At 42.2% G+C, this 288,358-nt stretch overlaps 3 protein-coding genes and 1 long non-coding RNA gene across 8 annotated transcripts; 2 read left to right on the top strand and 2 right to left on the bottom strand.

The window, feature by feature from the left end:
- Positions 1-22,465: 22,465 nt before the first annotated feature.
- Positions 22,466-32,980, top strand: CCN6 (cellular communication network factor 6). 4 transcript variants are annotated; one of them, XM_045010489.1, is made up of 6 exons: positions 22,466-22,748; positions 26,009-26,303; positions 26,767-27,009; positions 30,392-30,455; positions 31,117-31,203; positions 31,648-31,844. In XM_045010489.1, exons 1-6 carry the CDS (start codon positions 22,698-22,700, stop codon positions 31,703-31,705), a joined length of 798 nt encoding a protein of 265 aa, XP_044866424.1. In that variant the 5' UTR covers positions 22,466-22,697; the 3' UTR covers positions 31,706-31,844. The 4 variants fall into 4 exon arrangements, 3 of the variants coding, with proteins under 3 accessions (XP_044866424.1, XP_044866421.1, XP_044866423.1); XR_006578180.1 differs by having other exon boundaries at positions 31,117-31,310; positions 31,648-31,788; XM_045010486.1 differs by lacking the exon at positions 30,392-30,455 and having other exon boundaries at positions 31,117-31,310; positions 31,648-32,980.
- Positions 32,981-33,143: 163 nt separating this feature from the next.
- On the bottom strand, positions 33,144-59,392 carry TUBE1 (tubulin epsilon 1). The gene is made up of 12 exons (XM_045010485.1): positions 59,298-59,392; positions 59,135-59,208; positions 55,571-55,623; positions 51,029-51,086; positions 50,265-50,380; positions 49,549-49,670; positions 47,826-48,013; positions 45,609-45,784; positions 42,945-43,085; positions 40,928-41,068; positions 37,377-37,551; positions 33,144-34,161 (listed from the first exon to the last, which is right to left on the bottom strand). Exons 1-12 carry the CDS (start codon positions 59,320-59,322, stop codon positions 34,003-34,005), a joined length of 1,428 nt encoding a protein of 475 aa, XP_044866420.1. The 5' UTR covers positions 59,323-59,392; the 3' UTR covers positions 33,144-34,002.
- A 4,689-nt stretch (positions 59,393-64,081) lies between these two features.
- Positions 64,082-203,083, bottom strand: LAMA4 (laminin subunit alpha 4). Of its 2 annotated transcripts, XM_045010233.1 has the most exons (38): positions 202,559-203,083; positions 172,201-172,302; positions 161,529-161,653; positions 154,336-154,416; positions 148,000-148,214; positions 141,663-141,749; positions 139,927-140,078; positions 139,618-139,728; positions 135,170-135,281; positions 129,671-129,838; positions 127,866-128,059; positions 124,020-124,136; positions 121,154-121,302; positions 118,713-118,854; positions 116,784-116,880; positions 115,812-115,928; positions 114,190-114,375; positions 112,565-112,704; positions 110,543-110,716; positions 109,219-109,361; positions 106,214-106,376; positions 104,022-104,155; positions 98,672-98,843; positions 89,712-89,843; positions 88,593-88,735; positions 85,562-85,700; positions 82,984-83,121; positions 81,421-81,554; positions 79,449-79,613; positions 78,013-78,166; positions 76,595-76,785; positions 73,976-74,165; positions 72,986-73,141; positions 71,107-71,266; positions 69,801-69,931; positions 67,303-67,396; positions 66,822-66,941; positions 64,082-64,689 (listed from the first exon to the last, which is right to left on the bottom strand). In XM_045010233.1, exons 1-38 carry the CDS (start codon positions 202,757-202,759, stop codon positions 64,544-64,546), a joined length of 5,475 nt encoding a protein of 1,824 aa, XP_044866168.1. In that variant the 5' UTR covers positions 202,760-203,083; the 3' UTR covers positions 64,082-64,543. The 2 variants fall into 2 exon arrangements, with proteins under 2 accessions (XP_044866168.1, XP_044866169.1); XM_045010234.1 differs by lacking the exon at positions 172,201-172,302 and having other exon boundaries at positions 202,559-203,082.
- Positions 203,084-235,987: 32,904 nt separating this feature from the next.
- On the top strand, positions 235,988-246,608 carry LOC123365975. The gene is made up of 3 exons (XR_006577864.1): positions 235,988-236,087; positions 237,775-237,871; positions 246,495-246,608. It is a non-coding gene; the product is annotated as an uncharacterized LOC123365975 (long non-coding RNA).
- Positions 246,609-288,358: the final 41,750 nt, after the last annotated feature.

Genomic DNA, 288,358 nt, shown 5'->3' on the forward strand with positions numbered 1-288,358 from the left:
AAACTCCTTTTCTTATCATCTTGTGGATTTGCCGCTTCTTTCTTTTGTATAACTTCAGTTTCAAAGCTGGGTGTTGAACTCAGGCCATCACTTGATGAATTACCCTTTTCTTCTTTTTCTCTGGGTAACTTTATTAAGAATTTATCCATTGTTGATCATTAATGGTCCTACAAATCAAGAATTTGTTGTTGGGATAAAATGAAGCTACAACACGTTGGTGCCACAAGATTACAAGGGTCAATTAAAAGTGGAAAGTCAGAAGCAGCACTTGCCTGCTTCAATATATTATATTTTGTTGTACCTGTTGTGATGAAGTGGGAATGTTCTTAATGTTTTCTCTGAATACTGTGTGAGTGCCTCAGTTTCCCCCGCAAGGTGCCAACTGAAGGTGTTGGGATAAAGAAATCAGGTGGCCTCCTGGTCTGGAAGAGACACAAAGGCCAGAGGAGGGGCTAGAGGGACTGTCAGTTTGGAGCTGGCTGGGGAAAGAGAGAGGCACCCAGAACTTGGGGCTGGGGAACCCAGCCCCAGAAGTGGATCTGACTGAGGGGTCCTGTTTTCTGTACCTATAAGCTCTGTTTTAGACTGTGTTCCTGTCATCTAATAAGCCTCCTGTATTACCAACTGACTGAGAGTCACATCTGACTGTGGAGTTGGGGTGCAGGACCCTCTAGCTTACCTAGGAGCCCCACCTGTGCGGACAGCGCATGCTGAATGCTCCGAGGTCAGACCCAGGAAGGTGTAAGCTTCTTGCCCTGGAGACAGTATGCTCAGAGAGAGGAGGCTCCCCCAGAGTCCTGACTGTCTTTGTATGGAGTAGTTCTAGAGCAGGGGTCACCAACCTTTCAGCAGTGGTGTGCTGAGTTTTCATGCATACGCTTTAATTTAAGGTTTCATGTGCCAGTAATCATAGATTATTAGGGTTCGAAGGGATCTCAGGAGGTTATCTAGTCCAATCCCCTGCTTATGGCAGGACCAATCCCCCAATGGCCCCCTCAAGGATTGAACTCACAACCCTCCGTTTAGCAGGCTAATGATCAAACCACTAAACTACGACCCCAACCCTCCCCCCAATACATTTGACTGTTTTTAGAAGGTATCTCTATAAGTCTATAATATATAACAACTACTGTTGTATGTAAAGTAAACAAGGCTTTCAAAATGTTTCAGAAGCTATATTTAAAATTAAATTAAAATGCAGATCTTATTAGTTTACTGTGATCCTTGCCTTTGCTTTTCCTTGTTGAGTTTTCCAATGTCTGGTGGCACCTATTTAGATACTTTAAGTTGCACACAGGCTTCTGAGTTATAATTTGATAACTGGCTGGCAGGAGGTCAGAGGCTGGAACCCCAGATTGGCAGCTGCGGTGAGTGGAGTTGGTGGCTGGTAGGGCTGAGCAGGGCAGGGGGCCTGCGCTGAAACTCCAACTGGAAGCAAGGTGAGTGGGGTTGCGGGAACTCTGGCTAGTAAGGGCCAGCAGAGGGAACCCCAGAACGAGGTTGGGCTGAGCAGCTCAGCCTGCACCACATGCCATGAAAAATCAGCTTGCGGCCAACCCCTGTTCTAGAGCATCCCAGCATCCTCTTCTACACCATGCGCTTCCCGTAAGTCTGCACAGGGCACTGACTCTCCCTCCTCTCTGGCCTTTGTCTTTTTTCCAGGCATTAGGAGGCCACCTGATCTCTTTGTTCTCCAACACCTTCAGTTGGCACCTTGCAGGAGAGTGGCCCAGGCCATCAGTTGCCTGGAGGCAGGGTTGCAGCCTTTCTCTGTGCAGACACCATCACACTGGCCCTCTAGGGCTTTACAACAATCACACCCCTTTATCCCACCATCTAGAGCCTTAAGAAATACATTGGGGAAACTGAGGCACACAGACAGTATTCAGAGAAAACACCTGTATACGACCAGTTACATACTTTGAAGGGTGTAAAATAATCAAATATTGTGCTAAATACAATGATACTCCAAACTGACCACCAAATTTAAGTTGCATGTTTTTCCCCTCAGGTGAGGGTTCTGGGGTGGGGCTGGGGATGAGGGGTTCACAGTGCAGGAGCGTGCTTGGTGGTGGGGGTGCAGGCTTTGGGGTGAGGCAGGGCTGAGGATGAGGAACTTGGGGTGCAGACAGGCTGCCCCAGGGCTAGGGCCAGAGAGGACTCCCCATCACCACCACTGGCAGCAGCAAGCTCCAGGGGAGGGACCCCTCCTCTCCCCCCTGCCCCCCACAGCACACTCACTCTGCACCACAGTCACTGCATATGTTCCTTCCTAGGGCCCCTCAGGTCCATAAAGCCCACTCACCTCCCCTGTGATGGGTACTAGGGGGTGGGGGTTGCCATCACAGGTAGCCTTCCATGTTGCTGGCCCTCACCATAACTTCACTGTGGATGGGGCTGCCCCTTGCCCAGCATGGGGCAGAAGTGGGGTCTGCATGGTGATGGCTATGGGGCAGGGGAGCAGGGTGTCATAAAATTCACCCAAGCCCCAGCTGCTCAGGTAGGTCTATGAATCCCCCTCCCCCATCTGCCCTGTGGTGGGTGGATGCTGGAGGGGAGGGGCACTGCCTTCACATATGGCTTCCTGCCTCCCTGACCCCTGCTGCAGCCTGCAGCCCCTCACCGTAGCTTCAGTGGTGGGGGGACGGTGGGAGGGGATGGCATGGGGCTGCCCCTTCCCCAGCGTTGGGCAGGAGTGGGGGCTGGGGGGGAATCATAGGGTCAAACACTCACGGAAGCCCAGGACTTGCTCAGTTGGGTGAGGTCAGTCTCCGAGTCCTGGCCGGAAGTGCCCTTTGCATCTCCTCCAGGTAAGGGGAGGGGAGGGCTGCCAAGCATGGCACAGCCCCCTCCCGTCCCCCGGCCAGTGCTCCAGCAAGCAACAGCAGCCGGCAGCAGCAGAGGCAACAGGCAAGGCAAGGGAGAGAGACATGCCTGCGTTTAAGCCTCCAGCCTCCAGGGTGGGGCAGAGGAGAGGGCTGCCACCAGCACGGCGGCCCCCCTCCCCCTCCCCCTCCCTCGGAGATGGTACAGTCAGCAGCAGCTTGCTGTTGCTGAGACACACAGACGCAGCTGCCTGCGTTCAAGCAGTTAAGCTCTCTGGGGCGGGGCGGGGAGGGGAGGGGAGGGGGGAAGCTCTCCAGCCCTGGCGGCGGCAGCGGCGGCGGCGCGCTCCAAGCAGGGGAGAAAACATTGGTGGGGCAGAGCCCCTGCTTGGGATTTATTCATGGGGCTAAAGCCCCAGAGCCCCATGTAAGTCAGCGCCTATGCCCACCACTTCATCTAGCTCTCCATGATCTTAGCAGGTAGCGGGGAACCTCAGTGTTTGTGCAGTCTCTCACTGAAATGCTGTCCTAGACCTGGTCAAAGGCTTAGCACCTAGACCTGGATATCAGTGATTTCAGCTCTAGTAATCAGTGAGTCTAATTAGCTGTCTTTAAACAGTGGAGAAGGGAAGGGTAAAATGGTCTCTAGGACTCCTTAGATATAGCCCACACCACTAAGAAGCATTATCTTTGAAAACTCTTGGTGATTGAGGGAGGTCTCGGATGATTGGAAAAAGGCAAATATAGTGCCCATCTTTAAAAAAGGGAAGAAGGAGAATCCGGGGAACTACAGGCCAGTCAGCCTCACCTCAGTCCCCAGAAAAATGAAGCAGGTCCTCAAGGAATCCATTTTGAAGCACTTGGAGGAGAGGAAGGTAATCAGGAACAGTCAACATGGATTCACCAAGGGCAAGTCATGCCTGACCAACCTGATTGCCTTCTATGATGAGATAACTGGCTCTGTGGATATGGGAAAAGTGGTGGACGTGATATACTTTGACTTTAGCAAAGCTTTTGATACAGTCTCCCACAGTTTTCTTGCCAGCAAGTTAAAGTAGTATGGGCTGGATGAATGGACTATAAGGTGGATAGAAAGCTGGCTAGATCATCAGGCTCAACGGGTAGTGATCAATGGCTTGATATCTAGTTGGCAGCCGGTTTCAAGCGGAGTGCCCCCAAGGGTCAGTCCTGGGGCCTGTTTTGTTCAGTATCTTCATTAATGATCTGGAGGATGGTGTGGACTGGACTCTCAGCAAGTTTGCAGATGACACTAAACTGGGAGGAGTGATAGATACGCTGGAGGGTAAGGATAGGATACAGAGGGACCTAAAGAAATTAGAGGATTGGGCCAAAAGAAATCTGATTAGGTTCAACAAGGACAAGTGCAGAGTCCTGCACTTAGGATGGAAGAATCCCATGCACTGCTACAGGCTGGGAACCAACTGGCTAAGCAGCAGTTCTGCAGAAAATAACCTGGGGATTACAGTGGACGAGAAGCTGGATATGAGTCAACAATGTGCTCTGGGCTTATTTAGTCTGCAGAAGAGAAGAGTGAGGCAGGATTTGAAAGCAGCCTTCAACTACCTGAAGGGGGGGTTCCAAAGAGGATGGAGCTCGGCTGTTCAGTGGTGGCAGATGACAGAACAAGGAGTAACGGTCTCAAGTTGCAGTGGGGGAGGTCTAGATTGGATAGTAGGAAACACTGTTTCATTAGGAGGGTGGTGAAGCACTGTAATGGGTTACCTAGGGAGGTGATGGAATCTCCTTCCTTAGAGGTTTTTAAGGTCAAGCTTGACAAAGCCCTGGCTGGGATGATTTAGTTGGGGTTGGTCCTGCTTTGAGCAGGGGGTTAGACTAGATGACCTCCTGAGGTCCCTTCCAACCTTCATCTTCTATGAAGCAACACCAGTCCCCTGCACTGGGATTTGACATCCCTACTTCCAGCTTAGTGAGTAAGGTTCAGTTGAGGGGTATTGTCATGCTGTCTGGAATGGCTCATGACTGAGAGTGCCTACCTCAGGGCAGACTGTCAGAACAGGGCAGACACCCCAAACTCATGGTGTGTTCTATAATATTTCACCAAGCCAGTGACAAATGTGAACTCCTGGATCACTGTAACAGTCTCACCATGGAGTCACAGATGCTCCAATCTATCTTGTCATCCAAGCAAACTGGACTTTGTGATAAAAGGTGACTGTAACAGGACATGACTCACCACTGCAGCACCTCCTGCTGGCCATCCTGGGAATTAGCTCCGAGCCCTTCCAGTCCACCTTCAGCTGGTGGTATCGTGCCTGTCGTCACTGCTGTGTCTCCACTCTAGGGACCACATTACTCCCCAGACCTCAGCGTCCTCTTCTGGGCACAGCCTTTCAGCTGTGCCCCACTCTGCTTTCTCCCCCTTCCGGGGGGGATGGGGGGCAGCGGCCAACTGCAGTCCAAGGTCCAGCCCCTTGCCTCAGGGGTAAACTGCAATCTGGATACCAGCCACTCTCCTCATTGGCAAGTGGGGTGCCGAGGGCAGGGGACCCAGGCCCACCCAATACTCTGGGTCCTGACCCAGGGACCCTATAGCCTGCAGCCACCTACTGCCCTCCTCCAACCTGCTGCCTATTTCCCTTGGGCCCCCATAGCCCTAGCACCTTCTCAGCCCTTGTAGCAAGGCCCCACCTGGCAGTGGTCAGCCAGTAGCTCACCCTCACACTCTGCTGCCCCTGGCCAGCACTACTCTATCTATGGCACTTCTTCAGGCAGCCAGTCCTCCTCCCTTGCCTTCCAGGGAGAAACTCCCCTCTGTTCTGATGAGCAGCCCTTTATATATGGCCCTCGCCAGCCCTGATTGGCTGCTCCAGCAAGCCTTCCCCCTATTGATGGGCTCAATAAGCCCTTTCCTGATTAGTGGGTTCTGTGCAGTCTCCCTGGTGCTGCTTTCAACCCCTTCTTCTCCCTGTGTGGGGCAGCCACCCCACCACAGTGACAAAAACTACAACACATCAGATTGCTCCCAATCCCAAGAGACCAGTCACTTACCCCAGATCAATTGGTACTCTCGATCTTACACCAGAGACAATGCTGGTAGCCAGTTCTAAAGTGCACTAACTAAAGGTTTATTAGGTAAGAAAAGGAAATGAGTTATTGAGAGGTTAAAGCAGGTAAAATATATGCACAGGTGAGTCACAGTTTGTAATTCCAAATGCTGGCCGTGATGTAATATACTGCTTGTCTCCCAAAAATCTTTTCAGGGTACCCAGATTGCCTCTGGGGATCTTGGCTTTGCATCTGGTACCTTTCCTGTAAGAGTCCAATCAGTACAGAGACAGAGGATCTTTCCTTGAATCCATATTTATAGCTTCTTGTGGCAGAAAACAAGCTGACAGTGTCATTAGCCATGTGGGCTTTTCCTTTGATGACAGAGAGTTAGGAATGCATTTTGAGTCTTGGACCTCTGATCATCACACACAATGCCCATTTTTTTTTAAATTAGCACTTTTCTGTTAAAGTTCTTCATTTGCATTCCACAAGGCTTCTTTCTCGTTTGATGGGTTATTTACTTACAGTGGTATATACAATGAAAATATTTGCTATTACATTTTAATGGGATACAGATAAGTGAAAACAATGCAAGTACTATCTCACTACTTTTCATAAAGTTTACACACCAGATACACTCTTATACATTCAATCACTTTGATCTATATACTAATACACAAGTGAATTGGCCTGGGGCTCTGACATGAGCTGGCACCCTGTCTGTCAGCATCACAGGGCACCCCTTCAGTCAGGGCCCTTTACTCAATCAGGATAATAACATTTCATTACCTCTGCATTCAAGCTAATGTTAGAAAATTATATAATACAAAGGTTAAGAAAAGAGTGTCTGTACATGTGGGTATAGTGCTTAGATTATCCACAAATACAAAGTTGTTTTTAAAAGTCATCTGATACATACAGTCAGGGCTGGCTCCAGCTTTTCTGCCGCCCCAAGTGGCAAAAACAAACAAACAAACAAAAACCAGCGGCGGCACTTCGGAGGCAGCTCAATCGAGCTGCTTCTTTGGCGGCATTTTGGTGGCGGGTCCTCCCTCTCTTCCTCTTCGGCGGCAATTCGGCGGCAGCTCAAAGAAGAAGAGAGGGAATGAGGGACCTGCTGCCGAATTGCCGCCAAAGACCCCGAAGTGCCGCCCTGATACCAGACGGAGTGCCGCCCCTTTGAATTGGCCATCCCGAGCACTTGCTTCCTACACTGGTGCCTAGAGCCGGCCCTGCATATAGTACATAATCAGCAATAACCCAAATTTAGGTGAATAAATTTAAGAATACAGTTTAGATATTAGCATCCAAGTATTCAGGTACATCACTCATAAAAAGTTGTACAGAGATTTGGTTGTGGAAAGCAAAATATATCACTGAGTGAAGATTGTCCCTCAGTAATTGAGAATTAGGTTGGTTGTCCATTTAGAAAATACAATCCACGAGGAAAGTATTTCAGTTACTTTTCTGACTGCGCTTCTCATTGACACTCCAGCTCATCCCTCCTGGTACTGTTGATGTCTGGTGATGTGTTCTATGTAGATATCCCTTGACCACCTGACAGCATCCGACACCATGAATTGCCGCTTCAGCCTAGCGTAGTGCTGACCGCATTCTCTTGGCACTCGTTCGTTACTGGGGTCCCATGTTGTCACGGAGTGTGGGGGAGCCAGGCCCTGCACCCCCGGTCTCCCTGCCGATTCACCAGGATTCTCAGCCAGCCAGTAAAGCAGAAGGTTTATTTAGACGACAGGAACACAGTCCAACACAGGTCTTGCAGGCACAGATAACCGGATTCCCCCGGTTAGCCCCATCTTGGGGGGCCTCACAGCCCCCCCCTCCCCGAGGATCAGAGTTCGGTCTCCCTGCTCCCCTCTCTTCTTCAGCCAACTTCAGTCTGTCCGTCCCCTCCGGCCCCTCCTCTCTCCTCAGCCTCCTTCCTTTGTGTCTGCCCTGGCCAGAGGTGTCACCTCCCCTCCCCCAGGCCCAGTTCAGCTCACAGTTTGAATTCCTGCATCTCACCTAAACCTCTGGCTCTCCCCTCCCCCACACAGACAGTCTGTGCTTCCTACTCCATTACACATGTGCCCAAGGCTTCGATGATCAGTGTGTGTGTCTGAACCTGATAACTCCTAGCTCTCAAGGTTTTGGCCAGAGGGTCATATTTCTCCACCTTTTGAGCTTGGGCATCATGGAAGGCCAGGGTCCTGTTCTCGAAGGACACTGTGACGTCTACCAGGATGATCTTCTTCCGGTCCTCGTTGGTAATGACAATGTCTGGTTGCAGTTGGCTGTTGGTTCCGGGGATGGTGGAGTTCATGGCAACCTTCTTTATGGGTGGCGGGATGGCTCTGGCCAGGCAATCTTGGATGGCGTTGTGTTGCAGCTGCCAGGCTCTGGAATGGGGCTTGCAGCTACACAGGACGTGGGGTAGTGTCTCGTTGGCATAGCCGCATTTCCTACATCGCTTGTCCCTACATTCCTGTGGCTGACAGCTCCATTCAATGGAATGCAGTTGAGCCAGGCCCTGTGGATAAACCTCCACTCGGCAAATCGGGTGAAGCTGTCCCTGGGGAGGAAGTGGTTGCTGGCATCCCACTTGCACGTCACCTCGAACGCCTTGTCCTGGTCTGGCATCCGCTTCAGGTTTTCCACGTACTGGCAGCGGATGTCATCATTTAGGGTCCTCTCCAGCATGGTTCTAGCTTTTGGAGTGAGGATTGTATGGTGATTTGTAACCCAAAATCAGCCAAAATTGATCATTTTGGCAAAGCAGTTCCCTCTGCTAAATTCCTAGGCTGAGCAGGTGTGTGTCATAAACAGACAGTTAAGGGTTAAAGTCTCTTTTACCTGTAAAGGGTTAACAAGCTCAGTAACCTGATGAACACCTGACCAGAGGACCAATCAAGGGACGGGATAATTTCAAATCTCTGTGGAGGGAAGTCTTTGTCTGTGTTTCTTTGTTTGGAGTTAGTCTCTTTTTGGATTTAAGAGAGGCCAGTCATATCCTTCAAGTTCTCCAAGTTTCCTAAAATAGCCTCTTCTATTCAATATAGTGAGTATTAGTTAAAAAGGCGGATTAGTCTTTTGAGTTGCTTTCTGTATTTGCAATTGTGTGTTTGCTGGATAAATTCTTTATTCCTGTTTGCTGTTACTTTGATTATTCTGAGGAGGAGGGAGGGGGAAGTCTCTCCAGGTTTATAAGTCAGACCCTGTGATATTTTCCATCCTGGTATTACAGAGATAGTGTACTTTCTTTCTTTCTTTAATAAAATCTTTTCTATTTTAGAACTTGATTGATTTCTTCCCTTGTTTGGATTTTCAGGGGAAGGGAAGGGGGAAAAGTGAATCCCTCTTTGTTTGATTCAAGGAATTTGAATCCAGGTATCTCTCCTAAGTACTAGGAGAGGGGAGGAGGGAAATGGATTATTTCCCTTTGTGCTGAGATTCAAGGTGTTTGGATCTGTGTTCCCCAGGAAAAGTTTTTTGGGGGAACAGGGAGTGTGTCAGACACTTAAAACTTGACTGGTGGCAGCGAGAACCAGATCTAAACTAGGAGTTTAGTTTAGAGGAGTCCATGCAGGTCCCCATCTTGTGAACGCTAAAGTTCAAAGTGGGGAATAAACCTATGACAGTGTGTTTATGCAAATAGACCTGTTCCTGAAGTTCCAACCCATCTAGCTCATCACTAGATGTTCGGGGGTTATGGGGGGGGAGGAAGGGGAGCTCTTTCAGACCTTGCTGACATCCTCCCCCAGCTAAGAATTTGTCATCCTGGCAAATCACACTCCATATTATACCAAGTGCACTAGATCTCCCAAAGTGTCTGAAGAAGCCAACTATGCATGCTACCAGCCTGTGAGCTAAATGTATTGGTTCTTCACTAACTATAGTGGTTTTCATAGGGTACAAACAAGAAAACAGACAAAATTTGGTAGTTTTGGCTAAGTTTCACTTGGAAGTGTTCAGAGAGACACACACAAGCGCAGAGATTCTCATGAAGTGAAATGATGGCCACACAATTTTCCATCAGATACATCAAGAAGTTTTCCTTTTAATAGCTCTTCAATTTTTAGAATCATAAGGGCTCATCCTTTGAAACTGACAGCAGAGAGCAGTTTTCTCCGATAGGGCAGCGGTAGAGAGGGCGGCCTCAAGCTGTAGGAAAATGGGTTGGGATTGGCTCAACCCAGCAGTCCTTTCCCAGCTCCTCTGCCCAGCACAGTACACTTGCCCTTCTCCCTATGATAACATTCCCTTGCCACCAGAGGTGAAAGTAAGCTGGTCCGGTCCAGTATGGCGTACTGGTAAGAGCTGGTACACAGCCAACCATACTGGCAGGCCCACTGATGAGGGGGGTCAAAAGGAGCAGCTTCCCCGGGGCCTGGCTATTTAAAAGGGCCCGGGGCTCCTGGCAGCGGCCAGAGCCCCAGGCCCTTTAAATTACCACCAGAGCCCCAAGACTCCCAGCTGCTGCCGCCACTACTGCTACCATGGGGCTCCAGCAGTGATTTAAAGGGCTCAGGGCTCCTGGATGTCACTACCACTACCACGCCAGTGGCTGGAGCCCCAGGCCCTTTAAATTGCCAAGGGAGCCCCTGGGCTCCCAGCCACTGCTGCAACCCCGGGGCTCCAGCAGTGATTTAGAGGGCCCAGGGCTCCGGTCACTGCTGTGATAGTGGTGGTGGTGGCTGGGAGCCCCAGGCCCTTTAAATTGCTGCCAGAATCCCCAGGTAGCGGTAGTGGTGTCTGGAAGCCCGGAGGCAGTGCTAGTGGCGGCGGTGAACGGGAGCCCCGGGCCCTTTAAATCACCGTCGGAGCCCTGGGTGGCACGGGCCGGGCAGTGCTGAAGGGCTGGCTGGGGGAGTCTGGCCCCCCAGCCCCACACCTTCCGCCAGAGGCCCTGACCCTTCCGGGGGCCCAGAGCCGCCTCCCCACCTTGCTCAGAACCCCAGTCACCCTGTGAACCAGTAAGTCCCTTAAGTAACTTTCACCCCTGCTTGCCACAAGCCCAAGGAAACAGCCTAGCCTGCGTATCAAGAGTTAATGAGCCTCTTCATTTAAAAAAAAAAATTGAAAATTTCCTCTATATGTTGAAGAGTTGAGGTTTCCTTTCAAAGTTACATGGTGCCAAAATAATCTGAAGATAGAATATTTAGGTGGGTACTTTTTAAAAAGGTTAATAAAATACATGCTAGGCATGAAAAGATACCAGAACTGATGGTTTATTTCTGAGTTGGAAAAAAATACATCCCTTTTTCTATTTCCTCCCTGCCTAAGGAAGGTTTGGTTCAAGAATTGGCTGTAGTCTTGTTTTAATTTCCAGCAGGAATGTTTTTAGCTGGCGCACAAACTAAACGTGTAAATAGCATGGGGGTTTTGGAAGCTGCATTGCTATTTCCTTTTATAATTAATAATGGAAACCTTTTGAGATTTATATGAGCCTCTGTAGCAGCTTCACATGTCTCCTAAAGTGCATGATTAGCTGCCATACTAAAACTGAGAGCAGTTTACTGTACACCCCTCAAGCCTCACTAACTCATGGCTGCATGAGAAAGCTGGTTGAGTCAGTGACTGGCTAGTTCATACAAAAAAGTCTTTTCAGGGCTGAGTAATGAGAAAAGCTGCTCTGCAGCTTTAGTTACTCCAGATTTACTCTGCACACAGTGCTATTAAAAAAGAATAAGCAGAAACATGGTGATGTGTGCAGAATAAACCAGAACAAGTACACTCTGGCTCATCTTACTGATGTAACCCTTTTCTTCCAAGCCTATTGGTCCCCTAGGCTTTTTTCTTCTTCTTCTTCTTAGTTTGCTTCCTCTCTTTCTGGGGTGCATTTTCTGTGCTGTGCTTCTTGGAAGGTACAGTACAAAATTTGCCCCAGACAACTAGGATGGGGCACAGTGTAATTACAGCAGGCGTATATCAAATGATTAGTGATCAGCCAATGCTAAAATCAAAAGCTAAGCTTGTTTCATATAATAGGGCACAAAATGAACCTACATGGCAAAGCTAAAGTGCATCACAGCTGCATTTCTTAGGCCTATCTTTTGCATTCTGTTCTGTAAGAGACTGCATAATGTTCTGCAGGGAGGCAAAGAAAAGACCCTTAAATTGAATCAGAGCAAATGTCAGCTTGGGTTGAATTAGATATGATACAGACTCAATAACAAAGGAGTTTGACCAAATTCAAGAATGACAGAGGCAATTATTCAAAGAGGAAGACCCTGGGGACAGTTTTGTTGTTGTTTGTTCAGCACCTGGCACAATGGGGTCCTGGTCCATGAGTAGGCCTCCTGGGTGCTACGCCAATACAAGCAATAAAAATAATACCAATAAGAGGCATTAGAGAGATCCAAAGGGCTGTTAACACATTTATGCAAATTCATCCCTATTGCATTACAATTAAGTTCTCCATCCATCATTGTCAGCTAGCCCTTGATATGAGGATGTCTGCCAGGGGAAAAGTCAATGATGAGACTTAAGATGGCTAAGGAGTCCAATCCATGTTATACAGGTTTTTCCACATATGTGACAGGTGGTTGCTTGGAGAGATCACAGCTGCTGGCCGGGAGGCTGTACCCTTTCCTTCCTCCTCTGCCATTTCTCAGCCTCTTGAGCAAGGCGATTCTCTTCAAACCGGGCTGAGGCTTGATGTATGATGTGATGCCATTGCAGTCTATTGCCAGGCAGCTGTTCCCAATTCATGGAGTCAGTGCCTCCCTTCTTAGGATATACTTTCAGATGTCCTTGTAGCATTTCTTCTGTCCCCTACAGGTCCTCTTACCATGGCTAAGTTGAGAAAAGAGGACTTGCTTCGGAAGATGAGTATCAGCCATCCACACACAATGGCCAGCCCAGCAAAGTTGATGTTTCATAATCTTCACCTCCACACTGGTGATGTTAGCTGAAGAGAGAACGCTGGCATTGGTGCGATGGTCTTCCTACCTGATACAGAGAATCTTCCTAAGGCAGCACTGTTGGTACCACTCCAGATGGTTAAGATGGCTGTGGTATGTCACCCATGTCTCATGCTCATAAAGGAGAGTGGCGATGACTACTGCATTGTAGACCAGGATCTTAGTTTCCATCCGCAGGTCTCTGTCAAAAAAGACACAATGGAGCAACATTCTGAAGGATGCGCTGGCACAATGGATCCTATGTGTAAGCAGGGTCTGAATGAATGCTTCCATGACAGCTAGCTTGGAGGGGAAGAGACTATGGGTGTGTTTATGTAAATACAGTTTGCTCCTGCTCTGTCTGCATTTTCATCATTTACAGCTGTTTCAAGGGATCAACTTTGGCTGGTGTTGGGTACAAAATGACCTTAGTACTGAATGCAGGGGTAGTGAAATATGGTTACCAATGTTGTAATTATTGTAGGACTATAGGAAAGCAGGACTGTGCTTAACCTGTCCCAAATGATAGGGGGCATCCTCAGTTGAAAGAACCTCATTAAGCTGGGGCTTGAATGTCAGAGCCCTGTGAAAGTAAGAGGGGTGGGGATAGGATTCCTAGTTAGGAGGCTACCCGCTCCCCTGCCTGAGTCCTTGCTAGACTGGCTTAACCTATTCTCTTTCCCTCCTCCCCAAAGAATAGAGCTACATAGGCTTCATTAGGAACCTCTTTTGTTATTTTAATTGCTCAATCAGAGCTGAAACCAGTTCTGGTAGGACTGTGTTTATGGCCTGCTAAGAGCTGAAATCACTTGAGATGGGGCAGTGTTTCTGCCCAGCCTTCAAAAGAGCTGAAAATCACTGAGGCCTTGGCTACACTTGCAAATTTGCAGCGCTGCAGCAGGGTGTGAAAACACACCCTCTCCAGTGCTGCAAATTGCGGCGCTGCAAAGCGCCAGTGTGGTCAAAGCCCCAGCGCTGGGACGGGAGTGCGGCTCCCAGCGCTGTACGTTATTCCCCACAGGGAGGTGGAGTACGGACAGCGCTGGGAGAGCTCTCTCCCAGCGCTGGCGCTTTGACTACACTTAGCGCTTCAAAGCAAGTGCAAGTGTAGCCAAAGCCTGAGAGACTGATGTGCAGAGGTGACAGCAGAGAGGCAGAAGCTGACTGACAGTCAGCTGGCAAATGAGTGGCCAGCAGGGTGGCAGCGAAGAGGTGTGATGAGCAGCCAGCAGGGTGGTGGCAGAGAGGTGTGACGAGCAGGCACCAGGGCAGCGCTGGAGAGGCGCAACGAGCAGCCAGCTGAGTGGCTGGTGGAGGGGCATGGCTAGAGTGGTTCTTGCAGAGAGGTGTGACGAGCAGCCAGCAGGGCAGCGCTGGAGAGGCGCAATGAGAGCAGTGAACAGGTGGCCAGTAAGTGTCCAGCAGAGTGAGTAAAATGCCTCTTTACCCCCACCCAAGGTGGGAGGTGAACTCTACAGATGCACCTCTGAACTCTGGGTCTGCACTGACCAAGGACAGCAACTGTGACTGGGGTGCAGAGAAGGGTTGGGCATGTGAAAGGGACTTTTGGGTTGCTGGACTTAAGAACCTGAGGGGGAAAGGGCACTACTCAACCTACTTGGTGGTGGGTCTTTTACTCATGGTTTATGTTTATGTTTATGAACTGTTTGCAGTGTTTTCCCAAATTAACTCTGAGTTACTTCCCTCCTTTTATTAAAAGTTTCTTTTCTACACTTGGACTCTGTGTTTGTGAGTGGGGCAATATTGCCTCTCAAAGGTGCCCAGGGTGGTGTGTAATTTTCCCATGTTACTGGGTGGGAGCTGGATCCGGTTCTGTGTTGTATTGATGAACCTGGCCCTTGTTGCTGCTGACTCCACCTGGCAGAAAAGTTACATATGTTTGCTCTCCACATCAAGATTGTGCTGTCTGGGAGAGGTGGTACCAAGGTAAGGGAAATGCTCAACATTTTCCAGGAGTTCACCACTGATGACAGTTTGTGGGAGAATAGGGGCAACTTGTGGTGGGCAGGCTGGTAGAGCACCTTAGTCTTCCCAATGCTGAGCTAAGATAGATGCCTGAGAAAAGATCCAGAGCAGACTGCAAGTCAGCCTTGGTGTGCACGAGGATAGCACAGTTGCCAGCATACTGAACGTCGGTAATAACAGTGCTGGTGACCTTAATTTTAGAATGAAGATGCCGCAGGTTGTAGAGCTGGCTGTCCATGCGATACTAAATCCCAATTTCAGAAGAAAGACAGTCACGAATAAGAATCAAGATCACAGCAAGAAGGGTTGGGGAAATAACACAGTCTTGCTTAACATGGATAGTGAAGGTGTCTGTCTCCAGTCCATTACAGAGGACAGTGGCAGTCATCCCATCATGAAGTAGCCTGAGAATGCGAATGAACTTCAATGGACAACCAAACTGAGACATCACCTTCTATAATGCTTCACGACTGATGGAATCAATAAGTGCCATAAACAATGGCTGGAGTTGTTCTCTGCACTTCTCTTGGAGTGTGCTGCTTGATGAGAAGTACAAAATGATTGGTAAAAAAACAGCTTTTGGAAATAGGGTGACCAGATAGCTTGTATGAAAAATCAGGACAGAGCGTGGGGGCTAATAGGCGCCTGTATAAGAAAAAAACCCAAATATCAGGGCTGTCCCTATAAAATCGGGACATCTGGTCACCCTATTTGGAAATGTAAACCAAGTTATGACAGAAGCACCAGTGCTGAACTATTTTGAGGTTAAGAGCCTAAGCTTTCAGTCAATATGTGCTCACATAGCCTGGAATCCATCTTTTCGCATGATCAACTAGAAGCATATGCTTCTAATATTTTGGTTAAAACACAAAAGAATCTGCTTAGATTGAAAGAGAAATGTTAGCAACTAGTTTTGGTTGGGAGTAGTTTCGTAAATTAGTTTATAGGCAGAAATTAGTTGCAGTACAAACAGACCATAAGCAGCTGGAAACACTATTATGGAAGCAATTGTGCAAAGCACCACCTAGATGTCAGAAAATGATTTTGTCATTGCAAAAGAGTTGATTCAAGGTGATAAAGGTCAGGGGTGAAATTCCAACCACAAAGAAATCAATGGCAATATTCCTATTGACTTCAGTAGAGCCAGGATTTAACTCCTGGGAAGGAGCTTCTTGTATAGACATGCTTTCAAAAGTGCCTATTAAAAATGAAAGCAAGGAGTTACAAGAAAAGAAATTGGAAGGAATGAGGATTCAGGTACTACCCATTTCTGAAACAAAATTTTAAATGCTCAAAAGAGAAACAAAATGACCCAACCTTACAAGAACTTGAGAGAATATTTCTTGATGGATGGCCATTAGGAAAATCTGAGGCACCTTTAAACATAAGAACTTCAAGATGAAATTGTGGCATATGATGGGATTCTTCAAAAAGGATATCATGCCATGATACCACATACGTTGAGGTTGGAAATGTTAAGCAGAATCTGCAGTGCTCATCTGAGTAGTGACAACAGAATTCAAGATGTTCTATTCTGGCCAGGAATTAATCTGCTCTTGGTGCTAATTTATCTAAGGGTGAAATTTGCAAATATAGTAAAGTTGTCATTAATGCTGGCTGTGTTTCTTTAGAAAATATCTAAACGCCTTTGGAGCATGACTGTCATGAGCAGGGTGGTTTCTTTGCAAAGCCAGAGTTAGTAAACAGTGTGCAGGAAAATTCCAGAGGAGAGCCAAGTGCAATAAGCTAAAATTGCTTAATGTGCATTTATTTATTCACCTATTTATTTTTGTGAGTGAAAAGATATACACAGTTGATTTAACTCAGAGAAAAAGGTAGCTTATTTTTTCGTTCACACCAGCATACAAAGAAAGAAGAAACTGTGGTCAAAACTTTCATACATGGGTGCCAAAAATTGTGCCCCCAAACCCAAATTCAGGCACTTAAATAAGTGGTCTGATTTTCAGAGAAGATAAGTACCTATTGCTCTCACTGAAGTATCAGCACTTCTTAATATAAGATCACTTATTTTGGCTGATCTGATATTAAATAGGCACCTAAATCTATAACCTTCAGATATCCAAGGCTGAAACCATTGGCCTATATTTCTGAAATACACCAGCTATAAGCAATTGTAATTAACAAATTTCAGTAAAAAATATCTTGGCATTTGGCTAAGATCAGGTTCTATATGGAACACATCACGGGACACTGTTAGTACCAGGTCGAGTAACCGAGACCGCCGCCCAGGGAAATAACCCACTTCCTTCCCTGACGAACCAAGGGACGTACCCCACCCATGTACTTATTCGCTACACGGATACTGACTTGGACTCTTAATACATTCCATGGGTGGCATACCCGAGCCCACTTATCCACTGACGTTTTAAAAACTCCTGCACCCCAATCTGGGTCTATGCTGGTTATGTGATATGTATGTATCTTGTGATCCTTGTAAGCGATAGCTGTAATCCTTCATAACTGAAGCCTGACCCCAGATGTACAGTACCTTCCCTCTTAACTTCTGTATATTTAATTTTAAACATGAACGTTAATAAAATTTGTTTACTATCACTAGATACCTGTATCTAGGAGGACTTTTCCACCTCTATTTATTATGACTTAACAGATTTACATTGTACATCTTACAGAAAGGAACATGCTTTTCAGAATAACAAGCTATATGTAGCAATCACTTCATACACCACCAAAATACACACCCGCTGAAATAGAATTATAATAGCACCAGCCTACACAACAGAACAATTTTAGTTCAGGAAATGAAGAATGCCGTATCTAATTGAATCTCCACAGGAGCATTAGGCAACGAGAATGCAAGCACGCAAACTACAGTGCCGTCAGGACACAGGCATTAACAACCTTAACACTTGTGTAAAATGCCACAGGACCAATAATGATCATGAGAGAACATGGTCTTATGGAAAGACCAAATACCTAGATTAATAGATTCCAAGGTCAGAAGGGATCATTGTGATCATCTAGTCTGATTTACTGGACAACACAGTCTCTAGAACTTCCTAGTGCATCTCTTTTAGGAAAAAAAAACAACTAGTCTTGATGTAAAAATTGTCAGTAATATAGAAGCATAGTCTCTAATGTCATGCCAGGGCATTGACTGAGTCCAGTCTTCATCAGCCAGAAGAATGTTAGTTGCGATGCAGGGCCTCCAAGGTAGGCAGATTAAAGAAGGGGGAGCAAATCCAGCATCCTTACAGCTTCAGTGAGAATATGGTAATGTCCTGAGGGAAAAACCATGTTTAGCACTAGATGCAACATTTTGGTTATAGTGCCCTTAATGGTTTCTGGAAAATACAGAAAAAGTATTCACATCTCCCACTTTTTGCACAGTCCAAGGAAGGCCCTGAAACATCATGTGCTAAAAACTGTTGACATTGTTGAAAATGTCACTTTTATGGGGACAAATCTCTCCCTGCCCCAAGCCCAAAACAAATCCAAAGCTGTACATTTAGTTTTTATCTGCTACTGTTTATTTTTCCTTATTGGCAAAGGATGTATCCTATGTTCCAGGTCTGTCTTCCTGTACTGTAGAGGATCTCATGTTCTACAGGTGAATTTGGGGCTAGGTTTTTGTTAGGGCTGTCAAGTGATTAAAAAATGTAATAGTGATTAAAAAAATTACTTGCGATTCATCACACTGTTAAACAATAGAATACCATTTATTTTAAATATTTTTGGATGTTTACTACATTTTCAAATATATTAATTGCAGTTACAACACAGAATACAAACTATACAGTTCTCACTTTATATTTTTTTCATTACAAATATTTGCACTGTAAAAAAAAAATTGTATTTTTCAATTCACCACATACAAGAACAGTAGTGCAATCTCTTTACCATGAAAATTCAACTTACAAATATAGAATTATGTACAAAAAACCCTGCATTCAAAAATAAAACAACGCAAAACTTTAGAGCCTACAAGTCCACTCAGTTCTACTTCTTGATCAGCCAATCCCTCAGACAAACAAAAGGTTGGTTACAATTTGCAGGAGGTAATCCTGCCTGCTTCTTGTTTACAATGTCACCTGAAAGTGAGAATAGACATTCACATGGCACCGTTGTAGCTGGTATTGCAAGCTATTTACGTGCCAGATGTGCTAAAGATTCATATGTCCCTTCATGCTTCAACCACCATTCCAGAGGACATGCTTCCGTGCTGATGGTGGGTTCTGCTTGATAACAATTCAAAGCAGTGTGGATTGACGCATGTTCATTTTCATCATCTGAGTCAGATGCCACCAGCAGAAGGTTGATTTTCTTTTTTGGTGATTTGGGTTCTGTAGTTTCCACATCAGAGTGTTTCTCTTTTAAGACATCTAAAAGCATGTGCCACACTTCGTCCCTCTCAGATTTTGGATGGCACTTCAGATTCTTAAACCTTGGGTCAAGTGCTATAGCTATCTTTAGAAATCTCACATTGGTACCTTCTTTGCGTTTTGTCAAATCTGCTGTGAAAGTGTTCCTAAAACAAACATATGCTGGGTCATTATCCGAGACTGCTATAACATGAAATATGCAGAATGTGGGTAAAACAGAGCAGGAGATATACAATTCTCCCCCCAGGAGTATAGTCACAAATTTAATTGATGCATTACTTTTTTAACCAGCATCATCATCATGGAAGCATGTCCTCTGGAATGGTGGCTGAAGCACGAGGGGCATATGAATGTTTAGCACACCTTGCAACACCAGCTACAACAGTGCCATGCGAATGCCTGTTCTCACTTTCAGGTGACATTGTAAATAAGAAGCAGGCAGCAGTATCTCCCATCAATGTAAACAAACGTATTTGTCTTAGTGATTGGCAGAATAAGAAGTAGGACTAAGAGGACTTGTAGGCTCTAAAGTTTTATATTGTTTTGTTTTTGAGTGCAGTTATGTAACCAAAAAAAATAAATAAATCTGCATTTGTAAGTTACACTTTCATGATAAAGAGATTGCACCATTTCCATTGTTTATCATTTTTACAGTGCATATATTTGTAATAAAAAATCATAATATAAATTGAGCACTGTACACTTCGTATTCTGTGTTGTATTTGAAATCAATATTGAAAATGTAGAAAAACATCCAAAAATATTTAATAAATTTCAATTGGTATTCTATTGTTATAAGTGCGATTAATCACAATTATTTTTTTTAATTGTGATTAATTTTTTTGAGTTAATCACGTGAGTTAACTACAATTAATTGACAGCCCTAGTTTTTCTATTACAGTGGTTTCCCTCCTGGGGGTCTGCAGACTATGTCTAAAGGATCCGCAAAAGGTTATTGTTTTCAACCTGTGGTCCATGGACTCTTGTGGGTCTGCAAACTATGTCTAAGATTTCCAAAGGAGTCCACACCTCAATTCAAAATTTGTTAGGGGTTTGCACATGAAAAAAGGTTGAAAAAAACCCAACACTGTTCAATTAGAAACAGAACTGCAAACCTGTTTCTAAGTACTGCCATCCACGGTCAAATGATAGTTACGCGTGATGCTGCTTGACAAGCCATGGCAACCTAATCAAATGAATATGATTTGGCTTTCTACACTGCAGTTTTCTTGTGCCATGGATCTTGCCTCCGAAATTGAAATGTGTCTATTGGTAGAACTCAAGCTCCTCAAAGCCAGTGCCAGCCCTAGAGGCACTCAAAACAAAAAGCCACATGGGGCTCCAAGTTCCAAGTGTGCTCTGCCTTTTGGCCTTCACAGGAAAAAAAAAAAAATCTCACTCCTCATTTCTATGCCCTTTCAGCTTAAAAAGCCCTCACTTGCTGATGTTTAGCTGCCTATGTAATTACCCATATGAGACAGTTCTAGGCTCGTGTTTATGCTTGTGTCTTAATAGTAACTTCTCTTCTCTCTAATGTAAATAAGGACAAGATACAATTGTGTCTCTACACTGCCTTTGAAGTGAAAGCCTCAAGTTTTCATTTTTCTAAACAAAATCCTCTTTTAGAAAACTCTCCCGTCTCTGATCTCAACTACGCTATTAAAATCTAGTTTTGTTTAGCCTACCACAAAACTAAGATTGGTCCTGAGCACAGCTGAGCTAATTGCCAGTAAGACAGTTACTTATGCACCTGTCTGGTGATAACACATATTATAATAATGTAGTTAGCTTAGCATGGTGGTAGCTGGCCAGAAGGAACAGGCAGAGGAAGGATGAGTCGACCAAGAACCAACCATTGAGGATTTCAGTCAGATTATGAAACAGAATTTCTTTTTTCAGAGTAGCAGCCGTGTTAGTCTGTATCCGCAAAAAGAACAGGAGTACTTGTGGCACCTTAGAGACTAACAAATTTATTTGAGCATGGGCTACAGCTCACTTCATCGGATGCATGCAGTGGAAAATACAGACAGAACATGAAACAATGAGTGTTACCATACACATTATAAGGAGAGTGATCAGTTAAGGTGAGCTATTATCAGCAGGAGAGAAAAAGAACTGTTTGTAGGGGTAATGAAAATGGCCCATTTCCAGCAATTGACAAGAAGATGTGAGGAACTGTGGGGGCGGAGAGGGCGGGAATAATCATGGAGAAATAGTTTTACTTTGTGTAATGGTCCATCCTTGTCTACACTTGAAAGGATTTCCGGTATAGCTATACCAGCAGGCCCCCTAGTGGAAACCCAGCTTATAGCCGCAAAACAATTATTTTGTTGATATAGCTTTTACCAGTTCTCCAAACAAAATAAACTGTACCAGCAAAAGGATGTGTTGCCAGTATAACTGCATCTACACTACAGTACTTTTTTCCAATATAAAAATTTCGTAACTCAAACTCCTAATCAACAGTATTATCCAGCAGAACTTTTTGAGTATTGACCAGGTCCTACAGAATTTTAGGCAGTCAGGGTGAGCTCCACAAAGGGTACTTAGTGTCACAACCAGGATGTGGGCACTCTGAACTAGTGGTCAGAGCAGGAGTCAGGCCAGGGCAGATACCAAGAGGTCAGAGTCCAAAACAGGACTCAGGTATCAGGAGGCAGGCAGGGTCAGGCTACCAGGGGTTCAACAGTAGCTGCAAGTATTGCAGGAGAAGCAGTTCTAAGCATGGGAAACCCAGCTGCATGGATAACTTCCTGTCCCTGTGCTTGGTTTAAATAGAAGCTGGGAAGCAATCAGGACCCCACAGTGTTTGGCCCATCGGATCCCAGATTGGAGTCCTCTGTCAGCATTCTGCTTCTAATCTGACAACTGTTAAACAGGTCACCGAGTGGCAGGTTAGAATTTACTAGTTCCTGGGAGCCCTGTGCATCAGCATTCAAGAGCCATAGTCCCTGACATTTTTAGGCACCACTGCGATCCACAAAACACCTGCTTGGCTTCCGCCTAACCCTGTAGGTGCCTAAAGTCACTCAGTGCCTAAGTTTTTGCAGTGAAAGTTCCCTATGCATCTATGTTTTTGCCTCTGAGCACAGGCACTGCTGCCTCTCTCTATGCACCCAGACACCTAACTCCCAGCCCCAGATCGATACACAAACCGGGGAAAGAGGTTGTAAAATATATTACTGGGGCTCAGTCCTTTTAAAATGATCATAACGTCCATGCAATAAGGATTTAAATACAAGCTAAAAAAATCCTCCACACTCCCAGCACTTAACTTCACCAATCAGAAGTTTGCCCAACCTGACCTCAGTTAAGACAGTGGAATCTGCAGGAACAGCTTTCTGTCGCGGAACAGGGTGTTAAAACATATCCTGGAAAGTGGCTCAAGAAAATGAAAGATCAGTTGAAAGTCTGAGCACGAAACTGGTTATGTACGAAGTGAAGGATTTCAAGTATGAATGTGTGGGTGTTCTTGCATGTGCTGAGGAAAGAAGGATTTGCAGAGGAGACAAGGGAGAGCTTTGTGTACAGTACTCACTCTGACACTGCTCAGCCTGTTCTCTGTCTCTCTGCTTCACTTCTGAATCGACAGGAACATGCAGTGGCTCCTCATTCTCACTCTCTTCACCATCATTTATATGCAACAGGTAAGTTTTCTCAAAATATCTTTCTCTCGTGAGCGGTTACAACTTTTATTTGCTTCATGACAAAATAAAATTCACTCAAGCAAATGCTGTGTGCAGAATAGGAAGCCATTTTTTACCACCATGTACAATTTTATTTGCAGGTTATTCATTGCACAGACACAATTTTGAGATTTTCCTCTCACTTCTGTTCATTTCTAAAAAAAATTAAATTCTCAGTGACTTCAACTCTCTCTGTCTGAGTGCAAATTCTTGTCTGACACAATGTAAGTAAACATCTTTCCCTTATTCAAATTCCAGGTACATGCACTGATCTGGCTCTAGGCCTCCATGACCTAGTTTTGCAAATTAGCAAGGAGCTCTGATGTTATTAAACTGTTTTAACAACAGAGAAATTCTGCTCTATCTACTCCAGTTTCAAAGGCCAATTCCATTAAAAAAAACAACTTGCAAATGTGTTCTTTTCTTTTTCTAATAATGAAGTTAAATCTCCACATAGACCGTTCTCATAACAATTATACGTTGGTATTAATTTATTTACCTCATACATAATTTGCTTAATCTTAAAAACCAACCAAGCAACCATGCATCAAGAGATTTCCACACAATGGTCTCCTTTTTGAATCTTCCCATAGGACTGGCAAAACATGTGCCGCGGGTTTGTGTGATGTGGACACAATTGTTACAGTAGGCTAGGGAAGGAAGAATCATAAAATATTTGGTTTGTCAACTTTACAAGCAGACTTTAAATTTTTATCCTCACTTGATAGAATGTTGAAGATTTTTTCAAGTAAACAGTGTTATTCAGTGTCAGCAGAGTTAACCCTACCCCAGGATGTTTTCTCATGATTTGTTTTTCTTGCTGTGAAGAGTCACACCTCTGAGTTGCCCTCTCTTTCTTTATTTTGTTTTGTTTTTGTTTAGGTAGAGCTCTGCAGGTTCAAAGCACATTTTGACTTATAATACAAAAGCTTTAATAACTGCATTAATGTAAGTAATTGCTGAACCACAGCATATGAAGGAATTCTGTTAAGAGAACACAGATCCATTTTGAAATAAGAGATACCTGATTTTAGTCACACAGACAATACCACGGTGTGTAGTTCAGACCCTAGCCAAATTTTAACAAGATAGATAATATTTTTGGGAAAAAGATTTCAGCAAATGTTGAGCTGTGCTGATGGGAGTTTCCTAAAGTAACCATCCAGTCACTTATATTGATAAATGTTTAAGAGCACCTGTTTACCTCACAACCTTCTTCCAGAGACAGAAACTTTAAAAAGCTTTAATAACTGGCACCAGAAGTACAGACTAAGCTAATTTTATGGCTGGTTAAGGTTAACATAGAGCTGTTCCTTAAAAAAATCAGTTATAAGAGCTAGTGATTTATCATAGTACTACTGTACTATGTTTGTGTGGAGAACGAATGAAAATAAATAATGGAATGATTAAAAACACCATTTATTAAACTGTGCCTGGTACATTGTAGAGCCTGTTTGAGATATGGCATAATATTTCAGCTCCCATAGTGGTTGATTTTGTGAACAGGTGTGTATCTTAAAAAACAGTTCTAGTCAAGTGACCATGGAAGCTAGATGTTGGAACCCAGTAAAACTTTATAGGTTTGGTGGAATGTTTGAAAAATGATGATTATAGCTACAAAAATTACTATAAATATGAAAATCAGAGGGGAAAAACCCCATTAGGAAGATCCCCTACTCCCTGTGGTGAACTGGAATTCAGTTATGCGGCTGGTTGTTGTGGCATGCAAAGCAGAGTTCTGCAGCAACTTCCAGTTTAAATATGGGAATTTGTATTGAATTAAATAGGAAAATGAATAATATAACTAGTACAATAGTCTTCCCTAGACTGCCAACAGTTGTTTTTACTGACTGGACAGTACTGCACTGCACAATTTGTTTGGAGAAAGAGAGAGAAGCTGATAGCTAAATGCTATGTCCTTAGGTACCCAGAAAAATGAGGAAGATGGATCAGGTTTTTGGCACCTATGTGGTAGCTGAGGTTTTGTCAGTGGGGAATGCCTGTATCTTCTCTTTCCCTGGATCTTAATGGGCAAGGTTGGAGGTTTCTTTAAGCTACACTGGTGGAGCTGCTAGTACTCCTTGTTCTCAAACCCATTAGACCATGGGAACTACTAGCTGCTCTGTGGGTTCTTCCCCCGTATCAATCTATTCGCCACTGCTAAATAGGTTTTTATTTAAGACCAATGAAATAGTTACAGTTGACAATTTAAATTGTCATCATGTTTTAGCATTAATATGCCACTGAAATAAACAGAAGCAATATACCGCTCTCAGAAATACTGTTTCAGGCTCACTGTAGACTTCAGAAAACAACACTCACGGTTCATTTCTGGAAGGTTCTCTATTCAGTCATGGGCTAGAATCAGTCTTCCTTTAAAGTGAAGACTTAAATTCTGAAGCAGGAGCTGGACTGTGTGGAGAATTCTGTAGATGCAGAATCATGACACACGGGACTTTTGCTTTAGGTCACTCAGACTACCACCTTGCCATCTCAGTGCTGCCGCCAGTCTGTTAAGATCTCTTTCCTGCTTAAGCCCTGGATCCCGCAAACACTCATGTGAGTAAATTTATGCACGTGAACAAATTCGTGGAACTGCTCACATGTGTATCGATTTGCAGGATCAGCACCCTACAACACATTTTTCCTGCCACTAGCACAACAAAGCCAACACAACAATGGCAAAGTGACCTGCCTTCTGTTCCTTCACACACCAACAACCCAATTGTCAAGTAAGCTGTAAGTGCCAAATTTTCAAATATGTGCACCAATGTAAGTGGCAGAAAGAACATCACTTGACTTCCAGATATCAGAGTCAATTTATAGGGCTGACAGATACAGTCTATAGATTAGGGCTGAGTACATTTGGTATAACTTTATCAACAGTGTGAAACCCTACAACACCAAATTTAAAACTTTCTCCTGACTAACTACACTAAAAGTTTTATTTTGTTGAAAGAAGAGACAGATTAATTTTCTTTGAAATAAACGGTAGGTCAGATTCATTGTTGGTGTAACACTCCAAATGTGCTAAGTTAGGGGTGAATTTGGTCCTTTGTTTCTCATGTACTGCCCCAGCGTATCTCACTTTTTCATCTTGTGAATTTTTACAAAAGCTTTAATGGCTTTATGAAACTCACTTCTTTCATCCTTACTAAAGTTTATGGTATACTAACCATGCTTAAAGTAACCCAGCCCTCAAAAGTCCAACCATATGTAAGTTTTTCTGCAGGGCACAAGGCAACGGACAACTAGAAGTGAAGCCTGGGGAAAAATCTGCAGAAGCCAGTGAGGTACATCAGCGTAAAGAGTTTTGTCACTGGCCATGCAAATGCCCCCATGTGCCAACCTGCACCCCGGGAGTGAGCCTGGTAAAGGATGGTTGCGGATGTTGTAAAATCTGTGCCAAGCAGGCTGGAGAGACCTGTAATGAAGCAGAGACCTGTGACCCTCACAAAGGACTTTACTGTGATTACTCTGCAGACAGGCCTAGGTATGAAACAGGAGTATGTGCATGTAAGTTATTACTCTTTCACATCCTATTCTTGAAACTTCCAGGGGTGATAAGCATGGCTTTTTATAGACTGACTCAAACAAAAAAAATCTTTTAGTTTGGGCTGCACAGTTCCTTGCCTGTAAATTACACTAGCGTACACTCATTCATTTACTGCTGTGTAAATAAGTATTTTTAAGGGTGGACCGTTGCGCCATTTTACACATCAGTCAAAGTGGTCCATTAGGTGTAGCCACTCTTACTTATGGAAGCATTTGTGACTGGGTTAAAACAAAGCAGCCAGTAAGCATAATTTCTCACAGATAAAAGTTGTGTTTGGGTGGGAAAGGGCAGAACTCTCCTCTTACATCTGCAGAACTTCAACAGTGCAGGTAATTGGATGATCTCGCCTTACCATTTGGTATCCATTAACTGCATTTTACAGCTTGTAGCTGTGTTAGTAATTTTGCTCTTTGCCATTTTCAGATATGATAGCAGTAGGATGTGAGCTCAATGGAGTGTATTATGTCAATGGCCAGGCCTTCCAGCCCACCCCACTTTATAAGTGTCTCTGTGTTAGTGGTGCAATTGGATGTACACCTGTATTCACCTCAAAGGCAGCAGCAAGTCAGTGTGTCATGGTCAAGGGCAGAAAAACGTCTGGACATTCCAACTGTGGCCCTGGACAACAGAAACAGCTACAATCAACAGGCTACAGATTAATGCCAGGTGTGCATGACTAGCATGGTCAACTATTTTTGTACATGGTAAATTTTTAAACTACACATTTATTTAAAAAAAAACGAATGGTTTGATATTCTATTTACCGACATCTCGTAGATCCTTCTTATCAATAGAAAATGGAGGATTCTAGATTTTGGCTCAGACAGCCAGGTTGGTTATTGACAAAATCTCAGTCATTGCAAGGGGGAAAAAAAAAAACCAACTTCCTTCTCTATCTTGGATTCAGTCTATAAGAATATGGAGCAATTTATAATTTTCTGCTTTCTAAACTACTCGCAATATTATCAGGTTCAAATTATAATGGCCGTTTCCAAGTTAAATCATTTGTCCTCTGCTTCTAGGATGAGAAGGAGAATAAAATAAAACTAAGGGTAGCCTGAGGCTCAAGAACAAGCCAGATTCAAGTATTGCAGATATATAGGAAGGAGCATGCAAACAAGCGAGCCAGCCCAGGCTATAGCAAATTTATACACACATGCTGGTGGTTAACATCCCAAAATCTGGAATTCAGGTTGGACAAGCTCCCAAGAAGTTCAAGTACTTATGCAAGCTAGCCTAAAAAATGGAACCTTATCCTACATCTAAATGGTCAATTTGACGAGACATGAAGGATAGCAATTCCTTTTTACAGAATTTATCCAAAACTGGGACTAAAACCATACACAGTAGGAAAGGAACTCAGAAAAGCAACTGAGTTCAAATGAATGAATTGCATGCTTTTAGAGAATGATGTTAATCTAACCAAGGAGAAATGGAACCATCTGGAATATCTGATACCAAATCATTTAAACCAATTAAAATGTATTAATAAACTGGAATTATAATTTTATATACCTGCAAGATAAGATGTTGCTTCTTCCCAGCATGTTAATAAGACAGAAATTTTAAGGTGCATTTTCAATCATTTTTACTGAGAGTGAAGAGCAACTCCAGTCCTTGCTCTGAATTCAGGAATTTAGATAAACTGTGGAACACAATGAGAACAACTGCAAAGCAACTGTTTCCCAGTTGGCTTTTAGTTCACAGGGCTGAACATTCCAGCCCCATGTTTGCAGGGGAAGGGAAGGATCACTGGTTGCTATACATGCCGAGGGTCTATGCAGTTATTCAGCTCATATAACACTGCTGATCGACTGTCTTTTCCCAAGACACAGGTGATGGGGAAAGGCAGCCAATTAGAGCAGCATTTCCCCCCATAGACAAGTTTTTTTCATCCAGTCCTGTAGAAAGGTCTGAAAACCCATAGAGAGTTGGCAGGTCTAAATGGACCCAGAAATTGCTTTTAACCATTTGCTGGCACATCCATGGAAGAATTTTCCCCATTTGTCAGAGCCTTCCTGGATAGAGACCACACTGTTCTACAGGGCTCAGTGCACTAGGGATTCCATTTCAGGACCCAGGCCTTAAATGGAACTTTTCTGCCTTTGATTCCAGTTGAATGCAAAGTCAGGTTTGTTTACATGTCCAGTTTTACTTTCTGGTTTTCATTTGTTACCATGATGTTACAATTTTTGGGTGACAAACTCCTGGCAGATATTTAAATCTAAATAAAAATTTCCTTTGATTTAAAAAATGAACTTTGTGGGTCACATGCCTATCCATCTTAGATTTCAAACCATGATTTTATAGACCCTAAGCCCATAATGAAACACTGCAGAGTGATGGACTCAAAAATTAACTTCTGGAATTAAATTTATAGTTAACCCTCAGCACTACCATATGAGGACCTGGTCTATAATCTACTCCTGGGGGAATTCTATGCACACAATATATTAAAATTTTGCAAATTTTGTCAAAGTAATACTATATAAACACCCCCATTTCAATTAGTTTGGTAATTTATTTCAGAATACCTTTCAGCAATTAAGTCTGTAACAATACAGACACACACACAAATTCTCCCAGGAATAGAGAGTTAAAGAAACCCCTGTCACAACCCAGTTGTTTCTCTGCCCCCTTCCCACCTAGAGCCCAGCCAGGGGGGCCAGACAGTCACACCCCTCCCCCACAAAGGCCAGCTGCGGGCCCCCCAGCCCAGATACTCACATCCCCTACCCTCCTAGAGCCTAGGGATCCAGAGGGAGGAACAGCCTGATGCTAGGCTTGCATAGGCCTGGGCTTGCATAGGCCTGGTCTACACGGGGGGAGGGGGGGGATCGATCTAAGGTACGCAACTTCAGCTATGTGAATAGCGTAGCTGAAGTCGAAGTACCTTAGCTCGAATTACTTACCCGTCCTCACGGCGCGGGATCGACATCCGTGGCTCCCCCATCGACTCCGCTACCGCCACTCGCTCCGGTGGAGTTCCGGAGTCGACGGGAGCGCGTTCGGGGTTCGATATATCGTGTCTAGATGAGACGCGATACATCAAACTCCGAGAAATCGATTGCTACCCGCCGATCCGGCGGGTAGTGAAGACGTACCCATAGAGTTTCCTGCATGCCAACTCCTTCCTTCAGGACATGCTGGGAACTGCAGCTGCTGGGAATCCTCCAGTTCAAAATCCTCCCGGGCTCTGCCAGGTCCAATGGCCCCTAATGGAGGCCAACATCTCTGCAGCCCATTTCTGTGGGGAAAAAAGGAAATTCTGCACACACAACATTAATTTCTGCAAAATTCTGCATTTTGCAGTGGCACAGACTCCCCCCAGGAGTAGCTATAATCCTACATCTTGTTTCTTTACGTCCTGGGCTGACAGGGAGGGAAAGTGATACAAAATAGTGCCCCAGCACTAGGTTGAATATCTTCAGTTACTTTAAACTGAACAGAAACACCTTCCACCACACTTGAACCTGGAAGTAAGAGCTCTTGGAAGAGAAGTACCAATTAGCCTGAATAAATGGAAGGTCTGTACTATGTGGAGGCCTTATTTATTACATCTGAAGCACCAGAGATGTACATGGCATTTTACAATACCAATTAAGATTGAGGCATGACCCAAAGAACAGGGAGACAACATGGAAAGTGAGGAAGATGGAAGGGACAAAACCAAAACAGAGTAGGAATCCTTGGTAGGAGAAATGCTTTTTCCCTTTCACAGAGAAAACCTGAACATTTGTTTAAAAAATGATGTTCTCTCCTTAACACAATGTAATAATCTGTGGTTTAAATTCAATTTGTGCATAGTTTGCATGAAATCATGCAGTGGCTTGTTAGCTCTAAGACTGTTTTAATTCTTTTCTCCTTTCTGTTAATGCTGGTAGCAAATGCTAAGCTTAATTTTATTGCTTTTACTGTTCTTTCAGTTTTCCTGCTTTCCTTAAGCATTTTCTGTTTAGCTAATTCCTAAACAAAGACAGTATCTATATCATACGTAGAAAATGTACTACATATGAGCAATTATGTAACCTCCCTTTATTTATTGCAGATCTGTGCCAGGCTTTTAATCTGCTTCCTGCACTGAGATCTTTAACCTGCTGTCTACCTTCCAGGTACCCTCATAATTCTGCCCTACCCTCTTAACTACATGTGCAGATTTCAAACCCCGTGAGCCCTTCTTGAGTATTTCATCAAGATTTGCCACAGTGATTTTAAATCTTATTTTATACCTTTACCTATTTGCACTCCTATTAGGTAGGGGATTAGATTTATTGCATTAGATATTTAGAAATGACTGAAAAAAAAATCGCTCCTGACATAAAAAAAGAAAAGAAAATTTACATATCAAAAGATTTATTTACATATGTTCATATAACTTTTCACAGCTGCCCTTGGTCTGCAGTCTAAGAAATTTTTAAAATGTGTTCTTCACTACTCTGGATGTTTTATAACAGTTCTTCAGAAGGGATTTTGGGTTCCCATAACATTAATCTGGAGGGCCACAGAACAAACAAACAGTCATGCTGAGATTTTCAAAGCCATCTCAGAGATTTGGATGTCAAATTCCGATTTTAATGGAAATTGGTATCCAAATTTCTTAGGCAGCTTTGCACATCTCAGCCTCAGCCTTTTAGGTCTAACGAGAGAAACCACATGAACAGAAATCAAATGCTAAATCACTTTTTCAATTAAAGCTACTTTAGGCTATTTTTAAAAGTTCTGTCTCTATCTTGCTGTGTTGCAACATGTATAATACATTGCTCTGTCTCTCAGGTTACAGAAGTCTACCACTTGTTTTGAAGGAGAAGTGCTTAGTACAGGCAACTTCTTGGACACCTTGTTCCAGAACCTGTGGCATAGGTATATCCAACAGAGTGACCAATGAAAACAGTAAATGTGAAATGAGAAAAGAAGAGAGGTTGTGTTTCATACAACCTTGTCAGACCAATATATTGAAGACTATAAAGGTAAAATGTAGTGCAAAATGGCTTTCCATTATCTCTGATATGTGAGCCTTCCTGAAATACAAGATTGATCTTGTCTTTATCATGTAGCAGTGAACTACAGAAGTATAATTTTAAAGAAAGCCACAAATCTGAGGATCATTACTGGTAGCCTGCTGTTTTATTACTTTAAAAAATAAATCTCAGTTTCTGACTGGTACAAAGAAAAGTAAAACAGCTTAAAAAAAAGTAGGTAGTGTTTCAAATGCTACTGCTATTTAAATGCATAACAACCTTTGTTGTTTGTTCTGTTGCCTTTTTTCATGTGAAGTTTCAAGCTTTGCTTTGTTTTACATTTAAGATTCCAAAAGGAAAAACATGTCAGCCAACATTCCAGCTTCCCAAAGCAGAGAAGCTAGCCTTTTCGGGATGCTCAAGCACACAAAGCTACAAACCTACTTTCTGTGGTGTGTGTCTGGACAAGAGATGTTGCATACCTAACAAATCCAAAATGATCATTGTACAGTTTGACTGCCCCAAAGAAGGCTCCTTTAAGTGGAAGATGATGTGGATCACATCTTGTGTTTGTCAGAGGATTTGTAGTGATCCAGGAGATATATTTTCAGGACTCAAGTTATTATAACTTACACCATGGACAGCAGTGTATCATCAAGATGGCAGCATGCTCAGTTTGAAGAGAGTTAGCTAAAGAGAAGACCCTTCCACTGAAACCAAACTTGTTGACATTCTTCTGTTAAATACCCTGAGAACATGGTTTAAGAACAACATCTATGTACGTAAAACAAGATACTCAAAAAACATAAGAATTAAATTGTTTGAAACGCGAGTATACATTTGAGGAATGTCTAGCTAACATAGGGACAGCCATGGAGGGAAAACTTTTGTAATTTAAAAAAATCCACAGGAATACAGGGGTGAATTTGCTCCATATTTCACAAAAAACTCCTAGAAATAGGTGTCTTCCCTCATCCTCAACAAACATGTAGGTTTAAATTAAACATCCAAGTAACTTGAGATTCCTTTTTCTACTAACTTTTTTTGCTGTAATGATCTATCATTCTTGATCCACAAGATAGAGTTAGAAAAAAAAATTACATATTGTAGCATTCAACCACAAATGAATTTTAAGCGCAGATTCAGTTGTGCACTAATTCATTTGCGCGTAGGTACAAACAAAAACGTATTTGTCAAGACATAGGTTAGTTCACTTCATTCCCAATGAACTATTTTTCTAGATTTTAATTTTAAATGTATACAATTTGCCTTTTCATTATTTTTCCCCCCCTCATGACATGCTGACAAAAACAAACTTATAAAAGGAACAAACACTACTTATACAATGAAAAGTAACCTCATGATCTTATGCTGGCCTGCCTTCATTTCTCTTCCCTCTTCATGATATTTTGTTTCTTATTTAACCTAGACTGCAAGCTCCTTGGAGTAGGGACCATGGGTGAAGTCCTGGCAAAACTCCCAGTGACTTCAATGGGGATAGGATTTTATCCTATGTCTTTTGTCATAAAGTGCCAAGTACATTTGTAGTGTTCTATAGGTAAGTTGTTTCACCGGAGTGACTTTCAAAATGCTTTCTTCCTAATAAGAATTGCCTCAACAAATATGTGTCTTGTGTATTTCTGGCCTCATACATTGAAAATTAGAACTAATACTATTGTGTCTCGTCATACTGCCACCGGAGCTCTCTTGAAAGAAACTTGTAATTTGAAAAAAATGTAATTTTATGGGTCCATTTGTAGTTGCTCAACGCAGTTTTTAAGACCAAAGAGTCAGGCTTGGCAGACAAATTCTGAATATCCACATATTTTATTCTGCAAAAATACAGGAGTTGTTATTAAGACAACTGTTTATAAATATAGTCTGATCATAATACAAAAATCTCTTTACTCTAATTATATATTTAAAATATGCTTCTATTTTAATTAGGTTCTTTTAAGAATATAATCTTCATTCTCCAAACAATCCATATCATAAGTACATATGATCACAGTTATTAGATAAAGAGGCGGCATACTATGCTAGCCTCTTATCCTCATCAGTATATAAACCAACATTAGTGCAACCTAGAGTTCACGAAAGGTGAATCATTATTATACAATATATTAGTATTATACTTGATGCATCTGTTGTCAAATTATTCTTCATATTGCGAGTTCTGATATCAAGTTGGAAAATTTTAGTTCAATTACATCTAAATACAATGACGAAGCAACACTCTAAGGTGTGAATAGTTACACACATCACTTAGACCATCATTTTGGAAATAAATTTTCTAGGATATTAGGAACTTCAGAAACGACTCACTAGATGCCTTCTTTCATCTCAAAAAAGGAAATGTAGGATTTCCCTTCCCTCGTGTATCTTATACCAAGGGGACTCTTTGCTCCAAAGCAGGGATCAATTAATGCAAGTTGGTCCAAGGAGTTCACCAACTCCATTTTGGGCTGTTACAATTCCTCCCTTCTCTCCTCCTGGCAGACGTGATCACTACTTACTCTGCTAGTGTGCGATATATGTTGGTCCCTTTTCCAGTCTGAGCACTTGATACAACACTCCCAGTCAGCCGGGAGAGGGACAGTAGCAGGATCCCTGTGGAATGATTAGTCCTAGCTGCTTTCACAACCCATCCAGTTATCTTAGGCAGTTTGCTGTTCTGCAAATAATAGCAATTCTTCCTCTGTTACATAGCTATCTTCAGTCTTGAGGGATATGTTCTAGGCGCACTTTTAGTGGCATCTAGCTGGTTATATTCCTCTATTAGATCTGACAAGGATGATATGGCTTCGGAGAAACAGCTTTGCTCCATCCCATCAACGTGCAAGTAATGGTGAAGGTGAGCCTATAAGAATATACACAGATTAACATATCCTTTTCTGTGCACAAGGAGTTAGATTAGATTCATCTAGCTCAATATACATTATTGTTTAGCCTACCTTGAAAGGGGACAACAAGCACTATCATAAATAGATTGAAAGACGGTCTAGATTCACTATATCCTTTGCTGAAATGCTACTTAGCAACTTCCTGCTGCAATACTCTGGGGCATGCCCACACTACAGCTGCTACAGCGACACAACTACAGTGCCAGAGCTGCGTTGCTGTAGACTTTTCCCACATTAATGGAAGGGGTTTTTCCACTGATGTTAATCCACCTGTCTGAGAGGTAGTAGCTAGATTGATGGAAGAATTCTTCCGTTGACCTAGCTGCATCTGCACTGGGGGTTAGGTCAACCTTGTGACGGCACTCGGGGCATGAATTTTTTCACAGCCCTGAGTGACGTTGCTAGGTTGATCTAATTAATCTTTGGGTGAGCTGGGAGGGGATCTTGAACAATACTGCTGGCCAGATCAGTCACATACCTCATCCTCCATCCTGTCTTACTCTAAATAAAGATCATTAAGGAGGCTTGTTCCTTTGTGTAGAAGCTTGTTGAAAGGATTCACCAATACATAGGTCAGAATCTTAGGCTACGACTACACTGCAGTGCAGACTATTGGGGTGTGAATTGCAGAACATACCAAAGAGTTGCACACTAACTGCCCTGTGTGGATGCTGCTGGCATGAACTTAAAAAGTACCTAGTTCATGTGAACATAGTCCTAACAGTTAGAGAACACAAACTAGTTTGGCCAGCAGCATCCATATGGGGCGGTTAGTGCGCAACACTTTGATACACTTTGCAATTCACCCCCCGATAGTCCGCACTATGGCACAGTGTAGGCAAGCCCTTAGTGTCACTTCTGACCAAGCCCTTTATATTGAAAGCCAGGTGCCAGTGGTGGTTCAAAAGTGTTTTTTCCAGTGCCGCAAGATACCAAGATAATAATGGAGTAAAGGCAATAAATGCTTTATTATTGTAATTCCTGATTAGTGGAGTTTACAGCAGAACTTCTCTACTATTTGCCATTTGTTCAGAATGCAGCAGCATTTTTACTCATTGGTTTGACTGACTGCTGGCTGCTTCTGAAGTGGCAGGTGGTCCATAATGCTATTATTTTCAAAAGTCTTTAAGGGCCTAAGTCCTGGTTACTTCAGCGACCCCATCTTGAATGTGGGCAAGGCCCTCATCCATGCTCCAGCCCATTTGTGACAGGCAAAACGGCCGCTGCACATAAAGAAGCCCCAACAACCCTGATTCTGCCTGGGAAAGGCGGCCTCCCGAGACTCCCCTTGAAAGTTCTGGTGTAGAATGGGAGTGGGTGGAGCAGTGCTGTACGTTGCAGAAATTCTGGGCAGCACTGCAGTCCATAGGATAATGTGGGGAAGCTGCTGTAATTTAGAAAAGCCCTCAGGGATGCCTACATTATGCTGAGGGCCTCTCTGGCCCTTGGAGAAGCCCAGGATTGGGAGGGCACAATGACTCCCCTGCCAGGCCAGAAGTTCAGTGCTTATGTTTATCTGCCACCCACCTTTAGAGGGCCCATCAAAGCAGGCTGGCAGACAATTGTGGCTTTGTTGTAGTGGGCTGTAGTGTCTGGAATTCACTGACATTAGTGTTTAGCCAGGACTAAACTTAAAATGTAGCTAACTACAACCTAGCTACCTGGCTCAAGTATGTGAAAAATTCAAACCCCGAGGGCCACTGTTCAGCTGATTTAACCCCCCAGTGTAAATGCCTGGGGATTGGAAGGTGGATCATTTATATTAACAGAAAACCTCCTTCAGTCCACATAGGAAGCATCAACAGCTCTAAGGTTAATCTTCCCACTTTTTAGGATTCCTTTAAAAACTTTGAACTTCCAAAGGTGTTTTAGAACAGTGGTTCTCTACTGGGGTACATGTACCCCTGGAGTGTGCAGGTCTTCCAAAGGGTGCATCAACTCATCTAGATATTTGCTAGTTTTACAACAGGCTACATAAAAAGCACTAGTGAAGTCAGCAAAAACTAAAATTTCATACAGACAATGACTTGTTTATACTGCTCTCTATATAAAATAAATCCGTTGGAAATCATGTGGTAAATATGAGAAAGTAAGCATTTTTTCAGTAACAGAGCACTGTGACACTTGTATTTTTAGGTCTGATTTTATAAGCAAGTAGTTTTAAAGTGAGGTGTAACTTGGGGGTATGCAAGACAAATCAGATTCCAGACCCATTAGATTTTCTTCTCCCTTGCTGAAATTCCTAAGTTCGTCAGCATTTATCATCAGTATAGTGCCCTTAGTTTCAGTTACCATGCCATCAGAAGGACAGGAATACCCAGCTATTTTGGCATCTTTGACAGAAGTAACATCTCCTTCAGTTTCTTTTTTTAAAAACCATACCATGCAGGACTGCAGAGGCAGAGATACCAGAAAGGGGCACAGTTGTCTGGAGAGGTTGAGAACCACTACTTTAGGATATCCTGTTAACTCAATATACGGTTCTTTTCCTTTCAGTCTTTTCTTGGGTTATCTGCCCAACTTAGTTTTAGTTGTTAACTTAAACACCATCCTCATTTTAGCTAAGGCTGTATGTTTGCCACAGCCACGACTTCCATGACAAAACTGAAGTCTCAGTCCGTGTTACAAGACAGCTTCTCTGGATTTTACAAGTTTGATACGGTGAGTTAGAGTACTGGTGTTAAAAACTTAAAGGTTTTTTTTAACAATTTTGATGATCAATAGCACAGGACTTATGACAAACATTAAAAAAAACCTATGAGCAATAACTTAGTTAACATTTCTATCTTTTGCTTTGACAAAGCTGCAGCTTTTCCAGTTCCTTTGCCCTTGCAAACAAACAGGCTTAATTGAGGTACACTTTTGTAGCATGCTCCCAGCTATCCTGGTGAGGTGCAATTCAGACATAGGATGGGTTATCAAGACACTCATTCTGGTGGTACAGGAATACTACTAAAAAAAAATAATGCATTGTTATCAGAAAAGATAGGTCCACAACACTGCTTTGCATTCGGAGTGCAAAGTCTATTGTATGTATATTAAAGCAATATCTTCTTTGTTGCAGCTTGCACTGAAATTTGCTTTTCTCCTCCACATCTCAAACAATAAAATGATAGAAGAGACTACTGCTACTTTAAAGTACATTGGGATGTTACGCTGCTTTTCACTGTACCTTTTTCTTGTAGAGCTTCATGAATCTGTCTTTGAGCTCTGTAAAGGTTGGTTTCACACAAGTGTTGTTAGCTAATGCCAACAGTGAGTGAGAATGGCCCACAGGAGGTACTGAACATAGGCCAGTTTTCCAGCCTTCTTGATTCCATGAGACAAAATGAAGGGAAGGCTTCAACCTGCAATACATAAATTCATAGCTTAAAATAAGCAAGCAAAAGGTACAGTACATAGCACCGTGTTAACAGTTCTGTTTACTTTGCTAAAACAAGCAATCTCAAGGGCACCTGCATATAAAATTTCAGGAAGAAAAAAGCCATTATAATTGGCATTTGGCATAACTCTTTTAGACTTTGTAAATTAGCAGCTTAATTAAAGCTTAAAAACCACAGGAGAATGCTAATTTTAATAATAATTTGTTAGTTTATTTTATATTTCAGTATTAAAAATAAAGCTACCTTCAAGGGACCGGTATCATAAGATACTTCACTCAGTTTGTTTCCCATAAAAAAGGGGAAGCCTAGCTGCAGCCAAAACTAGTCAGACATAGTGTAATACAATAGATGCCATAGACAGCATATTCTTAAGTTTGTTGACAGATCATATAGGTGCTGGTGCTGGGAGAAAGGACTTATCTCCCAGTAACTGTGGTTCTTCAAGATGTGTTGTCCATATGGATTCCACTCTTGGTGCACATTACGGACTGGATTCCTTTGTCCATTGTCTTGCGGCTGCCTACCGGTGCCTTAGATGTCTTCACACCTCAGCACCCGAGATCATAAAGGGCAGAGCAGGCCCAAGCATATTTCAGTTCTTTTGTCAATAACAAATCCCAAGGAGGACTCTGTAGTAGAAGGGAAGGAGGACGAGTCCTGGAGACCATGTGGATAACACATCTCGAAGAACCACAGTTGCTGTAAGGTTAGTAACCATTCTTCCTTCAGTGACTGTACACACAGATTTCACCCTTGGTGACTGTCTGCTTCCTTGGAGATGGGTACTGAAGTCCAATTTTAAAAATGACTACAGGACAACCCTACTAAAATGGGCATCTGATCTGGAAGCCTCTACAATGAATAGTGACTTGTGAATGAGTTGACTGAGCTCCTGGAGGCTGCCTTACATATTTTCAGTAAGGGACATTCCTCAATCCGGTAGCAGAGGCTGACTGAACTCTAGCAGAATGAGTTCTAATGTAGCTAGCTGGTTCCAACTTGGATAGCTTGTACCATGTTTTTATATAGCTGAAGATCCATTTTGATAACCTGTGAGGATACTGCCTGACCTTTAACCTTCTCAGGCAGGGTTGGCAGAATTCAATGTTATTAAAAATAATTTTGACAGATATTGATATTTATTTTCAAGCATTTTTTATTTTTAGTGATTTAAATTATCACAGTTGTACAAATTTATGGGTTTGAATCATTTTTTAATTTTTAATCACACAGTTGTAAATTATGGTGGGGTTCAGATTTAATGACAGTAGCCGACAAAATTCAAAAAAAATTAAAGCTTTATAACTGTTAAAACCCAAATTGTCAATATCACATGTCAAAATATACAATATAAATATCCTTAATTAAAACTCTAAGAAGTTTTCAAGCATCATTTTTTACTTTGCCTACCTGTAAATTTATTATTATTACTAGGGCTGTCAATTAATCACAGTTAACTCACACGATTAACTCAAAAAAATTGATCACGATTAAAAAAATTAATGGTGATTCATCAGTGTTTAATCACACTTAAACAATAGACCATCAATTGAAATGTATTATAAATATTTGTGGACTTTTTCCTACATATTCAAATATATTTGAAAATACCCCTTCATGCTTCGGCCACCATTCCAGAGGACATGCTTCCATGCTGATGATGCTTGTTAAAAAAAGAATGCGTTAATTAAATTTGTGACTGAACTCCTCGGGGGACAGTTGTATGTCTCCTGCTGTTTTACACCTGAATTCTGCCATATATTTCATGTTATATCAGTCTCAGATGATGACCCAGCACATTTGTTTTAAGAATACTTTCACTGCAGATTTGACAAAACACAAAGAAGGTACCAATGTGAGATTTCTACAGCACTCAACCCAAGTTTTAAGAATTTGGGGTGCCTTCCAAAATCTGAGAGGGACAAGATGTAGAACATGCTGTCAGAAGTCTTAAAAGAGCGACCCTATGATGTGGAAACTACAGAACCCGAACCACCAAAAAAGAAAAATTAACCTCTGTTGGTGGCATCTGACTCAGATGATGAAAATGAACATGTGTTGGTCTGCTCTACTTTGGATCATTACTGAGCAGAACCCGTCATCAGCATGGAAGCATGTCCTCTGGAATGGTGGCTGAAGCATGAAGGGGCATACGAATGTTTAGCATATCTGGCACATAAATACTGTGCAATGCCGGCTACCAAAGTGCCATGCGAACGCCTGTTCTCACTTTCAGGTGACACTGTAACTAAGAAGTGGGCAGCATTATCTTCTGTAAATGTAAACAAATTTGTTTGTCTTAGCGATTGGCTGAACAAGAAGTAGGAATGAGTGGACTTGTAGGCTCTAAAGTTTTACACTGTTTTATTTTTGAGTGAAGTTACGTAACTAAACTAAACTAAAATAAAATCTACATTTGTAAGTTGCATTTTCATGATAAAGAGATTGAACTACAGTACTTGTATGAGGGAATTGAAAAATACTTTTTAAAAATCTTTTTACAGTGCAAATATTTGTAATGAAAAATAATACATTTTGTATTCTGTGTTGTAATTGAAATGAATATATTTGAAAATGTAGAAAAACATTCAAAATATTTATAATAAATTCTATTAGTAGTCTATTATTAACAGGGCAATTAAAACAGTGATTAATCACGATTAATATTTTTATCTCAATTAATCGCAATTACTTTTTTAATCGTTTGACAGCCCTAATAATTGCTAGTGGAAATATTTTTCATGTATGGTGAAATCAATGCTTACCTACGTTTATCAATAAAAAATGAATCCTTCCAAGCCTATCATCAAAGATCACTAGGTGTGCTTCTGAATGATTGTGTCATGTTAAGGTAATATAACAATGCCCTTATTACATCAAGCGTATGAAATTTAGCTTCCCCTGGGGTTGAGTGAGGCTTGGGGGCAAAAACTGGGAGATGAACTGAACCATTCTCTCAGCAAACATCTTTCTGACAGGTATATGATAAGAATGGTGGGGTTTTTTGATGGTATGCAGAAAATTATTTGGTAATCACTTGATCATAACCACAAACGGATTTGGCTTGGAAAAGGTCCCATGATGCTTAGAAAGGTTCACTACTTACAAAGCTTATTAACTAATTATGTCATTAGGAAGCACAGAATAGTATTTTCAAGCTCTTTCACTCATTTTCTGTTGGTCAGTAACATTTCCTCTCTCAAGTGCCTATAACTAAATTTTTTTTTTGCTGAATTTATTATTTAAGCTTTTTGTATGAATAGGGAGCATCTGTGAGCATCTGACAACAGCTTCTGTAATAAGTAATTGTGCACAAACAAGCCATACGAATAGATCAAACCTTTCAATGTTTCTGCGAAGGTCTGAAACCTGTACATTTCCTCGAACCAGAAGTGCACAGGCAAGGTACAAGCTATGCTTTGGGTCTGCTTGAATCAACTGGTGGTCTTTACTGAAAGCATCTGAAAACATTTGATCCAACCTAAATTAAGAAAAAAAGGCAGTTATCTACTTTTATTAAGCATGTTGAAGTTCTTCACTAATCCTATAGCTTGTAATTTAAGAGCAACTGAAATTCATCCACTTCCTTGTTATTTTAAAGGATAAATTAGACAGTCAAAAAATATTCAAACAATAGTACAAGCTGGGTGGCCTATTTCAACGTACATCCTCTTATGACCACACATCATTTGCTTTTCTTGGCACTCTTTTCTTTGAGCACCTTACCATATAAATTATACCAAGTTCAGAAATAGTGGATAAGGGGGAGTAAGTTACATGCCAGTAACTTGTGTTGAGTTTACCCATAGTGTCCCAGACTTGTGATGAATGTACCAGAGTTGATGTAACCTGAAGCTCAGTGTGGTAAAAGATGGTTCAAGTTACAACAGACTAGACTTCCTTAGATTTAGAGAATAGGGATTTTTTTCTCTCCTCTTTGCTCTTTCCAGTTTGCTTTATACATTTGAAAGCATTCTGTGTACTGTCAGATTCCCTTTTCTGTGGCTCTTTCACCCAGTAAAAGGGAAGAGGGAAAAAATTAAGAGAAAAGGAAATTGTGAATGTAAAGCCATAGGTATTGGCAGACGAAACTGAAAGTATTTCAAATTGATTTTTTTTAGAATTAACTAGATTTCAAATTAAGTGTCCCTTTACATGGACCATCCTTGTTCCCAGACTTGTGTGTGTTAAAGGTTCATTACCTTATTTTACAAAAATTCTATGCCTTTAAAAAATATATAGTATGTGTGTGTGTGGGGGGGGAACCCACTGAACCACACTTTTAACTTTATTTCTTAAAAAGAGTTGTTTGGCACTTAAAAAAAAATTTTTTTTTATTCAAAAAAAGGAAATTTTCCCAAAAGTTCAAATTGGACTGGTTTATGTAATCTGTGGAAGGAGAGCCATGGTTGAATGATCTTATGGGGCCCAAAGATGTAAAGCTCCTCTACTGTAGGATCTGGAAAGTTCATAAAGGAGTGGAGTCTTGGGAAGAGAGGTACAATTATACTTGCGCATAATATCGAGTAGTAGAGGATGGAAAGAAAGTTTAAAGCTTTATGCCTGGAAAGTTGAGCATGTGAAGTTTTTAATGTAGATAAAAGACTCCACCTTCACAAGTCCCCTTCATGCCTTCTTTCAGTCCCTGTATACTCCTTTAAGCCGCTCTTCCATGTGCCCCAGGTCCACTGTAAATAATCTGTCCCCACTCTGTGTCCTCTTCCACTTACCTTACCCAGAATCTCTCTATTAAAGAGCTGAGAACATAATGCTACCCTCCATGTGTCCCCCATTCCCTACCAACAGTAGGCACATCTCCCAGTCCCCTGCATCCTGCTCCATACCCCGCCCTGGAATATTCTCACTGCATCTTCCACCCTCTCATTTACCTGTACAGGGACCCTCCACCAGCACTGCACCACCTTCTATCACTGCTCTAATGGTGGGATTTAATTCCTTGGTGGGAGGTAGAAATACCCTACCACCAAGCTCTTAATAATATATGTCTTTGCAGTTCCTTCACTGATTTCCAAAGAACCCACTAAAAAAGCACTTCTCCGAAAGGCTAACAAAACATATTCTGAGTTTGTAAACCAAGCCATTGTGGAGATTGAGCTTAAATAAAACATCATTAAGAACATTTTCAAAGTGAATATCAGGGAAATTTTGGAAATACCACAGTGCTTTTAAATTTCTTTTATTTTTTCCACAGGCTTCCAAAGAAACTTTTATCCTGGGGTTAGACAGAGAATATACAGTTTTCTTTTGTGGAAGTTACAGGAGAAAAAAATAAGGCTTAAACCAGACCTCAGCTATAGCGTAGCCTCCATTACTCCATAACAGTCTGTTTCACCTACCGTCTAGAAGGTACATTAACATCAGCCAATGTATACAGAGGAGTCAAGCTGGAAACCAGATAATGAAGTCGAGGAAAGGGAACCAAATTCATGCTGATTTCATTAAGATCCATATTAAGGGAACCTTCAAACCTGGCAGAGCTAAAAGTTTAATAGTACTATTATAAAAACAAAATCATTTACTTACAAAAAATTATGTAGCAGCTTGATTTGTTACTGTTATATCCATATTTTTTTTCCAGTTGTTCCCTATAACAGAGAACATCATGGAGATGAAATATAATGCTTGCAGTGTTGTTGAAGCCATGATGGCCCCACAATATAAAAGACACAAGGTGGGTGAGGTGATTTTTTATTGGACCAACTTCTGTTGGTGAAAGAGACCAGCTTTCGAGCACCACAAGGCAATCTGTTTCATCTTGTACTTAGCTGCGACTCTCTGATTACCTTTCCAAGACTTGAAGACGACCTTTGTGGAGCTTGAAAGCTTGTCTTTTTCACCAACAGAAGTTGGTCTAATAAAAGATATTACCTCACCCAACTTGTGTCTCTCATGAAGTATAATGTCATTTTACCAACTTCAGAATTGGTGAATCAATCACTATCATGAGAGTTACTGGTTTTTCATACATTTGTACCAATAGTCTTAATTTCTCTTAAAAAAAAAGCACTGAACATTAAAACTAAGCACCCACTGTTTACTGGTTAAGGTACTGCTCTACAGAGATGTGGTTTTTGGCTGAAGATAAGCCTGAGGTGTGATAACTCCCTTCGTAACTAGCCAGGGGTAGGCAACCTCTGGCATGCATGCCAAAGGCGGCACGCGAGCTGATTTTCAGAGGCACTCACACTGCCCGGGTCCTGGCCACCGGTCCAGGGGGCTCTGCATTTTAATTTAATTTTAAATGAAACTTCTTAAACATTTTAAAAACCTTATTTACTTTACATACAACAATAGTTTAGTTATATATTATAGACTTATAGAAAGAGACCTTCTAAAAACGTTAAAATGTATTACTGGCACACAAAACCTTAAATTGGAGTGAATAAATGAAGACTCGGCACACCACTTCTGAAAGGTTGCCGACCCCTGACTAGACATTTCAGGGTTACTACTGCAGATCATTTCAAATAATTGGAAATAGGGATTAGGGAGTAAGGGCTGCTATACTACTAAACACAATAGGGGATTACCACGTTAGCTATGGTCATTAACTGGAATAAAGAGAATTGGTTAGCAGGAACAAGTCTTTTAACATCTCAGTTTAACAATGTGTGACTGTATAAAGCTACAGGCAATCAATATCTATATATGTGCAAGAATCTTCCCACCAATTCATTTCAACCAAAAGAACTGCATTATGCAAATAAACTGAGGACAACAAGAATGGAGAGAAGAGTAGAGGAGTTATGCCTCCGTCCCACTGCGTGTACTGCACTGATAACAGCAGCCAAAAAAGGAGAAAAAATGGTAATTCTGATGTCGCAATCCTAAACAAATGTTCACAGGGTAGCAGCAGGTGGTGGGAGATGGAGGACCAGAGACATGGAATGCTCATAGGATGAAAGAGTTAAGAAACCTGGAAACACTAGACAAAAAGTTTTGATGGGTTTAAAAAAAAAAGTGAGAAGTAATCAATTAGACATCAGTTTTAGTAACCAAATGTATTTTAATAATGATTTTGCATAAATTCACACATCTTTTGAACCAACCTGTTACAATAAGTGGAGCAGTACTCTTAAACCATTAGTCTCAATTAACTTCAATGGGAGTTCTTATAGTGACTAGTTTTGTATATTAAACAACTAGTGTTTGGGGGGTAGCAGGTATATTCAAGAGGTGGTGTATCACTACGTGAGTAATATTTGTTTATACCCTGTCTTGTAATATTAGGTTCCTATTTTTAATAAAGGTGAAATCGCATTTCTGCTGCATAAATATTTTCTTATATTTGAATGTACTTCAGTTTGTCTTTTGAAAAATCACTCATGAATAACTTCTCACTTTTAAATTTATTTAACACCTATTTGACACACAGCATAAGGGTCCAAGACCTGAATAGCTTAAAAAAATTCTACTTGCCTGTGGTGAGTAATCACTTCCTCCAATGGGTGAGTAAATCATTTAAAAAAAAAAAAAACAAAAAAACAAAAAAAACCCCACCCAAAACTAGATCTTTAGGGCAAACCATGGATTAAAAAAAAAAAAAAAAAGTTTGTTTTGCCAAGGGCAAGTTTTCATGATAGGTTTACAAAGCTAGGCTAGCAAGTTAGAAGAGTATAAATCCTAAGAATTCGGATGACCTCTTACTTCATCTGTACCACAGATTCAGTAGGAGAAATCCTGAAGTCAGTGGGGTGTCATTGAAGTCTATGAGCGTTTTGCCATTGACTTCAATGGGACAGGATTTCATTCAATATCCCTTTTAGGGTTTCTACAGTAGTTTCCTCATGCTAAAATGTAAGCCACTTTGCCAAATTACCCCCTGAAGTCGGTTCTTTAGATTGCTGTTACAAGACTTGAACAGTGCTTATTAACTCAATTACAACAGCTGACTAATACCATACTGAGAATGGATCAATATTTTCTGAAGTGCAGTACATCCATTCTGCATACTATCTCTCGCAGCATTACTTGCATAGTGGAATACTCAGTAAGATTACCTTGTCAGGTTCAGCAGCAAGTTGGCCACAATATTGTTCATAGCATCAAATGGCTTCTCCTGTTCAGTTTTGATACTGCCTGCACTTGAGGTTAACAAGCTGTTTTGTTTCACAGTTGATCCTAGCTTTCCAGAACTGGTCATCTGATGAATTTTACTAACTATAGAAAATAAAGACTTGGAGAGAAAACAAATGAAATAATTATTATAAACAAAAGCTTCCAGGTACTCCTGTGCACAGAGCGTTCACATTCAGTGTCCCTGTTTGTTTCAGTAAAAACTTAAAATCTAAGAACAAAAATTTAAGCACAGTAGCTCAAATTAACAGTTTGTGCCTTTGACGTCTGCTTCACTTTTTGGTCATTCACAACTGACTAACGTATTTTTGAACTGCTTTTCTTCAAATGTGTCAAGAAAATATGAAGCTTAATTCAAACACAAGTTTAATTTTTATTCAAATACAGAAAAACCTGTATTTTCTAAATAAGATATTTGTTCTCATATTCAATATAATTCAAAAGACAGCACAAAAGATTTTTTTCCAAATTAAAAAAATCACTTTTGCATGGGGAACAATTTTGTTTATAAACCAATAGCCATATATTGAGAATAAGGATCTTAAAAACAAGGGTTTTTGCAATCACTTACTGTTTACTTTAAAGCAGACATAGGAATAGAATTCCCTGTAAGGAAAGGGAAAAAGTACTGGGCAATTTTTAAATAAGGATAAAATTTTCAAAAAAACCCCGAAGTAACTTAGGACCCTAAGTAGGGTTGCCAGGTGTCTGGTTTCTGACTGGACAGTCTGGTCGAAAAGGTGTCCGGTCAGCACTAAAAGTCTGATTACTAGAGTAAACGTGATAATCCTCCCTGCCGAGAGGGTGGGAAGGTCAACAGCTGTTTAGCTGCTGATGGAGAGCCTCAGCCTCGGCTACAGGAAGCCTCTCACAGCTCTGACTGAGGAGGGGGCCGGCCCAGGGCTGAGGAGCGCCCACTGGTTCGCACTGGTGCTGTGAGCTGATTGGGTGAGGGGAGGAGGGCAAGCTTCAAGCACAACGGAGAGGCTGCGGAAAGGAAGGGGGCAGCCCGCTACCTGCAGGGCTCGGATGTCAAGAGAGGGTCCGTTTGGAGAGCTTGCCTCCCTTCCGGCTGCAGAGGGGCCTGGGCTTGGCACACTGCACTGCACGGGGCCACTTTCCAACAGGTCAGGCTGCCCATCCCCGCTCCATGCACAGCATGATCACTGCCCAGGTAGGAGCCCGGCTGCCTCCAGCGCTACTCCCTGGGAACTTGGTTCCCCGCACTCTCCGGGTGGCAGAAGTTGACAGGCTCTGGCGTGTTGCAGCCAGCCTGCCCAAGCCACAGCTAAGGTAGCCTGGCAGCCAGGGCCCCAAGAGCCCCTGGGTGTGGGGTGCAGAGGAACCAGGAGCAGAGGCTCGATAAACCCTTCAAGAAAAGTGGGAAGACCCCAGAACCAATATTTCCGTGCAAGTTTTCTGGAGCCAGCCAGGGTGAGTGGGTCACGGCTGCTGCAGGGGTGGGGGAGGCTACAAACTATGGGGCAAGTTCCCCAGATGGAAGCGACCAACCACCTGCTCCCAGTTCCATGGACCCAGACAGGCAGGGGACACCAGGGCGTGTTTGGAACCGTCCCTTGCCTCAGTGTTGGTGGCCTGGAGGAACTGCTGGGGGGCAGCTGGGAGTCAGGACTCCTGCGTTCTCTCCCTGGCTCTGGGAGGGGAGTGGGGGCTATTGGGTTAGAGCGGGGGGGGGGCAGGAACTCGGGAATCTTGGGTTCTATCCTCAGCTCCAAGTTGTGACTTGAGTGAGTGGCTTATGGAAAGAGCGCCCACTGCAGGTAACTGGTGGGGTGGGCAGAGTGCGGCGGTCCCTAGGCTGGGTGCAGGGGAGGGGAGGGGGAAGAGTGAGTGGAGGCAGGACCTTGGGGGAGAGGGTGGAGCAAAAGGCTGGGCCTCAGGGGGAGGAGGAAGGAGCAGACTGTCCAGTTTTCCTAAATTGGAAAGTTGACAACCCTAACCCTAAGTCTCATTTTCAAAAGTGACTTAAGGAACTTAAGAGCCCAAGCCACTTTGGTTCTTTTCGAAAATAAGTTTCAGGATAACATTTTCTTGTTCATCAATACAGAGAAGGAAGAAACACTTCCTCTGTAGTGTACACAACAAGAGAAATTGACGAGAATATTAATACTCTCTCTTACTTCATTTTCAATTGGCAGCACACAGTCCGCATGCTCATTAAGTTCCTTCATAGCCAGAACACTATTATATGGAGAAGTAATGACATCATCCTCCCCAGAAGGGTAAACTGAAGTAACAAATCTATATACTTCCGGGAACTCATCTTCAAGCACATTTAGTACAAAAGTACCAAGACCAGATCCTGTCCCTAAGAATAATTAAGAGAATAGTTACAATTAAAAGAGAGAATGCTTAAAAACAACATCCTGAATTATTTAAATCCCCTCTGAAACACAGGATTTCTTTGTACATTACAGACCAGATTTTCATAAGTGCTCAGCACTCAGTGATCACAGTGGGAGTTAGTAGAGCTGGACAGGAAAAGGTTTTTCCATCCTGAACTGGGATAAGAATTTGAAATCTTGAACATTTTCATGAACAAAAAAATCTGAAAACAATTTTTTTGGGTCAACTGAAGAAATGTTGAATCAATTTCTAAACTTTTTTTTCCAAAAATATTTTGAAATTGGAAATTTGTCAATTTAGCAGGGATCCTGGTCAATTTTCGATCACTGACACTTTTAAAATCAAGACTGGACGTTTTTCTAAAATCTGCTGTAGGAATTATTTTGGGGAACTTTTATGGCCTGTGTTATATTGGAGGTCAGACTTGATGATCTAGGTCCCTTCTGGCCTTGGAATCTATGAAAAATGACCCTTTTCTGTAAAAAGTTTGTTTTGATGAATTGGTGTTTTCTGACTGAAAAACTTTTAGTTGAAAAATTCTAGACCAACTCTTGTACTAAGCTTTTATGAAATACCTTAAGTGTTACATCCAGTCTACTCTGGAACATTTCTTGTGATGGGACATGGCTCTTCTTAGCAAGTTATATCTACTGTCTAGCTAACTTTGTTAAAAACATAAGGATAGATATTTATAAAAAATGTGGTTTCGGAATCTTTTTGGAACACTCAAATATTGTATCCAATCAGCGTGCATCTCTACTTAAGCCTAAAATACAGATTCAAATAGCACAATAATGCAGGTAAATGGGCATCTTCAGCTTTTGTGTGTAGATATATCATCCTGGGAAAAGGCAGGGTATCTCCATAATGAGTTTTGCATAATACAGTTTGTATGTTTGAGTGTAATTATAGTCAGTGAGATGACTGCAAGTGGTACTTTTTGGTGTTCAAATTTATTTTTCCTTCAGTGACTTCCTTATTAAGTTTGGTCGGTTTTGAAGTCAGAACATGATTTCCCCCCCATTTCTTTACTGTCAATATTAAGTTCAAATCAGAGAGCTGAAAATTAAACTGTGTATTTTCTGCCTTGGACAGCTAATATTCTGGAATCCTAACAGCTGACAATTTTAATTATGAGACTGGAGGATGAGGAGAATATAACTGCTTTTCTGCAATGCTGAGAATAATAAGCAGCAGGTTCTCTCAAACTAAGCATATTACACTGAAGACACAGCACAAAGATACATGGAAAACAGGGGACTATTTTCATATTCAGTTTTCAGATCCTATCCAACTGTATACAGTGCCTAACAAAAAGGAGCCCTAGTCGCTATGGTAATATTACTACTATTAACTTGACTTAAAGGGTCTTTGTTAATTAAAAAAAATCCTTATGTTACCAGTGTCTTATATTATTAAAGTTAAAAATTTTCAAAATCTAGTTCCTTTTTCCACTTGTGGCATTTGCAGACATGCTAACCATGAAAAAACGCTTACCACCTCCCATTGAATGAATTACAAAAAAACACTGCAGACAGTCGCAGTGTTCTGCAGTCCTCCTCAGCTTTTCCACAATGTGTTCCCGGTACTGATAGCCATACAGTTTATGACCTACAGCCCTGCAAATATGAGAAATAAGAAGAAAATTTAAATGTCCAGATTTGCACTCTAATTCTTCCTATTCTTGTCTGTACACACAGTATTATTAGAGATGTGCTAACACTTCAGAGAAAAATTGGAAATTTGTTCGGTTATCTACTTTATTCGGAGTTTCTCCTCCCTTTTTTGTGACAAAAAGTCAGGATCTGTGTCGCTTAGAAGTCAGAAATTCATCTGCTCCTGTTATTCACTCCTCACTCCATGCAAGTTGCATAATGTCCCAAACTAGATTATGACCTTCAGTGAAGAATGAGCCGCTGGAACAGGAGAATGCCTAAGACAAATGATCCTTTGTTTATGCAAGTAGGTCAAGTAACAAAAAACAGCGAGGGAAGAGAAACACAGAAGAAATGATATATCAGCAGAATGATTCATAAATAAAATGCTTTTCAAGGTTCTCCTCAAGGTGACAGCAACTCTAAGATTTACTGTTAATGTGGCTCAGTTCCCCCCGGTGCAATAGAATCCTCTAGAAAGACATTGTTATCATTTCCCTTTTCAACTGCCATCTATTAGTAGCTAAAATTGCTTTGCAAAGAAGAGTTTATTCTCACCAGTTGTTCCCTGAACCAGAAACATCTGTGATGAGCTGCTTGCTATCAAACACATCTCTCAATGGCCCCTGCAGAATTTCATTCACTACACCCTCCTCCATGTCAATCAAGAGAGCCTTAGAGAAAGAAAAATTTTAATTCAGTCAGTATGCCACTCTTTGAAATAGTTACACAAAAGGGATACGAGCACTTGCGAGATAAAAGGTATCTTGTTCCTTTAAAGTTTCAGGCATAAATATCTTATTTTAAAAGATACACTATGACTGAGAAGCCGACTCTAGAAAAATTCACCTTGATCTCCTTGTCAGAAAACAAAATTTAATGAAGCATTATTTCAGTTATTGCAACTTTTGTTTATGCTGTTCAAAATTTCAAGGGTTAAATGCATAACATGCTGAATACTTAGTAACAAAAAATATTGGCACAGATTTTCAAAGATATTTCCTCTCAAAAACTTATGTTAACTAAGTGACTCAAATAAAACCTTTTACTGCCCCCTCCAAACAAATGCCAACTATATGTGTGATCTACACATTTTCCTAAATTATACATTTCAAATTATTACTGAAGTCTGCCCGCAAAGTGGACTATAATACTGTTACACTAACCTGAGGAACTAAGAAATTTCAGTTTTAGTTTGAGAAGCATGTTTGAAGTTGTGCATTTAAGACAAAAGGTAAACACAGGAAGTTTAAACCATGAGTTCTTTACAGTCAGTCACAAGTATGCAATGTATACAAAATTATCCTTATAAATTGTCTTACTCGTGCTTTTAAAGAGAAGATTTTTCCTTTGTGAATATCAGCACCATCACCACCATTTCTGGAAAAGGGAGAAATGTTTTATAACATCAGATCCATTATGGAAGTGATACAGTATTATTAAAATTATTTCCTTCTCATTAATCTCTCCTGTCCACAGGTTTGACCCAATGCAAAACAATAACGCTGCCCCTCACACGCACATATACACCACACACTCTACTTGCAAAGGCCTAATGGAAATTCCCTAAAATAAAGTCTTTACAGGATCCCATCCCACTGATATTTTAAGGACAACTTCACGTGACGCTAAGGTGGTCAGCATGAAATATTACCATCAGGAACATCCCCCTACTCATCGCTGGCAAAGTAGCTGGATTCTAGCTCTGACTCTGAGAGGATCGTAGTATATAGTGGTTAGGCAAAGGACAACTAGACTTGTTTAATCACTCTGAAATGCAATATGGTGCAGTGTGTAATATTCGGGGCTGTTAAAATAAAAACCTGGGTCCTGTGCCTGCAGTGACCTTGCATAAGCTCTCACTTAACTTATTTAAAAAAAAAATGGGCAGGGGAATGTTTAGCAGCTCTTCATGATCTTCTGTGTTTCATAATCTAGTTAATAATAAAGGTAATGAAGTGTATGGGAATTTAAATAGCACTCAAAGGTTACTCTCATTTTTCTTCAGTTCAGAAACTTCCCCTTAGTCTACTATGATGTGATTGGAATAACAGAGACTCGGTGGGGTAACTCACGTCTGGAGCACTATCATGGATGGGTATAAACTGTTCAGGAAGGACAGGCGGGGGAGAAGAGGTGGAGGAGTTGCACTGCATACAAGAGAGCAGTATGATTGCTCAGAGCTGCAGCATGAAACTGGAGAAAACCCTATTGAGAGTCTGTGGGATAAGTTTAGAGGCGAGAGCAACAAGGGTGATGTCGCGGTGGTTATCTGCTATATACCACCAGACCAGGAGGATGAGGTAGACGAGGCTTTCTTCGGACAACTCACAGAAGTTTCCAGATCACAGGTCCTGGTTCTTAATGGGGGACTTCAATCACCCTGACATCTGCTGGGAGAGCAATACAGCAGTGCACAGATAATCCAGGAAGTTTTTGGAGAGTGTTGGGGACAATTTCCTGGTGCAACTGCAGGAGGAATCAACTATAGGCTGTGCTTCTTTTGACCTGCTGCTCACAAACAGAGAAGAACTGGTAGGGGAGATAGAAATGGGTGGCAACCTGGGCAGCAGTAACCATGAGTTGGTCGAGTTCAGGATCCGGAAGAAAGGAGAGCAGCAAAATATGAACCCTGGACTTTAGAAAAGCAGATTTTGACTCCCTCAGGGAACTGATGGGCAGGATCCCTTGTGAGGCTGATATGAAGGGGAAAGGAGTCCAGGAGAGCTGGCTGCATTTACAAAAAAAAGCAGCCTTAGTATGGGCCCAGGAACAAATCATCCCGGTGTGCAGAAAGAATAGCAAATATGGCACGCGACCAGCTTGGCTTAACAGTGAAATCTTTGGTGAGCTTAAATACAAAAAGGAAGCTTACAAGTGGAAACTTGGACAGATGACTAGGGAGGAGTAAAAAAAATATTGCTTGAGCATGTAGGGATGTAATCAGGAAGGCCAAAGCACAATTGGAGTTGCAGCTAGCAAGGGATGTGAAGGGTAACAAGAAGGGTTTCTACAGGTATGTTAGCAACAAGCTGGTGGTCAGGGAAAGTGTGGGACCCTTACTGAATGGGGGAGGCAACCTAGTGACAGATGTTGTGGAAAAAGCTGAAGTACTCAATGCTTTTTTTGCCTCGGTCTTCACAGACAAGGTCGGCTCCCAGATTGCTGCACTGGGTAGCACAGTATGGGGAAGAGGCGAGCAGCCCTCAGTGGTGAAAGAACAGCTTAAGGACTATTTAGAAAAGCTGGACATGCACAAGTCCATGGGGCTGCATGCAATGCAGCCGAGGGTGCTAAGGGAGTTGGCTCATGTGATTGCAGAACCATTGGCCATTATGTTTGAAAACTTGTGGTAATTGGGAGAGGTCCTGGATGATTGGAAAAAGGCAAATGTAGTGCCCATCTTTAAAAAGGGGAAGGAGAATCTGGGGAACTACAGACCAGTCAGCCTCACCTCAGTCCCCAGAAAAATGAAGCAGGTCCTCAAGGAATCCATTTTGAAGAATTTGGAGGACAGGAAGGTGATCAGAAACAGTTAACATGGATTCACCAAGGGCAAGTCATGCCTGACCAACCTGATTGCCTTCTATGATAAGATAACTGGCTCTGGATATGGGGAAAGCAGTGGATGTGATATATCTTGACTTTTGCAAAGCTTTTGATACGGTCTCCCACAGTATTCTTGCCAGCAAGTTAAAGTAGTATGGATTCGATGAACCGACTATGTGGATAGAAAGCTGGCTAGATCGTCGGGCTCAACAGGTAGCGATCAATGATTCGATGTCCAGTTGGCAGCTGGTATCAAGCGGAGTACCCCAGCGGTTAGTCCTGGCGCCAGTTTTGTTCAACATCTTCATTGATGATCTGGATGATGGGATGGATTCATCTCAGCAAGTTCGTGGATGACACTAAGCTGGGGGGGGAGAGGTAGATATGCTGGAGAGTAGGTATAGGGTCCAGAGTGACCTAGACAAATGGGAGGATTGGGCCAAAAGAAATCTGATGAGGTTCAACAAGGACAAGTGCAAAGTCCTGCACTTAGGATGGAAGAATCCCAGGCACTGCGACAGGCTGGAGACCGACTGACTAAGCAGCAGTTCTGCAGAAAAAGACCTGGGGATTACAGTGGACGAGAAGCTGGATATGAGTCAACAATGTGCCCTCGTTGCCAAGGCTAATGGCATATTGGCATTAGTAGGAGCATTGCCAGCAGATCGAGGGAAGTGATTATTCCCCTCTATTCAGCACTGGTGAGGCCACATCTGGAGTGCTGCATCCAGTTTTGGGCCCCCCACTACAGAAAGGATGTGGAAAAATTGAACAGAGTCTCGCAGAGGGCAATGAAAATTATTAGGAGGCTGGGGAGCATGACTTACAAGGAGATGCTGAAGGAACTGGGCTTATTTAGTCTGCAGAAGAGAAGAATGAGGGGGAATTTAATAGAAGCCTTCGACTACCTGAAGGGGGGTTCCAAAGAGGATGGAGCTAAGCTGTCCTCAGTGGTGGCAGATGGCAGAACAAGGAGCAATGGTGTCAAGTTGCAGTAGGGGAGGTCTAGGTTGGATATTACGAAACACTATTTCACTAGGAGGGTGGTGAAGCACTGTAATGGGTTACCTAGGAGGTGGTGGTAATCCTCCATCCTTAGAGGTTTTTAAGGCCCAGCTTGACAAAGCCCTTGCTGGGACGATTTAGTTGGGGTTGGTCCTGCTTTGAGCTGGGGGCTGGACTAGATGACCTCCCGAGGTCTCTTCCAACCCTAATCTATGATTTGATGAGGTACACACTCTCTCCCTTCCCCTCCCTTCCTGAGTGGGTGATGACAAATCTGCTGAAGCACAAATGCCATCAAACTAAAATCTCATAGGTTCACCATAACAAACATTTTCTGTTATAGCTAAAAAAAAAAAAAAGTTATAAAGCAGTCTATGGACAAACATATTGATGTATAACTGGTATTCAAGGAATCAGCATATGAGGAGAACAATGTGGCCAAAGAATGTGACCAAAGCAGCAAGGAATGTGACCTTTTTGCAAGGAATCTAAGTGAGTCAATCCAAAATGTAAACAGTACTCAAAATGTATTGTCTGTATTTTGTTTTTTGCCATTTCAATGAAGTCTTTACAAAATAAAGGTTTAAAGCCACTATTAAAATTGAACTTTGTAACCCCATCTTAACTATCTTGCAGCTACTGATTCACCATCATATTAGATAGAAAGCTGCTTAATAGTGTTACAGCTAAATACCATGCATGGTAAGCAGTACAACTGCTTTATTCCTTTAATTAAGTTACAGAGGATGTGGCTTAGATGCACATGTGTAAGCAGGGAGGAGTAGCAGGGGTACCAGTATGGTGGGATAGGTGGGTTTGTTTTTCTTTAAATTCTAGCTATGGATCCTAGTGTTCATGCTAGAACAGGTTAGGTAAATTTGTCAAGGCCTGCACAGATTGTGCTTCTTAAATGAATTCCTCTTGCAAGATCCCCAATCAACACGAAAAATCATAATTATAAAGCCTGGCATTTAAATATGACTGAGTGGCTGAAACAGAATACATTTTATTTTAAAGGAAGGTTAATGTGCAGTTATTAACTGACTGTTTTTTTTTGGTGGGTGGGAGAAGGAGGAGGAGAACACTTTCATAGAATTAGAATAGCAAAGATCTATATCAAAGAGGAGAATAGACACAATGTATGAAAGTACAAGATGTTAGGATCTCTTTTTAGCACAATTAGTAGTTTGACCTGAAACACAGATAAAACTGTAGTTTATTCAGGGCAATAGCAGATAGGGATGGCTGACTTACTGAAATCAATTACTCTGATACATTTCAAATAGGTGTCTTCATACAGCAAAGCTTACCTGGTATCCACATTTCTAAAGAAGCTGCTTAATGCTTCATCATAAATTCCTTTCTAAAAAAACAGAAACGTTGCACAAGTTTTAAGTGTGCAATTTTAGAGATTCTCAATGCTATTTCTGGCTAACAATGTACAACAGTATTTAGTTAAAAATATACACAGAATTTGTAATTATGAAAGTAAACAATTCATTCAATAAGAAATTTTATTCAATGCATGATTTAACAAATCACAACCAATATTATATTTTCTTTAATTTTGTGTTTTTGAAGATTTTTGTATTCTATGAAAAAACAATACATTTATTAATTAGCAATAGAACTGGCTTCGCTGTTTTACATGCATTTGTTATGGTATTATAGCTGATCCATGTCTACTGTACAGCTGCCCACTAAACAGTGGGCTGAAAATGAAAGCGTGTTGCTGTATACTAGAATCACAGGATTTGCCATAATGAATCAGATGAGTATTCCATCTAGTCCAATATCTTGTCACAACTGGAACCAGTACTGGCTGCTTTGAAGCAAGGTAGCCAAAAAGACTGTCCACCATTATCTTTATTAACACATTGAAATTTTTCTTTAAACAATGTCTATATACTTCTTGCAAATTGGACACATTTCCATTCAGGGGTCCTCAGCATGCTAATTACTGGGCCCATTTATCTGTTACTCTGTCCCTGTGCTGAATATAGGAATGGCGAAGGGACCAATTGTGACTTTAGTGCAACTTTATACTCCTTGTATTTTTGATCCTGCCGGGGGCCTACTTGGATAAGTTAGAGAAACCCCACGGTTGCTCTGATATACACTCTATTTGCTGTTGACTATGAAAAGTAGAGAATAGTTGGTCCACAGCAGTGTTCCAAATACACATGTAGTAAAAGGAGGCCCTAAGATATAAACCTTGGTATCAGAGGCCCGGTATGAGGCCTAGGCCTAAACTAAAATAATGGCCAAGACTTTGCTAACATAAAGCAAAGTTAAGCTGTGAGCCAGAGGCAGGCCCTGCTCACAGAAGCTGGCAAGGAAAGGGCTGATGCTGCAAGAAGATCAGTACCTTTTAGGTACGTAACATTCACATACTTGCACATTCCACACAGATAACAAGGAACAGGCTGGCCCATCCCAACGACAGGGGCAAAAGGATAATATGATGGATAGAGTTGTTTTGATCGAACCAACATGTACAAGGTGAGAGGCGGCACCTTAATACATAGAGGGGTTGTACCGTGCTACGTAGAAAGGTTGCACCTCCATACGTCAGGTGTGATGTGTAACTTGTTTGTATCTGTGTATAAGAATGCATCCTTGGGGCGGTGTCTTTGTCCAGCCGAGGGGGCAGTGGAAACTCCCGCCACTGACTGAGCTGGGTCCATTGCCAAGAGGCACTTTCTCATAGTATGCCCTGAATTAGGCTAAGAAACCTACAGGGAACTGCCATTGTGTCCGAGGTCGCAATAAACCTAGCCGACGTGACTTTGCATCTTACTGGACTCTGTGGTTATTGGGGGTTCTCGTCGGGTCTGCTGTGTCAGCTATCTGCAGAGCTGGGGCAGCACACAGAGGGAACTCACGCACGCAGCCGAGTGATATCAACAAGGAGAAAGCAGAGCACCACACCGGTAACACTCTGACAACAACACACACTACACTGGGACTTGGAAGGAGAGTGGTGTAAAGATGTTTCACTGATTCTATGTCAATTGGGCAAGCCCCCTGAAGTAGGGAATTCCCCTGGGCCTGTTGCTGCCTCTTTAAGCTGCTGAAGCCACAAAATTTGGCTGTGGAACAACAGAGAATTGGGCCCTAAGTGTTCTTTATTGATGTATATTCTCAGCTTTTTTCCTAGAAAAATCACTGCTGTTGCCTTGTGATCACATCTGACAACCAAAGAACTAAACACTTATTTTTTGCAGGGCTTTGGAGCGGAGCCCAGAGCTGGAGCGCGACGCAGCTCTGGAGCAGTGGAGCTGCAGGTTTTTGCCTGGAGCTGGAGTGGAGCCAGAGCACAGCTCCAAAGCCCTGATTTTTTGTTCAAGGTCTACATGTGTTTTGATAATTAAATCACTTTCCAGAGCAATGCTCACATACCTTCATAGACTGTATTATTTGTAATGCCAAAAAATCAACAGGCCATCATACTGCAAATCAATATTAGTACAATACTGAGAAAATACGCACACTCTTTGGCAGTGACTAGATCTGTCAGAGTCACATGGGCTGGAGATGAGTGTATTTGCACAAGCAGAACTGTAGTAGTAAAAATAGTTTGAAGGACTTAAAAAGACTTGCACAGGGAGCACATCGGCTTTAGCAGGACTAAAACTGGCAAACGCATTCCCACAGGCACAGAGAAGGATTGGTTTAAATCTCAGAACAAGAGTTGGCAGGTCAAAAGCCAGTATGTGGCAGTGGGGTTATTTCAATGACCCAGATACATGTGACTGCAGTGAAATATAAACCATGTCTGTCAGCTCCTGGAGGAACCATGCACCATGGAAGATCTTGCCTGGGCTACACACCAGACCTTATGTGCCCAGCACTGGCAAAACTGATTGTGATGGAAGGCCACCAGAAGAAGGAGGACTGAGAAGGGAACATAGTAACTGCCATACTGGATCAGATTGGGAAAACCAAGGTACATCTAGTCCAGTATCCTGTCTGCAACAGCAGCCAGCATCAGATACTTCAGAGGAAAGTGGAAGAAACCCATAGCAGGACAATGTAGGATAATCAGCCGCATCATGAAAGGCTCCTTATGGGAAACAATTACATAGTAGGTGGAAAAGGAATAGCAGTACTAACTGCTCAGTCCTGGTTGGAGCTGAAAGTGTGTCAGAAAATCATTCAGATGAAAAATGCCCTTTTCACAAAACTAATTTTTTTCAAGAGAAAATTTCAGTTTATCAAAACATGTCTGTTTCTCATCAGGAAAACACAAAAAGGAGGGCTCCTGGTTGGGCCTGGAAGGAAACTGACAGGACACATGTGACTGCTGAGCATGTCAGTTTCACTCCGCTGCTGGCTGGGTCCCGGGAGCGACTTTGTTTCCGTCCCAAAGGAAGGTTTTTCGGGAGGCGGCGGCGGCGGCGTTCCTGGGGCATGTCGAAGCCGCTAATTTCCCCCGCGGATTGGGGAAGCGGCGCGAGGGGCGGCCCCACCGGCGGGGCTGGGCGAGGAACTGCTCAGGTCACCCCCGGCCGTGAGATTTCAGATCCCCAAGGGCTGCGCTGCGCTGCACAGGTCAGCGCGTCCCCCGCCGTCCAGCCCAGTAGCCCCCAGTCCTCAGGCTGCCCCGGCCCCCGCAGGCGGAGCCAGACGCTGGGGAAACACCGCGCGGAGCTGCCGCCGGGGGGCGGGGGGGAACTAACGGGACCTCAGCGGCGACCTCCGATGGGGGCGGCACCGGCCGGGAAGCCGCGCTCGGGGTGGGGGCCCGGGCTCTGCGCGCGCTCAGGAGGAACCCGGTCGCCGCTCCCGCGGGGAGCTGACGCTGCACCGCCCGCGGCCCGGCAGCTGGGGGGGGGGGAGGCGGTGCCAGGGCCGCTCCCGGGGGCCGTTACCTTGTTGACGGCAGCGTGTTCCCTCAGCGCCAGGTCCCAGAAGCGGCAGCCGATCTGGTTCCCGCACTGGCCCACTGCAGAGCGGGGAGAGACACGGGTCAGCGGGGCTGGGGCTGGGGCGGGAGCGGGAGGAGGATGGGGGGGGTCACTCACTCTGACTTACCCTGTACCACCACCGACTGGGTCATGGTGGCCGTTACTAGGGGCGCGCGGGCTGCGGCTCCACCTCCGCCAACCGGCGAGGGGCTGGCCCCGCCTACTCCGAACCGGGCTTCGGAAAGCCCCGCCTCTCGCGTGCCCGACGCTGTGCGGGTGAGGCTCACGCAAGCCCTTCCAACTGCCAGGCTCGGCGTGGAAGGTACCATCCGCTCTCATGTCCCCGGCGAGGGCGAGCGCATGCGCGACACCTCTCCCCGCCCACTGGTTTGCTCCCCTCTTCTCCCGCAGATGGAACGTTCCGCGCTGGAACGCTCAGAGCGGGGGCTGCTGCCGACGGGCAAAGGGAGGGTGGAGCCCGATGTGGCCGAGGGCAGCGCAGGCCCTTGGCTTGCAGCCCTCCTGCCTCCCTAGGGTTGGTTGTTGATATTTGACTGCCCTGTGACCCCCTGGTGATGCCTCTTCAGTGGCACGTGCCACTGAATCCAGAAAAAATGACACGATCAGCAGGAGTCAGAGTGGGGAGCACAGAGCATGGTGTGGAAGGAGCATGGCTACCTCTGCAGGATTGAAGCTTTCAGTAAAAAAATTAAAGCTTAACCACACCAGTGCTGTATGCTGATTATTGCTAAAGTAGGGGTAGGGTTTATAGCCAGTTTCCAGCCTCTAGAGATTAAGTAGCTCTTCAGTACATGTTGCCACTAAAATTAAAAATTATGGGCTCAGCCATTGTCCTACAAACATTGTAATATGCAAATACTCATTCCAAACGTGTTTAATAGTGAGTAACACACCACCAGATGTCACAACGAGACTTGGCTCGAATACGGTATTGACAACCCCAAAATCATGAGTCAGCCTTAGCCCCCTCTCTGCCCCTGCAATAATGAGATTATCCCCAAAATCATGAGATTTAAAAAAAAAATTATATTGTGATTTTTTATTTGTTTTTGGATTTTTAAAAAATAGTCCTTCACTTTGGACAAGCTATGGACTGTGTAAGGTCATCAGTGTTTAACCATCTAGCAGTCTAATTCTGTTTCCATCCTCTATATTTTCTTAATACTATACCTCTTAAACTGCTGATGGGGTAATATTATATGATACTGAGCCTTCTGAACAAAAATTTTTTGGATTCCAGGAGCGAATTATTCTGTTGCTAAGATGTAGGGTGACCAGATGTCCCGATTTTATAGGGACAGTCCTGATTTTTGTGTCTTTTTCTTATATAGGCTCCTATTACCCCCCACCCCGTCCAGATTTTTCACACTTGCTGGCTGATCACCCTACTAAGATATAAATGAGTTGACAGGCCGCTATATCCTAGCTTCATTTTTTTTTATAGTGAGTACACTTGAATCCTGAGATACATTAGATAAAAGAAAAATGCAGTTTGTAACTCAAAGACATGCACTACACTTTCAGAAATTTAACTAATTTCTTATCACTATCACTTTTAACTACTTAGACTACATGCTGCTGTAGGGAGATATGTTGGAATTCATAGTAAGCCTGCGATTAGCTTTGCCTCAGGGCTTTGTTCACTTTACAAAGCTGATATTTTATTGGGGTCATTTGCTTTCAGAAGAATTACTACCACACCTTTAACTTCTTTATCTTTCCTTATCTTTTTCAGGATGTTGTCCACTACCGTGACCTCTTAGGAGGATGGAAGACTGCTCAGTATCTTCAAACAGTGTCCCTTGGGCAGAGAGATGTCAATCACAGATGAACACATATGCTGACTCCTCTGCCTGCAAATCAAGTATGCTGTACAGGAGTGTTACAGTTCCTTGCAGATATTACTCTGAGCACTTAAGAGTCCCAGAAAAACACTTACAAGAATTCCTTCAAAGTTCTCACAATTTCTAGAGAAACTGGCCAAGACAGCTGAGTTTGCATTAGTACTGGTCTAGGACTGTTCAGGGGCCCAACATGAGAAATATAGGACCATCTGTTTAGTAGGGTTGCTATGTCCTTGAACCCAGGCACGTCATTTGCTATGGGACAAGGCGGGCAGTTGCTCCCCCCACTTTCCTGACTTTTCATAGTTCTATTTGCTCCATTATGTCTTCCACTTTTTGCCCGCTCTGTAATGGAATGGAAAATACCTCATTTAAGATAGCCTGAGCCATACTTGGCAGAGCATTAAAGGATCTTATGATCAACACATCTGGTGTGTATAAGCAAGCTCTGTGACCAGTCCATATCTGGAACAGAAGTATATGACACTCTCCCTTCCAGACTTTTCAGGATATACTATAATCATATAAAATGTTCTATATACTGACACAACTCCCCCTGCCACCCTTCAATTTTTCTGAAATGATGCCCTGGCTTGTACCTTATTTTGGAGCAGCCTATGCAGTATGTCAGTCTTGATGGTGGCAGAGAATAAATATAGTCTTCCCAAAGAGATTGTCTCCTGTCTTTAATGTAATTGAGCTAGAGTAAAGACTCCATAATAACACTGGAATTGTTTTGGATGAAGGATTTTCCAGTCTGTAGCTGCAACATTTCATACTGTGAACGACCAAGGAGCAAACTGAAATCTGGACAGGCTTCTGCCCTGAGAAAGTCCCTTTTCTGAGACAGACACCATTATCTTGGAATGTTAATGCAGAAGGGTGTGAACCTGGCTTGGAAACAGATACAGGCATCATTTGACCCAGATGAAATAGTTCTTGGAAAGGTTGAGGGTCCATATTGGGGATGGTGGCAGAAACTGGGAATGCCAGGGGAACAAATTTCTCCTCCACCTCAGCCATGTAAAGATTCCCTGGAATAGACAATACCATCTGGGGTTCCAGTATTTTTTCTTTGCAGGCCCCCTTCCTTTGGGCAGACATGGCCAGGAAGCCAGAGGGGCTGCTGGGTATCAGTATTAGTGTGGAGGTACAAGGCCTTTCATGCAGGTGCTCCTGCAGATCTTTGGAGAAGGTAAATCCTGTACCCCCTGATGGGGTAGAAGACTGAGAAGCGAGCTTCATGGAGAATTCCTCCCCAAGACAGGTGTGAGGGGGAAAGCTCCTGGTCCTATATACTTCAACAGGAGTAGGATCAGCCCCTCTCAGCTCGATTAGCTTCTGATAAATTAAGGTGGAGTAAATTGAATATTAACATTTTTGTGAACTCTAATTGAACTGTGTTTTTTGATTTATGAATGAACTTCAGGTAGCAAGATCTGACTAAGCAGGGAAAGCAATCATCATTCTTTCCTACAAAGCACACTGAAAGAAAAGCCCCACTACACACCCAGGGCAAGTTTTGTTTATTCCCAGAGCTCAAACACTTCTTTGGAACAGAAGTGAGCTGGAAGAACATTCTGGGTGACTGCATACAAATAAAATACACAGTAACGAATATGTAACACCTGTCTTTTACCAACATTTAGTAAACAATAGTTGGTATATGCCTAGGAGATGCAAGCATCTGTTATTCTTGGCTATACCTGCCTGGAAGCAGGGTCGATGCAAGGATGTTTCACGCCCTAGGCAAAACTTCCACCTTGTGCCCTCCCCCCCGTGTCCCCACCCTGAGGCGCCCCCCCCCACGGCAGCTGCCTCCCTCTGCCCTGAGGTGCCCCCCTTGCGGCAGCTCCCCACCCCCACCCTCTGCCCTGAGCCCCCCCCCCCGTCCCCAGCTCACCCCTGCTCCGCGCACGGGCACGAGCACCCCGAGCACACCATCACTGCTTCACTTCTCCCGCCTCCCAGGCTTGTGGCACCTAAGCAGCTCGCCCCTGCCTTGCCTCCTCCCCGAGCACGCCGTGGCTGCTTCACTTCTCCCGCCTCCCAGGCTTGCGGCAGCTTAGGCTGCAAGCCTGGGAGGCGGGAGAAGTGAAGCGGCCACGGCGTGCTCGGGGAGGAGGTGGGGCAGGGGTGAGCTGGGGCAGGGAGTTCCCCTGCATGCCGCACCCCCCTCACTTGCTGCAGGCGGCCCTCCCTGTGCTCCCCTGCCCCAGCGCCCTCCGCCTAAATGCCGGCGGCGACCGAGCTGGCCAAAGATCCAGCCGCTGCGGTCGCTGCTGAAGAAAATGGCGCCCCCCAAATGCCAGTGCCCTAGGTCGCCTAAATGGTTGCACCGGCCCTGTCCATGATGCACTAGATTACACTAGGCCCAGCAACTGCGGTACTTTTCCTTCTTGCCTCTGAGTAGTGGCCCACTGGATGTGCTACCAAGTACTGTGTCACAGAAAGGTTGGCATACCACACACACCAATGATCTCACAAGGGGTGATAATTACACTTGTGTGATGGTGTTTCTCCAGATGCTTTGGGATTGATTCTTCTCTGGTTTACACAAGTGTAGATCAGGAGTAATTCTGCTGAAGTCAGTGAAATTACTTGTTATACCACTATAATCAGGTCCTGGATCTTTGTATATTTATATGTGTATATTGGATATATTAAAATTTAGATGAAAAATGTAATAAAAAACTTTAAATTTTGAAAATTTCAATCAGTCCTTACACACACACGTGCACCCACACTCTGCTTCCTATGTGAGGCAGTTTGTCCTAAAATTATTTAGCGTATGTAAAACTATTATGTATATTAAAACAGTAAGTCCTGCTTTACCTCATGCTAGGATTCAAACTATTACATGGTGTCAGATGGGAAAATCACTACAAAAGGGTTCCACAAATTAATCTGGAAGTGGAAAGAAATGGGTTCTAATTTTTTTATTGTTTCCAAAAATTCCATGGCCAGCATACTCCCATTTTAGCTGAGCAAAGAATAAATGAGCTCCATGTAAAACAATCTTGCACACAATGGTTTACACAGTAAGTCTATTATCTAGCTTTATTCTTTAATGCATATTAGCAAGTCTTTTCAAGTTAAATCAAAGTTGGTGACCCAGGGCATTTGTATGGTATGGAATGAAATGCGTTAAGGTCTCTCTGGAAAGGAACATATTAAAATCATTTGCCTTTATTCTGTAATCCATCAGCAATTTCAGTGACAGCGTGATAGGGCTTGCTACAAAGATACTGTAAGAATTGTGAAACTTGTTCTTGTGGTTTAGTAAGAGCATTGTAGAAATAACATGTTTATTCTTCATGTCTTTTGTTTGCACACATAGAAATTTCAAATGAGTGACCCTAAGCATAACTGCTTTAACATATAAAGACCATGGATGATATATTTTCATTTCCCCCCAGCAGCAGTAATGGAATAGAACATGGTTTCTTTTGCTTGTTTTTTTCCTTCAGTGCTGTAAAGAAGTTTGCAGTGTTGCTGCTGTGCGGTATCAGGCTGTTGGACATGTGTTGATGCTCACAGCACCACTGACCAGAGCTGCTTTACTGAAACTCACTGGCTTTCCATCAATCACAAAGTTACGAATGCAGCCAGTGAAGGAGTTGCGTGTGGTCAGGCTGGACGTTAGAAGGGACTCTGGAAGAACCAAAGAAAAAAGGAGAATTAGAACCAATGATGACAGAAGTACCATTTACAACAATTTTAAATAAAGCTGGCTGAAAACTGGGGAAATGATTTAAAAATATTTTGAAGTTGTTTCTGTATTGCAGGTTTGAAATTGACCCATTTTTTGTTTCTTGAAACATGGTTCAGGATATTTTTTACTGAAATAAAAAAAAAATCAGAATCATTTCTGAAAAAACTTCTTTTACCAAAACCAGGGTTTTCAGTAAGACCAGCTCAAGTTTTAGCAAAATTCCAAGGGACCAAATCTGGCTCTCTGGTACATACAGGCAATCTCAAATATTTTTATTTTGCAGATAGATTTTAAAAGAGACCCCAAATCAGTAAAACAGTATTAATAACAATACTTACCTTTTTTTATAGCTCTTTCCATCAGTAGATCTCAAAGCAGATTACCAAAGAGGTTAGCATCATTAGCCCTATTTTATGGATGGGGAAACTGAGATCTAGATAGGTGAGGCAACTCGCCCATATGGCCACTGGCAGAACGGTGACTAGACACCAGGTATTCTGAGTTCCAGTGCAGTGTTGTATTCACCAGGGCACCCTATGATATATCTTGGGTCAATACAACAAGAAAACTGGAATAAGTCTAATTCTACCGTATGGTTTTGTATGGGGCTATCAATCAATCATGGTTTGTGAAACTGTCTGATTTAGTAGCATGATTATTACAGCTGGTCAGAAAGTGGAAAAATATTCCCCTCATTTTTAATCAAAATTTTAAATCAAAATTTGTTTGGATGGAAGTTTTCTGATCAGCTCTAGCAACTGCAAGAAAAGTGATTCTTGAGAGCTAATCAGGCTGCCTTGTACTGCGGTTTAGGGTCTTAAATTTGGGCAATGGGTGTCTAAGTCCCTTTGTAGAGCTGAGTCTAATTTTGTAATTTCATGTGATATAACTAAATATAACCAAACAAAACATACACATAAGGGTAAATGTGTTATCTCTTTACAGTGCTATATCTACATTCAGTTTTATGCTTTGTTTGTTGTAGTGAAGTTCATTATTGGATACTTCTGTTCCAAGATGATAATAATATCATGGAGTCAATATGTAATGTCTCTTTAGTATTTTATAGCTAATGCAGAATTATAAAGTTCTGTTATCACAGGCCAAAACAGCATTCACAATTACCACATTATATTACATATCAGGGTAGTTTTTGTCATGATTGTTTAGAAGTTCTACGAACATTCCAGTTTAGAATTAAAGAGTGAGCAAGCTTGTGCACAAAGCTGTGGTTCCCTTCCGACTCATAGTGTGGGATGAATGAGAGCCTCACACTCTTAAACTGCTAATCTAAGATAAGGAATATAATAATATAATTGTATTGTTAATGCTATTCTTGAGTGACATTCATGGCACAGAGAAATAATGCTACATGTTACCAAAGAGAAATACAGATTTTACAGAAAGAGATTTAAAAGTCAAATTACATCCTGATGACTACAGTTTGCATATGAAAGCACAACAGAGTACTGAATAATGAAAGTAAATATAGTAATCTTGACCCATATTACACAGATGGACTGAGTCACAAAGTCACAGTAACAGACATCTGTGCATTGGAAATGGACAGAATAAGAATTTTCATGTTGTATATTCAATGTTCAAGGGAGTTGTTGCTTGGAAGGAGCCTAGCAACACAAGACCTGGAGACTAAAGCTATGCAGGAACTGGAATTTCTGTCCCATAGAAAATTCCACATCCCCTCTTCCCCTCACCCCCCCCCCCCCAAAGTTCATTCCAAATTGGAACCAAAAAATTGGAACTGCAATTTTTTTTTATGGGGCCAGCAAGCCAGCTCTCCAGATGCCCAGGTGGTTCCCCAACTATCTCCCCAGCTGTCTGGAATGTTTAGATTCCATCAAATCAACATTTTCTGGTGGAAAACTGTTCTTTCACCTCTTCCTAAGCCGTCAAATTTTACCATTAGGTCAGATCTTCAAAATTTGGGATTACGTGAGGAAAACAGAGAGCACAGAGGAAGGGTGATTTTCACTATCTAGAAGAAAACTAAACGTTTCTGTTTTAAACTGTGTTGGCATTTGGAAGTTATAACAATGCTGACAAGTCTTACCTGGCACACCTCCAACAAACACAGGCTCCCTTTGGTCAACTGCTTTTGGATTTAGAGGTCCTACTACATGGTTTACCTCAGAGTCCACATCCAGTTGCACCACATTAGAGGCTCTAATAACTAGAATGCAAAGCAAAATCTTGTCAAAAAGAGCTCTAATGATAAAATATATCATTTATGCTTTGTATGGCATCTGAAGATGTCTATTTGATCTGCTGTACAGTATGGGCTAGATTGTCTATGGCCCTTGTGTAAGCCTCCCTTGGCTTGTAGAGTGCAGGCCCAGGACGCGCTACTGTCCTTGGGCATGGACTGCTTCTTCCATGCCAATTTGCTTTGGGGACCTTTCATCCCAAATGCTGGTGAGGAGTTGAAGGCATGATCCCTATTCCCTCTGCTCTGGCCCATGAGAATGGACAACCATAGAGGGAGGATCAGGTTCCACCATCCTTCACAGTGGTAAGATCTGAGATTTACTCACCTGCAATTCTGTGCCACGTGCCATCACAGAGACTTTGTTTTGGTGTAACTGAGGTTGAAAAGTCTCTGATTCCGTTATTCAGTTTCACTATAACCTGGGGAAAAAACAATGTAATTCATACTGTAAAATCTTTTTTTTTATTCCCCGCCCATCACTCCCCTCCCCCCCCTTTTTTTTTCACCTGTTGTTGCACTAATGCTTAAACATTTATAACTTTAAAAGTGATTGAACCAATTTCCTTTACACTAATTCTTAAGAGATCTTTAAAATGAACCACATTTCAAGCTTCTAATTTCAGCAGTTTTTGCAACATTTGTGTTCTGAACACAGGGAAAGATTTTTGTTTTGTTTTTTACCCTCTGTGAAAAAAGAACATACCTCGACCAATTTCACTCAGATTTCCAGAACTGCTGCCTTATTGATTATTTTTGTATTACTTAGTGCTTACTACTACACAAACACTAAGTAAGCGATAGTCCCTGCCCTGAAGAGCCTACAATCTAAACAGAGAAGACAGACAAAGGGTAGGAGAAAAGAAGTATTGTTCTTTCCGTTGTATAGATGGGGAATCGAGGCATAGAGAGCTTAAGCGAACTGTCTAAGATCACAAAGGACATCTGTGGCAGAGCTAGGAACTGAACCCAATTCTTCTGAGTCCAGTGCCTTAATTGCAAGACCATCTTTCGCCATAAAGATTGCAATAGCAGTTGTGGAGCAGCTCTGTCTGTGGCAGAGTGCAAGATTCCTTCGGAGGACTCACAACTCATGCACATGCAGCCCATTTACTTGAGCTGTGCAAAGGTCAAGAAATTGGCCCTTAGGATATGTCTACACTGCAACTGGAGGTGTATTTGCAGCTCAGGTAGATGTACATGTGCTAGCTTTGATTGATCTAGTACACTAAAATAACAGTATAGCCACGGTGGCATGGGCCGTGGCTCAGGCCAACTTCCTGAGTACATACCTAAGTTCTTGGATGGGACTGCATGTGGGCAGCTAGCCTGAGCAGCTGTGGTCACACTGCTATTTTTAGTGCACTAGCTCAATCAAAGCTAGCGTATGTATGTCTACCTGAGCTGGAAATTACACCTCCATTGCAGTGTAGATGTACACATGTAATATTCACAGGTTGTCCACTGAAAATGATTAAAAGAAATCACTCATCTTTCATTATCGAGGAAATGCCAGTGATAATTAGGGAACATTTTTATTTTTCTCTGGAGGGTACCAACATAAGAAACTGCAATAAGCCTCATCCTCTTTTTGCTTCTCCTAGGCCTTGGCCAAGTTTATGGGCATCACTAGCAAAATCAAATTCAAAAGGCTTGGGGAAAGGGTCTACTAGCCTAATAAAGTGGTCAGGTGAGCTGATGATGGTGAACTAGGATGGGCGATGGTTTAAAAGTAAGTGAAAAGGGCTGGCCATTCTGGTTTATCTCCTGTAGAAGTGTCTGTCAATAAATGAAACAGAAAGCAATTTTCAAAAAAGAGAGAGCATTGATTATGTGCTTAAAGAAAATCACATCAGAAGAATATAGCCATTCGCTAAGGGGGTAACTGCAGGTCCATATTGATGAGGGTCACCTATGCCTTTCCCTACCCCATCTCCTCTGTGACTCTAATCTATATTATATGCATAGTAAAGATCACACTGGACCAGTCATGTACAGATTCATATGTTAACAGTGCCATGACAGCGACATCATATGCAGCTGCAAAAGGCTCAGAGGTTAATGTCCCCTGTTAATTTATAAAGATCAAAACTTGTTACAGCTTTATCCTCCATGCCTCAGTTTCCCATCTTAAAAGTGGGAGAAATGATTCTTTCTTTCTCCAAACATTTGTCTGTCTGGGAGCCTCTCTTATTATGTGTATATATTGCATTTAGCACTATACAACCCCAGTTTTGGTTGGGGTCTCCAGGTGTTACTGTAATACAAACAACAAGCAATAATAGCAACAACTGTTTAGAGACTTAATCTCAAGCCCACTGATTTCAATTTATAGTTTTCCAGAACCCGGGGTGGGGGGGGCTCTGATTATCAGCCCAAGAGTCGTGGGAGCATCCCCTCAACGTGTCTGCTAAAAAAAGATGAGCACAACTCAGATGTCTCTTTTAAAATGCAGTAAATAAAAATGTATTAACTCACCGAGAAAATGAAATCAAGTCTCCTTCCTTGTAACTGTTATACATTTTTAATACGCAGATGAAAGAGTGTCAGTGTTCCTCTTCCCTTTCATCTGTACATTAAATATTAATTGTTGTTGCCAATAAAGTAAGTTGATTTGATATTGGCTGATAAATATTTATGTACATTAATAGAAGTATCTGGGTTGTGCTTAACCTCTTCTTGTTTAATGGGGTAATATATTTAGGAGAGAAAGAAGATTCAAGGAATAGTAAATTTGTTAGACAAAAGCTGCAAAAAGCACTGAATCCAAGTACACTGTAGAGGGAATGAGGCATAACAGTTAAGAAAATGTGACCTTCCTCATACCTGTCCTTGTTTCATGTGCATATTCAGGTACTCCCCATTCACACTGTGACCATGCATTAGGATTCCCGAACTGCTTCGGGGGCGTATTTCAAAAACAACTTCAAATTTCAGGCCTAAACTGAAGGATTCATCTGAGGGGAGAAAAGTGAGCAGTCACACAACGTTATTTCTATACCCAGATTAATTGTGAAACTGGACATCTACTACATTGCAGCATACAGTTCTAATGCTGACTTCTGGTTTTAATATCGTCACAGATATTTTAGTCTTGAAGATACTTTTTGACAGCAAAAGGGAAAGCAGAAAATGGAGCTGTTCTAGGCAATTTTGCCCCCAAGACATAAGCCTCACCTCATGCAGCCTCCTCGTGTGAAACTGACTTGGCGTGAAATTCTGCAGTTCTAACTCAGGCCATGTCTATGCGTACAATGCTGCAGCAGCATAGCTGTACTGATACAACTGTACCTCTGCAGTGCGTCTGGTGAAGATGCTCTATTCCGATGGGAGAGAGCTCTCCCCTTTGCATAAAAACCCACCTCCGCGAAGCTCTCCCACCGACATAGCACAGTGCACACGAGTGTGCTTATGTCGGTGTAACTTATGTTGCTCAAGGGAGTGGAATATTCAGACCCTTGAGTGACATACATTTTGCCAACGTAGGCTGCAGCGTAGACATAGCCTCAGGCAGTGGGAGTTTTGCCTGAGTAGAGACTGCAGGATTCAGTAGCATTAACCCTGTCCTCCAAGCCTGATGCAGGCCATGGAGCAGATCAGAAACAGCCAGCAATCCCTCCTGCTATTCTCTTGAGGTGTTGTGGCCCAGCTTCATCCTCTGCTTGCCTAGTGCCTATTGGCACAATTTGTCCATAAGACACTCCCCAGAACAGAATACTGTTCCACAGTCTTAAATAACTTAAACGATTTAGTTATACATACTGCTAACCCACTTCATGACATACAGGAAATCTTTTCATATGCCTTTTGAGTTAAGTATTATTCAGGAGGAGATCCTCAGCTGGTGTGGATTGTTTTAGCTCCATTGACTCCAATGAGTCTAAGAATTTACACTTCCTCATAGTGAAAAGAAATTTGACACTAGTTAACTTGTAAAATATAATTTTTTACATACTGACATTCTCCACACCAACATTAGGTAAAGGATATATCATGTTGTTGAACTGATGTCTCATGACTCCCTGCACAGTGATGATTAAATTAAAAAAATTCTGCAGCTAGATAGATACCCAACTCTCTCATCCATATGTGAAGTCTTATTATTGGATAAATTTGTTCAGTTGCACATTACCAAGAATTACATATCCTCCTTCTGATGAAAAGTATGTTCCTGATTCTGATGGGCCTTCAAAGCAAGGAGTCACACTGAATGTCTGAGAAGCAGAAGTGATTGATCTTCCGTTGAGCTGTAAATTGCTGAGACAACCATTAAAACTGTAGACTGAGTTAATCTGAGGAAACAAAGTGCGTGATTATTAAGTAAAATGCTCCTGGAAGGAAAGTAAAAGTCTTTTGTCTTTCCCTTTTGATTCAGAGCTCCAGCTGGGGTTGTTTATGAATTGTAGGCCTCTGTTCCTCTGTTGCACCATTTCTGCACTAGGCAGGGAACAGGGAGGGGTGGAGGTATGGGAAGGGACTTTAAACTACCTTTGTGCTCCTCTTACTCTGGGTCCCGCCTGTCCCCTGGTGTCAGTCAGACCAATCTCAGATAAGAGCTAACTTGTGCTCTCATGGCTTTCTCTGAGCTTTGGAAAACAAAGAATAGATGGAGCACAGCAGCAGGGCTCCAGCTGCACCCTCTTGCCTCTGGGTGAGGACAGGGCTACACTCTCCATGTGTGGCAGAGCTACTACCTTGGTATGTGCACCCAAGGATTCCCCAGGAGGAATCCTTGTTGCTTTGGGTTTTGCGTTGTCAAGTTTTTGCTCTTCAGTACCCTCCAATGTGTCTCCAATATGTAGGGCAGACTCTTGGCCTTCATGTAGCTATGTAAAGCTCTCAGGTATCGGAGACAACACAAGTGAAAATCACTGCCTGCTTAAAACCTTCATAATTTACATTTCTATCGCAGGCCATTATTCTTTATTGCTGTGACTAACAATCAACACCATGAATGTCTTTGTCTTAGCTTTCCCGTAGTAAGGTCTACACCCACCTACACATCCACCACACACCCTCCTACCCAAATTACTAAAAGAAACAAATACAAAAATCCTCAAAGCCAAGCTATTTTATTACCATCTGAGAAGGAAGAAAGTGAAGGAGGGCGTGTTATTGATATCTTTAGTTTTTAGAGTGTTAAGGAGGCTATCAGATACAATGGTGATGGGGGCCATAGAGATTAGATTAGATTAGACAAAACAGACAAATAATCTGGTTATAATCAATTACATGCTGAAAAGAGTTCTGAGGGTATTGCAGCACATTTGGTTCTTTTGCCACTGAATCGGCTGGGGTGATGCATTTTTGCCAGATTGCACTGTTTGTTCCCTTTTTTTTTTTTGTTTATGAGGAAGCAGATTTGAATAGATGGCAAAACAAAATTTCCCTATTCCCTCACCCCTGGAAGCACACACATTCTTTATATTGTACGTAGAGTTTGTCATAGGCAAATGGGAATAATTTTTGTGGGAGCCTCTTGTTAAAATGTTAGCAGCACCTCTCTGGTGTAACTCTACTATCAAGTAGTGCAGTTTTGCTGGGTAACGTCTTTAGAAGGAAAACAAATAAGTCCTAATCCTTGTCTGTGGAGAAGCATCTTTGAACCACTCTGCAGATTCAAAGCAGCCCTAAAGTCAGTTTAAATAGCCATGTGAGAGGGATCGTCCCATTTTAGAGGGCTCTTCCAGTGATGCAGAGCTGGCAGAATGATTCCTATGCCATCTTTTCCATTCAGCCTGCATAATGGGCATGACCAGAGGAAAGGGGTGTGACTGCTACTTCTGTGGTGCTCAGTGATCCTTGACTGCCGTAATGATCACCTGGCTGTTTTAGGTTTTGCTACGGATCCAGCCCAGTACATCACTAGCCCAGGATCCAGGAACACAGTGGTGGCTTAAACCCACCTTTCACCCTGCCCCCAATTTGTGCTGTGTGGTCTTCAGCCACACCTGAGGATCAAGGCCAAAATGTACGTTAGTAATTTCAGATATATTATGTGTCTATTTTACCTGGATATTTTTTACAGCTTTTCCTGGAGCCACACCCCCTATATAAAGCGGTCCACTGACTTGCCATGTATTATCAACAGAAGGAAGACTTTCTTCCAATACTCGGAGACCATCAATTATCAAACGACCAGTATTTTTTTCCCGAACAAATATCACCTTGAAAGGGAGAAAATGTATTCAGCGACGATTTTAACTATTGAAGCAGATGATAATGAAACTGCTGAGGAAACATAACTGTATAGCAGAAGAAGATGAGAACATGAGATAGCAGCAGGGTATTAGAGAACATTGTCTGATTCAAAATTTACAAGCTGGCTGCACACTGGCTGTATTTAAACTGTTAATCTTCTCTGTTGGACAACCGTCTGCTCCCACATATAAAAGGCTGGCAATGAAACTTTTGTCTTAACATTTTGTTAAACAAAATAGAACATTGTATATACCCAAGATATTTACAGAGACAAGGCGAGTGAGGAAATATCTTTTTTTGGACCTCATCCACCTTGTCTCTCTAATACTCCAGGACCAGCGTGGCTACAACAGTGCAAAGAATATATTTACACATACATATATATCTTATATTACATATATTGTTCACATTTAAGGTGCCCTCACTGCCCTCCCAGCTCCTTTGTTTCAATACTGCTTCAGATCACACAGCCTTCTCTTCTAGTTCTAAGCCTTTCCAAACCTTGCTTGGCCTCACTGTTCTGATCACCTCTGCCTCTTACACTTGGCGGATTACTGTAACTGACTAAACTCCTTAGCCCCCAGTTAATGACTTGGCAAAATACTCAGATCTACAGGGTGGATTTTAAAACATTAGCAGAAATTTCTCAGCATGTAGGCAAGTGTATGTGGTTATGGACAAAGACTGACATCCCCATGGAAATGAACTGTCAGATAAGAAGATTCTCCACTATGGTTTCCTGATGCTTGTATCATCATATCATATCATCATCATAACATCAATCACTTTCTTCAACTTACATTGTGCCAAAGCCCATCATTGTACTTCTCTTGGCTTTTAATCCTTAGCTTCTGATGACCAACATTAAACATAAAAATCAGCCGGCCATGGGCAACAAAAAGGGTGATGAAGTTGTTTTCCTCTTGATCAGATGCATAAAAGATCATTCCATGGGATGAGTGAGTTTTCAAACTAATGGAGAACTGTGATCTGTCAAATAAAAACATGTCATTTTAGTAACAGAGCAGATGTGATTGAAGTCACCATGCAGAGAATGGAGAATTGAGATCTGTCCCCTTATGCCAGAGAATGTATTCCTTGTTTATGCAAATTATGTTTTAGATGTACATTCTATATGGTTGTTTGAATAGAAGGCAGAGCTGATACCAAGCAGAGGAAAATCCATCTCACAAAGAACTCGTCTTTTGAAAACCAAAACCAAATCCTAGGGAGTGAATAAAATCAATACAGATCAATCCCAAAGAAGTATATACGCATTTCTTACATGCTGTGACAGAGTGGTGGGCTACAGCAGCTAATCCAGCACTCTGATCCCTGCAGCTTCAATCAGTTGCCCTGCACACACCTGAATATGGGGAACTGTGCCAAACTGATAGATTGAGGCTAGGAGGGAGACAGTTACAAGCTAGTTACCTCATTAACTCAGCAAGGACCAAGGCACAGGAAGAAAGTATGAAAAGGGGGCAAGAAAGGGGAAGAGCTGTAGGCTGATAGAGCCAAGGTCACAGGAGGTCTCTCTTCTGCTTGGGTTAGAAGCCTTAGAGTCCCAGCAGGATATTCGTAAAGCTGCTGTACAATCTGCAAAGGTCGTGGATATGAATTTCATAAATAAATCACTGTGTGTTTCACCTGAAGAAAATCTCCAAATTGTTTGGTTGGAAAGAAGCCAGAATGGACCATGCCTGCCACATCCCCACAGTATTAAAATAGAAGGTCTAATTGCCACAATGCTTAAAATGTCATCTACACTAGGGCTCCCAATATGGCAAGGCTGGGAGAGTTAGTATATTGGAGACCTGAGTGTTCACTAGTCCGGTCCTTTGGGTTACAGCTCTGGTAGTGCTGAGTTCCCGTTCTCTCGCACTTCTCATTTAGTCCAAGGGTTAGCTTGGCACCACTCAGGATTTTCTGTCAGATTTGTTGAAATGCTTAATATCATATACACTCGACCACAAGGATATATTTTAAAATGTCAAAGTCATGGGTATTTTTAATCAACATTAAAATCATGAAACCTATGACTTCCATGTTAATTTTTTATAAATACATAAACAAATGCAGAATTAGGGAGGAATAGAATTTTGGTTCCCTTTTGTTATTGTCTGTCTCACATGTACTATATTTTGAACTTCAACATCAAGGTTGCAATAGTTGTTTGTAAAATACTGAAGTAAAACAAATTCAATGGTTTCATTGTGATTCAGTAAATGCCATTCTTCCCTCTGAACCAGTGCCCCAGTATGTTTAGGGGCCACTGTGTTGTTGAATCTGATGGTTTTTGCATAAACATTAAACCAAGATCCTGATCCCTTGTGGTCATAGACTATCACAGTCGAAGGCGGCACGCAAGCTGATTTTCATTGGCACTCACACTGACCGGGTTCTGGCCACTGGTCTGGGGAGCTCTGCATTTTAATTTAATTTTAAATTAAGCTTCTTAAACATTTTAAAAACCTTATTTACTTTATATACAATAGTTTAGTTATATATTATAGACTTATAGAAAGAGACCTTCTAAAAATGTTAAAATGTATTACTGGCACGCGAAACCTTAAATTAGAGTGAATAAATGAAGACTCGGCACACCACTTCTGAAAGGTTGCCAACCCCTGGACTATCATATAGCATTTTCTGTGAGAGTATGAGCATTAAATATCCTTGCCATGTAGACTCAACTAACACTATACAGGGAATTACCTTCATTACCTACAATTCCACTACTGTTTGAATAGGACATGGTATCCTTTGCTTCATGTGCTAATCCACCATGCAGTGCTGCTAGACAGCTGCCATGTTCCACCCAAGAGGTGACTGTATTTCAGTGGCTGGGGAAGCGATTGTTATATAAATACGTTCATTTCAGGCCATGCAATTCTCCCTATGTCATTATTGCTTATGTGTGCAGAGAGAGACTGTGATATAGCCTGTGGTTGGACATGTGCTTTTGGAGGGAGTGCATTATGTAAATAGATGATATTGTAATAGTATTAATATTGAGTCAAATCCTGCATTTCTGACTCAGGCTAGGCTCCTGTAGAAGTAAATGGGCATTTTTGCTGAGTATTGATTGAGTCAGGACTGCAGGCTTTGGCCTAAGTCTTTTCGCATTGTGATATCGGAGGGATGCAGTTGGCTTGCTCGGAGGTTTAATATATTATTATTGCACTAGCATCCAAATTGCAATAGGTGCCATACAAGCAGTTAGGGAGGCACAATTTCTCAAGACACAAAACAGATGAAGAGCCCATGAAAGGGATACCAGGATATAAGCACAATAACCAAGGTAATGGCAGCAAGTACATCTTGTTAGTTCCAAGTTCTTTGTTTGTTTGTTTCCGTGGCTCTTTTCTCTGAGCGTAAATGGTTTTTATTTCTCAGGTCACTATATGATGCTTTACCTGTCACTGAAATTCTTTGGTATGTGGTCAAACTCTTGCCGGCTGTTTGCTATTCCTCCAAACTGGTTTGCATGTTCAATTGCCGTGGGGTTCTTGGACAACTGGCAGTCAGGGTCTCTTTGCACACTCATTTCTTGATCTAAATTTTTGAGGCCAGTTGCCTTTGAGGTTCTTTCTTTTTCTCTTCCCACCTTCATACAAAGAAAGCCATTAAACAAGTGTTTAAAGTGGGTGTGCATGATGAGCAGAGACAATACAGTTTACCAACTGGCAAGTAATATTTTGCATTGCTTATACAAATATCTAGAGTTGTTCCAAATCTAATCAATATATCTGTTCCCAAATAATTCTATTGTATTCAATTTTCAGCTCCATGCCCACCACGGATGCAGAGAAACACAGAATTTTTAACTGCTTAGCCAACATATAATGGCAAGTCAGTTCTTATGAATTTGCCAGCCTGAGCCCCTTGTGGCAGTCTTCCCCCCTTTTAAGGATGTGAGCTCTGCTGCAATTCAGCATAGCATAGGACCTCAATCTCAGAATACTGGATTAAGGTTAACACTCATTTACATCGATGCAAGTTGACTATACTAGGTGGAGTTGCATGGATGTAGCTGAGAGCAAAAATTAGCTCACTGCCTTCACTGCCTTAAGACTAAAAGAGGAAACAGGAGAGGGAACTTTCTATCACACTTTTTAGGAGACCTCAGAAATTTTGTTTTCCAATTCTACTAACTAGGAAAGAATGATGTGACTGTTCCCTGAAGCTGAGGCAAATGCAGCCCTGTAAATGTCCAGCAGTAGAAAATTTACAGTGGATTGTCCTTTTATATTTGTTATAAAATCAAACAAACAAACAAAACCCAAACACGCTAACAACCCCAAACAAAAACTAGCAAATTATACAGCTGACACCTTTTTGATCCTTTGGCTAAGAGATCAACTGTAGTATCAATTTAGTATCTAAGTTCTTGTTGGGAGAACTTGCAGAGGGTTGGATTTGATATGTTCTTTCCCATCTATAACTACTATAATACTATGATGCTCTCTGACTTTTACTACATCTTTTGGTATATCTCCTTTCCCCAGATAAACCATTGGGTTAGGCATAAAGAAGTCATTTTCATTAGCAGGTAAAAGTGTCAGTATCTGGTAGAGCATTTTAAAAGTTTCCTTTAAAAATGGGTGAAACTATAATGAAAAAAGTCTTTGATGAATCTTGGAATCTGCAAAATGAGATCATCTGTTGGAAATTATGAAATATTCAAAGGGGCTAAGTCCCATCCTCTCTTATTTTTCAGATGTGTCTTGGAACCATAACAACCACAACCAGCCTAGGATCATGAGGCAGTATATGTGGATTTCGGCAAACTGTAAATTGGTTTCAGAATAGTCACAAGTCAGTTAGTGCTAACTTTTTTATTATGGCTTCCTTTGGCTTTTGAAGAGTTCTTTCCTTTCTTATGGAGAAGGGCAACTGGAGGGGAGTCAACAGGGCATCCATAAAGAGAAGTTTGGACCTTCTCAGGGTACCGCTGGAAATCTTCCACTTCAACCTCTCGATCCAACCTGTGTTTCAAAGAGGGGATAATGTTAAGAATAGCTGACTGAGGTGTAGCAAAAATAGCTTTTTAAAAACAGAATTGAAAAATAATTAAAATATCCAAATTAAGCTAGTATAAAATATATAATTTTTTCACTTGTTATCACCAGGACAACCACAGAGATTTTCTTATTACAAGTGAAATTTTAGAGAGGCCTGTGACTTCAAATCATGGGAAAGAAGTTGGGCTCGTATATAACATTTTGCCCAGAATAAGGGGAGTGCATAGCTGTGCTGACCCAGAAGCAAACTGACCTTGCTCCATTGGGGAAGCAATCTGCAAAGGACAAATTCTGCTCCACACATTTCCCAGGCGGGCTAGCTGACATGCACGGGGGAAATGAAACTAAAGTTCTACCTTTTCCTACAAGTGCAGGAGGAGGAGGAGCTGTTCTGTCCCCTCCTTGGACTGTGACCTGTGGTGGGTGGCTAGTGCAGGGCAAGAGGCAATCTTGTTCTAACTGATATACACGTCAGTCCAAGTTCCCTGTATGAATCACCGTCTTGATAATCTGATTTTTGGAAAATAAATCTGACTACATTTAAGTTCATAGTTACTAGTGGGTGGGCACACAAACAACAAAACACTCTCCCAGCTGGCATTAGTTGGTATCCTTCTTGGCAGTCTCAGCAGAGGGGATGAACAACCCTCTCACCCACACACAGATGGTCCTTCGAGGCTAGCACAGTGGTCAGACAATATGTGCAGCTTGCACAGCTTCTGCCTGTCTTATATCTGTGCTATTCATAAACAAAGGATTTCAGTCTACAGGACTCTCAATCCGGCACCATTAACCAGCAATACATTTCAGAAAAAAAATCTAAATAGGAACATTTTGCAAAATGATCTAGATCCACAAAGCCTAACCATTTCAACAAGACCATAGTCACAGTTCTGAGGCTTTGTGAGACACTGTCATATCCTTTTATTACAAAGGTAGAGCTGTAAATTACATTATACAAATGTAAATTATTCTGCAAATTATACATTGCACCAAAGGAATAGCAGGTATGGTAATGGCTGAGTTACCTCAATAGTCATTTCCACTTCAACAGTTTTTTAGTGTAGAAGGGCAGTTCTGAGGCATTTCATAGTAAATTAAAGAAAAAGGCATTTGTATACATTGAGTAACCCCACAAAATAAGGTAAAATATTTCATTGTGAAAATAATCAGTTCTCATTGGTATTTATTTTCTATGTTGTCAGACACAGACTGTTTGATGTGTACTGTTGTGGATGTTACATACCTGATGAAGTAGGCATTGCTTATACACCCAGTGAAATTGGCATATTGAGTACTGATGGGAGAGCCACCAAAGTAGAACTTCTTGGCACTTGCAGGCTTTTGCTCTGTTTTGTCTCTAGCTGGATTCTTTTTGCTATGTTTTTTGTCATCTACTATTAGCTCATATCTGCAAAGAGACATTTTCCTTTTCACAAACTGATTTTGAAAGAGTTTATTCAGAGTTATTACACAGTGTGTTATATGTGCCAATGTTCTCATAATGCTGAACTCAGCATCTGATTCCCTAAATGGCAATATCAGAAGACAACTTATTTCCTTCCAGCTATGCAATAAATGGCAGTGGGATTAGCCAGTGTGGTAGCTTGGAGTCCTATGACCAAAAGCTCCAGTGAGATCTTTGAGATACTCCTGATATTCAGAAAGCCACAGTACACTATGGCTAAGACTAAATAAACTAATTGATCACTAGTGAAAGGATGGAACACTATATGGGAAAGTGAGATACCATACAGACATCATATCATTTTGGTGTTTAAGATGATATTGTATTGCTTAAGGGTAATCAAATCTCATTTTGCAGCATGTAAACTAATTGCAGCAGAAGTCAGGAAAGATTTCAACTTTTTAATGACAGACTGCCTATATTTGGAGCATCTGATTCAGGATTGGAAGGGTTAGATATTTATTGGTAAATGTTAAAAAGCGTTGATTTCACCATTCACAGACAAACCAACTAAAAATGTTCATCTATAATAATTGCAATTTACAGATAGACAAAGTAAGAAGAAGGCTGCTTGAGAACTTATTAGAATTTGGTTTAAGGCTTTTTACTTTGTATATTTTGACATGTGATGTTGACAGTTTGTGTTTCAGCGGTTATAAAACTTTAACTTTTTGAATCTCAGTGTTGATTATCATTAAATAATTGTTGTCTGATCCCACCATAGTCTGACCCTCCATAATTTTCCAAAACTGTGAACATTTAAATTGATAAAAATAAAAAGGTGCATAAAATAAACTGATATTATGTCAAAATTATAAAAAAAAAATCAAATTCTGCCAATTGTAGATATTGGTCAATATCAAAAGAAGAATACTGGATCAAACAGACCTAAGTTCTGATCTGGTATGACAGATCCTGAGGTCAAAATGCTCATTGCAGTATGTCAGTCCTCATGATGACTATTTCAGGGCTAACGTTTCAAAATGTTACCTGTGCACACATGTAATTTTGAGAACAATTTTTCTTAAATGCCATAATAAATTACAGAGATCACACATGAAAACCTCCATTTAATTCATGAAAACTTTGCAGGCGAGAGCACAGAAAGTATGTGTGGAATGATTTCCTCTTGCAGAGTTGCATATGCACAGGAAGAAGACTTTTGGATAATTTGGCTTTCAAATTACAAAATATTTTTTTTGACTTGAAGTACAATGATGAAATAAAACCTTCAAGGAAAATGTTTCAAGATTTATAAAAAGTGGATGTGTTGACTCACTCACTGCTGCCGTCAGGAATCTAGTATGTTTTTGTCAATGCTAAAAATATTAACGTGTTTCCCCATATAGCCATATAATGACTTTTTTGAGTAAAGATACCTTGGTTAATTTAAGTTTTTACTTTGTTTTAACTAGGCAAAGCAATCAGCCCTTCTGAAGAATTAATCACGTTCGTTTTTTTACAGGTGAGTACAAAAAAAGTCAATACAAAAATTTACAAGAATATTTTTTTCAAAATGGTAGTGAAAAGACCCTTCTATCTCCAGGCCATGATTCAGCCATTTGGATTTGGGCTTGTGTTTTTTAACTAAAGAAGTGATAATCTCTTGAAATAGGGCATGCTGTGAGAAAAGCTCCTAAAGCAGGGGCTTTAAAATCTCTGCTTTGCAAAAATAACATTAAAAGACATTATAAAGAGCTACATATCATATACTATATGGGGTAGAATCAAAGATATTGATCAGCTGTACCTTTCTTGTGAGACAGAGGTAATGATAAAATGGGTTTTGCCATCATTGTAGCGTGTCTCTTTTGACTGAACTTCAGTTCCCATAGCATTTAAAACCACAGCCCCATCATTCATAGAAACGGAGAACATATCTGGCTGAAACACACAGAAAAACTTGTTTCAGGAGCAGGTATAATACAGTAAGCTTTAAAAGTCATGTGAGTTTTCCTGTAATATTTATTTTCCCCTTTTGCTTGTCAGATATGTGTATTATTGCCATTTCCCCTTGGGTTTTAATTGTGTGCAGAGCAGGGCAGGTGAGAAGTGAGATTTCTTTTTATATTAATGTTGTCCTTTAAACCACAATGCTCTGAGGTCTGGTACCTGATTATTTCCCCCTTATCTATGGTACAGGCTCCATCAGTTCAGCAATTTATGGTGTTTACGTTCAATTTGTGATTCTGGGTTTCTCTTTTACAGTACTATGGAATAGCTGATACTTCAGGCTAGCCACTGTGGTCAGCCCAGCATATTTATGTTCCTTTCCCCCCAATCAGACTGCAAATATGAACTTTGCTTAAACCCGTTTCTTAATTCACAATTGTCTAGAGATATAATTTACTCTAGGAGTGAGGCATTTGGGACTGCAGCCCCAAACAACAGGGATAATGTATCTGTTCCACTGAAACAGGCATCCATACTCTTTGTTTTTAAGGATCATACAGTCTGATCTTGGGAGAAGCTAAGTATCTGAACTCCTATTGGAGAAGAGGATACTTGGCATCTCACAAGATTAGGGTCTTAATCCTTCGGGCCAAAATCAGCAGTGATGGGTAAGAAAGTGTTGGCTAGCCTGGTTGACTGCAGGGGACTCTTTCTTAGAACTACTTATGCTCACTTATCCACTTGTAGGCGAGTTTAAGCCCCATGCTTCCTTCCATTGCGCACTGCAGAGGGGAGCAATTAGAGCAGCTCGGCTGCTCATGGCTGCAAGAGGCCTTTCCAGCACTGCTCCTTCTCACCACACAGGCATCCAACGGTGGGGGATGGGATAGGGGAGTCTACACCAGCTGGGGATGAAGCCAACTTTTTGGCCAATTTGTGTCACCCGAGGAGGGGTCAGACTGTTGCCCCACCAATTTAAACTCAAGGAGTTCTCTACTTCAGCTTCCTTTCCATGTGTATTTCCCTGGGAAGGGAATATTGCCATTATTATTACTATTATTTATATTGTGGTAGGACCTAGGTGCTCAAATCAGGATTGCAGCCCTATTGTGCTAGATGTAGCACAAACACAGAATGAGACACAAGCTTCATTTGTACTATACACACTGTGTTGAGTACAGTTATATGCATAGGGTCAAATCCTGTAATCTTTAGTTAGACAAAAATCCCTTTGATGTCACTGGGTTTTGCCCAAATAAAGACTGAAGGATTTGGTCGACTGGGTGTAGAATATGAAAATTAGCCCACCAACAGGTATTTCTAAATTGTGGATTATTTTTTGTTTTTAAGAAATGAAGCAGGAAATGATCATGAAATTCTCCATAGTGCCAGTACATTTGAAAAAAAAAAGCATACTCACTCCTTCAGCATAATGGAATAGCAGCCCATTGGGCTGCAAAGTTCGGAAGTTGAAGCCGCCTTCAAACTCATCAAAGAGTGACATTTTTTGGCTGGAGGAAATGTAGCTTTCTCCATTGAAATATGCGCTGCGGGACATCTACATGCCAAGTCAACAAAGTCACAATGCTATAGGAAGTATTTTTAACAATAATAAACAATAGTAATAGAAGCCTCCCTTTTTCTTCAGATTCAGCTGGACCAATTTTCATATGAAAAATTCAGACTTGTCCCCTAGGTTTAAACTGATCTAAATGGAGTGGTATGTTGTGAAAACATTAAGAAAGTAAGGACATAAGAGCAGCCATACTGGGTCAGACCAATGGTCCATCTAGCCCAGTATCCTGTCTTCCAACAGTAGCCAATGCCAGGTGATTCAGAGAGAATGAACAGAACAGGCAATCATTAGGTAATCCATCCCCTGTCATCCACTCCTGGCTTCTGGCAGCCAGAGACTAGGGACACTCAGAGCTTGGGGTTGCATCCCGGACCACCTTGGCTAATAGCCATTGAAGGACCTATCCTCCATGAACTTAGCTAATTTTTTTGAACCCCATTATAGTTTTGCCTTTCACAACATCCCCTGGCCACAAGTTACACAAGTTGACTGTGCGTTGTTTGAAGAAGTACTTCCTTTTTATTTGTTTTAAACCTGCTGCCTGTTAAGTTCATGGTGTGAAATCAACCCCGTCTGTTGTTTGAAAGAGTAAATAAAACTTCCTTATTCACTTTCTCTATGCCATTCATTATTCTATAGACCTTTATCATATCGTCCCTTAGTCATCTCTTTTCCAAGCTGAAAAGTCCGTCTTTTTAATCTCTCTTCATACAGAAGCTGTTCCGTATCTTAGTCATTTTTGTTGCCCTCGTCTGTAACTTTTCCAATTCTAATATATCTTTTTTGAGATGGAGCAACAAGAACTGCATACAGTATTCCAGGTGTGGCCATTCCATGGATTTATATAGAATCATTATGATATTTACTGTCTTAGTATCTATCCTTTCCTATTGGTTCCGAACAGTCTCTTAGATTTTTAACTATGTAAGTCAAATTGTTCTCTATTTCTTCAGAGACTAAGGGCCTCATTCAAAGCCAGTTGAACTCAGGGGAAGTGAAGGTCATCCTGAATGAATCCCTGAACAAACACAGGGATTTCCCCCCTTGACTACATTCCCTGGCCCATAAGGACTCTGTATCAATGTTTCTCAGTGAAAATATGAAAATAAATATTGACAAGAGTATGTAACAAAGCTATAGGTTCCCCCTGCTTAAGGTGATATCCACCCTAATTCTGTAATGAGTTCCACAAACACAGATTTCTGCTCCAGCACAAAGTCCTACTGATTTCAGTGGGGCTCTGCATTGGTGCAGATGTCCACTTGCTGAATCAAGGCCATGTAAATTATCTAGATATACCAGGTTTCTATTATATTGACCAGAATGATGCAAGATGAAGGGTCATTTGTACCAATGCCATCCAATTAAGTTTGATGGGGTTGTAGTTGTATTGGTGAAAGCAAGGGGAGAACTGACCCAGAGGTTCCAAGGACAATTTTTTCTTTTTTGGAGTTTTCATGTGGACCCCTGAATGGTTTTCTGGACAGAAAATGCTTTGACATTTTTGTCTGATCTGATTGGTTCTAATCAGGGGCGGCTCTAGACATTTCGCCGCCCCAAGCACAGCGGCATCCCACGGGGGGCGCTCTGCCGGTTGCCAGTCCCGTGGTTCCGGTGGACCTCCTGCAGGCATGCCTGTGGAGGGTCCGCTGGTCCTGCGGCTCCACCGAAGCCACGGGACCAGCGGACCCTCCGCAGGCATGCCGCCGAGGGCAGCCTGCCTGCCGCCCTCCCGGCGACCGGCAGAGCGCCCCCCGCGGCATGCCGCCCCAAGCACACGCTTGGCGTGCTGGGACCTGGAGCTGACCCTGGTTCTAATGCACAAGTTGAAATGACTGCCATGTTGCATCATACATTCCAAACTTGGTTGCCACTCTGCTTACTGAAACAATCCAACAATAAGAAGAAAAGCCACAGAGAGGGAGAGCCTCTTTATCCACAATGCCCTTTGATTTTTTTCCATGAACAGGATCAGCCTAGAAATATTTGCCCATCTGTCAATACTCCTGGGGAAGTAGTACCATAGATGGGTTAGCATTCTGTTGTTCTTTTTCACATTTGCCTTCTGTACTCCTCTGCTATCAAGTACTCCCTTTCTAAGAATATTCTCTTTACTTCACGAAACAAAAATGGAGTAAAGAGGAACTATCTGCCCTCAGAATACAGCACATTACATATTACAGACTGAATCCTGACTTCACAACTTTTGAAATATCAGAGAAAACATGACTATTTTGTACTGCAATTCAGCATAAAAGTTGGGAATCATTTCAGTATGCAATTAAAAAATCAAAATCAATGAGTTAAATATAGTTCCTGGGTTGCAGATTTTTCCTTCCCATTATTTGGAATTAATGTCAAGTTGACGGTCAGATCCACAGCCAAGAGTTTGCCATGGCCCCATGCCTGGTGCAATACTTACAAGTGACTCTTCTGGACAGCCATAACTGATTCCCAGAGTTCCTGGCTCCTCTAGCAAGTTGAAATCCTTCTTTTGAAACTGGAAGCCCTTCATGCAGCCCTTAAAGCCAGTATTTACTGTGAGGTGTGGGCTAAGATTGCTGGAAAACAATGTCAAACAGACTGCAATTAGCTAACCCTAATCCTCACAAAAGTACTTTTCCCCTTTAGTACGAAGCATTCAGAAAACTTGAAAAACACAAACCTCTTGCCCCAGTCAATCCCAATCCGAGCTCTTTATGTATAGCAAATATTTCCCCATGTTTTATATCCTGAAAGGTCAAAATACATCAACACGTATAAATGTTAAGGAGGGAAATTGGTGAGTATGCTGAAGAAATCATGTGGAGAAATCTTGAGAAGTTTAAAGTAACAACTGAAATTAAAGGATGTGGTATGATTTCTATTTTTAAGAAAGAAAAAATACGAGTTTTGATTTTTACCTTATGAACAAATCTATGAAAGTTTTGTTTCAGTTTTTCCTCTATGAACTGCCCCAATAGGCAATTCCATTTTCCTCTCAGGAAACAGACAGGACTCAACTGGCAAAACAAATAATACTAACAGAGGTAATGGATTTGGGACCAAATTCTGATCTCACTTACACCCATGAGTCTTTAATTAAATGGTTTCAAGGTGGTAAATGAGAGCAGAATATAGCCTTCAGGAATCCTTTTCATGTCAGGTTTGAGATTGCTGGCACAGCAATCTGGACTGACTACTCTTTCTCACACATATTTTTCTGTTGTGCTCATCATAATAGTATCTGAGCACCTAATATCATTGAATGTATCCTCATAACACCCTTTGGAGGTAGAAAAGTATTATCATCCCCATTTGACAGATAGGTAACTGAGGCACAAAAAAAAGGTGAGGTGACTTGCTGAAAGTCCCATAGAAAGTTTGTGGTGGAGCCAAGAAATGAAACAGGATCTCTTTAGTCCCAGGCCAGTGCCTTAATCACCTTACCATTGTTCCTCTCTTTATTTGTGGATAAAGGCAGAACTTCAGTTGGTATTTGCATAATGATGTTAGAAGATACTCAGTTACTGGCACATAATGGTGCTATTTCAGAATTACCTCCATCAACTTCCACCAGGTAAACTAAAGACTGACTGTGCTAATAAACCTCAAATGATATGGAGGTTCAGCCTAGCTCAAATCTGGATGATTATCAGAAATTATTTGTACTTTCTAAATAATAAGCACAAAGTACCTGATCTAATCTCCACTGAAGTCAGGGGAAAACTCCCATTGTCTTCTGTGGGAGTTGGATCACGTCCTAATAAATAGGTTAAGGGGCTGACCCTTACTCATGTGAGTAGTCCCTTTGATTTGTTACTTCAAATAGCTACTTGTCTAATTAAATATCCCTAGCTGAAAAAAGAATGGTGTGAGAATAAAATATATGAAATTGATTCCAAATGCATTCATTTGAAGACAAGATAACTGACAGAGGAAAAGGCTACTGGAATGAGTGAAAATATACTTACTTGGAAAAAAATCAAATTACTTCCCTAAGTCTGTTAGCTAGTTGCATAGTAACAAATTCAGTAAAATGTAAACCTCCCCAGGAAAATCAAGTAGATGTCAATGGAAGATAAAGATTGAATTCAGATATTGGCTAGGATGGTTGGCTAATATTTTGCAGGAACATAGGAATTTCCATACCAATCAGAGCAGTGTTCTATCTAGTCTGCTATCCTGCCTCTGACAGTGGCTAGTAGTGAAAGGTGTCAGAATCCCCATAGTGGAAAATTATGGAGTTACCTGCCTACAGAGAGTTTCTTCCTACAGAACAGCTCTCTGTTCTGTGATTGGTTTATTCCTTGAATTATGATGGTTTATATTTATTGGGCCAGATTCTCAGCTGATGTAAATCAGTGTAGCTCAACTGACTTCAATGGAGCTACACCAATTTACACCACCTCAGAATCTGGTCCATTGTATTTTTATCTTATATAATGTAACTGTGGATGTTTTCATTCTCTGTATAAATATCTAATTTTTAGGACTGTCAATTAATCACAGTTAACTCAAGTGATTAACTCAAAACAAATTTACTGGATTAAAAAAATTAGTCGTGATTAATCACAATTTTAATCACACTGTTAAACTATAACAGAATACAAATTTAAATTTATGATAAATATTTGTGGAAGTTTTTCTACATTTCAATTATATTGATTTCAATTACAACACAGTATTCAAAGTGTACCATACTTTATGCATCTAACCAAATCTTCCTTCTGCTGCTGAAATAGGAGCAGAGTGTGTTCATGGTCCTACTCTGGCTCATTTTAGGAAGTAGGACCTGTACTCCCTAATGGAACTATGCTTGGCCTTTGTCCAATGGCTTCCAGGGAAAGAGGAGGCTCCCTGGGATCTCCCCTCACACCTTTGCACATCGATACAAGGACAGCTACATTTGAGCCCACAGATAAATAGAGACTGATTTGAACTAAGGTTTATAGTGGAAAAAATCCCTTTATCTGAAAATATGATTGACAGTGAGATATGATATCTGTGTTCATAAGCAAAAGGCATTTTGCTCAAAGAAGAAGGCTTGTTGAAAAGAAGGAGGGTTAGCTTTTCGTATGTGTGTGTGTGTATATATATATATATATATATATATATATATATTATATATATATATATATATTATATATATATATATATATATATATATATATATATTTGTTTTCATACACTCTTTAAACATTTATTTTTGTCCCAACTGTACTGCAGTTTCTGTTATCCTCTGCTGAGACTCTTCTGGATCACATGACTAATTTCAGCCAGCAGCAGAGCGCCAGCCATCTTGAATCAATGTACAAATACTAAGTACTTTATACCTAGAGCTCTGAGGAAAATTAAAATGGAGCCTTAGAAGCTGTTTTTCATGAAGGAGCAAAGGTGGTAAAACACACCTTCTTGCAAACCATTGTGCAACAATCAGATGAGTACTGATGGAACCTGGGCTGTCAACAAACCTGGACTTCAAGATCTCAGAAGGAGCTCCTCCTATGTAGATATCAGTGAATGGCATTGATTTCTTTTCATTTTCCACACTTTTTATATGTCGTCTGTCCACTACCAAGATCATCTTCTTAGAATTGTGATATATAACAGAAATCTGAAAAGAGAAATGAACAGTTCAACTCCAAATATCCAAGAAGATTGTCTTTTAGAAGTTATCATGCTGGGTAATAAAAGGGAGTCTGTAATTATTGTCCATTGTATTTTTAAAATTTAACAATTATTCTAATTAGTCAAAAAGAGGCTTGTGAATCAATGGGGAGCTGACAAGAATGACTAGTAGTGAGCTCATTTCAATATAATGATTTTTCTAATGGCCAAAAACAAACCAAATCCTTCTTTCATTTGCTTGTAAAAAATTATCACGGGCCAAATTCTATACTGGTGTAAATGGAGCACTTCCGTTGACTTGAGTAGAGAATTTAGATATATGTCTTTAAATCTGCTTTTATTGTTGAAACTTAGGGCTTAGTTCTGCTGACACACAAGTTAAATACCACTGTAACTCCACTGATATCAGTAATCAGACTCCTAATTTGCATCACGTAACTGAGAGAAGAATCATGCCCTTATAGTTCAGATTTATTACTGTCATTGTCACAGCTATGATGGCTTGAAGCAAATTCTCTGGTACCCCTAATGCAGGTAGACTGTCAGTTTTTGAGTTGCTGAACTGCCTAAATAAGTGTCTATAGTTCCAACATCAATTCTGAATTTCATTTGAGTAATTCCTTTTTTACCGAAATGGGAGTTCAACACTTTGTAATACAATAGCTGCTAAAAACTGATTGAGTTAAAATAGTGACACACATATTTGTGGTTGTAGAGAACAATATTTATGAAGTGCTTTCCTCTGGATATATAGTTTTATTCTGACTTTTAATACTTTTTAGTATTAGTATCTTTTTTCTGCCCACTGTTCCTTGCCAATTCATAGCAAAACGGACACATTTGGTATTATATAAAATCTGACCCATTTTTGGTTCTTTAATTATAAGAGGAGCAACCTAGCATTATGCTTTATTATTCTTGGTGTGGCTAGCTAAATAAAAATACTTTCACATCAGTTTCACCTCATGGAATTTTGCATCGTTTATCTGAGCCTTCTTCATTGAATCTTCAAGAAGCACAGGGGTAGTGCTGAAGCCAAAGTCATAGCGCAGATACAGGAATCCATTCTGCATCACTAGACTGAAAAACATACTCTGTACAAAACAAACAGCATTAAAGGAAAGTATATAGACATCATTCTTATGCAAGCAATATAGAGATGGATATATTAGATTATTAGAGATGGTTGAACTATTCATTATGAACAATTTATTCACTGAAAACGGCCTTTTACTTTTTTGCAAAATTATAATAATTTTCCTGGATTTTTTTATTCATAAATTGTTTGATAAATAGTATTGATTTGGAATTTTGGTGAACTACTGTTTGAAACATACTTATTCAGTATCCCGAATTAGGTTTTCAGGCTGTGTCATTGGTCACCTATGCCACATGCTATGGATTCTATTCTATGGCTGGATAACCAAAACGTTATAGTGACAAGGTGGGTGAGGTAATATCTTTTACTGGACCAACTTCTGTTGGAGAGAGAGACAAGCTTTCGAGCTTATACAGAGTAACTTGAAAGCTTGTTTCTCTCACCAACAGAAGTTGATCCAGTAAAAGATATTACCTCACTCACCCTTTCTCCCTAATGTCCTGGGATCAACACAGTGACACCAACATTGAATACAAAAAGAACGGTTACTCACCTGTAGTAACTGTTGTTCTTCGAGATGTGTTGCTCCAATCCATTCCAGTTAGGTGTGCGCGCCGCGCGTGCACGGCTTCTCCAGAACTTTTTCCCTAGCAACCCCGGCGGGCCGGCTGGCGCCCCCTGGAGTGGCGCCGCCATGGCGCTAAATATATACCCCAGCCGGCCCGTCCGCTCCTCAGTTCCTTCTTGCCGGCTACTCCGACAGTGGGGAAGGAGGGCGGGTCTGGAATGGATTGGAGCAACACATCTCGAAGAACAACAGTTACTACAGGTGAGTAACCGTTCTTTCTTCTTCGAGTGATTGCTCCAATGCATTCCAGTTAGGTGATTCCCAAGCCTTACCTAGGCGGTGGGGTCGGAGTGAGACGTGGCGGAATGCAATACCGCAGAGCCGAAGGCTGCATCGTCTCTAGACTGCTGCACCAACGTGTAGTGGGAGGCGAAGGTGTGGACCGAAGACCAGGTGGCCGCTCTGCAGATGTCCTGGATGGGGACATGGCTCAGGAAGGCGGCTGACGAGGCGTGCGCCCTCGTAGAATGAGCGGTGAGACGGCATGGTGTCACGTGAGCCAGCTCGTAGCATGACCTGATGCATTGAGTCACCCAGGAGGAAATGCGCTGGGTAGAGACCGGCTCGCCTTTCATGCGATCAGCGACTGCGATGAAGAGTTGGGTGGAACGCCGAAAGGACCTTGTCCGGTCGATGTAAAACGCCAGCGCCCGACGGACGTCGAGAGTGTGGAGCTGTTGCTCTCGGGGCGAAGCATGGGGCTTCGGGAAGAAGACCGGGAGAAAGACGTCCTGATTAAGGTGGAAGGCCGAGACCACCTTTGGTAGGAAGGCCGGGTGAGGACGAAGCTGCACCTTATCAGCGTGAAAGACGGTGTAGGGGGGGCCCACCGTCAACGCTCGGAGCTCCGAGACTCTCCTTGCCGATGTTATGGCAACCAGGAAGGCCGTTTTATAGGAGAGGTAGAGGAGAGAACACGTGGCCATAGGCTCGAATGGTGGACACATGAGCCTGGCCAGGACGAGGTTCAAGTCCCAGGTCGGGGCAGGGCGACGTACAGGCGGGTACAAGCGGTCGAGGCCCTTCAGGAAGCGGGAGACCATCGGATTGGAAAAGATGGTTCGACCCTCGACCGACGGACGAAAGGCGGACAGCGATGCGAGGTGGACCCGCAAGGAGGAAACCGCCAGACCCTGTTCCTTAAGGTACCATAGGTAATCTAGGATGGTAGGGACAGGTACCACGAATGGGTTGAGCCCTTGCTGGTCACACCAGAGCGCGAACCTCTTCCATTTTGCCATGTAGGTGGTACGAGTGGAAGGCTTTCTGCTTTCAAGCAGGACTTGCTGCACCGCCGCCGAACAGCCCCTCTCTGCGTGGGTCAACCACGCAGGTACCAGGCTGTAAGATGGAGGGACTGCAGGTTCGGATGGTGGAGTTTGCCGAAGTCCTGCGTGATGAGGTCCGGCCACAATGGGAGGGTGATGGGCTCCCGAACGGAGAGCTCGAGCAGCAGGGTGTACCAATGCTGCCTCGGCCAGGCTGGAGCCACGAGTATCATGGTGGCTCGATCCCTCCGAAGCTTCTGGAGCACTCTGTGCACGAGTGGAAACGGAGGGAAGGCATAGAGGAGGTGAGTCTGCCACGGATACAGGAAAGCGTCCGACAGAGAGCCCGGCGAGTGCCCCCGGAACGAGCAGAACTGGAGACACTTCCTGTTCGCCTTGGAGGCGAAGAGGTCGACCCGGGGAAACCCCCACCTCTGGAAGATCGTGTGAGCAACGTCGGGACGGAGGGACCACTCGTGGGAGAGAAACGACCTGCTGAGATGGTCGGCCAGCGTGTTCTGCACTCCCGGAAGAAAGGACGCTTCCAGGTGAATGGAGTGGGCCACACAGAATTCCCACAGGAGGATCGCTTCCCTGCAGAGGGGTGACGAGCGGGCTCCGCCCTGCTTGTTCACGTAGAACATTGCTGTTGTGTTGTCCGTGAATACTGTCACACAGCGGCCTTGCAGCTTGGTCCGAAAGGTGTGACATGCAAAACGGATTGCTCGGAGCTCGCGGACATTGATGTGGAGTGTGAGCTCGCTTGCTGACCAGAGGCCTTGAGTGTGGAGGTCTCCCAGGTGAGCCCCCCATCCGAGCGCAGAGGCGTCCGTGGTCAACGTTGCCGATGGCCGAGGAGGGTGGAACGGGACTCCGGCGCACACGACCTCCGGGTCGAGCCACCAGCGGAGGGAGTCGAGAGCCGTCCTGTTGACCGTGACCACCATGTCGATGGCGTCGCGAAGCGGGCGGTACACCGTCGCGAGCCAGGACTGAAACGGACGAAGGTGAAGTCGTGCGTACGCGGTGATGTATGTACACGATGCCATGTGGCCCAGGAGGCGGAGGCATGACCGCACCGTCGTAGTCGGGAAATTGACGAGGTCTCGGATGATGGAGACCATCGTCTGGTGTCGAGCGCGAGGGAGACAGGCTCTGGCCATCGTGGAGTCGAGGACCGCCCCAATGAATTCGACTCGCTGCGTCGGAATCAAAGTTGACTTCTCGGTGTTGACAAGAAGACCGAGGCGCCGAAAGAGAGCCAGGACCTCTATTATCTGACTCTCCACGAGCTGCCTGGACAGACCGCGAATCAGCCAGTCGTCCAGGTACGGGTACACGTGTATCTGGTTCCGTCTCAGTGCTGCGGCGACGACCGCCATGCATTTGGTGAATACTCTGGGGGCGGTTGAAAGGCCGAATGGCAACACGGCGAATTGGTAGTGGGCGTCGTTGGCCACAAACCGAAGGTAGCGCCGATGAGGGGGTAGATAGCGACATGGAAGTAGGCATCCTTCATGTCGAGGGCCGCAAACCAGTCTCCCGGATCCAGGGAGGGAATGATGGTCCCCAAGGTGACCATGCGGAACTTGGGCTTGAGTAGGTATCTGTTCAGCCCGCGAAGGTCCAGGATAGGACGTAGCCCGCCTTTTGCCTTGGGGATGAGGAAATACCTGGAGTAAAATCCCCTGCCCCGCCTGGAGGGAGGCACCTCCTCTATGGCACCCACGCTCAACAGAGTCTGGACCTCTTGTAGGAGGACTTGCTCGTGAGAGGGGTCCCTGAAGAGGGACAGGGAAGGTGGGTGGGAAGGAGGGGGCGAAACAAACTGAAGACGGTATCCCGAGTGGACCGTGCTGAGCACCCAGCTGTCCGACGTTACTCGGGACCACTCCAAGAAAAAACGGGAGAGGCGGTTGTGAAATAAACAAGGAGGATCCGTAGGGGAGAGTGATGTGCAGCCCTCGTGCGTCCCATCAAAAGGGTTGCTTCGCCGCCTGTGGGGCTTTGGAAGCGGCCTGGCCCCGGTTTCGGCGGTTGCCCGACGGGCGACGGCGATTTTGGGCCGGTCGCCGAGCCGGGTAGGGTCGGTACCGCGACTGATAGCGGGAGGGCTGCGGGCGGAAAGGTCTACGCTGCGTAACCGGCGTATGCATCCCGAGTGTCCGGATCGCCACCCGGCCGTCCTTGAGCGACTGGATCCGCGAATCCGTCTTCTCCGAAAACAACCCCTTGGTGTCAAAGGGCAAATCCTGGAGAGTAAACTGGACTTCTGGAGGCAGGGTGGAAGATTGGAGCCAGGCGATGCGCCGCATCGTGACCCCTGTTGCTAAGGTCCGTGCCCCTGAGTCCGCCGCGTCGAGGCCGGCTGTAATGGAGGAGCGAGAGGACCGCCTCCCTTCCTCCAACATTGTGGTGAAGTCCTGGCGGGATGTTGACGGCAGGAGGTCAGTGAACTTGGCCAGGGACGTGAGTATGTCGAACACGTATCTGGCCAGGAGGACCTGTTGGTTACCGATCCTCATCTGCAGGCCCCCTGCAGAATAGACCTTTCGGCCGAGAAGGTCCATCCGTCGTGCCTCTTTCGCCTTTGGGGCAGCGGCCGGCTGGCCGTTACGCTCCCTATCGTTAACGGACTGTACCACCAGGGAGTCCGGAGTTGGATGCACGTACAAGTACTCATAGCCCGAGGGAGGGACTGAGTACTTCCTTTCCACTCCCCTGGCTGTGGGAGGCACGGAAGCGGGCGTTTGCCAAATGGTGGTGGCGTTCCGTTGGACCGTGCGCACAAAAGGTAACGCAACCCGGAGTGGCACGTCTGACCCCACCACGTTTGTGATGGGGTCCTCGTCCTCTTTTACCTCCTCTATAGGGAGGTCCATAGCCGTCGCCACACGGCGGAGTAAGTCTTGATGCGCCTTCGCATCAACGGGGGGCGGCTCCCTTGATGCCGCGCCGGCCACTGCCTCATCGGGAGAGGATGAGGAGGATAACTCCTGAACGACCTCAGCCGAAGAGGGGTCCACTGCGTGGTGGGCTGGGGGTTCGGAGGGGCACTCTGGCACCACCGGAACGGCTGGCGGTGGGGATGGCGGTGGTCGAGATATCGACGCCTCTGGGACTCTGCGGTGGGCCCCTGGAGGCCTCGGCGGAGCAGGCATAGCGTCCGACTCATATTGTGCCCATGGGACCCAAAAACCCCACTGCTGGGCCCCGCTAGGCTGGGCTGGTGGCGTTGGAGGCGGGAGCCCATAGGCTTCTGCGCCGGAGGCGACCGACTCAGGGCGGGAAGGCCAGGGAGGTGCCAAAGAGGGTCCAGGGCACACCGCCGGGGGATGCTCTTCCCCTCGGCGCTGGGAAGGCGACCTCGCTCGACGGTCTTCACGGTGCCGGGAGCTCGACCGGTGCCGGGAGCTCGACCGGTGCCGGGAGCTGCGCCGGTGCCGGGGGCTGGTCCGGTGCCGGGAGCTCGACCGGGAGTAAGATCTCCGATGCCGAGACCGACCATGGTCACCGCGGTGCCGGGAGCTCGACCGGTGTCGGGAGCTCGACCGAGAGTGCGAACTGCGACGCCTGGAGCGTCCGCGGGAGTCGCGGTGCCGGGAACGGTGCCGGGACTGAGACCGGCGGTGCCTAGCTGGTGGCGACCTCGATCTGGTGCGACGTCGGGAGTGCGACCGGTACCGCGAAACGGAGCGGTACCGGGACTTCGACCGACGAGGAGACTGCGATCGGTGCCGCGATGGGGTGCGGTGCCGGGAACGCGATCGGCGGGACGGCAAGCTGTCGACGGTGCGGGAGCGAGACCGGGACCGTGACCGACGTCCACGCCTTGAGTCCATGGAGGGTGGCCGGACCATTGCCGCCGGTTTTCCTCTGGAGACGACAGCCCGCGCCGGCGGTGCCGGGGGCCGGAGGCCTGGAGCCTCTATGAGCTGTATCAGCTCTCGCGCAGAGGCGAACGTCTCCGGCGTCGACGGCCGCCGAGGCTCGACCACGGACGGCACCGGGGAGCGAGGCGGCGCCGGACTCGACGGCCCTTGCGGCGCCGGAGTCACAGGTGCAATGCACTGTTTGTGCAGAGGCACCACAGGGGCTGCAGGCTGCGGAGTCGCCTTGGTGGAGTCCTGCACGCGCGCCTGAGCCAAAGCCTTCGCCAGTCTTTGTTTCCTGGTGGGCGAGAGCGAGCGGTGCCGAGTCTTCGCAGCCGCTTTCTTCGCCGGCGGTGCCGCAGTCGGTGCCGGCGGTGTGTCCTGCACGGGAGGAGGCCGCGGAGGCGGCGCGGGCGGTGCCGGTGGTTGGAGGGACTCCTCCATGAGGATCTGTTTTAAGCGGCTATCTCGATCCTTGCGGGTCCGCGGCTTGAATTTCAAACAGATCTGGCACTTGTCAGTTCGGTGCCCTTCGCCTAAGCAGCGGAGACACGCGTCGTGCGGGTCTCCTACGGGCATCGGTTTCTGGCACCCCGTGCAGGGCTTAAAGCCCGGCGCTTTGGGCATGAGCCCGCACCGGCTAAGGCAAAAAAAGGGGGAACCCCCCCTTTTTTAGCCTATCTAACTAACACTAACTATGCTAACTTAACAACTATAACTAACTATGCTAACTATGTACAACAATGAACTAGAGAAAGCTAGGGACGTGAAGAGCTATCAAGCACTCCACAGTTCCAACTGCCGTCACGGGCGGTAAGAAGGAACTGAGGAGCGGACGGGCCGGCTGGGGTATATATTTAGCGCCATGGCGGCGCCACTCCAGGGGGCGCCAGCCGGCCCTCCGGGGTTGCTAGGGAAAATGTTCCGGAGAAGCCGTGCACGCGCGGCGCGCACACCTAACTGGAATGCATTGGAGCAATCACTCGAAGAAGAACTTTGGAAGCAGAGCAGCACTCAGAGAAATCATTAAGGTAGTAAATTTTTCAGGGGAAAAAATGGGGAGCACTTAAGGGAAGGAGAAACAGCAGGACACAGGAGGACTAGGAAATCAAGTCATCCTTGATTTCAAGTTCTGTGGCATAGAATTAGATTGATAAACCATATATAAATGTAAGGGAGTACAGTGGACCAATTTACAGTAGTTGGGGATCTGGCCAGATGCTTATTTTTATATTTTTCTAACATTAAGAACATTAAACCTTAAAAAACACTACAAAAGGAAACAGCTAAACTTGTAAATAAAGTAAAAAGAATTACTTATTTTTGCATATTTATGAGTTGTCCACATAGAACACAACAGTGGTAGCTGGTTTTGTACAATCCAACCAAAAGTGTCCATTACGACTATAGTTTCTATCACAGAGTACACAATTACAAAGTATATACAGTACAATTCAGACACAATTTTGGGAATTTCTGCTCAGAAGAAACCAATTACTGGTCTACTACAGAAGAGTTTTTGTGTAGCAACTGCTGCTTAAAGCAGAGCTGAGGTTACTGGTGGTGTTCAGATGCTGTAGAGCAATCTGCACTGCAGAAATCTCCTCTCTAAGTATCCCTGACGGCAAACACTGCCAATTAAGCGTTTTAATTAGAATGGAATTAATTCATTGCAGTGAAGTCTGTGCACATACTGTATCAACATACATTTTTACACCCTTCTGAGCCAATATTGGCACACAGGGTGGAATCTTCCATTTCTTTCTGTCATTTGCTGCTGCTTGCAACTGTTCTATCATGTTGAAATAACCTGTTTTACCCTCCCTGCTAAGAGTTCTTCTTAGGGTTTCTCTTGGTGCCCTTGTTTCCTCACACTGTCTGGTTTCCACTTGACGGCTTCGTGGGAGTCTGTGTGTTGGCATCCGGAATACATGTCCCAAATAGGTCCAGCACTTCCTTCTGATTCTAGTGGAAACGAGTTGCTGGTTGGTGATTTCTCAGACCTCTTCATTGGTGACAAAGTCTTTCCAACCAATACCCAGAATCTTTTGTAGGCACTTATTTTGTAAAGGCACTTTTCTAACTAACATTTTGGTAGATCTCCAGCTTTCACAGCCATATATTAGCTCTGAAATGTTGTTTGAATTAAAATGCATTTATTTTGTTCTGGTGCTGTGTTTCTTTGATTTCCATATGATGTTGGGTTTAGTAAATGCTGTGGATGCCTTTCTATCCTTGATGTCACGTCTTTCTTGAGGTCTCTGTTAGCCATTATGGTTCTGTTCAGGCAGGTGAACTGTTCTACTTTCTTGATATTTTAGTGCCATATCTACACAATAAATTATTTTCTTTTGCTTTACTAAATTATTTTAACCCAGACTGGGCTTGCAAGTTTGAGGAAGAGGTGCCTCAATACATAAGTCTGAGTTTATATTCAAAATATTGTAAAGCTTGAAGATGTTTGGATGTGGGTTTTTTTGTTCAGGCCATTATAGAGGTAGGGGACAATCTTAAACTTCTGAAAATTTGGGGGTGCTTGGTTCCACCATTTTGGTTTCCAATAGTCTCTAATTCCAAGTTACAACAGTAACTAACTGTACTGGTTCAATGAAAGATATTACCCCACCCACCTTGCCTATTGCACTGTATAATAGAGTTCAGCCATCTATCTACCAGGAGACAAATGTATAGAACTTCATGTCAACTACTATATAGTAACATCTGATAGCACAGACAGTGCATTCACGTTTAAATAAAAGTAAAAATACTGGTGCCTGATTATCTTCTCATTTTAAGCAGTTTCATTTTACTGTAACACCACTGAAGTGCTCATTATGCCACTGTGGAAGCAGAATTAGGGCCAGTGAGAGTAAATCAGAGAACACAAGGGGCTTTATACCAAGTACTTCAGGTTCCTCATGATATGTGTGCAGAAGGGAACTTTCTCTTCTAAAATGAAATATAAATCATCCACATTTGGGGTATTGCATAGTAACTGTGCAGAACAGGCAGAAGAGAAACAGGGGACAGTGTGAGAACAGAATTTTATACTCACTCCATTAACCATCAGGAGAATAACCCCATTGTCTGTTGGTGTTCGAACTTCTATGTCAAAACGAGTCACCTGGCTGAACTTTCCTCTTCTCTCAATGTTCCTCACCAAACCATAGCCAGAGCCATCAAAGAAATAGCTCACAGCTCGGCTCTGAGTGAAGGCCAGCTTATTTCTAGCATGGAAAAGAACACAGACGCAAGCAAGAATTAGAGACCACCTCAGAGCATTCTTAGTATTATGACCCTGCACTGAAGATCCAGGGAGTTGTTAACATTTGGGTGTCAGAGTTTACAACACTTTCTTGGAATAGTCATCTTGAACTTTTATTTATCCCTGGGAGGGACGAAGACTTTAGGCTTCTTACTTTTTTTTTTTACACTGCTGTCAGAATTTTCCCTGAAAAATTATTTAGGGCTTTGATAGTCTCCCTTCTCATAAGGTCATGTGTTGGTTTTGTGGTACAGAGTCATAGATATGTAGGCATGGAAGGGACATTGAGAGGTCATCTTACCCAGCCCCTGCACTGTTACAGGACCCAAATAAATCTTGACTATCCCTGAAAAATGTTTGTGTAATCTCTTCTTAAAAATTTCCAGGGATGAGAATTCCACAACCTTCCTTGGAAACCTATTCCAAAGCTTAACTATCTTTGTAGTTAGGAAGTTTTTCCTAATATCTAACCTAAAACATCCTTGCTGCAGATTAAGCCAATTACTACTTGTCCTGCCTTCAGTGGACCTGAAGAACAATTGATCACTGTCCTCTTTATAACAGCCCTTCTCATGGGTGTTCTGGGGATCCATCCCTCAGTTTTCTTTTCTCAAGACTAAACATGCCCAGTTTTTTATAGTTATATATCGGAAACTGGAAAGTTTGGAGGCTCATTATTGGACAGGTGTCAGGGCCACAAACCTTCCTGATTATAGGCGGAGGTATTCTTTTTAAGGGTTATCCAACTCCCGTAGAATTCAATGGGAATCCAACATGTACTTTACTTCCAGTCATTGGGTACCGAAGCCAATTTAAAGGACAGGTTACAAACCTTAGTTAATAGTTCCGCAACTTCACATTTGAGTTCTTCCAGAACTCTTGGGTGAATGCCATCTGGTCCCGGTGACTTGTTAATGTTGAGTTTATCAATTAATTCCAAAACCTCCTCTAGTGACACTTCAATCTGTGACAATTCCTCAGATTTGTCACCTACAAAAGCCAGCTCAGGTTTGGGAATCTCCCTAACATCCTCAGCCGTGAAGACTGAAGCAAAGAATCCATTTAGTTTCTCCGCAATGACTTTATCGTCTTTAAGCGCTCCTTTTGTATTTTGGTCGTCAAGGGGCCCCACTGGTTGTTTAGCAAGCTTCCTGCTTCTGATGTACTTTAAAAACATTTTGTTATTACCTTTGGAGTTTTTGGCTAGCCGTTCTTCAAACTCCTCTTTGGCTTTTCTTATTACACTCTTGCACTTAAGTTGGCAGTGTTTGTGCTCCTTTCTATTTGCCTCACTAGCATTTGACTTCCACTTTTTAAAGGAAGTCTTTTTATCTCTCACTGCTTCGTTTACATGGTTGTTAAGCCCCGGTGGCTCTTTTTTTTAGTTCTTTTACTGTTTTTCTTAATTTGGGGTATACATTGAAGTTGGGCCTCTATTATTGTGTCTTTAAAAAGGGCCCATGCAACTTGCAGGGATTTCACTTTAGTCACTGTACCTTTTAACTTTTGTCTAACTAACCCCCTCATTTTTGTATAGTTCCCCCTTTTGAAATTAAATGCCACAGTGTTGGGCAGTTGAGGTGTTCTTCCCACCACAGGGATGTTGAATGCTATTGTATTATGGTCACTATTTCCAAGCGGTCCTGCTATAGTTACCTCTTGGACCAGGTCCTGCACTCCACTCAGGATTAAATCTAGAGTTGCCTCTCCCCTTGTGGGTTCCCGTACCAGCTGCTCCATGAAGCAGTCATTTAAAGTATCGAGAAATTTTATCTCTGCATTTCGTCCTGAAGTGAAATGTTCCCAGTCAATATGGGGATAATTGAAATCCCCTACTATTACTGGGTTCTTAATTTTGATAGCCTCTCTAATTTCCCTTAGCATTTCATCATCACTATTACTGTCCTGGTCAGGTGGTCGATAATAGATCCCTAATGTTATATTTTTACTAGAGCATGAAATTTCTATCCATAGAGATTCTATGGAACATGTGGATTCGCTTAAGATTTTTACTTCATTTGAATCTACACTTTCTTTCACATATAGTGCCACTCCTCCCCCTGCACGACCTGTTCTGTCCTTCCGATATATTTTGTACCCTGGAATGATTGTGTCCCATTGATTGCTCTCAGTCCACCAGGTTTCTGTGATGCCTATTATATCAATATCCTCCTTTATCACAAGGCACTCTAGTTCACCCATCTTATTATTTAGACTTCTGGCATTTGTGTACAAGCACTTTAAAAACTTGTCCCTGTTTATTAGCCTGCCTTTTTCTGATGTGCCAGATTCTTTTTTATGTGACTGTTTATCATCTGATCCGGCCCTTACAATATACTCTTCAGTCCTCTGCTCCTGACTATAACCTGGAGATTCTCTATCATCAGACTCTCCCCTAAGAAAAGTCTGTGTCCGATCCACACGCTCCTCTGCAGCAGTCGGCTTTCCCCCATCTCCTAGTTTAAAAACTGCTCTACAACCTTCTTAATGTTTAGTGCCAGTAGTCTGGTTCCACTTTGGTTTAGGTGGAGCCCATCTCTCCTGTATAGGCTCCTCCCATCCCAGAAGTTTCCCCAGTTCCTAATGAACGTGAACCCCTCCTCTCTACACCATCGTCTCATCCACGCATTGAGACTCTGAAGCTCTGCCTGCCTACCTGGCACTGCGCGTGGAACTGGGAGCATTTCTGAGAATGCCACCATAGAGGTCCTGGATTTCAGTCTCTTCCTTAGCAGCCTAAATTTGGCTTCCAGGACATCTCTCCTACCCTTCCCTATGTCATTGGTACCTACATGTACCACAACCACCGGCTCCTCCCCAGCACTACACATAAGTCTGTCTAGATGCCTCGAGAGATCCGCAACCTTCACACCAGGCAGGCAAGTCGCCATATGGTTCTCCCGGTCATCACAGACCCAGCTATCTACGTTTCTAATAATCGAATCTCCCATTACTAACACCTGCCTTTCCCTAGAAGTTAGCTAATGTAATGCCAATATTTAAAAAGGGCTCTAGGGGTGATCCCGGCAATTACAGACTGGTAAGTCTAACGTCGGTACCGGGCAAATTAGTTGAAACAATAGTTAAGAATAAAATTGTCAGACACATAGAAAAACATAAACTGTTGAGCAATAGTCAACATGGTTTCTGTAAAGGGAAATTGTGTCTTACTAATCTATTAGAGTTCTTTGAAGGGGTCAACAAACATGTGGACAAGGGGGATCCGGTGGACATAGTGTACTTAGATTTCCAGAAAGCCTTTGACAAGGTCCCTCACCAAAGACTCTTACGTAAATTAAGCTGTCATGGGATAAAAGAGAAGGTCCTTTCATGGATTGAGAACTGGTTAAAGGACAGGGAACAAAGGGTAGGAATTAATGGTAAATTCTCAGAATGGAGAGGGGTAACTAGTGGTGTTCCCCAATGGTCAGTCCTAGGACTAATCCTATTCAATTTATTCATAAATGATCTGGAGAAAGGGGTAAACAGTGAGGTGGCAAAGTTTGCAGATGATACTAAACTGCTCAAGATAGTTAAGACCAAAGCAGATTGTGAAGAACTTCAAAAAGATCTCACAAAACTAAGTGATTGGGCAACAAAATGGCAAATGAAATTTAATGTGGATAAATGTAAAGTAATGCACATTGGAAAAAATAACCCCAACTATACATACAACATGATGGGGGCTAATTTAGCTACAATGAGTCAGGAAAAAGATCTTGGCGTCATCGTGGATAGTTCTCTGAAGATGTCCACGCAGTGTGCAGAGGCGGTCAAAAAAGCAAACAGGATGTTAGGAATCATTAAAAAGGGGATAGAGAATAAGACTGAGAATATATTATTGCCCTTATATAAATCCATGGTACGCCCACATCTCGAATACTGTGTACAGATGTGGTCTCCTCACCTCAAAAAAGATATTCTAGCACTAGAAAAAGTTCAGAAAAGGGCAACTAAAATGATTAGGGGTTTAGAGAGGGTTCCATACAAGGAAAGATTAAAGAGGCTAGGACTCTTCAGCTTGGAAAAGAGAAGACTAAGGGGTGATATGATAGAGGTATATAAAATCATGAGTGATGTTGAGAAAGCAGATAAGGAAAAGTTATTTACTTATTCCCATAATACAAGAACTAGGGGTCACCAAATGAAATTAATAGGCAGCAGGTTTAAAACAAATAAAAGGAAGTTCTTCTTCATGCAGCGCACAGTCAACTTGTGGAACTCCTTACCTGAGGAGGTTGTGAAGGTTAGGACTATAACAATGTTTAAAAGGGGACTCGATAAATTAATGGTGGCTAAGTCCATAAATGGCTATTAGCTAGGATGGGTAAGAATGGTGTCTCTAGCCTCTGTTCATCAGAGGATGGAGATGGATGGCAGGAGAGAGATCACTTGATCATTGCCTGTTAGGTTCACTCCCTCTGGGGCACCTGGCATTGGCCACTGTCGGTAGACAGATACTGGGCTAGATGGACCTTTGGTCTGACCTGGTATGGCCATTCTTATGTTCTTATGTTATGTTCTTATGTACTTTAACTGATGATGGATTGGGTCCTCAATTATGCAAGGAATGTACCTTCATACACTGTTATAGAGATATGGTGAATAGGGCTTTTCACTCAAAGTACCTTCTGTCTGTAAGAGAGATTTGGGGAAAAATCCTATATTCTAATTGCTCTCTTGAGATTTATTAAAACCTGCATTTATATCCAACAATACTAGAGTTTCTTCCTCTCTGATCATATAGATATACATCAAAATGCAACACAAAACTATAGTTCCTGACTACTGAATGAAGAAACTTCCCATAAATATTTATGGTAAATGAATTGTACAGTTTCCCTTTAAGTGGAATAGTTCAGGAGCATATGGCACTAATGGTTCTGTGTCAGCAGAGTGAATAAGCCATTTGGGACAATTTGTCGAGATGGAAAATAACAAAGAAAATGTACAATTGTAGGACAGATCATGCCAGTTGGTCTGAACCACAGTTTAAAGTAGTGAGGTTTATTCAGGAAAGGTCAAGTTAATATTATCCTGAGATTCTTCTCTAAAAGGAAGGAAATAAAGTAGCCATTCAGTTCTGCAAACATTGCGAGCTATCAAAGGACTTCATTCTGACAGTTGAATTTTTCTCTACCTGGCACAAGGTGGCGATGCGGTGGTGTTCATATTGTAGATGTGCTTGAAATTGTATAAACTGATTATATCATCATTCAGGGTGGCCAGTTCCAAGCAGCCAATGAAGCCAGGCAGGTTCAAACTGGGAGGGAGCTGTGCAGAGAAGGAAACACAGGCAAAAGAGTAAAGTCAGCACATGTATTTTATTCAGGGATGCCAAATTCATTTGTTCCTGAGATCAATTTTGTTTTGATGCTCTTAGCGTTAGGCTATGTATACACTACAGACCTTACAGCAGCACAGCTGTATGGTCTCCTGTGTAGCTATCTCTATGCTGGTGGGATAGTGCTCTCCTGCCGGCATAATTAAACCACCCCCAACGAACAGTGGTAGCTGTTGTCCTCACTGTCCACACTGGCACTGTCCACACCGGCGCTTTTGACAGTGAAACTTATGTCGGGGGGTGTTTTTTCACAACCTGACCGACAAAAGTTTTGTCAACAAAAGTGCTAGTGTAGACAAAACTTTAGAGACAAGATGGCTGAGGTATAATCTTTTATTGGACCAACATCTGTTGGTGAGAGAGACAAGCTTTCCAGCTTACACAGAGCTCTTCTTCAGGTCTGGGAAACCTACTCAGAGTGTCACAGCTAAATACAAGGTGGAACAAATTGTTTAGCATAAGTAGTTAACACATATTTCAAGGGACCATTCCAGGTAAAGGGGCCGGTTAACACCTCTCTGAAAGCAAGTGAGCCAGATATGGGAAGTGGTGTGTCCAAGCATGGGGACAGGCAGTTATGCTGTGTTCTACAAAGAAGTAATGAATAACTGCTGAAGAGAACAAATGCTTAGATAGGACTACTACAAACGAGAACTTCCACCATAATTTTTAAAGACAAGGGGCAAAAGAAGAAGGAGTTAGATTTTAGGGTAGACTGGATCTATGTGCTATGTGATACTATAATGATTTTATGACTAATCCTAGATCTATTTTAGTCAGATTACACAATTTATTATCCAAAGACCTGAAGAAGAGCTCTGTGTAACTTGAAAGCTTGTCTCTTTCACCAACATAAGTTGGTCCAATAAAAGATATTATATCACCCACTTTGTCTCTCTGATATCCAAAGAACAACATTTCATAACAATCTAAATGGAAATATCCCCCAATATTTTGTATTCATTTCATTTATGTCTCATTGTGGTTTAAAGGCCATTTCATACCACAAGAAAGGAAAAAAAGAGCATGTGAACTCTAGAAGATTCTCTCATATTCATAGAATTTATCTTTGCCAGTAGCTAAAGTTCAGCAGAGATTATTTTAAGTAACTCAACAATGATCACTGCAAATTGAATCTAAATTGCCTTGTTAGTGAAAAGAAAAAAATCAAGTGATGTAAAAATAAATGAAAGTAAAGTTGGCAGAATTAATGCAGCAGCCTTCCAATATTAAAAAAGCTCAATTACACTGTAGAATAGGCATAGCAGCAGCAAACGTTTCTTCAGCACATTATCTGCCTGTTACAACCAGCATTAATTGGCATATCAGTTGGCTTTTTCCACAGTCATATCAGGTCCTCATTAGGATTTAGTAATTCTGCTGAGCGATCTCTGGTGCATAGATTTACATCCTTGAATAGATATTTACTGATTAAAATCTTTATGAGTCTGGTGTTTAGAAAATGGTTTTTCCAACTAATTTTCACAGAAGTAGCAAACCATTTACGGAACATATTAGGAACATATGGATGTCTTCACCATGAATTCTATAGGGTGCCTACCTTGAGGCCACTATCGTATTTTAAATAGGCCATCAAAAAGCCGTCATACAGGGAAGTTTCTATGCCAAACTTGGCACCCAGTGTTGACAGAGTATAGCAGAAATCACACATTGTTCAGTTGGACTACTACGTGTCCATCTAGAACAAGAACTATGTATTTTTTTCTCTAATTACATGTCAAAAACATTTTACTGTAGCCAAGATCAATCTGATCAGCTTCTCACTGGAGGACATTCTATGTAGATTAGCCTTGGTCAGTGCTGCAGATTCCAGGGAACTTGTTGAAGAATCGTAATGTGGTATGTGATTTAATAAGGATGTTTCCAGTAACCAAACCTTTCCATTAATGACAAGTTTGTAAAGGAAGTCCCAGCATCGGTCTGATTTATTTAAGTTTCAATATATACAGAAGAGTTATTCAATCAACCTTAAAATTTGAAGGCACTCCACCAACATAGAAGACGGTATTTCTGGGCTCCAAATCCAAAAGGGAGTCAGCACCAGGGACCTCTCCTTTTTTGATGAATTTTTCTTCAGCTGTGCTGCTAGGGCTCGGCACAGTTAGAAATATTTTGCCATGCTTTCCCACCCTGTTGAAGGAATTTGGAGAAAAAGAGGGCTGCATAGTCATACCTTTAGCTTGATGGTTAGATATAAGAAACAGGACAAGATAATTTAAACAACGTTTTTTGGGTAGTTTAATGTAAGTATTTTCCCCACCAGGAAAGCATCAACCATCTACCCATCTGGTGTTCTAGCTGGGACCAAAGAGAGAAATTACAGAGATTGGAATGGATTCTCCTTCCACTTACTACTTGAGCCTGCCCTCTTGGAGTCAGTGGAATTTCTACTGACTGCAATAGAAGCAGGATTAGACTCTTAGGCTTGTGCCAATGAATAGCTCCCTTGAAGTTTCACTAGTGGAAAAATGGTGGAGAACAGATTCAGGCCCAATTGTTTTTTCTGGAGCTCTTGGGACAAATATTTGGGTCAGGTGTAGGATCAGGAAGAAATGGAGAAAAGACGTTAACTATAGAGGAGACATTTCTGTTTTCTAGCTTTTTTTCACCTTTCCTAAAAAAAAAGTGTGTGTGTGTGTATGTATGTATCTATATCTATAAGAGCTGTCGATTAATCTCAGTTAACACATACAATAAAAAAAATTAATCACGATTAATCGCACTGTTAAACAATAGAATACAAATTGAAATTTATTAAATATTTTTGGTTTTTCTACATTTTCAAATATATCTGTTTCAATTACAACACAGAATACAAAGTGTACAGTGCTCACTTTATATTTTTATTACAAATATTTGCACTGTAAAAATCATAAAAGACATAGTATTTTTCAGTTCACCTCATACAAGTACCGTAGTGCAATCTCTTTATCATGAAAATGCAACTTACAAATGTATTTTTTGTTACATAACTGCACTCAAAATAAAACAATGTAGAACTTTAGAGCCAAGTCCACTCAGTCCTACTTTTTGTTCAGCCAATCGCTAAGAGAAAAAAGTTTGTTTATGTTTATGGGAGATAATGCTGCCCACTTCTTACTTACAATGTCACCTGAAAGTGAAAACAGGCATTTGCATGGCACTGTTGTAGGTTGTGTTGCAAGATATTTAAGTGCCAGATGGGTGAAAGATTCATATGCCTCTTCATGCTTTGGCCATTGTTCCAGAGGACATGCTTCCATGCTGATGACGCTCATTAAAAAAAAATGCGTTAATTAAATTTGTGACTGAACTCCTTGGGGGAGAATTGTATGTCTCCTGCTCTGTTTTACCTGCATTTTTCCATATATTTAATGTTATAGCAGTCTTGGATGATGACCCTGCACATGTTGTTCATTTTAAGAACACTTTCACTGCAAATTTGACAAAATGCAAAGAAGATACCAATGTTAAATTTCTAAAGATAGCTACAGCACTCAACCTAAGGTTTAAGAATCTGAAGTGCCTTCCAAAATCTGAGAGGGATGAGGTGTGGAGCACGCTTTCAGAAGTCTTAAGAGAGCAACATTCTGATGCAGAAACCACAGAACCCAAACCACCAAAAAAGAAAATCAGCCTTCTGCTAGTGGCATCTGACGCAGATGATGAAAATGAATATGCGTCAGTCTGCACTGCTTTGGATTGTTATTGAGCAGAACCCATCATCAGCATGGACACATGTCTTCTGGAATGGTGGTTGTAGCATCAGGGGACATATGAATCTTTAGTGCATTTGGCATGTAAATATTTTGCGACGCTGGCTACAACAGTGCCATGAGAACACTTGTTCTCACTTTCAGGTGACATTGTAATAAAGAAGTGGGCAGCATTATCTCCCATAAATGTAAACAAACTTGTTTGTCTTAGCAATTGGCTGAACAAGAAGTAGGACTGAGTGGACTTGGAGGCCCTAAAATTTGACATTGTTTTATTTTTTGAATGCAGGTTGTTTTTGTACATAATTTTATATTTGTAAGTTCAGCTTTCATGATAAAGAGATTGCACTACAGAACTTGTATTAGGTAAATTGAAAAATACTATTTCTTTTGATTTTTTACAGTGCAAATATTTATAATAAAAATAAATATAAAGTGAGCACTGTACACTTTGTATTCTGTGTTGTAACTGAAATCAATATATTTGAAAATGTAGAAAAATATTTAAATAAATGGTATTCTATTATTGTTTAATAGCGCAATTAATCACACAATTATTTTTTTAATCGCTTGACAGCCCTAATATATATATTTCCAGACTGCCTTTTTGTCCAACCGAAGAAAGAAAGTCTTTTTAAAGTCACTGTTAGCCTGAGGTGAGCATTGTCTTTTTTCTCCTGCAATTGTTTAAAAAACTCTGCCCTGCCTTTACTGTGTTTAGAACATCAAATGTGACACATGCCATATAGGAGTGAAAATAATCAAAAAAGGGTTCTTAACTCATGATATTGTAGTTTTTCAAGGGATCCCTATTCCCATGGAATTCTGAACAAGATTGGCAGTGCTGGCTATCTCATCAGTTTGCTAAAGACCTAGCTAATCAGCCTTGTCATCATCCCATAAGATAATGTTAGGGCATGTCTTCACTAGCAACATTAAAGCACTGCTGCGGCAACGTTTTAATGTGTCTGTGTAGTCGTGGCACCAGCGCTGGAAGAGCTATAAAAAACTCACCTCCACGAGGGAAGTAGTTACCAGTGCTGGGAGTGCGGCTCCCAGTGCTGGTGCACTATCTACACTGCACTTTACAGCACCGAAACTTGCAGCACTCAGGGGTGTTTTTTCACACTCCTGAGTGAGAAAGTTGCAGTGCTGTAAAGTGGCAATGTAGACAAGGGCTTAGATAGTTAACTGGTGAGTTTTACTTGGTCACTTGTGAAATTCTCAAACCAAACTGATCACATAAGAAATAGAGCAGCTCCACATAAACACTTTACCTCTCAACTTTGACGATACTGAAGTAAGCAGGCCAAGAGCTGACTGGCTTGGAGTCCAGTGGTATCTCCACATCTCGACCTCCCAGATTATAAATATACACCAGGTTGTCATTCTTGATCGCAAGACCTATATAATCTTTTGCCTAAAACACCAATGAGTTGGGATGTCAGGATTACTTGATTCACTCGTAATCCAAAAAAGCTAATAAATGTTAGACAGTTTTAGACAAAAGGGAATATTTATGTACAGCTAATAAACTAAAGCACACCTTCCACTAATTATATTGTTTCAGTAGATGGTACTGCATGGGACAAAACTGTTCCAAAAAGTATGGTTTCAAATCCATTTTGGATGAAGTAATTGCCAGGTTAAATATTTCTAAGACATTTTCTGACTGAAATCTATCACATGCTCTTGCATGTGCCTATGGTTTACTAGGCAGTATCAATATAAGAAGTGGCAACAAAGGCTTGTCCAAGGGCATAGATATGATGTACATAATCAGATCTGCTCTCAGCAGGGAATTTCTTAATTTGCATGCACTGTACACAGAAATTCCTTTAAAAAAAAAAGATTAAAGAGAAAAGCCCTTGACTTCACCTTTCCAAACTAGCAGTTGGCCCAGATTGCACATAGTTTGTGTCTTTTTTGTTTTTCTTTAACAGTAAAAATTTAACACAGTTGCTTCACAACACTTTTTGATAACGAGAGTGCAAGCCCTTTCTAAGTGTTCAAAAGTAGAGATGAGGAGGGTATTCAGTAGCAGTAGCATACGCCACAGGCAAAGAAGCACTCTTATCTCTAAGACCTTTGAACTGCGAGACTTGAAATCTACATTGTCAGCAGTATTGTGTTGATTACCTGTGACCCACAAAAGCCTGGCAGACAGAAGTAATTGCTTCAGAGCAGTTCAATACCAGTTGAGTGTGGATGGCAAATGTAGTTTACAGCAAGTCTCTGTATCTCAGTACACCAGGCAATGCAATTTGCTACGTGGATAGAATATTTTATTGGAGAGAGGGAAAAATTGCAAGGATAGTTCACTGCATGTCACTAACCAATAGGGTGACCAGACAACAAATGTGAAAAATCGGGACGAAGGTTGGGGGTAATAGGAGCCTATATAAGAAAAAGATCCAAAAATTGGGACTGTCCCTATAAAATTGGGACATCTGGTAACCGTACTGACCAGCATCAGTAAAATATTACTGTGGAAATCCCTGATGGTAGGAAATAGAGAAATGTTGCTGAAAAATCCACATACTTATTTTCACTTCTGTCTTTTTTTTTTTCAGAATAAAATTAATTAGATTATTCTCTTACGTTTTTGTTTCCAAGGTACAGAACAAATCTATTTGGAGATGCTGCCAGCTGTGGGTGGTCTTTCTGAAGTTTCATATACAAGCTCATGGAGGTAAAAGCCTTTAAGTCATCTAGGCTCGTCTTTGGATTAACTTCTACAGCTGATCGGCCTTCAAACTTCATAGAGACTTGAACCTGAAGTGGCAAACATACGAAGTTAGAGATGTTCTGTTCTGAGACTCTGCTATGGGGAAATTTGCAAACATACTCCCTCAACGGCTTCCTTGACTAATAGTGACAAGCATGGAATTAGCATTGATTGTATGTTCTTAACAACTGTAAAAAGATAAAGGGAAACATATTAATGAAATGGTGTCAGTTTTGTCCTTACTTTCTTTGAAGCCCCTATTCAACAATACACATAATTAACTTTAACTGGGCTTCAATGGGACTTAAGCAAATGCTTCAGTGTCTTGTTGAATCAGGGCTATAATATTATTCTATACACAACAAACTTCTTGCATATTTTAAAAAATTCTTTCCCAATCATTTATTTCTTTGCTTCAGAACTAGACCTAATTCTCCTCTCACTTTCTCTGGTTTAAATCAGGAGTTACCCCACTGAAGTCAATGGAGTTATACTAGTGTAAATGTGGTATAAATGAGAGGTAAGTCAGGCCAAGAGCATTCATTTTAAGATATCTTTAAACATATTTAAAGCAATGTTTTTACATTTTGAAGAACTGTATGTTTTAAAACTAAAACATATTTAAGGAAAAAGTCAAATATTGTAGTTCCTGACTGAGGGAAGCAGCCCACTTCTAGTACCATATTTATGGTGGGTTGCACTTACTTCTTTGAGTCCCCCCGGTGTCTGGGTACAGTACTGTCATCTTCTTCAACTCCCTGCACCCCCTGCAGGCTATGAGTCAGACTCTGTGGGTTTTTTGTGGCTTGGTCCTGTGGCCAGGTCACACAGTTCAAACCCCTTTCTGGGGTACAACAAACTCAGATAGAAGTTCCTTGCCCTTCAGGGCCAATGATAAATCAAATGGTTTCTTATCCTTCTGAGGCTTAATTCCTTCTCCAGAATTAAACCAACAGGGTTCCTCGTGCGCACGTTTCCTTGATTGTGGTCAGAAATGGGCCCTGGCCTGGCCTGGTTCCTTTGGCTGTGGCCTAGGGAGAGTCCCTCCTCACTTCACTGCCAGGAATTGCTTTGCTAGCAGGCAGCTCCTTTTTTGGAGCAGTGCCTTGATTGGCTCCCTTTTAACTGCTGGAGGACCAGATCTCAATGGTTCCCCAAATGGCTGGTCCTGGTCTAATGGCTGGTCTAATACTCGCTGCTCTTTTCCAGTTAGAGAACTGTTTCCTGGGGTAGGGTGAAGCAGAGCAGTGATGCTTCCAGCAAGGTGTCACAAAAACCTGGTACACCATTACAGCCAGAATATTCCAACACTATACAGATGCATTCTTATACTGACTTCTCAGAATTCATCCAAATGCAACTGAACATATCATTTTCATTTTCAGCAACTGTTGTTATAAAGTGTTTGCCAGAAAAATCTTTACACTTTTGCTGTTGCAATTAATGTCACCACGGTGTTAGTATAGAATAGATTTTCTTACGTGAAAAAGGCCTTTTTTAACAACAAGAAATATTGTGAACTCACAATGATTGTTACTGAAAAGATCACAGTTGCTGCTGCTTGTAATTAATGTTAGCAATTGAATAATAAACTAATAGTAAAACCCATTTTAGCTTTAAATGATTCTGCTGCAGTGACCACCATTATCAAATTGGCTAATTAACATTACCATCATATTTATGATATTCTGCCATGAATACCATGTTAATTATTTGCCTGTATCAACTGTAAAGATTTTAATTGCTACTAGTGTACTGTGCTCATCCAGTTGTTAGAGAGAGATAACATAACATCAAGGTTCAGACCTGGAATCTAGCCCAGGGAAATGGAGTTGTTAGTAAGATGCATTTGATCATTATCACTCGTAACTGAATGTCTGATCCAAGTGTTTTACCTTGCTTGCTACACTCCTAGTCTGAGCAATTAGCTCCCTGATCCGTTGAATGCTGGCAGAAATGTTGTTTGCTGGCAACTTTTGGTCTACTGTACGCAGTTTATCCAGGAGCTGAGGGATGACCTCTGTCAGATTCTTCACTGCAATTAGAAAGGAAACTAAAAGCCCAATTCCTCTCTGCATAACACTGTTTTTGTACCAGTGGAATTCAATTTGCATTCCCTTCCCTGTCACTAGTATTTGTTTGCATCACCCACCTGTTGCTTCCTCTCTTAAGCAAAGGTCCTGATACTGCAAACTGCTCCATGTGAGTGGACCTCTGCACCTGTACAGAGCCCCATTCACTTCACCATTGCTCTGTGTAGGTGCAGGTATCTGCCTGTATGCAACAGCATGCAAGATCAGTGCTGAGTACTATAAGATTTTTTAGCGCCTCCAGGTGCTACTCCAATATGAATAACAGCAGCTTTGCACTCATGTAACACCTTCTTTTGGAACATCTCAAAGTGCTTTACAAGCATCAATGGATTTAACCTCACAACATACCTGTGAGTTAGATGAGTACTATGCCCATTTCCCAGATAGGAAAACTGAAACAGAGCGAGAAAGGCCCAGATCCTCAAAGGTATTGAGGCACCTAGCTTCCATTGATTTCAATAGGAGTTAGGCACCTAAATACCTTTGATGATCTGGGCCTAAGTGATTTGCCCAGAATCCCACAGGAAGTCTGTGAAAAAACTCCTGGGCAGAGCCAGTCAAAGTATCTGCTGGCAACTGACACAGAAGCATCTGCAGTAGACACAGTTGGACACCAATGACGTCATCAGACTGCTTTCTGGAGTTTTACTCTGGATATTCTCTGTGCTAATTGGCTGTTTCTTCTATCTCCCTTCCCCTCCAGCCTCTTGACCTCAGCCTCACTCCATCTGCTCTCCCTCTTTCCTTTTCCTTGTCCCTTTTACCTCCCTCTCTTTTATGGTCCCTCTTTATTTCTTCTTCTGTCTTTCTGTTTAGTTGATCCCTTCCCTTCCTAACAGCCTGCTACAAACCCTCCCAAAACTAGGAAACTAACATGATACTTACAATCCATCCCATTGATCACTCTGTATGTATGTTATATCCCTTTCCCCATCCTTTGTCTTGCTTATTTATTTAGACTGTAATCTCTTCAGGGCAGGGACCATTCTTCTCTATGGCTATAGTGCCTAGCACAATGGGGCCCTGTTTGTGGTTGATCTCTATTACAATTGCTACAATAACAATAAACCACCACCACTATTGTCACCACCAAAATAATAATTGGTAACATGTATGTAACAAGCGGTAAAATTTTCAAAAGGGCCTAAGTTCCATTTTCAAAAGTGATTTAGGCCTTTGGGAGCCTAACACCCTGTTGACTTTCAATGAGTCTCAAAAAAAATTGGGTCATTTTTCAAGCACGTGTTATCCAGTAGTTAGAGCAAATAGTAATATAATATGCTGTGAGGTGACAGGGAAAGCAACTCATACCATATTCAGTGGTGACACTTGTCAATCTACATTTACAGTATAGTGCTTGCAATGAATACCTGCTATAGTAACACCAAGTAACACTGGGTCTCAGTGCCATGTTACAGTTAGTATACCTGCATCCCCAGCTGAGTCCACAGCACTGTCATAAGCAACTGCATCATGTTTAAAGTTCTGAAGGTTCTGGGACCAGTTCTTCAGACTCTTGGCCATTGGGGTAGTAGTCTGGGTTACTGCCATGGTAGTATTGACAGCCTCTTGAGTAATGAGTTTAGACTGGTCCAAACGCTGTCTAATATCACCTGTAATATGAATAGAGAACAAGCAGTAATAAATACTATTAAAGTAGCCTACTTCTGACTAATGCATCAGAAAATGAAAATAAGATTAATGAGAGTTTAAATTCAACAGTGCTGGAGCTTTCCTCACACAGAGGTAAAAAAACCCCCTTATTTTATTATTTTTTCAAATTACACAGAGAATTTGAAAACCTTCCCTTGTTTGTTGTTATATTAATGATTAAGATGTATCAACTGCCCTTGGCTGATTGTTAGACTGTTACTTTTTAAACTTTTCAGTGAGCTTGATTTGTAATGGCTAGTATATCCAAGGCCCTGGGACTAGAATGGATTAAAAACATATTTTATTTTCTGTGACATTGTCAAAGAATATGAAATTTTTTGTTGAATTTTTTTGGTGAACATTTTCAGGTTATTGTAGAAAAACAAAAACTGAAAAGTTTTTGACCACTGACATTCTCTTTCAGTTTTTTTAAAACAAGAACCCTGAAAATATCAACTAAACCACAATTTTCACACGACAACATTCTTTTAGTCAAAAAGCCATTTTTCACTGAAAAACGTTTTGATGAAAAATTGTTGCCCAGCTCCACTTGGGACATACATGGCCCTCAGGAAATGGTAAAGAACAGCTGGAAATGCTTAATGGATGCTCATGACCTCTATTTATTTCAAGAATTAAGGGAACACCTAGCTAATCATAAATTGCCAGTGGCAGCCCACCGAAGTATTCAATCTGCCAAATACAATATCCACTTGAATTAAATTTTGATTATTAGTGCAATAGGTCTACAAATTTATGGAGTATCCAGTCTGTAATAAAGTCAAGAATAACATGATGGACGGCAGCCTTCAGTAAACTGGAGGCCAAGACAAGTCAATGCAGCTTCAGATGATAGGATACGTTATCTCATCATGCTATGGAAAGCACGATAGAATGAGCTGTTGCATTGTCATTGCTACTGGGGAAGGTCTTCACATTATTTTCTTTAAAAATAATGAACAAAAGAGAAAGAACTAAAATGTGTCACCCTGTAACTTTTATATTATATCATCATAATTGCAATTTGGGGAGACAAAAAGTCAGCTTTGCCATGTGAACAGTTTCTGGCTTTGCCTAAATGACTCATGTGACAAGACTTTGATGACTAATGAGATGTCATTCGGAGTAGTTATGTGTATATTATGTGCCCTGTGGCTAAGAAAGTGCACATCAGAGAGACAGTGTGTTTTAATGCAGGTTATCTTCATTTTCTGCCTTCATCGGGAAGTTCCACGAATCTTTCCTACATTTTGAATGGGTTAAAGGCAGACTTGTTTGTGAAATCTTATTTTTAAAGATTTAGCCAAATGCTGCTTGAGCTAACCAGAGTGGGGATCTTTACTATAAATGTCACAGTCAGATAGTAAAGATAAAGTCGACGTATTTATCTTACAACCTTGCTCTATCGATTGAATTTGTTTCCTGGCTTTCATCAAGCGGCTTTTCAGAGCATCCTTTCTGGCAATTGTCCCAGCAATACGGCGACTAGTGTCCGCAACAGTCAAATCATTACCTGTGAGGACAGAACAGAAGAAACAATTGAACTCTATGATTTCAAAGAGCACTTAAAAATCTTGTCTTTAGTGTTACTATGCTGCACAAATATACTGCTGTGCATTTAACAAACACTAGTTACTGTAGTGTTTACCCTGACTAACTTTAATATTATGCATTCTAGTGATGTTGGCTTCAGGTGATCTAAATTGCTAAGCAATCTTCCAGCTGATGCTCAACATTCTCCTGGAAGAGTCTTCTCGGGAGAATCTGGAAGCTGCTTCCCTATCTTAATTAAAGATCAACTCTCAAAAAGAGCTTTGATAGCCAGTAACTACTTGGGACAGGTGCTAATATATTACAGTCACAAGGAGAGTTGTTATGGAAAGCACAAGGACTTTAAAAATAAAAACATTAATTTCCATTGTTTTTATAGAAGTTCCATTATTTTCAATGAAGAAAATGCCAGAATCTTTTAAATCTTATCTTATTCCTAACTAGATTTGTAGGGCCCAAAACTGCATTCACTTATGCATGTGAGTAAATGAATGTGTTGACCTCCGTGAGACTAGTCAGATGAGTGAAGTTACTCAAATGCATAAATGTTTGCAGGATCAGACCCATAATCTTTTAATACACCTGTAAATGTGCCCACTGTAAATAACAGAAAACTCTCAGCAGCTTGGCACGACACTAGCTATTCAAATTATACATTTTCCTTTTCTAACACATTGGATTCTAACTTTGATCAATATGTTATTCCGTTGCAGAAGCATTTCCTCCTTAATGATGTGCTTTTGAAATCTCTTTTCATATACAGAGCTATCGTATTACTGGCAAAGTAGTGAAACCAATAGGAAGGATGTATATTTACTGGCATCTGCTGTCTCTTGTAGTTCCTTGGCTTGATTGAGGAGCCTCTCACTTTCATCTTTACGGTAAATGATCTGAGTATCAATTCCAACTACAGCCTACAAATTCATTTAAAAAAAAGGGTCAGAATCTGCTTGACGAAACATATCTCTTTATTGTGTCTGCTTTTAGATGACATAATATTTCACACAGGCACAAACTACAAAATTGCTGCTGTTCCATTTTCTCTGTTAAAGTAAAAAGTAGGTGACTGGATGAGAAAAAAGTCTCAAATGCAAATTTTCTACAGGTTGCAACTGAAGTTTAAAGGAATGTATTTCCTCCAGACAGGCAAACTGAATAATAAATCCGCAGTATAGCACAAATATCATCTATATTAGGCAACTAAGATGTGGCCTAACCAATCGTCATGCTATTCAGATTGCAAGACACTATCCCTGAGAAGGAAGAAGTACCAATTATCAGTTCCCCACTAGGGAGATCATACCCTGGCAGGGAGAAAGAATGGAGCAAGCTGTGGTATAAATAGAAGATGCATAAGATGCTTTTTGATTCTGGAACTTGCTTTCATTGAAGTCAATGGCAAAAGTCTCATTGGCTTCAATGGGTGCAAAATTGGGCCAAAAAGGAGCGAGACCGAGAGGGTGAATCTTCCAAGATAAGAGAATGGTTGCTTGCTCTTATATGCAGGGTTTGGGGATCTGCTTCATGAATTGCTTACTCCTTCTCCAAAGTTAGGCTCCCCGAGCCATGACACCCGTGGCAATCTCTCCTCAGTGACTCACTGCCCAGAGGATGGAGTCCCTTGGATGAGACATAGGTGGTCAGCCTAGTGTATTGAAGGATGAATTTGTAAGCTCTGCAGGAACAAAGTCCTCCTATATGTTTTGTAAAGCACTGTGCATACTTACAATGCTGTAAAATAATAACAACAGTATTAGAAAGTCTGAATTCAAATATGGCACAAACATGAATGGCAGCTCAGATGTCAAATCTAATTTTCAGCTAAGTTGTTCTTTTGTGCAGTTTTTCTAGATAGGCCAAGTGAGGCTCATGGGCTTCACAATGAAATCATGTACTGGATGGCTCAAGGGGCCAATCCAGTGTAAAACTTGCAAATTAAAAGTTATTCTACTTGCAGTACACTATAACCTATATTTAATAATGTCTTAAACTTAAGTACTGCTTTACAGCACACAGAATCCCAAAGAGCTTACAAACTATTTGGGCCAAATTCAGTAGTGATATGTAAGTGGATATAAGTTATAAAGTATGGTGAACACTACTTAAACATATGCTTTCTTCTGGCTCTTTGGCACGCAAGTTATACCAACTTTTCACATCAGTAGAGCAAGTAAATGATAGTTTAAGAGTGTTTAAGTGACTGTATGGGAATCAATGCTAGAGCAATAGGGGCAGATTCAGCAAAGCACTTTACCCTTGAAGTCAATGGGACATATTTTATGCTTAAGAGCTTTGCTTGTAAGGGATGGCACTATGTATATGCTCACATCAAGCATATGCTTAGCCAGCTTTGCCAAATTGGGGTCAGAGTCTAATCACCACCACCTTCTGCATCACTTCTGATCTATCACTTCAACCACTTCTGAGATGCAGCCTCTCTGGGGGCAAAACATGGCAACCGTTTAACAGCACACAGCAACACTACACAACAGTTTAGGACAGGAAGTGAAGAATACCTCTGTGTACTTTTGAAACTACAGAGGAAATTTGGGGTAGCAGAAGTAATTAACCAGTTTGGAATTTGATCAGACAACAGGGATGAAGCCCCCATTCTTGCAAAAATGTTAATTGACAAATGATGAAGAGCTTGGTTTTACTTTACACCCAAGAGCCCAAAGTCTTATAACATCATGCTGGGATCCTGATTCAGAGCAAAGCAGACATGAACATTATGAAAACTACTTACATCACTGAGTCTGTGTGTTGTGTTTAATGCCAGTAATGCAGTTTCATTAGCTTCCTCAATATAACTAGCAATATTTTCATAGACATTTGAGGCATTTAATGCCTTTTGTACCAACCCATTTGTATCAACACTGTGTAAATTCCTGTTAGAAGGACAGAAGGGAAAAAAAGAAAAAAAATTGTTTACATCTCTTACTTGTAAAATTATGAGACACAGGAACTTTGGTGTAAATACTACTCTCACTTCCATACATGCCCATTACTCCCATCTGATTTCCGTGGGTTTGCACATGTGTGAAGATGGAATTAAGCCATTTGACTGGAACTTTCAAAAACACTCAGCAATAGCCTAACTCTGTTCCCACTGAGGTCAATGGGAATTTTACCATTGACTCCAATGAGAGCAGAGATAGCCAGCACTGAGTGCTTTTATGAAGATTACCATTTAGGTGTAGTTTACATATTCCCGTTCCGTATAATAATTAAGCTAGCTACTAGGTATAGCTAACACATCAATTTATGACCTCAATCCTTCATCTATTAACAACTTTCAATAGGTTTTTACATTTAATGCTGAACAAACCCATGAAAATTCAGAGCTTATGTTTGGTTCAGAGAGGAATTAAAAAACACTTTATCCTAACTTTCCAGATTTAGGGCCTAATCTTGCAAACACATGATTTCAATGGGACTACTCTCAGTAATCAAATTAATCATATATGTAAATGATTGACAGATCAGGCCTTATTGCATCTCCAGACTGGACTCTCATAAGATTTCTGAAATGTCTTGCTAAATGTGTCCAAAGACCAAAATGAAATTATACTAAACAAAATAAAGACAAGCAAATAAAAACAACAAAACCAGAAGGCATGATTTGAAGACAGAATAAATGTTTTAAGGGATTAAACTTTATAGGATAATCTTTCCAACAGATGTAAGAGTGTCACATTTCCATCAGTATGATCCATAAAGGTTTCTATTTGCTTTGTATTAAATTCCTGATGTCATGTACTCAATAAAGTGCTAGCTATCCATTTCATCCTGTCGTGGGGGCACTCTCTTTCAAATGACTGCAATACCATTAATTAGTAGCTCTCATACCTAACATACTAGTTTTTTGTGGGGGTCTGTTCCAGTTTATGTAAAATTATAGACCGGGGTAGGCAACGTATGGCACGTATGCCGAAGGTGGCACGCAAGCTGATTTTCAGTGGCACTCACACTGCCCGGGTCCTGGCCACCGGTCCAGGGGACTCTGCATTTTAATTTAATTTTAAATTAAGCTTCTTAAACATTTTAAAAGACTTTTTTACTTTACATAACACAGTAGTTTAGTTATATATTATAGACTTATAGAAAGAGACCTTCTAAAAACATTAAAATGTATTACTGGCACGCGAAACCTTAAATTAGAGTGAATAAATGAAGACTTGGCACACCACTTCTGAAAGGTTGCCGACCTTTGTAATTGACTATGTAATTTTAAGTTCCTGCATTGTATGGTTTTATGTATGCATTGTATAGGAAACCACTGGCTTTCTGTGTAATTTTTCTCTCTATTTTCAACTCCTACCTGGGGCTTAGGTATATTAAGGAATAATTGTTAAAATGTATTTAAATTAGATACTTGATAAACAGCTAAGGGTTGATACTGCAAACATTTATGCACATGAATACCTTTACTCAATGATACTGAAAGCAGAATTTGGTGAACGTGTTTTCTGCAAGTAATCACTTACAATAGTAATTTTTTCACACATAATCACAGTTGTAAATAAATCCATAATTCCAATCTGTCTAGAAGTCACTTTTGTATATATTGGTTTAAATCTAAGTATTTATCATCTCTCAATAGAACAAAAAGGCTTGGGGCACCTTTAATGTATGCAACTGGACCAATTCACCTTGACACCATCCATTTGGTATTTAAATTACTATAGGTATAGTACACTCAGTTTGAGACAAAACTACAGCAGACCCTACCTCTGACTGTAGCTGTAAGGCAATTTTTTATGTGAACCATCTTACTCACATGAACCATTTTATTCTTATGAGCTATTTTTGCAATCCCCATTTACATTTGCCAGTATCATATTATTTCTCAGTTATCTACTTCATCTATGCCTGTGTTACTTTGGGATGATAAAGAAATGATTGAAAAATGTGTGAATAAAAAACCAAAGGGAATTAAAACAAATATTTTTGACATAATTTTTTTTTAACATATTAAACGAAATATTGAGCAGCTCTAGTTAAAAGACTTTCTCAGACTGTGATATAATACCTGGCACATCTGACTTTACAGTGATTTGTTTAATATGTCTCTATAATCAGTATATATAATGCCACTATCTTTTTGCTTGTCTGTTTACCAATCTATCTGTGTGACTAGCAGCTCTTAAAATCAGCACAGTACAGTCTGCTGTAGTTAAAATTTACCGGTCCAACTGGTCAGCAAGTCTTTGAAGCTCCTGTGCATATTCCATAGCCTGCTGCACCAAATCATCATCAAATCGAGACAAATTGGCTAGTTTTTCTTGCAATTCCTTTTTAGCGCCATCTATTTCCGCATAGAATCCCGACACATTCTAAACAAAATATGGAAGGATAGAAAGAATCTGAAAATAGTAACAAAAATATCCTCTTTACTCTTAACTGTACAGGGTTTTTTTGGTATGTTAGGTAACATATATTTTAACTATGATATATTTTAACAGATGAAAAAGAGGGAAGTCGAAAAGGAGGCAAAATACAGATGGGGTCAAGGTGACTACAAGGGAGGAGTGTGACGAGTGAGAAAAATAATCCAAAATATCATAAACAGAGGGACAATGGATAGATACATGGAACATGAACACATTTGAGAGATGGTCGTATCTTCCATTACCTTTGTTGATATTAGTGCCACAGCGATTAGCTGAAATCATCTGAAATCGAGGCTTAATAGGTGGGATAAAAGTGACAGATCATATGCCACTGATCTGCATTTGAAGGGCTCACCCCATCTGGATCCACAGCACAGAATGAGGGCTGGGGTGGGCTCATCCACCTCTGTGGCACTGTCCACCTCCCCATACATATGGAACCTCTGCACTCCCAGCAGACTGTAACCTTGTCTTGTAACCTGTTTTGCTGTGGTGTTGTTGTGTGGGGGTTTTTCGTTAAACCAGTTTATCAATGAAAAGTGACTTTTCAACCAAAATGAAAATTTTCTGTTTCAAATTTTTTTTTGTTAAAAATAAAATAAAATAAATAACCAGAATGAAAAATTTCCACCAAAAATTTGGTCAAAAGTTGCCATTTCTATAAAAAATGGAAACTGATTTTTTTTGGGTAAAGTTCTTCAGTGTTTGGTTATCAGAAACCTTTTCTTAGTTTGCTTCAGGTTTTCATAAAAAAGACAACCCCCTGCCCCAGAAAATATTAAAAAAACCTCTTCTCACAAAAATAATTGGCATTTTCCAACCACCCTTGTCTATTTTCAGCGTTGAAACAAAAAGGCTCAACCTATTTTACACCATGAAACATTAATTCTCACTTCCTCACTCCACTGCTCCACAGAGTAATTGACTTTTAAGAGGATTTGTAGATTGGATGTATAAAAATCAAACTCCAACAACTGCTTATCTCTAAGTTGAGATTCAGGGTCTTTAACCTGTTCCTGCCTTCTGCCTGAAATGGACAAAGGTGTTTGTGTGGGGCTTTTTCTTTAACAGACAGAACAGTTCTCTGCTCAGTGCATCTTCTGGCCTCTTGGCAGGGCATCCCTTGTGAAGTAACTGAGAAATGCATGACAAAAGGCTTAACTAAAATCTATCCCTAATAAGGTGCTTTTAAAATAACATCATAGAATCATAGAATCATAGAATCTCAGGGTTGGAAGGGACCTCAGGAGGTCATCTAGTTCAACCACCTGCTCAAAGCAGGACCAAACCCAACTAAGTCATCCCAGCCAGGGCTTTGTCAAGCCTGACCTTAAAAACCTCTAAGGAAGGAGATTCCACTACCTCCCTAGGTAACCCATTCCAGTTCTTCACCACCCTACTAGTGAAAAAGTTTTTCCTAATATCCAACCTAAACCTCCCCCTCTGCAACTTGAGACCATTACTCCTTGTTCTGTCATCTTCTACCACTGAGAACAGTCTAGATCCATCCTCTTTGGAACCCCCTTTCAGGTAGTTGAAAGCAGCTATCAAATCCCCCCTCATTCTTCTCTTCTGCAGACTAAACAATCCCAGTTCCCTCAGCCTCTCCTCATAAGTCATGTGCTCCAGCCCCCTAATCATTTTTGTTGCCTTCCGCTGGACTCTCTCCAATTTATCCACATCCTTCTTGTAGTGTGGGGCCCAAAACTGGACACAGTACTCCAAATGAGGCCTCACCAGTGCTGAGTAGAGGGGAATGATCACATCCCTCGATCTGCTGGAAATGCCCCTACTTATACAACCCAAAATGCCATTAGCCTTCTTGGCAACAAGGGCACACTGTTGACTCATATTCAGCTTTTCGTCCACCGTAACCCCTAGGTCCTTTTCTGCAGAACTGCTGCCCAGCCATTCGGTCCCTAGTCTGTAGCAGTGCATGGGATTCTTCCGTCCTAAGTGCAGGACTCTGCACTTGTCCTTGTTGAACCTCATCATATTTCTTTTGGCCCAATCCTCTAATTTGTCTAGGTCCCTCTGTATCCTAGCCCTACCCTCCAGCATATCAACCACTCCTCCCAGTTTAGTGTCATCTGCAAACTTGCTAAGGGTGCAGTCCACACCATCCTCCAGATCGTTAATGAAGATATTGAATAAAACCGGCCCCAGCACCAACCCTTGGGGCACTCCACTTGATACCGGCTGCCAACTAGACATGGAACCATTGATCACTACCCGTTGAGCCCGACCATCTAGCCAGTTTTCTATCCACCTTACCGTCCATTCATCCAGCCCATACTTCTTTAACTTGCTGGCAAGAATACTGTGGGAGACTGTTTCAAAAGCTTTGCTAAAGTCCAGAAATAGTACATCCACTGCTTTCCCCTCATCCACAGAGCCGGTTATCTCGTCATAGAAGGCAATTAGGTTAGTCAGGCATGACTTGCCCTTGGTGAATCCATGCTGACATCAATTTTCTATGGCAGTAAAATTTAATTACAAATATTTTGACTGTGGCAGAAATGATTAGGTTTTATTGGAATATTTGTCAATACTTCAGCAATGCTATATAGAAAGTGTTCTCAAAGTTTGATATTTTGAATATGTGACTTGTTAAAAAAAAAAGCATGGCATTTAAACAGGTCATACAATCAGGCACCCACCTTTATCACATCACTTAATTCTGTGCTGAATTGTTGTGGCTCAACTAAAGTATTTATGGCACTTAGCAGAGTACTGTTCACATCATCAGTTTGCTCCTTCACCTTCTCTTGTTGCTTCTGCAGAAAAAAATAAATCCATATTCAGAAATGTTTTGTGCATTGGTAAAATGCAGTGTTAATGTTCTCTCGTATGTTGTTAATATGAACACTACAGTTGTATTGGTAAAATAAACAAACAGATATTATTAATTAAATGGGAAAAAAGCTAAGACCAAGTTTTGCTCACACTTCTCAAGTTGCATATTATAATATGACATTTTCAGTTTGGCTTGTCCTCATGGAAGACTAGGCCTTTATTTACAAAAATAAATTTCATTGTACATTGCAGTTTGAGCAATTATTGGAATGAACCACCCTTACTACACCACCAGAACAGTGCTCTTGCAGTACAAAGACAAATTAAATATAGACTTTTCACAGTGGCATGTAGAATAGTTTGGACTGGAAGATTTTTTACTACGTACAAATTAGAGATCTGTTTTCCATAACAATAATAAAACAAATGTGAATGTTCTCTTTGGTACAGCATCTGCCTTAGTGGAAAGTAATGAAACTCAAACAATGGTTAAAAGCAAAGAACAATTATGACCACATCCAACATACTTCAGCCTTCACTTCATAAATATGAGATAAGCTGCAGATCTGCTTCTGCACAGTAATTATAAAACAAAGGAAGAGGGGAACAAAGAAGACTCTGTACATGAAAATCCTAAGCTTCTTATAGAGCAATTCACAAAAACGAATGCCTGATTTTATATTTAATTATTAAAAGAAAACACTGAGTTCTTAGCTACATACTATTTAGCGATATTGAAAGTCAGAAGGAAGAATAAAATAATGATCTGATTCACTGCACTGTTCTCCTGGACGTTTGTTTAAAACAAGTACATGTATCTGGTGCTTCTTTTTCTTACAACATCTCTCAGGTCCACCAGTTCCAATGCATCCCTACAGCTAACACCCTTGGACTGGCCTTAGAATTCTCTTTCTGGGAATTCCTGCATCTTATCTTGCCCATTTTATTTAATACCAAATGTTGTGATTTAAAATCTGGTTCCTGTGACCATGTTGTTCCTCTCTTTGATCATCTATGTTGTTGTTTTTATTTACCTTCCACATCAAGTTCAAGTTACCAATATTGCCAACCCCAAGAATTCAAAAACCATGAGTTGGAATATATATATAAAGCACATGCGACTGGCCTAAAATCATGAGGTTTAAAAAAAAACAACCCCCCCCCCAACAAATCATGTTTTTTAGTTGTTGTCTGGTTTTTGAACTCCTCTGTCCACCCCAATACATGTGACAATTAAAGGGTGAAAATTCAACCTTAAAACATACAAACTGGACACACAAATCTGTAGGCAACAGCTCCCTTGTGTGGCTGCTCCCTGCCAAGTGCCTTCCCTGCCTCCCACTGCCCAGAGGCCTTGCTATTTCCTGGCTCTCCACTGACAGCTGTCTCCTGTCTCTAGCCTGCAGGAGAGGGGGCTTTTCTTGGGCTTTTACTTCCAATTTCCCGTGTGTGTGTGTGTGTGTGTGTGTGTGTGTGTGCGTGTGTGTGAAGAATGGGTGTTTGAGGCAGCTGCTGCCACCAACACTAGAGGGGGCCAGCAGCCCTGGGCCTGCTCTGTGGTGCTGTTGGGCACAGGGCCACCCTGCTACTGCAGACAGCAGCTACGATGGCCTGCAGCACATATGCCTCTAGTGGGCAAACTCTGAAACTCTACAGACAGCTTTCGCAAATTCCTGAGCTGCCTGTGTTTTATCACGAGACTGTGTGAGTTACCCCAAAATGGGCCAAAGCCATCACGCTCGTGATAAAATCATGAATGCTGGCGACACCAAGACTCTCATCCTGACTCTCAAGGCACCATTCCTGAATACTTTATTTGCATCCTACTTCAACACTGTTCTTTGCACCTCTTCGATGCATGCTCCAAACAGTCTCACTCTCTTTATTCAAATCCCTCTTTAAATAATTTACTATGTATAGAATGTATTTAAAATAATTAAACCCTGACTGCTTGAAATGTGGATCTTCATCTGAATGTGTGTGTGTGTGTGTGTGTGTGTGTGTGAACACACCACTGCCTTCTGCAGAATGGAACAAAAACTGCTTCATTTTCTTATAGGACCTATGCTTATAATACTTAAAGGAAATTCTCCTTTAGTTATAGTGAGGGGGATTTGTTCTTCTGAAACAGGAAGATCTGAATTGTATCCTGATTACCCCCATTAAATTAAGAGTAGTCACGTTGTGCAGAGAAGGCTGAGCCGTGAAATCCTTGCCATGGATTTATTGCAATGTATCTCAGATATGTTTGAGCTGTCAAACCTGTGTCTTGGTTAGCTCCCTGGGGCAGAGACCATGTCTTCATCTTCTGAAGCTCTGGATAGCAGCTAACTTTTATTAGCACTTATGTAGCTTACATCTAGACTAAGAGTGCCAAATCCATGCGGCAGAATGCACCATTACATATTTCACTGTGGCCCATGGGCCAGGGCTATGAAGTTAGGGTCTTCATAAGGTGACACACTTTGGCCTGGTCTACACTAAGGGCGGGTGTCGAACTAAGGTACGTGTAGCAGGGTGGCCCCTGCTCCTGCTGTGAGGGGTTTAAAAGTGGCCTGGCAGGGCTTGAGAGCTGCTGCTCTAAAAGCTGGGCTGATTGAGGGAGTGGCTGCAGGTGGGGCCACGCCCCAAACTGAGCCAAGGGCCTTATAAGAAGGCCAGGGAAGAGAGGCGCAGACAGTCTTCCTCTGCCTGAAGAGGAAGAAGGGCCTGGCTGCAGGGGCTATAGGCAAGGTACCTAGGGTGAAGCAGGGCTGGGGAAAGGCTGAGGAGCTGGGGAGCTCCAGCCTAGAAAGCCCCAGGCTGCGGCCTAGCAGTGGGCCAACAGGTACTGGAGATTGCAGAGGGCAGCCCAGGGGTAGGCCAAGGTAGCAGGTCCAAACCCCTTTGCCTGTGATGAGTAGGCTGATACTGCAGTCTGCCCCAGAGTGTGGGGCTAGACAATGACTGGCAGTAGCCAATACTGAGGCAAGGTGGGGATAGAGGGTGAGGGTTCCCTGAGGAGGGGAAACCCAGAGAGAACGGGGTTACTGCTAGGGGGCAGCACCCCATGTAAGAGGGCACCAGGTCCAGGGAGGGACACGGGGGGGCCTGAGGACAGGTGGATCACCAGCCTGCAGAGGGCGCTCCGAACACTGGACTGAGCTAATTCCCAGAGTCACCAGCAGGAGGCGCCGCAGCGGTGAGTCCAACCCGCTACAGTACGCAAGTTCAGCTACGTGAATAGCGTAGCTGAACTCGAACTACCTTAGTTCGAAGTACTCACCCGTCCAGACGCCGCGGGATCGAAGTCCGCGGCTCCCCCGTCGACTCCGCCACCGCCGTTCGCGGTGGTGGAGTTCCAGAGTCGACGGGAGCGCGTTCGGAGTTCGATATATCGCGTCTAGATTAGACGCGATATATCGAACTCCGAGAAGTCGAACGCTAGCCGCCGACCCAGACGGTAAGTATAAACGTACCCTTTATCAACTGTGGAGCTGGGAACAGAATCCAGGAGTCCTGACTCCCATTTCTGTGTGTTAGCCATTAGACAGCAATCCCTCTGGTGATAATAACATCAAACCACAATACAGAAACTCACACAGAGGAAAGTTTCTACACTGTCATTTCTGTAGCTACACATTTTTAGAATCCAACATTTAAAATGTCCTTGTCAGGGAAAAGGTGTTGCTCATAGACACACTTACAATATACATGCTGCTGCACAGTACCTCATTATCTTGGAGTTTGGCAGTATTTTCCTGATTTGTATCCTCCGTTTGCCTGACATAGTCATGAGCCTGGTCCAGAGCCTCCTGTAAGTCTGACAGCTTCATGTTATAGTCATTGAGCTGGTCCAATACGATGGGAAACAGAGATCTGGTGTCATTATACCTCAGCTGCCACTCCTCAACCTGCCTTAGTACTGAGAGAAGAGTCAGAGGTTATTGATTAATCTTTCTGAATTCTTTTGTTCTCTCCCTTCACAGCATGAGTTACCAATCTAGCTACATGTGACTTTCCAAAAAGATCAAGATCAGGGTATGCTCTTTCTGATGGAGTTTACATATACCAGCATCAGACCAACTTTATGACCTGAGTGGCTGTCCTTAATCAGGGAGTCAGTAAAAACACATTTGCTTGCAGGGAACTTGGGTACTGACCTATGACACTTAGCTAGACTTTATTTCTAACTATTCTTCTGAATGGGAAAAAAAACAAACGTTGTCTCATTTTAACTTCCTTATAAAAATTTCAAATTACAATGAATTATTATAGAAATGGGCAGGATTGTTTTTCGTTTGTTTACAGTCTCAGCTAACTAGTCCATACTTTTATTCTCTGGATGAAAGAGTACTTATTGTCTTACCCTTCAAGGTACAATATTCCCAAAATTACCTAGGCCAGGTTGGAAATAATAGTGAGCTAACTGTGGCTCTGATTCACTACAGTGTGACTCAAGTTTTATGCTGGCGAACCCCATGGAAATCAGTGGCGTTACCCTGGCCTAAGTTTGGAGGCACACAGGATGTGTCTACACTGCAGCTGGAGGTATAATTTCCAGATGTATTTACACTGGATTTGATCAAACTAGTGTACTAAAAATAGCAGTGTAGCACTGGCGACATGGGTGGTGGCACGGGTTAGCAGGGGCGGCTCCAGACCCCAGCACGCCAAGCGCGTGCTTGGGGCGGCATGCCACGGGGGGCGCTCTGCTGGTTGCCGGGAGGGCGGCAGGCAGCTCCGGTGGACCTCCCGCAGGCACGCCTGTGGAGGGTCCGCTGGTCTCAGGGCTCCGGTGGTCAACCAAAGCCGCGGGCACGCCTGCGGGAGGTCCACCGGAGCCGCCTGCTGCCCTCTCGGCAACCGGCAGAGCGCCCCCCGTGGCATGCCACCCTTCTTGGGGTGGCGAAATTTCTAGAGCCGCCCCTGTGGGTTAGCCACCCTAGTACGTACGTATATTCTCGGATGGGATTGTACTCAGTTGGTTGGCCCATGCCCCTACCCACATCATGGTGGCTATTTTTAGCATGCTTGCATGACCAAAGCTAGTGTGTGTACATCTACCTGTGCTGGAAATTATACCTCCAGCTGTAGTCTAGATATATTCATAGTGGTGAATAAGGTCCTGTAAGTCTACATAGTCCTCATTCTGACAGATAATGGCTTACTCTAACCTTTCCCATTTTTTCATGTTTTTCCTTTTGCAATCAGCAATCTTGGGAAAGAGGCATGGTGGCATGGCACAATCACCTTTAACCCCTTGTTCAAGCAGTGATTACTTAATCTACTGCAAACTCTAGATGAAGACCTTTAATAGTTTCACAGATTTCATATGCTTGCCATAATAGCATGTGTTTTCTTAAGCCATGAGTAGTCCAGCTGGCCAGCCACTACAGCCAGCATCTATGAGCAGATTCTTCACATAGGTTCAACATCACTGGTTACCATGGGCTGATTACTACTGGAACATTGTTACTATACTGTGCCTTTCCACCAGAATAAACACACAAATAGATGGAGACCTAAAACTCACGCTCTTGTGCAGCATCAGCCTCACTATTCGCAAGCAGCCTCTGATTGGTGAAAGGCTTGCGATGCTGGATTTCCCTCAGCATCTCCTCTGCCAAGTTCAGTTTCTGAATGATATCTTCAGTGCTCAGCTCATGCTGGATTCCATAGTATTTCATCTTGCTGCTAATTTCTGAGGACAAAGAAACAGAATGTCACTCCAACATAGTTACAGTGAAGTGAACTTTTTTGGAACACTTTCGTCCCTAGGGCCCTGGTTTGAATCCAGTTCAGGTTGATGGTAGGTGAAATGGGTCTGACACAGAGTAAAGCTGACACTGATAGTTCTGTCCACTAACTTCAGAAACAATGTCTGATGAGTTAGCCCTGGTCTACACTATGAGTTTAGGTCTAATTTAGCAGGGTTACATTGTACTGTGGACGTACTCCGACGAGTTAATGGTCTTAAGTGGGGACACACACAATCGATTGTATAAAATCAATTTCTAAAAAATCGACTTCTATAAATTGGACCTAATTTCATAGTGTATACATACTCTTAGTCTATTTACAACATGTTTCACAGTATGTTTATCAGATTGTCACAAATGTTTCCTAGTGCCTACATATTAATACATATTTGTTTTTCTTTCCTGCTAAACTATTTTTAGCAATCCACAAACTTCTACCACAACTCCCCTTAATATGTTAGAACCATTTGGGTGTACATAGCACAAATTATTCTGAGCAATCGACCAGAATGTTTACACATGTCAGTTCACCCCTTGCCAAGTCCCTGACATAAGTACATACCAAGCACGGCACCAGGGCATCCTATTTCTGTCAGAGAGGGGGAATAACAAATGGTCCATGGAGGCAGAGAAAAAAGGAAGGCATATAAGAGAAGAGGATAAAAATACAAGAGAGAAAGGAGAGAAAGAAAAGGACAGATGGGAGAGACAGCAAAAGGAGAAAAAAGAACAATGGAAAAAGAGACAGAAGGAAAAGGATGAAAGGTGACAGGTATTAGGTTTCCAAGACATATGGAGAGACATGACAAGATAGGCAGGGTAGGAAGGAATGCAGGGATTATGGGCATGACACTTCTTTGGGCCCACATTAAGCCTTGAGTCATCTAGAGTGAAGCCCAGTAGTTGTTCAACAGTGCGCACGAGTACTACATAATAGGGCAATAAATGAAAAGGATTAAAGCTCACTACCCAAAATAACTACCCAAGTAATTGAAATAGTAGTTGGCAAACCCATGTAGTTGGTGTTTGGATAGGACAATGAAGTTGTACTTAACACCACTTCTTTTCAAAAGGTTCCATGGAACTTCTAATATCCACAACTGGTTAGGATCTCAGTTTTAGGTCTCATGTGTAGAAGCACACTTCTTACTTTATAATACCCCTTAAAATTTCAGGCACCCATTCAGTACTGGTATGGAGGGAAGAGTGTCCTCTATTGCATCATCTAAACCACTTCCTATAGCACATACATTTTGCATAAATGCCCAACCCCCAAGTATTGATCTATACCAACCCTGACTGGAAAGGGGATGTTCAAAGGTCAGGTTAAATCAGTGTTTACATATTGGTATCACATGCACTTTTCCTTTTTGGTCTGTCAATGCTTGAGTAATGTAAATGTGCTGTAAGATAGAGCTTGGGCCTTTATGGCACAGGGAACAGGGAAGCTTTCAAGTATATTTCATTTGTTTTTATTGCTTCTTGTAGATACAAAAGGAGGAGCTGCAGTTGGTTTAATCTCAGTTTTATGTGTCCATGTGATAGGAAGGTGCCATCAATATTCTGGAATAGAGATAATAATCTCTGACTGGAGTATCTTTCTTCAGTGCAGTTGTGTTTGGGAAGATGCTCACTGTTGTCACTTATCAGAGGGGTAGCCGTGTTAGTCTGGATCTGTAAAAGCAGCAAAGAGTTCTGTGGCACCTTATAGACTAACAGACACCACACAATAGCAGATTTTAAGGTGGCCATCCTGCAGCAAAAAATCTTCAGGACCAGACTTCAAAGAGAAACTGCTGAGGCCATGGCTACACTTGCAAATTTGCAGCGCTGCAGCAGGGTGTGAAAACACACCCTCTCCAGCGCTGCAAATTGCAGCGCTGCAAAGCACCAGTGTGGTCAAAGCCCCAGCGCTGGGAGCGCGGCTCCCAGCACTGTACGTTATTCCCCACAGGGAGGTGGAGTACGGACAGCGCTGGGAGAGCTCTTTCCCAGCACTGGCGCTTTGACTACACTTAGCGCTTCAAAGCGCTGCCGCGGCAGCGCTTTGAAGTGCAAGTGTAGCCATAGCCTGAGTTTCAGTTCATCTGCAAATTTGACACCATCAGCTCAGGATTAAACAAAGACTGTGAATGGCTTGCCAACTACAAAACCAGTTTCTCCTCCCTTGGTTTTCACACCTCAGCTGCTAGAAGAGGGCCGCATCCGCCTTGATTGAACTAACCTCGTTATCTCTAGCCTGCTTCTTGCTTGCATATATATACCTGCCCCTGGAAATTTCCACTACTTGCATCCGACGAAGTGGGTATTCACCCACGAAAGCTCATGCTCCAAAACTTCTGTTAGTCTATAAGGTGCCACAGGACTCTTTGTTGTCACTTGTCCCTATTACTGACAATAAAAACTCTTGAAAATGCAAACAGTCTCTTAGTCCCTAAATCAAAAAGTTATTTCTTCATCTGGGAAGGTATAAAATGGCCTATTTGCTAGTTGTAAAGTGTGTATATTTTGGTATATATGTTGCTGGTGAGAATGCTGGTATTGCAATAGTAATACACAAAGATAGATTTTAGAAGTGTTATCTGCATCTCTAGACAGTCAGTTCACAGATGAGTTGGACTCCAAGACAGTAGGTGACAGCTTGTCACAACATTTTAATATGAAGAGTCTCCTTGTTGCACTCTGCTAGTTTTGGGAGACCTTAAGCTTGTTCTATTCTTTGCCTGACGTGAAACAGTATCACAGCAACAGTTTATGACACTTTGCAGTAGACAGTCAGTTTACAAAACTGTACTTTCATTCACTAAAGGCAATGTTTTCTTTGGAAGAAAGGAGAAAGAGAGACAAAATCTAAGTTCCTTTGCAGAGATGCAATATCTGTATCCAAACTAAATTGAAAACTCCACAGCCTGATGACAATTGGCTTGGAGTGGAAACCTCTGTCTGTCCCCTTGACTGAGGTTAGAGGTTACAATATTCTTTTCCCTTTGGAGATGCCTGCATGAAATTACTCATATGACAGGAATCTTAACAAAACTAAGATTTATTCAAAAATGAGAGAAAATGGAGTTAAACTAAAAGAAACTTTGTTTAATAGAATCTAGATTTACATTTTTCATCAGCTAAACTAGATGAGGCATTCTCCACTTAATTACAGAGAAGAAAAAGAAAAGCAAAGAGCTGAAAGTAATCCTCTGTCTCTGACCACTCTGGTCTGCTTGCCAGCATTGTGCTGATGTCTAGAGATGAGTCTTTCTCCCTTACCCAACCTCTTTATCAAGCCCACTTGGAGCCAGGGTGGATAACCCCTGTTTTCCAAAACACTTTTCTCCAGCTATGTACACACATAAAAGGATTTGGACTCTCCACTTTCTCTAAGAGATGGACCATGAAGACACAGAGATCCTTTACACCTGTCTTTCAAAGGCTTAAAAACTTAGCATAGATGCCACTTTTCACATGCGACCTTGGCTGGTTGGATCTAGTGTCAGTTACCCCTCTGGTTCAAGTCCTCCAAGCAATTACTTCTTTTGCAGCGGTGGATTACCCTTTTGTGGGGCCCTGGGCCAGAGTAAGTGGGGGGACCCTCCCCACCCCTTCTGCCTGCAGTCCCCTCCCCCCCCACGCTCCTACCAGGGAAATGGGGTCGGGCGTGGGGGCTTCCCCTGTTCCCAGGCAGGAGCGCTGGATGGATGGAGTAGGTCAGGGTGAAGGGGGGCCCATTTTCCAGGGCTCCCCAGTTGGCCGAGGCCCCTGGGCATGGGTCCCGCTCCCCCAGTGGTTAATCCACAACTGTTATTTTGTCAGGAAATACAACTTGTGGGTAGGGTGACCAGACAGCAAATATGAAAAATTGTGACGGTGAGGAGGGGTAATAGGAGCCTATATAAGAAAAAGACCCCAACATTGGGACTGTCCCTATAAAATCGGGACATCTGGTCACCCTACTTGTGGGCATGTCCCCAGACACTCTGTCTTAACACTATTTTGAAAACAAAGAAATAGACAAAAAATAAGCCAGATTTTCTGCTTTGGTCAAGCTGAGTTCAACACAAGACCAGAGGGGAAGGCATCAAAGATGGTTTCAAGCCACCTTTGTGGCTTCCCAGTCCCCAGCTGGCTCAGAGCTAGGACTGTCTCCTGATGGAGTTTACAGCAGAATCTGCACTGGCTGCCAGTGGCTTCCAAGAGCTGTCATGGTAACCAAGGATTACTGTATTGCAATAATGCTCTGGTTACACTCCCTACACTAGGCTGTGAGAGTGTAGGCAAGGATGTAGCAGCCATTGTGGTGTTTCTAGGCCATCCAAGGGCTCTCCTTGCCAGGGTGTATTCCTCCACTGGCTATATCTGCCACCTTTGTGGCAGATTTGCACTGAAAGAAAATTGCATAGTTTCTCTAACAGAACAAAGAGTCTGGCCAATAAAGTTAAATAACTAATCAAAGACTACACACTAAGTCAGTGGCAGAGGTGGGATTCGAATTTAGGATGTCCAGTTTCATATTCAATCTATTAGACTATGCTGTCTCCCCAAATTGGAAGCAAAGAAAATCACAATGAAAAAAAAATAGATTTATAAAATGGGATGAAATCCTGGCTTCATTGAGGTTAATGACAAAACTCCCACTGCCAGTGGGGCTGGGATTTCACCCTGGGTTTTAAATATCTTGTTATTTTATTGACACAATTCTTCTAAAAATCACAACGATCTTTCCATATAGAAACTTTGTAGAAAGTTACTTTTAAAATCAAAATTGATTCTAGGGACAGATACATTCTAATTTAGTGCTGCCATGATAAAGAACTACAATTCTCTGTAATGGGTCTACATGGAAAAGCTTTAGTTTGTCTCTGTCTACCTAGCTAGTTATATAGCCTCGGTCACTATAATATGTGGGCATCCACTCTATTTAATCGAGATTAAAAAAAACCAAAACCAAGCAAACATACATACATACATACAAACTACAGCCTGTATAATATTTTTATGTTTCACAAAATAATTGATTTCATATGTACTTGACCTGAGATTTAACTTTCTGAGGAAGATGTCAGGAGAGAGAGAAAAGAAGTGCAGCACTCTATAATGGAGGATACCTGAGACACTGGTCACAATAGCTTGTTGAGAAAGATAAATTTTCATCCTGGCTTCATATGCTGTTAAAACTCTATGTCTGATGGTTTTATAGCACTACTCCTGTGACATTTCTCCAGTGGAGATTTTATTGATATATTCTTGACATTAAGCTGAACCAGAAAAATTCTGTTTACCTTGGATGTTGTCTTTTATGTTGCCGAGTTGCTGCACAAGTTGAGTAGCATGGTTAATGGTCGCCATGGTTTCCTTCTGTACCAGTAGGCCTTTGCTTGATGCTTGATTTCCCTTTGAATAAACCATGCAAGCATAAGATTAGTAATTTTTTAAAATCCACATGCATGTGTGCGAGTGTGCAGTACAAACATAATTTTTGTCTCTTCCCAATGAAAGTGTTGTGTAGGCCCATTCAGCCTATAAAATTATATGTAAAAAGGTGCTTGAAATGAAGGGCTGCCTTTTTGGTATTTTGAGAATTGAAGAATAAGAGATTAATATCTAGTCCATATTTCTCCATCATCTGCTGCAATCAAATTGTCATAAATTATGTATGTTTGTAAGACTCCCATAAATTATTCTGCTGAGTCTCAAGCTGCTTGTTCCTAGGCACCCATCAACGCTGCCTGATTTTGTCAGATGTTTGTTTCCCAAAAAATGTAAGTGTATGGACAAAAGACTAATGTGAGACTCAAGGCCAGTTTTGGGAATCTGTCTCTCCTATAGAGAGATTTTGTTTGTGGGAGGACTCCCAATCCTCTCAGCCTCTCCTCCAGTGGACGAGAAGCTGGGTATGAGTCAACAGTGCACCCTTGTTGCCAAGAAGGCTAACAGCATATTGGGCTGCATTAATAGGAGCATTGCCAGCAGATCGAGGTAAGTGATTATTCCCCTCTATTCGTCACTGGTGAGGCCACATCTGGAGTATTGCGTCCAGTTTTGGGGCCTCCACCACAGAAAGGATGAGGACAAATTGGAGAGAGTCCAGCGGAGGGCAACAAAAATGATTAGGGGGCTGGAGCACATGACTTATGAGGAGAGGCTGAGGGAACTGAGCTTATTTAGTCTACAGAAGAAAAGAGTGAGGGGGGATTTGATAGCAGCCTTCAACTACCCTAAGCGGGGTTCCAAAGAGGATGGAGATAAGCTGTTCTCAGTGGTGGCAGATGACAGAACAATGAGCAGTGGTCTCAAGTTGCAGTGGGGGAGAATAGGTTGGATATTACAAAAGATATTTCACTAGGAGAGTGGTAAAGCACTGGAATGGGTTACCTAGGGAAGTGATGGAATCTCCATCCTTAGAGGTTTTTATGGCCCAGCTTGACAAAGCCCTGGCTGGGAAGATTTAGTTGAGGTTGGTCCTGCTTTGAGCAGGGGGTTGGACTAGATGACTTCCTGAGGTCTCTTCCAACTCTAATCTTCTATGAGTCCCTTCCTCTAAAACTCAGACAGCCAGTGGTAGCCAATAAGCTCAGGCAGAAGCAGAGTCACAGTCATCTGTTACATTTGGACTGCCCTCTAAATAACACTCTCCTGTCACCATCACAACTTCTTGGGGTCCTCAAAACTGGCTTTACAGAGAAGCATTGGTTTAAGATTGAGGGCAGAGGGGATATTAAGATTTACTGTTGCATAATCATCATGGTTCCTAAGAAACTTATTGACTTCAGTTGTCCTTAGATTTAATTTCCTTAGGGAGACCTCAGGATGGAGAATAAAAGAAACAAACCTATTGCTATGTTGTCCATTGCTGGTAGGTCTTGTATGCCAATCAACATCTCATGATCGATGGTATCAAAGTGCTTAGATTCAGAGGTATGCTTTGGCTTGTAATAGAAATAATTCTCACAAGAAAATTAGGATCTGGGTTCAGGTTTGGACTTTGAATCCCCCTCCCAATATTTTTGAAGACCTGTAGCTCCTGAGAAATCGGTTTTCCTCGGTAAATGATGCATTTGGTTGGGAAAAAACAACAACTTTCATTTCTCTGTCCTGTAGTTATTAATAATTGTTATTACCCAATTCCATAACTCTAGCTGCTTTGTTTGATCAGCTGTGGCTAGTACTAACATAGCCACATTATCTTGCAAATAGGTATTTTCAGTTGTGAGAGCACCAGGTGGCGCTTTAAACCAGATAGAAGGCTGAAAATAAGCTTGGAAAGAAAAAATGGGTATCAGTTTAGAAAATGGGATGGAGCCTGGCTTCAACGGGGGGCAGAACCAAGAGCAATCCTGGGAAATAGAACAGGAAGGTATTTTTACCTGAATGAAATAAATAGTTGGGTTCATAGTAAGAGTTTTAATTTTTTACATATTATTTACTTTTCCTTGGAAGGAAGAACACTATATGAGTCACTATACAGATTTATTATCTTCAGGGTTTCTGCTGTTTTGTTTTATTTTGCTGCTAATTGTTGTTTATTTTAAGGCAATAACCATTCATGTTTATACATAAACATTTGCACTTAAATATTTTTCCTTCTTTAATAACACCCACATTCTTTTTAGCCAGTTATGGTTTTATATTTGCATACACTAAGAATTACAATGGTACAAGCTGAGACTGCAATTAGAATGAGAAGAGCAGTGATCTCTTTCAGAAGGGAAGCAGCATTTCCTCTAAGATCAATCAGTATTACAGTGTAAACTAAGGATGCTGTTGCTGAACCCACTAATCCCACTGACTTCATGCAGACTTTGGGTAGGATTTCCAAAGTAATATACAGGAGTTATATTATATTCTCCAAATTCCCAGCAAAATTCTGCAGGACAGAGCCTTTAAGCTACTTTACCAGAATTGCATCATATTTAGGTAATTATAAATCACATTTATTGTAATAAAACCTCACATACATTTTGTGGTTCTGTTCTGTTTGAATGGTTAAAACCAGAAACCCAGCCATCACTTAGACATCATGAAGTACACTTGCAAAACTTTGAATGGAAGACATAGTACACACTTGCAAAACCCATTAAAACTAACAAAGGCTCCTACCCTGATTTCCTTTTTAGTGCTTTGAAAAGAGCAGAAAAATGATGTATATGGAGGAATTACTATGCTGCTATCTCTACTGTGAGAGTCCAGGAACTTGATCTTCTCCCTTCACTAGCAATCACAAGTTCTGAGTGTCTGTGTGTTCCATTCTATGCATCCGAAGAAGTGAGCTTTAGCTCACGAAAGCTCATGCTAAAATAAATTTGTTAGTCTTTAAGGTGCCACAAGTACTCCTGTTTTTTTTGCGGATACAGACTAACACGGCTGCTACTCTGAAACAAGTTCTGATGTAGGAGATTCCTCACAAAGGAGAGGCCCCAATGGAGAAAGCCCACAAGTAAATTAAATCACTTAAAGACACAGGGGATGCTGAAATCCAGTGACCTCAAAACAAATCCCAGTACCAGTGAAGATGATGGGAAATCCTATTATCCAGATACACTAAAAATGCCAACAAAACCTAAAGCCTCAATCAAGCTACTTTCAAACCACAGAGGGGGATATTTAGACTCACTGAGTGGTTTCACAGTAATAGGTGAAGGTGAATTGGTTGAATCAGCTGGTCCTTTTGCAAAGTGCAGAGGAACACAAACAACAATAAGTTTAATACTGTAGGGTCCTTCCATTAAGTAAATACTGATCTCCCACCTCCTTACTCACTCTCTTTCTTCCTGTCTCTGTGTTGTTCTCTGCTTACTTCTGTGCTTGAGTTTTAGTCTTAAGCGTAATATTTTACTTGCCTGACAGAAGAATTAAGAAGTGAAGCACAGACTCTGGAACTGTGCCATGAACTCTAATTGTATTCTGCTCTCAGTGAAAATATGCTGATCACTGACTTGATATCACTCAAATTATGAAGGATACTTGTTAATCACTATTTTTTAAAAAGAGAAAGTATGTTGAGCCCCAGCTGTTCTCTTAGGAGATTTCATGTTAGCACTCTGTTAGGCTGCAGTAAGTGTGCCCCTTGAAGTGATGGAATGTAACACTAATTTTATGGTCTTGCAACTGAACATTGATAAAATATATATGATTATAATTGTGTCAAAACATATCTTGAGTGCTGATCAGGTGCCTTTCTCAGCAGGTACCTGAGAAGCCATTTTTAACTGGCAGTTTTGAAACATGATTTGAAGTATCTAATCAGTGCTAATTTAAATTTTATGAGAGCATCTGTGTAAAATATATACAGTTCAAACATTCAGAAAATACACCGGAATTACTTTCATCTTGATTACTTTGCTCAATTATAAAACAGAATTTGAAATGGAAGTTCAGCATCAAAAGTGGTGCCAGTTTAGTAAATGTGGCCTCTGTGAGGGACTATGGGCAATATGTGGAGGACAATGAGCCAGATCGAAAGTTTTCTGAAGCCAGTGGAATGACACCTATTAACTTCAGTGAGTTTCAGATCAGGCCCTATATCCTGTGTTTTCAGGAAGACAGACTGGAGAGATTATTTCCATTTCCAGTTCCTAGAAGCATCCTTCTTTGTTTCAAAAATAAAATAATCTACTAAGGCCCTTTAAAGGTCCTTTCTTGAAACCCTTTTGCCATAATGGGACAAATCGTAGGCTCACATTGGTTCACCTACTCCATCATGAGTTCATAATGGGAACTGCAGACAAACCTGTTCTTCAAGTGTCTTTATTTCTAAGAGGAGACTGGCCCTTTCAGTCTCAGCATTATCGATGCGGATCTTCCTAAGTACAGAATGATTTTCTTTTGCTGACAGTTTCATCTGTATGAAAAGAGATTTTTAAAAAATAGTGTTAATTCAATATAGCTGAAAACAAATTTCTCTATAATGAGTATGGTATGGGCAGCACAGGAATTCAACTATGCTGAACAGGGTTTGAAATGCTTATGGATGGAGCATTAATTTGTAGGTTAATACTAAACTAAAAAATGAAGCCCATCCAAATAGGGCAATCTGTACCTTGAGGAAGGAAACAGTGGAGTTGAGTTCATTCAAGTGTCTGTGAGCAGCAACACCACTGGAAATGCTCAGCAAAATTGATTTGCTTTCATCAATAGAGAGAATTGCTAATCGGATGTCATCAGTCAAATCCCAAATGCATTTATCACAACCTGACAATAAAATAAGATATGGTCATTTTTCTTTTAACTTCAGTTTCAGTTAAATGGAAAACACTCTTCTTCTTAAAGTTTACTTTGTGCCCTTCACACCACAGGGGATTCTTCTTAGTTATTAATGGAGCCCTTAGGAAACCCATTTTTCTTCATTTTAATCCACCCACTTTCAAGGTCCCACAGTTTAACCACCACACTTCCACCTGAGGACAGCCAGATGGAACTAGTTTGGGAGCCTGTCAAGGCTGCTTGGTAACCAGTGGGAGGGGTAATAAGAGGTATTTCCTGGCTATGCCTTAGGGACTCAGCATGCTTGTGGCTCACAGAACAAGAAATCAGGGCCAAAAAGTGAGTTCACACAATTGTTATAACACAGAAACATGCATTTATTAATACTTGCAGTTATAGCAGAATATATTTTTTGTTCAGTGACTGGCAGTCATCTGTAGAAGCTGAACTCAATTGACAGTTCAGTTAGGAAGTCAATTCTTAAAGGCACAGTGCTAGTATATCTGAATTATGGTTAACGAGAGGGCTACCCATGGCCATGCAGAACTAGGGTGACCAGATGTCCCGATTTTATAGGGACAGTTCTGATATTTGATATTTTTCTTATATAGTCCCTTATTAACCCCCACCCCCGTCCCAATTTTTCACACTTGTTATCTGGTCACCCTATGCAGAACACTGGTTCTAAGTAATATTGTAAACTTTCTAATTAAATGTATACCATTACTAAATGCCAAGAACCTTTGATGAATGAAACATTGGTGTTACATTGCTAAAAATCACAAAGCTAGGAAATATAAAACAAAGGTTCCAACAGCAACTTTCTCTCAGCTGTGTTGCACATTCTGTTTACAACAAAAAAAGGTTATACTGCCATTAACAAGGTCAGCATTTAACCACAGTGACAACACTGTGGTACTGGAGACACCAGAGTGTCCCCTCTGCATTTTGAATAGGAGATACCTGCAATATCTCAGAAACTTCATTATGGTATCTCTTGCTAAATACTGGTTTTGCAATGGAGACCATTATATACTGACATACATAGGAATTGATGTTCAAGGCAGCTGAGGAAATATTGCTGCTGCAACCAAAAGTTTTGCATTTTGTGTTTGTGTTTTTAGATGATAACTTTTAGGACCAGAGACCCATATGCTCAAAGGTATTCAGGCACCTAACTCCCATTGATTGGAAAGAAAGTTAAGTACCTAACTCCGTCTGAGGAACTGGGCAAACTTATTTTTAGGTACTGCCCTGAGTAGAAGACATTGTGCCTGAGGGCCCACAGAATCAGCCTTCTGAGTCATTCATAGTGCTTCAGGGTCTCTCTCTAAGGACTAGTAAGGCGCTGAGCAATCTCCCCCAGTCCAGCAAAACAATTAAGCCTGTGTTTAACTTTAAGCACTGGACACTACACACACTTAAAACTAAGTACAGGCTTAAGTGTTTTGTTGGATCCTGGCCAGAGTGCTCAGCATCTTGCAGGATGAAACCTTAATATGTATTTACAGGTTACTAAATACAGTAAGGGTATTCCATTGTTTTTATTGGATGCCTTGCTGTTATTCTTACTGATTGTTGGGCAATCGGTGCCTGTAGGGCCCTCTCCTAGACATTCTCCAGTTCGACTGTCACAGGGTCCTCCTCTGCAATTGCACTCTGTGGAAAAAAGGAGATTTTTAGAATCATTTTCAAAGTGTGCCACCTCCTACTCCTGCACTTACTAAATTACTGTTTGTATTACAATAGTGCTCAGGGTATGTCTACACTGCAATTAAAAATCCATAGCTGGCTCATGCCCAGTGACTTGGGTTTGTGGGGCTCGGGCTCAGGGGCTGTTTAATTGTGGAGTAGACATTTTGGCTTGGGCCCCAGGCTCTAGGACCCTGCGAGGGCCTAGTTGTACTTCTATTTCACTGTAGGCCGTACATGGCTTTCTGTGATTTAAATAGTCCTCATATTTACATCCTACTGTGACTATTCAAGAAGTTTTGAGGAAAAGTTTTGTAGTATATGATTAGCAGTAAACATGATGTGGATGGCACTTTTTCAAAGAGACATTATTAAGGGAACAAGAGCAAACTATCCCACTGAGTAGGAAAGATAGGAAGTATGGCAAAAGACCACCCTGGCTTAACCAGAAGATCTTCAGTAATCTAAAACTCAAAAAAGAGTCCTACAAAAAGTGGAAAGTCAGTCAAATTACAAAGGATGAATATAAACAAGTAACACAAGTATGTAGGGACAAATTAGAAAAGCCAAGGCATAAAACAAGATCAAACTAGCTAGGGACATAAAAGGAAACAAGAAAACATTCTACAAATGTATTAGAAGCAAGAGGAAGACCAAGGACAGAGTAGGCCCGTTACTCAATGAAAGATAATAACAAGAAAATGTGCAAATGGCAGAGGTGCTTAATGACTTCTTTTTTTCGGTTTTCAGCAAGAAGGTTGGTGGCGATTGGAAGTCTAAAATAGTGAATGCCAGTGAAAATGAGGTAGGATCAGAGTCTAAAATAGGGAAAGAACAATTCAAAAATTACTTAGACAAATTAGATGTCTTCAAATCACCAGGGCTTGATGAAATGCATCCTAGAATACTCAAGGAGCTAACTGAGAAGATATCTGAGCCATTAGCAATTATCTTTGAAAAGTCATGGAAGATGGGAGACATTCCAGAAGACTGGCAAAGGGCAAATATAGTGCCCATCCATAAAAAAGGGAAATAAGGACAACCTGGGGAATTACAGACCAGTTAGCTTAACTTCTGCACCCGGAAAGATAATGGAGCAAATAATTAAGCAATCAATTTGAAAATACCTAGAAGACAATAAGGTGATAAGTAACAGTCAGCATGGATTTGTCAAGAACAAATCATGTCAAACCAACCTGATAAATTTCTTTGACAGGGTAACAAGCCTTGTGGATAGTGGGGAAGCGGTAGATGTGGTATATCTTGACTTCAGTAAGGCTTTTGATACAGTCTCACAGTACCTTCTCATAAATAAACTGGGGAAATACAACCTAGATGGAGGTGCTATAAGGTGGGTGCATAACTGGTTGGAAAATTGTTCCCAGAGAGTAATCAGTGGTTCACAGTCATGCTGGATGGGCATAATTAAAGTTAAATTAAAGAGTGGGGTCCTGCAGGGATCGATTCTGGGTCCGGTTCTGTTCAATATCTTCAGCAGTGATTTAGATAATGGCATAGAGAGTACACTTATAAAGTTTGTGGACGATACCAAGCTGGGAGGGGTTGCAAGTGCTTTGGAGGATAGGATTAAAATTCAAAATGATCTGGACAAACTGGAGAAATGGTCTGAAGTAAAGAGGATGAAATTCAATAAGGACAAATGCAAAGTACTTCAGTTAGGAAGGAACAATCAGTTGCACACATACAAAATGGGAAATGACTGCCTAGGAAGGAGTGCTGTGGAAAGGGATCTGGGGCTCATAGTGGATCACAAGCTAAATATGAGTCAACAGTGTAACTCTGATGTTTGCTTTTTTTGCAACATTCTGGGATGTATTAGCAGGAGTATTTTAAGCAACACACGAGAAGTAATTCTTCTATTCTACTCCAGTTGATTAGGCCTCAACTGGAGTATTGTGTCCAGTTCTGGGCGCCACATTTTAGGAAAGATGTGGACAAATTGGAGAAAGTCCAGGGAAGAGCAACAAAAATGATTAAAGGTCTAGAAAACATGACCTATCAGGAAAGATTGAAAAAATTGGGTTTGTTTAGTCTGGAGAAGAGAAGACTGAGGGGGGACATGATAACAGTTTTCAAGTGCATAAAAGGTTCTTACAAGGAGGAGCAAGAAAAATTGTTCTCTTTAACCTCTGAGGACAGGACAGAAGCAATGGGCTTAAGTTGCAGCAAGGGCAGTTTAGGTTGGACATTAGGAAAAACTTCCCAACTGTCAGAGTGATTAAGCACTGGAATAAATTGCCTAAGGCGGTGGTGGAATATCTATCATTGGAGATTTTTAAGAGCAGGTTGGACAAACACCTGTCAGGGATGGTCTAGATAATACTTAGTCCTGCCTTGAGTGCAGGGGACTGGACTAGATGACCTCTTGAGGTACCTTCCAGTTCTATGATTTTATGATGGAGCATGTTTTGATTTCACTTACAACAGGGTCATTCCAGAGTAACTTCATTAACAGTGGGGTTATTCTGCTTTTGTACTAGTGTGAGATTAGAATTTGGCCTATTCTGTTCTCAGCTGTAACTGTTAGGGGGCTGCAGACATTGTGAGATTTTCTTTAACCTATATGATCTCTGTTTCTGCCAGCTACTGGATCTATATTACTTGGACTTTATACTTCCAGAATTAGGGTTAGAGAAGTCCAGGCGGAAGGTCTACCTTTTCTGTAACAAAATAATGATCTCTAAAGAAGCAATGTCTTCTCTACTTCTATCACAGGATCCAGACAATTCAAAAAATTACTTAGCACTACCAGGTGTAGTGTAGAGTGTAGAGTAGTGACCCAAAACCAAATTGGCATCTTCTTTTAACCCGTTAACTTTAATTTGTGATTCAAAGGCTTGTAACAAACTGATTTCAAAAGCAATGCTGATCTGTCACTTTTCATCCAGTTGTTTAGTAAATGTTGCAATGTTAATGGAGCATTAAAACTTTCCCTACTCTTATGTCTTATTATTGCAGAAAGCTTCTAAAATTAACAATCTCTGAAAGCAATTTGTTTACTGTCTTGCAGTGGATATGATACATGGGTAATGAATGTGTTGAAAAGCAGATGAAAATTTTTTAGACTACTACAGACTTTTCTTTTTGCTTTTGCTCTTATGTCAAAAACATTCTCTTGCATAGATATAGCATGTTGCTGTTCTCTCTCCTTACTGATTCACCCACTTTGTCTTTTGCGGTTTTCTGCATATTTCTCTTCTTTGTATTTTTCTGTTCTATGCACCCTTTGTAGTGTTTTATGTAATTCATGCATGTATGCTCCGAGTTTATTCAATTGCCTACTCTCGCTCTCATCTTTTTGCATTTCAAGTAAGTTATATTTATTATTTCATGGGCAATATTTCTCCCCAAAGCATTAACTGAACTTGCAAGTAAAAATCTAAACCACCTTGAGAACTCCAAGGAATATAATATGAATGTTTTGATCTCAAGCAGTCATTTTCAGATTAATTTAAGTAGAGTTTATATGTGGCATATAAGCCATTTATGGATTGCTTGTCTAAATGTTTGTACAGTGTTTCTGTTCAGGCAGTATACTCCTGTTAGTGAAATATGCCACGTTACAATTTTTAGCAGCAGTTAAGATAAAATTAGAGCTGTGAATCTCTCCAAAATGAACATTCCAAAATCAGGATTTATTCAAGAGAGTCAGCTGTAAGAAGAACTTTTGCAACCAAGAATAAATAAACAGATTCAGCTCAAATAAGAATTGACCCAAACTTTGTTCAAGTCTGAATTTTTCTTGAGATTTGGGCAAAATGATGCACCATTCTTAATTTTTTTCCTGGTTTTAATGAGGACTGAAATACTGCAAGAAAAGCTGTTCTTGCAGGGTGAACCATTGGTGGAAAGCCTAACTGATTTACAGTGGACAGACTCTGCATTTAAATCATTTATGTGCAGAAGAGTAGCACAAGATCTGTGCATCATTGAAATAACATTTAAGCCCTATTTTAACAATTTAAATGTTTAAATGTTGTAACCTTTTGACAGAGGGGTGAATTTCACCCTCCATGCATAGTGATCATTTTTAGAGCTGGTCAAAAATTTTCCGATGGAACACTTTTGTGTTGGAAAACACTGATTTTACACAACCGAAATGTTCTTCAGGAATGTGTTAATTCCATCAGAACTTTGGATGGAAACCAGGCCTGCTTGCTTGGTTTCCTGCCAGCCCTTAGTCTCCTGGCTCCCTGAGAAGCCTGGGAAGGCTGCTGCTTGGAGAAGGGGGGAATGAACAACCCCAGGAGGCAACTGCTCAGGGAGTAGGGAAGTTGGGAGCTAGTTGCAAAATTCCGTTTTGGTTTTCTTGAAATGGATTTTTCAGAATTTTTTCTCTCACAAAAGTTTGATTTTTTTTTTTACTTGTCATCTAAATTCGGGACAATTTTTCTCCAAAAATCACCATCCTCTTGTGGCCAGTGCTAACTATTTTACCCACCACTGAAACTGCATTCATCTGAAGTATGGAAACACTGTAGCTTCTCTTGAACCAACAAGGTTACACAATAGTGTTTAGAGTGGACAGTGAAGAATAAATTATCAGTCAGGGGAAATCTAGGTAGACTGAGTTGGAATGTAGCCAGGCCACTAAGAAGAATCCTATTCTCACAGAAACTGCTACTGGATCTTTAATGACTATGGCATCAATTTTATGTGGCCCCATTGTGCAGGGTGCAGGATAGACATATACAAAGGCATGATTTACAAGCTAATTTTAAACAAGACACAACAGGTGAATTTAACTAACAATAGGAAGACATGGGAAAGGGAAGATGAGAGTAAAAGTAAGAACAACATGGTGTTTACATAAGCTAGCCATGTGCATAACTAGCTGCATAACATAGCCTATTCCAAGACCACTGTCTGTATTGCTTCTCACACTGGCTGGTATTACAGACATTGTTCAGAATTAGTGTAGTAACTAGCTGGCCACTTTCCAATGGACTGAGAGGGTCACCTCCATGAGACTCCCAGCCTCTGCTAAGCAGAGAAGAAATGTAAGGTCAATATTGGACTTGGGATTTTTGTGTGGTGCACTACCAATCGTACATTGCATACATACGGAGTTACTTGTCTAGTATAAATGAAATGTATTTAGCAGCAATGAGTTTATACTGTTGTGAGTTGGGTTAAACCTTGTTATTGGTTGAGTTTAAATCTTGTTGATGGATGAGAGTGCAACCTTCATTGAAGATAGCTGTAAGAGACAGTTAAGGGGCGACATCTAAAATAAGGAATCAGTGGAGTCTAGTCAGAAGCTAATTCTAAGTGTAAAGAAGGTTCCTCTGGGCAGTTTCTGACCAGGTGGGTGGGTGGGGACAAGATAAGCAGGGATGCAGACAAGAAACTGAGAGAGACTCAGAGGCACAACAAGAAAGTTAAACTGCAGCCCGTAATCATGGTGTGACCTTGGAGAAGCCTAGAGAGAAATTCTGAGTCAGCTTGAGCCTGTATGCTAAGAAACCACTCCTTTTGGTTTTTTGCTTCCTCCTGCATTGGGAGAAGCAGGACTTTGTGCATTCCTTGTAAATAAACAAGATTGAGTCAAAGAAAATACCAGAATCAACCATCAATTTCTATTCCCAACTTTAACAACCTAGAAGGCCCTGAATTTTGACTAGCTGCTCAGGTCAAAATAACTATAGTTAAGACAGTAGTATACTGCCAAAAACTACAGTGAGACATGCGCTCTAGTTTACTGATATGTGGTAATCTGTATTTTCACAGTATACATGTGTACCATAGAAAGATGTGTGGGCGTGTCTAGCTATATATGTGACAGCAGAGGTCTCAAGCACCAGTCCATTTCTTGATACATATATGTAGCCTACATGGCCTATTCAGATTCTGAAAAATCTAAACTATTAAAAAAATTAATAAATTTCTAGCTTCCTGGTTGTAAAGAAAACCTTCTAATCGTGATCAGAATGTAATGAATATTGAATTGTCTTCCTAAGTGTACAAAGAGCTTGAATCAATGTTTCAACAGGTGTAAATTACCTAGACACTCATTAATCCTATTGGGCATTTAACTCTGAAGCCTAATAATGACATTTTAATGACCAGTGTTATTAGAGAACTGCTGATCTTTTTAGTGGATGAAATGGGGAATGGAACAAGAGTGAAGCACTATATCTGTATTATACTATACTTTAACTACACAATAGCATCTATTACTAACACAATACAATACCTGTACAGTTTTTAGCAATTCTGGCATCTCCATAATAGCCAGGAGCACATTGTTCACACTTGAATCCTGTGGTATTGCGCAAGCAATTGCGGCACTGGCCTGTCACTTCATCACAATCCTCGAAGATTAGGTTAGGATCTGAGTTTCCACTGCAGTCACATTTTTTACAAACGCTTCCTATCAGCAAGGGATTTCCATAGTAACCTGGAGCACACCTGAGAACAAATCCATGTCCAAAGATTATTAATAATGATCACATTCCCCTCTGCAGTATCATTTTTCTGTCCTTATCGGGTCGCCAGGAATTGATGGTGACATTTTTCAAGTGCTAGTGAACAAAACTTAAATTATGACAGATGTTGTTTTGTAATCTAATCTAAATCTAAATCTATCTAGGGATTTATAGCCCTGTGGCATTGAGGAACAAGTACTGCATCCAGAACACTTCTAGTTCTTGATTACTTCAGTCCATATATTTTTGTGTCTGTTTCTTTAGCAGTGAAAATGTTTGCTACAAAGTGCTTTTTGAATGCATCACAAAACTATCTTGGCAGGTCACTCAGCAATTCTGGTGTTTATTTTATTCACTAACAGCTTCGGACTTCATAAACTATCTTGTATTATATGGGAGACGGGCAGAGGATGTCAGCTTTCATGTTGCAAAAACAAACCGGAGAAGACCAGCTTCAGAGACCATTTTATCTCTTTTATCTAAGTTCATAGTAGAAAGGATCTCTGCAAAATCGTTTGGTGTTTGCCAATCTCTATGATGGGGCAACTGGAGTTTTGCAAAACCTCAGTCAGATTTTGATAAAACCTAAACGAGATGTTAGTCAAATCCGCATTTCATTTTATCAATATGCTACAAACTTCGGAGATTTGGGCAGATGGTTCTCATTTTGGCCTCTCTCTATATTTGTTTGTTTGGGGTTTTTTTGTGAAAGAAGAAAGGAGTTCTGATTCCCTTGAGCTTCCTCATCAGTGCTTTGACTATACTCACACCCTAAACTCCCAGAATAAAATCATACATACATTGAAAAGTATTTCCATATAATTCAAACGGACTTTAAACTATTTGGCTGCTTGAATTAATTGCCTTTGTCAGTAAAGTGCATGTCCATGTGCACGAACTACCAAGATAACCTGATAGTAAGAAAAATGGTCTGTCATGTTGGTGACCCAGAGATAAATAATAAAGCCATGCTCCATGGTTATGTGTCACCATAGCTGCGATCTGAACTCAGTTGTAATGATATACAGCCTGATTCTTCTGTCATCATTATCATCAGTGTATCTCCACTGTTTTCCATGAAGACACTTCCAATTTACACTGGTGTGAGGGCAGAAATAGGCCCATAGTCTCTTATACACATGGGCCCAAGTTTGGAGTGAAAAGAAATTGTTAGGGAGTTAGGGACAGTATGTTACCTGTGCCACTTCTCTGCATCAAAGAGTGGCAGTAACTGTTTCCTGAGGGAATTTTGCCATGGTATTCCCCTCTCAGTTCAATGTTGCTAGTGGAGCACAGGCATTCCATTGGTAAAGATAGGAATGCTGCTATCTAGTCATGCTGAAAGTCTTTTAAACGCTTTTCACGCCCTCAGCTAGTACCAGCTAGTGGAGCTAGTCAATATTTTTCAAATGTCAACAACATTATGAAGTTTGAAATATAAACAGGAAAAAATTCCTCTGATTTTTTGACCATCAGTAGAACTGGTTGAATATTTTTGTATTTTCACATTTTTTCCTTTTAAAAAAATAATCTAATTAGAGGTTTTTCATGTGCTAGTAACTGTTGTGTGACTACCCATCTACTAGTAACTGTTGTGTGACTACCAAATCATTTCATATTGGCCATTGAACAAAATGCCTATAGAAATAACATTTGGGCATTGCTAACATGAGCTAGATTTAAATTAATGGCCTCCAGGTAAAAGACTTTGTATGTCATTGCCACAGGCCATTCCTTATAATGAAGATGAGGTGCTCAGTTTTTCTCCTCTGAAATACACCATTCAGTTGAAGTGCAGCTTTGTACATGACAGAAATGTGTAAGGCCATGCAGTTTCATTCCCACTGATGTGTTTGTTGGCATGGAGGTAACTGCTGTTTTTTATGACTGTCTGCCTCACTTCTATTAGCCACAGCTTATCAGCTGGAGTTGCTGTTTAAAATGGGCAGAAACTTTCAGAGCTGAAAATGCACGTGTCACTTTCACTTCCCCATGTCACATAATATAGACTTGGATTGTATCCAACTCCTCTGAATGGCTGGCACTGAATGAGAAAAGCAAGGAAACTTGGACAGAAATACACTGCTCCATCTCCTTACTTTATGCCCAAGAAAAGCTCCGCAGAAAACATCTTCTCCATTCCTGTCATGTCCCGATAAATGACTCTTCATTGCTAAATAAAAATATTTTCATTCCCATGTGATTTTTCAACGTCTCATTTTTGAAATAATGAAGTTAACAAATTCTCTCTTTTAACTCCAGGCATTTTTATTTCCTGTGATTATTGGCAGGGAAGATGTTAACTTTCCCTCTACTAACCGTGCCAATGGAACCTTTCCTCTCTGTCCACCATGTACGCCAAAGCACTTTTTCCATAGAGAATCTTGTAATAATTAGAAAATAACAAAAACTGGATTTCATTTGTTACTGCCGTAATGCCTCATTTTTTAAAGCAATGAACAAAAAGATTTCACTCGCTCACAACTTTACACTTGGGGATTGAGAGGTCATTTTCACAATTCCTAGCAAAAGCCTCCATGGTTTCCCAACCTTACATGTTGGCAACTAACTGAAGAATAAGTCAGGCAGTTCTGTGCCAAGCTTTCCAAGCAGAACAAGAAAACCTCTCACACAGAAGCCAGAGGAAATGAGGCAGCTTGCCTCCCAGTGCGCTGCAAGAGCACACATGCTGTTACATCCTTTGACATCCTGCCACTTACTACCCTGAAGTGCCAGTCACATTCCTTAGGTCTGTATAGAGGGGCCTGATTCCACCTCAGCCCTTTTGAGGTGCTGGGCAGTCCCCAGGGAGCAGGAAAGTAGGCAGGGATCAGTGTGCTCTGCCCCCACTGTACACCATGTCAGGGGCAGGCATGACATGGGCCTAAAGTAACATTTACATGTGATCTTGTGGTAATTTAAAAGTGCCAGATTAGCAACCTTTATCGGTCTTCCAAGTCTGCACATGTGGTGAAGTCCACACAGCCCAGCACTGCCCTGGACATGTATGCCCTCACCAATATAAAGGATCTCCTATGGGAGAGAGTAGGGGCATGCACAAGTAGGGGGGGAAGCAGAGGCACGGGGTCCCCCAATAATTGGTGGGGGCACAGAACTCCTCTGGCCCCGGGGCCACAGCAGGTGCTGACAGCTCCTCTGGCCCCCAGGCTTTGGGGGGAGAGTGAGCGAGTGAGCTCCTCCAGACCTGGGGCCACAGGGGGGACAGCGAGCTCCTCTGGTCCTGGAGCCATGGCCAGGGCACAGAACATTCCCCTCTAAAAGTTTCAAATTTTTATTCCTGCTCTCTCCCCTGGGAAAAAGAGAGAGTCATTCTCCACTCCAACTGAATCACTAGTCTGACAACTGAGATTACCAATGAAGAATACTAGCTAGTGCTCAGTGAGCATGTCCTCTAGGAACAGGATGGTGACCACCACCTCATTTCATCTAGGCCCCATATATAGCCATCAGAAGGAAAAGACTTTTCATCACTGCTGACATTGGTTGGATTGGAACTAACAACCTAGAAGAGAAAAGATCCATACCCCATTACTAATCACTTAATCAACTTGCCCTCACTGACTTGGGCTAACTGCTTTCTTCTTCCTTTCTTCTCCTTTGCCTGCTCTTATCTTTTTCCTCTGGTACACAAAAAGCTGGCCAGTGGCTATTAGATACCAGATAAAGTAAGTTGACATTATACTTTTTGGTCACTCTGAATAGAAAAATGTCTGTTACCCTTTTCAGAGAACTTCATTCATTTGTAGTCTAGTGTGATATTTTAATAACCAGTGAGAAATCTATATTGTCCTATGTTTGCATATATGACATTCCAGAAGAATAACAGGATATAGCCAGACTGGAAACAAGTTTATTTCATTTTTATGCTCTCCATCTGCAATAGCTTTACTTGTAAAATTGTAACTTTGGCCATTTTAAAGGTCCAAAAGGTAGCATATGGACACTTTGAGTGACTTGCATTTACAACAAGTTATTGTATTTAGGAGGTAACTGTAGCTTTTACTTTGTGACAAATCACAGTTGTTTCCTTGCTCTTTACACACAACTCTCTCCTTTGGATATTTTATGCACTGGTTGCACACAATCTTCCATTGGAGTTAATCAACTGAATTCTCTACAACACCAGCTATTTTATTGGGTACAAAGGATGGGGTGGAGAACCAGATGAGGCTCCCATATCCTGTGCTACTCAGCCCCTTTGTAAATGAGAGCAACTTTATCTTATATCCTCAATGACCTTATGCAAGTGGCAGCATAAAGGGGTCTCCATTGACTTCAATGGAACGTCACGTATTGATGCCACACTTTCATCGTGAATAACGGCATGGGCGGCAGGTTATATATTTGTGTGGGGCCCGGGCCCCAGCAATATTCAGGGCTGGGCGCCCTGCTCCAGCAATAGTTGGAGCTGGGTCTCTTCCCGCCCCCCTGGTCCTGCCTGGATCGGCCCCGGCCACCGCAGGTCTCCCCCCGCCGCCGCGACCCTGCCTGGAGCAGGTCCCAGCCCCCGCCTGCCACCCCCCCTCCGCGTGTTCCCCCCCTCCGCCGCGTTGTGTTGCGTCCCTGCCTGACAGAACGCAGCGCGCCTCTCCCCTGCCTGCTGCCCGGAGGGCTCCCAGCAGATTTGCTGTCTGCTGCCGCAGGGTCCTAGTGCCTGCCCTCCGCCAGTACTGGCAAGGCAGGCTGCCCTTACCCTGAGCCTCTCCAACCCCAAACCCTCAGCCCCAGCCAGAGCCCTCATTCCCCCCGCACCCTAATCCTCAGCCCCAGCCCTGAGCACCCCCACATCATGAACCCCTCATCCCCCTGCACCCTAATCCTCAGCCCCAGCCAGAGCCCTCATCCCCCTGCACCCTAATCCTCAGCCCCAGCCCTGAGCACCCCCACATCATGAACCCCTCATCCCCCTGAACCCTAATCCTCAGCCCCAGCCAGAGCCCTCATCCCCCTGCACCCTAATCCTCAGCCCCAGCCAGAGCCCTCATCCCCCCGCACCCTAATCCTCTGCCCCAGCCCTGAGCGCCCCCACATCATGAACCCCTCATCCCCCCGCACCCTAATCCTCTGCCCCAGCCCTGAGCGCCCACACATCATGAACCCCTCATCCACAGCCCTCACCCCACACTCCAAACCTCTGCCCTAGCCCTGAGCCCCCTCCTGCATCATGAACCCCTCATCCACAGCCCAACCCTCTTCCCTAGCCCTGAGCCCCCTCGCATCATGAACCCCTCATCCACAGCCCTCACCCCACAGCCCAACCCCCTGCCCCAGCCCAGAGCCTGCACCCAGCACCCTTCCTGCACCCTAATCCCCAGCCCAGGATCTGCACCCCAGTCCTCCCCCGCCGAGCCCCCTCCCAGAGCCTTAGGCAGGTGGGGGCGGAGTTGGGGGCGGGTTCTGGGCCCCACCAAAATTTTTACAAACTTGCCACCCATGAATAACGGTATTGGAAGCTGGTACTTCACAAGATTTAAATTGTGTTGTACTATATAGCTCTGTTTGTTTGTATACATTGTCATTCTTGATATGTAGTAGCAGAAATCTTTTGAGGACATATAAACAATCTGAAAAGCAAAGCTGGACCAGGGTTGCTCAGTTCACTTTTTACAAGAGATGCATCATTTGAAATGCATTCCAAATTTAAATAATAAATATATAGCTGCTTGTTAATAATTTGATCAAATATTATGATTTCCTCTCTGGTCTTGAAAAAATTCATTGGTAGAACTACCATATTTTTTTCTAGGAAAGGGGTTATAGGAAGTATATTGCTAATTTTAAATTCAGCTGTTAGCTGTATCCAACACACTACAATTCTGTTCCTTTGAAGAAGCTGATTTCATGAAGATAAAATGCAATAACTAGACAAAAAATACAAAATGCAGGTCTTTCTCCAGCACCTGTTGAAGTCAGTGGCAAACTTCTATTGGTTTCAGTGCAAGATCAGGCCCTTAGGCAGACAGACATAATATAATCCACTGAATGTCAAGCACAGAAAAATTCTCCCCAGTGTGTGAAACAGTCTTAAAGGCTTTGAAACACTGGCAAACTTGACCAGTCATCCATACTGCTAGTCTGCTTACCTTTCACAGTTGGGTCCTGCATAGTTTTCTTTACAGACACAGCGCACTACCCCACTTTTTCTCTGACAGGAGACAGCAAAACTAGAATTGCATATAAAAAATATCAATCAGGGTATCCAATACTTATTAATAGCCTATGCACACATTCTGTATATTGTGAACATTTGTTATTTATATGACCTTTGGGCTGATCCTACTTAGTGCTGAGTGCCCTCAGTTCCCACTGAAGTCAATAGGAGCTGAATGTACACTACACCTGGTCTTTTTATTTTCACCTATAAAAACCATGCATGCCTATCACACTATATAAATTGTAAAAAGATACTGACTTCCTTCTTGCAGCCTAGCTCAGACACACTTACATGCTTCTATACATATATTATAAATAAGGAACTTGCATTCGCTGTATAGCTGCAGAGAGTATACAGTTAATCTTATATTTCCTGTGAACTTGTCTCCTCTATTTTATTTCAGAATGTTTAAACTAACATGTTGCTTTTGAAATATGTTGGATCAAGTTCTTTGGGAACTAAAATCTTATATTTAACCACAGGAAAGGTACAGTACAGGCAGTGGCAGTGCAAGTTTCCTTACACAATCCCCACAGAATGTCTCAAAGGCATCCTATAGGAATCGGAGTAGATCCTCAGGTGGTATAAATTGGAATAGTTCAATTGATTTCCATTGAAGTCAATGGAGCTATGATGATTTGCACCAGCCAGGGATCTACTCTACCATCTCTAGGAGAGAAAAGGCAGATTAGTCTACAAATCCGTTCAACCCTTGGCCTCTGCTGAGACTGCCAGCCAGGGTGCCAGTTAGGGCTGCTTGTGGTGGGAGTTCTGTGCTGGGATTTTTAACAGCATGTTATTCTAACATCATGGCTTCCTTTACCCCTTGTGGTCTTTAATTTTCAGGATCAAGTTTCAGTTTCTTAAAATAAACAAATAACCCCATTATAATACGGAAACAAAAATTCTTTGAAATGTGGGTTGGCCCCTAAAAATGACCACAACTTGGTTAGTAAAGACAGGAAAAGTACCAAACCCTACACAATTAAATCAGGGTGATGTGTCTTAGATACAGTTACAGACAAAAAAAGAGCACACAATTTTAAAGACATTCTTACTTAGTTTAGAAAATATGGGGCCAGATTCTCTTCTGCATTGACACCCATTCAGCATGGGCAGGGAGCAGGAAGGTTGTCAGGGAACCAGTTACAGTTCCATGTTTCTTTAACTACATGCTCCTTGGTTCTTGGCCTAATCTTATTCTAATTGTCCCAAAAGTACTATGTGCCAGCTGAGAACTGGTAGAGAGAGCAGAGCACCACAACGTGTACTTTTCCCAACACACTGCCTTTGCCTGGGTCAGTGAGTGGTTCGTGTAGGAACTGGCTCTGACAGCTTTATGCCAGTTGAGAGCTCCCCTAGCACAGTGAAATTCTCAGCTGGGCATCTGTGGGCAGATTCCATCCCCGTTGTGTAGCTCAGGCTATACAAAGGGGCCAGAACAGGGGACGAGAATCTGGTCCATGTACTTGTCCTAGGAACAAGCAACAGACAAAGTGTATAAATAGTTCCTTCATTGTTTCTTTTCCAATGAGTATTTCTAAGCTAATGTTTTCCAGAGTAAAGTCAATGATCTGTTTGGAGACATTTATACAATTAGACAGAATTTAAAATTAGACTTTCTTGATGAAATTCCCAAATTATCTTCTGTAACATTTTGATGTGAACATGGCAAGAAAATTACAATACTTTGGCAGTTTCCTCTCTTCCTGTATACAGGCTAATTCCTTAAAACATTTGAAGTTATTACTTTGTGGATTTAAGTTATGAAGTATGACCAAAGTCTTCTGGGGTCTTTATATTTCTTTAGTTTTTTTTTAAAAGGTCATAACATTTCCTGAGGTTTAAAGTTAAGTAACATCTGCTAGAGTCTGGAGAAGCCTCCATCCAATTTTTCCAAAAAGATGTCATTTCACTTAATGGGAACTATTACAAAAGTTCCCAGGATAGCAGATATAAAGATACTCTGGCCAGACAAAAAACTAAAGCCCTACAAATGAATCCCAAGAACAACAGTGAATCTAATGATGTCAGTTTAGAGATTTGGATGCAGAGTTGGTCTGTCTGTTTGACTGCTATGAATCCATTCATTATGTCATTTTTAGGGATAAAACTTCTGTTGAAAAATGGAGTAGTAAGCAATATCGTCTGTATATTTTCTCTTTAAAGCCTTGGTAGCTTCATGGTGGAGGCACCTTCTTGTCTTACTGTAAATAGAGTCAGAATAAAGGTGAATGATAAAAAAGAAAAAAAGGATATTTCTCTCTGAACCCTGTTGTTTGACCCTGAAGATTACACCATAAACATAATAATTATTATTTATTGTTTGCATACCAGTAGCTTTTAGAATCTAGAGGTCTCACCTGAGGTCAGGACCCCTGTGTGTTAGGTGCTATTTATCCAGGGGCGGCTCTAGGGATTTTGCTGCCCCAAGCACGGCAGGCAGGCTGCCTCCGGCGGTTTGCCTGCAGAGGGTCCACTGGTCCCGCTGCTTCGGCTTGCCTGCGGGAGGTCCACTGAAGCCGCGGGACCAGCGGACCCTCCGCAGGCAAGCCGCCGAGGGCAGCCTGCCTGCCGCCCTCGCGGCGCCGGCAGAGCATCCCCCGTGGCTTGCCGCCCCAAGCACGCGCTTGGCGTGCTGGGGCCTGGAGCCGCCCCTGTATTTATCCACACTAGGGGTAGGCAACCTATGGCACGGGTGCCAAAGGCAGCACGCAAGCTGATTTTCAGTGGCACTCACACTGCCTGGGTCCTGGCCACCAGTCCAGGGCACTCTGCATTTTAATTTAATTTTAAATGAAGCTTCTTAAACATTTTAAAAGCCTTATTTACTTTACATACAATAATAGTTTAGTTTTATATTATAGACTTATAGAAAAAGACCTTCTAAAAATGTTAAAATGCATTACTGGCATGTGAAACCTTAAATTAGAGTGAATACATGAAGATTCGGCACACCACTTCTGAAAGGTTGCTGACCCCTGATCCAGACAGTCCTTGCCCATTATAGGCAATCAGGATTTAAACACCAATATTTTGCAAAATGGGCTATGATATTATTACTTTGTGTTCTGGGCTTCATTCACTCTAGTGGTCTGAAATAGGAGAGGAGTCAAGGTAGTGGGGACTGGTATGGCAAGACAATAAGATTTTCATCACCAACAACAGGCAGCAATTTTAGGTTAGTGTCTTTAAACTAGATGTGATTGTTCTTCACTCCCTAAAAAAGGAAATTTAGATTCAGATATAATCCTTTAGGAAAAGCTAATGGAACAATGAACAATAAAGCTGCAGCTGAAAGGAAGGTGTGCAGCCAATTAGGAAAAATGTAATACACTAGTATAAAGGGGAACAAAGGCCAATTAGCCCCTACACAATAAAAAGTAACAGGAGCCAAATGTGAGATATAACATTCCAGGACATACAGAAAGCATTTAAACAGACATTTTGATGTAAGACTGGCAGAGATTCCTTTTCTAACAGTATGGTCATTGCTTATTTAGTAAGTATATGGCTTATTTGAGTGGAAATATAGAATCACTAATAATGTTAATTTTCTGATTAAAGTCTTTTTCATCGGAAAATGTAAATTTGTTGAAATGAAAAAAACATTTCATGGGAACATATTGGTTTCAATGGAAAATAATTTCTCAGGTCCAAGATGGAGTTTCAGAGAAAGACCCAAATATCCTGGTGATAAGGGCCCCCATTCGGGAGGTTCAAGTCCCTACTTTGCCTGATGTGGAGAAAGGACTTGAACGTGGGTTTTCCACAGCTCAGGTGAGCTTCCTAACCACTGGACTATTAGTTGTTCTTCTGAGGTGGGTCTTTCTCTCTCTCTTTTTTTTTAATTTGTGAAAGGTCTCCATTTCATTCAAAATTGGATTGAAAATAACTGGTGAAACTTCATTTTGTGAAAGAGAATTCTTGTTTGGTGGCCAGCCCTACTAATAACTGTCAAGATCATAGGGTATAAGCATAACAATTCCTGAGAGTAAAGTTTCAGAGCAATTTAAGTGCTTCTGTAACACTGTAATCACTCACACTAAGAAAAACAACTTTTTTAGTTTTGTAGCTTAGGTTTAAAGTAGATTTAGGGGTTATAGTGCACTTAAACTTCAGATTTAATTTGGTATTATTTATTAGTAAGTCCTTGTCATATATGATGTGGAAATAATGTTACAGGTAAAAGCAAAAACAGATTATTATAGTACATGGGCTTGCTCCTGCTCCCACTGAAGTCAGAGCTAACACTCCCATTGAGTTCAGTGGAAGCAGGACCACCTCTTACAGCTATTAGTAATTCTGAGGTTCATAAACTTTAGTAGCAAGACCGCACCAACATGGGAGGATACTTACAGCTCCATTGAAATCCTGGCTCCATTGAAGTCAACAGGAGTTTTGTCATTGATTTTAATAGGGACAGAGTTTCACCCAAAGAGCCCAAATGAAAGACACAAGACAGTTACTCAGGCAGAAACGTAGGGCTTATCTACACAATGAGTTACTGCTCACCAAGTCAAGATGTGAATCTACTCTAGCTTGCCATGTAGTAACTTGCTATGTGGATCCTTGCTATGTGGATGTGCAATGAACATCCTGGCATAGGGCTTAGCATTCTGCTGCTTGAAAGTGTAATATGCCAAGCTGCATTCTGGGATTATCACTGCACTTCAGCAATGTCTAGGTAGGTGTTATTACATGATAAGCTGGTGCACTGTAAATTCACTTGCTGTGCAGTAACTTGCCATGTAAACAAGCCCTTAAATGCCAAGATTCATCCCCTTAGAATAAATAATGTTTCTGTTAACCTCTGTTTCATGTTTCTGTATTTCTGACATAAATATAATTTACAGCAATGAAAGTAAAGCACCAAATTTATATGGAATGGAGATAAATTTAAGTTTGAAATAAGGGACTCCTGAGTAAAGAAGGGCAGTTGGGGGAGATTGGGCCAGATCTTCAGCTAATATAAATCAGTATAGCTTCAGTGAAGCCGATAGAGTTACACTGATTTACTTCAGCTGGGGGTCAGCCTTGTATTTCCATGTTCTCCCAGCACAACTTTAATACATCTCTAGTTTATGGTGTCACAGACAAAACATATGCAAAAGGATAAGGATGCTATCATGTCCTCCAAAAAAGGAAACTGTGCTTGCAAGCTGAAATGGCTGTTGTGTGGCAAACAGCCATATGAAAAAAATTAAATTTCATTTATTGAACAAAGGAGCTGTTGGACTGTTCTGTTTCTGCTTATGTGTTCTTGCTATTGTCTCAGTTACTGAAACATGAATAAATAATACACTTCCCATGTGAACTCATTCACCTGGCTAGCCTTGCATAAATATAGTAAAATGCAGGTGCTCAGACAATTGTGAAGAAAAATTGGACATCCTTTCTCCTCACTCTCTTGGGCATTCTCTCCAATCCAATCAGGGATGTAGTTTTTTTAGTCATAGCTATTCTTCATCTTGCAGTCCTCATGTGCATATAGAGTTACACAGATTTACTTCAGCTGGGGGTCAGCCTTGTATTTCCTAAGAGTCCTATAGCTCTTCTGAAAGTCAGGAAGTGTTTTGAGGGACTGTGAGCTTGGGCCCAGCTGTGATTTTGAGCCCGTGCCTCTGAGCAGCTGAACAAAATGCAAATTTCTCACTTTGAGGTTGTGCTAAAGAGCAGTCCTATAGCAACTGTAAGAAGTACCATGAAATAAAGGGAAAGAAATTCAGTGTAGAAAAGGACTAAAACCTTCTGGTTGAAAGTGGAATGGGAAACAAAGAGAAAATAGCTGGCTCACTAAAAAGGTCTTCGACCGACAGTGAAATATTTAGAGGTACATCATCCTGTCAGTGTAATGGGATATGCATAGATATCCATTCAGATGGAATACAGTGATAAGTAATGGAATGCTGATTTCTTCTGCTATAACTTTGATGTGCTATTAAAGCTCCCTAATAGCCACATCTTCTCGTTAATTGGTATCTCTGAAACCACAGGGAATAATGACTGCTGTAAATGTCCTCTTATTGGCCTGGACCTGTATTTTCTGTCAAGCTTCAGAAATTCATATCCAAAAGCAGGCTATGCATTAGTTGAAATTACAGTTACTGTCTGCCTCTTGCACCACTACTGAAGTTGGGTGCATTAATTTAAATATCAGATGCTGTGCTTACATTAACCAGGCCAAGCTACCATTTGCTTGGTTCTGTGTTATGTTAGGGCAGTGGTGCCCACACGTTTCCTGTCATGCCCCGCCCACTTACCAGAAATGGGATCTGTCTGTGCCCCCGTCCTGCATTACTGCTCAGGTGGCTCAGCAGAGGAGCTGGAGTTGAAGGCAGAGTTGGGGATGGGGAAGGAGGTGGGGCTAGAGGCGGAGCTGGCCTGGGGGCGGAGAGGGACTTACAGCAGAGCTGGGCTGCGGGCGGAGTAGGAGGGTGCAGTGGGGCTGGGGCTGGGGCTGAGGCTGGGGGGGTGGAGCAGAGCTGCATCTGGGGGCGGAGCTGGGCTGGGTGGTTGGCCCATACCCTGCCGTTCATCCCCCCCAAATGTTCTTCGGCACGCCCCACAGTTTGGGGACCACTGTGCTAGGGTTTTCCCTGATCAGTTTCTGCTTTCCAGATGTTATGGGGAATTTTACGTATAAAGAGGTATGGCTTTGGCTTTGGCTTTCAGCTTATTAAAAGTCAGCACACTGCTGACAACCTTTCTTATTTAAAAGAGAAAGAGCCCTAAGTTGTTCAAATATTTTCTCCCATTTCTGTATGCAGCAATCAATGGGAGAGACTGAAAAAAATATTCACACCTTTTCAATAAAATTCCAGTTGCTGGGTTTAATGTTGGTGGCCTGTGATATACAGGAGGTCAGACGAGATGATCGAGTGGTCCCTTCTGGCCTTAAACTCTATGACTTGAAATGTTATTTTCCCTTTTTTCACCTTTTCATTTGGTGATAAGTGTAAACAAGTGAAAATGTTCTTGGTTTTCTATGCTTGAAGGTGCATCAGTCTTTCTCTGATCCCCAGTCTAAGAAGGTTTATTGTGCCTGGCTCTGCAAGATGAATGCAGAACAGAAAGTGTAAGGATCAGCACAAATAAAATAAAACAAAGTGTTTTACATACTTGGCAACTATTGGCAATGGGCAAGGGCAGGGCTGGCAGAATGTGGGCACTCCTCTGACGATGTCCCCAAAGTAACCATCCAGACATTTTTCACAGTGCTTTCCAGTGGTGTTCCTCTGGCAGTCCTTCAATAAAAAAGAGTGACAAATGTTAAAGGAAGGTGCTACTTAATTCAGGCCTAGTAGATGACTTTGGCAAGTACTCTGCCAAGCAGAACAAGGACTGGTGCCAGGCCTGAACCCTTCAAGGTACTGAGGGATTAAATGAAAAGTGTTTGTAAGTGGCAGCGTATTACAATGAAAACATTTGGAACAATTCACTGGTCTGCCTGGGAGTGCTGACAAAGTGGCATACAGGATAAAGCTATCACTATAGCATTCACATGTGCAGGCTCCTGAGCACAAACTCTGCATTATATATCATCAGAGATGTTGCTAGAATTCACAGGTAGTGAACAGGTCTGTCTAAGCTGAAGGAATGCTGAACTTGCCTGGCACCAAAACAAGGTACAATTTGCCCACTGGTGTATATATAATTACCAATAGATTCGAGTACAGATGCCTGCTTGTTGAGAGAGAAAGGGGTTATTCTTTGGACTTGATGACTGAAAGTGAGTATCAGGGAAAATTGCAGGTTATCGGTAATTAATAGGCTGGTGTTTTTTATTTTTTCCCTGAAATGAAATATGCCTGAATGTTAACGGTTATTTACATATTCAGATTGATCCCTACACATTGCCCTTTAAAGGAGACTGCCATATTCTTTCTTTCTAAGATACGAAAAAAATAGTTCATGAATTTCAAGATTATTTTTCTGGTGGCATTTCTATGCAATACAAAATAATGGAGCAAAAACTCACTCATCTTCTCAAGAAGTGATTTCATCTCCATTGTGCAACACTTATCGGAAGTAATTTCACCCTGCACAACACATTATACGCTATACCTCAGCCAGTGTAAATTATCATGGATCAACTGAAATCAATACAACTTACAGTAGCTGAGGATTTACCCCAAACTATTTTATTATGATTATAATACTATGCACTTGTATACTGCTTTTATCAAAAGATCTCGAAGCACTTTACAACAATTTTAATCCAGCCCTGCCACACCCCTGTGAGGCAGGGTCAGTATTATTATATTACTAATTTTACAGATGGGCAAACTGAGGCACAGAAAGGTTACATGAATTTCCTATGACCACATTGCAAGGTAGTGAATGCCATAGAGACAACAACAGAGTTAATGAATCCAGGCCCTGCGTCTTATGCTTTAACTACAACATACCATTTCCATTTCGGGGTGGTACCCGGAAGTTATCATGAGAGTGTTTTTTTTCCAGAGAAACATGCTCTACAGTTGAGTTATTTTAAAAGGGATACCCTAAAGAAGATGGGTGCAATTCTCCACTGCCTTGTACCTAATGATTTTTGTGATGTGTGTTAAATGCTCCCAGATCCGATTTTTATGTACACCATTGGTAGTGTTTTACATCCACTTTGCACTGATTTCATTCAGATGTAAATGACAATACAAAGTGCAAGGCAGTGAAGAATCAACTCCATGACATATACTGTATGGAAAAAACTACTTTGTGTATTGGGTTAGTGTAATAGCTTTGTTCCTCTAGAGAACAATGTTCAAAGTTGGCACGTGTTAAAAGAAATTATCTTGGCTCCTCAGCATATTCTCCAGTAGATATTCAATCACATCACAAAATAACTGTGCAGTTAGTGACTGGCAATCTCTGGAATAACAGGGAAGTTGCAGGTCAGGTTTCAGGTGCATTAGCAGAGCTGCAAGAGGAAGCTTGTGCAGTGCCTGCCAAGCAGTATGTTGGCAGTATATTTGGTGCTTGTGAAATAGCACCAAATATACTATGGTGTACTATTGGATTTAGCCTGAGCAATCAACACTGGCTTTTCACAAGCACCAAATTCAGGGTGGATGAGCTTATTCTGTCTAATTCTGAACCCACCCAATGCAGTAGATTTGAAAGGTCATCTTGAACTCATACTTTACCACACTCTTTGTCCAGGAGACTGTGAAAAGAGGAATGAAAGGACAGAAAATGTCTAATACAAAAAAATAGTACCAGTATCTCAGATTAGACATTCTCAGCCAGGCTTTGTCTCAGATACAGTACAATTAACCTTTACTTGTTGCCATAAACTGATTATGAGGACACTGATAGGTCATTTTCATTTACCCACATCCAGATGTCACCAGCCTCCTCTGACAGCTACTGTTTATACATTAGAGAGAGGCCAGCCACTTGTGTGAAAGTTACAAATATACTGCATATTTGGCTGACCATTTAGTCTTCCTTCCTTTGATCTTCAGGCAGATGCAGGTTCTGATAAGCCCAGTCCAGATAATTGTAGATTCTGGGTGGAGATGGTTTGAGTTAGTTGCTGCACGTGTTTTAGCCACAGTTAGTGATATGTAGCCCAAGTATTCCAATGTGCAGCAATTATCATTATTTATTTGTGCAGAGCTATAATTCCACCATGGAGTTTTACAACAGGTAAAACATGGTAAGCAAAAAACAAACAACCCCACCAAATTGAATAACAAACTAACAGAACCCCCCACCCCAGCCCCAAATCCTACCACCACCACTTTTCCTGAAGATCTTATATATATATATATATATATACCACTTATATATATATATATATATATCTTATATATATATATATATATATATATACCACTTTTCACAAGTGGTGTTTGGAGAGAAGAGTAGGAGAGAGCTTGGTGTACATTAAATGGAAGGTTATTGTAAGCATAAGGGATGGCAGGAGGGGGAGGAGAAAAGCTTAGTTATACCAGAGGAAGCAGGAATGGGTATAAGAGGAAATGAGGAAACAGCTGAAATATGGGGTGCAAATGGAAGATCTTAAGGCTAGTGCAATTTAAAGAAGTAGTGGAATTTGGCAATATTCACTGAAGAAGTGTTTTTGATTGACTGGAGGAGAGGGATGAGAGAGTGGGAAATCAAAGTCTATTCTCCAATCAAAGAGGAAGAATGGCCTTGTGGTTAAGGCACCAGACTAGGAATCAGGTCTAAATTAAATTCTTGGCTTTGCCACAGACTTCCTGTTTTACTCTCAGCAAGACACTTAACCTCCCTCTGCCTCAATTGTCCATACATCATACGGGTAGTGTGAGGATAAATTCATTGATGTTTTCCAGGTGCTCAGATCAGGGGCGGCTCTAGGAATTTCGCCGCCCCAAGCATGGTGGCACGCCGCAGGGGGTGTGCTGGCGGTCGCCGGTCCCGCGACTCCGGGGGACCTCCTGCAGATGTGCCTGCGGAGGGTCCGCTGGTCCCGCGGCTCCGGTGGAGCATCCGCAGGCATGCCTGCGGGAGGTACACCGGAGCCGCCTGCCGCCCTCCCGGCGGCATGCCGCCCCAAGCACGCGCTTGGCGCGCTGGGGTCTGGAGCCGGCCCTGGCTCAGATGCTACAGTGATGAGCACAGAAAGAAAGCAGGGGACTCAGTGTTAATATTCATATCTGCAGTGTTCCTCTTCTACCACAAGGGAGATTGTTAGCACACTCTCTCCTCTAATAAACCCATCAGTTGAGTGCTTGGGACATCTGAAGTGTGGCTCTACTCTGAAAAGTGACTATGTAAAAATGTCATGGCCTTGTTCAACAGATCTGAACCCTTTTGTATATTCAGGGTCATATTTTTTACTTTAGTGGCAAAAAAGACAGTCTTTGGCTTCTATAGCACTGCAGAATCAATGCAGATCCTGTATGTCTTCTGCAGAATTGTTGACTAAGTTACACCTGTGAAACCATTGAAGGGAAAGGTGAACCTGGTGATCATAACTGACTCTCACAGCTCAAGCTGCATTTACAGTTAGAAAATACATCTTCTCTCTTTTAAACTGAGCAAATCAGACAGAGAAATAACTGTGAGGGCCAATAGACATGTAGCTCCATGATGGCACTTTTATGAAGTCACTTTTCACAGTAGTAATGCACTTTAAGCATAGAGGAGAAGAGCACTCCTGGTGCCAGTTTATAAGCACACACATCTTTGCATGCATACAGAGCTGTATCCCAGCACTGGTTGGGTCACAAATTCTCCAGTGGGGTATTTGATTACAACCTCTTCAATCCCAACTTCTCTTTCAAATGAAGTTTTAAAAAAACCATTGAAACATGTCTATTGATATTGGTGTTTAATTTGTTTTTTTCATACAGAAGGAGCAAACAGATGGCTTTCAGTTTTGATTAAGAAAATAAATGCAAAACCAGAAAGAGAAAAGTAAATTTTCCATGAGACTCTTCTAGACAGTGTGCACTGAACTAAAAGCAAAATTGCTGCCTGTCTCTGCAGACAGAGACCTTAGAGGCTTACAGGTGCAGTTCATGGAATACAAAGGCTGAAAAGTTACATGGATAAATGCACTGCAATTAAATTTTTTAAAGCACTGGTGTTAATTTTTTTTTAAATACTGTAAGTTAAAATTCTAAGACAAACGTTTTGCATTTTGCCAAGTTAATACAATCTTTCGCTTTTACAAAACCAAAGTCAACCCTTAAAGATTATGGGGAAAAATATAACAGAAGTCCTGGTTCTAAAGGCTTCTAAATGAAGACACCCTCTACAGTATGTAATCATTCATGCACCATTTCATCAACAACAAAGTGGCCTGAGTGTATTTTTCTATGTTAGAAAATCCCCTGATTTCAGTAGGACCAAGAGTATGTTATCAATAAAATTTGAAAGTTGCATCAAGCCACTAGGAATTCAGATAATGATGTCTCAATTTAAAAGAACATTTTCAACAGAGTGTAATAGGAATGATTTTGCTTGCTAAGAGACACGCTGGTAGCAATTATGAACACAGATAAATGGCATGGGAACAAATAAATAACATGGCGGAAGTGAGGAAAGGGCTATGCATTTATGTATATTCTTTAGATTTACTGATTCAACTATAGAGATGGGCTTGAGCTAAAATGTTTGGATCCAGATCCAAACTTCCCCAAGATTTTGGTGTGTTTGTGTCCACCTACAATGAGGATAGGGAATATTGCCAGTCCCCAGCATTCAAAAACCAGGGGTCAGGCCCAAAATGTCATGAGAGTGGTTTAAAAATTGTGAGACTTAATTAACAGGAAGCATTGCTGTGGCCAGCCACAGACATGCTATTGCTCCTTCACCGTGAAGAGCAGACTCTCTATGGGCCGCATGCTTGAGAACTGCACTCCTGTGCCTCTGTATAAGGGGGAAAAAAGTGACACACACAAAGATCTGAGTGTATGATGATCCTTCATCCCATATCAGATGAAGGACCATGTCTGACTGGTCTATTCCTGCAATCAAAAGAGCCATAGGCACTCCACCAATCCCTCTCCTAGATATGTATTGCCTTTGTCTCCCTCATTGTTGGACAGATGAAATCCATCTGTGCAGAAGGAAAAAGATCAGTTGTAAGATGCAAGGTTATTCTTTAAGCCAGAAGTATCTATTAAGCTGCAGAACTGTGCCAATTCCCTGTTGCTTTCCTTTATTACTTGATGGATGGATGGAGATCTATTGGCTACTCTCCAGATCTGCCTTGGCTATCATGTGGAACATATTATCCTCAAAGGCAGAGCTGCCAAATCCCTTCCAACCTTTCCAGTCAGCTGTAAACCCAAACATTTAAATGTACAAATCATCCAAACGACAACATGCTCTATTGTTAAAGAATCCATAAGAGAGACAAATGGATCTTAGTAACTCTAGCTTCCCATCCCGTGATCATTTTGTTTTTCTAGTTCCTCTAAATGCTTTCTGCCCTAATCATCAGACACCTCAATTGCATGTGGATCCAATGTACAGCACCTAGAAAAAAACAAAGCGTTGTAATATTTCTAGCAACAAATCAGCACCCCTACAAAGCTTTATCTCCAGACTCTGCTCTTTTTGCACCACATAGCCTGATATGATCTCTGTGTAAGGAGCTAACCCTAGACTAATGTATACTCTCCATTACTAAATATATCCTCAGAAAGGTCACTGGCAACTCACTTCAAAAATATCTTTTCTCCACTTGCCTCCTCCTTGCCACTTCTTAATTCTCCCACCGCTGCTCTACTCTGCTGAAGTCATTGTCAAACTGCTCTACAGGCAGCACTGGCTGGCCTCCTCTCTCCAGTGTTGCACTACTGTGTTTCAGCATTGTGGGAGAAGCCTGATCCACTCACATACTAAACCAAGAGCAAATTGCTTCTGACAAGCTGCAGGTTGACTGTTTCTGATATATTTGCTACTCAGAAAATTTCAGAGCAGATGACCTTCCATAACCATCAGAAATTCATGATCAAATATAAAGGAATTTGAAGAATGGATAGGATTCTTTCATTTTTGTTGTGTATTTGGTTGTCATGGTTTTTGGTTCCTATGGTAACTGAGTTAGATTATTAGGGGATAGCTCAGCCAGCTTCAGCCGGCTGGGTGAGTTCTCTGAGTCTGTAAATAAAATGGTGGTTTTGTTAGCTGTCTGCTGTCTGGCCTCAAGTGATTTCTTCCTAAACCGGCTGCCCCCAAGGATATAACAATTTTACTATCTGCTTTTGCAAATTCCAGTCTCAGTTTACAATGGAGGAGTTTCTTATGACTAGGTCAGCATCAGGTTAAAGGGTGCTGGTGAAGGAGAGAGTCACTCCCCCAAATCCCATGCAATTTAATCTGCAATAAAGCCCAATTACTTGAGCTTTATTCTGGTGAAATAAATTTCACTCTGTCTGCAGCTGCACCCTGTCCCGCCATTGTCAGCTACTGTAAATTCATACATGTAGCAACTGATATGTACATGTAAACCAAAACAAAGGTACAAAGCACTGCTGTAAACTGGTCTCCTCTCTCAGTCAGAACCAAGGAGGTCACAAACAAGAAGCCTTTGACATTTGTTGAGGGCAATATCCTAAAATCAGCACTGAGAGTGGGTGTCTCTCTCTCTGCTCTTGTGCAGACGCATTACCAATGCGGGTGACACAGCTGACAAATTACTTTTTTGAGATGAAGCATTATTGTGATATCTATACTGTCGTATATCATAAATGCAGTTTAGACAATGCTGACTGCTTTCTTTTCTTCTAATTGGGTGTGTTTCTATATTAGAAATAGATTGAGCAACTGTCCAGTTTTAATTAAAGGATCAAATGATTGATCTATGCACCAGTTTTACAGTAACATATATAAAAGGAATGTTCTATAAGCAATTATTCCTTGTCCTTGGGTACCTAATGAGTTTGCTGATTTATTGACTGTGTACATTCAGTTCGCTTTTAGAAACTCCACAGGATTGATTTATACTTTATAAATAAGGTTGAAGGAGATTTAAAAATAGAACCTTAAAATAACCATGTCATGTTTGTAGAAATTAAAAATATTAACATGGCACTTTGGGGCATCGTTAATAAGGTTTTAATTTTAATTGATTTCAAATTCAGAGCTGAAGTCAATACAAATTCCATTTGGTTTCTATGCACTGGAGACCACTGTCAACAAATTGATTTTTGAGATTTGCATGGTATGGAACTCTTAAAGCATTTTTATTGAACTTGGTCTTTATAATTCATCCTTTTCTGTGCAGCTTCCCCCCCACCCCCCGCCATTTTCACAATAGCCCAGACCAATTATTCTGTTTTTGGACATTAGTTATTATCTCCCCTAGAAGACAAATAATTATGTTCTGAGATGATGTAGTAACACTTGTAGCTACATGACAACATCATTTCTAGGTTGTCTTTCACCATTTGAAGCACAAAACTCCCAAACTTTGTACTTTTCTACATTTTTACAATTATTTGAAGAATTCTTTTTTGAGAGTTGACTTGACAAATTTAAAAACTTTTTGCTACTTTGCTGGATTTTAGTTACATTTCAGACATTCATCTGGGTAAACTTAGTCACATCAGTGACCCATTGTGATTGTACTGTGCACTTAGAATCCATCATTAATAAAACCTAAAACCACCCTCCTGCTATCACTTCTTTGAAGCAGGAAGCTAGCTGGAGCAGCGGCTCCCTTACCTGGTTATAAATGGGTGAACAAGAACACTAATAAAGGCCCAGATGTATTCACAGAATCTCTTCCTCTGTCAGCTCCTTTCAGACAGTTTTTACACTAAGCTATTTGGATGCAGAGGACCCTGATTCTGCAAACAGTTACTACCAGGTGTGATGCTTACTAACCTGAGTAGCAGTGGAGTAATTTGCCTACCAACTTGTGAGGAACAAAAACCTGCACCCACAATACCATGAGGCCCCACCACTATGAGGATCCCAGTGGTATAAATTCCCTCTTCCTGCATAGTCTTTGTCCAGATTTCCTCCTGTGTTGCTGCAGGTTTGACAGCAGCTGTCATTAGCAGATGCTGTTAGGGCCTTGTCCATTATTTAATGGCTCTTCATCTCCAAGTTTCCTGGCTCCCATTAACGTCCTCTGTTTTTTCCCCTCACTGTCTCTTCCTCTCTGACCCAAAATCCATTCTTCTCTCCTTCTTGAAACACTCTCACGGCTCTTCTACTCCTTGACCCCATCACTCTCTTCCCTCCCTTCCTTTTTCTTCTCCCACTCCTCTAAGTCTACCAGCCTCCCCTAACTCTCCCCTTCAAACCCCCACAGCCTCACAAGTGTCAATATCCCAACAGCCCCTCAGGCCATCTCTTGTCCTGCTCTATGTTCTCCTCCCTCCCCATAAACTTTTTTACTGTCCCTTTTTATCAAATCCCTTTCCTCTCCCATTTGCTCCTCTTTTTCGCCTAAACTTTCCCATTCTCCTCCTTCCCCCAAGGTCTGCTGGCTGAGCTGTACTGAAAGACGTGAAATCCTTCAGGTGTTAGCGCCTAGTATTTTTCTCTAGCAGCTGGTCAGTTCAGTGAGTCTAATTGTCCCATTGGTTGAATAACACATGTGTTCCCGGATTACTCTCTGCAGCATGTCAACCACTTTATCTGTTTCTTTTCTACCCTTTGCATCTGCCATGCTTTTCACAAAGAACAGCAAACAATAAAGCCATTTAATGCCTCAAGGCTTTTGTATTGTTTGCTATTTGATTATTTACTCATCTTCCTCTTCAAATCCTAGTGTTTAAAAGTCACGTGCAGGGAGGGTGTGAGTACCTATGTATACATATATCTGGCAATATCAAGGATATTTTTCATTTAATCTATATTAAAATAGTAAAACAATCAATCTTAATAAAAACAGGGCTGGTGAGTAATTCCAATCCTGAACATACAACTGAGGGCAAAGACAGAATAAGTTATCCTACCTACGTACTGAACATGCTGTAAAGATCCTCTTCCCACTAGCTTATTAATGGTAAGAAACATGTCCTCTTGAATGTCACAGTATATAACTGTAAAACCTGCCAACTCGATAAAAGCTGCATTTATATACAGTAGCATCTTTTAGTGGTGGATCTCAAAGCACTTTCCAAACATAAATTAAGGCTCACAACACCTCAGCGAAGGAAGTTGGTATTATTTTCCCATTTTACAGAGAGATACATTGAGGCACAGAGGGGTTAAGTGAATTGCCAAAAGTAGCACAGTAAGTCAGTGGCAGAGCCAGGAATAAAACCCAGAAATCCTGACTTACAAGCCCCTATGCTAACTAGTAGATGTTTGCTATATTGTTTTAATACAGTACGATATAAAGTCTTCCCCTGTTCTGTTGGTATTTGGTAGTTTTGCTATTTTAATTTCCTATAATATTTACTGCTTTGATTGTCTGTTAAATGATGGCAGTTTTGCTGCTTTGGCTTTTGTTCCTAAAGTGATACACTACTAATACTAACCCCAGTGTTCCATATAAGCCGATAATGAGTGAGACAGAGCATATGGCAGGCTACAGTGTTACACTGGAATTCAAGCACGTTCTTTCCTCAATGTATTATTTCAAGCTCCTATCATCGTTAGTCAGCAGCAGGAAGCTAGCTGCTGTGAATTGTTAGGTAGAGCTGCTATAGATAACACATGTACATACATACTCGGAGGTCACATACAACCATAAGCTGTTTGTATGATATACAACACAGTACAGTGAAAGGGAGAGTTGAAATGAGCTTACTTTGATATGCTTTTCTCAAAATGGATCCCAAAGCCCTTTCTGTGTTGATAAACTGATTAAAATTTTCTCTCTAGGAATCACTTAACCTTTGAGATGAAATGTGACAACTCTTTAGTGGCTCACCCAAATGCTTCACATCAGTTTAGGGCAGGAAGTCAGAATATTTTGTGTTTGGAAACGACAGAGATAATTTGGGTTGGTAGAATGTAAAAACCTTCAGTGAAATTTGGTCAGGACATTGTGGTTAACGATCCTAGCACCTGGAGATCTTTAATTATGACAGGTGATCATGACCTTTTAAATGTAATTCAGAAGAAAGCACCTCTGGTAATGCAGTATAACACTATGCTGGTATATTGGGATCTAGGACTATTGGTGCTAAGAGTCTCAGCTTTTGATTTACCAACACTACAACCTGCAGTAGCTTTCATCCAGGTGGTGACTTATCCAGGATCGAGAGGAGACTCTGCTAAGGTTTTATCTTGTCAATCAAAATATAATTCATGTTTATGGTGAAATGGAAGGCATCCATGAAATGGGGGACGAGCAGAGAGGGTGAGGATGGCACACATGACTTACCACACAGATTCCAGATCCATCAAGGCACTTGTTTGCATTACCATTACAGTTACAACGGAAACAATCTCCTGAAGCAGTTTGATAAAATCCTTCTTGGCATTTCTGCAATGAAAAAAATCAAAATAAAGTATTTTCTACATACCGGTATATGCATTTTAAGTTCAGGTTTGGCTAATATTCAGAGACAGGCAAGTATTGCAACAGTCAGGTTTCCTCAGAGAACATGACATAACCCCATCAGAATAGACCACACACACTCTGCTGAACTCAGATAGGGTTTTACCTCCTTCTCCTTTAGTCTTTCTTTCTTGTTCTCTCATTAAAACAACAACATCCATTCCTGTTTCCCCAGGTGGCCACGTGATGAGAAACTTGCAGATTCTTATGGTAAATATGAGGTGCAAATGCAGAAGATAAGCTGACAGAGAATGATTGACTCTAAGGCTTTATAAAAATAGGTGTTTTTGAGGAATGTTCTGAAGGAGAGGAGGTGTCTCATTTCATACATACAGGGCCTGATCCTGGTCCATTGAAGTCAATGGGAATCTTTCTATTGGCTTCATTAGGGTTTGGATCAGGTCTATAGAGAAGACAGAAATATATCTATGAATATTAAAGTTCCTGTGAACAAGAGCTAAATGACAATCATGGAGCATGGTTTGTATGGTATTCAGCTACTCACGCCAATATCTATTGATGGAGATGACAGCATGCGCAAGCTATACTATATGGTCATTCCAGAAAGTAATTCCTGAAATGACAGCATGGTTCTGGATGTGCCATATAGAGATTCTATGTTAAAGTCAAAAGAGATATGAAGAAATTAAATGTGCTTTTGTACAGTTTGTATGCTGACTTTCCTGTAAACCCTTGAATGTGTGATCATAACTGGGATACACCTATATAGGATTATTTTGACAAGTATGTTTATTGAAATTGGACATTAATACATATAACATAATTTCATAGAAAAGAAATAGTCTAGTATAGCAACATGTTTTAAATATTAATTATAGCAATAAAATTAGATAATCAGTAAAATAAATACTAATAACAAAAAATTCTAAAATGACATAAATAAGACTACAAAGTGCACAGGGGCTTTGAGTGGGGTGGTCACAATAGAAAGCCAACCTTGACTCAGGGGCTGAGGCCTCAGTAGGGACCCTGTTAATCCTTGTGGCAAAGAGTCCCTCTGCACCATTTGTGTGTGGTGTTACGGCCACTGGGGTTGTGCGACTGTGGATCCTGTGGCCCTTCCCTTTGCTTACCTACAACAATGTCCTAGGTGAGACTGTTGTGAAGGCCTACTACCTCAGTGGTGTGTAGTGGATGCAGGGGCCCCCAGAGCCCCTATAACATTTCCAGCATGGATCTTAAAGGGTCTAGTGCTGGCTTTCTGATTAGCTGAAAGCTGTGCTACATACCACATATACTTGTATATAAACAGGAATAGGATATTTGGCCTAAATGTAAAGGAATTTTTCAGAGAGTCACTTATATAAGGATATGTAAAAGACCTTCTCTTCCCCAACCTGAGGGATTACTGTAAATATGGTAGTTCAGATGGACTGGCATCTTTCTGGAATGACAAATCCTCTTTTTCCACCTGAGGAATGGATAGACCTGAAGGACTTGCTGATTTGTCTACAATTCTTGTCTGTGTCCTGGACTTAGGCAGTGCTGACATCATCAAGTGCTGCGGTGCCTTTCTCCTGTTCTCTTATGTAGCAGTGTACTCCCAGAACAGGATTACATGCCTGTACAAAAGCCTATAGGGCTTATGTGTAGGTCAATTACACTTTTAATTTACAGATAATATACCAATATTAATGGTAAACATAGTTAATCATAAAATGTCCACATCCTCAAAACCCAGAAATCTGTTATTTGCTTAAAAAGACAAATGCATATAAATAGTTCATTTGTGATGCTGAACCACTTTACTTGATTATGGCTGAGCAGTCCTATTAGCTGGTTTGCGTCCCTTAGGGTGATCAGACGTCCCGATTTTATTGGGACTGTCCCGATATTTGCTTGTTTGTCCCGCGTCCCGACCAATGTTAGGTCGGGACACTGGACAAACAAGCAAAGGCTCCGGAGCCCGAAGGGCTCGCGCCCTCCCCTGCCCCGACTCCGCCCCCTCCTTCCCCCATTGGATCCTTCCCCAAATCCTCGCCCCCATCCCCGCCCCCTCACTGCCCCATTGTCTCCCTCCCCAAATCCCCGCCTCTTTCCAAGCATGCCATGCCCAGGAGACTCAGGGGAGTGCGGGGCCGGGGTGAGTGTGAGTCTGGCCTGGCCCCGAGCAGGCAGGACTCGGGCGCGGTACCTGGAGGGAGAGTAGGGGGGCAGCCCGTGGGGCTAGGTGGCGGCTGTTCTCCCCACCTGGGCAGGGGACTCGGGAGCAGCCGCTGCTGCAGCTCCCACTGCTGTGGGGGGAGGAAGTGGCCAAGCACGTGGCGCTCGGAGGCTGCGGCTTTGGTGCCCGGGCCCGAACCCCCCGAGCCCGGGCCCGCTGCAGGGCAGCGCGCACACTGCGCTCAGTCCCTGGCCAGTCGCGTCTGGGCTGGCTGCCCAGCTGGTGCAATCCCGTGGCGGAGGCATCGGCAGCCCAGTCCCGTTCGTTCCCCTGCAGGACCCGAGCGGGATGCGGAGGGCTGGGGCCTGCTGCCCCCACTCCGAGGCCGCCCGCAGGATTGCACCAGCTGGGCAGCCAGCCCAGACGCGAGTGGCCAGGGGCTGGGTATGCGCAGCGTGCGCGCTGGGTCCCCGCAGCTCGGGGGGTTCGTGGGCGCCAGAGCCACAGCTGCCGAGCTTGGCCAGTGGCCGCTTCCTCCCCCCGCGGCAGTGGGAGCTGCAGCAGTGGCTGCTCCCGAGTCCTGCTGCCCAGGTGGGGAGAACAGCCGCTGCCTGGCCCCGCAGACCACCCCGTACTCTCCCTCCAGATACCGCGCCTGAGTCCTGCCTGCTCGGGGCCAGGCTGGACTCACACTCACCCCGGCCCCGTGCTCCCCTGAGTCTCCCGGGCCTCCCTCCAGCGCTTGCGGAGGGAGGAGGAATCGGGGGTGGGGATTTTTTTTTTTTGCTCTGCCGCCATTTTTTCCCCCTCTGCCCCCGCCCCCCCCCCGCGTCCCGATATTTGACTGGGTGATCTGGTCACCCTAGCGTCCCTTTGTTAAGAGAGACTTAAAGAAGAAGATTCAACAATATTTACTAGCCATCCAGGGATAGAATATATTAACTGTTGAGTATGGTAGAAAGGAAGATTATTAAAAAAAAAATTCCCCTGAATATATTTTATTCTTCCATTGTTTGGCATAGATTTAGAAGGTCTAGCCCTGAGGTGATTTTCATAGTCAGGGGTGTGCCCAATTTTCATTGAAGATATCATGGGGTTGGCTCTCCGCTGCCTTGCAACTTCTGTACGTCATTTATGATTTAGTACTGGAGCTGGTTCTTTGGCCGAGATGAACATAAATGGAAAACTTAGCTGCCTGTACAATTCTTATACCCACTGTTAATTGAATAGCTATGGGGGTGGGGGGAATCCTTCATACTATGGCTACATAGGGGTATCATAAATACTAGACATTTGTGTTGCTTCTCTCAGCAGATGAAACCTAACATGGATTTGCAGAATTGGCTCACGATAGACTAAGAATTTCAGCTGGATGATTGAACCACACACCATGGAAAGCAGACAATTAGTTTCCAAATTGAAAACAGATTCTTATTACAAAGTCTTTCTTGGCAGTAGTTCTCTCCTCCCATATAGATCTAAGGCATGTTATGTTCTCTAATGTCATTCAGTTGGTGGGAGGTCTTAACTGATAAATTAGTGCCTGTCTGTGACAAGAACTTTGGGGCAATCCAGACCAGTAAGGGTTGTGTTGCCACTTACCCTGCAACCCTGGATGCCTCACAGTTCTTTATTGCAGTAGCTCCCAGCCTGGGATGCTCAGAACCAGCCAACAGGGATGCAGGTCACACCCTGTGTCCTAAACAGCTCTAGTTCAGCAGTTCTGATCCCAGGAGCCTATCTACAGTACCACAGCCCCACTCTGGCTTCCACCAGCCTTGGTTACAACTAGCAAAGTACACCAACAGACTCCCAGTCCTGAATTCCCCCCAAACCATGTCCTCTGCAATGTCCAGCCCTCTTCTGGACAGTTCAGAGAAATAATATGGTTAATTTGTTCCTCTAAGACACAAAAGTACATCCCAGCTTGTTAACTTAACTGGGGTAAATACACTGTTTCATTAAACACAGCACTGACTTGGTTTATAGTAAAAATAAAACAAATTTATGAAACAATAGGACATAGATTAAGTGATGCCAAGTAAAAGGAATAAAGTTAGAAAAGGTTACAAACAAATACAAATGAAAACACATCTAAATGTCTAAAACTTAATCTAGCAAATAAAAGTGCTTTGTTTAAGATGTTTTCTCAGCTATATTCAGTTTTCAGAGACACTGACACCCCCCCCCTTGATTAGTGGATCCATCTTTCTCAGTTTGCAAGAGTTCTATTGCCTTGTATCCATTTAATGATGGATGCCCAAAGATGGCATGTGTTTGCTTATATCTTCCACAGTTCAATTACTTTGTCTCAAGAGGCAGGATGACCTCATGCTGTTCTTCCCTTCCTGAGGGCTTCCCACCCCCTTGTATGTAAATAGGGCTTCCATTGTTTTAATTCCAGCATGCTTAATTTGCATAGGAGACAGATAAATGACTGTCTTCTCTCCTGTCTAGGGAATCTTTCTCCCTGTTTGGCCACAGACTTTAAAACATAATATCATTAAGTATCCATACTTCCTCACTGTGTTAATACATACACTTCACAATGATATTAATCACTGGCATGTCATTAGCTTTCAGAAAAGAATTATAAGTAATATTGTATACAATCAGTTGATTCAATTGCTTATCACTTGAGGTTTAGACCCCCTGTCTTTATAGACTGGCATGGATTCTTCTGAGAGCTACCCCTCAATCAAAATAAAGTTTATTGAAGCTGTGAGGAAGACGACATGGAGTCTGGTGGTGAAGGAAGTTCCATGTTCTTTCTTCTCCCACTTATTGGCTGAATAGCTTTGTTTATCTAATATGTAAAAATGGACCTTCATTATCTTCGCCTGAAGATTAGGCTGGTCAGAGGATCAACACAATTCTTTGTTTAAGGCAGATTTGTTTACCAACTCCCCCGACGTGCCTTGTTTAAACACACTTTAGTCATAATTCAAGCATATATCCATAACTCTTAATACCTACCACATACATACTTCACACAACAATATTATTGATCAGTGAGTTATTAGTTTTCAAATGATGTCTCACAAAGCATATTCTGTACAAAGATTATTACAATCGTGTGCAGGATCTGAATAAAGGGGTGCTTAGTGTCACACTGTCCAATAGCTTTCTTGCTCTTGTGGTATGCAGAATCGTTGTTAGGATATAATGATGACCATGCACATTGCTGAACTGTGTATAAAATTGAGAAAGGGAGTCCTGCAAGCTATTTACAAGTCTACAACAATGTTAATCACCTTTACACTTATATTAAGCACATGTTTGTTGTATCTCTGCACATCATGCTGTAAATGACTTCCCTACAATATTGCAAGAAATACCCAGCCCCCTAAATTGCCACTCTGCTGCAGTGTGCACCCTGGTCACTCAGAAATGTGAAGCTAGAGAGGTGATAGAACCAAGCTTCTCCTATTCCAAAAGTATAGTCACCTTCCTTTAAACTAAAGGGAACTGAATAGCTGAATAGGGCCTATGAAAGACAGTTCAGCTGTTCTGAATCAATCCCACAGATGACAGTGATACACATAGGGTTACATTTTCAAATGTACTTAAATGACTTAGGAGCCTAAGTCCCACTGACTTTTGCTTGGGGCAGCAAAAAACCTAGAGCCAGCCCTGGGCCCTTGGATACTGGCAATTTATCAAGCATTCTCCAAGTATTAATTACTATTATATTTTTACTGCTCCCTCCTCCACCGGTGACAATGGAACAATACGTTATATACTCCAGTGCATACAGCCAACATCATGTTTATAAAAAGACATGTCAGAATGTTCAGCTAACTGAGTGATCCAATTGGGCTAATGTTTGTGGGTGCATAAAATAATTGCAGAGAGGGCATAAACAGGTTTGGAACAAAATCAATTTGGCCTCCCTGAAAAATGTTAAGTATACTCCATGAGTGATGCGAGAAGTGGGTGAGCAACATTTCCACCCACTGGCCCTTTTATGAACTTTGGAAACAGTTGGTGGGCCAGAATGTTGGGTCTGTATAACCCATTATATCTTCAGGATTATGCATTATTGGCTACTGGAGGGGATTTCTTTAGCCCAAGGGACAATATTTTTTTCCAAGTATAAGCTGAAAAATCCAATCCAATATACCTCTCTTACTAAGTCCTTTAAAATCTGTAAACCCTGTTTGTGCATTTTACATTAATTTTTGCATCTGGTTTTTATTATGACATTTCTCAAAACCAGCTGTAATGCTGCAATATTAGCTCTTCCTGCTGTAGATTGCTATAGAATATGCTGACAGTGGCATTGGAGTTACTTCCTTTCCCCTGCTTTGGTGTATCCCCCTGTTCCCACCGTCTTTGTTGGTGTGGGTGTGGGATTGGGCTGGGGATAGAAGAGGATGTAGAGACATAAGGCGTGGTTCTGTTCTCACTTGCACTCATGTAACTACACTGAAATCCATGCAGTTACTCTGATCTATACCTGTGTAACTGAGAGCAGAATCAGGGCCACATTCCCTCAGTAGCAGTAGTGATGTCATGGCATGGTACAGAGGTTTGCTGTGAACATGCCTCTTCTAATTTGTTTCTTTAAAGTGGGCGAGAGATGTAGGTAACTAGGTAAGTCTGTGATCAGGTGGCATTTTCCTGAGCTGTTTTTTAGTATATCTCCCTGAAGCAGGTCCCTCTTGTCAACAGAGAGTCATATAGAGGCAGATAGTGCCTCTTACTATTAGCTCTTTCTATTTATTATTTGTATTCCGGTAGTGCATAGGGGCCCCAATCATGGATCAGGGCCTCCTTGTGCTTGGTGCTGTACAAACACAGAAGAAAATGAAGGTTACATCTCCAAAAAGCTTACAATCCAAATAAAAGATGAGCCACAACAGAGGATGCAACAAATAGAATAGCGAGCTAAGGTCACAGCCTGCCAACTGCCTAGTCAGTGCTGGGTTGTATGTAGCTCATAGACTGAGGAGTACCTGTCAAACAATCCTGCTGCCACTTTGCAGCTTGGAAGTAGGGCTAAAGGATTTCTTCCTCCCAGCCCCGAAGAAGCTACTCAGCATACAGCATGGGTGTTCAGGCGTCAGACTGAAGATTAGGCTCTAGAGAATTATCTACTAGATTCTTACTTCCAAGTGCAATCTAAGGATCACTTTAATTACCGTGTCATATATGGAAGAACAGCTTTTAAGTTCATTAAAACCAGGGCTTTATTTGGCCGCAAACATCTTAAATATATATGAGACTATAAAAAAAATTCTGTCCTGGGTCCTAAATATCACAGTTCTGTATGGCGTGGTGATTTTGTTACAAATGTTTTGTAGGCAAAATGCATAGACACTTCAGTTTCTTGCAGTAAACACAAATTTTAAATCATATCAGAATTATTCCTTAATATGTTAGCTTTGTTTTGGAAAGAACTATCAAGATGTCTACATTCCTTAGTGAGTAACCACACAGTGTTATTTGATGACCCCTTTTCTGCTTCTCTTCTTCCCCTGCTTTGTTGGTCTATGATCCTCTCTCTGGGTGGGAATGTCCATTCACAACGGGCCCTGAGCAGTTCTTAACTTGTAATGAGAGAGACGCTGGGGCTCAAGCAATGCTTTACTATTAAATTTTAAACTTTTTATGACTTTGAATGTGCAGTTACCAAAGACAATAATACTGCCGTACATTCAGTCGTACAGTGTTTTTTTGAAAGAGTAGCCTACTGTACATACTAGTTTTAGATGTTTAGAATCACATATTTTACTAGGGCTGTAACCAGGGCAGGGACAGTGGGGACAGCGGGGCAGCCACCAAGGGAACAAAGCCGGGGGGAGGGGCCAGAAAAATAGGGTGAACGAAAAAAAACTGGTAGGGGTTAGAGCTTTATCAGGCCATCCTTACTTCTGCGTTGCTGCTCGTGGCGGCGCTGCCTTCAGAGCTGGATGTCCGGCCAGCAGACACTGCTCTCTGGCCACTCAGCTCTGAAGGCAGTGCTGTTGCCAGAGTGGGTGGTGGGGCATGGTAATGGGACCCATGGGATCCCAGTCCCACTGCAGAGCTCTACCACCTACTGTTTTTTTCATCCCCCCATTTTTCCACACATACCCCGGCTTTGTGCCCTGGGTGGCTGCCCTGCTTGTCCCACCCTGATTGTGGCCCTGATGGATACAACTGTGCTGAGAATTTTAAGTAAAACACATTTCAGAGCAAAAAATAGAGATTTTTTTACTTTCATAACTGACGCGGCAAGCGGCGAGGTGTCAGGGCTATGAACTGCCAAGCCTACAGATATTGAGGCTCACCCCCAGCAATTCTTGGCAGAAATTAAGCACTGGCCCTGAGTTAGAGGCAGCATGTAGCTGCACGACCCAGGAGCAGAGTAGGGACTGCATTGTGACACCGAAGGTCACAGTTTGGTCCCTGCTTCTCCCTTTGCTCCAGTTGAGAAGTAAACTGTGCCAGCTTCATACCAGGCATAGATTCCTTTTCTCTCAGTGCCAGCTCCACTGTTGTTGGGGTGCCCAAGTTCTGCCTGTTGCCAGCCTGCTCCCTGACTGGGAAGGTGAGCAGTGGCCTCATGGAGGCTGCTCTCACCTCATGCTGTGACTTGCAGTATGGATAGCTTGTGCAGAGAGGGAAGAGTTACCTTATGCCCTCTTATTCTCCTACATAGTGCACAGGGCAAGCCAGGATCTTGCTGTCTAATATCTGAATGTAAATTTTGAGCTGTTCAGGGCAGATACTGAATCTTGTTTCTGTGACATTCTTAGCACGCTTTTGGGCTCTGAAAATCATTATTGATCATCATTATTATTTTCTCAAGAATCTTCAGCATGAGCACAGGACTATACCTCTCCAAAAATGCTTGCAAAAATCAAATCATATGAAGAATTGCAAACCACTGGCAGCAGAAATGTACATTTCTGCAAGGTGCAGATTTATCAGTGCTTCCATATTTTGAGCAGTCCTAGAAATGGAGTATAAAACTGTAAAGAACTTGGTGCATGTGTGACTCCTATTACTTACAGTGGGAAGTTTGCATGCATTGAGGAGATAATATAGCCCCAAGTAACAAATATGCCCTTATATATAGATTTTTGATGCATATTTGATTATTTGTATTTTCATCTTCATTATCTGACCATCTGTATGATGGGTGGTACAGCATCTGCAGGACTCCAAAATGTTTCCCCACTCCCATCCCTAAGAAAAGGGCTTCTAGTTGAGAGGTGGGATGTTAGAACCCAGAGGAGCTCATTCAGGGGCTCAAGGGAAGAAGGCAGAGCAGCTGTTCCTAATTTCTAAGGAGCATCTAGAGCATAATCTAGTGGAGAGAGGCATCATAAGAACTAATGGCTGGAAGTTAGAACCAGGCAAATTCAAATTAGAAAGGCACAGGTTTTTTTGTTTTGTTTTGTTTTTTAACAATGAGGCTGATTAACCACTGGAACAAACTACCAAAGCAGGTGGTGGATTCTCCATCTCCTGATGACTCCCTTTCAAAACTGGCTGTCTTTCTGGAAGATATGCTTTCATCACACACATGCCATTGTGCCCAGTACAGGAGTAACTAGATGAAATAATATGATCTGTGTTACAGAGGAGGTCAGACTAGATCAACCAGTGTGATGTTGTGCAGAGGGCACCTCTCCACTCCCTGAAGAGGTTTTCAAAAAACATATGTACTTTTGCTTTGTTTGTTTTTGTTGTGAGCCTTGTTTGGAGTTAGCAGCCCAAAGATCTGAGGCCCTTTTGATTATGGTTTACTTTGCTTTGGCTCTCTAAAGATAAATAAGCTGACCTCTGTCCCAAAAGCAGGATTTTTCATTCTACAGTGTCCTGTTTTTTTGTGAGGAGGACTTTGGACTAGGGATCTGTCAGGCTATCATTTACACTTTGTACATAACCTGCTGCGACAGAGGTGCCACCTGGCATCTACATTTTCTTTAGCGCTGAGAAAGACAGTCAGAAATTCCCTACAATTCACTGGATGCTTATTTTAAACTAAGCAAGTTACTTCAAAGGAGATAGAGCCATATTTTCAAAAAAGCTAGATTTCTAGCTCTCATTAAACGTGATCCAGTTTTTCAGATGTTTTCAAACCCCAGCAACTCCCCATTGTGACAAGTGTGGCTAGGTTTTCAAACAAACTATACTACACTTAGCAAATATTTCTTTCCCTGCAGCATGCTTGAATATCTCTGACTATGGAAATAAATCCTCCCCAGCCAAGGTTTAGGGATTTTTTTGTCAAATATTAGCCAGTAACTGAACTTTGTCTAAAACTAGAAATCTCAGGAAGAGTTAAAAAATGCTTCCTGCACCTTTGCTATTTCGAAAATCATCTCACTGTTACAAGTAAATCAGCTCAAGTTAAGTGGAACATTTACATGCAGATTAGTGAATAAAGTCATACTAAGCAACTAGTCGTAATACTTTGCACTTTCATCTGAGCTCCTCAAAGCTCTTTGCAATCTACAATGAATTAAGCCCCAAAGGCGCCTGTGAGAATAGGAACATTGTCCCAATTTTACAGATGGAGAGAGTGAGGTACATAGGGCTTATTTCTCCCATGGAGTAACCCTCATTGGCTTAGTACCCTGTGGTGGGAGAATCGCAGCCAGAATGTTTGAAAGGCTTGCTCACTGTAAAGTGGTGCTGATTACAGTGTAAATGTCTCCAGAGATGGTCACACAGCAAATCCATGGTCAAGTGGGGAACAGACCCCAACTCCCAGTACAGCCTGCTGGCTCCCAGGCCTTTGCTTTAACCTAGAAGACCATCATTTTGTTCCTGTTCTAGTAACTTATATTTTATCAAACTGGAATAACCCTTCTGAGCTATGCTGCCTTTTTTTTTGAGTGAATAAATGAAGTGCTGGGTTGTCCTCATCTAACACGGCATCCTAGCAATCTACCCTTGGACATCTGGTGGGCACAAAACATTCAGCTTGTCACAGTAGGAAAGTATTAACTAACAAAGCATTCACTTTAACATCAGACAGATAGGGGACCCTCAGTCTGTTAATTTCTCTCAACCAAGGAGAGAATACAGGCTACGCCCTCCCCTCCCCACACATCCTAACTCCTGTTTGGTGGTATAAGTAGCATCCCACAACTTTCAAACATAGATTTGACAGTGTAGGCTCCTGGTCACAGAATCATGGACACCCATTTTCCTGCTCCCTGTGAGTGAAGTAACAGCCCTTTCAAATTCCCCAGCAGTTTGCCCAGTTCAAAGACATATTTTTTCACAAGCACACAGATTTAGTTCTTCTCAGGACTGATGGGAAACATTCTGCAAACAGCAGGAGCTGTAATAACACTATGCCCCACAGTTCTGACCTCCTACGTCCTGTGACCTGAATGAGACGCTCTTACTCGGTGCTGAAAAATAAAATCTGACAGATGTAGAGAACACATCGTGTTCAACTGGTTTCTAGCTCAGACACAAGCTGCAAGAGTGGCAAGTGAATAAAACAGGGGACAAGGTTTCAGCAGTCCTAAGTGTAGCTACAGCACTTGCTGTGTGACTTTGGGCAAGTTACTGAATCATTTAGGTGAAATTCTGGTTTTGGGGAGTGTAGTTGTAATGTCTGACGTATGGTGTTCAAAGGCATTCTGCCTTCATGAGGGCTGGGGGGGGGGGAGGCAGAAACGGCCACTTCAAAGGTAGGAGTGTGTGTGTGTGCGCGCAGGAGCGGAGTAGGTTTTGGGCACTAGCAGGTATGCAGAGCCCTTACTATAATTGCAACTAGCTAGTAGCTCCTTCTTGGTCCAAGAAACACTACTGGATATGCTAGCCCATCTCCCATGCTCTTAGTCTCCCATCTTGAGCAACCGCATTTGCCTGGTTCTTCTTGCACATGCTGGCTAGGAAAAGTAGGCAAAAAGGCTCTCTGGACAGTGTTTCTATTCTAAAGTGCCCCTGCAGAGACAGTCAGAATGTAGCTTTCCATATGTGATTCAGTTTACCAAACTGTAAAACGGAGATTTATTATATTTTTAATGCATGCTATGGTTTGCTCCTAGTAAACTACATTAATTGCATGTGTGAAAGTCTTGAGCACTGCACCATACTGAGCAGGGCACAGAGTACAGCACAGATTTAGAAGCACACACACATTATTCTAGACATCTTTTTACATCAAAAGCGCACTGTGGCTGAGGGACTGATTAATAAATTAACAAATCTTTTCTGGAATGAACTAGATGAGTGGAGAGTAAGATAATGCAATTTTTGGCTATTCCTAAAGCAGGGGGTCTCAAACTTCATTGTACCGCAACCCCCTTCTGACAACAAAAATTACTACATGACCCCAGGATGGGGGACCGAAGCCTGAGCCAAAGCTCCAGTCCTGGGGCGGAGGGGCAAAGCTAAAGCCCAAGAGGCCAAAGCCAAAGTCCAAGGGCTTCAGCCCCAGCAGGGTGCCTGTAACCTGACTGAAACCATGACTGAAACCCTCAGGCTTTGGCCCCAGGCAGTGGGGCTCGGGCTTTGGCTCTGGCCCCTGGCCCCAGCAAGTCTAAGCCAGCCCTGGCAACCGCATTAAAATGGAGTTGCAACCCACTTTGGAGTCTCGACCCACAGTTTGAGAACCACTGCCCTAGAGAACAGCGGACATGGAGGTAAGCAGACATTTTAACAGGAGTCTTAGTAACCTATTCAGGTGTGTGTCAGCAGGTGTTGTCTCTTTGGTCTCTGGGCTATTTGGGGCTATGCTAGGTGACTGTGCAAGACTGGCTTGCAAACATTGTCAAGAAGTAGAACTAGGAGCTAATAAATCACTGAACCCTGCATCAAGTGTTACCCACCTCATCCTTGAAGAGCTTTGCTCACTCACCTCTCACTACTATTACATGTATGAGCATTAGACTTTTCACATAATACCTAAGAATGCTATTTCCTCAATCAACTAACACCAGACTTGTAGCAATTATGAGTGTACAACAACCATCAGTTGGGAGACAGGCTTGAGGCTAAGTGTAACACCCTCAAAACTTGGAACCATTGAGATCACAAATGACTGTGTTTAAATTTTTTGTGCCCCCCCCATGCTCCCAAGACAGGTGGCACCACTCCATTTTGCCAAAAATGGACACTTTCCATGATTACATTAGGTCTAAGTCTGGTCCAGGGAGGGTAAAGGATCTGATCATCATGGATATCAAATCTGTGTGATGTGTCTGACTTGGGTTCAAACTTGTCTAAGAAGTGTGTCTCCATTTTGTTCTTTTGGAGTTAAACTATGTACAGTCGAACCCATTTATGTCGACCTCGGTTAACTTGCCAATCCTGTTAAGTCGACGGTTTACAAGTGGAACCGCCAGACTCCCTCTTTGGCTTATGAGTTTCTCATCCGTTATGTCGATTTGCCGAACCCTAATATCTCGAGCCCGTCCCCGACCCACCGTGTCCCCAGCCGCCGGCTCCCCGGCTCTCCAGCCGCGCGGTTCCCCAGCCGCCCGCTTCCCGCGTCCCCAGCCGCCGGCTCCCCGGCTCTCCAGCCGCGCGGTTCCCCAGCCGCCCGCTTCCCGCGTCCCCAGCCGCCCGGCTCCCCGCGTCCCCGACCCACCGTGTCCCCAGCCGCCCGCTCCCCGGCTCCCCAGCCCCGCGGTTCCCCGCTTCGCCGCCCGCCCGTCCGCCCGGCTCCGCTTCCCCGCCCGCCCCCGTATACCCGGTCCCTGCCTGTCCCCGCCCGCCTGGCCCCGCATACCTGGTCCCTGCCCGTCCCCGCCCCACATACCTGGTCCCGGCTTCTCCTGCCGCCCGCCCGCCGGCTCCGCTTCCCCGCCCGCCGGTCCCCGCTTCCCCGCCCCCGCATACCCGGTCCCTGCCTGTCCCCGCCCGCCCGCCCGGCCCGCATACCTGGTCCCTGCCCGTCCCCGCCCGTCCCCGCCCCACATACCTGGTCCCGGCTTCTCCTGCCGCCCGCCCGCCGGCTCCGCTTCCCCGCCCGCCGGTCCCCGCTTCCCCGCCCCCGCATACCCGGTCCCTGCCTGTCCCCGCCCGCCCGCCCGGCCCGCATACCTGGTCCCTGCCCGTCCCCGCCCGTCCCCGCCCCACATACCTGGTCCCGGCTTCTCCTGCCGCCCGCCCGCCGGCTCCGCTTCCCCGCCCGCCGGTCCCCGCTTCCCCGCCCCGCATACCCGGTCCCTGCCTGTCCCCGCCCGCCCGCCCGCCCGGCCCGCATACCTGGTCCCTGCCCGTCCCCGCCCCACATACCTGGTCCCGGCTTCTCCTGCCGCCCGCCCGCCGGCTCCGCTTCCCCGCCCGCCGGTCCCCGCTTCCCCGCCCCGCATACCCGGTCCCTGCCTGTCCCCGCCCGCCCTCCCGTCCCGCATACCTGGTCCCTGCCCGTCCCCGCCCCACATACCTGGTCCCGGCTTCGCCTGCCGCCCGCCCGCCGGCTCCGCTTCCCCGCCCGCCCGTCCGTCCGTCCGTCCGCCCGGCTCCGCTTTGCCGGATCCAGCCACGTGCAGGCAGCGCGGTAAGGGGGCAGGGAGGGGGTGGGGGGGTGGATAGGGGTTTATCTCGATCATTGGTTATCTCGATGGCTTTTGGCAAACCCCTAGGCCGTCGAGATAACAGGGTTTAACTGTATAGAATGAGTCCTCACACACTTTACATATAAGCACATGATAACTGCTGTTGTGTTTTGCTGGGTTCATTAATTTTCCTTGTGATATGATGTCTGCTAATCTTTCATTATCTAGTCTGTGCACTTGTGATATCAATTGCAGCTAATTTAATTTATTTGTGCATCGTGTCTTCTAGGTTTCATTTTCCAAAAGTTAGAATGACTTTAAGTTTGCTAAAGAAAGAGAGAAACTTCAATAATAGACTAGGGATCAATTCAGTCCTAGATTTCCCCAAAAGCTTAGTGACTAAGTGAGGGAATAATGGTAATGTTGTGGAGTAAGTGTTGTTATAGGCAGTTTGTTATGACAGGCCCATTTACGTATGGTGAGCCATTAAGTGAATCTGCATTTCCTCAGGGTTCTATTTGTGGCACTCAAGCTAGTTTATATTTATAGGCTACCTTTCGGTCCTGTCTGTATTACATGTCTCTCTCGTTGATGACTGGGCTTGAATATCATTTAACTTTCTTAAACTAAATGCCGACAAGATGAAATGGTTGCTGATTGGCCCACTTCAGGGGAGGCCTCTGTATTTCTCCTGGGTTGTTTCTATTAATGGCTGTCCTGCTTTACTGGTGTTTGGACATTATGCTCATTGGTTGTTGATCTCCTACTGCCCCTCTCCAACTTCCACAGTCCTGCTGCTGCGGCATCACTCTTTCCTTTTCCCCCTTCCCATCTCTCCTTTTCGCTTTGGTCCTACTAACTCATCCATTTCATGACATTCCCTTCATCTCTATCCCATTAATTCCCTGCACAAAAACAAATCGTATTAATTTTAAAATTAACATAACAAGCAGTTTCAAGATACTCACTGAACAATTGATTAAAACTCATTAACTTGTACCTGTAAATTGTACCATACTCTCCCTACATACTCCCATCTGTTTGCCTTACCATGTTGGATCAGGTCCTTATCTAGGGCTCTGTTTTGTACGTATAAATATGGGTGAGATGAATAATTTTATGTATGCAGGTAGTCCCATTTAGTTTAGTGGGATTAATCATGTTAATAAAATGCATTACTGTTTGCAGGTTTGAGGCCTTACTTTGTAAGTTTTGGGGGGGATTAAGACAATAATTTTTATGGCTCAAGTATCTACCATACTCTGAGTGCTAAGTATTTAATAACTAAAATGGGTCAAATTATTTTATCCTTAATCAAGCAAATATTAAGAACTGCAGAAATTGGCCCATTGGTTATATCTTCAGCCCCAAGTCATCCTTTGTGCTTTGTATAAACTACACACACACTTTGTTGAGGTAGTGTGGCCTAGTGGCTAGAGCATTAAACTGACTCAGGAGATCTGGTTCTATTCTTGGCTCTGCTACTTGTCTCCTGGGTGACCTTAGGCAAGTCACTTTCACCTCTCTGTGCCTCAATTTCCCCATCGATAAAGTGTGGAAAATAATATTGACCTTCTTGGTAAAGCACTTTGAGATCAAAGCATTGAGTATATAAGAGGTAGGTATTAGTTATTATAGTTTTATGCCCATAGCTCTTTACTATCTCTGGAATATCTCACCCTTCAAGATACAGATCACATTTAGGCACCAGTGAGGAATTTTCCCACTGTTATGCAGTATGTGGAATTGACATATATATTATATGGAGTTTTCTATTCCCCTGAATGAACAATCACTCATCTTTGATCCAGTCTCGTACATTCTATGGACTCAAGCCTGCAAGCGCTCTTCTAGCAAAACTTCCATTGGCTCCAGTGGGAGTCCTCCACAAAGAATGCTCACAAGATTAGTTCCCCTTTTTCTATGTAACCAATGTCCTGACCCAATACCAAGACTTTAATCCATGATATCATAACTTTCCATCTGGGACTTCTTTAATTCAGTAGTAATCACAGTTCTGATTAGTTCTTTCCAATGTCTACAGCTAGTACAAAACTTGGCAGCTAAACTGTTCACCAGATCCAGGACCTCGAATCAGCTTAATCCAACGCTGAAAACACCTCACTGGCTTTCAGTTAGAATAGCAGATCAACTTTAAGAGTCTTTTGCTCATTTACACAGCATTGCTTGACCCTGCTCCACTTTATTTCAAAATTCCCTTCTCTTCATACTGTCTAAAGAATAAACTGGACTATAGAAATTGAGGGTCTTTTAAGAGTGACCGCCAACCTTTTTGTTATCCAAGCTTGACAGGCCTATGAATCTAGCTCAGGTTTAGTTAAGGAAAATATATAGAGAAAGAATTAAGCAAACACTTAACATTTTGGTCTTAAGTATTTCACTTGAAAACGTGGGAATGGGATTGGGGTTTTTCTTTTTTTGAATGTTTTGGACCAAATTCTGCTTTTTTCATTGCATAGGCAGCCATGGTCTAGGAAGTGAGGGAAATTAGGATATGGACAAACTCATTCTACACAGAAATAATCAATGAAGAAAGCAGGTAGCCGTGAACTTCAGTTGAAGTGTCAGACATTTTGTATTTTATTTTAGTTCAATACAACATTTTAAAAAACGTATTTTTTCCCCTTGATAAAACAAACGAGAACTGGGAATTTTAAATGAAGAATAATAATCTGTCCCCCACCTATGCCTCTCAGAACAAGTGTTGTGCTGACACCCTTTCTGCTTACCTGCCTACCTTCTTCAGCACATGCCTCGTCCCAGCCCTGGTCTCTAGGATGAAGGATTTTGTGATGGATGTTTCAATGAGACATTGCAGCTCTAACCAGTTTTTAAGATCTCCTTCCTTCACTTTGATGGCTCTTTTATTGATTTTCAGACTGCGTTTAATTTACGTATAATTTCAGTTAAAGAAGAAATTAATGGGATCCAAGTTAGAAAGTACACCTCTGCCCCGATACAACGCTGTCCTCAGGAGCCAAAAAATCTTACCGCGTTATAGGTGAAACCGTGTTATATCGAACTTGCTTTGATCCACCGCAGTGAGCAGCCCCCCCCCTCGAGCGCTGCTTTACCGCATTATGTCCGAATTTGTGTTATATCAGGTGGCATTATATCGGGGTAGAGGTGTAGTAGTATTTTCAGGCTCCCTCTGGACCTGATTCTGCAGTCCCAGTAAAATGAAACTTCCATGGGAGTTTTCCCTCTCTGGGTACTGCAATATTAGATCCTGAGGGTATATCTAAACTCAAAAAAGCCACCCATGGCAATGAGTCTCTGAGCCCAAGTCAACTAATTCGAGCTCGTCAGGCTTGTGCTACTAGACAAAAAATGGCAGTATAGATGTTTCCATGCGGGATGGAGCCTGGGCTCTGAGATGTCCCTCCCTTCCCTTCTCTCAAAGCCCAGGCTCCAGCCCAAGCAGGAACATTTACACTGCTATTTTTAGCTCCAAAGTGCAAGCCCCAATTAGTTGACCTGGTCTCTGAGACTTGATGATGCTTTTTTTTTTTCAGTGTAGACATTCCCTTAGAAAGCCAGCAACATCTCAGCGTGTTGGCTACAATATAACATCAAAATAACTGCAAAAAGCAATGCGAAGGGCCAGAATCTGCACGGCAGTGTTACTTCATAGTTACACCACTGTGACCAGGAGTAGACACTTGCTCTCAGTGTTTTCATTTCTTCTTCGTTGGCTTCAGCTAAATTAATTTGAGTTTCCAAGCCTTACAAACCTGGTGAATTAAAAACAATCAAGCTTGCTTCCCCATTTCCTCTAGGCTCTATTTACAATTTCTATAAGCCTTCAGTAGCCCATTCTTTGAACTAGAAAGGTCACATTCTAACTATGATTACTGAAGAAATTAATTCTGTATTGACATCATAGCTAGACAGTTAAGTAGCCTTGGTAATAAGACAGTACAGCTGTTAGAGAGTAGTCAGTGTGATAAAAAGCCACTTTGTTTTAGCCTTCATTTTGGTAAATGTTGGTGAACTGAAATTATATGTAAATGTATTATGTGTGAATTGGTTTATTTTTAAAAATGTAAACATTTCTGGGAATGACACATTTCCCAGATTTTAGTGTCCAAACCATTATTGATGGTACATTTTATTTAAAAAAAACCCCTCCCTATATACTGTATCTCATTACATTACAGTCTCCCTGCATTTTGACCTTTTTCTCTGCTCCATTTATGCTGCAAATTAGGAGCGAACAAAAAGTTTGTAGTGTTTTTTGTCCACAAGACTAGTTATCTTTTCTTATTCCTTTGTCTTGGCAAGTATCTCAATTCAAATGACATTTAATTAGACTGTAAACTAAAGCAATTACACTAATTACATAAATAGCAAATTACATACATATTGCATGTTACTTAATTTGCAGAGGTAAACTCACGTTTTTTGCCAGCTAAATATTCATCTTGCTAAAGAGAAAGCACTGTCACGGCACAGTTTTTTTTAAACTGAATTCTAATCTAAGGTACACAAATGGAAATTGAAGGTCCCCCTAATTAATTTGCTGTGGCACTCAAGCAAAGATGGCCAATATTGGGTTTCCACTTGAGCAGTATTAAGTGCCCATTTGAAAGGTTAAACACAAACCCATAGCATTCATCCTTCTACAGTATTGGAGAGATGAGGTTGTTTTATCTCTGTGAAAATAATGCTAAGAATCTATACTGAAGATTCGTTAAAAGTAAACTGCAACTCTTTTGCTTAGCTCAGCAGTCTGAAAGTTCACAAATAAAGGCTCACTTTCATTGACTCCAGCAATGTAAAATCCCTCAATCAGAGACAATGAAAAACCATCTCAACCAAAGCCTTCATTCTACTTTAAGTAGTGGGCCTGATCCTTGGACCCACTGAAGTCAATGGAAGTTTTGTTGTTGATTCCAATGCAGGAGAATGCTCATAACCATAACATAGGTGTTTGAGAGCTCCATTGCCTACCTACCATTGCCAAATGGGAAGCTTTTTGTATCACATAAAGGGCCCCAACGCACCATGCTCTGCACTAGACAGATAATGTCACTGCTGCTCAGAGATTGCCAAGAGTAAAGTTAACAAGACTATGATCAGTTTTAATGCTGCTATTCAGGATCCTATGAGGAAGTGGGAAAAAGATAATAACTATCTCAATTTCTCTGTTACTTAACAGAGTTATGAGCCACAGCAGAGGCTGAGAGGGAGTAGGGCTATTCACACATGAATAAAACAGACATGGGGTTTTCTCCATTCACTGCCATGGCACCTCCTTGTGGCTCATCTGGGGATTAGCTCACCACAGGTTTGGTGCCTCTCTTACGGTTTCTCAGCCTCCGGTCCCATTCTCTCACTCTGTGCCCTCTCTCATGCTCTACAAACTGTAGCAGCTTCTTTTTGTAGTTTGGCCCTTTGGTCAGGTCACTATAGTTTCCCGCCTTTCATGGTATCCAAGTCTGTCAAACAAACTGCCTCAGGCAGTCTTCAAAGTCCACTGCTCCATCTGTAACACTTCCCCAGTGGCTGGTAGACCCAGGCCCACCCTCTACACTGGGTGCCAGCCTAGGGACCTGACAATCAGTAGCTAAGGTCCATGCAGTCTCACCCTTGCTGCTGTTTTCCCTAGGCTTCTTCCTACTCCTTTCTCTCAACTCTGAGCATGACTGCCAACTCTCTGCCTGCCTTCCTGGGGGCAATGTCAGCTGTCCCAGGCTCTGCAGACCTGGGTTCTAGTCCCATGATTCATGAACTAGGGTAGATAAGTGTTTGGCTACCTAGTTCACAAGCGGGGCTTGAGCCAGTAGGTGTGCTCAGAGGCTGTCTAAATCCACACCAAACAGCAGTAGGTTTTGGTGGGGGGGCACTCACTTGAAAAGGGGCAGATTCCCATTCAAATCCCTTCTCCTCAGCAGGACTTGAACTGGGAATCTCTTGCATCTCAGGTCTGTACCCTGAGCACTGGGCTAAAGGTTATAAGGGAGAATGTTGTTCTGCCCACTCCCCAGTGGCTTTGTGGAGTTAAGTGGCATCTGAGAATGCCTACTGGCTCAGGACCCACATGCGACTGAGGTGGCACTTACATTCATGAATCACTCTGGGGTTTAGCCTGGAGATAGTTGCTTGGATGCCTAGAGAGAAGCAGCAGTGCACATGTCCAGAGGCAGAAACATAGGCACAGAGGGAACTTTTGCTGCAACTATGTAGGTGCTAAGCACGTTTAGGCGCTTATAGGGTTAGCTGGTAGCTGAGTGGGAGTTTTGTGGATTGCAATGGGGCCTAAAACTAGGACTAAAGTATCTAAGTCCCTTTGTGGATCTGGGCCTCTGGGCTTCAGCTCCTTATTCATAAAATGGGAACAATAGCACTTCCTTACCTCATGTGGCATTGTGAGGATAAATAAAGATTGCAAAGTGCTCAGATACTAAATCAACAGGGGCCATACAAGTACCTTGGGTAGCTAGAACGATGGAAGCCCTGCACAATATCCAGGGACAGGACCACGATAAGAAGTCCAGTGGCACCCTTACCTTTCTCAGTAGCTAGGATCTAGCTGGTGCCTCCTCTGCTTACCACCTTCTGTATCAGCTATTGACTAGTAGGTTCAGCTTCTAGCTACTGTGGAAATTGCACAGTCATACTGGGGCTTTTGAGAATTGGGTACTATTATGCTAATAGAGCAAATAATGCCACTTCTTAAGATGGCTGCCAATGTAACCGACAACTTTGTTTTCAAATGCATTTCATAACTTATTTCATCATACCATGAAGCATGAATCCTGCTTTCTTAACAATGTTTAAATTAGTGGGCTCAGCTGCTATTTCCTTTCAGCTATGCTTTCACATCTCAATTTTCCCAAACATTTTACATTCTAATTTATTGAAAATATTGTCTTGTGATAAAAATCATATATCTATCTACATCTATCTATATATAATCTGTTTGTTTATTTGATATTTTCAAGTTAGTAAGCATGGAATTACAAAACAGACCTATAGGACTCTGTAAACCCTTGAGAAAGGTCTGCCTGTGCATATCTCTGTCGTAATGGTACCAGAATAATTGTAAGTGTTGTAGAGGGAAATGATAATACAAAGTAAAATGGTCTGATTTAAAGCAACAAAATTATCTATCGTTCTGGTCAAATAATTGTATTTAATTTTGAAAACCTCATCCGTTGCAGATGTTTCCAGACTGTTACCCTTCCTCAATCCATATGGAAAACAAAATACCATTCAGTAACAGAGGCTGATTTAGAGATGGGGTTGGTTCCAATATAAACAGTTCTTGGCTAGGCATTCTTCATAAAAGTGCACAGTCATTTTTACCATATAAAGTGGGAAACACAAAGCCTTAACTTAAAAGGCATTCTTTCCCACAAAGGCGAAGAGCTAAAATGTTTTAGCTGGCTGCAAGCTAGCTAAAGATAATTTAATACCTAGCCTCTGCACAAATTTATTTTTTCTACAGCTAGTAAGTATAAAACTTGTTGTATTATATATGCACTGTGGCAAACAGAAATACTGCTAAGTTTGGCAAAGCAGATGGTCCAGATACCTCTCTTAACAAATATCCATTTTGTTTCCCTTGAATAAAATACAGGAAAGATGTCATTCTCCTAAAAAAGAAATGAATAACTGAGTCAAATTTTTTCACGTTAGTCCATGGGACAAGCTAGAACTAAAACTACAGTTATCAACTACATGCTTACAACCCACACATTTCCAGATGTCCAGGACCACCGAAGCAATATATATATATATATTCAAAGGCTGATATGCCCAAGAGGAATTTACTGCAGGTATTATTGTATTTACCATGAGAACACTGGATAACAAGAAGGTGACTGAAGGTGACTGAAATTTTATTTAGAGTCGCTTTATTATTTAACCAATAGATAAGATAGCTATCGCAAGGCCTGTAAGCACCAGATGGAAGCCACAATGCAAAACATTAAAAGACACACACAGTCAAAAATTCTAGTATGCAGGCTACCCCACTAGAGATGTAATCAGTTCCTCACTGGCTCAAAGAAAGGGTGAAAGGGAATATCAGGTTCAAAAGTAAACAAACAGCCCCTCAACTAACCTGTTTTCCTTCCCCTGAAAAATAAACAAAATAAAGGAAGGTGCCCATAGAAATCAGGAATAAACCATCGTGGACTTGAGGCATGCTTTGAAAGTGATTAGCAAAGGGAATTTAGGGGACGTATGGAGCCCCCCCAGAGACCCCTTCCCTCATTATTCCACTAGAGGATGGGGGTTTTCCTTTGTGTAAAGACCAAGTAGCCCACCCCAAACCTAGTAGATTCTATGGGATCTGCAGGAGGTCAGGTCCACTGCATGAAGCCCCTGTGACTTCGCCTTCCCTTTCTCCCACCTCCCTGGCAGCATGGTTCTGATGGATCTGTGCCCCCAAGGACTCCCCCAGACTCTATAAGTCCCAGGCTGTATTATCTTTTCCAGGGAATCTATGTGGTACAGAAGGGGAAGATGCGTCATGCTCCTCCGAGCCTGCTTGTTCCTGAGCAACCCCAGACACTATAGTGAGGTTTACAGTGGATCTGGAGGAGGGTATACATGGTGCTGAGGAGGTGACAGAGTTCCTCTTCTGCATGGAATGGGGGAGATCCATGAATGAATGGTTCTCTCTGAGTGGGCAACTAGATGGTATTGTATGGGCCCTGGGAGGAGTTCCACAAAAAAGCATCATCGACTGAAAAAAGCTTTGCCCCTGCTCTAGTCATGACTTAACCTGTGGTTTGACCAGCCCTAACCAGTCATGACTGGCTCACAGCAAAATCAGGCAAGAGAAATTTTCCTGCTCCTCCCCACTCCTATCCCCTTGAACCTCTACTAAAAGTGATACGAATCATAGTAGGGGGAGAATAAGCATACTATGGCATGGAACCAAGGTTTGTAATAGTCTGACTCAACCAAAATGGCAAAGACAATCCAGACACTTTAGCTAAGAATGATCATTGTTAATGCATAAAGAAAAGGTCAATCTCATTTAAAACAAACAAAAAAATACCTCACATCTTTTGGCTTCTCAGTATTTAGAAATACTGAGTTAATGATGCAACATCTAGCTATCCATCTGTCCATTCATACCCTCTCCCCTTCAACCTCCCAGCTAGTCCTCTTTTTAGCTTCCTGCCTCCCAATCCACTGGGTCCTCCCCATCTGACATTCCACCCAATGTGTCACCCTTCCCTTTTGTCTAGAAGCTGCTGCTCCACCACACACTCACTTGCTGGGTCTACTTGACACCCCTCCCATCTGATATCTATGGGGAATACCAGCAGAAAGGCCATCCTTGGCTAATTAGTGCAAGGGTGTAGGAGTTAAGCATAGTTCACAGCTTAAAAATCTTAGCTAAAATTGTTGGTTTTGATAGAGTTTGTTACAGTAGATTTAGTTTGTTGATTAATTATAGAAACACATTTGGAACTAACATTTTGTTATGTTAAAAGAACCCAATGAGAGTGTTCTTCATCATTTAGGGGCCAATCAGAGTCTTTCCACTGACTTCCAGAGGCTTTGCAACAAGCCCTCACAAATAATGCTTAATTACTGTTGGGTATAACACATTGTAAGCTGGGAATTGAACTCTGCTTCCATACCTAAATGTATTTTCCTCCACTGTTTGTTGTAAAGGTCAGATTTGGGACGAGTGCTGGACTTCTGGCACTACTGTTTTGTTTGTTTTCAGAAAAACGGAGCCCTGCTGCATTTGTTTTGAGAAAAGAAACATCTAAAGAATTACTTGGATATTTCAAGCAAACATGAACAAACAGATCAAATTTAGTGCATTCTTTCATCAGAAAACAATTCAAATGGCTCAATATATACTGTGCATTCGGAATGCTAGGATAATTTTTGGTGGTTTTTTGTTGACAAAGAATGAGGCATCACAAAGAGAGGAGTATAAAGCTGGTGGATTGATAAGGTTGCAGCTTCCATTAGAATCAGAATGCCAGATCCAAACACTCCTGAATTTGAGTAGTGTTTATAAATGAACTGGGATCCTGATCCAAATTTTGCAATCAATCTTAATTAAAACCCAGATTGGAATGTCCCTAAACTTTAAAGGGTTTAAAATCTGGATCCAGAATACAATTTGAGCCCACCTCTCCCATCAATATTTAGGCATATTTGTCACAAATCTCTCAGATTAAAGGTATTGGTCATATTTTTAAAGCTGTTGAGCAACAAAAATTCCAATTAGAATGATGGCAGCTGTGGTTGCTTGGCACCATTTAAAATCAGGTTATATCACTCTCCCTGACATGCTGATCCTTGTATTGCTTCCCATGCCCATTAATAAAACTGGACCTTTAATTCCTTCTAGTCTTTCCCATGCCCATGAATAAGAGTGGACATAAAACTCCTTTTATTGTTTATGTACCCCTGAATAAGTCAGAGCATTTTGCTGGTACTTTCCCAACATTTGGTTAGCTGCAGTAAAGTTTAGCTCATATTATTTTGCTGGTTACATTTTAAGCACAGACTCTCATCTTCTTCACTAAACTTGAAACACAACTTTTCCCACTGTCCACTCAGTCCTCTAATTCCATTTGCTTCAGCTTTCCATGATTTAAGGGATCTGGGGCTGGCTGCTTAACTCCTGCAGCTGATTTTCATTAAAACTTTGATGAGAAACTTAAGTTGGAAATGCAAACATCTGCAGTTAAACATCCTCATCATTAATGGACTTTTCTCAGAACATAACCCTGTTACACCAGGAACAAACAGCAGCAAAAAATCCAAATTACCCATTATGGTAGTTAACCTAACATAACCCTTGAGGGTCTGAAATGAAACTCATTACAAGATCTGCTTTTTGCACAGTGAGATGCAGCTCCCACTAGTCAAAAAAATATAAAGATCTTTGTCAGGTTAAAAACCTTTTTGGTCTGTTTCAAATGGATGCATACCAAAAGCAGGGATCAAACTGTGTTTTCACCAAAACAGTCCCTAAGTCTTTCCATTCCAATTTTTATTGCTGGGAATGGCACTTTTGATTATGGTTACTTTGAAGCCTACATTTTCAAGTTACTACTGATTTTTGAGTACTCCAGTTTTTGAATAGCTAAATTCAAATGCCTGATTCAGATGCCTGATAAAGGGGCCTGATTTTCAGAGGGGTCCAGCCATTTTTGGTCATCACTTTATAAAAAAATCAGGCCTCTTTAATTGGGTACCCCAAAATGAAGCATCCAAAATATCACTAGATGCTGCAGTCTGCAGTTCAAATTCTAACACATATTCTACTTACTTTTAAAATATGTTTATTACATGTTGGTAACTAACTACCTCTTCACAGAACTTAATCTTGATTTTTCATCTTGTCTGGGTTGTTGCTAGAATACAGATGAGTCCACACAATGCCCCCAGATTGGACACCCCAAAATCAGTGTGTGAAATTTGAATCTAGACCAAGGTCTGACTTTTGCAAAAGGTGTCGTCCTTTTGTAACTGTCCAAACCATAGCCCCAATCATTCTCAGACACTCACGTGTTCAAAAATTGGCTGCTGATTTTGAGGTTTGAGTCCTTGGATCCTTTCTCTAAGCAGAACCTTTCCAATAAAATATTTTAAACTTTTTATATTTGGCAAAAATAATTCCTGGTCTAAAGCCATTAACTGCAGCATAGTTACACAAAGGATTAATTTGGGCCAGTGCAAACTGCTCTCTCTCCATACATCTCCCCTTCCTGGATTGGGACACTTTTCCCCTTACCTCATTCATGAGCTTGGGAATCTAAATTCTTGGAAGGTGATGCTTTTTAGTGTGTTTTTCATACCTAACTTCCTAACCTGCCTATGAACAGCAATTTCTAGGCTCAGTCTCAGAAACAGAATCCCAGCGACCCTACTTATACTCATATTTACTTTCCTAATACAAATTCTCCCTACTGATTTTGCTCCTCTCTCTCACCTGGATGCCTTTTGTTAAATTCTTCCCTAGCCCCAACTTTGGAAGGAAATCTCCCATCCTTAGTGCTTGCAAATCTAGCCCACTTCTCTTATTACTTCCAAAGGACCCACTGATTCGTAGTCCATGACCCAGTACTTCTCCAAATCAAACCCTTCCAAGAAGATATTGCATTCTTCAAGAAGACACCCTGGGTCCTGTACTATGGAAGGACTAATGGCAGAGCTAGCTGTGCCAACGGGGAGCAACACTATAGAAGCATCTGAACTATAGAGAAAGAAAGGATGTAGGAAATGGATGGAAAGTCATGTGTAGGAGGGAAAGACCATTTGGTATGAAGAACACTGACCAGCATACTAGACTCCTAGGCTATTGCTACACTGCAAATTAAGGTGCAATTGAAGCATGGATAAGCATACCCAGACTAACTTTAATGTAGCTAGTGTGGGTAACAATAGCAGTGAAGAGGCAACAGCATGAGTTTCAGCATGGGCTGGCAACCCAAGTACTTACCCATGCTTCCCATGAAGCTTGTACTGGAGTGGTTAGCCCACACTGCAGCTCGCAGCACTGTATCTTCACTGCTAGCATTACCCATGCTACCTGGATTAACTGGAGCTCTCTGAATGACCTGAACAAAGTTCCAGTCCTCTTCCGGGGAAGTTGTATGTGTTGCATGGGGCTAGGAAGGGTGCATAATTGGGGAGTTTTTTGTAAAAGGACAGCAGAGTATAAAGATATATGGGTACCAGTCCTCGAGGGTCTGTCCAGTTACTGGGATTCATTACTCTCACATGACATTCAGGTATTTAATAGTGTTGTATCAAGCATAAAGGCCTTTGGGTTCAAATCAGATACACAGGAAGGCTAAAATTCCAGCTGGTTCTGAATTTTTCTAAAGCCAGTTCTTCCATTCACCATTAGTTTTTAGGTTACCAAACCAGGAAAAGGAGAAAAGTAAAAGGCTAAAGAATATTGACCAGTGTATTCCCTTGTACCTCAGGCTTTCTTCTGCTTCCCTTCAATTATTCAATCGGTTCATAGTATCGCAATCTCAGCAGAATTTAAGAACACAGCAATGTAAACCCAGCCAAAAAAGTATGTATTTTTAGACATTCTCACCCACTGTGTTTCTAATCCTTCATATTTGCCAGTGCATTATCTAAATAAGAATGGTTCGCAGGGCAAACTCTGCATAGTATTAACACCACATGATGAAATGTCATGAATTCGTTGTGGTTTAGGACTACATTCTGGCTATATTGTGGTTTGTTTGCTTTGCGGTTAAGTACAGGCCTTCAATGGCACCATAGTCTACCAGGATGCATTACGTACAAAGATTCTGTGGTTCTATAACTCTACCTCACAAACCCACCCGCTATATAATTCAGCACTGTTCAGCATGACTAACAGCCTCTGTCTGCTTGGGGGAGTTATAGGCCTGAGCCAATGTTTAGACTAAGGAGTAGATTCAAGCAGGGCTGTGTAAGTGAGTCTCTACTGCGGTTCACACCAATCTGTGGATAAAGAACTCAGGCTCACAAAATGGCTAGTTTTAAAATGCACATTTAGGGAGAAATCCTGTTCCCAAGGCCCAACCTGAATAGTTGGGCTGGTGCTGGGGAAATCTGTAAGGGCTTGAGGGAGGAGTCTTCCCCACTCAGGCTACAGAGAGAAAGAAAGCTGCTCTATGACCTCTACTCTATTCTCAGGACTGGAGTAGTCTTCCAAGCCCTAGCAACCAAATCTAACACAGGGGTCACTGGGCAGTGGATCCATGCAGCAGCAGATCTACCTGCCCTGCCCCTAAAGAATGTCTGTACATGGCCACACATGGAGTTGCCATGCAGCTGGGCTCTGAAGCACACAGGGCATGTACCTCTATAATGTAGGGGCTGAAACCCAGCTGCCATTCCTCACAATGGAGCCTCAGTGGTTCTGCAAGTAGGGCCCTCTGCACCATTGGAGCAGGCAGTAGGATTCAGTGCTTAGGGACAGATCTAGCGTCCACAGAAGTGAGTGGAAAGACTCCCGTTGGCTTCAATGGATCAGGCCCTTAGTGCAAATATTAACTATTTAAAAGATAAAATAAAATAGAACAAATGACACCTTTTCAATGAATGGGGGTGGGGGAGAGTGTCTTTCCTAAGCCGTGTGCAAACTATCATTCAGCACTTTCCTGGTGTAAAGTCCAATAGGTTAAACGAAGCACATGCAGTCTGGCTTTGTGGAGTCATTCAGTGTGATTATACCCAGAAAGGCTAGGAGTTTTATCTGTTAAAAGCTTATGCCCGTTATCCTATGAAACTCAGTTACAAAACCCATTTGTCTCTTAAATCAAGCATTCATTCAGGGACTTTCCATTTTGTAAGCAACAGGTGGAGATACTGTTTCCCAGTGGCTAATTCCAAGCTGTGGAGAAGAGATGTACTTCCCTAATTATGGAATGTATCCAAGCCCAGGCGAGCTCCCCACTGCCTACATATTAAGCTGGGCAAACTCTAGGTTCAAAACTTTCTCACGTAGGTCACGTTTCGCCCCAGAGAAGTAGTGGAGTGGACAGGCCTTTCCTGAGATTCCTCAGCTGTTTGGAAGCACAGTAATGTGGGTGAGGTTTGTGTAATCAAATTTGGCCTTATACTGAAGCCCTATTGTCCCAGAAGATATTTTTCCAGGATGCTGTACATTTACTTTCATGGTTATTATCATTAGTAATCAAAGCATGGTAAAAACATTTAGTTTCATGACATAAGATATCAGTGTCATAACTGTGATATCAACACAGCTGTGCTCATCTCGCCTTTTTCATGTTATCTCTCATTTTCTGATGTTATGCTAGAGTAATTATTCTTCCCCTTCCCATGACCTTAGGTGACTTAATTTGCCTCCTACTTTGTATCTCCCACACATGAGACATTGATCTGTCTCTAGCGTGCCTTGAAGTCATTTATTTTTTTCTTAGTTTTTTTTTAAATAGTTCAGCTCAGATGCAGCCTTACTTGAAATCAGAAGTCTAAAGTAACTTCAAGAAGCAGATTGCAAGAAAACTTACCACAACAAAGTAACTTTAGGATCATCCTGATTTCTTCGGTCATTAGTCCTACTATCAAACTTTCTGTAATGTTTAAAAATCTATGCAGGTGTTTTCTCTGCAGGCAGTTTCCTAAATACTCTTTGATTTATTAACTTTACTCTAACCATAAAAGGAACCTCCATTTCCAGAGCTGGATTTTATGTAAGAGACAAAAGCAAAACTTCTGTAATATGGTAGATTTTTTTTTGGCAAACTCTTTCTGGAAATCCAAGTGAATTTAAAGATCTGGTGACTATTGTTGTGACAATTAACCCTTGTAAAATAGCTCTGTTTGGACAGGCCTATTTAGTTATGCTGGCAGGAAAGTCAGAGACATGCTAAGCTAGTACTGCTTTATAGTACAGCTGTTTATTGAAAGCAGGCAGGGCATGTGTCTATTTTGAAGTCTGAAATGTCTCTTTTAGCCTGAAATGCAATGTCCAAAATCCCCCCACAAAACCCTACAGTATCACTTGAAGGTTCAAATGATTAAACTAACTTTATCCGGATGGGAATTTCACCACAAGCACATGAAAGGAGAAAGCTCAGACTCTAGAGATAGAATGGAGTTACTGTACCTCAGCAAAAGGCACCCAACTTCCAGTAGCAACTGACTGCTGCTGCCCTCTGATAACAGCGGATTCTTGATTGCTGACCGCTGAGCTACCTTCAATGTCAAAATGAAAAACGCTGCCCTCGCCTGAGGCAGCGCTGGAGAAGAAACATCCCAAGAAGAATAATATAGGAAAAACAAAGGGCCAGGCTGAGATCAAAGCCATTTCCTCCCCTTACATCCAGCAGTGGTCTTCTAGCTTCTTAGTAATTGTTTACCCACTTCTGCAATCAGCCCCCACCCCGCTTCGTTTAGTAGTGCCTCAGATATTTTAACTTTCTCTCAGCTTTCAGTTTCCAGATGTGGCACTTCAAGGCAGTCTAACCAGATCCTTATTTAAAAAAGAAAAGCTCTTTTGCTTCCTCCCTCGCTCGCAGTCTGTGCCTGTGGCTCCTCTTTTTCCCTAGAGGCTTCAGCTGAATAACATGCAGATGGGCAGTGCTTAAACAGAGAGTGTCAAACACAGATTGTATTCCAGGAAAGCACCACTAGCTCCCCAGCCACCTTATCTCCACTTTGTCAGGATACAGACTGAGTCTGTATTCAGGGCTCTGGCTTCCTTCATACGTTCACATCATTCCTTTTTACCTTTAGATTTGGGATCCTCCCACTCAAACTTTGCCATTCAGAAACTGAGGTCAGACCTTTACTCCCCCTCCCAACTCCCCAGGCTGGACATAATCTGGCTGCTCCAGAATAAGAATCAACTCTCATGATTATTTTTTTAGCACCTCTAGTTTATTCAGCAAAAGGCAGAAAGGTGCCAGATTTATTAAAAACTTTAGAGGCCCCTATTTAGGAGGGGGAGCATGGGCGTGGGCAGGGGCAGGGGGATCAAGATTCAGAATGTCCCAAGTGTTAATAGGGGTAGGTGGCTTTTCTGTTGATCAAAATTTCATGTTTGTGTGAGAGAATGGAAGATATAGGTCTTATTGAAACATACAATCTAATATGCTTAATTGAAACCCCCCCACACCCTTTTTCCTGAGCCTCACCTCCCATTTTCATGTCTGCCTGTGCAAAAGAATATCATTCACTGCAGTTTTGGAAAATGACTTCATTACTCAAATGCATGAACTTTTATTTACAAAGAGAATCTTGTTTTCCTTTTCAAGAGACGCTTTGTGAGGCCTTAGAAACAAGGCTTTCAGTGTATGAAAGCACATCCACAGCTGACCTCTTATTTTCTGACTATAATCTCATGAGGACTACGTCAGACTAAGTAACCTTTCCAAGATTTTTGGACAAAGTCCAGATATAATTATATCACTGTGCACCCCCTAACTTAAGTGTCAGTGCTGAATCCATTTGTGACATACTGGGTTCCATAAAGGAATATCGGACTTAATATATTTGTATTGTTCAGGAGAGGGGTGCAGTACAGGATATACATTGCTGGGGGACGAGCCAGGACTGAGGGTATGTTGGGGTCACTCTGCAGTATAACCAAGGCTGGTGAAAGCCAGGGTGTAGTTGGCAGGCTGCAGATACACACAGACACTCACAATACGGCTTGCATTCTGGAAGACTGTTAGTGAGTGGCCCAGGTGGGAGTTAATTCAGCAAGGCATTGTAAGGCCCCACAGGTTGCAGAGCAAGAGTGCCACAGTCCCCCATTGGTCTGAACTGTACCTCGGTATGTCACACCATTATACACCCTGTTCTTCAGTGGTTTATAACACAGCAGTCCTAATTCACCTCAGACTGAAATTGACTTATCAGACTTCAACCTGAAAGCAGATTCTTGCCTCCCCTTGTAAATTACTTTAAGTATTATCAACTAAGGGAGCTTTCAATAAAGATGTGGGTAATTTCAAGTGCTTTTGGGATTTGGGGACTTTTGCAGGCACATAGGAAGTGAGAGTGGTTGCATCACAAAGCACTACAGCTGTTCTCAGTTGTGCAGCAGCCATGGAGGAAGATAGCTCCCCCCAAGAGCAGGCAGAATCCAGGCATCGTAAAGGTGGTTTTAAGCTACCTTTCATAGACTCATCAATTATGGTGATAACACGGTCCATAGAACTTCCTTGAATAAATTCCTATTTGAACTTTTAGGAAATCATGCAATCTTGATTTAAAAGTTGTCAGATAATGGAGAATCCACCTCCATGGTAAATTGTTCCAATGGTTAATTACCCTGACTGTTACAAATTTGTATCTTATTTCTAATCTGTATGTGTCTAGCTTCAGCTTCCAGCCATTGGATTGCTATAATTTTGTCTGCTAGATTGAAAAGCCATTGATAACATTTCTCTTTCCCATGTAAGTACTTATAAACTGAACAAGTCACCCCTTAATCTTTTCTTTGATAATAATAAGAGATTATGCTACTTGAGTCTATCACTATAAGGCATGTTTTCTAAGCCTTTAATTGTTCTTGTGGCTTTCTCTGAACTCTTTCCAATTTATCAACCTCCTTCTTGAATTGTGGGCACCGGAACTGGACACAACATTCCAGTGGTGGTCATACCAGTGCCAAATCAGAGGTAAAATTCTTATCCATACTCAAGATTCCCCTGTTTATACATCCAAGGTTCACATTAGTGCTTTTGGCCACAGTGTCACACTGGGAGCTTATGTTCAGTTGGCTATCCACCTCCCCATCCCCAAATCTTTTTCAGAGTTGCTGCTTCCCAGGATACAGTCCCCCCATATTTAAGTTTGGCTTACATTCTCTCTTCCTGAATGTACAGATTGGTATCTGGCTGTATTAAAACACACATTGTTTGCTTGGGTCCAGCTTAGCAGCTTTGTCTTCCTCCCACCTGAACAGCATCTTCTGTGCTGTGTCTCCTGAGAGGTGCAGCACACAGTTTAGTCCCTTGTATTTTGCTTGTGAGACAGGGTGGCTAACAGCCCTTAATTTTCCTGGGAAGTGCTTAGATACTATGGTGATGGGCATTGTAGAAAAGAGAGTGAGAGAGGAGGAGTGTGACGGTATGTTGTGTTGTACTTGCATGCCTGGCTAATTTGGGCCTTGATCCTGCAAACATCCATGTGAGTAACTTTCAGCACATGAGTGGTCCTAGAGAGTTAAATGCTTAAGTGTTTGCAGGATTGTAGTCTTAATTACATAGAGAATGTGATGGTCTTGGCATAGGTGCACTGAATGAAGAATAGCTCCTGCAGAGCCCCAATTAGCATGCTTAGTGCTGCTCGGTCCTTTTATTTAAATAACCTAGCCAGCTCATTTATTGACAATTAAACCCCTCTGTCTTCATTTACCTACACTAGAGAAAACATGGAAGCTGCTTATATTATAAAGGCCTTTGTCAGGGACTATCATTTATTATATGCATGCATAATGCCTAGCAAAGTGGGGCCTTGAGTGAGGCCTCTAGGCAACTACTGCATATAATAATGTAAAACATCTGGGGCATTTCCAAAAAATCAGAAAACTCCATTTCCAAATCTAGTAAAGGCTGCTAAGTGAAAGCAACGTAGTTACTTATCACATCATTTTGCTATTTGTAAAATGCAGATAATGACACTTACCTCCTTCATAAAATGCTTTGAGAGCCACCGAGTCAAAATGCTATATAAGAGCAAGGTATTGTCATCCTTCACCAAATCAAAATCCTGTAAGGAAAAAGATGAGTGCTCAGGATTTTCTGAAAACAGGGGCCCCTTTAAGGTGTCTCAAGCTGGCTACCCAAAAACTGAGGCCTAACTAATCACTTTTGAAAATCTTGGCCCCTGAATCTAGAAAGGCACGGAATTAAATAAAGATATCACCACTCTTAGAACTACTCCTACAATAAACAAATTATTCTTATGAAGCATAAAGAAATGTATTTCACCACAATACAACAGCTTTAACCTGACCTAAAATAAATAAATCTCAAAGTCACTGAACGCTAAGCCTACCCTTTTGCAAAAAGGAATATGACATTTACATATGTTCACATTAATGACACAAATAGACTTGCTTTTGAGGCTCATCAATCTACATATATAATTTTACTCTAAGTTAACCATGTTGTATACTTTCTCTATTGAATTAACTGCACATATGCCATTAAAGAAATTGCAATTAGAAGTACTTTACTAAAAAAAATTCTGTTAAGTATATTGATTGGCAATATTTCCCATTTAACGGTATCCCTGCAAAAAAACCAACAAAACATGTAGATGCTGAAATCAAAGTAACAGAAATTATACATAAAACCCTGACGTCAATCCATGGTTTTGAATTAAAGCTGTGTTGTTATGAAATAAGATTTTTTTAAGAATGCTGTGTTTTATGAGGGCAGTACAAGACTTATGATCTCCTCAGCTAAACCTAAGATGGGCTATAGAATAGATCCCAAGATGCAATTAGGAAACAATGTCATTCCTTCTCATTTTTCTCCATTATCATCTCTCTCCTTTTCACCCATTTGCATTCTCCTCCTCACCATTGGATTTGAGTTCAGTGAGGCAGATCCTGGGACTAGTGACTTAGAATGATCCAGTTGGGTGCTATAAAGAGCACTCTCCCCCCTGAAAGGGAGATCAATAGTAGGGGTATTTGTGCCGATAAAGCAGTGAGGAACCAAGCAAGAATGTGTACATGCATTTCCCACATCCCCATGCTTCAGCTTTGACATCTCTCATCCTTTGTGTCGTTAATTACTGGCATCAGACCCATCTGGCTTATCCTCGACTGCCTTCAACTAATCTTGCAATGGCTTTTTTTCTTTCTTGTTATATTGTGTTGCTCTAATTTATTCCCCCTGTAAAACTCTTTGAGTTCAATTAAACATACCCTGGCCTCATGAGCCTGGTGAACATGTCATGCTTTTTTATTACTGAAAATAAAAAGGGAAAGTTGCTTATTGGGTGAGATTTTTCAAGGTCTCTGCTTCAAGTGTGTAATGGGGTAGGAAATAGCAAGAATAATGTGGTTGATGGTGTCTTCTGTGTTAAAAGCATTGTTCTGGGAGAATTGGAAATGAGATACAGAGCCATTTGCTACTGGGTCACTCATCTGAAACACCTGATCCATGTCAGTTGTGATTGAAAGTCACTACATTTGAAAGGCTGTTCAGTAGTAACATAGGAATTGCCATAGTGCATCAGACCATCAGTAGAATAGCCTATGTCATGCCACCTGCCCATGGCATCCAAGGATATTTTGGAAGTCAGGGATTGCTTGATGCAAGGATGTGCTGACCATGCCCCATTTGTCCCAATGTCCCTTCATGAATCACGGCTGGGAGAGGTGGCAGTGTAGGACAGGCTACTGTAGAACTCCCTTAGTTAGGAAGAATCATCAGCTGAGGCAAGTTTAATGCTGCTTTGTGACAGCAATGATTAAAGCAGCATTTAGAAGTACGGAAGATCTGGTCTAAAGTGCATTAGCTGCTATGCTGCAGTGGAAAACAGAAATGTTCTTTTGAAGTGCCTTTGTTACAGTGAACCATAAGCCTTTCAGTATGGAATACCAGGGACATGGGGCAGCATATCTGTCTCATACTTTTCTATCCATCTAGATTCTTATGTCCATCAACATGGAATCTGAACTGAATTTTCTTGTGCTTTGAACCCTTGATATTCTTTTTAGTATTGTTTTGTATTTGCATATGTGGAGAGGACTGTGAACTCATTCTGTCTTAGCTTATTGGTCTTGAAAACTCAGACTGCTTCCCCTGAAAGGCCCAGTAAGCAAAGCAAAGGAGTATATTTGGACTATGCTATGACATTTCTATTTCTGACAGCTTAATTTGTTACTGTCAAGTCAGTAGGCACCAAATGAATGCTCATACAGTTTTGTTTACCTGATGAAGGTCACAGGCTAGTATGATGAAATTAGTTGAGCTCATAGATTATGATAGACAGCTGGAGTTTTCCGGGCCTTTTCTAAAGGGCTTAATCAAAGCCATCAGAATAATGGAAGCTTTCTAAGCAAAAAAGGCAGTGAACTAAGCGAATTAATTAGTTTTTTAAATTATGTTTATTATTTATTATTTTCCTTTTATTGTTGATATTTAATGTCAACTACAAATGAATGTAACAGTACCTTAATTTGCACCTTAATGAAATGCTTTTCATTTTTCATAATGAGCTGAAAATAATTGTCTGAAACTAGGACCATTAATTCTGTAAAACAGTCTCAGTCTCACACTGATCTGTAGAATTTTTACAGCCTGTCTTAACAGCAGAGGTGATTGAAAGTCACTTTCGCAGGTGGTGGATACAATTTTTTTACTTTGCATGTTTGTAAACATTAAAAATCAATATAAAATTACAGCACCTGCATTTGACAGAAGGCACCGTACTGGCTGAGGGTGATTTTGCTTGTCTGGTGGCAGCAGGGCTGGCTGAGCAGCTGGCCCACATCTTGCTGACAGGAAATGCTGACAACAACAGCTACAAAATTCATCTGTTAAGCTGCTCCACAGTACATCTCACTGTCTAACGAACTGCATAAGTGTTACCCAGGTTTGCTTGGAATTGAAGAAAAAGAATAATGCCCTTGGGATTCCAGCTACTGAGAGACCTGGCAGTAGGGGAAGTTTTATTACAAATGCATCCTTACATACATCAGCAGTTCATTTTTAACACATGGAGTAACACATGCACACATTACACTGAGTGGGTAATTGCGTCTTTAGTTAAAATAGAGTGATCAGAGATGAGGAGGCATCAGTAGCAGCACCAGGGAGCAGGCACTAAACTACACCGCACCAGCAGATAGCTATAGCAGGGTGAATGCACAGAAATAGAAGAGCCATCTAACTGTGTATATACTGAACATTGGTTGATTTAGATTCTGAACTGCATGAACAGACATGCCGCTGTAACCCTCTCCTTAGCAAGCTGTTAGCAATGCGGTTAGGTAGCTCCAGATTAAGCCAGTCTTCAACTGTTACATGTTCACTTTCACAGCTGTGCTAGAATCTGTGCTGCTCTGTCCATCTTCTTTATCAACATGTTAGGTATCTGAATGCCTTCAATACCATGAGGATGGGCACAGTATAATATCCTGAATAGAATAGAATATCCCTGCTAGGCACCTGCAATAAGTATACAAGCCATGTATACAACTGCAGGTAGCCATTTTTGACACAATTACCTTCTCTCGCATCTTAGGCAAATATTATCTGAAGTTGAAAAGCTATTTCACTTTTAATGAGATCCCTGAACTTAACTAGGTAGCCTGGGGAGCTAATTTTCTAAGCAATAGCAAAGTGTAGGGCTCAAATGGAATGATTTTAAATAGCAAACATAATGGAATCTCTTGACTAAGACAACTACCCTCCTTAGATGCCAATTCATGGTTTACTGGTGCTAAAAATTACAAGCTGTTGCTCTGAGGCCAGATTGTGCCTCTTTCCTGCCCCCCCTATATTCTTTCAGATTTGGCATCCTTTGGAAAATCTGACTCTTAGATACCTGATGTTTAGAGAGTTTGAGGGTTGTTTTAGATATCCAAGGGGATTTTTCTATTGACTTCAGTAGACTTTGGCTCAAACCCTAAATGCTGTTTTGACTAACCTAAGCATATATCTTTGAGAAATTGTGGGGAGGAGGAAATTGGTAGTCACGTCAAAGTGAGTCTTGACATGTTAAGTTTAAAGGATAGATTTTGCATCCAGGCTTTATTGGAGCACATGGGGTGCATATGTGGTGGGTACATTCTACAAGGTGTGATTGTATCATGGGTAGCCAGACCCACGCTAGCTTTACTTTAGCTAGTGTGGGTAATGAACAGTGAAGACATGGTGGCATGGGCGAGCTCTGCCAGTACAAGCCTCTCAAGAATGCAAAAGTCCATGCCTCCATAACTTCTCTATTACTGTTACCCACACTAGCTAGAATCAGGGGTTCTCAAACTTCATTGCATCATGACCCCCTTCTGAGAACAAAAATTACTACATGATCCCGGCGGCCCTGAAGCCTGAGCCCACGTGAGCCTCAGGCGGGGTGAGGCAAAGCCAAAGCCCGAGCCCCATTGCCACTTTGGGGTCCTGACCCACAGTTTGAAAACTGCTGAACTGCCTTAAAGTAGTGTGGATATGCTAGCCTTAATCTGTAGGGTAGACATACCCTACACTGGGAAGATGAATGGGGCCTATTGCTTAATCTTTCTGAAGAGAAACTCTGAAATAGCTTGTAGGACTCAATGTAAAAAAAAAACAACAACAACAACAACAAAACCCATCCCCTCTGACCTAGGACTAAGCATAGGAAATTTCAACAGAGCTTTTGAGGGAAATGTTAAGGTGGGGGATCTATCAAAAACTGAGCTTTGAACAGAAAGTGTTTTCTCACCTTAATTATTGAGTCACTCTTCTGGCCCCATGACAGAGTTGAGCTCAGTGGCTGGAATAGCAGCCCCATTGTTTGCTCATAGGTTGAGTGGTGGATTCCATCCCCAGCTCCCCCATTCAGTCTCCACACAAAGCTCATTTTCCTCAGACTCTGTGGAGTGAGGCACAAATTTCAACCTAAAGCTTGGGAGGAAAAAAGAGATGCTGCAAGGACCAATAGCTTGACAGAAAATTCTTTACTGAAAAAATCAGTTCACCAGTTAAGATGAGTGGCTTAACTGCATGCATATTAAAGTTTTTAAAACCGTAGACTGTTTTGAAGTATATTGTCAAAAATTCATCTACTGTTGTAAGCCTTGGTAAATGGATGCATGCTGTAGCTATGATACATACTGGGGGTTTATAGCATTGCCTTGTGTTCTGGGGCAAATGGGGGATCCAAATGACGCGTACACCAGCGAGTCTCACTGTATTAACTCCAGCACATGCTGCATGAGCCAGAGCAGTTAATACATTCTTACTTGCCACCAATTTAATGGTTGAAAATAGTGTCATGTCAAAACTCACAGTGCTGTGACAACAATAAACTCTCTTAAAATCTTGACTCAAATCCCACTGTGGTTTCTAACACAATCAGCTCCTTTTTTTTTAGTGGTTACCACTAGTTTCCAAATTCAGTAAATTACTGTTAGCTATAGAAATTTTCTCACACCTCATCATTAAGGATTATTCTTACCTAGAGCTGCAAACATTTTCTTTCTAGTCCTATTTTCTACATTCGTTGTTACCTAGTTGACAAGCATAAAATGACTGGGGATGGATTTATATCCTTTCCTGCTGTGATAGTCTTTTACTGTGGAGTTTCTACAGTCCAGAGCTTGTTAGGGTAAGTGGAATGCTTGATTTCGATCACACTGTGGACTTTTACAATTTTTTCTGTGTAATAGCTGAGTGTTCACAGCAGATTCTGTGGTGGCACATTTGCAGTATCCATAGCAGCCATCACACTAGATTGCATTGGAAAGACTCTCTTATTAGCATTGGATTTGCATGAAAGGATTAGTTGTTCTGTAAATCCTATAAAATTAAATGAGAGAAATGTGCCCTTTTTGCTGGTTTTGCAGAAAGACTTTAAAAAAAAATACTATGGGCCCGATGTTGCATATTCTCAACTTGGGAGCTCCTCCTGATATTGGTAAGCAGATACTCCTACTTGTCATCAAGGTTGTCATCAAGGTCTCTAATCTCTTTCTGGCCAAATTTCAGGGCTGATACTCCAGCCTCACCCTTCTTGACTTGTCAGCTATCTTTAACAGTGTTGACCATACTTCTTCTCTTCTTGAAATCCTGTAATTGCTGGGCTTTTGAGACTCCACCCTCTTACCTCTCAGATCACTGCTTCATTGTCTCATTCAGTGGGTTTTCCTCTTTTTCTTCTTTCTCTTTTGGTGAGGGTCCTCAGGACTCTGTCCTCAGCATCCTTCTCTTTTCCCTTCACACTCCATCTCTGGGTGATTATACTGCAAACATGTCTTTGACTGTCATCTATGCTGATGATTCATCTCCTTTCATCCAGACTAAAATCTTGATCTTTCTGACATCTTCTTGTGGATGTCAGGCCATCAACTGAAACTTACAATAGTCAAAACCAAGCTTCAGATCCTTTCCCTAAACCCTTCTCTTCTCACCCTCCTTCCCCTCCTTCTCTACCATGCTGGACAACACAAGCATCCTCCTGTCACTTACACCTGTAATCTTGGCTGTATCCCTCACTTGGCTCTCTCCTTAGACCTGTACATCTGAGAAGTATCTACATCTTGCTGCTTCCTCCTGCACAACATCTCCAAGATCTGACCTTTCTTCTCTGCCCACACTGACAAAAATTTTGTCTAAGCCCTGATCATCTCACAGCTTGATTGCAGTGGTCTCCTCCCTGCTGGACTTGATACCTGCCATCTTGCCTCCCTCAGATATATTCAAAACATGGCTGATAAGATCACCACTTGGTTCATTTATCTGATTATGTCACCCTGTCTTTTATTCCTGGGGAATGCTGTGCTGCTGTGCATGTGCAGAATTCAACTTCTGCGAAGAATTTTTTTCCTTTACAGAAAATACATTCTGCCATAGAGGTGCTGCAGTTTCATCTTTCACCCATTAGGGGCTGCTGTGGTGCCAGAATAGAGAGCAGCCTTTCCCAGGTGGGAGTAGCCCCAGTTGTGGATAGGGAAGAGAAAAGGTTGCCTTCCTCATAGCATCCTGACTGTGAGGCATGGGATGGGGGAGATGGACAGCATGGGACACATGGGGCTGGTGGGGGTCACAGACTGGGGTTCAGAAGGCATAGTGGGGAGGAAAGAAAGGGACAGGGGCTGAATGAAAATGGGTGTGCAGGGACACATGGGGTCAGGGGGACAGGAGTACAGGGACACATGGGGAGGGGGAGATAGAGTGGCTGAGTGGGGGTGCAGGGACACATAGGGAGGTGGGAGGAGAGGTGTCTGAGTGGTGGTGCTGAAAGATATGGGGACAGAGAGGTGAAGGGACACATGAGGTCAGGGGCAGATGTGCCTGACTGAATGAGAGAAGCTAGGGGTCAGCCAGGGTCTGCATGGGGGAAGCTCCCTAGCAATTCTTCCCCCCCAAAAAAACTTGTTCCATACTTTCCCACCCATACCCAACAACCCTCCAAGTTCACACCCAGGCTTCTTTCCAGCAATTACTTCCTTCTCCCTCAGCTCCTCCATTACCCCTGACTCCCCTAAGCCTTTGCACTGCTTCTGAGGGGCGGGGGAAATAGATTTCTGTATTGTAGTTTAAATGAATTATTACTCACAGTTCTGTATTAATATGCCTGGTAAGGAATCTATTTGTCAAAAAATATCTCCTGAATCTTTTTTGTTGTCTTTGTTTACTTCTGACAGGTATTTTGAAATAAGTTACCCAAATAATTGAAACTGGTGTGATTATATTATGTTATTTTGACAAAATATGTAGAATTTTGGAATATCATGCACAGATTTTTTTATTTTTTTTGGCACAGAATTCCCCCAGGAGTACTCTTTAAGTCTCTTCATTGGCTCATCCTTTTCCAATATATCAGACACAAACTTAATCTCTTAGACTGAGCTCTTTGGGACAGGACTGTCATTTGCTATATGTTTGCACATCACCTAGTACAATGCAGCCCAACCTGGTAGCTTTTAGGCACTATCAAATATAGATCTTTAATGACATTAATCATCACCAATATGAGTAGGGTTTTACCATTCTGACCCATTGCAATTAACTTCCACTTCAGCTGAAAGTGTTCACAGAAGGAGCTAAGAACTGGGCCTTAGCCACTCAAAACAAGTTTCATGAATGTTATGATAAATGAAAAGCACTCATCACTGCTCAGGTAGGAAGGAGGAGCTGACCATCCTGGAAAAAAATTCTGAATTCTAATCCTGTCCTCTAAAGTGCTAGTGACCCCTGCCAGGTTGGTATCATCCACGCATTTTATAAGCATACCATCCACTCCATCTTCCAAGTCATTAGTAAAAATATTGACTAGTATTGGACCTAGGACAGAACCCTGCAGGACCCCATTAGATACGTCCTCTCAATTTGACAGCGAGCCATTGATAATTACTCTCTGAGTACAGTTTTTTCAACCAGTTGTGCATCCACCTTTTAGTATCTTTGTCTAGAATACATTTCCTTAGTTTACTTATGTGTGTGTGCATAAACTTATGCTCGCAGATCACAAGTGCAACTTGGATTAAAACCAGAAACAAATAAATATACCTTACATGCAGTAAGAAAGAAAAGCAAACAAGTATAATAAACAATGTTGGGAGAGGCCTTTAAATCTCTAGAACTGTCCACATATACTTACCACTGCAGTCTAAACCACAATATGACACTTGGTAAGACAAAAAATTTTTTGAAGACCTTTCTCTTAAATTTCATAGTACAGTACATCAGCACACTAGGATTTAGCATAACTGTGATACACTGTGAAACATTTGGTCTTCAATAACCTTCCAACTCAAATGTCTACTTGTGTGACAAGGTTCCATATCAGTACAATGGGCTACAATACCATACATGAAGGAAAGGCCCAAATATTCACTATTGTTCTTTTTTTATGGTCCCTGTGCTTCTATTTCTTTCTTAATGTATTTTTTTAAAGATCCCCTAGATCATTTAAAGATGTACAAGGAGATTATAGGGCAACAAAATAGGTATCGGTTCTGATCCCATTTTCAAGGAAGTTAATGGGAGTTGACCTTGTCTCTCTAATAGGAGTTTTGTCATTTATGTCATTGCAGGCAAGATCAGCAGGGGCGGCTCCAGGCCCCAGCACGCCAAGCGCGTGCTTGGGGCGGCAAGCCGCGGGGGGCGCTCTGCCAGTGCCGCGAGGGCGGCGGCTCCCGCGGGACCAGCGGATCCTCTGCAGGCAAGTCACCGAAGGCAGCCGGCCTGCCGTGCTTGGGGTGGCAAAATGCCTAGAGCCGCCCCTGAAGATCAGGCCCATTGATCAGATGTGTGCATTTATTTTTATTTGAGTAGAAAACTCTTGCATGCTCAAGACAAATGCATATAACCCTGACCTTTGGAAATCCTTTGGAAATGGCAGTGCAAATGGAAAAGAGGAAGAGCCAGAGTTGTGAGATAGTAGCTGCTCGTTATTGAGAGCTAAAGAAAAATCAGACTAATTTTGGCAAAAAATTGTGATTCTAGAAATAAAAAATAAGAACAGACTTTGCAAAGGACTGTTACTGGCTTCACTCAGATTGCACACTCTGGGTTTCCACCCCTGTGTTAATCCATTCCAGAAGCCAGCCCAGAATGAGACACAGCAGTTTGTTCAGGCTCAGAGTGGTTGGCAGCTGTTTTTCTTATACAGTATATTAGACTTACAGTATGTCTGGGTGTGGGATTATATCTTTTCTTCCCTCCACCCAAATGAGCTCACTTTCTTTCACCAGCACTACTGATTAATTCCTGTTGAATGGAGTGTGTGTGTGTGTGTGTGTGTGTGTGTGTGTGTGAGAAACAGTCAACATATGAAAATGCCCTGGATGTAATGTGTACTTGAAAGTAATTTCACATGTCTGTAAGGACAATGTCTCTTTCAAGACCTGAATTCTCCACTTGCCATAATCACTGAAACGTTTTCCTCTCTTTTTGGTCAGGCATTTTAAAGGGTAACATGTCAAGCCCTGGAATCTAGACCCATTTTTACTGCAGTGATAGTCTCATTGTTACTACCCTTTTGCTGTTTCTCTCTGCTATAGTAACCAGGGTATCAGAGGAACCTAGAGAAAGTAGGTGTTTCATGAAACCCAGGCTGCCATGCATTCAGCGTAAAACCAAGCATAATGAAACATATACAAAACTACTGGTGGGAATTGGCATAGCTTCACTGAAGTCAGTGGAGCTATGCTGATTTACACCAGCTGAGTATCTTGATCATTGTCTGGAGACTGAGGGCTTGTCTACACTGGCACTTTACAGCGCTGCAACTTTCTTGCTCAGAAAAACACGCCCCTGAGTGTAGCAGTTTCAGAGCTGTTAAAGCACCAGTATAGACAGTGCAGTATAGACAGTAGCTGGTAGCTACGCCCTGGCAGCACTTTAACATTGCCATTGTAGACTAGCCCTGAGAGACATCCCTTTGTTACTACTGCAGGGTGGGGACCAGCCACAATCACATTCTCTGCACATAGAATACAGAGATTGCACCCCACCTTGCACTATTACAGCACAAATCAATGTAGCTGCTGTCCTCACTGTTTGGAGGGGGAAGGGAAACATGCTGAGCCAATCACAGAGATCCCCTGAATGCCAGGAGATTGTGCATCCTAAGGCACAATCATTCATGAACTCCGTATGCTGCAGTTTTGCACCATCCTCAGTACAGGCAGTGTGTTAATTCTAATCTGGCCCTTTCTGCCTCTAATGGGCAAAGATTGATATTGACAGAGAAATGCTCCACAGTAATTAGAGTGAAATGCAGAACGCATCTGAGAAGCATTTCCTTAGCTATTTATTTTGTACACAGGCATGGAATGACAGTAATTTTTGTGGGCTTTGGGACCCAACAATTCTACAGCTATTTTATAGGACATTTGAATATTGGACTGATGTTTTATAGCAAGACAAACTGAATGCTTTTTACAATTTGATGAAACAGGTTTGAGCATTTCTTCTGAGTGCGTGCGAGAAGATACCTCTTCTGTTCATGTAAAAAAGTAGGGTGTGGGACCGAGTATAGATATTATTTTGCCTCAGTAGCTGTGTACTGTTTTCATTGTTAGAAAGGGCCAGAGTTAATGCTGCAAAATGATTTCCATTGTGACCTCTTCTTTTACACAACCAACTTTCTGTAACATTCAGCTTTTGGGCAGAATCTTTCCATGGTCTTTGTGAAAAGGTGTTATTTTGGTTGAGTCTTTGGGACTCTGTAGATGAGGTCTTAGGCTGTAAAGGGGCCATCTGACATAATTTCCATTCATCCCTGAAGCTTCTTGGAGATGGGGCAGGAATGTCTGGAGATGAACAGTCATGTATGCCGTATTCTTACAACTCAGTTTAGGATAGCTCTTCTTTGGAGTGATTCATTTAGATGGCAAGCTCCTTGTTGCAAGGACCTGCTCCTATGTGACTGTCTGATACACTTTTTGGTGCTATATAAATAATAATTTATAAAATCTTTATTCACTCATATCGGAGTAACATCTGTCTCTCTGTTCTACCAACCAAAAATATTATCTCTCACTTTCACACACCCTCACCTCCTAGCAGCTGACATACTCAGCAGAATGACATCTGTTCATGTACTGTACCTTACAGATTCTCTGGCAGATCCAGCTGGCAAATTATTTCAGGGGGAATGCTCCACCAAAAAATTAAAAATTCTTTGCACAATATTCTAAAATTCTGCATATTTTATTTGTCAAAATAACACAATATAATCACACCAGTTTCAATTATTTTGGTAATTTATTTCAAAATACCTTTCAGCAAATATGTCTATAACAACACAGACAACAAAAAAGATTCAGGAAATGTTTTTTGACAAATAGATTCCTTCCTAGATATATTAATACTGAACTTTCAGTCATTCATGTAAACTGTAATACAGAAATGTATTTCCCTGCCCCTCAGAAGCAGTGCACATGCTTTGGGGAGGCAGGGGTAATGAAGCAGCAAAGAATCCTGTGGCACCTTATAGACTAACAGACGTTTTGGAGCATAAGCTTTCGTGGGTGAATACCCACTTCGTCAGATGCATGTAGTGGAAATTTCCAGGGGCAGGTATATATATGCAAGCAAGAAGCAAGCTAGAGATAACGAGGTTAGTTCAATCAGGGAGGGTGAGGCCCTGTTCCAGCAGTTGAGGTGTGAAAACCAAGGGAGGAGAAACTGGTTTTGTAGTTGGCAAGCCATTCACAGTCTTTGTTTAATCCTGAGCTGATGGTGTCAAATTTGCAGATGAACTGAAGCTCAGCAGTTTCTCTTTGAAGTCTGGTCCTGAAGTTTTTTTGCTGCAGGATGGCCACCTTAAGATCTGCTATTGTGTGGCCAGGGAGGTTGAAGTGTTCTCCTACAGGTTTTTGTATATTGCCATTCCTAATATCTGATTTGTGTCCATTTATCCTTTTCCTTAGAGACTGTCCAGTTTGGCCGATGTACATAGCAGAGGGGCATTGCTGGCATATGATGGCGTATATTACATTGGTGGACGTGCAGGTGAATGAGCCGGTGATGGTGTGGCTGATCTGGTTAGGTCCTGTGATGGTGTCGCTGGTGTAGATATGTGGGCAGAGTTGGCATCGAGGTTTGTTGCATGGATTGGTTCCTGAGCTAGAGTTACTATGGTGCGGTGTGCAGTTACTGGTGAGAATATGCTTCAGGTTGGCAGGCTGTCTGTGGGTGAGGACTGGCCTGCAACCCAAGGCTTGTGAAAGTGTGGGATCATTGTCCAGAATGGGTTGTAGATCCCTGATGATGCGTTGGAGGGGTTTTAGCTGGGGACTGTATGTGATGGCCAGTGGAGTCCTGTTGGTTTCTTTCTTGGGTTTGTCTTGCAGTAGGAGGCTTCTGGGTACACGTCTGGCTCTGTTGATCTGTTTCCTTATTTCCTTGTGTGAGTACTGTAGTTTTGAAAATGCTTGGTGGAGATTTTGTAGGTGTTGGTCTCTGTCTGAGGGGTTAGAGCAGATGCGGTTGTACCTCAGTGCTTGGCTGTAGACAATGGATCGTGTGGTGTGCCCAGGATGGAAGCTGGAGGCATGAAGAGAGGCATAGTGGTCGGTAGGTTTAGGGGTAACGAAGGAGCTGAGGGAGAGGGAAGTAATTGCGGGGAAGGAACCTGGGTGTGAACTTGGTGGGTTGTTGGGTATGGGTGGGAAAAGTATGGAACAAGTTTTTTGTGGGGGTGGGGAGGAAGGAAGGATTGCTATGGAGCCTCCCCCATGCAGAACCTGGCTGACCCCTAGCTTCTCTCATTCACTCAGGCACATCTGCCCCGTCCCCAGGTGGTCCTGCACCCCCACTCAGCCACTCCTCACCCATGTGGCCCTGCACTCCCCTTCCCTTGTCCCCAAGTGTCCCTGTACCCCCACTCAGCCACCCCTCCTCCCTGTCCCCATGTGTCCCTGCACCCCCACTCCCATTCAGCCCCTGCCCCCCCACTCCCATTCAGCCCCTGCCCCAGTCTCTCCCACCCACTAGCCCTTCTGAATCCCAATCTGTGACACCCCAGTAGCCCCACATGCCTCACGCTGTCCGTCCCCCCCCCTCGTATCCCGTACCTCCTGACCTGGCCCCACAGGCCGGGTGCTATGAGGAAGGCAGCTTCTTCTCTTCCCTATCCACAGCTGGGGCTGCTCCTGTCTGGGAACTACTGTTGCCACAGTAACCCCTGGTGGGTAAAAGGGACAACTGTAGCACCTCTCTGGCAGAATGTATTTTCTGAGGAGAAAAAAAGTCTTCACAGGAGATGAATTCAATGTGTGCGTAGTGGCACAGAATTCCCTCAGCAGTAGCATATGCTTGACACGGTGACACAGTACACTCATTGAAAGAATGCCTATTTTCCCTGAAAGAGATTAAAAGATATTTAGCTTTGACAGTATGTAGTTATCTCTGTATAAACCAACCTTAAACATCTGCAGTGGGAATGAAAAAAGCTTCTGAGAAGCTATAAGACTAAAAAATCAGTCAGCAACATTGGAGCTATTGCTATTTTAAAATGGTGATGGTGATGTTTTGTACTGGAATTTATAATTGAACTTTGCCAAACTAGTGATTTCAGCACATCCCTCAGCCCACGCCGCTTCCCAGCCCCCATTGGCCTGGAACGGCGAACCACGGCCAGTGGGAGCCGTGATCGGCTGAACCTGTGGATGCTGCAAGTAAAGAAAGCGTCCTGGCTTGCCAGTGGATTTCCCTAACAAGTCGCGTGCCAAAGGTTGCTGATCCCTGCTGTAGCATGTAAGCTGCTCCCGGCTACATGAGTGAGCACTCTTGACCAGCCACTGCTTGGATTGTGCAAGCTTATATGAGTTCGTCAATTTAACAAAGAAATTGATATGTACCAGGCTTTTTATCCCAAGAGGAGTCTCTGACATGCTTCAAACCAAACACACTGCTTCAGGTAGAATAAACACATTTATTAACCACAAAAGATAGATTTTAAGTGATTATAAGTCAAAGCACAACAAGTCAGATTTGGTTAAATGTAATAAAAGAAAAATGCATTCTAAGCTGATTTTAACACTGTCAGTGCCCTTACAGACTTAGATGCTTCTCACCACAGGCTGGCTGGTTGCCCTTCAGCCAGGCTCTCCCCTTTGATCAATGCTTCAGTCGCTTAGTGGTGTTGTCTGTAGACGGAGGTGGAAGAGAGAGAGCATGGCAAAGTCTCTCCCTTTTATCATATTCTTTCTTCCCTCATGGCTTCCCCCCCCCCTTCAGAGTCAGGTGAGCATTACCTCATCATAGTCCCAAACTGACCAAGGGAAGGGGGTAACCCACTCAAAAGTCCAACAGATCCTTTGTTGGTGCCTAAACCGGTGTCCTTTGTTCCTGTGAGGCAGGGCTGGGTTTGTTTCATACATGCCCTGAGGAGGTGTGAACTGCCGCTCTGCTCCTGGAGAGTTTTGCCTGGGCTTGTTTTAAGCCATTAGGACACATTTTCAGCCTCATAACTATATACATGAAATTACAACCTATAACATTACTATAACAATGCTCAGTGCATCATGAGCATTCTGAGGACACCCGACATGAGAAACTTTGCATTGAATACCACACAATCATATTATAAGGATGAACATGGGGGTGCAGGGTGTTCCTCCAAGGTACAGAGTGTCACAGAGTGGTCATGCCTTATCCTGGAGCTGCCTCCAGTGTAGCAGTCCCACATTCATGGATGTAGTTTTGAGGGTGGCAGGCATCCTCTTTTCATTTTGGTTTACTTTTTCCTCTTTGGCCAAGAATACCTATCAGCTGATGACTTCTAGCAGAGCATGCAGGTCATAAAAATCAATAATGATATACAATAAAATCTTGGTACAAAGCCTGCCAGACATCAATCTGCAAGTATCAAGTAGTGTGACATGTACCATGCATACAGGCACGAATGATACTTATACATCTCCCCTACATTATAGACCTTTGTCTATTCAATCCTCTCCTCATCACCTTGTTTGTAGGCCCAGTCCTAATTCTGGGAACTGGTGGCTTAGTCCCAGATATTTTTTAGCTTATACTTCACCCCAGCATACAGGGCAATTAGCATGCTAGAACAAATTGCTGAATTGGTGCTAGTATGTGTGAAAACTTGGCTATGTATCAGGCTACTCTCATCCAGAGGCTCTAGCCAAATAGTCCACAATGTTCCCCAGTCTGAGTCATACCAGGTTGGAAGGATGACCTTGTGGTTAATTCAGTGTGGGACTCAAGCAATCTGAGATCAGATCCTGGCTTTGTCATAGACTTCCTGTGTGACCTTGGGAAAGTTACAAACTACTTACTTTGTCAGTCCTGTCTACTGAGACTGTAAGCTCTCCAAGGCAGGGACTTATTCTTACTATGTATAGATATGTCTACACTGCAATGTAAGCCCAGGGTTAGCAGATCATGGGTTTGTTAATTTAGGTCTTGAGCATCTCCACTCATCTGTAACCCCAGATTAGGAATTCTTGAATCCGGGGTCCTAATCTGGGGCTCCAGCACCTACATTGTGTTATGCAGGCCTGATCCTAACCCCCCATATCCCAGACTGCCTGGAACCCTCCCAAAATGTGGCTGCTCTGGCTCCTTGTTTATGGTGCAATGTGGGAAAACCTTGACTGTCCATAGGACAAAGAAAATCAGCCCATTGGACTGTGGAATACTTTTGACAGACTCCCAGATCACAAATCCAGTGGGACTGTGTCTTCACTGAAAAGCAATAGGACTTGAATACTGGGTCCCAGCTTGACTCAAGCTCACATTCTCCACCCCCTGGAATTCTAGGACACTGGGTCCAAGCTTTAGGTTTGTACAGTTTGTATGTAGACAGACAGGGGGGTTAGGCATGAGCCTGAGTTCAAACCCTTGGCTTACACTGCAGTGTAGATATACCCTCCATGTACATTGCCTCACACTATGAGCCCCTGATTTTGGTTGGAACCTCTTAGTGTTACCATAATATTAATAATAAAATAATCAGCCGCAGTGTTCAGTCACAAGGAGAACTAATGCAAGCATCATGGAAGACAAGCTCTGCGGGATGCTATTACGAAATTTGCTATTATTCATGTTTTCCCTTCATTTTGTAGTTTCTTATTAAGCCTACAAAAGGGTACTTATTGCATCAATAGTCTATAAATGAGATATAGTATGTTGTGCTTCCCAGTTCCACACACCACATGGGATCAAAGCTGCAGGGGACCGAGAGAATGTTGTGACTCACACAGTGTGGGCACTTGGTCTCGTAAGGTTTTTATTGTTTGCTTAGAGTTGCTATTGCATATTATGGTATGTGAACATCACCAGCTGTAGTTTGTCTGTTCATTTACTTTCCCTTATGGGGATTTGGAAGGAGGAGATGAGAGGATGTTAGCTGTTTTATTCTTTCCAGTGGGAAATCAAAGAAGGATGATGGAAGAAAATAATAAAGAGGAAAAACAAGAGGCAGAGAGAAATGTTACTTCCCCCCCAACACTAACCACTCTTTTTCCATGAAGACCTAGGTCAATCCTGCTTGAGAAAAATATATGGGAGGGGATTAAGGGGACTAGAGGAGAATAATGATTGAGTGGTTAGTGCCCAAGCCCAGGACTCTGCTACAGACTTTCTGTGTGATTTTTGGCAAGTCAATTAGTCTCTATGTGCATCAGTTTCCCATGGGTAATGGAGAGAATAGCTATTCCCTACCTCATACAGGTGGTGTGAGGATAAATACATTAAACAGTGTGAGGTGCTCAGATACTACAGTGATGGAGTCCATATAAGTACTTATGGTAAATAGAAAACTCCATGAATTTCCCTTTAATAATTCCAGGATGGGAGGTATTGTCCCTTCCCCACAAAACAGGCCAACATTCCATCATCAAGCCCCATGAATGCCAGGAGGCAAGGACTCACCACACAGAAGCCTTGTGCCTCTGCCTTAGCTTGAGGACCCCTCAGCACAGTTCTAATGAAGCCAATCAGGGCTGCATCTGGCCAGTGCTACAGGGATGGGGTAATATTTTATATTAGACCAATGTCTGTTGGTGAGAGAGACAAGCTTTCAAGCTACACTGAGCTCATCCTTCAACCCCCCCCCCCCGTCTCCCAGTAGAGCACTGTGACTCCATGCAGAAGAAGCCCAGGTGAAGATTGGGGGTGGGGGAAAGAGCAGACTTCCAGCCTGTTCCCTTCCTCTCCCTCACCCACAGACCTGCTTTTTAATCCCACATAGAGCCCAGCTCCTGTGGAGACCCAGCCATGGGGTCACAGGAAAATAGGTTGGATGATGGTGGTGCCTAGGAAGCAGCAACTCACACAAAAACACAGGGCAGGGGAGATCCCCGCTGTGATCAAAACCCATATGTGCCCTTTGTTTTTAAAGAAGCAGAAGTACTAGAGCACAGCAAGGGACTGATATTTCTGTAGTCATAGCGGAGGCAGGAGCAATAGGGACAGGTGTGGCAATGGCAGGGAGGTGTAACAGCAGCTACAGTAAATGGGTCCCTTTCCTCCCCCTTCCAAACAGGGCCAACAGAGGCAATAGCTATATTTCTCTCTCTTAAACAAAGGAAGTCTTTACTGTGAAAATCCATTCACTAGCAGTTGATGAGTGGGTTCACTTATTTACCTCTTGCAATGTATGCAGGTGCTTTGCAGTGAGCGCTGAAGTCTGCCTGCCATTTCTGGATCTCTCAGGACTAGTAGAAGAGATAGTCATGTGGTTATGCCCAAAGAGAAGCATTTAAATTGCAGCCTATGTGTTACCAAATGGTGCCATCACTTTGGAGGACAATGGTGATAGTTGTTCAGTGCAGTAGTGTCTAGAGGTCCTATTGTGCTAGCCACTTTAAAAACAAGCAGACACTGTTGATGGGGGGGGGGAGGGGCGCACATTTAAAGGTTCTGAGGGGGCATGTGACTGCCCCACAGACATTTTCAAACTGTGGGAGGTACCCCTTGAAGAGAAAGCAGGAACATCCAGGGGGTGAGCGGTGATGACAGGAGACTCAGGCTGGCGATGACAGGCGCTCAGGCAGCCCTGCACAGCAGGGCTCAGGGAAGCAGCCCTACCTCCACTCCCTGACTTACCTCAGCAGGCCACCCATCATGCCTGGGTTGCGGGGACAACCAAAAAAACTCTTGGGAGGCACATGACACTGCATGCCCCCACACACATCGCCTCTGCAAGCAGAAAAATCAGTACCTGCTCCAGAGAGTCTGCAATCTAGATTTGTGACACACACAAAAACCAGAAAAGGAACCAGCAAAAGGACAAAGAGGTAACAGTGAAGCTAGTCTGTTTTTACATAATTAACAATAGGCTCAACTTTCTACCTGTCAAGCATTCTTACATTTGCCTCTTGATAATGCAATATAGACTTGGTTTATTCCTCAAGTGCTGTGGGTAAGTAACATTTTGTAAAATGCAAGTGACATTTGTACAATTTGCAGGCATATGAAATTTCAGCATCGAGTGATAGCAAATTTGCAAAACATGGCAGCACTTCATATGTTTACAGGTTGGTCATAATTCACAAAATTAAGCAGAAGAGTGTTAGTTTGCCACCATAGCTCCCTGAAGTGAAAGGAGTTTCAGCAAAGTCTAGCAAGAACAGAAGTAGTCTGTTCTTTCAACAGTCTCTGATACCATTAGTCACCTTGAGTAGTACCTTAGGCTCCAATCCTACAAAGACACATGATATGAGCAATGTGAATGGGGTTAGAGTGGTGGTGTTTGCCAGGCAGGAGATATGCAGGAAGGGAAAGGAAATTAGTAGATGGGCATGTGCCCTCCATGGCATCGGTTTGTAAACAGTTGATGGTCAGGGCTTCAGCATGACATAGAAGCAGATTACCCAGCCCCACTGCCATTTTGAAAATGTGTTTCAGAGGATAGAATAAAGGGGGACAAACAAGAACTGGTTGAGTGAGGGGCATGGGCCTGGTGGCTCAGAAAGGATGCAAGCTCACATCTGCCCAAAATGACAGCAGCCATTGGGTGCCCGGTACAGAAGTTAGCATACCTGTACAGTGTAATAAATATCAATTGTAAAGATAGATACTTACATGCTGATGACCCCTTAAGAAGGTCTTTCTCCTGTGTCCCAGGCTGGGACTGAGCTGGCTTCCTACACAGTCACTCTCAGGTTCTTGAATTCAGAAGTGATCCTGGCTGTACGGACAGAAATCACTTTCCTCTAATGAATTATGGTCATCCTCAGAGGCCTCAGTCTCCTCTGCAGAGGGAGGAGTTACACTGTCCACAAGGCCATTAGGTTTGTGGTGCACGTGGGCAAAAAAATTCTGTCCAGCTCCTTGTAAAATGGACAGGTCACATAGGCACTACCTAATTTGTTTCTGGCATCCCTGTTTTTTTTCCACGTTCCTAAGCTCTTTATATGGCACTGATCAGCTTCCCATCCATGATCCTTCTCAGCTATGTGCTTAGCAATGTTCTCAAGAGGTTTCTTATTGTGACTGGTCACAAGAGTTTGCTGATCATTGCTTTCTCCCCAGATAGTGAGGAGATCAAGAATGTCACCATGGCTCCAGGTGGCTGCAAGAGGCTTATGCCAGTTTTTAAGTGGGGAAGGGGTTATCTGGTCAACTGGACCCGAGAATAGTGGAAGTCACAGAGTTAAACAGACAGGTTGGTCATGGATGCCCACACAACAGTGTGGGACAGCAGTTGGAGAATGGCCAGTGTAATGCGCAGAACTATTGCGTGCACATTAACAATAGTCCTCGCTAACTCAATTCACAGTAAATGTACTCCATTTTGAAAGTGGAGTACAGAATTCACAGCAAAGTGGGAGTTAGTGCACTTTAAGTGTTTGTGTCATGTGTACACAGGCATTTTCAATGCACATTGGCTTGAGTTACTGTGAACTAACCCCACCATAATAGTCCATTCTTCTGTAACACATAATCCCAATTGAATAGTCCTATGTTTTGACTGCACCTTACTGTAAAAAACATAGTAAACCGACTCATTTAACTCCAGAATGTTAAAAGGGAAGGGAATGAAAAAAAATGTATTTAAACTAAGAAAATATCAATTACGCCAAATTATATTGTAATACAGCATTAGCTATAGGATATGATCGTTCAGTAATAGTATCTCACAGACATATGGTACCATTACCTAGACTTGCATCTAGAATTGCAGACAGTGACAGAGAGCCACTTGTATCTAAAATAAGGAGTGGCAGAGAGCAATTTTCTGGTACTAGGTTGGCCTAGAAATTAAGCTATCATTGTTTTGTTCTCTGGGCACTGCTAGGAGCAGAAGATGTGTTTTATTTAGCTTAGTTTGTGTCAGAAGGCTGCTGCCACCACTATAAGAGGAGACTGCTGCGGCCTCACTCTCTAGTCAGTGAACGTCTAGAACATGGCTTCTGGGTCTGGTATTGGCTGCCTGGGGCAATTCTTCAAAACCAAGGCAATTGAGCCCTTGAGACTAGCCTGCTTGTTTGGTCGGCTCACTCATTGTCTTGCCTATTCTGGGGTAACCAAAGACATTTAAACAGAACCAAATATCTAATGACCTTAGATTAGGTCTCCAGCTCCAACCTGATCTTAATAGTCCTTGCTTGCTCCCTTGCACTCAAGTGCTTGCCCCTCCCCTCCTGAGGGAGTGGGAGAGGAACCCAGGCCTACCCTCTCCTACAGGTTCCAGCTCAGGAACTCTGTGTTTAAACAGCTCAGAACTGCATCTTAAGATTGTTGGCTGCTTTTCTGGGCTGCTTCCTATCTCTTGCCTTCTTGCACGTGTTGTTCATTGAGCTATACTCAGTGGCTCTCCCCTTGGAAGCCTGACTCCTTGGAAAGGTTTCTCCTAGTCTATTGCTGGGAAATTTTAGAGGCAACTCCCAGTCACTCTGGCAGCCACCTTTCTCTGTCTAAGCGATAGCCTTTTATCCCAACTATTGCCAACTAATCACTGAGTCACAATTGGAGAAGTAATTGCACCATCTATTAGCCATATATTAACTCTTTTGTGGCTGCTACTGTGTGGGGTCTATATACCCCATTACAGGGATGCATGGAGGACAAATTGAAATGGCTTTTGTTTGGATTATAGAACTCTGGTTTGCATTGGCTAGCGCAGCTGATTATTCCACACCATGACTTCACAACTCACCTCTTTCTTGTAGCTTCTGCTATTTGATTGAGTGTTAAAGGTAGACAGAAGTGGGCGAGAGAGACCATCAATGAAGGAGGCAGTTTTGCTCAAGAAATTTAAAAATGGAAATCTCTAGAAAAACAAAACATGGCAGATCTTTTACTAGCATTTAGGAGAGAATTGTTTTAGAAAAGAAAGTTGTAAGTGAGGAAGATACAGGAATAGATATTGAAGTAAAAGAAAACATTTTGTTGCCAGAAGAGCTGCTCAGTGGAAACTGCCTTTAAGGCAATGAGTTTGACATAAAATTCATTACCCATTTTGGCTTGTGTGTCTTGGGGGTAAAGGAAAGTTGGAGGTTGATGAAAACTGCAGAAATCACCAGGGGACTGGATACTTTTCAAAACAAAGATATAAAGTCCTCTCTGCTTTGACTTGGCTGATGGCCACTAGATGGTTGTTCTCACAAAAGGTCTGACTTTGTCTTAGCTGTATGAGAGTGAAGTCAGCAGAAAGCATTGGCTGCCTCACAGAGAAGTTATTCAATGAGAATGGCTCATTTACTTACTATTGTATGGGAGGAAATGCTTACTTCTTCACCTGTAGGCTATTTTAGAGTAAAGAGTTAACTTTATTGAGAAATGTCTAAGAGCAGATGAGTGTCTGACAGTTTACTTAATTTTAAATCTCTCTCATTCACACAAAGGAAAAGCCAAAATATACTCCAAAACTAGACTAACTTTCTTTAGTATGAGTGCAGAGAATTTTTTTATTCCTACCCAGGAAACACTAAAGACACCCTCCAACCATGACAAAAATCCAATATTTTTGGTTTCTAGTTTGTATTTTGATTGCTGTGTGGTCAAGAATATAAGATTAGTTAATCATGTGAGTGCAGATATGTTTATTTCTCTTTGGGAAGTGTAATTAATTTTTTTTTCTGTTCAGCTGTTCCCAAAGTAATAGGAGCACATGGCATCCTGCACTCCACCCAAGATTATAGAAATATTTGAAACCACAGGAAGGCTATGCAGCTGTGCAGGCTTAGATTGCGACTCATTGATTTAACTCAGTTTTGCACAAGCATCAGCCCCAACAATTTTTTTTAAAGGGTGGAATTACTAGAGAAAATAGTGGTCTTGTTTTCTAACTATTTAACATGCCTACTTAACATGATACATATTCTTCTATGGTTTCCCAGGCTGTCCCAGCTGTCTTCCGTTCTTTTAAATCACACATTTTGAGATTATTAATGTGAAGAAAAGTTACTTAGGAAGGAACCTGACTTTAATCATACTGTTGGTTTTAATCTATAAAGCCTTAGAAATATTTACTTTAGAGACTGCTGTCATTTCTGTGCATAGGAAAAGAGGCAATGTCAGTTGATGAACTTCTACTGATAGCCCCTCTGTTTGCACTGTTGAGGATCAGAGACAGGGCACTTGCAGGGGAGGGTCTTGTGGGCCTCCTTTCCTCAGCAGATTCTGGCTCTTGCAGCCCAGCAAACCTTCAGAGCATAATGCCAGATTTGTTTCTTTTACCAGGCCTTTACTCATAAGGTCTAAAAGTCGAGGAAGTATTTTCTTTTAATAATGTTTTGACTCTTTGCTTGGTGAATTATGGCTACAGAAATGGTTAGAATCGCTGCTTACTTGAGGTAGTTAAATGTTCATGTTTATCTGTGTGATGTGGCAAATAAACCCCTAAATCTGATTCTCTGCTTCATGAATAGAGCCCTACCAAATTCACGGTGCATTTTGGTCAATTTCACAATCATAGGATTTTAAAAATAATAAATTTCATGATTTCAGCTATTTAAATCTGAAATTTCATGATGTTGTAAAATGTAGGGGTCCTGACACAAAAAGGGGTTGTGTGTGTGTCTGTGTGTGTGTGTGTGTGGTCACAAGGTTATTGTAAGAGGGGTTGCAGTGCTGTGACCTTTACTTCTGTGCTGCTGTTGGCGGTGGTGCTGCCTTCAGAGCTGGGTGGCCGAAGAGCAGCAGCTGCTAGCTGGAAGCCCAGCTTGGAAGGCAGGACCACTGCCAGCAGCAGCACAGAAGTAAGAATGGCAAGGTATGGTATTGCCACCCTTCTATACTGCTGCCTCCAGAGCTGGACACCTGGCCAGCAGCCACCGCTCTCCAGCCACCCAGCTCTGAAGGCAGTGCAGAAGTAAGGGTGGCAATACCATGACCCCCCCCACAATAACCTTGCAACCCCCCTGCAACTGTCTTTTGGGTTGGGATCCTCAGTTTGAGAAACGCTTGTCTCCCCTGTGAAATCTATTTTGTATAGGGTAAAAGTACACAAAAGACCAGATTTTCAGAGTGGAGACCAGATTTCACAGTCTGTGATGCATTTTTCATGGCCGTGTATTTGGAAGGGCCCTATTCATGAGTAATTCTGTTTTACCAGCTACACAACAGTGTTATATTAGATGGACCCCTCTTGTTTTAAGTCACTAGACAAGATAAAGAAGTAGATCCAGAAGCATGGGAGCAATGTTTGGAAGTAGCCTTGGCTGAAGAGCAGGAAGGTTCTTTAAGATTTAATGACTTGATTTCTGAAGAGTTAGGAGTCAGCTGTATTTCCTGCATCACCTTCTATTGAGGAGGCTATGGAATGACAAGAGTAATCTTTGAAGCAGTGAAAAAAAAGAAGATTCTACACATCTTTATCCACCTGTTCGCCACAGAGGGGAGATAATGTGGAAACTGGATAAAATGGCGGAACATGAAGGCACAGAGCTGTCTGCCGCCACAAAACCAAACCCAAACCCAAATCCACATCCAAACAAAAGGCTATTCTCAAAGGATTAAGTGGAGTTTTGCACAACTGTACTCAATTGGACAGGCCTTAGAGATTTCCAGAAAACCTCACATTTAGAGTAGGTCATGTGTAGAGTCTCAAAATTTGGCATTTTAAGTCCAAGATCATAATATATAATTATTCAATTCATATACACAATGCTTTGAAAAAAGTAAGTTATGGATGCCTACCTGTAACAGTCACAAGTCAATACAAGGATAATTAACTCAACGTGGGTGATTGTAACTATGTAAATTGGAACTGTATGTTAGTTATACGAAGTATGGAATACAAGTTTATTTACTGCATGTGAATTGCCTTTAGTGTCTCACTAGAAAATCATATCATATCTTGAAGCCTTATAAAACATTGATAGAATGAAATTATTTCCATATTTTCATTCTGTATTCTGTTTGTTTGGATTTTGAAGTGTTTCAGCTAAACTCAGACAGAATTTTTATACTGTCGTATTGCATTTACATGCTGTCAGATGAGAACTTCAAAGTCTGAGAAACTTTGAAAGAGACATTTTAATAAACAAAACTTAGCCACATTAGTTTAGTAAAGAGGACACAGCAATAAGAAAAAAAATTGAAGAAGTTAGTCAATTCAGTGGAGGGGAAGTCTAGTATTACTACTCCTTTGTTAAATTTGTTTATTCAGTAAAGGCATTTGTATTTAAGATGTGCCAAATAATTTTACTTGGATTAGAGAATGAATGAATGAAGCTGACATTTCAGAATGCCAGTTCAACATAACTCCCATCCTGAAGAGTAGTGTGTGTACAACTCTAATTCACCTGACTCCCCAGAAACAAATACACTATAAATACCATATATTTAGGATGTCACTAAAATATACTCTACAAGTTATGTAACAGTTTAACTCTTTACATGCCACTCCTCTCTATATATCCAATTAAATACAAGATCATATAGCCTTCCTTTATTTCTTCATCAACTGTGTGATGGCATAGATAGAAAGTAGTAAAATGGATTAATGAACAGGCCCTCTCTTTCATAAATACCTACTTTAAAATACTGATAAAGTGATATCATTATTCTATTTGTCCACATCAGAAAGCTACCACAAAATCTGGTATGATTGTCTAGGATATTTCAGGTCAGGACTGAGAAGTATCACCTTACATTAGAGGTTCTCAAACTGTGGTCCGTGGACTACCAGTGGTCCATGAGCTCCGTTCAGGTGGTCCGCGGATGGTTCCCTCCAAGGGGCACACCTGGGTGGCCATAAACGAGAGAATGAAGGGCCACCCACCTAATTAGGTGCCTGGACCCTGGAGAAGATGCACATGTGAGGTGAGGTGGTGGCCTTGGGGGGGATAGAGGGTAGGTGGGAGGGGGCAGTGGGCTAAGAAGAGGGGGTGGGAGGAATTTGGGACGTGCAGGGCTGCGGCAGCCAGAGAAAGAGGCGACTTTCCCCAGCTCCAGACCTGCGGTTGCTGGGGAGAGATGGCCCTCTTTCCTAGCCTCAGCTCTGGGGCTGCTGCGGTGAGGGAGAGAGGGAGAGACCCCCCCTTCTTCACAGCCCCAGTTTGGGTGCTGCCGCGATGGGGGAGAGAGGGCACATCCATCACATTAGAAAGGTAAGACTACTGATATTAAAATATGAGTTGTGTGCTTTTATTTGTAGAACAAAAAAACATTAATTATTATTAAGTTTTTTTATAAAGCGCTTTTATCCAAAGCGCTTTACAATAATTAGCTAACAGTACAAACAACATTTGGAAAGATCATTAAGTGGTCCGCTGAGACTCTCAGCAATTTGCAAGTGGTCAGTGAAAAAAAAAGTTTGAGAACCACTGGCTTACATACATCACAGGCCCTGATCCTGCAACCACATATGCACATGCTTAATTTCATGCAAGCAGTAGTAATTGGCTAAGATGGGACTACTCACATGAGTAAAGTGAATTATATGTATATTTTCAGGATTGGGATCACAGTTTGGTAAGGGAATTAGCTAATCATCAATTTATTAAATTATTGCCAATCTGTTGAAAAAGCATATTGAACTCATTGTGCAAAGATTTTAGAAATGCAAATTTAATACCAATGTTCAAAAATAAAGCAAAATAAGTGACCTTGGCAGTAACCAACTCATGTGTCTAGTAAAAAAGATGAAAAATATAATAACTAGTAAAAAAATAGGATACCAGACCATGGATATTAAATATTAGAGTTATGAAGAACAAGTGTTACCTGATAAACTCAATAGCTTTTAATAACAGACGGACAAAGTCAATGGATAAAAAGAATGAAGTACATGTAATTGTAATGCTGCCTGCAGTGACTCAAGAGCATGAATACCAACTTCACGGCAGACTGTTAGGAACCAGGACACAAACCCCAAATTGGTTATGAGTTCTATGCTTAGCTTTCACCAACCAATTATCAAGTGTAAATTCCTCAGGCACTATACCAGCCATAACATGGAGTCACAGACTTGAGTACTCTAATTTATCTTGCCACCCAGGTGTTTGTACCTTTGTCATAGCTGGTCCTTCACACCAAGAATCACAACACTATACAGGTTACGCCAAGTCCCAAAGGACCAGTCACTTATCTAGGTCAGCGGCCCCCTAGATCTCATACCAAAAACAATTCTTGTAGCCAATCCTGTAATAAACTATACCAAGATTTATTAAATAGGAAAAGGAAACCAGAGAGTTATTTACAAGGTTAAAGCAGGTAAACATATATACACACAAATCTTAAATTTCAAAAGGTAATAGAAGTCCTGGTCTACACTGGGTGGGGGCGGGATTGATCTAAGTTATGCAGCTTCAGCTACGTGAATAACATAGCTGAAGTTGATGTACTTAGATCAACTTACCGTGGTGTCTTCACCATGGTGAGTCAACTGCTGCCACTTTCCCATTGACTCTGCTTGTGCCTCTCACGGCGCTGGTGTATAGGAGTCGACGGGAGAGTGCTCAGGGGGTCGAGTTATCGTGTCTAGACTAGACACAATAAATCGATTCCCCACTGGATCAATCGCTACTTGCTGATCTGGCAGGTAGTGAAGACATACCCAAAGTGTCTATAATCAGCAAACTCTGTATGTCCTTTAGGGCTAACACAGGCTAACCACTTGGGGATCTCTTGCTTATGCCTAGAAACATCTTGCCCTCCAGAGTCCAAGCAGCATAAAGATAATCAGTCACTTCATTACTTGAAACATTTACCTAGAGTGGACTATGCACCAATAAGTATGGCTTTGGGAATCATCTTGCACTGATTATGGGCTGGAATAAGTTTCTAGGGTTATCCTAGTTAGATAGGAGAATATAGTAAAATCTACCTTAGAGACCACCTCTGAAGAGAGACCACCTGTCACAAGCGACTATGTGCAGAGGGCACAGAACATCACCTCTCTCTGGTGTGCAAAACTTTGAAGAGAGACCACATCTTACAAGTAACCACTTTTGCTATCTCCCATAAGGGGTCGCTCTTGGAAGGTTTTACTATATGTACATCTACTGCTCTAACCTTATCTGCTTATATATCAGGTTCTTTAACCCTTCCATTTCATGAGAATGAGGTTAATAAGCACCATTTAAGTCACAAAAGAGCGACAGTGCCAGGGCCGGCTCTACTGTTTTCGCTGCCCCACGCAGCGCGCCGAATTGCCGCCGCGGACGGCGGGGGCCGTCCGTGTGCCGTTAGGGTGGCTCGGGTGTTTCCGCAGTGGCGGCAATTCGGCAGCAGCTTCTGTCTTCAGCCAGAAGACAGAAGCTGTGCTGCCGTGGACAACTGAACATAGAAGCTGCCGCCGAATTGCCTCCGCGGTGGAAATGCGCGTGCCGCCTTAACGGCGCACGGACTGCCCCCGCCATCCGTGGCGGCAATTCGGCGTACTGCTTGGGGGCAAAAGCACACAGACTGCCGCTCCTTGCAGATTGCTGCCCCAAGCACCTGCTTGGAATGCTGGTGCCTGGAGCGGGCTCTGGATAGTTCATTGTACTATTCAGAGTGGCTATATCACAGTAATGTGGTAATAGCAGTGCTAACTATTTTCACTAAGGTCAGCTCCCCTGTCATGCTGTGCTAACAGACAGTAGCTACGCATCTCTTTCAGTTTTTGAAATAAGCTTTTACATCCTCCTTGCACCATTTCCCTTGACTATGCAGCGTCTGTTTTGCCCCAAAAGCTGATAGAATTGCAGCAGTCACAACTATGTTATCTTCATCCTCTTAAGTGGAACTTGCTAAAAAAAATCAATTGACTTTTGACTGCACTTGCAGTTTGCTATTTAAAAAGTTTGAGATCAAATAACCAAGCTTAGACAATTTATTGTCTAAAGACTAAGTAGTACAATATAGAAAGAAGATATACATATGAAGCCGGTGTCTTGCAGCATGCAGTTCACATTACATAGAAGGTTTGTGCCGAAATTCACCCCGCAAAACTATCATATTTATATTAGAGCTGTTAACAAGTTAAAAGCACTATGCATGTTACCCAAGACTAAAGTTACCAGTCAGCTTTTTCTTTTTATTTTTTAGTACCAGGGAGTACCTTTCCTTATCTCTATGTTGGATACCCCATTCCAAATCAATTGCCTGTTTTTTTGTTTGTTTTTTTAACCAGGGCAGAATGTTTATGTATCTAGTATTTGACAGGTATCTAGTATTTGCAGAGTGTTATGGGATATATGGGTGTACAGAATTGTGGGAAGAGCATAATACTCAGTTAACATAACTTCCCAACACCTATATTTAATATATTAATGCCATATGGAAAATACCTCTTAATGTGGTGTGTGTAACATATGTTTTGGTGAACAGTTCCCCATTTGGCACTGTGATTATTATAAAGGTAACACATTTTTTTAATTGGAGATAGGAAAGGGAGGTAAGAACATTCATGTGAGATTTATAGTGTGTTAGCAAACTGCTTAAATGGCAGTACAATTAAAACTAATACTCACTGTAACACAAGCAAAGCTTTAAATGCATCTTCTATCCAAGTATGAAGCATTAATATTTTCAGATCAACATCATGCATAAGGTCACTCAAGGCTTCTTCTGCTTTATGAATGTCATTGGTAATCTGAATAATGGGAGTGTCTTTTTGACTTAATAATGTTTTAAAATTGAAGGTTAGTGGATCAATATGTACGCTAAAAACTAATATGTATTTTTCAACTTTATCCTGATTGGGGCTTACTTGGAATCATGGATTCATTTTGAAAAACTGGAATAGGCACTATAGCATGACCCATAAGCTACTTACATGGAGAGTAAAACAAATTTGGAGCAGTGACATTACGAACGAGGTCTTCATGTGTAAATTTCTTATAATTACTTACTACACGGTACTGTCCCTCCATATTATAGGTTATCCTTACCATTGGGCATCAGGAGACACTAGCGGCTAACTTCTCAGGCCCATGCGGACACACACAGGAATTGTGATGTCATAAACATTACATCTACACATGTACTGATATCCCTTAGCAGAACAATAAGCTATATACGGTGCCTTCCAGATTTGTGTTTCTGAGTGATACATCAGTAGATGAGTACATCCAGATGTTCCTTGAAGACATTGTCTTACAGGTAACTTACTGAATGGCGAATAGCCAATATATTAAATATTAAATGCAGTGTCAGAGTCAGATATCGGTAAAGATACCATAAAAGAACTATACATGGAACCTGACACAAAGCATGATTGTTTTGAACAACATGTGCCTCAGTTAGGATGTGGAGACACTGACCCCACAATATGAATTGTGCCAAAGGAAACTTGTTAACAAGAATCTATGATAGGCACTGAGGAGAGTACCATTTAGCTAACTGATCATTATTAACATACTCCCAAAAGACGCATTGGTGTCAGTTTTTTCTTTTCTTCCCGTTCACTCTGTCACACAACTGAAAATGGGTTCCTTTAACAGGAAATGTCAGGAAACCTTAACAGGCAATGCTACCAGCCCCTCTGATGCTTCTAGTAATTCATTATCACATGTTATTGCTTATGTTATGGTAGTAATTTAACTACCAGTTCTTTAAAAATATGTTTATTTAAAAAAAAACAGTGCAATAAACAACGTGAACACTCAATGTACAGAGGATATATATTTATTTTTTAAAATGTATTGGATTTATTTATATATCTATATACACAAAGGCTGAACAGGGCACTTGTATACACTTTTGGCTCACCTAACATAACTTATGGTATTATCAGTGATATATTTTTTAAGTGCAGCAGTACAATTCAGATATAGTCTACCACCCTGTAAATAAGGTAATCTAAAAAATTCATCTCCCAACTGTTCCCCATTTATATTCCCCCACACACCATTTTCAAATGTCTGGGGTGGGGGGGAAGGAGGAGATAAGCTGCATAATGTGCCCCAAAGTCTTAAGATTTTGGCTATTTTGGACCAAGTGAGTGAGCGAATTCCTAAGCCACAGGCCCCTCCACTAGTGAATTCAACCCTATCCAGGACAGCACTTAGCCCCTTGCTTACATTGAAGTCAGTTGGACTTAAGCACGTGCTTAAATTTAAGTGTTTTCCTGAAGAGGGATGGGTTTAAGCATGTTCCTGAATCGGGGCCAGAAAAGGACTGGCAGCAGCCCTTTCTCATTTATATCTGTAACTCCCAGCTCAAACTCCTTTGCTGTGGCAGTGGGTTGCAGACTATTGTACAACGATAGCATGTTATTCCAACAAAATAGGAGGATTTAATTACAGATGGTGTCATTCTAAAATGTTTAGAAATTCAGAAAAGCTTTTAGAAAAAGTCTTTTGCTGTATTTCTTCATCCTTGAGGTGCTGCAGGGAGTTGAATAGAGACCTCTGGTGTTCATTTAATTTATTACAACATTTACATTTGATTGATGTGATTTTATGATTTTTTTTTGTTAGGGTTTCACATGCTTTTATGTTCCTTGTGTCTTTATAGGTACACATTAAGTATCACATAAAAAAAATCATAAATCTCACAATACCAGCTGGCATAGTTAATAAACCCATAATCTTACCCCTGTTGAACTATATCAAAGACCTGTAACATCTGGCACGTTTTAATTTCTATATTATAGTGAGGTTTAATTTCAACTACAAAGCCTCCAGATATGGTCATGGCTAGAATTCTTTATCCATAGTTTATTTATGCTGCCTAAACTGTGTTTGGTAGATATGAAGACTGCCAAGATTTCCAGGGCTTTATCCTATCCAATTAGCTCTAAAAATAATTGCTAAGTAGTGTACAATTTATTTTGTTTTGCTTTTAGGTCTGCTAAGGTTGAAAACAAAGATAAGGTTTTGCCATTTCTTTCTAATGCTCTTTCCATCTGCTGTACTGCATCTGCATTCTCTGTGGATTAGAAGGTATGTAATCTACCTCTGGTGCAGAGGAAAGCAGTACTATTGCAATCAGAAATGTTCAGAAAAAGACTACCCTGTTGTACCTGTCTTTATTCCCCAGCCTCTGCTCCTCAGACAGGATTTCTATTCATATACCCTTCCTTTTTTAACAACCCGATATGTAGGGTTTGAGGTACTTACAGTGCTCTCCTTAATACAGGGGTCCCCATCTAAATGCGCCCGCGTCCTGGTGGGGGGTGGACCATGCGCCGAAATGCAGCCGAATTTCTGCAGCATTTTGGCGGCGACGCCTCTCGATGACGCTGCTTGCCGCCGACAAACAGCGTCAACGAGAGGTGTTGTCGCCGAAATGCTGCTGAAATTCGGCGGCATTTCAGTGGATGCTCCACCGCCACCATGGTCCTTCGTCTGGCGCCTGCCAGACGAAAAGGTTGGGGACCACTGCCTTAATATAACCAAATTTCAACATATCTATCTTGCAATTTGTGGTGGGCTGGGAAATAAGTCAGAATAAATCCCTGCAACCCACAAGGGTTACATGTATATTATATTTGGTAATGTTTTCTCCCCTGAGCTGCCAAGCCACCCCTCATTTTGAACAAGAGGGTGTAAGTTCAGTGTGAGTACTGATTGCTGTAGAATGTCAGAGGCTAATATTTTTCCTCTCTGCTAGAACTTAATGGAGCATGCGTGCCTTGCATATTAGTTCATTGGAGGCTACACCAAGTGATATATGATCCGTATAGGCACTTTCAGACAAGCCATACCATTAATAAAGCTTCCACAGCATCCCCTCAGCTATATGAAAAAGCACTTTGAAAAGACAAGCTAAAACAAGTCATTGGTCTTGCTGAAGGGATGAGTGATAGGCTGCTGAGGGAGGAGAGAAACAGAATGAAATTCAATCTAGGCATTATTTTATCACCATCCTTTATCCTTGGTTCAAGGTTACATATCTTCCAGGGACCTGTGAGCTGTCAGGTGGGCATGTCAGCTCACATTTGAAGCTTGTCAAGTATTCTTTCCCCTCCCCTTGAAATATCTCTCACTATATTAGTGTGATCAAAAATCTCCCTGAGGGGTAGCAATGAAAGCCCTTCTTTAGGAGTGGATGTTGTCCTATAGCCTTAGAATTTAATAAAAGCAAAGAACTCTATCATGCTGCTTTGGAAACAATAGGTCACATATTACCTCAGGTGCTGTCAGCAGTAGCAATTGCCTGCGGGACCTGCCTGAGCATATATTACTATATGGTACACACTGAAGATCTATGAAAATCCTAACTAGATGATTCAGTAGGAGGTTTTGGGGGTGAGGTTGGGGTAGCATAATGTATGTTCAGTGACCACTTGACACTTGCTTGAGGGTTTCCATTAAGGGCAAGAAGCCATCCGGGTATCATCTGGGTGCTGCTCACAAACAGGGAAGAAATAGTAGAGGAAGCAATAGTGGATGGGAACCTGGGAGGCAGTGACCATGAGATTGTCGAGTTCAGGATCCTGACACAAGGAAGAAAGGAGAGCAGTAGAACAGAGACCCTGGACTTCAGAAAAGCAGACTTCGACTCCCTCAGGGAACTGATGGGCAAGGTCCCCTGGGAGAATAACATGACGGGGAAAGGAGTCGAGGAAAGCTGGCTGTATTTTAAAGAATCCTTATTGAGGTTGCAGGAACAAACCATCCCGATGTGTAGGAAGAAAAGTAAATATGGCAGGCGACCAGCTTGGCTTAACAGTGAAATCCTTGCTCGTCTTAAACACAAAAAAACAGCTTACAAGAAGTGGAAGATTGGACAAATAACCAGGGAGGAGTATAAAAGTATTGCTCAGGCATGCAGGAGTGAAATTAGGAAGGCCAAATCACACTTGGAGTTGCAGCTAGCCGGAGATGTTAGGAGTAACAAGAAGGGTTTCTTCAGGTATGTTAGTAACAAGAAGAAAGTCAAGGAAAGTGTGGGCCCCTTGCTGAATGAGGGAGGGAACCTAGTGACAGAGGATGTGGAGAAAGCTAGTGTACTCAATGCTTTTTTTGCCTCTGTCTTCACAGACAAGGTCAGCTCCCAGACAGCTGCACTCTGCAGCATGGTACGGGGAGGAGGTGACCAGCTCTCTGTGGAGAAAGAAGTAGTTCGGGACTATTTAGAAAAGCTGGACGAGCACAAGTCCATGGGGCTGGATGCACTGCATCTAAGGGTGCTAAAGGAGTTGGCCGATGAGATTGCAGAGCCATTGGCCATTATCTTTGAAAAATCATGGCGATCGGGGGAGGTCCTGGATGACTGAAAAAAAGCTAATGTAGTGCCCATCTTTAAAAAAGGGAAGAAGGAAGATCCAGGGAACTACAGGCCAGTCAGTCTCACCTCAGTGCCTGGAAAAATCATGGAACAGGTCCTCAAAGAATCAATTCTGAACCACTTAAAGGAGGGGAAAGTGATCAGGAACAGTCAGCATGGATTCACCAAGGGCAAGTCATGCCTGACTAACCTAATTGCCTTCTATGATGAGATAACCGGCTCTGTGGATGAGGGGAAAGCAGTGGATGTGCTATTTCTGGACTTTAGCAAAGCTTTTGATACAGTCTCCCACAGTATTCTTGCCAGCAAGTTAAAGAAGTATGGGCTGGATGAATGAACGCTAAGGTGGATAGAAAACTGGCTAGATGGTCGGGCTCAACGAGTAGTGATCAATGGTTCCATGTCTAGTTGGCAGCCGGTATCAAGTGGAGTGCCCCAAGGGTCAGTGCTGGGGCCGGTTTTGTTCAATATCTTCATTAACGATCTGGAGGATGGTGTGGACTGCACCCGTAGCAAGTTTGCAGATGACACTAAACTGGGAGGAGTGGTTGATACGCTGGAGGGTAGGGATAGGATACAGAGGACCTAGACAAATTAGAGGACTGGGCCAAAAGAAATACGATGAGGTTCAACAAGGACAAGTGCAGAGTCCTGCACTTAGGATGGAAGAATCCCATGCACTGCTACAGACTAGGGACCGAATGGCTGGGCAGCAGTTCTGCAGAAAAGGATCTAGGGGTTACGGTGGACGAAAAGCTGAATATGAGTCAACAGTGTGCCCTTGTTGCCAAGAAGGCTAATAGCATTTTGGGTTGTATAAATAGGGGCATTTCCAGCAGATCGAGGGATGTGATCATTCCCCTCTATTCAGCGCTGGTGAGGCCTCATTTGGAGTACTGTGTCCAGTTTTGGGCCCCACACTACAAGAAGGATGTGGGTAAATTGGAGAGAGTCCAGCAGAGGGCAACAACAATGATTAGGGGGCAGGAGCACATGACTTATGAGGAGAGGCTGAGGGAACTGAGATTGTTTAGTCTGCAGAAGAGAAGAATGAGGGGGGATTTGATAGCTGCTTTCAACTACCTGAAAGGGGGTTCCAAAGAGGATGGATCTAGACTGTTCTCAGTGGTAGAAGATGACAGAACAAGGAGTAATGGTCTCAAGTTGCAGAGGGGGAGGTTTAGGTTGGACATTAGGAAAAACTTTTTCACTAGTAGGGTGGTGAAGAACTGGAATGGGTTACCTAGGGAGGTGGTGGAATCTCCTTCCTTAGAGGTTTTTAAGGTCAGGCTTGACAAAGCCCTGGCTGGGATGATTTAGTTGAGTTTGGTCCTGCTTTGAGCAGGGGGTTGGACTAGATGACCTCCTGAGGTCCATTCCAACCCTGAGATTCTATGATTCTATGATCAGAATTAATTAGAGTTTTCCGAGGTGAATGTAAATTGCCTGCAATACTAACTAGGTCTCATGACTCTCAGTCCAGTATCTATCCACCAGGCCATGTTACCACTCCATAATCTTTGAATTAGTGTAGTTTATAAATAAGTTATTCTTAACAATATTACCTTCTTGATTTTTTAGCCTATCCATTTGACAAGCACTGATTCCTCTCCTCCCCCACATATTTTATGGGGTAGAAGCAGCACATTTTTTTCCTCATTTCCTTGTCAGAATCATTGATAGTGTTAACAAAGTTTTTCTGTGCAGGACTTAACTGGAGAGGGGTTATTACTTAAACTGAACTCCCTCCGCTGACATAGAATCTATGTGAGACACAGAATTGGTCCAGCTGTACAGAGGGCTAGAAAGTGGAGATAGTCCTAGTTAGGGCTAAGTGGAAAAAAGGGCATAAGAACACTCATATTTCCTAATCAAGATGCAAAATAAGAATAGCCAAGCCATCAATAAATATTAACATACCTAATTAGAGTAAATGATCAACTAGGAGTGCAAACTAATAATTTAAAACAATTTTTAGTTTATGTAAAACTGCAAGTAAATTAATCAACCTTGTTTTTAGATCGATCATGTATTATTTAAGACTTTAAATAACTATACATTACAATATTTCTGAAACATCTGATTAAAGATTTCATTTTAATAGGTCAGATTACTTTGATGATAATTAGTATTGTGCAGCTCAAAGTAGCTACTGGGGGTTTTGAATTTGTAAGTTCCTTCTCTCTGTCTTCCTGTGTAGCCATATTGAACTTTAAACTTACAAAAGCACATCTGCCACAGACCTAACATATGATCCGGATACAGTATTGTTTGGTTTCTTTATGACATCTATAAAATGTGTTTCACAGAAGGTGCTGACTAGCTCAGGGAATTGGTAATGAGTTATGAAGTCTTTCACATCAAGGTTGTCACTTTGAATCCAGCCCAGGTTGATAATGCCTGTGTGACTGAGCATGAATCCTGAGATGCTCTTTCAGCCTTAAAAGGTCTTGCCTCCAAATCACTGAGGTACAATGGCAGGACAGGATGGGGAACCTTGTGCACAATGTACTTGTTCTGTGAACAAAAAGAAGCCTTCATTCTCCAGGGTGGTCAAGCTGACAGCTTCAATAAGAAACCTTTTATTTTATGTTTAAAAGTGGCACTTTCAATGTTTGTGGCACAAATACAGATTTTAATTTCACAGTCCTGGCTATCCTTTGTCAGTGTGATATTTATGCACATTATGATATTTATGATGCAAGGATGCAGCAACAAGACTTCTGTTTTCTTCTTCACAGTAGCAGTGGTCTCTGGGCTGGGTCAATTCCGAGCACTCTGAAATACTTTGCAGGGTTGCCAACATTGTATTTCAGCAATAAGGGACTGTTTTCTTAGCAGCCCAGCCCCACCTCTCCTCCCAATGTTATTATTAATAATAATAATATATATATAATAATAATCACTCACCTACATTCGCCAGGGGTATTTCTTGCTGCTTTTTGCAGCACTCAGAAACTCCCGATCTTGTTGTACAGAGATTAAAAAAAAAGGGATGTTCCTTGTAATAAGGGACTCTTGGCAACCCTACTTATAGCTGACCAGCTGGTGCTAAACTACCATGGGATAATTACATGAATTTACACCCATAATCTTTAAGGTCATTCCAGAAGACATTATTTAATTTTGGTTGCACAAAGTCCAGAGTGTGAACATTTTGGGGAATGGGATGAGGGTATACGATGAAAACAGTTTCACAGACAAGTGATGCTGGAGCTTAGGGTTGTAACCAGTCAGAACTGAGTCATGCTCCCTTACTTGCAAATTGAGTTTTATCATCTTAAGTGTTTGCTAATGAGTTAAACTTTGGTTTGTGTATGAGCCACATGGGAAGTTTAATAACAGCAATTCACTGTGAATTCTAATCCAGGATGATATTGTGCTATTCTGGGATGCATCAGAACATAACAATCCAAACACACACACACACACTGTACTGAGGTGCACTCATGAGCACCCCCTTCACGAAGTGCACGTGCCTGCTCTCTCAGATTGTCCCTGTTCTGAGATAGAGCAGTGCCCCAGGGCTCCCTCCCCAGAGATAATGTCTTCGCCCTCTTGGGCTTCCTGTCTACAGCTCTCCAGCTAGACCACTATAGTTCAGTTCCCCCCTGGGGTGCCTCCAGGGGCGGCTCTAGGTTTTTGGCCGCCCCAAGCAGTCATGCCCAGGAGGCGCCCCCGAGCCGCGGGAGCAGCGGACCTCCCGCGGGCATGACTGCAGAGGGTCCACTGGTCGCGCGGCTTGGCTGGACCTCCCGCAGCTGCGGGCGGTTCGCTGGTCCGGTGGCTCCGGTTGAGCTGCCGCAGGCATGCCTCCGGGAGGTCCAGCCGAGCCGCGGGACCAGCGAACCGTCCGCAGTCATGCCTGCGGGAGGTCCACTGGAGCCGCCGGCCGAGCGTCCCCTCCGCAGTCATGCCTGCGGCAGGTCCGCTGCTCCCGGAGCTCCGGTGGACCTCCCGCAGGCATGACTGTGGCAGGTCCGCCGGCCCAGCCTGCCGCCCCCCCGGGAAAGGGCCGCCCCAGGCAGGTGCTTGCCCCGCTGGGCTCTGGAGCCGGCCCTGGGTGCCTCAATGTCCAAGTCACTTCTCCCAGTGGCAGTATCCAGGCCCAGCCACTACTCCAGGTCCCAGCCCAGAGACCCTGCAGAGAACAGCCATCTGCTGTGTCCCTTTAACTACATTGCACAGCTTCTCTAATTCCCTGGGCCGCAGCCCCATGCCATCTTCACCCTTACCTCAGGACCTTGTCCTAATGGAGTCCCAGTAACCAGCTCAGGACTCCTTCTCATTCTCCCCAGCTTCTGTTAGTGCTGCCCCAGTCTTAGGTTCTGTAGCTCCATCAACCATCCACACTCCTACAGCTCCAGCAAAGAACTGAACTGCCTCTGCTCTGCAGCTTTTTATATACTAGGCAAACCCGGACCCTGCTCCCCGGCAAGAGTTCAAGGGCTGGATTAAAATGTCTGAAGGGCCAGTTGTGGCCCTGGGCCGTAGTTTGCCCACCCCTGCTCTAGATCATCCCTGACAGGTGTTTGTCTAACCTGCTCTTAAAAGTCTTCAGTGATGAAGATTCCACAACTTCCCTAGGCAATTTATTCCAGTGCTTAAACACCCTGGCAGTTAGGAAGTTTTCCCCACTATACAACCTAAACTGCCTTGCTGCAATATAAGCCCATTGCTTCTTGTCCTATCCTCAGAGGTTAAGAGAACAATTTTTCTTGCTCCTCCTTGTAAGAACCTTTTATGTACTTTAAAACTGTTATGTCCCCTCTGAGTCCTCACTTCTCCAAACTAAACAAACCCAATGTTTTTAATCTTCCCTCATAGGTCATGTTTTCTAGACCTTTAATAATTTTTGTTGCTCTTCTCTGGACTTTCTCCGGTTTGTCCACATCTTTCCTGAAATGTAGTGCCCAGAACTACACACAATACTCCAGTTGAGGCCTAATCAGCACAGAGTAGAGCAGAAGAATTACTTCTTATGTCTTTCTTACAACATTCCTATTAATAAATCCCAGAATGATGTTTGCTTTTTTTGCAATGATCCATATTTAGCTTGTGATCCACTATTACACCCAGACCCCTTTCCGCAGTACTACTTCCTAGGCAGTCATTTCCAATTTTGTATGTGTGAAACTGATTGTTCCTTCCTAAGTGGAGTACTTTGCATTTGTCCTTACTGAATTTCATCCTATTTACTTCATACCATTTCTCCAGTTTGTCCAGATCATTTTGAATTTTAATCCTATCCTCCAAAGCACTGGCAACCCCTCCCAGCTTGGTATCATCCGCAAACTTTACAAGTGTACTCTCTATGCCATTATCTAAATCGTTGATGAATATATTGAACAAGAATCAGACCCAGAACTGATCCCTGTGGGACCCCACTCATTATGCCCTTCCAGCTGGACTGTGAACCACTGATAACTACTCTCTGGGAATGGTTTTCAACCAATTATGCACCCACCTTATAATAGCTCCATATAGGTTGTATTTCCCTAGTTTGTTGATGAGAAAGTCATGTGAGACAGTATCAAAAGCCTTACTAAAGTCAAGATATACCACGTCTACTGCTTCCCCACATCCACAAGGCTTGTTACTCTGTCAAAGAAAGCTATTAGCTTGGTTTGACATGATTTGTTCTTGACAAATCCATGCTGACTGTTACTTATCACCTTATTATCTTCTAAGTGTCCGCAAATTGATTGCTTAATTATTTGCTCTATTATCTTTCTGGGTACTTAAATTAAGCTAACTGTTTTGTAATTCCCCAGGTTGTCCTTATTCCCCCCTTTATAGATGCCTTATGATGCTAGACACTTCATAATCATAATAAAAGCAGATACCAGTACTGAACAGCCCCATGGTGTGAGGCTCTGTACACAGTTTCTGCTCCAAAGTACTTACACTCTAATCTCATACAACTCCTTATTTTAAATAGGTCCTGATTCTATTGCCATCAAAATTAACAGTAGTTTTGCTATTGACATCACCAGGCACACAGCTCAACTCTTATTCTTTAAAGTTACTTGAACATAACTTTGTGTATCACTTTTCTGCATCTTTATAACTTATTATATCAATACATGTAAGTACTTGAATAAAAGAAAGTATTTCATATAATGTTTGCTAATACTATTTTAAAACTGAATTAAGGTTTATTTCTTCATCTTTCCTTATAGTAACCATATTAAAATACTCAGTGGAAGCAAAGAATACAAATACATCACTATACTCTTCTGGTAGTGGCCAGCACTACAAGTCTGTATTGTTGAGAATATTCCAAGATTCTCACACACTGACTGAAGTGTGACTTCTCATTGTTTTCCCTAGGGATTTTGACATGGGAATTTCCACACTGGATCAGACCCACGACCCATCTAATCCAATGTCCTGTTTCTGACAGTGACCGGATGCTTCAGAGGAACATGCAAGAAACCCCACAGTAGGCAGATATGGAATAATCTGCCCTCTAACCCCTTCATAGTTAGAGATTGACTTAAACACTGAAGCATGAAGTTTTAAACTTCCATGTGTTGCTAATAGGAAAGTATTGATCCCCAAAAGCATGGGTTTTGTCACGTTCACCAAGTTTTAAAACTCCTGCTAGAAAACTCTTTAATACACATCTGGTTTCTTTAATTGAGTTCCGAATGTCTTTTGTGTAGATTTAGTACCTTTTTGACAAATGTTCACCTCTGAACAAAACTCGTTTTCAAAGATAAATTTTCTGGTTTTCTGGAAATGTGTAGTTCTGTTCATTTCTGTGCGGCACTGGATCCAAAATCTACATTAATACAACACTTCCCTTCTATGGCTCCTGCTTGCTCTCAAAATCTCATTAACTTAATAGTGAGTGATGTTTAGTGGATGTGATTTAGAAAAAAAAGCTTTTGGAGAGAAGTTAGAAGGATCTAATAGTTTTAATTTCTCAGTGAAGCAAGTCACACAATATGGTCCTTGAAAGTGATATAGTTACAGAAGCTTTTCAAATTGCTGTAGTACATCATATTAAACAGAAGCCATCTGGGATACCTTGGGATTATTATCAGTTTACACTTTTCTGAAATCTAACTGCAGTGAGTGTCAGCCTTTTCACCCTCCCACTTAATCCAAAATCAGTGCCTGTGTACCTATCTGCTGGCCCATTCCTGCAAGTCCTAACTCATGTGAACAGCCCTTATTCACATTAATAATCCCAATGATCTCAAATGGATTACTCACATGGGAACAGTTAACTATGGCCTCGATCCAGAAAAGCACTCAAGCATGGGCCCATGCATAAGTGTTTTTCTGGATTGGAGCCTGAATGGTTAAGGATTTAGTATCAATCACAACATGTTTTTTCTTTAATATCATCTTAATTGAAAATGTTGTAGCTTCCTTAAGTCTTTGCAACTTCACAACAAAGTCTTGATTTCTTTAGAAATATACCAAAAGAAAGATATTCTATGTGATCTTAATCAAGCCTTTTGTTAAAGTCACACATGAATATAAACACTTATTGTAAGTGGATGACTGAAGATAAGTGCAAGGCACTATCAGGCACCATTAGTCTGAGTATTTATATGGCCCTTATCACCATAGCATGAGAGCCTTCAAAACAATAAGAGTAGTGACAAAACAATTTCTCTTCCTTCCTTTCCTGGGAAGATAAATACTTGAATAGTTAGAATCTTTGTATGCATGAATGAAACTTATGCAGAGGAGAAGCTACAGTGAAGAAATGAGGTTGGCTTTTAGTTCTGAATGCACTGATGTGTGTGGCCATTTTTATCCAATGAGGGCATGAGTTCCATACCGTAGGTCCAACTGCTGTGGAAATTCTTATTCTGCACTCACATGTTTCATGGTTCTACCGGAATGCAGAGGTCATGGGAAGGCATGGTCATGGAAAGAGACGTGATCTCTCAGGTAGATAGAGACAACAATAGAGGAGAGCTTTGACTATCAAGACACTTGAATAGGACTCTGGATTCAATGGGGAGCTAGTGCAGAGGCAGAGAACCAGCATGATGTGCTCATGGTGACTCGTGCTATTTAGCAGACTGGATGCTGAGTTTTGTAGCAATTGAGATATCTCCAGGGTGTGTGGTTTCATTTCTAGTTATGAAGAGTTCCATTAAGAGAGCCTGAAGGTTCTGATAGTGTAAGATTCATGCTTCTTGCTAAAAACAGATGAAAATGGGTTTTTTGTCACCATCTTTGAGTGCCCAAGTGCAACTAGACACTCAGACTGTGAGCTGACTTAATCTGTGGGTAAATGCCTTTGATAGTGAATGTTATGGAAGAGATGAATTCTTCAAAGCGCTTTCTTCTTCCTACTGACACCACTTTTGTTTGTCTAGGTGCAGCTTCAGCCCCACAATTAGAAAGATGGGAGATGGGGCTGCTTATATCAGCTGTAAAGAAGATGTTGAAAGTCATCTGTGTATTGCTAGCAGCAGCTTACAGACCTTTCTCCATGTTTCTTCATTGTAAGCCAAAGTTGTGACTGTGCCTAGAGTTGCCTTTTTACAAATGCATCATTAAAGGAAAAAGAAACTGAGAGTAAGTGACAGGTGAGCATTACACAAGGACTTATGGATATTCACGAGAAAGAGACAACAGCCCAGACTCATTTAGGCCTGGGACTCATTTAACCAAATGACCTGTCTGTCACGTGATCGCAGCGACTTTCCCCACATGGAGAGCTGAGTGAGGCACGGGTGGGGCTGGGCCCACGACTTCCTAAAGGGCCCAGTGACAAAAGGACATTAACATTCACACAAAGCAATTTTCACTGCATGAAAGTTACAGAGCTGCAAGGGCAGACAAAGGTTAAGCTGTTGTACTTTACATTTTCATGAAGTTGTCAACATCAATGTGTTCATGTTTCACTTACAGGGTTGGATATTAAACTCCCAGCCTCTTTGAAGGTGCATGCAGTTCATTACCACATTGAACAGTGTGGGTGTGGCTGTTTACTCAGTGCCCCCTCCTGGCCAGAGGTCACTTTACAGGCACTTTCCCCCCTATTATCTCCCTCTTACAGGCCCCTTTAAGCACTACATATAGTCTCTGTTGTAGCTCATAGTACTCCTTTCTGGGGCTGGTTTAAAGTTCACACAAATCTCAGAGTACTTAATCACAAAATAATCCAAAAAATCCTCAATGGGTCCACACTCTAAAGTCCTCAAATCACAATTCACTAGTTCAAATTTAGCTCTGTTTTTTCAACCACATCAAGTGCTCTTTCTTTGTCAGTCAGCTCTACCTGAAGCTACCTGATATATTTTGTGGCTGGAGCTTGCAGGATGGGGTGGGGTGGGCTGGGGGGGGCTTGCTCATTCACATCACCAGACACACCCTTGCAGTATCCTGCTCTCTTTTATATTAGATCACCTGTTTCCCCTTCGGTGAGGCTCATCTCATAATCAGGGCTGCTTAGCCCCAGGATCTCCAGCCCACTGGCAAGCCAGTCTGTTACACAACACATCATTGTGGCAGCTTTGCACTCACAGTTATTCATGTGAGCAAGTGATATTCAACCATCTTAACTGCCTAGTATGTGGGAGCAATCTGGGTGCTACACATGTGTATACACCAGCATAAAAAGAGAGACAGGGTTGAGGTCAGCCCGAGACTCAGGCCCACGCTTTTCAACAGGAGTGTCCTATTTATCTAGTCTGATGTCCACACTTCAGGAGTGACCTAGGGTTACTTATTTTTCCAAAGTTGTTCAGCCCCCAGACAGCCATGTGGGTTCACTGACTCAAATAACACACATAGGCAACTTTTATAACTATACTCATGCAGACTGAAGAGATACAATGAAAGCCTACAGGCAGTAAATGGCAAAAGCGCTCTCTACTCTCTAGCTAATGATATGATGTAATGCAGTGCAGAGGAATGCTTCTCCTCTGGGCCTACAGCCAGCCAACTAGCTGTAGTGGAACTCATTCACTCACCCACACTTACACTGACATACACAAAAAACCCTCTATTTCTTACTCTGCAACCTAAAAAAAAAAAAAAAAATGAAACTCCTGTTCTAGAAACTGGCAAATCCTTGATCTGTTCTCCCCAAACTATGAAAAACAAAGTGCAAAATGGATAATTTCCCCTGAGAACTGGCACTGACAGGTTAAAGAGCAATTAAAGTTGAACATTGTTTACATGGGGAAGGAAATGACTGTTTGATTCATGGTAACCATTGAACTTTATAGAGCGATCTGATTTTTTGGGGAGGAGATGAAGGAATGGTAGAGAGATTCTAGGCAGGGTGTAGATTTTGTTCTGAGCCATAGGAGCTAAGAATGCCCCATGCAGTCTGTCCCAACTCATTTTATATGTAAGGGAATTGAGAATCAGGCAAAGAAGAGCTTTCAAAACTCTTCATAAATCCTTCATCGGGTAACAAACTGGTTGATACTCAAGGGGTCAGACTGTTTAGTTCAGATAAGCACCTATATGTCTTGATATTTATCACAATCCCTTGAGTCTGCTGTAAATCTCATGTGCAAAGGTCATGTTAAGATATTTTAGGAATAGTCTGACTCTGTTCAGACGTGCGATACCACAGGAACAGCCTTTCTTGCAGTATGTTGGAATTTTGATTTTTGGTGTAGAAGCATACAAAACTGAAAAGTAATAGAAAACAAAACATTAACCAAACATGGTTGGCTTGCAAAAAGGTTTGGCTTTAGAAAGGGCTAAAGTCTTATTATAATTCAAAGTGGTTTACCGATGCCTACGATAAACCACAGGTGAATCTGACCTGTGGGCCCAGTTGTGCCTGATGATCATTGGCCTGCACTGTGGATAGTACTCAACTGGCCCACCGCTTGAGGAGTTCTGAGAGGGACTGCATCTCAGAAGGCAGAATCCTGCCAAGAAGTCTCAGTTGTTCATGGAGAATGCACATGTCACTGTGTCTGGGAGTGAGCCTCTCAGCCTGGGTTGACAGACTTGTGCTAGCACAGCTTGTGCCAGCGTGCTAAAAATAGGTGAATAGATGTTGCTTTGGCGTTATGGCTCAGGCTGCAGCTTGGGCTCTCCAGCCTGGGGGCGAGGGGTGGAAAGGGTTTCTCACCTTGCTTTGAAGATGTATTAAATTTGCTACAAGAAATTAATTTTACAATTAGTTTTTACAACTATGCTCTGGTGGCAAGCATCATCTTCTGGGTTTCCCAGTATATTTTCATTGCATAATTTTGCTCTGTGTTTCAGCTTCTTGGGGTAAGGGTGATGTCTTTCTTTGCTTCTTCTACAATGCTGGTTGCTATTGATGCTTGACAATCAATCAACAACATTCCACATTATATTTTAAAAATTCTATTTGCAAACATCATCTGGATTTTTCTTGGGTACTTTGACTTTCCCCTCTCTCTGACAGTAGCTTCATAACTTCAATTGCTCTACAGTATACATCACAATAAATGCAGTATTTAAAAATAATTAACAATGCTAATAGAGAGGCTATTCAGAAGACATGTGCTCAGTTTGTTTTGTACACACAAGACTTGATTCATAAGTTGAAAATAATTGCATGTGCCCTATGTGACTTGGCAGTCTTTTACTTCACCGAGATACATAGCCAGGCTACATGCCCACATACTGGGTATTGTGAACAAGGCCATTTGACAACTCTATGAACTCCCATCCTTTCACAGCTTCACATTTCAGCCCTGAATGTTGAACTGTGTCAGCAGGTCTTTCTGTACTGCCTATGGATATCCAACTGGGAGCTTTGTTTGTTGCAAGATTCCACATTTCCTGAAATTTGCTCTTCATCATAATCCTAAAGGGTTCATTTGTGCTCTGAATGACGTGAGGATATACAAGGTGGATTTGCAGGCACTATGTGCCATTAACCTTTTTTTTTTTGGATCTTAATAGTGAACATCTCACAGTAAGTCTTATTCCTATCTCTTCAAATCTGAAGGCCTTTTTCTTACTTTCTCCGTCTCTTACTTATGTAACAATGATTGTTACACTTGAAATTCTCATCCAACTCTTTTACATGTATTATAAATGAAAGGGCCAAAAAGTAACCTCTGTGGTACCCTATTAGAAGCTTTTTTCAAACAGCATATGCTGCCAGTTGTCATAGTTAGCGGTCCAGCCTTCTAGCCAGTTTGTTATTTTATCCCATAACCAGATCCTTTAGTATTGACCCCACACATCTATAACATAAAACCTTTTACATAAGAGATTTTGCAAATGGAGGTGATGGAGTAGTATCAGCAATACTTCTGGAGAACTCCTGCAAGAGAATTAAAGAGAGGGTGTCAAGGTTATCACGGTCCTAACACTGACCAGCCACTAGTTTCAGATATTTTAATGAAGTTAATTTAATTTTTCCCATGTGTTCTTTCCTCCCTTTCACCAAAAGAAATATTTGCTATTATATATAACCCCACCAATGCCACCTAAGGGGAAACTCTATAACAACAAAGAATTGTGTACACACAAGATAGGGAAATAAATTGGATATAAGAAACTGATTTGTTTCAAGCTTCCAAAGACAATGATGAAAATAAAATAAAAAACAAAAAAATAAAACAACAGCAACAACAAGTGAAACAAAACCCATGCCCTTTTATTGTGGTGAGAACTTGGAGAATAGGGGAGAACACCACCATATATAGGACCAGATCTGACATTTTACTCCTGGTGAATAGTATCTTATTCCTGGAATAGTCTCCTTGAAACCAATTAGGGGGTAATGCACTATTTAACATGCATTGTATTCAGTGGTTGCCATGGAAACAAAGGGATTTATTTGTTTTTTTCACTTCTGCTCAGGAGGTCATAACAAATTATTGGAACAGGCAGTGGCGACTCCTTCTGAATAAGCATCACCTCATCCTTAATTCACATTCCTGCCTTTTTAACCAAATTTAACATTCGCCTACTGTTCCATGAATATACAGGGGACAAAATTATTTAGGTCATGATTCAATGCACTTTGAGGTCAATGGAAAAGCTCCCTCCCATAAAGGACATAGAAATTGTGTGGCTCTATATGCTACCTCCACCCGCGGGCGCTGTCCTCACAGCTCCCATTCCTGGCCAATGGGAGTTGCAGAGCCAGTGCTTGGGGCAGGGTAGGATGGGAGCAGCACACGGAGCCCCCAGGGCCGTTCCTCCACCTAGGAGCAGCAGGGACATGTTGCCGCTTCCGGGGAGCCATGCAGAGCTAGGTAGGGAGCCCGCTGGCCCCCTGTCAAACGGACTTTTAATGGATATCAGAAATACCAGTTTCTAGAGCTTTCCAGTTGGTAAAATGCCTGATAATACAGCTTTTACTGCACTGATATTTTTTTGAGAATCCAGAACAGTACTCCCACTATGTCCACTCTGTCCTGGGGAAACTATAGAAACAAGGATTGTATGCCAGATTGGAAAAATGCACCTTTGACTATGCTACTATTAATTTTTGGGGGGACATCATCTCCCTGGAGGCAATCCAGAAGGATCTACAGAAGGTGGAAGCCATCCATAACTGGACAGCACCCTGGATCCTCTGGGAACTTCAGCACTTCCTGGGCTTTTCATTTTTTTGTATGAAATTCATCACCAATTAATCTCTCAGTTAACTCCCCTGATCTCCCCGCTCTGCAAAGCTGTGTGATTTCTTGGTTTCCTGAAGCCCAGATTGCTTTTGAACAGATATAGGCTACCACAGCCCTGATCCTGGCACATCCTGACCTTTCTCATCTGTTTATAATGGAAACAGATGTGTTCAATGTGGCCCTAGGGGTGCTACTCTTGCAGCAACTTGGACTTCAATCAGTTCTGCATCCATGTGCATTCTGTTCCCAGAAATTTACCCCCCACTGAGATGAACTATGAAATTCTGGACAAGTTGCTGCTCACGATAAAAACTGCCTTTGAAGAATGGTGTCACTGCTTTGAGGGGGCTTGGCCCTCAGTTCAGGGCTTCACTAACCATAAGAACCCTGACTACCTCTGCAAGGCCTGAGCATTGAACAGAGGCAGCTAAGGTGGGCCGTATTCTTTCTCGGTTCGAGTTCATGATTACCTACCACCCTGGAATGCAAAATGGGAAAGCCAATGCAGAGAACCGACTTCCAAGCCCCCCTATCTCCTCAAGCCTGGTAATTTTGCCAATGCCACAATTCAGTGAGACATGCGATCCCTCATCCTGTCCACCTTGAAAGCAGGCCCACTTGCTCAAGGGACACAGCTTCTGCCATTGAGGGCTAAGATGTACTGTTCCATGCAGGAAGGGGTAATGTACTCAGACAAGCACATATGTGCCCCCAACTGGGGTTTCTATGGCCATGCCATGATGCTCCCTTGGTGGGTCACTTTGGCCACTGGAAGACTTCCTGTATAGTTGTCTATTTTTTCTGATGATCCCGCATAGAGGCCAAAATCCAAGCATACATGGATTTGAGTGCTGCGCGCACAACAAGACATCCCAAACCTGATCCTTTGGCACCTTAGTACACCTGGAGACCTTGGTCTGCCATCAGCCTAGACTTTATCCTGGAATTCCCAACATCTGATGGCCACAACATAGTCTTAATGGTTGTGGACCACTGACCAAGATGGCCCACTTCATCCCTTGCAACCATTTGCCCTTGGCCAAGATTACTGCACAACTCCTACTGCACAATGTTGTCTGGATCCACAGACTCCCAGACCACATAGTTTCTGACCAAGGCCCACAATTCACGTCTCACTTCTGGCATAAAGGGTTTAGACTACTGGATGTCCGGATATTCATCTCCAGTGCATACCTTCCCCAAACAGATGGGTGAACCAAGTACTGGAGCAATATTTGAGGTGCTTGGTAAATTATCACCAAGACAACTGGGCCATACTCCTGCTCTATACAGATTTTTCTTACAACAATGCCAAACATGCCTTTACTGGTTGGAGCCCCTTCTTCACTTATTACTGGTTCCATCCCCATTTCCACCTGGCATTACCAGCAGCCTTCCGGAATGCTGCTACCACTGGCTGGGTCCAACGGATGCATTTTATTCAGGAATAACTCAAGAATCACCTAGAAGAGGTGAAGAAGGCCTACAAGAGGCATGTGGATCATCGGCGAGAAGAAGACCCAGTGTTTAAGGTAGGCCAGAAGATACGGTTCACAGCCAAACACCTCCAGACCAGGCTACCCTCCCACAAATTGGACCTCCAGTTCCTGGGATGCTTTCCGATATGCTAACAGATTAATTCTGTTATCTTCTAACTCCTGCTTCTCAAAATACACCCAGTTTTTCCTTCTGAAGCTCTACAAGGAGAATCCCTTTCCTGGCCAAACCAAATGACCGACTCATCCAGTCAGAATCCAGGGTCATGAGGAATCTGAAGTTCATGCCATCCTCAATTCCCAACAGACACATGGCTGCCTGTACTATCTGGTGGACTGGGATGGTTATGGCCCTGAAGGGCACATTTGGTAGTCAGCCTCCCATCTTCACACCCCTGACCTGCTGGAGAAATTGCTCAGGGCTTACCCCAACAAGCTGAACTGGCACCACCATGAAGGAGAGGGGGAATGATGTATGAACCTGCAGGGCTAGAACCTGGGATAAGCGGGGTTCTGGACCACTAATGCCTCCACATCACCACAGGAGGCTTAGGCTATGCTCCCATGGAAGAACATTGTGAGGCTGGGCTTAGCAGGAAGTACTGTCCAGCAGGACCTGAGTGGCAGGTCCTCTAGCCCACTGATTGGCTGGTACTAGCACTTAAGCCAGGGAGCCATGATGGGGAGCTGTCTGAGCAACAGTACAAACTGCCTGCCTGCCTGCCTCTGCTTTAGGCCCTGAGAGTGAGAAACCCCAGACTCTGGCTCCTGACTCTGCTTGTCTCCTGATGCCTGACTCTTGGTTTGCCCTCTGGCCTTCTGGTACCTGAGCCAGCCTGACTCTCACTCTGACCATTAGCTCTGACTGCCCATGTCCCGGTCATGACAAAGTCAGAATTCTTATAGTAATGGTCCCTTCTGGTCTTAAAATCTATGAATATGAATGTATGAGCAGGAGTAAGTCCAGAAATATCTAGTAAACATTGCACTAAAATAATGACAAGACAAGTTGATTTATACAATAGATTTCTTATTATGAATACACTAGAACAAATGTAGAACACATTCAATGTCCTATCCTAATCCTATTGGTCTTCGCTTTCTCACTAACCCTAACCAGTGGATTTAGAACATATATTATTTAGCTGTCTACAGAAAAAAATAATTTTCTTTCCCACCAAGTAGGGCAGTGTCTACACACTGTGTTTGCACCAATTACAGAAATCAGTTCATGTCTCCAGTGAGAACACAACTGTACTGCTCTAAAGGTGTTTGCATGGGTGTAGCTTCTTTCAATAGATTTAAAAGTCCTTAGGGAAAAAGTTATTTGAACTGATGGTCAGTATTTTTTTTACAGGTTATGAAGTATTATGACATCACATAATTTTAGGTTATGATCTTTGTTAACGAGAAAGGGCCCATTTCTGCCTTCAGATCCAGCAGTGCAAATCTCCCACATATCTCTGGAAAGAATTGGGCTCCAAGTGGGGATGAGAATATTCTCTCTCTATTTATATAGCTTCCTCCCCTTTCCTCCCCACCCCTCCGCCACAATATTTCTCAGCTAGTCACTTGAAATGGCCTCGGGCAGCCACTACCAAGGAGGAGGTTTTCATTCAGAATGAATGCCATGGATGATATTGGAACAGTCATGGGAGCCAGTTTCCTGAAGAAGACCTTAAGAATTCTATTCAGAAAGAAAAAAAGCCATTTACAACGTTTTGCCAGTGTACTCTATGGCAAAGGTCTAGCAAACTTGCCAACATTTAGGGAAATGATATAACGAAGGCTTATTACAAATTTCAGTGGAGGGCATGATTCCACAACAGAAACATGTGATGGGGTAGTCAGTTCATCCTGACTCTGTGTTGGTGATTATGTGAGTATCCAACTCTAACCTTTCTCTGTATCAACTTTCACATGTAAACAGCAGCAATGAGATCCCTAAACACAAGGCTTGAAGCCTGGCTGAATCAGGTGGAGTGTGAAGTGGAGTCAGGGACAGCGGTGGCTCCAGGCACCAGCGCTTCAAGCGCGTGCCTGGGGCGGCAAGCCATGGGGGGCACCCTGCTGATCCCTGCAAGGGCGGCAGTGAGGCAGCTTTCGGCGGTGCGCCTGTGGGAGGTCCGCCAGTGCCGCAGATTCGGCGGCAATTCGGCGGCGGGTATGCTGAAGCTGCGGGACCGGTGGACCTGCCGCAGGCATGCCACTGAAGGCAGCCTGCCTGCCTGCCATGCTTGGGGCGCCAAAACAGCTAGAGCCGCCCCTGATCAGGGACTCACCTCATTACAGTAAACACTCCATCTCCCTTGTTCATTGTTCAAAAGCCTTCTCATCTAAAGAAAAGCTCAAAATACTGATACTGAGCAACATTTATCAGAAGAGGAACAGGACGAATACAGAAACTTTTTCCAAAGGCTGATGTGCATGGAAGGGAAAAATGTCTGTGGAAAAAAAGAGTCCTGTGTTTATAAAGAACATCTAGTACACTTCAGCTACTACCCTGTTTTTCCTCATTCGGTAATACACTACTAGCACATCAAATGGCATCAGAGTGAAACTAGTATCCATCATACTGTCTGTCATACATGGTTGTTGCCGGGGTAGACTGTGGGCTGAAATTTAAGTAAAAATGTGCCTGTCAAATCTTTTAAAGACTTACATTTTTGGAGCCACTATCAATTGCTCCAAAGGGCTAAATAATCAGGGAATCCATATATGATCTTATTTTTATACACAGGTTCATTCTGGTGCTTATTAAAATGATAGTGTGCATATCTAAAACCATTACATACAAGTCATAATGAAAAGAGAATGTAGGCATCTTGTTTAATTTCACATCATGGGAATCAGGAAATTTAATTGTGTGCATTTGTCTCATTTGTATTTGTTTGGTTATTCACATGAATTTATTTTCAATAGCCTGTTAAACCCCTGTAAAGAGAATGGGAACAATATTCATTGATTATTACAGTTTAAATTAAATACCAAGTTCCAGGTTTTCTAGGCTTGCATTCCAGGCTGCAGTTTGGCAGGAGACACAGTAGATGGCAGTATATAACATAAATTACCTATTTTTCAGACATTTTTATTCCCAGCAGTAACTGACAGAAGACAGCGAGATTACCATCAGTGGATATACTCAGTGTTTTTTCTGGTCCACTTAGAGGGAAATAAAAAAGGAGAGACTTCTATGAAACAGAACAACTTCAGACATAATTCTTGTTTAGTGGATAAGCAATTCTGAATCAGCAAAGTAAACTGGCACTAATTTAACCAATATAGAACCAGTGAGAAACAGAGCATTCAGATTCTCCACACTGCTCTATGCTGAAGATTATGGAATTAGGTTTTCAACATACAGCGTTCATGGGATATTTTTGTTATCACTATTTTGTTTTACATTTAAAACAGCATGAACAAATGTAAGTCATCCTGTCAAATAATATTAATTGACTTAATACATTCAAAGCTTGCAACTAAAGGCAGTTAGCAAATCAATATTTTTTTCCATTTATGCCAATAGTATTATATATTTATTTAAATGTTATATTGATCTCACACTTTTGATGCTTCAACATTTGAAATATCTGGTACAAAATCGATCACCTATAAAACTTCCAAGTCAGCCACATATAAACCAGTTCATAAGCCCAATAATTAATCTCTTCCCCAAAGGACTTAGGTTTATATATCCTGGCAAACCAAGGAAGCAAATTCCAAAATGTTCTTGGTTTAAGACCCTTTAAGTCTGCCATCAGCTCCATCTCATTTAACCCATAGAGAGTCCAACTCACATGCATCCAGTGGTGGCAGCATCTCATGGGCAATGAGATAGATTAAGTCACTTGGGAAACAACAAGCTGTTGGTTAAACACATCTTGAAATTCACCTGGAAACTTGTCAGCAGCCTGTGGACATCATGAAGCTAATTAATAGGCAGACTAGCTTCCATTTCCAACTGGTCTCAATTTGCAGTCCATGTTCAGTGCATTTTTACAGCACTGCTTCATACCATTCTGCAAACACACCGATACCAGGGTGACAGTCACCAGGAAACTCCAGAGTTTCCTTCACAGTTTCTTACTGATCTTCCATTCAGAAGATGGGGACTGGGAAGCTGGCAGAGGAGACAGGTAGTGTGATATCTGAAGCACAGAGATCTCCAGAATTCATGGGAAAGAAAACTCTAGTCCTGTGGTGATACCACCACTACTACTAATGCAACAACCCCTCAAAACACTCAGAGACCTCACAATTAAGGGTCATTTCTTTAAAGATTCTGTCTCCCTACAATAGATGTGTAGAGTTAAAGTTCAATCTCTCTTCCTGTCTGCCACTAACTTGGCATGGTTTAAAAGTGGGGGGAATAGTAAAGAAAGGTATCATGGTAGGGCAGTGGAGTATTGCCATTCCCAAATGTTCAAAAATCATGAGTCAGACTCACCAAAAAGATGAGATTGGTTTTAAAATCGTGATATTATATAATTTGATCTTTTTTATTTGTCTTCTGTTTTTTTGAGCTTTTATGGTGCACTGGGGTCACATTTTGAACCTTTCTCCACAGCCATGAGGGCTAGGAGCTGGGGCTTTAAGGAAAACAATAATTATCATAAGATACTTTTTTTTTTATCAGAGATGGGCAATTATGGAGGACATCTAGAGACAATATCACAGAATCCTTCAACATATGTTCCCTGTTGGCATAGTTCACTGTTATATATTGTATACTCAATGGCTTGAGCACATTTTGGTTATAAACTATATTAAATGCACCAAATTAGCAATATCAGTCTGGTTTATTGCTCAAATTTAATAATAGTGTAATACAGAAAGAGTGGAATTGTATTGAGCCTGTTTCAGGAAGCTGTCTCATACAGTGCTCTTAAATCCACCTTACAAAAAAGCTCCCAAAGTTACACTCCTAAAGCTATTCTTTCTATACCCATCCTGTTTACAAGTAAAAAGGTACTGTGCGTGTCATCTGAAACTTGATGTAATCAATCAGCTTTCTTCCTTGTTTTTGTGGTATCATGCTGTACCCTTTTCTCTTTGTTCTGAACATGTGCATTCAAGGTACCATGGGGTATGAAGGCATCTCCTAGGCTTGTACCAGGGTAGATGATATATATTGTCCTCTTTTGGTGGGATATTTCACTACTGGCCTGTGAGAGTAACTCCCTGCTATTGCTATGGTAAAACACTAATATGTCCTGACAGTTTCCCTATCTGTTTAAGCCAAAGCTTACTTCTGCTAATTCAAGATATTATAAGATACTTAATGTGGGAGAACAGAATTGTGGGGAGAGAATAATACATTCAGTTAACATAACTTCCCAACATTTATACTAATACTGTGTCTAACATATGTATTGGCTAACAATATACAGGTAATGTTTTTCTGTACCCCATACCTGCAGCCAGTGGCTGTACTGTTAGGTTGATTTCAACACATGTATGCTAAAACAATACAGTCACCATTAAATAGTCACTATTTACCCAGTGTTACTACAAAGCTATTTTCAAATACCAGTCTGTGAAGGTGGTAATTTTTTTTTATGGTGACCACTGTACTTGTACAAATAGTAAGCCAAAAATATTTCCACCCAAGGTATTTTCCAATACTATTATTTCAGAAAATTGTTCAAAACTAAAACTGATAGGAGGAAGTATCATTAGAATGTCAGGATGAGCACATCTGCAAACAGAAGAGAAGTAGGCAATGCAAATTGGAGTAAAGCTGTCATCAGTTTTAAGATTTTTGAGAAGGAGTTGTGACTCTCTTCTTTGCTCTCTTATTCATAAAAGATCAAAACTCTTCACTGAACTTACCAGCCCTGCACAATATGCGTCTTTGCTATAAAAAAGAGCAACCCATTAGTGGGACATAATGCCCTCTAATTATTCACAGCTCTACTTTCCATTCATATTTATATTCACCAAAAGCTCTGCTTAGAATGACAAACAAGGGAAAACGGCAGTTGGTTCCCATAATCTAAGGCATAGTCAGCATCATCAGATGAAAACAAAGTAAGAAAAGCCACACAGCTACAGCTGCTACCTTTTAAAAAAGGCACTATATATTTTAAGCAAACACACAATCTACTTGTAGGAATCAACGAGTAGAGTCTGGTAATAGAGGTGATTATTTGTCTCAGCGGACCCATTGAATGAACTAGCACCTAGGAGGTACTGTTTTGTATTAGGAGCTATGGAAACTGATTTTATTCATGCTCTCCATCACTATACTAATAGCTCAGAATAGTTCACTTAGGCAGCTTCTTGAAGTCAGAGATGTTTTTTCAAAAAATGACAATAATATGAAAAGATTCTCCTCCAGAGGGAAGGAAAACCTGCACAGGCCACCTTCCCTACCATCAAAACCCCACCACTGGCCCACCTCAGTAAAAAGGGTCCTAGTGCCAACTATAGCTAATTACTAAATGTGTTTTACACATTTTACACACCAGCACAATGTGTATTTTTATGTTGTTTTATCATTTTTCTTACCTTATCCTAATACAGCACTGCAGTTTCCACTATGGGGTGTGAGCTGTAGAGTGCTCTAACATGTCCTAAGTGGGGGAAAAAAGGCGCAATCAATCTTTTAACCAATAAGGCAGTACAAAAACCTGCCTGGCTCAGAGAATAACCTGATTATCAAAAGGCCAGGTTCATTGAGGGACTGAAGAGAACAAGTGCAGAGCAGTATAGTGATCTCTCAGAAACACTTGCATCAACATGGTTGCCACTGTCACAAGCTTTCAGGAGTAGAAAAATTAACACTATTCCCCATGTCTTTAAAAAGAAAAGGAAGAGAAATCAACAAAAAACCTTCAAAAAGTCACAAGTGCACCTAACACAGATTTCTCAGCTTTCAGCAAGGTCTGACTTCTTATGACCTAGTTGAATGCACCCGACACAGTTTGTGAGCCTCCAAAGGGTCAGGCATTATTCTGCTAATAAAGTGTGCTGCTTTAAAACCAGATCTGAAAATTTGAAGTAGGGCAGACTGGTGAAAAGGCTTTGGGCTGACCTGCTGTGAAACTGAGCATCTTCTCATAGCATGAGGAAAATCGTTGAATCCTGCAAGGAGGCACGCAAAGACCGGTCACTGCACTGAGGCATAGAGGTGGTCCAAAATTTTCTTCATGTTAGCTTGGTTTGCACAAGGATTTTCCTGCACAGTCTCATGTCTTTCCAGGGTATACATTTTGTTCACATAGAGTTGGTTTGCTTTGCTGACTGCCCTTCATGCCAGTTGCTGCACTGCAGTGGTGTTCTCTTGAAGTTGTACCACTGAAAACACAACGGAATGCTTTGATATTCTTTGCAAATGGAGTGCACTATAAATGCAATTTCCCCAATGTTCTTGGCATGCTGAGTGGCAGAGGTGCAGTTGAAAATTGTTGTGTATTTGGTTGTCATGGTTTTGTTGTTATGGCAACTGAGTTAGATTATTATGGGTTGGCTCAACCGGTTTCAACCGGCTGAGGAGCTCTCTGTATATATGTAAATAAAATGGAGGTTTTGGTTAGCTGCCTGCTCTCTGGCCTCAAGTGATTGTTTCCTACACCGGCTGCCCCAAGGATATAACACTGGCGACGAGGATGGGATTCCGGTGCTGTTCCAGTAACAGAAGGAAGTAGAAGTTAAGGTAAAGAACAAACAAACAAAAAAGCTGCTTGTTTGCACTGACTGTGAAAGTGAAACTAAAAATCATGGCTACTCTAACCAGGCCCCTGGAGCCTTTTGATGAGAATACAGAGCAGTGGCATGTGTATACTGAGCGTTTTGAGCTTTTTGGTATTGCAAATGACATTACAGAAGCAAAGAAGGTGCCAATATTCTTAACTGTTGTAGGGGCTAAAACCTACTCTCTGCTACGCAGCTTACTACACCCTGTTAAGCCTGAGACTAAATCTTACAGTGACATTGTGGAAATCCTGGGGTCTCATTTCTCCCCAAAACCACTGGTAATTGCTGAAAGATATAGGTTCCACAAAAGAGACCAAAAGGAAGATGAAACAGTTGTACAATTTGTAGCCATTTTAAAAAAGCTAGCAGAACACTGTGAATTTAAAGAAATGTTACATGATGCCCTGCGTGACAGGTTAGTGTGTGGCCTGTACAGTGAAGCTATACGGAAGCGCCTACTGACAGAGGCTCAGCTTACCTTACAGAAGGCTGTTGATATTGCTGTCTCCATGGAACTGGCTACAAGGGAGGCACAATACATCGGTGCACCCCCTAGGGTGCAAAAAGTGTCACAAGAACCGACCCACAAAACTGTGCAGAGTCAAGAATGTTACCGCTGTGGTAAGCCGGGTCACCAGGCATCAGAATGCTGGTGTAAGGACCTGGTGTGTCGACACTGTGGCAAAAAGGGACACATTGAGTGTGCCTGTAAACAAAAGAAAAAGAGGCCTGTGGTCTGGCCGACAAAAAGAGGAACCCTGCATACCCTAGAGCAGACCCAGGATGATCAAGGTGACACCTCATCGCAAGAGGAAGTGCCACTGCATGTTTTGTCTTTGGCAATGGGCTCACATGAATACTGGGTAACCCTGTTATTGGATGGCAAACGTATACGCATGGAACTGGACACCGGTGCAGCCGTCTCACTGATCTCCGAGACTGTGTATAAAGAAAAGCTACAGCATCTTCCGCTTAAGGCAACAAAAACTGTTCTGAAGACGTATACGGGAGAAGCTGTGCCTATGCTGGGCACTATTGATGTTAAGGTGGAGCTCAATGGACAGGTGGCTAAATTGCCACTGTTTGTGGTGAGAGGTAACTACCCAGCCTTAATGGGTAGGTCTTGGCTTGGGAAGATTCAACTGAACTGGGCAGAAGTGCACCAGATGACTAAAGAAGAAACCAGTCTAACCCCTATACTAAGGAAACATGCTGCTGTTTTTGGAGATGATTTGGGAAGTATGAAGGGAATCACTGTGACATTGAACATTAAACCTGGCAGTCCACCAAAATATCTGAAAGCCCGAACTGTGCCATATGCCATCAGGCCAAAAGTTGAAGCAGACCTGGAGCGCCTGGTCACCAATGGAGTCCTAATACCAGTTACCCATAGCTCATGGGCCACTCCTATCGTTCCAATCGTGAAGAAAGATGGCTCTCTCCGGATTTGCGGTGATTTTAAAGTCACTGTCAACCCAGTGTTGTGTGCAGAGCAATACCCGCTTCCCCGCATCGATGACCTCTTCGCAGGCCTGGCTGGGGGACAAAAGTTCAGTAAGATTGATCTGAGTCAAGCATATTTACAGATGCACGTCGATGAAAAGTCCCAAGAGCTGTTGACTATTGTGACTCATAAGGGGCTTTATCGATACTGTCGTCTACCCTTCGGAATAACATCTGCTCCCGCCCTGTTCCAGAGGGCTATGGACCAGATCTTGTGTGGCTTGTCAGGAGTTCAGTGCTATCTGGATGATATCCTGGTCACTGGAAGAAATGAAGTGGATCACTTAAAGAATTTAGAGGCTACCCTACAAAGACTGGAAGAGTATGGCCTACGAGTTCGCAAAGACAAGTGTGAATTCTTCAAGCCCTCTGTTGAATATTTGGGACACATCATTGATTCTGCAGGTCTTCATAAGGCCCCTGCAAAAGTTAAAGCTATTGTGGAGGCTCCCCCACCTCGAAATGTAAGCCAGCTGCGCTCGTTTCTAGGACTCCTGAACTATTATGGAAAGTTCATCTCACAGTTAGCCACACTGCTAAAACCACTTCATGAGCTCCTTGGGCAGAACAAGGCCTGGAAGTGGACTGAAGCCTGTGATGTTGCGTTCAACAAAGCTAAGGATGCATTGCTAAATTCTGAAGTTCTAACGCACTTTGATCCATCCTTACCACTGCAATTGGCCTGCGATGCCTCCCCTTATGGAGTGGGAGCAGTCGTGTCACATATTATGCCTTCAGGAGAAGAGAGACCTATTGCTTTTGCTTCACGCACTCTAAGCAAAGCAGAAACTAACTACGCCCAAATCGAACGTGAGGCATTAGGAATTGTTTTTGGAATTCGGAAGTTTCATCAGTACCTGTTTGGGCAAAAATTTACTCTTCTCACAGACCATCGACCTCTGACATCAATTTTTGGACCTTACACAGGCATTCCCCCATTAGCTGCTAGTCGTATGCAACGTTGGGCATTGTTACTTTCAGCACACACATATGAAATCAAATATCGGAAATCCACTCTACACGGCAATGCAGATGGCCTCTCAAGGTTGCCTTTGCCGGTCAAACACCAAGATAGTGCCCACAAGGAAATCTTCTACTTTGAACAGGTAGAGAATACACCCATCACTGCTACTCAGATAAAGAAGGCAACTCGCGTTGACCCAGTATTGTCCCACGTTATGGACCTGGTGATGCATGGAACATCTCGACAAACCTCTCCGGTCTCATCCGACCTTGTTCCCTACATGTCCAAGCGGACGGAGTTATCGGTCCAATCTGGTTGTTTGTTGTGGGGGAGACGTGTCATTATTCCACCACCACTGAGATCACAGATGTTAGAACAGCTACATTCCGGTCACTGTGGAATAGTGCGCATGAAGGAAATTGCACGAAGCTATTTTTGGTGGCCTGGACTGGACAGCGCTATTGAAGAGAAGGCAAAAGCTTGTATGTCATGTCAGGGTGTGAGGAATGCACCCCAGTGGGCACCCCTACACCCATGGGACTGGCCTGAAAACCCGTGGCAACGTATTCATGTTGACTTTGCTGGCCCCCTTGAAGGAAGCATGTTCTTGGTAGCAATAGATGCCCATTCTAAATGGCCAGAAGTCTCTATAATGCAGTCCACTTCTGCAGAGAGTACTATCCAAAAACTACGAGGACTCTTTAGTCGTTTTGGTCTGCCAGAACAACTTGTGAGCGACAACGGACCGCAGTTCGTTTCTCAGGAGTTTCAAAATTTTATGAAAGCAAATGGGATACACCACATCACGTCAGCACCATATCATCCGTCCACCAACAGATTAGCTGAAAGATTTGTGCAGACAATGAAAAACGCTTTGAAATCAGCAAGGGGACAACACTCCATTCAAAAGCGTCTGGATACCTTTTTACTTTCCTACAGAAACACACCTCATGCTACGACCCACGCATCTCCGGCCTTTCTAATGATGGGACGACAGCTGCGCACTTGCTTTGATCTGCTGAAACCTTCTAAACCCCGACAAATTGTGCAACATCAGCAGCAATATCAAGTCATCAGACGGGCACCCAGAGCAAAAGACCGAACCTTTAGCCCGGGACAGCCAGTTTTGGCTCGGAATTATACTTCCAAAGCTAAATGGGTTCCGGCCACAGTCATCACTCAAACAGGACCTGTTTCCTACACAGTCCGGACTGCAGAGAATCTTACCTGGCGGCGACATGTAGATCAGCTGTTGCCAGGTCATGCCAGTCCTCAGGACCCATCTGCAGTTCAGGGGTCTGACTTCACCTCTTCTGGTGAGGGATCGAATCACGAGTCACCTGTTTCTGACTGTTCTCCTCCATTACTGCTGGTGGCTGAGATACCCCTTTGCCCAGCACGAGCTGATACCACCTCCTCACCTGTTCGTGCTGCGGACCCTGAGCCCCTAGTGCTTTCGGGTGCAATAACACCAGTAGTTCGCCGTAATCCACCTAGAGACAGAAGGCCTCCTCATCGGCTGGATCTTTAGCTAGGGCGAACCCACGGTTATGGGGCAAAATAATCCCCAGGGTTTAGCTGGGAATGGAGGCAGTCTACCCTCCTTCTCTAGTCTAGTGTGTGTTTTATTTAGGGGATGTTCTTATTAGGGGGGGAGGAATATGTTGTGTATTTGGTTGTCATGGTTTTGTTGCTATGGCAACTGAGTTAGATTATTATGGGTTGGCTCAACCGGTTTCAACCGGCTGAGGAGCTCTCTGTATATATGTAAATAAAATGGAGGTTTTGGTTAGCTGCCTGCTCTCTGGCCTCAAGTGATTGTTTCCTACACCGGCTGCCCCAAGGATATAACAAAAATGACCCATGTAAGATGTGTAGAACACATGCTGCTCATTGTTCATTAATGGGCTGTGCTCTAAGCTTAAATTAGTTACCTTGACAAGCAGTCACTCTAGGTACAAACTAAATAAAATGTGAAGTTCCCGTCTTTACTGGTTAGCTATAAAGCCATAATAATAGATCTATTAGCCTGTGGCACAATGTTTTCCAAGGAAGTGTTCAAAGTCCCATGCTTGGCACATTTAAGACTAGCCTGGACAAAACACTAAAAATACACAAAGGATCAGTCCTGCACTGGAATTGAAGACCATTGACTTTGCTGGTCTTTACCGTCTCTAGATTCTAGATGCCAAATTCCACGCAATGAAAACATAAGCCTTTTCATTTGAGAGATCTCAACTCAGTGCATGAAAAGAGACAAATACTGAAAGCAGCAGGCTATAAGGAAGCACTAAGGGATAAAATCCATTCTCAAAGACACAGTATTTCATTGTCTTAAAACTCTCAGGAGTTTTGCACTTTCTGTTGGCAGCTGTGTCTGTGCTTAAACTGGGGGAAAAGAGTATTGTTAGATTCTACCTGACCCTGATCTGACCCCAGTGGCTGCAGTGTTTGCACCCAACCCCAGGATTGACCCCACCCCTCTTTTCTGGTCCCCTTGTTTGCCAAGAACAGCTAATAACTGTCAACATTTCAATATATAATATAAAATTTGCTTCCACTGAATTTGAGCTTTTTGGTTTTACCTTGCTTTCCCTTGCTCCTTGTTCCCTGCTCTTTTTCTCTTTTGTCTCTCAATGTTAATTTTTATCTCATTTTTATTTTTCTCTGACCCTTTCCCCTGACTCTCCCTTTTCCCCTGATTTTCAGTTTTTCCACCTTTGTTTCCCTTGAAAGTGTTTTCCTCTATTAATTTCTTCTTCCCACTTTTCCACCCCTCAACACTCCTGTTTCCTTGCCCTGCCTTCCATTCTCCAACCCTCCTCATTTCTTCTCCTTCCCTGATCTCGCAGCATTCTTTTCCTCTTCTTCACACCAGTTCTCCATCTTACTCATGCCAATCACCATCCATTTCTTCTCCCTCACTCCATTCTCCACCTTACTTTGTCTATTCTGTCTCATTTTCACTCCCTATCCCTTGTTTCAGCCTTTGTCTCTTTGTTCTTCATAACAAGGTCCCTCTCCCCACCAAAGAGTAAAGATCTCACAAGAAGTCACTATTGTGCCCTGTAGGAAGTGGGAGAGACTCAAAGCTATTTCACCAGCCTGGGAACCAACTAGCTGCCTCTTCAGTGTTCCTCACTCCCCTTAAAGAAGGGAGTATCTACCACTGGTGCTCCAAACATACCCTTTTAGGAGTGAAGTAACCTATCCTGCTTCTTTTTTTTCTCTTTTTCCTCAAGCTCCTCCTGCTATGTTTTGATAAGTAGCCATGTTATGTACACAGCATACACACAGAGAAGTTAGATAAAACATCCTCTTGCTGGAAGGTGGCAGCGTAACACTACTTTATGTCTTAGAATTCAGAACAGTAACACACAAGAACCCAAAAACAATGGGGTGCTCTCTAAGGCAGTCCCAACTCACTCCACCTCTCTTTAAGCTGGCTCTTTCCAGAATGACTCTGCTGGTGCATACATGTTGCTGCAGAGTGCCTAGCCTGCAAGCAGGACCAGGAACACTGCCCCCATCCCCCAGCCCTTACTGTAAGAGCTTACAATTCTAACATGGACCTCAAATACAACACAACCAGCACTAAAAACAGCATTGTTAATTTACTTCAGGCCTAGGAGAGGACAAGCAGTCGGAATATTTATTTAGCTTATAACGGGAGCTGCTCTTCATGTGGGAATCAGTTTAGTTTCCAGCATGACATAGTTCCCATCAGTGGCCTATCTCAAGCACTGAGCTGTGTAGAACTTAGGCATGCACAAATCTTGTGGAGGTTGAAGTTCTACAAATCTTGCAAGCTAGATCAAGTTTGTGAGTGGTTCTTCTTGTAATTAAATCCTGTTCTTCCCAGTGTGTCTAGAAAAATCATTAATATGGTACCACATACTATACCAACATAGACAGTTATGTTCAAATTGGTGGAAACTAGGATATTCTTTCCAAGATAGACTTACCAGTTAGTTATAGCTCAATCTTTCTTGAATTGGTGAGTAATTTAAAAAAAACCTGAAAGGTTTGAATGGTACTTTGTGTATCACTCAGAAAGCAATTTTATATTGAAAAAATGTTGCCAAAAATGTCAACTGGCCCTACTTATATTGTTTTTGGCTTGCCTTGGTGTAAATAAAGATATCCAATTATCTTCAAAATCCAGTCACACATTATTGTTTCAATGAACTCCTGCAGTAGTGAATTCCAATATTTACTATACAATGCTTTATATATAGATAGATGATAGCTGACCTATGAACCAGACTTTGAAAGCTTGCCTATGAGACAAACTCTCTGAGTGTTTTGGGACGCATGATATGAAGGGGGAAAAAAGTTTTCCAAGAATTATCAGAGAAGATCAGAAAACATTGACCATGATTGATAAGCAAGAAATATTATTTTAAGCAATGTACTAAACAACAGGCAGCAAACACTTGTTAGTGAAATTTAATAGACTTACAGAAAAATATGAGTAAATAAAAGATGTCTGTGTAGTGAGAAATGTATTGGAAAATTTGCTAAAAATATTATCTGTCTGTGAAAAAGAGGAAATACTGAGGATAAAACTGTAAACAAGTCCCATATAAAATTGTTGAAAACTCAGCTGAACACAGAACCAAAATCAGAGAACAGTGCAACGCGTTAGTCATCAGGCTGCAAAGGGGGTTCCCTGTGTTATGAACTAACAATTATTTAATAAAAATCAGTCAAGCTGGCTGATCTGAAGTCTCTTTAATTACAAACAGGGGCGGCTCCAGGCATCAGCACGCCAAGTGCGTGCTTGGAGCGGCAAGCCACTGGGGGCGCTCTGCCAGTTGCCGCAAGGGCGGCAGGCAGGCTGCCTTCGGTGGCTTGCCTGCGGAGGGTCCGCTGGTCCTGTGGCTTCGGCGGACCTCCCGCAGGCGGACCTGGCAGCCTGCCTGCCGTGCTTGGGATGGCAAAATGCCTAGAGCCGCCCCTGATTACAAAGTTCAAAGCTTGCTAGAACTGGTAACAATATGCAATTTCAAACATTTACAAACCATCCATTTCCAAGAATGTGCCCTTAATCTCCAGTTATGTAACTGCATAATGATGTCTGCCAGATTCACAGTATCCTCTATTTCTGCTCAAATATCAGGTAAAGGGGCTGTGAATAGAGACCTACTGAGATGCAGAAGGGGGTGCTCATCACAGCCCTACTCTCTGCCAGCCTGCCCAACCTCCCTCCCTACTGCTGCAAGACACTGCTCCATGGTGGGCCTCCTTGCACTCCATTTTAATTGCATGCTCTTTCCAAAGCCCAGCAGAATCATGGTAAGTTCATTGTACTTTCGAGCACCCATATAAGGGAAAAGGGTGTCAGACTTTAAGGCCTTTACCGTTCACTTTATAAATCCCAATGAGATCAGCTCTAACTCTTTTCCTCGCCGGACTAAATAATCCCAACTTTATCAGTCATGTGTGTCTGGAGTTTTTCCAATCTCAGCTATATCTCTCTTGAGCAAAGGTGGCCAAAATGGAACAGATGTTTCTCCCACAATCACCTTCATTCAAAACGGGCATTAGGAGAATGCTGCTGAAATATTCATACACATTAAAAACAACTAATGAACAGTAAATTGTACAGTGCTTTGAAACAATGAAACAAGCTTGAACTAGTGTCACACAGTTCAAGTTAGACAAAGGTGTCTTTGATTCTTAGCCCTAGGGTGAAGGATTTTTTTATAATTGTCTCCTCTGGCTCTAATTTTCATAGTAAACAGAGAAAGGGCACTTCAGATTAGTACATTTCAGTGGGCTAAAATACCTTGCCAGTATATTCAATATACCTTACATGAAACAGTACATGAGAGATTTTTTAATCTCCTCATCACTATTTTTAATGCATTCATTTATTCCTAAATGGACAGCTGTGGAATAAATTTAAAGTTAATTAAATGTTTTAATGAGATTTTTTTTTAAGGATGAACATTCAAGGACCTGTTCTGCACTGTATCACTAGCATCTAGAGTTCATCAGAAAATATTTTTTTCTATGTGAAAAGTTTCAATGAAAAATGTTTTAAAATGAAAATGAGAACTTTCACAATAATTTTGGTTTAGCTGAAAAGCAATTTTTCTGCTGAAAAAATGTTTTAATGAAAATCTTTTGACAAGCTTAGCTAGCGGTACACTGGAAGCACAGTGGACATTAAAATTAGAGAAAATAATTGCAAAGTTAGAAATGTAAACTTAATACAGAGACATTCACAGTTTGTGTTGGGCTCAGATTTCACTGCAGTATAAGTTGCTCACGAGTCTGTAATTAAAAGTGTGCACTGTGGCATCCCTATATCTAACAGGTAAGTATTCAGCAATAGAAGAGCTTGTTTTGGAACTTCTGCCTTCAATTTACTCTGATGTACTTTTGCCTTAAATTGAGAATGGCTGCATTAAGCATGCTCCGGTGTTACCTTCTCAGCTCAGTGAGTAGGGCTCTGAGATGCCTCATCCCCTCAATCTGATGAAGGGGCTGCTGCAGTCCAGTGTGCTGAGCTGAGAATAACCCCCCCATCCCAAGTACTCCACACTTGCTCAGGGCCGCCCAGAGTGGGGGGGGGGGGGGGCAAGTGGGGCAATTTGCCCCAGGCCCCGGGTCCTGCAGGGCCCCCCACAAGAATATAGTATTCTATAGTATTGCGACTTTTTCTTATGGAAGGGGCCCCTGAAATTGCTTTGCCCCAGGCCCCCTGAATCCTCTGGGCAGCCCTGTACTCACTCAATGTTAGAAAGGTTTTAAATGACAAATTGCATTAGTCAACCTTTTCGCTGTTGGCATTTAAAAACTTGTTGCCATGGAATTTCAGATAAAATAAGCATAATGATTTTGTGTGATAGTGCATCGTTACCTGAGACCTGCAATGCTTGAGCAATCCCAGTCCTCATTAAGACAATGACTCTCACAATGTGATAAGATGCTGAAAACGGTGACATTTCATAAGAATATGTCACAGGGAAATGTAAATGTATCATGGAAGGGTCAGATACTCAAAATGTTGGAAATAATTAAATCCATGGCTTATTACATATGGGCTAACTCAGATATTCACTCTTGCTTATCAGGTTTTATCAGAGTAATCAATTTAAGATAGTAGGAAAGAATAGGTAATTCAAAATGAAAGTCAAAGATTATATTAAAAGGAAAGGTTAGCTGGTGTATTTCTAAGAGCAGTCAGTAGCTATTTTTAATTGCTATGTAGGAGTATCAGGAGGATGGCACATAGAGAACTCTAATGATTGGAGGAGTATGGATTCAGTTGGGATTTTTAGCCACTGGCTAAGACAGGGGTTGTTTACAGAATTGCAAAATGACAGATGAAATATTGGCAGGGAGTTCCCAGGGGAAGATGTCTGGTGGACCATCCCTTAGCACACCTACCACTGGGTAACCAACCAGCTCTTCTGGGTGGTGAGGGGTTGAGAAGACCCTGTCGCTACTTCCTTTCTGTCCCTCACAAGGGATATTAGGAAAGAGCCAGTGAGACCAGGAACTGCAATTGTGCCAAGCCCTTCTGTGGGAGACTGAAATGAGGTGGAAGACCCCTCATGTCCATTGTTGTGCTGCTATAATGTTGTGCATTCATAATCTGCCCTTAATTATTTTAGAATTACAATTGGGAGTTTTGACTACCACAATTCACAGACTTCTGGAGCTCATTTTTTTGCCCTAATTTTACTCCATATAAAGTTTCTCTTATTGAAAGTAACCCCCCCACCCCACCTTTGAAGTGCAATGGATAACTAAACTGTGGGACAGCCTGCAGAATGCAGTAAACCTGAGAGATTTGTGTGTGTGTGTGTGTGTGTGTGAATTCATGAAGCTTGTACAGGGGATGTATACCACTTGAGTACAGATCAATAGTCACTGCAGGACTCAGAGGATCTGGTGGATCTGTGACTATGTGGATCCATTGGCCAACCCTATTTTCTCCATGTCACTGGGGGATACATGCTCTGTAGATGTTACTGGCAAAGTCTGTTTGACAAGAAGCGCAAGGACTTCTGTGCTTGGCAGAATCACATCAATTCCAAACAGAAGCAATACATCCACCATCATCTCAAAGCTGAGGTTCAAAGGAAAACCCAGGACATGAAGAACAAGTGAGTGAGAACAAAGTGAAGGAGATCCTACAACTCGCCGACATCTACGACACACAAATTCATCGATGCCACCAAAACCCTTGATGGTCCCAGCACCGTAGGGATCCTCAGATCCAGGGATGGAGCCAACCTCCTCAGGGACAATGAACTGATCAATGCACAATGGAAGGAATATTTTGGAGATCTCCTGATTTGTGACTCCAGTGTTGATGAAAGCATCTTTGACTTAATCCCTAAACAGCCTATCAAGAATGACCTCAGAACCCAACCACCATTTGCTGAGATAAAGACCGTCATTAAACAGATGAAGAACAATAAGGCATCTAGACCTGATGGAATCCCCACCAAAATCTTCAAAAAAGGAGAAGTACTGGCTCACCAGCTTCATGTCTTAATCCTCAAGATTTGGAATTAAGAAGAAATCCCAGCTGATTTTAAGGATGTCATGATTGTGACCATCTTCAAGAAAGCAGACAAATTGGATTATGGAAACTATTGAGGAATTGCCCTGTTGTCCACCTCCGGAAAGATTCTTGCCAGAATTCTCCTCAACTGGCTGCTCCCCTTGGGTGGGGAAATCCTTCTAAAATTGCAGTGTGGATTCTGATCATCTCAAGGTACCACTGACATGATCTTCACTGCCAGCCAACTTCAGGAAAAGTGCCGCAAGCAACATCAATCTCTGTACATGGCCTTCATCGACCTTACAAAAGTATTCAACTCCATCAATTGTGAGTGTCTGTGCAGAATTCTCCTTAAATTTGGATGCCTGGTAGAATTTGTTGCTGTCCTTTTCCTCCATGACTACATGTCTGTGATGGTCATCAGCAGTGGATCTGAAATGGACCCCTTTCTAGTTAAGACAAGAGTTAAGCAAGGCTGTGTCATCACTCCAACTCTTTTCTCCATCTTCCTTGCTGTCATCCTTCTTCTCATCACTGACAAGCTCCCCTCTGGATTTGATATCCAATACAGAATGGATGTCAAGCTCTTCACCCTCATTTGCCTCCGATACAAGACAAAGACTATCACTAAATCAGTCATTGAACTCCAATATGTGGATGACTGTTCCCTGTGTGCCCACTTGGAAGAAGATCTTCAAAAAATAGTTGACACTTTCTCTGAGGCCTACAACCAACTCAGCCTCATGCTCAACTAAAGTACTCTACCAACAGGCTCCGAATCATCAGGATCCTGCTCCCATAATTCAGATAAATTAAGAGATCCTGGAGACGGCAGCTATCTGTTGTAGAAAACTGACGTTGATGAGGAAATTCAACATCACCTTCAATGAGCCAGTGCAGTTTTAGGACACTTCAGAAAACATGTCTTCGAAGATTCTGACATCAAGAATCAAACCAAGCTTCTCATGTGCCAGGCCATTGTTATCCCTGCTCACTTGTATGGTGCCGAAACCTGGGTCATGTACAGTAGACACCTCAAAGTTCTTGAACGATGCCATCAACAGTGCTTCCACAAGATCTTCCAAATCACGTGGGATGACCAATGCATCAGCATCAGTGTTCCGTCCCAAGCCGAAACCTTCATACTGAAGCTATGATCATCTACCACTAACTCTATTGGGCTGGTCATGTTCTTCGAATGCCAGAAAATCAACTCCCAAAGCAGGTTATGTTCTGACAACTGAGGCAGGCAAAAAAAGCACTTGAAAGACACCCACAAAGCCAATATGAAGAAGTGCAATATTGACATAAACTCATGGGAAACCCAAAGTCTCGAACAACCAAAACAGAAAAGGATCTTGTGGCAAGGATCCCAGGATTTGAGAGTCAACAGAGACAACAGGAAATGGAGAAATGGGAAAGGAAGAGAGAATGTGCTGCAGCTCAACTCAACAATCCAGATCCACCCTTTCCATTGGGAAATGTCTGCCCCAATTGTGACAAGATCTGTGGATCCTGGATCAGTCTCATTAGCCACCTGCGGATCCACCAGTGATAACTGGCTATCATTTTATGGAAGACAATCATCCTCAAACTTGCTGACGACTGGCAAAGTGGAGCTATAGTAATGGTTCCACAGTCACTCCGCAATGTGTGTCTGTGGGCTCTATTGCCCTGATGGCTATGGGAACCCCTAGTGCCACTGGTGCAAGAGACCCAGCCATGGTAGAAGGCAAAAGATTTGTTCCATGGTAAATCACATCCGATATAAAGAGAACTCCCTCCTATCCTCTCAGGCCTTTTTTGGCTTAGGATGAGGGCTATTTTCTCTCCAACCTCTTTCCCCATTTCTCAATGTGTCCATGTGGACACTCTTGAATCTTTTTTCTCTATTAAAAAACAGTATTACAGCAACAAAACAAGAGAATAAAACCTTTGCACACAGAAGCAGCAACCTAAAGCTTCCTTTTGGCTCTCAACACAGAGAGAAATTAAAAAGATCCATCCTGACAACTTTACACCTCAAAAATAAAAACATACATGAGCTTTATTTTAAACAGGTTCTCAAAAAATCAATTGCAATTATTTCTTCATTAGTCTGTACTGAAGTGCCTAAAAGAAAACTAACCTTTTTATTTTCAACTTTTCTAAGACCTCTTGAGCTCTTCGGTTCTCCTCTCACTTCCAGGAACAGATTTTAAACTTATTCCCCTGAAGTCAGAATTTCAGAAAAAATTGGCAGGCCCCACAGGGTACCTGATAGCCATAGTAAGTTGTTAGAAAGGTCACCCACACATCTATTACAGGGTGGAGGGATAGCTCAGTGGTTTGAGTATTGGCCTGCTAAACCCAGGATTGTGAGTTCCATCCTTGAGGAGGCCACTTAGGGATCTGGGGCAAAAATCAGTACTTGGTTCTGCTAGTGAAGGCAGGGGGCTGGACTTGATGACCTTTCAAGGTCCCTTCCAGTTTTAGGAGATTGGCATGTCTCCAAATTATTATTATTATTATTTTATTATTAAAACAATAGTGTTGCATATCAGATAGCCAATCCTAGCCATTTTAAACTAAAAGTGCCACAGACAACCTGCTGATATAAAATATAGTGGATAATGCTGCTTTGTACTATCTATTTCATTAATATCCACAAGAATATGCTTTAAGGGAGTCTGGGTTAAGAAGACAGGCAAGTGACATTAGAAATATTTTATATAAAAGTATTACCAACAAATGTCTTCATTCAGAAGCATTTTAAGTTTAACCTACAGAGCCTGATCCATTGAAGTTAACAGGAGTCTACTGACTTCAAATGGACCTTGGATCAGCTCATTGGCCATGACATAGTGGGTTACATGAGTAACACATAAAGCCTAATATGCTTTAGAGCAGGGGTAGCCAACCTGAGCCTGAGAAGGAGCCAGAATTTACCAATGAACATTGCCAAAGAGCCACAGTAATAGGTCAGCAGCCTCCCATCCATTACTCCTCAGTGCCTCCTGCCCATCGGCAGCACCACCAATCAGCGCCTCCTCCTCCCTCTCCACACCTCCCGCCCGCCACAATCAGCTGTTTTGCAGTACGCAGGAGGCTCTGGTGGAGGGGGGAGGAGCAAGGGCATGGCAGGCTCGGGGGAAGGGACGGGGCCTTGGGGGAAGGGATGGAGTGGTGGCAGGATCTGGGGCACAGACAGGGGTTGAGCAGTGAGGACCCCACAGCACATTGGAAAGTTGGCATCTGTAGCTCCAGCCTTGGAGTCAGTGCCTGTGCAAGGAGCCGCATATTAACTTCTGAAGAGCCGCATGCGGCTCCGGAGCCACAGGTTGGCCACCCCTGCTTTAGAGGAAGGTGCAACAAACCCAGTAGTGGATGATTATGAAATAAGCTGCCCCACAGGGTAAGTTTCTACTTAACCTACCTCAGTGATTGCTTTATGCCCTAAGTTAATTGTTGGACAGAAATCAAAGCACAGCAGCAGCTGCAGATATCTCTTTCCCACTATAAGAATACCTTGAGTTCAATTTGAGCTTCAAAATTGTAGCTGCAAAAACTATTCGCAGCAAACAATGTGTCAAATTCAGCCCTTTTTTGGTCAAAATTTGAAAGATCAAAATCAAAACTGTGCCTTTAAAAAGCATAAACCTTACTTCTGATTGCTGTACTTTCACTGCTGACCAAAGAATATAATGATCATTTCTATCAATATTTGACTTTTCTGAAAAATTCAGTTCTGTTGTCCTACATGTTTCCCTTAAGGGGGAAAAAATGGATGAAGTTCTATTTGCTCTTTGGTTAAAAGATTAATTAGTGCTTTCCAAATATCTATCTTTTCATGGCTTTGTCTACAGGAAATAACATAACATTGGAGGATTGCATTTTATTACATTTACATCCATCATGTGATTTCAGTAGTTAACTAAATATTTGCACATTGCACCAGCTACCTTGTTTTGCATTATTTCTAACTGAGAACCTTATTTACCAAAGACAGTTAGTAAAGGCCCATCCTACTCCTAAAAATCAGTTCCAAGTTGTGTATTTCGCAAATCAGAATTTGTAACATATTTAGGCATAACAGACACACTAACAGGATATGAACTTTGTTTTACAATGATATACTGCCAAGATTTTTACATCCCTGTATTTATGACATTGTCTATATTTCATTACCCTTTTCCTGATATTTCACTGCTTCAATTCTACATTTTAACAGAGGTGTCTTCTAGGGAGGAAATTTATGGAATAAGCTTGATTTCTTTTTTCTGCAGCTCTGAACTCTCTAGGCATCTTTTCCATCTCTGTCACTCTTCTTGATGAAATGGATCATCTCCCTCTGCTGTCTGTAGCTCTCCACAATATCTCTGGAGAGTAAAAAAAAAAAGAGAGAAAGGTAGAAAGCAAAGCTGCTAAAAACAAAACAAAAAACGTCAACTAATTTAAAAGTGAATGTGCCCTTTAAAAACCACAACATCTCAGTCTGTTCAGGATGAAGACTCTCCATAATATCTTGGCATGTGCTCATAAATTCATACTTAAGGCCGGAAGAGACCTTTCTGATCAAGTAGTCTGACCCTCAGTATATCACAGACCATTGAATTTTACCCAATAATTCCTGCATTATGCCCAGTTACTTGTGGTTGCGCTGGAGCATATCCTTTAGAAAAGACACACAATCTTATCTTAAAGATTAAATGTTGGAAAATGCACCACATCCCTCAGTAGGTTGTTTCAGTGGTTAACTTCCTTTACTGTTATAGTTCCAAAGTACAAGATTCTATTTAGCTGACATCTTCCCCATTTTCTGAGGATGGGCTTGAAGAATGTGGGCTCTTTTTTAACATCCACTTGGAAGCAGCAGCCAGAACTTTTCTCCTCATAGTGCTTCGCATAGCTATCGAAGAGCATATTTTTTCTGGACCATTTGCAGGGAAAAGGCTAACCTTACCCTACTTACTGTGGTTTAGGAATGTATGTTCTGAGTGTCTTTCATTCTGGTTCCTCTTCTTCTTGAAGTACATAGGCAGAATGGAGACTAGAGTGGCAATGAGAGTGTTAGGTAGAACAGGAAGTGTTCTTTAGATCCACAGTAGAGTCCCTGCTCTGGCTACATGCTTTAGGCAGAACCAGAAGTGCTGATTAAAAGAGATGTGGACTGACCATTTTCAGTGATGTAACACCATTGGCATGACTAGAAGTGGCAGACCACTACTGTTCTATTTCAAAACAATAAAATACCAGAACATTGCTTCACCTCCTTTCAGCCTCACTACAAACCTGCTTGCAAATTTAACATTGCCTTGTGGTGTACTGAGATACCCATCATGGTCCACACGTGCCACACTGTACTGTTTCTTCTTTAGACTTTGTTCAAAAAGTGTTTCTCTATTAGTGAATGAGGGGAAAATGAGCAATTTGCTTGGCTTTACTCATATTAGTGATGTTACAAAATATCCAAAAGCCAATAAACACAGTGAAATTGCAATAAAAATGGTGGTGTTTGCATTTCAGGACATTTTCAGAGGTTACAGACAAATTATCATGCTACAAGCAGAAGTTTTTTCAAGTGATCATGTACATTTCAGTTAATGAAGAAAAGGACTTTCCAATTTTTTCCTTTCCATTTTTTTCTGTCAATATATACCATATATCCACTTACATGGACAGAATTGTTCATCTAAAACAGTGGTTTTCAAACTGCAGGTCGTGATACAGTACTGGGTCATGTAATGTAAGGTATTGAGTCTCAGCGGCTCTGGTCAGAACCGCTGACCGGGCCATTAAAAGTCCCATAGGCAGTACTGCTTGGCTAAAGCAAGCTACTGACATCCTGCTGTGTCCCAGAAGTGGCCAGCGGCAGGTCCGGCTCCTAGGCAGGGGAGGCCATGGGGCTCTGTGTGCTGCCCCTGCCCCGAGCACCGGCTCCACACTTAGTTGAGGGGCGGGGGGGGGGCATCAACAATTTTCTTCAACTGAGTTGCCAGAAAAAAAGTTTGAAAACCACTGATCTAAAATCATTCAGTGGGGGAGTTATAAACTCTAATACTTTCTTTTGTAACGAAAAGTAACATTTTATGGAAGCGGATGTGGAATTATATATTGCATCTTAAACCCACAAAAATTGAATATATCAGGGAATTATATTTTGAAAGCTGGCTTTCAAATCTGCTCCAGATGCTGGGAACACTAATTTAATATTTAGTTTAAAATTAACATTTTTATAGCGAAAGCTTGAAGAAGCTCTTAGTGAATATATTAAAACAAGATATTTTATTTTCTGTTAAACTGACAGTGCAATTATTCCTTTTAGACATGTTACAAATGCTTCGTATGAGATTGAATGAAATATTACTTTTTCACTTTAAATAAAACGCTAATAAGCTTTCTGTGCAGGGCTCAATCCAACACTGCAGTATTTGAGTTCACTTTGCAGTAAGAGTGTTGTAAGATTAGTTATTCCGAATGCACCTGTACATTGGTAGAATGTAGAACTTAAACTCTGAAAGCTCATAAAGCCTAAATCACTTTTGAAAATGGGACTTGGGTACTTTTAAAATTGTACCCCTTAACCGCATATTTAAAGTTAAGCATATGCTTCAGTGCTATCTTGAACAGGGATGAACTTAAACATACACTTAAATGTTTTCCTGAATTGGGACCTTTAAGATGACTTCAGAATTAAATTGACATTAAAAAAATTTCTAAGCTCAGGGTTCAACTTGGGCCTAGTGTGCTGTCTGCACAAGTCTGCCTTCCTAAAGAAAGGCTCTCTTGAATAGCCACTCTAATAACCCTTCCCTTGAAAACCCACGTAATGGGGAAGAGGAACTGAGCTGAAATTCTCCCTCAGGCCAGGCAATTATTCCTTCAAGGTATCATGGTGCTACACATTTGTAGCTAACCATCAATGTATGGATCATAAGATTTAGAATGTGCAGAACTCCAAAAAACTGTTGAAGTCTTATAGGAATTAGTTAAATATTTTTTGACATTCATAATTTTTACTAAATGTTTTGGTAAATGATAAAATGGGGCAAACTTTTTGCAAAAATGTCATTCCATTTTCAAACTATATGAAATAATGATGGATAAGTCTCAGCGTTTTCTTACCTGAAACATATCTGAGCTTTATTGGGGCTGGAAATTTTGATTTTTTTGTTGTGAGATTTTTAACACTTGGTTTTTGCTGGACTTGAAATACTGTGAGAACAGTCTCTTGTGCCGTTTCCACAATTATATGTCCTGCAGGTAGCTGACATTAGGGCCTACAGAAGTATGCAACCAAAAATGAAAGTGCATGTGTAAAAGGTTATAGAACTGTTTTGAACAAAATAGGTTCCAGTACATGTAAGTTTTTTGCAAAGTTTCAGGTGAGTATCTAATTTATCCACACTATTTCACTCACCCTCGTTTTAGTATATGATTTTAAAGTTGTATTTTCATTTTCAGAAAAAGTTAACAAGAAGTTTATCTGGTTAGTTGCTGGTAAAAACAAGTTGTTCATGACTGTTTTTCCTCTATTAGAGATAAAACACTTTCACCATTCTAGAATCTACAACTCCTTCCACTTCCACTTTGTAATTCTTTTTTTGTATTGGTGCTGACAACTCGTTTAGCAAGTATTGGGCATTGACAAAGCAGGGAACAGGAGATAACCATTCAGAGCGGACTGAGAGAAAAAAAAAAGTATGTTGGAAAAGCAGCAAGTTGGTGAGAACATGACTCCAGGGTAGACATTTACTTTCCACATTTATAAAATATTTTCTCAGGAAAAGCCAAGTGAAAGGCAGAGTCAGCTGGCGAACTGGGCAATTAACTGCTTTACCAGTACCCCCAAAAATGTGCCACTCATCTCAAAACAGACTTTAAGAGGTCCCAAAAATTATAGTCTAATGACAGTTTGGCATCTAATGTCTCAATTCTACTTTCTACTGAACAGGTATCTACAACACGCAAAACATCCTCATAACTGGGACCATCAGTGGGGGTCTCACTGGTGGGAACAAAAATTGATCTTTTACCACTATACATGAAGCTCACCATGCATCCTCTACTGTAAATCCCTCATCTGGTAAATTTATCCATGATGGGCACCATGAGGGCAGACGACTATGTGATCGATTAAACAAGTCTTTAATTAATTATAGATGTGTCACATGATGCAATTTTGTCATGACCTTTTCTATGCTTTCCTCTCTGCAAACACTGGGTGGAGCAATATTGCAGACAACTGGTAACCATGGTAGAGGAGTAGATTTAAGTGTGCCTGGTGGAATTTAGTTGAACATCGATCATCTTTGTGTGAGATGAGCGAGCCCATACTGGAGCTCAATACTCCACTGCTGAATAACAGATTGCCAAGGCTGAAGTGCGTAATGTTTGGGCATTGGCATCCCATGCCATTCTGGTCAGTTTTCTGAGCAGGTTTTGACCTTAGTCACTATCTTTGTAAGATGGTCACAATATGAGAGAGTTCTATTCAATGTGACACCTAGATAGACCAGGTACGAATCATGCTTTATTCACTAACCATTGAAAACTATGTTCAGCTCTCTGCCTGCTTGTGCATGATGTAAGTGGAAGACACTCAACACAGTATTACTTCCACTTGGTATCAGGCGCTGAAGACCCAGATCACACACTTCCCTACTGAGCACCCTAACCTGCAAGCAAGGCTAGGAAACCCCTGACACTTAAAGCAATAGCTTGCAATTTAAATACAGTGTTCTATACACCACAGAGACCATTTAAATTTCCTTGGTCTAGCTCCACTTGGGCTTGCTGTAAAAGGGTTTTCAAGATAAAATTACCTCAAACAAAGAAATACAAATCTTTGATAAAAAAGTCTTTTCCTCCCAGGCATCTTTGCTAGGGTGTAGCCTTCCACTCTTCCACCACAACTTGGAGGATAGGTCTCAACATCTCAATCCTTTCTCCCCAGTGCTAGGAGAGACAAGCAGTCCTCCCCCTACTAATGCGTTATCCTCTCAGAGAGAGGGGAGGGAGCTTTTAGTGCTCTTTCTCTGCCCTCCCCCACCCCTTTTTTTTCTTGATTGGTTGGTTGGATTATTGATTGATTGATTGATTGGGAGAGAGGGGAGCTTTGCCCCACCCTATACTACAAGGCTCCTAGCCCCAGGTCCTTAAAGGAAACTCCCTGAGACTTGGTCTTAGAATATTACGGTTGGAAGGGACCTCAGGAGGTCATCTAGTCCAACCCCTTGCTCAAAGCAGAACCACTCCCCAGACAGATTTTTGTCCTAGTTCCCTAAATGGCCCCCTTAAGGACTGAACTCACAACCCTGGCTTTAGCAGGTCAATGCTCAAACCACTGCTGTCCCCAGGGTCTTTGTTTGGTTGAAACTGTTTGTAACAGGGGTAGCCTGGATCCCATTCCCAGCCCCATCAGATAGGTCTTTTCCTTAAAGGGCCAGTATACCCCATTACAAGAATGAAAAAAGTCATAGGCCCAATTCATAAGAAACAGCATATTTCATCTTTCAGACTTATTCAAAAGGTGAAAAGCCAAGCAAAATGAAGACTGACAATATTCAAAAGGGAGTATAGTATAATCGTTGCTACTTTCACTGGTAGGTTGGTAATATGACGTCCAGTGGTCAATCGGTATGTTAGTGAATTTGCATAAAATACAGAGCATGAAAAACACCAACACTTAACAGAAGCACCACGTGAAGGCTGTTGCTTTTTCCCAAAGGGGAGTTTGTTTATACATTAAAAAAGAAGAAGAAAGAAAGAAGAAGAAAAAAGTAAAGAAGAGATGGAACCTTGAGACTAGGGCCCTGATACAGCAACGCAGCTAAGCACATGCCGAACTTATACACATAGATAGTTTCACTGGATATAAGGAGACTACTCACATGCTTAAAATTGAGTACATAGTTAAGTACCTTGCTGAACTAAGGTCAACAATTGCATCAACATTTACCCCCCCGCCCACACACACACACTTGAAATCAGCCTTGGCTAAAGTCTCAATTGCATCAGAAAGCAACAGAGGTGTGATCAGAGTTTGTTTGGATCTGTAGAAGCCCTGTTGTGAACCCTTGCTCTTTCTGGATTATTAATGAATGTTATCAGTTTCCTGTTTAAAGTATAGTTCAAGTTCAAGCCTAGCTTGCTGGGGTAAGTCACATGGTATTTATGTTGTGTCCCTGACTGGCCCAGCCAGTGGATTTAAGCCAGTTTCTCAGACAGAGAGGGAGCATCTTATTTGAACTCTCTGACTCAGCTGGAGAAATCAGAACAATTTATTTTCTTCTAGTCCCTGTGTCTGACTCTAGCAGGCAGATGCCTAGTACATTATTTATCATCATATTTAAATCCCTCAGTTATTGAGAACTGCCTCCTTAATAATGTATGATATCTTGAATCACAATTATTAATGCCCTATGTTGGATGGAAGACGTCTCCCTGAGTAGAATTCTGTAGTTGCATCAGCACTGAGACTAAACCCTGCTTATCTTTGAGGTGAGCTAATCAACTAGTGCAAATAGCCATCAGCCAAAAGCCTCACCTATAGTTTTGCAACAAGATTCAACCCGGGGAAACTTGTTTTGTGGTATAGTACTGTGAAACTTTCCAAACTTCAGGGCCAGTGAATTTATGTGAATAGGATCTGACAAAATTTGTGAACTGCTTTTGCAACACAAACTGGAAGGGTTTGCACAGCTGTGCGTGATGCACAAATACTCATAGTAATTGGGTTGATTTGTTCAAAGGCCTTGAGCTATTCATTTGGTGATGAATCATGACTAGCCTATCATACTCACTCACCCAGCCTTGACATTGCAGTCAGAATTTTCATTATTCCTTCCTAGAGGCATACCCACAAACCTTGTTCTCATGGGTTTTCACCATGCAAATTCTCATTTGTTGCTATGGGAATTGGGGATCTAGAACACCTAATACTGCACTGACACTCACAGTTAAGGTCAGGAAAGCATTTTTAGGGACACTTGAATGGCCAGAAATGATGAATAAAGTAACAGTTGGAAATTTTGCTTTAAAAAATTAATCATTTCTTTATTTCAAAACCACTTTAATCTTATGGCCTTACCAAATCATTTATTATTGCCTTTGGGAAGCAGTTCCTGATGTTGCTCTTCAGTGTCTGATTTTACAAGCCTTATCCCTGGTTTCTAGATCATGGAACTGAGAGGCAGGGCGTGATTGGTTATTGCCTCAGATACACATAGAGCAGGGAAGAGGTTGTCATTGATCATTTAATGTGAAGCAAAAAAATCAAATAACAAGAAAAACCTATTGTCTTACTTTTTATAAGTATATCAAATGTATATAGGTTGTTGGGCCTGAACACAGGACAGTAAGTAACAACAAGCCAAGACAAAAAAGAATCAATAGCGATGTTGTTTTATAAGTGAAGTATTTGTTTTGCCTTAGCAGTTCTTTGTTGGCATGCCAAACTTCTTTTTTTCCAATAAAATATATTCAACAGCAGGCTCAGAACAATAGGAAACCTCCAAGACATACATAACTGAGAATTAACACAATCCGTCTCTGTTAAAAAATACAATATCACCTCAATTTAGGCCCAAACCTATGGTCAATAGAAATGTTGTCATGATTTTTTTTTATTAATTCCAATAAATGCAATTTTGGGGTTGAATTTAAAGTTTTCCCTCCAGCATTTGCAGCACAAACACTGCAATTGTATGCTAGCACATGAACACCAGACAGTGAAATTAGTTTCATTGTTGAAGCCGAAAAAATAAAATAAACAAGCACCATTAATGATTAAAATTAAACTAGCCTTTTTTTAAAAAATTCTTAAAATAATTTAAATAAATAGGATTGAGTGAACAACACAAAAAACATTTCCATTAATATTTGTTTGAATTTAAATAGGAATTTTCTATGGCCATGTTCTCATTCTTTTTGTGTTTGCTTCCTTCAAACATTTGTAGGACTGAATTTTACTAATATGAATGATCATGGAAAACAATTTTTAAGTTCACAAGCTCAAATTGTTGTGGAAAGTGGATTTTAAATTTGCTTTTTGAAAGTCTTCATTTCAGAAACATAATTATAAAAATTCTGTTAATGGAACCAGCGAATAGAAATAATACTTTTTGGACAATCTTAACAGAGCAGTTCAGATTGTTAATATAGGGCATCAGGTAGCAAGCCACAGAGTAAATAATTTGAACTAATGAATAAGTTTAAGCTAAGAAAATAATGATTGTTCAGAGATGCCACCTGAAGAGAAAGAGAAGCAAAATTTGTCAAACAAGTTATTCATTATGAATTTCATTCAGCTCTAGTGATAAAGACTGGTAAGTGAAATTTTTAATCAAAATAGAATTGTAAACTTAGCAGTGCCTCTTTAAAGGATGCTTTCTTAATGTTTGTTTCAGCCAAAGAACTACTTGCACCTATTTTCTCTCCTTGAGACCTGATGAAGGAAATTCTGGGAAGTACCAGTAGGTAGAGTCCAAAAATGACTATTTATTTTGGGTGCTTCAGTTTTTGAGTGGCCAAGTTGAGATGTCTTAAAGGCGCCTCACTTTTTAGAAAGTGCTGACCACCCATCCCCTGACAATCAGGCCCCTTTAATGTGTCTCAAGTTGAGCACCCAAAAATAGGACCAGATGGTGTCCAAGTGTCCCATCAGTATACAAGGTAGGATGGCAGGGGCAGATAGGGAACAAGATGCATCACCCTCCCCCCCCTCCCCCACTCCACTCCGTTTTCAGACTCTTTGTGGCAGCCGGGCACAACTGCAATCCTTGCACTCCTTGCCCATACATGAGGCACTCGCCAGCAGAGCTAGTGGTGTGTACAGAATGGCACCCCCAAAGGAGTGTAGTAGTAGCAGTGCTTCCCTTGCATACTGAGGAATTCTGTGAAGATTCTATTTTCTCGAGATACAATTCTCCCAGAGTTCCCCAGCAGGACTGATCCTAAAAAATAGCACAATTGAGCCCTTCTTAGAAACTAAAGTAACAGAAAAGTAAGAATTCCTTAAGGTTGGATTACACTACACTCTAAAGGGACTAGCGTGTGGAGTAGAAAATTTGAACCTGCTAGGCCACCACACTTTGAAGCGGTGACTGGAAATTTTGAGAAGTACCTGAGGTCTCGGCTAGGTTATATGGTGTGTGGCTGTGGCTCTGTGTGTCCCCCATAGAGCCTCAGTTCTGTGCAGCTGATTTTGTCTCAGGCTCACGGTGTTGCAGTAGGTACTACAATGGGGAGAAGAGCATGACAGGTGCAGGGAGCAGACCTGAGCTCCTCTGTAGCCATATCTCCTAGGATTATTTAATACAACAGCAGTGCCTGAACTGCTTATAGCACACGACCAGCTGACAAAATCCATCTCAATCTTTCGTTAGTGAAAGCAACCACAAAAACGAATTTAAGAAGTCATACCACCGCTAAAATTACCCTGAACTGGTTTGGTTGAAGGCAGTGAATTATTCTTCATAATTACAGAAAAATATCCCAAATTGCCATTCCTACCCCCTGAGAAAGCCTCTAGTTCAGACTGTGCAGTCCTTTTTCAATCCCTTTAATTGAGCTGCTCCGATTGTTGTCATGATCCTGCTAATAAGTATTTTAATCCTTAGTAACTAGCGAGGTGTAAACCTTGAAAGACGTCTGAGTTTTCCTGAGGGTGAAGAGCTATTACAGATCATTGTAACTGGAGAACTGTGCTGATTTGACAGAGGGATGTCATGGCAGGAGTAACTGCATATATGCACAGTGTGGAACGCCAAGGCGTCATTGTTGTTATGGGCTAAAGGCTTGATTCACTTCTAGGTTTTCACTGGCAGAAGCTGAGCTGTAGGCAGCCTGCATGGAGAGGGGTTGAAGCATGTCAAGTATCAACACTTGGGAATCATCTGGGAGCCCCAACATTCAGGGCACCGGAGACACACTTGATTCAGTAAAGCTGATATTGCCAGTTGACTCTTCAGGTAAGGGTTACTCTCTTCCACTCTCTTGTAAAAGAAGCTTCCCCTACTCTCACAGGGGTGAATCAATCCCCATTCCTTTAATTTTACCAGAGACGTATTTGTGCTGAAGTCTGCAGTCGCGATCAAATCGCAATGACAAGTTAACTAAACCATCATTCTTAACATGGCAGAATGCCTTTGCTATTATGTGTGGTTTTCATGGCATTCAGATCAAAGTGTAACTTATGAATACAAATGTAGCGAATAGAAATGTATAATAAACAGACATGAGCCCAAACCAAAACCTGGGAGCCAGATGCCTTTGAACTTGGTGGAAATTTAGATTCTGATCCAAACATTGCAATGGGGCTGAACCACAATCCCAGATTTTGCCCCCCTCTGTTCCCCTTTTGGAAAAGATTGTATCTTAATTGGAACTTTCTAAACAGATCTAAACAGAAGCAAACTTCCCAGTTTGGTATCCTCAGCACTTGGCTCTCCAGGACAATTCACAGATGC

The sequence above is a fragment of the Mauremys mutica genome, chromosome 3, assembly GCF_020497125.1.
Source record: "Mauremys mutica isolate MM-2020 ecotype Southern chromosome 3, ASM2049712v1, whole genome shotgun sequence".
Classification (NCBI taxonomy): Eukaryota; Metazoa; Chordata; order Testudines; family Geoemydidae; genus Mauremys; species Mauremys mutica.

Bases quoted from the DNA above. Each gene is read 5' to 3' on its own strand.
- CCN6 (XM_045010486.1), top strand. From the start codon at position 22,698: ATGCAGTGGCTCCTCATTCTCACTCTCTTCACCATCATTTATATGCAA. The intron at 22,749-26,008 runs GTAAGTTTTCTC...ACCATATGTAAG, and splicing joins CCATCATTTATATGCAACAG to TTTTTCTGCAGGGCACAAGG. The intron at 31,311-31,647 runs GTAAAATGTAGT...TTTACATTTAAG, and splicing joins ATATATTGAAGACTATAAAG to ATTCCAAAAGGAAAAACATG.
- TUBE1 (XM_045010485.1), bottom strand. From the start codon at position 59,322: ATGACCCAGTCGGTGGTGGTACAGG. The intron at 48,014-49,548 runs GTAAGCGTTTTT...AATTATTCTTAG, and splicing joins AATTCATTCAATGGGAGGTG to GGACAGGATCTGGTCTTGGT. The intron at 45,785-47,825 runs GTAAGAGAGAGT...TTTCTCTCCAAG, and splicing joins TGCTGCCAATTGAAAATGAA to TCTTTATTTTCTATAGTTAG.
- LAMA4 (XM_045010233.1), bottom strand. From the start codon at position 202,759: ATGGCTTTGATCTCAGCCTGGCCCTTTGTTTTTCCTATATTATTCTTC. The intron at 118,855-121,153 runs GTAAATTTTAAC...TCCTTCTAACAG, and splicing joins CTTGCTGACCAGTTGGACCG to GAATTTACACAGTGTTGATA. The intron at 110,717-112,564 runs GTAAAACACTTG...TTGCCACTTCAG, and splicing joins CTAGGAGTGTAGCAAGCAAG to GTTCAAGTCTCTATGAAGTT.